Genomic DNA, 288,358 nt, shown 5'->3' on the forward strand with positions numbered 1-288,358 from the left:
TAACATTGCATTCCGCCTAATTACATAATTAGTCTTAATCAACTTCTCAATTATTATAGATTAAAAATTTTAATTAAACATGGTAGAGCAACATGAAAATCTCCTCTCTGAGCTCAATACGCGCTACATAAAAGTTTTTCCGAGCGTGAAAGAAGCCCGCGAATACACGCTAAGTGCCTTCGGTGGCCAGTCGTGTATTCGCGGGCTTCTTTCACACTCGCAAAAAACTTTCCTGTAGTACGTATTGAGCAACAGAAAGCTGTATCTGGAGTTTTTCGGGTTGCTCGACAATTTTCTCATTACACTTTTAATCTAATTATAATAATTGAGAAGTTAATTAAGATTAAATATCTATTTAGGCGGAATGCAAAAAAAAATGTCGAGTATCTCCAAGCGGCGGCATACAACCTTACCTTGGTTGTGTCCAGTTACGAAGCATGTGCATAAATTTAAGGTTTGGCCCAACTTAAGTGAAACAGCCTTTATAAGGCTCTCAAATAGACCTCACCTCAAATATGTGATTAGGACGTTTGCAAAACCCTCGTAAATATAGTAACGAATTACGCAGGATGTAAATTCATATATTAATATTCTCCGATTTTGGTGCTATAACGCATGCAATTTACACAACTGCGATATTTGTTCTTGTTGCAGCATTACCAATTTGTAAACTTCGTGCTTCCTCTTTTTAAACTGCCAATATTTGAAAAGTTCGTTTAGAATCTTCAGGTCTTAAATCAATATTCCGCTTCAAACAGTCGCTAGAATTTCGCTTTCTCTCTAAAATAAAACCAATTTCATGAAATATCGACCCAGTGGTTGTCTCACAAAAGCATTTCTGCATTTTACATGTATTTGAATAGCCGGCATCGTAGTTGGGCCCGAGCTAAATCTTCCTCTTAAAGAGCTTACAATTCTACGCTCCCGTGTCAGAGGGAGGGTCAGCGAAGAAAAACAAGGCGTCCACTTCGTTTACGTCGCTTCATCATGATCAGGGCAGAACACCTGTAGAGCTTTGAAATTTCAAAACCAGCACACATAGGTTTAGATCCCGTTATAATAGGCACCACTAGAATCACAGAACCTAAGCACCACAAAAAACACGCGTAACACACTAACGTGGCCATCAGATAATCTTCACCATGCGAAAAAAGTATCTGACGTACGTTCAAAATATCCTGTCTTCATTTTAAGGCAGTTTTTCACACAGTCTGCTGTATCGAGCTAATAGTGTCAGGACGCCATTTCCACAGACCCGTGAGCCAGTCGTGGCGTCTGCGACTAAGTCTAGCTGATTATCACAAGTAGCATATATGCAGTATTTCTGCGCAGATCCTGACACGCAATAAGTTTCACCACGCAAAGCTCGAACGCGTGGCAGTCCGCAACGCGGCACAGGTATTTCGCAGGGTTACATCGACCGAGAGTCCAGTAACTTTTGCAAACCGCATCTACGCGTCTAGAGCGAGTGACGAAGCCAAAATTAACAACACTGTCTCCGCAGGGAATTAACACGCCTTCTTACAAGTTCGATGTATACTATATTTGGTTCTCGTAGAAAGTATTAAGCACCTAGACACAATTATTTCGAAACGCAGGCTAAAGCACGCTCACAAGACTTCCAGAGACTGCCACGGAACTGTGAAGGGAAACTAAATAGAAAAAAAATCGTCAAAATTTTCCGTGAATATTCTTCCGTTGTCCGAAAGCGCGGCCGTCCCGTCACTCTAGCTGGTTGCAGAACTTCGCGGCTCGCATTGGACTCTCCTTCGCGCAAGCGTAGGCCTCGCTGAAGCCACTGATCAGCCGGAGCATCTTGTTGCCCATGCTCAATTCGGCAGAGCCGCAGTGTTGGTAAACGGTGGCGAAGAAGAACAACTGTCCCGGCTCAAGTCCTCCAGGCCGGCCAGGTGCTGTTGCTTGTCGGTGCCGGACGCTTCTAGCATTTGCTCCAGAAACACCTTGTACGCCAAGCTGATGCCGGCCATTGGAACGGCGAGCTCGCTCCCGCCATTGTGGGCCACGCACTCTAGGAAGGCGGGGACCACCGGTGGAGTGGCTGTCTTCTGGGCCTCGGCGAAGACCTCGGCAGTGAGTGATCCCAAAGAAGTGCCCAGGGTACCGTACACAAAAATCCTCTACTCATAGAGCTGCATGACGTTCTGTGTACAGCCTATATATTTAACCAGCATGTAATTATATGCCGGGTGCCTGGTCATAAAGACATCAAGGGTTATGTGCTAGCAGACCAAATGACCACGTCAATTACGTCGCACGCTATTAAACCTACGGCTGCTGTCCCTGCAACAGATTTGAGAATTTCTTGCGAAAGAAACTGCGAAGCCACTGGAAACGCTTGTGGGACGCTGAAAGAAATAATAAGCATCACTTGATTAAGCCACAGTTAGGTTGCTGGCTCTCCGCAACGAAAACACGGCAAACTGATTTCTTATTCTGTCGTCTCAGAATAGGACCACACATACGGCACCCACAGTTTTTTGCTCACTGGTTATGAACCACCAACCTGTAGTAGATGTGGTGTGAGGCTGACCGTCCTCCACGTCCTCCTAGAGTGTCGAGAAGCTGAAAGAGAAGGAAACATTTTCTTCTAGCATACCGCTATCATATCCCTCTCCATCCATTTTGATTATTGGTGAAGAACCGCTTTTTAACACCAAAGCAGTCATCGGTTTCTTGAACGATGTCGTCCTACATGTTATTAGCCCAATGAGTTCAGTCGCGCATCCTCTTTCCAGGTTATGCCGCTGTGATATTTTTTTATAGCACATGCCTCCTGGCCCTTGGGCTTCTGGCCAATGCTTGCATCTGTCATATTTTGTAAATCGGATCATTCTTTCGCAATGCATTCTTCATGTTATACTACACCTCATTATCGTTGCCACAATCTTATTACATGTACATTTTACGCACTTTACCGCGACTATCCTTAGGCCCCTTTAAAGCCTTCACAGAATCTACTTCACAGAATTCATTGCTCCACTGCAAACTTAAGTTTGCAGTGGAGCAATGAATTCTGATTTTGATTATGAGCTAATCCATAATCGATCCATAATCATTAATTGGTAATTACCAACTCTGGCATGGCACTCGACCTGGCCCTTGCGCCACTAAACAACATACATTCATCATTCCCTTGACATGTGCGATGTAGTGCGCGATTGCTCTGAATACCTTTTTTTAAGCCGGCCGTAAGTCCGTGATGCGTCGGATGAAATGTGGGCCGATCCTGGTGGTGGTGCAGAAAGGGTCCAAGCGCAATTTGGCACATACCACTGTGAACTAGCGAAGCTGAGCCTGGCTAAGTCTAGTTAAGCATTGTTGGGACTACTTAAGCTTAGTCAGTCATCGATAGCCAATCAATACCTCATCGATAATCAATCAATTATCAATCAATTCCGGAAAATTCTGGGGATAACTTGGTAGTGCATAGCCTAGCCCAAATACGTGGCCAATACCTTGCGATAGCTAATGAAGAGCTAATCCATATCGATCCATAATTTTTAATTCCGGCAAATGGTGGGGATGACTTGCTAGTACTTAGCCTAGCCCGAAAGCCAGGTCTAGCTAGGTACCCATCAGCTCCACTGTCTCTTTAGCATTGTGCCTCCAGTGCAAGCTACGCTAGTTTTTTTAATTTTTATTTGCTTCCGTTGGTAATGCCATGTATATTTAATGAGCGTTTGCCCAATATAGTTCGCAAGTCGGCGCTTGTCGTGTTCCTTGTATTTTATCGCCCTTTACCATGAATAAGTACAACTCACCCCCCATTTGTCCATTGTCGTACGCTGATCAGATATACGATGACAGTTGAAAGACGAGAAAATTTGGGAATGGTTGTTCATTGGTATGGTGGCATTTTCTTGGTGGTTGCAGTGGCGCCTACAACCACCAGCTCAAATTGGTTTATGACGCAGCGTGCTAAGACGCGATAGCAGCTATCGGGCAACAAAGTATATAAATGAAGGTCTTGCTAACTGCTGTTGCGACCACTCCCCGCGGTAGCCCATTGGCTATGGCGTTCTGCTGTTGAGCTGGAAGTCGTGGTTCGATGCCCACCCCGTCAGTCTCATTTCTATGGCGGCGTAATGCGAAAGCGCTCGCGTACTTAGATCTAGGTGGGCGCTCAAGAACACCAGGTGACCAAAAATATTGAGGAGTCCCCTCCCCCCCCCCCCCCTCAAACGTGCCTCATAATGGGATTGTGGTTCTGGCAAGTAAAACATCCTATGTAAATAAATAATTGGACCAGTTTCTTTTTTTTAGTTATTGGTCTTGGAACTATTTCTTGCGGGCATGCCGCTCACCACCGATTCATAGACATGGCCAAACGCTGCCAGGAACTGGAACCCCTCGGTCAGCATTGCTCATCTGAGCCGCAGTGATTACAGCTGAGGGCGAATCGATTACTTGGCGCGGCGGCAAAAGCACGGTCATTCCAAATGGGTCGCGAAGCTTCGGCCGAAAGGTGGTTCAGAAGTTCTTCTCGCCGACATCAAGCAAGTATGGTTATGGGAGCAGCGATTGAAGCAAACCTATGTGAGAAGAGAACGAACACCGAGAAATTAAAAGCACTTTTCATTGTAAGCTAGACACAGTTCGATTTATTCGACGAAAAATAAATTTCCTAATCAACTTTATATGAGCATGGTTGGGAAAGAAAATAGAACTCGAATTTACTCTATCTTTAACAATAAATATCTCTTTTTCCGCGCCCGCCATACAAGCGGGCGCCAGATAATTGTTTACTTTCGCTGTTTTCGTGCGGTTGCGTTGGCCGACGGGCTTGCCGTTTGACGATGTGAAAAGCACTCTACACACGTACACCCGCCGATTTCGACAGACGTATGGCGGACCTTCTGCTGCATAGCTTTCTCCGCTGAAACCTCCCAACGCCCATAAAGTCGAATTGCGGGGTATTTTGAAATACAGCTTTAATGGCAGGCCATCAAAACAAATTTGGCGCCTTTAAAAATCATAATGACGTCACTTCTGTTTCTAACGGATATGGCGTCATACTTTTTCGTCCGCCGCAAGTGTTTCCTCGTCCCGCAGATGGCGCTAAGCCTCATTTACCGCCGACGAACACCGTGATTTGAACGTATGGGCCTCTGTGGAAGCTCCGCTAACAGGTATATTTACCTTGGCAAAGGCGCCCGCAAGTATCGAAGCCTTAGTACAACACGCAGGCGAGAAATGTCTTTTCCGTGGTCAATGAACGACTGCAACAGCAGACTTCCGTCAAACAACTTTGTCTGAAGTTCTATGGCTGCTTGTTGACAGTGCAAGTAAAGCTGTGTCTCACAACTCTTCAGAATGAAATTAGGAATCATCGATCTATCTCTGTTCGCTAGGCATCACGAGTCGTTGTCATGGTTACAGTGTTTTCAATTCGGTATTTTTAGCAGTTTCTGTGTGTTTTGATTAAAACCGACGTGTCTTCCGGCTTACGCTTAATAGCCGTACTGACAATGGATGTGTGTTCATCACAGCACTTCCTAGTTCTGTTTACAGACCTTTGTGTGCAAAACGTGTCAAAAGATAGATTAAACGACCAAGTAGCCTCGATGGCGACACCTGCGGACAGTTGCCCAGCAAACAAAAGCTAGTTTCATTTATGTGTAGACAACAAACGGGTGTTAACAACGTCCACATGATTTTGATTGAGCTGTGAGCTAACGACGGAAGCACTGTTTTGAAGCCTGCAACAGGGGATGAGACTGTATTAATGAACCAGTGCTGGCGTGTTCATGACAGGTGAAGCCAGCAAATCAAAGTGCTCTACAGGAGTTCAATGAGAACGCAGCTCCCTACTCGGGATCTTATACGGTGTGTAAAGAGGAAGGCGATATCTCTTCTGGACGCTGTGTTTCAGCAACGATAAGTTAAGGTAGCTTGCTGTTGGTGTTCACTGCGTGTCACTATCAGGTTTCAATAAGAACGAACAAGAGACGGCCGCAATTCGGTGCTCGAGATAATCGCGATATCGCTGACGTCCATTAACGACCTAAAGCTATAGTGTCTTGCAAAAGTCCACACCAACGCTGCAACCAGCATCAGCATGGCGGCTGCAGCATCGCGTGCAGGAATGTCTCGATCACTGATGCTTATATTCATTTTCGCCAGCCTTGCAGCTGCCACCGAAGCGACGCCAGAGAAGTCGGAGCAATTAAGTCTGTCATTATTATCAATTAGAAATGCAGATGTCATGCTTGTATCTCTTGAAAAACAAGGGAACGAAGCAAACGCGCTCTTTGCCCGACTGCTTGATTTGTCATTAACCACGTGGCGTGTCCCAGACGGACGGCTCCATTGGCACGTTTTGAGAAACACCATGCAAGGCAAGAAATCCGTGCTGATTGCCGTAGATCCCACCGCGCCTCTTGAAGATATACCAAAACTTATGGACGCCACGGGCCTAGGCGATCACTGCGTGACCTGGCTGTTCGTTCGACCTCATTCCGAGATCCTCTCGAACGCTCTCCGCTCCTGGCCACCTCTCTTAACATGCCAAGCGGTCGGGCTAATTGCCCCGAATGACACCGTCATACACAAAGCATTGTGGCCTAATACATCATCGACTGTCCCAAATCATCACTGGAGAGGTGTACTCCAGGATACGGACACTCAGCGAGTAGGAATAAGACGCCTAGCAGGGCAGAAACTGACAGTGGCGTGCGCCAAGGGCAACTTTTATGGGCACAACCAAGGTACCTGCTACCACCCGGTAGCGTGGACTATTTTTGGGCTACTCAAGGAGCGAAACGTTTCCCTCGACTTTCACGATGTGTCGTCAGCCCTCGAAATGGCGCACGGAGACGCGGTCTCACAGGTTTGACGTCGCGTACATTCTTGCACTCATGGATGAGGACGAAGTGTTTGCCTTCGATTTCCCCTTCATTGTCTTAGACCACGAGACCTTCTTCTCCCGAAAAAGCGCCCACCGTACCGTCACGCTCTCGGAAGTTGGCTGGGAATCTTGGAGACTCGTGGCAGCCACGACGACACTCCTCGGCCTGGTCGCTTTGACGCAGATACTCGCAACGGAAGGAGTACGCCCCAGTGCTCACGGCGCCGCCCGCACGGTGACGCTTCTCCTGGCCGCTGTGCTGGCGACCTTCGACGACCGAACCAGCTGGCACTCGGCGTGGCAGATTCGTTCGCAGGGCGCTGTTGGGGTTGTGGTTCGTGTCTATACTGCCACTTTCGGCCTACTTCCGCAGTGAGCTGACCTCGACTGTGACACTTAGACGTCCCGCTGACCGCATCGACACGCTGGAGAAGCTGGAAGACGCCCTGGACAGAGGTGAGATGGCGCCGTGCGCGTACGTCAACACCGCCGCTCATGTCCAGCTTGCGAATGACCTGACCGTGTTGGCGCCGGGGTCACTAATGCACAAGCTTCGAGCAGCGTTCATGCTCCACGGTCACGAGGAGCTGAGCACGATAAGCATTCCACATTGTCTTGCCTGCGCGCGTAGACATGACCGAGTCTGTTACACGACGCTTGAGCAACCCTGTGCTTTACGCGAGGCGTTTCCGGGCGTTCAAGAGTTTAGACAGCCCTTCAAGATACTTCTGAGTGGGTTGCGAGTTCGCAAGTCTCTGCCGGTATACAGACCTCTGAGAAGATTCTTTCTTGCCACTCAAGAAGGCCAGTTGTTTACGGTAAATGAGGCTAATTGTAGTAACGTTGCTGCAGATGTGACTTTTCAATTTGACCTGAGCAGTTTGTTTATGCAGCACGCCATGTTACAGGTGGTAAGCTGTGTCGTTTTGGTGGTTGAAATTATTATAATATGGTGCTCGCGCTTTACCCAATGTCTCGCGCGTACTCACAGATAGCAAGTTTATTACTCAGGTTATTCTTTTGAGAAGAGGCAATCACGTTAGAGAAACCAGGTGCATAAGTTTTTTTTTTTTTCTATAAGTAGAAGCCGGTTGCTGGCAGGTAATAGCTGTGTGTTTACTGTCCTCAGCAATCGCTATCAGCTGGACATTGACTTGTCAGATCATGATTACTACCTTAGTAGGAAGGCATGTGTTAGCGCTAGCTGTCTCACTTCTTTATAGAGAGGTATGATTTATTATACACCATATGGAATCGCAACACACAACGGTTTCTTACGATCGCTGAGCAATGTTTTCATGTTAGCAAGGCCATTTTTTTTATGGCGCAATGTGTGCCTTTTAGTCGCCTTATCAGTATACGTACCTGAAGAAATTAATTTCTAAAGCTGATTTCCTTTCACTGATTTCTGCGAGTCATGAGGACTGCAGTTCTTTCTTGTTGCTAACGCAAAAAATGAGTGCTAGGAAAAGCTTGCTCTCTTGACAAGAGATACCAAGAATTTTATATTCTGCTACAACTTTAGGCGAGAGAGAGAGAGAGAGACCGCCAGAAAGATTAACCAAAAAAGTCTGCGGTTACCTACACCGTAGGAGGAGACAAAAAGAGCAACGCAAATCTCGCGTACAAATTAAAAGTGTTTCTTATCGCCAGGAGGTGAATGGAGCAAGTGGTCTTTGCACGGTGTGATTGTGTGTGCGTTGAATATTTTATGCCTATAGTAGCATCTCCTTCTGTTAAATAATATCGAAGTTGTGATAACATCTACACAATTTTACAAAGACATCTCTCAGAAAATAAAGTTTACCTCTTTTTTTAACCGAAATGAGGCGTAACAAAGAAAACTGTTCTCATAATTTCAATATTTCTCCACGGGATCATTTTTAGCGCTTATAATTACGAGCAATTTCATCACATGTTTCCTCACGTCACGTAACAGCAGAGTGAGGAACCAGGCTGCTGCGCAAGAAGACGGTGAGCGGCAAGCTTCGTGGGGCAATAAGCACGAGTGAAGGCGCTGACGTGGAACGTGTGTTCTTCAGTAAGCTTACGGAAAGCGCGATCCTACCTCACTCTTAAATACTTGACATTTCTACCGTTGCCTGAAATTACGCCGAGCCAGTTCTTTCAGAGCCGCGCATTATATAGCAATCTTCTAAGAGTTCAAAAATACCCCAGTGTGCTACTCGAAGCCGACACCGAAGCATCTTTCCCGAGTACGTCGCGAAGGGGTCGGTTTTCATTTTGAAGCCAAATTCAACATAGCAAATCCCCGATATAGCTAAACACCCTCATAGCAAATCCCACCAGAGAGCCAGTTCGCTGGACTTCCCTCGTCCCAGGGTGGAAGGGCTCAGACTTTTTTTCTGGGCGCGGACATGATCGTGGGGAACCTAACCCTTAACAGATTCGCTTTAAAAAGAAGAGCTGTGTGCCCGTGCAGTGAGTGTTTGACGTCAGGTGAAACAACACCTGTGCCTAACTTGGATGTTTTTCCCTTGAAAGCAGAAGACCAGAGACCCATGAAAAGCAGTGACGAGCGCAGTGCTTGCCTGCCGGCTGTATCATGGGCTAATCACAAGCATTCGATCATTTTACTATTACTAATGCCAATCACTGTGGTAAACTAGAATACTTGGGTTTTCCCAGAGGTTTTGTAATTGATCATGCACCTACCTGTCAGATTACTTTCGAAGTTTGCACCAACCTGCCTTTTCTGCAGTACATGCAAGGTTATCACTTGTGGCCGATTTTTCTGCTCGGCTAACTGACGCGCAATGTCATGATGTCATTTCCGGTAGACCTGACTGGAGCCTGCATAAAGCGGTTTGTCGCAGACTTCAACGGCGTACAGCTGGTAAATAATTTGGTGTTTAGCCGATATTCGACAAGGAATAAAAGCCGATTGGAACTGATCCGAAGTCTTCAACATGGGTCGTGCAATTAATTGCGGATATAATTACACCTGGTACTCATGTGGGTACCTATGTATGGCTCATGGTTTTACACATTTGAAGTATGATTATGTCCAGAGCGCGTTTGCTTTTGATGCACTTTCTTGCCGTGCACAATTACATGCCATTACATCAAATATGCCATTAAAGATGCCACAATTACATTGATCAAAGATGCCATTACAATCATTACATTCCATCCTAATTTTCCTCTCTGGATATATTTTGTTAATGTGGTACGGCGTGGGGTATGTACGCGTTTGCCATAAGCGCAGCGAGACTGCCTGAGCCCTGTTTAGTTTTCAGCGTGGCAATGGGAATTGCCTCCGTCCTACGTAGTAGTGTTTGGTGATCTCATTATAAGTTATTAAATGATCTCTTTATTCCCCGGACTGGTGGTGAACGGCTCGGTTATGGCTGTCACGATTAGCAAGTCCTCGTGCCAAGTCATGCGCAACCTCTTTGAGGTTTACCCGAGTCTCGTCCACTTTCCCCATATGCGCAGGAAACCAACAGATTTCTGTTCTCCTAATCCTAATGCTTTCAAAGAGTTTAGCTGCAACTCCAGCTACGTAGCCTTTATCAAAACTTTTTATAACGGCTTTTGAATCACTCTAAATGAAGGCCCACTTATTACTCCTGATGGCTAGAGCAATTGCCACTTGTTCCGCCACCATGGGTTCCTCGGTAAAAATAGTAATAGCGTCTTGCACCTTTCCTTGAGAATTTGATAAAATGGCCGTATAGGCTTCTTTACCTTTCACCCAGGCAGCGTCAACTATACCTGCCAGTTGGTTCTGCTGTTCTGTCTCCTGTAGCTCTTGCCTTTCTCCTTTTGACATTATATTCATCCAAGATTTTTTTTTAATATTCATGAGAAGGGTGTCCAATTCTGGCCGTTTTCTTGCAAAGTTTAATCCGAGTATTGTTTCTGCCGCAATTGGGTCTGGACACGTTTTTCTCAACACGAAAAGCGATTATGTAAGAGAAGGCTTTGTGTGGCATCATCGTGATCCACAGCTGCTAGACGTCACACATGAATCAAACTAAGCAAAAGTTGCCGCACGCGATTGAGGTTGGTATAGACAACAAACACAAGTGCTTAAAACTGCGTGGTACTGAGCGAGCCACATTCTTTTCTGAAGTGCGATACTCGCGGTGTAAGGCGGTGCAAATTGTGGAAAACACGCGTGACTAAAGTTGTGCAGCGTAGCTTTCTCGCTTCCTGCACCCGACCGTATCTCGCTTTTCACAAATTGTTCTGCGTGTCAGAAAAAAAAAATTAGCGGCACCCTTCTAAAGGCTTCTTTCCGTGCCCTACCATTGCAATCAATCATGTGAAAGACTGTTTTCTTCCATCAAGAAGCAGTGACAGGTAACCGCCCAACACAACAAAGGCTTATTAGAAATAGCTTTTCTACTTCAGAGAACGTAAATATTTCGTGTACCCATTTCGGGTGCATACACCAACTCCAGCAAGAAGTGAATACGTAAGCCCCAAGATAAGCATGCTCTGGGCTACTTCGTTTATGAAGTGTAGAGAGCAAAAGACGAAGACCCGTGAAAGGCATTCATTTACGCAGTGTTGACCTACCTGCTTCGTCGCAAACAGACCACATGCAAAGTTGGGAGTCCTTCGCTCTTTATGATGCAAAGCACTGTGTTGAACATTTTTGGTGCGGTAGTTTACTCTGTCAGTATTTATTGACTGGCCAGATAATTTTCCCATCTGTCGCATGCGAGGTGTTTTTTTTTACTCGCGGCCTAATCAAGTCCAGATTGTTGCCGGTGTGTTTACACGCTATGTTATGGCAACGCCACTTCACAGCACACCGCCTGTGGCTGGGACATAATGATGGCCTCGGACAGGCGCATTCGCCTGTGATTCTCGGACGTAAAATCACAAAGGGCAAATGTCTAAAACTCTGCATTTGAAGTCAGAGTTAGTGGATTTCGTTAAGGAAATGTCTGCAAATATTCCCATACTGTAAAAAACAATTTCGTGCATTTTGGCTTTCTCTTGGTCCAGCACGCAGAAAAGTAATATGGCCATTACAACGCTCAGCACGATAACGTTGGTCATAATTGTCCTAGTAACATTTCACTTCTGTCCCGAAGGAGCATGTACAACAACCCTGGAGAAAGAAGAAACTGCGACGCTTTCATCACTGTCCACAAGAAGAGCCAATGTTATCCTAGTGTCGTTCGACAAGCAATGGAAAACAGCGCACAGTTCCTTCTGGCGCCTCTTCGATGGATCAGTAACAACGTGGAATGTTCCGAACAGAGGGCTGATTCCTTACCTCCACAAGAACCAAATGCAAGGTAAAAGAACTATCGCCATCGATGCCGATCCCAGCACTCATTTTGAAAATGTGCAGAAGGTATTGCGCTCCGAGGGGCTCGGGAAGATGTGTTTGTCGTGGCTACACACAACGTTGCACGATGACAATCGGACATTTACAACGACTTCTCTGCCGCCTGTCTTGCCATGTCAGGTTTGCGGTGTCCTGAGAGTGAAAGGCACAGGCATACAGAGCATCATGTGGCCTCTTACGTCATCAGTAAGCCATAACCCCTCAGCTGAAGAAATACGCTCAAAGTTGAGAGTACAGAGTCCCAATTTGAAACACCTATCCGGGCAGCGATTGACGGTGGCCTGTGTTAAGGGCCAATTTTATGGCATCGGTAAAGATTCTTGCGACCATTCCATCCTCCGAACGTTTCTTCGGTTCCTGAACGAAACGAACGTTTTTCTCGACGTTCGATTTGCATCGATCTTCGGAAGCATAAAGGAAGCGACTGTTTCTAACAATTGGGACATTGTGCTCCTTGCGTCTGCGTTGTACGCGAATGACGTCTTCGATGTGGATATTCCAATAATTTATATCTCCCACGAAACGTTCTATTCTCGAATCAATGACCACAGCGTTGTCACACTTTCGGAAGTGGTCGACGGGTCCTGGCGGCTCCTCGCATCGATCGTTACACTTATCTCGATTGTTGCGCTAGTTCTTGTTAAAATGGAGAGCAAAACCCCGTTAGACTTCGAAACCATCGCCGACACAATGGCAGTCCTGCTGGGTGCCGTTCTGGCAACGTCGGTTTCTCATATCAGCAGAGCTTGGCACGTTGCTAAAGCTGGAAAATCAATGTACTATCTGTGGTTTATTGCGATAATTCCACTTTCTTCGTATTTCCGCAGCGAGCTCACTTCGAAGGTAACGCTTAAGCAACCCGGTGACAGATTAGATACACTCCGAAAATTGGAGGATGCTCTTGACAGGCAGGAGGTCGCACCTTGCGTCTCACTCAACACTGCCACTCAGGATCAGCTGGAAGTCATTGCCCCACCGGAATCCTTGTTAATGTCCAAGCTACAAGCAGCATTCCAACGTCACGGACCGAAAAACCTTGTCAAGGGCAAGTTTATCGATTGCCTCCGTTGTGCTCTGAGAAGCGACCGTGTCTGTTACGACATATTGGAGCAGCCCTGTTCCATTCGAGAGAAACTTTCAGAAGTACGAGTGTTTAGAGAACATTACAATATGCAGCTAAGCGGATACCTAATGCCAAAATCACTGCCACTCTACCGGCCACTGAGAAGATTTTTCCGAGCAATTCAAGAGGGCATGCTCGTTAACGATGATTATTCCGAATGCAATCGTGGAGACGCAACCGATGGTGTTAAGTTTGACCTCACCGGATTTTTCGTGCAGTACGGCATTCTGCAGGCTTTCAGTTGCGTAGTACTTGTGGTTGAAATTTTGGTGGCTTGGTGCTTTCGGCGCCAATGAATGTTTCCCGCACGCCCATCGAAAGTATCATCTATATTGAGCCGCAAAGCTTTTGTTGAAGGAGAAGCCTGCGTTTCTAAAACTCGCATCAAATGATTTTGCATCATTATCTGCGCGCGAGTGATGAATGGTTTAACGTAAATTTCGACTTGACAGCCCCTGCACAAGAGAATGTTGCGAGTCCTCGGCAGGTTTACTGCTATCTCTGCATTAAAGGTAGTTCTAAAGCTCTCGTGGACATTTCTAAAAAGTGCCTTCATGGGTAAAAAAAGCCGTGAAGGTTTTTACGCCTACTATTCCGCCTCGTTTGTTTGTCTGTTTGTTTTAGCCGGCCTGCCTTTGTTATGCACTGTCTCTGCCCTTCTTGGAGTATGCTTATTTTTTATATCTATTGTTTCCTTAAAGAGGAGTAGCGGGCATCTCCCATGTTGTCAACCTCTCCTACACACACATTTATTTAAATAAAACTGCAGCCCGTGCCTTCCCTTCGAAGCAAGTTTAGTATTTCGAAGCTATATTGCGGCGCTATCAGGATATAACAATTCTAAGGGTCACACACAACTCTGTCAAGGTCTCACAATTCCGACAACATATTAAAGAGAATGTGTTTATCCTCATTTTCCCGTATTAAGTGTGCCTATTTCTCTCTACTTTAGTTGGCCGACCCGGATACAACGCAGTCTAAAGCCGTTTCCGTAGGTTGCGTGCAATGTAAAAGTACGGGCCAATCCCGGCGGCAGTATTGTCTAAAAATGTGACCATTGCCTTGGATATGTGCCGTCTCAAAACGCTGGCTTATACCGCAGATAGGGCCAGCAAACAAATTAAGCAGTCCGACGATTTTACACCTCATCTCACGCGAGGGGCGACGCGCGTAGTGACTCCGCCCCGTTCGCACCCGCACTCGCTCAGGAAAACATTGTCTTCGGTCAAGGTCAACTAGAGGTTGAATCGCATTCCGGCTTTTTATTACTGCGACCTGTGTCGGTCCATCTTAACACATGTTGATCGCAAAGCGTGGAGTCTCGTTGTTTGCGTTGTGAGTACCTGTTGTCGTATTACCGCTTGTAATGATACCTGAGCAGTAAATACATTGTGCACCCTGAAATAAAACATTTCTTTTGGCTCATATACTCGACTCTGTTTGCCTATTTCTTTGTGACTTCACACGCTGTACCATGCAATGTGCCAGCAAAATGTCCGCGGCTGATTATGTTCTTCTTTACCGATTCTGGCATGGGTGCCAAGTCCATTCTTTACGCACGTAAAGCCTGCACTTTGCCACGAAGAATCTCTGTCGCTTAAGGAATGAAACGTCGAAGTAGATGACGTGGGTGACAAAAAATATTCACAGACGATTACGATACTCCTTAATGTGTAATTTCAGCACAGGTCATTGCGTGTTTTCATTGCCCGATATTTTGGCTGGCGCGGGCAATCTGCCTCCTGCGGTGCGTTGCAAACGAGCGAAGTGTGGCGCGACTGCCTTGCTAATCGGGAGATCGCGAGAAGCAGCGCGGGGGTGACGCATGGGCGCGATTCGGAGCAGCCGCCGCAGACAGACCTCCGCTCATGCAGCGCTTTGTTTTAACGCGCTCGCAGCATGCCTTATCGATGGCGTAATCGGTGAACAGACGACGCGCGCTACTCTGGCGCTACTCCGGCGCAATGACAACGCCGCGAGAAGTCCCGACGAACTTAGGGGCTGACAGCTTTGGTCTAAATATTGCTGGTTTTTTTTTTTCTTTTGGAGTCAACGTTAAAGGGATACGGACCCAAAATCTGAAAATTTTACGAAAATGCTGAAAATGAATTCTCAGTGTGTGATTACACCGAAAAGAAGTAGTCACTTAGCTCATTTTTGAGCCGATGGCATTATTTTTGGCATTTTGGGCGTTTTTGTGAGCGCGCGCCTCGCCGCCCGACCCGCAGGAGTTGGAAGGCGTGACGTTACGACACCCTCGTCGGGGGTAGCCAGTCGGCCGGCCGCGGTTATTCGAAGCGCGCCGACGCCGCCATCGCGAGCATGGATTCTAGTTCTGATGCCTCTACCAGCGATGAGTACACGTCTGAAGACGAGGATCATTCCAACTTGACAAGAAATATTACCGCTTACGGTTACGATCCTTCCGCGTCAAGCGACGAAGAAGAGCAGGCGGCCGTGTAAGTGCCGGTCAGGTTTTCGCGAACCGTAGCGCGATGATTTCGCTCTGCACCAGACACTTGTGCAAGAATTATTTGTCATTTCATCTGTAAACTTGCGTTTTCAAGAGCGCACGAAGGCGAGGCAGCTGCGGGGTACTTCAGCACTGCGTGGATGGCTGAATAGTAGTTGATGCCGTCGGCGTGAGCAACTGCTGTGAGGTATCACTACCTCCAAGACTCTCACGTCCACTTCGTCAGTCAACCGACAGATGACAGCACCTATCTGGCGTTCTCCCCAGTTTTTCCCGATTTTAGCTTGTGGAGAAGCAGAGCTAGCTGTCTGTGTGTCTGCCTCACTGCGATGCAGGACTGATCTCGTGAGTCACGCTCGCGCGCGCTAGCCTTGTATTGTTTTACTATGCTTTGCCAACATTTTTAAAGACATTACTACCTTCGTGCTCAGCCTCAGGCATCTCGCCCCAGCATCGCCCTCACACTGCACAAGAAGGCTGCAAGTGAACGAAAACAGTACCGACATCTTTTCGCTTCCTCTTTTCAAACGCGCCGCTGATCATTTCTGCCTTGCGTTTTCGTGAGAAGACCGATGGCACAGCGTCAGGCTTAAGGTGGCGGTCCCACTCCGTCGGCACAAGCCCCCCGTTTTCAGTACTTTTGGAGCAACCGTGGCGGCTCTTCTACTTAGGATATGAAGTTGTCGTATAAACCATAAACATCTTAATTCTTGTAGATTCCAACTATATATATATAAAGAATTTGATTGATGTGATTTAGAATTAAGTGATCAAGAACAAGCATGAGACACATGGTTTTTGCGAACTGTGTCTCAGTTGTGACCATATTTAGAAGAAACTACCGCACTTACCGCATTGCGGCTTGCTCTGTAGCTTTAGGACATATTTATCTAGTTCCTAGACGTAGCAAAATAATTTGGAATTTTTACTTTTTGGATAATTTGCTTTTGAAAATTGCCAAATATCGCAATCTTCTGTTGTAAACAGCCCGGCAACTACATGATCAAGGAAGCTAAATTTTGGATAAAGTAGAGCTCAAGGAATTTCCATTTAGGACGCAAAATTTCATTCGTGTAACTTTATTAGTTTTCCTAATAATGCGGCCTAAATTAGGCAATATTTAGAATTCTGTTGTTGTTTTTTTTGCCCATTTTTGCCGGAAGGTACTAAAGCTACGAAGCTGCGGTTTAAAACTAATCAAGGTACATGAATGAAATTTTGCGTTCTAAATGGAAATTCCTTGAACTCTATCCAAAATTTAGCTTCCTTGAGCATGTAGTTGCCGGGCTGTTTACAACAGATGATTGCGATATTTAGCAATTTTCAAAAGCAAATTATCCAAAAAGTAAAATTTCAAAATTATTTTGCTACGTCTAGGAACTAAATAAATATGTCCTAAAGCTACAGAGCAAGCCGCAATGCAGTAAGTGCGGTAGTTTCTTGTAAATATGGTCACAACTGAGACACAGTTCGCAAAAACCATGTATTTCATGCTTGTTCTTGAACACTTATTTCTAAATCACATCAATCAATTTCTTTATATTATATATAGTTGGAATCTACAAGAATTAAGCTTTTTTTATGGTATATACGATAACTTTATATCCTAAGTAGAAGAGCCGCCACGGTTGCTCCAAAAGTACTGAAAACGGGGGGCTCATGCCGCCGGAGTGGGACCGCCACCTTAAGGCGTTGCCTTTTGAGCAGCATGCCGAGGCTTTTCAGGACAGCCGGGCTGGTCACATAATCATCGTAGACGAAGTGGTCCGCGCAAATGAAGTCATTTTTAGAGGTCTCCAGGCTGGGCGTGATAGCTGACAGGCAGGTATCCAAAGTTTACGCACCTTCTCGTCTTTGGGAAACGTGTGCGACGGCGTGTCACAACCGACGATGCTGTTATAACCGCAATGTCTGGGCATTTCCTTCCGCCGCGACGAACGCGTCAATACCGAGCGACGACCGCGGGAAGGCGCATGTAAGACGCACGACCTGCGTGGAGCGCTGACGGTGATAATGTTTCAGACGAACCACGTGCGAAGATCGCCGAAAGGGGTGAAGCAAACGCTGCAAGTGATCGACACCCCCGGAAACACTGCGACGGCTGTGGCCGACCTTGGCCGCGCGCGCGCGGTTGGGTGTTATGACGTCAAATTTCAGCTTCTGCGGGCGGCCGCTTGGAGGCAAGGTGCAACAGCAAATCACAAAAAAAATGATGTTTCTCATTCTTTTTTTTTTTCAAAGCAGCTTGTTGTATTCGTCATATTCAACAGTTCAACTTTTGTTCCGACGCAAAAAACCACCCGCCAACTTTCGTGTCCGTATCCCTTTAAAACCTACGAGGCACACGTGGGTGGTTCATGCTGTTCCCACACCCCGTACACACCGAGAAAAGAATGTTTGCGCGATGCTTGAACTGCTTGAAGGGAGGAGGCTCCCGTTATCGACTACGTAAAAGTACCGCATCTGAAAATACAAAGGCCAACAGCCCATCGCCTTGTGCACGCAGTCAGAGACGATGCATTCTTTCTGGTACATGATGCGTCGTGTTTTCTTGCTCGTAACTTCAAGTCATTGCGCCATATCCTTTTAAGAGCCATTGTCCATTAAATTCCTATAGATAGATGGATGGATAAATAACTTTATTTGGGTCCTTTAGGGCGCGCGCTAGCGCGCAGCGGGTCGCGCCCCCACGTCGGGACAGAGAGGCCGAGCCTCTCCGCCACGTCGCGGGCCCGTTGGACAGCCCATAACTGTTCTTCGAGGTCGGGGCTGCGTAGAACCGCATCCCAACGTGAAGAAGTGTTGCTTTCATCGCCGCGTAACGAGGGACACCGCCAGAGCATGTAAGGTAAGCTCACTAAGTCATTGCATAGTGCACATGCATTGGTTGTCTAAATTTCGGGGTACATTTGTGTAGAAGTAGCGGGTTCGGGTATGCCCCCGTCTCTAGACGCCTTAGTGTTAAAGCCTGAGGTCTATTTAGTTTACAATGTGGGAGGGGGTAGAACCTACGAGCCAAGTAAAATTGCTTAGTAATTTCGTTGTACAAGGAAGGAGAGTCCCGATTGTCAGTACCCCCAGGGTCACGCTGCCCGGCACTCGTAGCTACGCGGTTGATAATTCCTCGCGCAGCATTGTGTCCCGACTCATTGAGGTTGGGCGGGGCACCCTCTATCTGTCCCATGTGGGCTGGAAACCAGATCACTGTGTGTGGCTCGATCTGCTTGCTTCCTAGTATCCCTAGGGCCAGCTCGGATATGGTCCCTTTGGCAAATTGCCGAACGGCTGATCTCGAGTCACTGTAGATTGATGTCCTCTTGTCGTCTAATAAGGCCATCGGCTATTTCTATAGCCCTCAGTCTATTTCAAGGTTAGCTAGGAAGCTATTGCATAACATATTCACCCCAGGCATCACTTCTGATGCACACGGAACTGCGTGAAGGCGATTTGACCATATCCTTGCCGCCAGCTTTCAAAACTATTCACACGAATTTGATAAAGACTGTCTGTCGTGACGGGCGACGAAAAGCAACCGTGAAGTGGTTTTTCAAACCTTGAACGCTCATAAATATCAAGCAGGCAGCGTGTACGTGGCAACCTAGTGAAGTATGTTGCATCTTAATATTTGCCTTCATGAAAGAAGCAAGTTATTACCGTATAAAACAGCAGAAGACGGTTATGTGGCATTAGCCGAGGAATGAAGCTGCCAGAACTGGACAACGTCGTTGTTGAAGTCGCCTCTCGAGACGCAATACAGACCAATGCAGCTAAACTGTGGACCATTTCTTGTCTTAAATACGAAAGAAGAGCTTAATCTCGACGGTGCACAATCCTAACAACGTTCATAGTTCTTTGACAGCTGCTACCAACTGCTACAGTTACTTTGTTCGCGAAGGTGGAGATGCTGCTTCTGGCATTTAGGAGCCTTAATTTAGGAGTGTTTTCCACATTCCAAACACATCAGGCAAGAAGGAGATCTCATTTGAAAAGGGGTTTTGTCTATCATGCCTCTTCAGTTGTTAAGAAGATAATGGTGTTACAAAATAAAGAAATAGTTTCTCAACCGAGGCATCCTTGTTGAAAGATAGTTGCACACAAAAAAATTCAGCGCCAAACAAACAGACCCAAAGGCCAATGAGTAACCTGAATCTCGGTGGAGATATTCAATACGGAATTGCTGAAAGTCGATAAGCGTTAGGTGGAGTGTTCGTGTATACTTCGTCCCTCCATGTGCAGGCATATTTCTCGAAGCTATAGTGCTAGGCACAGGATGTCAAGCAAATGCTTGGGCTTAATGTTCAGAAGAGGTTCACTTTTTTTTCTCGTGCAATGCGTCCCCTAAGCTGGTCAGTTGAGAATTAAATCAGTGAATTTCAGTTATTAGTTCGTCAGTTAGGATTAACACATACTAACTATCGATGCTCGTTACAATAGATCTTGATAATGCAGCGGGAAAGCTACGTCATACCTGATGGCCAAAATGAGGGCCGCAGTATGTTTATTGAAATGTGGAGGCGCTAGCAAACACGATAAATTGAAAGTGAATTAAATAAACGTATTTACCCGTTAATCGTAAAACCAGACTCGGCACTGGGCCTTGCTTTACGCCGTATACCAAGCGCAGGCTGAAGACAAATGGTTATTTTCAATGCCCACACCAGATCGTAGCCCCGTTCCTTTATGGACGCTTTGCTGCGAGCACTTCGTTTAACTGAAACAAGATGTCACCATGAGTCGTGTGCACGCTTCCGTCCATTTCTTGCCTTATGTGGAGCAGAAATGCACTGCTAGTAGAGGCCGGGTGAAGGGTGCACCGCTGGTTAGCTTTGCAATACACAAAGCGTTTGCTGAGAACATGTGGCATGCTTGAAGAAAAGCAGTATTGATGGTCGTAGAAACTTTGGTCGCAGGCAACGGACAGCTGGCGTCTGCGAAGTAATAGGCAAAAGAAACGGAGGGTTTTTTAATAGCGTTCGACGCTTTATGCGTGCGTTAAGCCCAAGTTCTTTGTGGGGAGCTTGTGGGAAGCCGCGGTGTGCTCCTGTCACACATCCCGTGAACGAGGCGCGAACGCCGGACCAAATTCCAAAGCCGACTTATCAGCTTCCGAAAATAATCTCACGAAAGCAAGGACAATTAGTAAGGGGCCCTCTGGTGCGCCAGCGAACGCCGGTTGCTGTCCCAAGACCGAGTCAGAGCCCAGAGTTGTCAAAACACAACAAAATATATTCTTCACACAAGACAGTTACACACACACGTGCACCCTTAGGCTAGACACATCACAATGCAATTCAGATGGGTATTCACAAAACACAGGAAAATAATTCACGACAAGCACTAAGAGTCCAACACGTAAAGTACAAAATGAATAGGAACACTAAGCGTCCAGTCGTATTCACCCGTGCTGGTCTTGAGCCGGACGATCTCGGCGTAGCTCGAGGCAAATATCAAAGAAGGAACTTGTTCCGGAAATGCAGACGCTTGATGAACTCGTTGACTAGCTTGCGGGGAATCCCCTTCTTCTGCAGACGGCCACGTTACATCTCTTCACCGGCGCGGTCTGAACCCTCTTATGATTCCCGCACGGTGCTTTTATAGCGTTCACCAGGGGTTCCGGAACCTTCGGTCAAAGTTGGAATCCCGTAGCATGGCCAAAGCCTCGGAATCTTCTAGTCAATATTCGCATCTTCGACCACCGCCGTCGGGCGTCGTCAAGGTGACTCATCCTGTTGGCGCACGCTCGTGCTGTAGTAATCTCTCCCTCTCTCGACTCGCCGGGTAAGAAGGCGTCTCGGCACGCGCGTGCGCTCTCTCTCTCTCTCTCTCTCTCTGGTTACGGTCGCCCTGGCGTACCTGGTGGATACTTCTAGACTGTCGCTGGCGTCGGCTGTTTGAGGCGTATGTGCTCTGCAACCCCCCCCCCCCCCCCCCTGTTGAAGCTGCCGCGGAGCCGGCGTGCTTCATTCGCTGGCTTGCGTGACACATGGCGCGCACTTTGATTACGCGTTCTTTTGTGACAGCTCCCTATGAAGACATTTAGTTTTAACATACTCGTAAAATAACCTTAGGAAGCAATGCTCCATCTGGCGCCTTGTGTCAAACATTTACAAACCAAAACCATCCATTTGCAGAGATGCTGCCATTTCTATGCCGGCGCGTCTCATAAGGCCTACGGACGCTAGAATCGCCAAAGGATCGCAGAAATTTCCCGGCATAGCCGCTTACAGCTTGCGATTCAAGAGAGTAGAGAGGAAAACAAAAGTTGAATTCGCTGCTGTTCACTGGCGATGAAGGACGGCGAGGATACAGCCGTCGGAACAATTCGCACTAAAGTAGAAGCAATCTTTGACGCCATGGTTGACAATGCTGTTTCTCAGCGTATACACGTAGACGTTATTCGCGTTTTAGTTTTTTGAGCACTGGACAATACGTATATGTAAGCCACAGAAGCCCAACAACGTATGGAGCGTGCGGAATGAGGACAACGCTATTTTGTTACGTACGTCAGATATTTACGTCTGTTTTTACGAAAGTATTTCAAAGCACTCTAATGGCTTCCAAGAGGCCGATAAGCACTAGCAACCGCAGCACGGAACATACGCATCAACACAAGACTATCAAGACTACCTGTTTGATCAATTAAAAGTTGTAGTGGTCCTTGTTGGACAATCTGTCAGTACACGTGATCTGCGCACGTTTCTTTGTCGTTCAAAAGCGACTTATGCTGATGACGTCACCTTGAGGTACATCCCTAAAGTTTTCTCCTGGTAACAATCGCGAAATAATCCACCTGTTGTGCAGAATAAAACGAGTTCGTAAGCGTCGTTACAAAGACCAAGTCTTTTGTCAGTCTACTAAGTACGTTGAAGACGACACTAAAAGCTAAAATGCACGAGGCGAAACACTTCTACTACAATGTGACCCTAGCCACTGTTCTCAAAGAGAATCCTTCGAGGTTTTGGAAAACCATCAATCCTAATGATTCTAGTTCTTCGTCATTTATTATCGATGGTATTCCCTGTACCGAGCCTTCCAGCATCTCAGAGGCTTTCAATAATTTCTTTGAGTCCGTTTTTGTCTCCGACGATGGTCTTAATCCACCTTTCAACCCTCTTGCCCTCCCAGCGCTTCCCGATATTACCATAACTGTCGAAGGTGTTCTTAATCTTTTACTCAACATCAACACAACTAAAAGCTGTGGTCCAGACGATATTCCAAACACTTTTCTTAAGCGATACTCTGAGTGGAACGCACGTTACCTCGCAATTATCTTTAGGAAATCACTTCTGACATCTACCGTTCCGAGCATTTGGAAAACGGCTAACGTGGTCCCAGTTTTTAAATCTGGTAAAAAGCAAATCATTCCTAACTACAGGCCGATTTCCTTGTTATGTACTAGTTGCAAGTTACTTGAACACATTATTCACAAACACATTGTTAGTTACTTAACAGAGAACAACGTTATCTCAGCGTGTCAACATGGTTTTCGGCCCGGTTTCTCGACAATAACACAACTTATTGAGTTTTCGCATGATATTGCTACGGTGCTAAATAGCCGAGGCCAGCTGGATGCTATATTTATAGACTATGCTAAAGCTTTCGACTCTTGCTGTCATAGTAAACTGCTTCTCAAGCTTAGTGAGGTTATTAAAAATGACCCACTAATTACTTGGATTGCTGATTACTTGCATCACAGAAGCCAGTACGTTTCCTTTAGTAAAAGTAAGTCCAATACTATCGAAGTTACATCTGCTGTGCCACAAGGATCTGTGTTAGGCCCGCTTTTATTTATAATCTATATCAATGACGCCGTGAAGGTCACTGATAACTCGCCAGTTAAGCTACGGTTATACGCAGGCGATTGTGTACTGTATTCCGAAGTGTCGGATGCAAATGACCAGTCAGTATTAAATGAAGTTTTTTCTAAGTTTTGCGCTTGGAGCGATACTTGGCAACTAGCACCTAACCTAACAAAGACAGTCTCGATGACCTTCACGAATAAGAAAACACCTTTGCACTTTAATTATGGTTTCAGTGGCACTAAAATTGCACATGTAGATGAATTCAAGTACCTCGGGGTAACTTTTGCTCATAACATGAAATGGCAGAAACACATAGACGGCATCCACTCGAAGGCACTTCGCAAATTAGCATATTTAAAACGTACATTAAAAGACGCTACTAAGGATTGCAAACTAACTGCATACAAGACACTGATCAGGCCAGTTTTGGAGTATGCGTCCGTTGTCTGGTCCCTGTATTCTTCTTGTGACGCTAACAAATTGGAATCTCTGCAAAAAAAAGCGATAAGATATATTTACAACAGATATGACCACCGTTTTTCACCCTCTTCACATGCCCATCACCTATCGCTTGACACACTTGCACACAGACGCACGTGTGAGCGTCTTATCACTTTGCATAAAATCCTACACGGGTCGTCGGTTATTGCGGCACCGGTTTCATTTGTGAAGTGTCCTGCGCGTGCAACTCGAAGCACTCACGCCCTTAACCTTGTTCCATTTCAATCACGCTTGAACACTTTTTAAGTTTTCATTTTTCCCGTCAACAGTCGAGCTCTGGAATGGCCTTGACGGCTCACTTCGACAGCTACCTCCCGCAGAATTCGCGAAAGAAATCTACCACATCTCTCATTAGTTCTAAGATCTGCTGTTGTACTCTTTATTTTGTAGCTTTGAATACATGCCCTTCTTTACACGCAATATTGTTTGTACTTACCATGCACATATGTAACATGCTCTACTGATTGTATGCTATATAATGTTTGATTTTGCCTATTTAGGCTACTTATGTACCCACCCCTGCAATGTCTCACACTGAGACGGCAGTATTTGTAAATAAATAAATAAAATAAAAAACTTTGGGTATTCAGTTTTATTACTTTATTGTCAAAAGTGGCGTAGATAAGATTTCAGCCAGTCGCCAGAGGGATAACTGACCATCCAAAACCAACTGCATACAGAGATCAGCTGCAAGTGCTGGCTCTCGTGGGATCACGACCTGCGCCAGAACAGCTTCACACAATCCACCACGTTAGCACGGTGAATATGCAGGGTGTCCCAACTATCATGCACCAAGGTTAAACAATATGAAAATGCCGAGTATCTGGACAGAACCAAGGTAATTTTGTTTGCCGTCCCTTGGAGATAATCAGATTATTTTTTGCAATCCGCCTAATTACATAATCAGTCTTGATTAATCAGCTTCTGAAATATTCTAATTAGATGAAAACTGTCAATGAGAAAATTGTGCTGCAACATGAAAAACTCCCGATACAGCTTTCTGTTGCTCAATACGTGCTACTGTTTTTCCGAGCGCGAATGAAGACCGCGAATACAAACAACGTGCCTAGAGCCGCCAGTCGCGCGACAATCTTGCGTGTATTCGCGGGCGTCTTTCGCGCTCGGAAAAACAAAAAACTTTAATGTAGCACGTATTGAGCAACAGAAAGCTGTATCTGGAGTTTTTCATGTTGTTCGACAATTTTCTCATTACACTTTTCATCTAATTATCATAATTGAGAAGGTATTTATTATTGCGATAGCAATTACATGGACACTCCAAGCGCATTTTATTACGATAGCAATTATATGGACACTTCAACCGGATTTCTGCCGTCGGCGTCGCCGTGAGGTTCCGTATAGATTCCAAGGGCGATAAAATCGCCGCCGCGTGCCGTATGCGCGAACGAAAGCGCGCGGGGGACGCATGCTATCACGGAGGGCGAACTCCCCCGCGCGCTATCACGGAGAGCGAACGCTCGGTGGAAAGCAAACACGACCGTCGCGCGAAAGGCCGTGGCGGTATGGGAGGGAGGGAGGTGGGGCGGCGCTGTGCTCCGGCACCAATCTCCCACGCGAAAGCAAGAAACGGGAAGAGGGTGGGGGAGGGGGGGCAGCTTCTCCTCTGCCAACAACTTCTCTGCCCTTTTCCCGGCGGTGCCGGTCGCCCGCACCGTCTCGTGTATCTCCCCACGGCTCCGACCTTTGTATGCGCTGTGCATTCGCCGCTCAGTTTCCATTGAAGCGATAGACCACGCGAACCTGCGCTTGTTGCCAACGTTTTGACAGTCGTTGGCTGCGGTCATTCAGTGTGATCTATTCATATTTGCTTGTGCGCGCTTACACCACGATTGTTAATTCAGTTAGTAAGGCAATGTGTTCAAGTTTAGGCAGCCGATAAAACTACTCTCCCTACTCCGAATAGCTCTCTCCTAATTTGCTATCGCAATCGATGCTTCGCCTTTCGGGCGAAACTGCGACATTTTTTACGTCGTCGTCGTCGTCGCCGTGAGGTTCCGTTTAAAGTCCAACGTCGATAAAATCATCGCCGCACGCCGTGCATTGTTTGTGCGAGCGAAAGAGTGTGAGGGTGAGCTGGCAACCACAGCATAACCTCGCGCACGCGAGAGAGGAAGGCGGTCAAAAGCGCACGGTCTTCATTCACGCGCGAGGCACGGGCAGGAGGCGACGGAGACGGGAGGGGGGGGGAGGGTCATTCCGCTTCCGCGGCTGCTGCTCAAGGAACTATCTTGAAAGCGATCTGCGATGCGCCAAAGTGCCACTGGCGCGATTTCTCACTCCAGCGTTTTGACGAGCTCCCGCGGTCATCGAGCGAGATGTGTTCATGTTTACCTGTGCGCGCGTGGCACTGTGCTTTAGTTAGTCAGCGAATATTTACAACTTTATATGGCCGATAAAACTACTATTCTTAGTTCGTATAGCTGTCTACTAATTTGCTATCGCAATCGATGCTTCGCCTCTCGGGCGAAACTGCGACTTTTTCATTAAGATTATTATCTATTTAGGCAGAATGCAAAAAAAACAGTCGAGTTATCTCCAAGCGAAGACAGACAACCTTAGCTTGGTTGTGTCCGGCTACGTAGCATTTGCATAATATTAAAATTTGGTCCCAGTTAAGTGAAACAGCTTTTATAAGGCTCTCAAATAGACCACTAATATGTGAGTAGGACGTTTTCAAAACCCTCGTAAATATAGTAGCAAATTAATCAGGATGTATATTGATATATCAATATTCTCCAATTTTGGTGCTACAACGGATGCAATTTACATAACTGCGATATCGGTTCTTGGGGCATACCAATTTGTAAACTTCGTGCATCATCTTTTTCAAACTGCCAATCCTTGAAAAGTTCTTTTTAAAACTTCAGGTCATAAATCAATATTCCGCGTCAAGCCGTCACTACAATTAAGCTTTCTCTCTAAAATAAAACAAAACTTCATGAAGATCGACCCAGTGGTTATCTCTGAAAAGCATTTCTGCGTTTTACATGCATTTGAATAGGCGGCATCCGAGTTGGGCCCGAAGGGCCCGAGTTAAAGCTTCCTTTGAAGTTGCGGACAGTTCTACGCTCTCGTGTGAGAGGGAGGGTCTGCGAAAAAAAAAACATCCACTACGTTCGCATCGCTTCATCATGTTCAGTGTAAAACGCCTGTAGGGGTTTGAAATTTGGAAACCAGCCCACATAGGTTTATATCCCCTTATAATAGGCACCACTAGAATCACAGGACATAAGCACAACAAGAAACACGCGTAACACACGAACGTGGCCGTCTGATAATCTTCACCATGGGAAAAAAGTATCTGGTGTACCTTCAACACATCCTGTCTTCATTTTAAGGCAGATTTTCCCATAGCCCTTGTATCGAGATAATCGTGTCAGGACACCATTTCCACAGATCCTTGAGTCAGTCGTGGCGTCTGCGACAAAGTCTAGCTGATTATCACAAGTAGCATATATGCAGTATTTCTGCGCAGATCCTGACACGCAATAAATTTCACTATGTACCACGCAAAGCTCGAACGCGTGGCAGTCCGCAACGTGGCATAGATATTTCGCGGGCTTACATCTACCGAGAGTCCAATAACTTTTGCAAAGCATCTGCACGCCTGGAGCGAGCGACAAAGCCAAAATGAGCAACACTGTCTCCGCAAGGAATTAACACGCCTTCTTACAAGTTCGATGACGCTGGTTCTCGTACAAAGTATTAAGCACCTAGACAATTATTTCGAAACGCAGGCTAAAGCACGGTCACAAGACTTCCAGAGACTGTCACGCAACTGTGAAGGGAAACTAAATAGAGAGAAAATTCGAGAAAACTTCCGAGCATATTCTTCCGTTGTCCGAAAGCGCAGCCGTCCCGTCACTATAGCTGGTTGCAGAACTTCGCTGCTCGCATCGGACTCGCCTTGGCGCAAGCGTAGGCCTCGCTGAAGCCACTGATCAGCCGGAGCATCTTGTTGCCCATGCTCAATTCGGCAGAGCCGCAGTGTTGGTAAACGGTGGCGAAGAAGAACAACTGTCCCGGGCTCAAGTGCTCCAGGCCGGCCAGGTGCAGTTGCTTCTCGGTGCCGGACGCTTCTCGCATTTTCTCCATAAACACCTTGTACGCCATGCTGATGCCGGCCATGGGAACCGCGAGCTCTCTCCCGCCGTTGTGGGCCGCGCACTCTAGGAAGGCGGGGATCGCCGGTGGAGTGGCTGTCTTCTGGGCCTCGGCGAAGAAGACTTCGGCTGTGAGTGATCCCAAAGACGTGCCCAGGGTACCGTACCTGCGCCCCATAGACCATTTGACGGTCGCAAACATCTCACGCACAAAAGCTTATCAAAAGTTACGTTTTACGGAGCACTCGAGCGGTAAATTTGAAAGGAATCCCTCAGCAGTATTACAACGCGCATCTGTGAGGTCCCGGATCCATGACTTAAACTGCATTCGTCACACTGCCAGAAACTTTTCATTTTCCGACTATATACACATGCTGTTCTAAGCTCTCATCTATCTCTAAGACGTCAGCAGCTTCCCACAGTTCACGCATATATAGTTTCAACTTTGGCCCTCCTAGTGCTAAACGGAATAGGAAACTACCCTTGCGCGTATATTTAGCAAGGAGTATCTCTGAACATAGAAAGCGGTGCTGTAAAAAGTCGTTTAGAAACGTTCCGTATTTTGTGGAATTGTTCCAAATTTCAGCTAAGAAATAGACAGTTTTAGTATATCGTAAAATGCTTGCGTTAGCGTTAGCGGGGTCCGCACGCTGGACACTATGGTGTACGTCCCTCCAAGACGTTTAGTTTAACGTGTGGGAACGCAAACGGCAAGGAAGACGTTCAAAGACAGGGCACCGTCTTTAGCCTTTTGACAACCGTATTCAAGCCAAGGAAATCCATTAGCAACCATTCTGCTGTTCCTATGGCGACGCGTCCCGTCAGGCTTAGGAACGCCGGAATCGCCGAACGATCTCGGAAATTGGATGCGCTATGCGCTCATAACTAGCGTTTAAGGTGAGTTTAGAAGAAGCGTAAGCTCATTTCAAATAGTCACTGGCGATCAACCAGAAAGAGAGCGTAGCCATCACGAGATTTCACAGAGGGGGACCCATGGGTGCCGCCATGTTCGACAGCGCTATTTCTCAGCGTCCGTACTTTGCGTGCGTTAGCGTTGAACGCTAAATCGCGAAAATAGCGTACGTACGTAAGAGCTCCAGCACCGTTTACGTACAGCGCACGCGCAGTGTGCAGCACGCAACGCCAACGCTAACGCTATTTATTTGCGTTTGCTGTTACACGCTATACTAAAACTGCCTAATGTCAGAGACCCGAGTCGACGCAGATATTTGTACCCCACTCAGCCCGGCGTGATTCGGAGCAAGCATATTCAAGAACGTGAGGCTCGGAACGAAGAAACACTGGTCTTCCTTACAGTCACTAGAGTTCGCTGTCGTTAACAGCTTATGGAAAAACGACAAAATCCTATCTACTTAGGGAACACCGTGAGGTGAGACTTAAGGCCAAACTGCAGCGAAATTTCACATTAGCTAAATTCGTTCTAAATAAATCATGTGTACTGTTGGAACAATCTCGGCAAAGCTGTAGGGCTAGTGCTTGTGTAATTCTCTGGAAACATTTGAATATAACATAAGCATACGAAGCGCACATGTGGTGGCTAGAGGACGTGACGCACATCACCGCCGAGATTTTCCGCACGCGCCGAGGAGCCGGATTTATTCTCAGCGTCATTTCCGTCTGGCGATAATTTCTGCATTTTCCTTTTTTTATTATTTTTGGTGACAGAAACGTCTGTTTTTAAGAGCTTCTCATGACGCATCCACTCGTGCTTCAAAAAAGTCGCAGTTTAGCCCGAAAGGCGAAGCATCGCTTGCGATAGCAAATTAGTGGACATCTATACGAAGTAAGGATAGTAGTTTGATCGGCCGTATGAACTTGTAAGCACAGGCATACTAACTCAATGAACAAGGAAGATATCACGTGCGCAAAACATGAACACATCTCACTCAATGACCACGTGATCTCGCTGTCAAAACGCTTGAGTGAGGAAGCGCGGCAGCGACCGAATTGACCTTTGTGCTGCGCCTCGCATCAACATGAACTAAGCCGCGAAAACACAGCGCACAGCGGACTGTGCCCCCGACGCCGATAGCTTTCAAGGTGCAGTGGCCCCGGCGGCCGCGTGCACCCGCGCGGGCAGCTGTATCTTCAATGCCATTTGCGTCGGGGACACAGTCCGCTTGCGCTGTGATTTCACGGCAACCCGAGGTCAAACGAGCCCTCCCTCCCTATCCTCCCCCCGCGGAGCGTTGCGCGCGACGGAACACGGCGCGCTTCCATCCCCTGTGTGCACGAGTTTGAGCCGCAATCGCCGGCTCACCCTCGCACGCTTTCACTGGGACAAACAGCATACGGCACGCGGCGACGATTTTATCGCCGTTGCACTTCATACGGAACCTCACGGCGACGGCAACGGCAGAAATGCGCCTGGAGTGTCGATATAATTGCTATCGCAATAGAACGTAAAAGTTGGCCCCGAGGCTGCTCCACACCTGCTCTATACGAACTATGCCTTTTTACGCGGTGACAATTTTTTATTGCAGTTGGACTTTACGGCAAAGATGGATTTAGGTCTGAAATGTACCCAATTTAACTAACGCATAGGAAATGGGGTATTTCTGGCAAGAGACCGAGATAAGTCGATAGCAGATAGCAACAGGTTCTGCGATCCTCCTCTTCCTAATGGCAGATTGCAAGAGCACCGCGCAGCTGTTGAAGCGCAGGTAACGGAGGTACACATGGCACACCATTGTGTTGCCCGCACCTATGTACTTTCCCCTTCTTCGCAGCGCCTTAACTGCGCAAAAGGAAGGACCAGGCGATTGTGGAAATTTTTGAAGCCGTATAGCTATAAGCAGCATTCACAAAATTGTGTGAGCGCCCTGTGAGTAGCACTCACAAAGGAAATTTGCAATGCAGTGCTCATGCCTTCTATTTTGTTTCTTTGTGTGTTCTTTACCGTTCACCCAATTCACGGTACATGGGCGGTCTTGAATTTCACTCCTATCGTAATATAATTATTAATACTGGGAGTGATTGTAGTACGTTGGGAAAGAAGCACAGGGATATATACCTAACAAATTTGTCCGTAATGAATAAATAGCTGCAAGAAATGCACATTGTCAACATACCTGGTAAACAGGAAGACAAGACGATAAAACATAAAGACAGGAGCATACAACTAACATAAATTTCGCTATTAAATAAATAGCTGAAAGAAATGCAAATTGTCAACATATCTGGTAAACAAGAAGGCAAGATAAAAAATGAAGGCATTCAAAACTTAACTGCAGTAGAAGCTCTCTTAAGCAGAAGAATGTCCAAGTTCTTAAAACACAAGCCAATAACACAACATACTTATTGAATAACGTCACTATCCGCAAACTAGACATGAAAGCTAATGAAGAAGATTGTAATACTTTCTTGTTGGTAATGAATTCTAATTCTTTACCGTTCTTGGGGAAAAACAGAGCATGTTTACTGCAATTTTTACGCGTTTTAGTACGGTGGTAGTGTTCCATCATGTCGTTATTTTGTGTGATAACCGCGGGAACAAGAAATAACAGAAAAGACGTCGGACGTAAAATGGCATGTTAGGCTCTGGTACAGTTATTTTAAATATAAATAGTAGTTTCTCTCAGATCGAGTGCGCACATTCGCCCTGCTTATCAGGAAGTCAGTGATGGGTGGTCATAGCGATTGCAGATACGGCGAACTAGTCTATCTTAAATGCTTTCCGGCTTCTCAATATTTCTTTTTTATGAATAAATGCCTAAGAATAGTTAATGATCCAAGAGTTAGGCTAGGTTAGGCTAACATAGGTCCCGGACAACGGTTATTCTTCAAGTTATGTCAGCAGCAGTACTGCAAGGTGCCAACCTGATTGCCAGCGGGGTGTCTGGCTCGTAGTAGGGAAAGTTGAGCACCAGCGGCAGCATCGCGTAGGCCACGGAATGGTCCTTGTGCTCGCGGAAGTAGTAGGTCTTCTTGCTGTACAGCTCCGCGGACAGGTGGTGGGCATAGATGGCGGCGGCGAGGTCCGGCTTGTCCCGCAAGAGTACCTTGATCTGGCGCAGATTTTCCGGGAAGCTGTTGCTCAAGGTTGGCAGGAGGACAAACTGCTCGTTCAGCGACGGCGACTGCGAGCTGTCCAGCAGGCTATAGAGCACCGACAGGTTCTTCCAATCGTAGACACTGTCGGTGAGCTTCTCGAAGAAGATGCGCCGGATCATCTGAGCGATGTGGGTCACGTCATCGCGGATTTCCTGTATAAGAGATGCGCACCACGACAGTTTGACTCCAATTAGTTCAAGGAGCAATTTTACCGCAGCTCATTTACCGGCGCAGCGTTATACTTCTGGTGCAGATCACATCTAAGGTACTACCCGTAATATGGTAAGAAAGCGAGCTAGTGCGTGTGTGGGAATTAGCGGGTGTGTGTGTGTGTGTGTGTGGGGGGGGGGGGGGGGGGGAAGAAGACGAAAAACAGGACGAGAAAGCTAACATGGACGCAGAGCGGACGACGAAATGCCATGTTTTTTTGCACTGACGGCAGTATATACAAGAGGACGACAACAAAACATGAAAGAACTCACTAATTCGAAAAAAAAAATCCTTTGCACTTGAGTTCGCTTTCACATGCGTTTCGGTGATTATTCAATTTTCTATCTTTCATATTCACAGCTGGCGTCCTATCTTTAACCTAAGGTGGTGGCTCCTCCCCATTTTTAGTCTGTTTTTAGGGCCTTAGTCTGTTTAGGGCTTTTGTGCAATAGCAACAATTGCATGTCGGATATGAATTAAGGGAACGTGTGATTGCATGGCTACTTCAGCTGCTCAGCATTGATGTCTCGCACACGGACATTTTATTTCGCCTCGCAACCAGTTTAGATATGCGTTAAAACGTAGATCCCGTTCTCGACTTGCTTTGCTGTTCCTGTCCGCCATAGGAAAGAGCAGATTTTAATGTGAACGTTCCAGCTAATCGAAAGGCTGATAAATGCTAGATGTTCTGATTAAGCCTTGACTTAACGTCCGCGGAGCTGCTAGCCCTGTGGTCCAATCATGGACCGTACGTGGGTTTACCAAACCATCGACCTTCAAGCGGCTTTGTCACTTTGGAAACTGATCATTATGGACAAAATATTGCAGTATAAATGCGACTATTTGCAGTCGTTACGGATGTGCGCAAATACTAATTGTCATGTGCTTAAAAAGCTATCGGCGCTTGCAAATTTCGAACGAAGGAGAAAGTTGAATAAATGATGTCACCAGAGCGTTTGAAGCCTCAGGCACGAATATTTGATAAATGCATCTACTAAATAAGGAGCACCCCCACTGTATCGCTGAAGGATCACAGCACCACCGTACCTACTAGTCAGTTTTTGTAACAAGCTATGGCTTTTCAGACACGCCTAAACTTTTGCGCATCCATCATGTGGCTCCCTTCGCGTATGATCCTCTAGCGATTTTTGTTGTGAACTGTACGCTGTGAGGTGACCACCAGACTTCCGTGTTTATTTTTTCTTTATTTTTGTCCTTATGAGACATATCTATTAAGGATACGAATAGACACACAAGGAGCCACAGTAGGCATAGATCAAATATAAATTACGTTTAATTGACATGAAGACAATGTAGGTGTTGAGCTGCCACTTGCTACAAGTTATCTTTTCGTCCCCATTTATGTCCTTTTACCATATTATGTCGAAATAAATAATTTCCCCAACGTTCTCATTGGTTTCATTGTCTGCTCCTTCGCACAAATGTGACTAACAACGATTAAGCCTTTCGTAGCTTCTAATTCTCATCCGTGCCACGTAACGTGCACACAAAGAAAAAAAAACGAGTCTGTGGGAAGACTCACCTTGGTGAAGTGCGCGGCCACGTAGTCTTTGATTGAAGCCAGGCCCATGAGATCCGAGAAGAGGTCGAAGCAGTGCACCATGTAACTCTCCAGGGGATGCTGCTCGGTGCGGTAGTAGCTGAGGGCGAGCTCGCGGTTACCGTACTGGGACGCCTCCTGGGCGGCGCGCCATCCCAGCATGAGCACCGCGTTGGACTCGTTGGACACGATATGCTTGAGCAGGCGCTCGAACCACCTTTGGTCGGTGGCCACAAAGGTGACCTTCGTGTTCTCCGAAAAGAGTCGCTCGGAAAACACCTCTGCGAGAGAGCGGTGCCAGCGCTTTGCCAAGCCGCCACCGGAGTCCGACATCACGGTTCCCGCCTGGCCCGAGGCAGCGCCGGGTGAGCCGCTGATGGCCTCCATGTGCTCCTTTTCCAACAGCATCGTCCCTTCGAAGTCGTCGTCGACGGCGACCCCCGTTTCGTTGCCGAAGGCTTGCACCAGGGCGTTGAAGAAGTCGGCGTGGTCCTTCCTCTTGTCCATTCTCCGTCTTCGGTCGCGCGCGTATTTCTCCACGTCAGCCGAAGGTGAGAAGGTGACGTGGACGTTGCCGATGTCGAGCTCCTTGATCGAGTATTCGAGCGGAGTCGGCCAGGCCAGTTTGGCCTGTTGAAACGATTCACGTTATTGTTCGCGCGTACATTCAACACGTTCACCTAAAGTAAGTCGCTCAATTTTCGCTCCTCCACGGTTTGTGATTTGTGGAAGGTTCAAAGCTCAAGCTCAGAGGAGTCGTCCTTCATTAGCCTATTTCACTGATCATTAGATTATCTAACTTAATCTAGAAGCGAACGCATGGATTGTCTTCTTATACCCCATAGCGTCATTACAGAACTTTTACAGATTTTACAGCGTCATTAGCAGAACTTTTGGAACTTCCACAAAGCATCTAACTATATGTCCACGTACCTTCTAACTTTACTTACGCATGACCCTTCAAATGTCGATAGTATCTTCGAAATGACGATGACCATAGATAGCAGTTTATAGCTTTCGCGCTGTTATCGGAAAGCATAGTGATCGCCAGGGCTATAATACACCAACGTGTTCATCCGCCTTTCCTCAACCGTAAATAAGAATTTAAAAACTCGGCGAAACAAATAAAACTTCTTCACTTTACGATAAGCCATATCACTTACTCCCGTGCTCTCAAACACTCTTCTACTTGAAACTTTCTCCACTCCAGTGAGCTCAGCACTGCACCATCCTTCGCCGTGGAGTGTTAACGAAGTGCAGTGCCGACTTCTCTCAAGAGGGGGCGCTGCCATAGATTTTCAGGATTTACCGAGTCAAGTACCAAGGTATAGACACGTTGTGCGGTGCGTGTGGAGAAGAAGAGGAAACGACTGAACACCTCATACTTTTCTGTAAAGGGCTTAACCCTACAGTGCAAAGCAACGGGGCGTTTTTTTTTTTTTTTTTCAGAGCATTCGGGTTTAGGGACAGCGAAGGCAAAATAGACTTTAAGCGGGTAGAAATAACCAAACGGATGTTATCTTATTGGTGGCTAAAATCAAGGCAGGGGTGAAATTTCACCCACCACAAAGTACAAAATATGTTAATAGTCATGGCTAGGTGGCGTATGCCACCACCCGATTTAAAGGGTTCAGCCCCATCCATCCATCCATCCATCCAGGATAAATGGATCAACATAAATGGGCAGCTGAAGTGCACAAGTATCTGTTACTAAAAAGCGTCGACACAGAATGGAGGAAAAGGTCAAGAGACTCAGCAATCAAGTACAGGGTAATTGAAAGTGTAGATAGACGATCAGTAGCAATGAATAAGAAAGTGAGAGAAAAATATAAAGCGAATTGGATGCAAAGAATGCAACGGGAAACGCCATAGAAATTTACAAGAAAGAGAAAAAAGAAGTTTGAGGGGGAAATATGTGCCATAACACGAAGAGAAGTGCCTTGCTATTTGAGGCTCGAGCTTGTTGCCTAAGGACCAAAACATACTGGAGCAAATATTCGCAATTAGATGAGGCATGTGTATGCTGCAGCAAAAATCCGGAGACCACTCGGCACATCCTAATGGCATGCGAAGGAATTCACCCAGCGAGACCAGCAGGTAACGTAAAACTTCCAGAAGCGTTCGGATTTAAAGTAGACAGAAATATCAGCCGGTCACAGTAGAGATAAACGAAAGACGTTTAGAGTACTGGTGGAAAAAAAATCATGGAAGAGACTGACACGACCGGATCCATTACAGGCATAGGCAGCGGTATAAGGTAGATAGAGAAGATTAAGAGATGTATACAAGAATGCTAGAAGGAAAAGCATTGACACCTGAGTAACTCAAGCAGGTTATGTGAAGATATGTTCCCGCCCAGTTTCAAAGGGGAAGCCAATAAATCATCATCATCATCATCATCATGAATAAGGAGGAGGGTTTAGTGGAGGGATGTTCTACAATACGGAGGTTGGGGTTTTGTTGCGCCCACAGGGTTCACCGGTTTCGATGACGCGGGACCCTTTCCCAGGATTGTACACCCTTGAAGAAAGCCGAGCGTTGCGCCGGAGGAGCGACCGCGTGGTTTTGAACGCCCTTCTTCCCGCCGGAGGGTGCTCCTCAAAGTTTGCAATTAGGGAACCTACATGCAAGCGCCGTTTTAGGGTGGTGACAACTCCGAAATATTGAGCGCTATTTATCGCCAAATTTGGTGAGTAGCCATTTTGGTTCCCGATTTTGCTGGAAGACGCGGCGCATTCCTGCTTTCTTTTTGTCACGCTCTGATGTACCCATTTTGGCACGCGATCTAATAAATTTCTTTAATTTAGTTTTCCACCAATGCGCTCACGAAACCTGCATACATCTTTAATATACTAGTTGCCTTTTCCTTTTATTTTAACGCATCAAACTTTTTTTTTTCATAGCATACAAAGCAACAAGTGCTCGTGGTAGTATTTTCTCACGACAAGATTGTGAACTCTAATAAACATTGTCGTTTCCTTCCAGTTGTACACACGATATAAAGGGTGTTTTTTGAAGTGTGCTGTAATAAAAACTGTGCTTAAAAGCCTGTTTAACTAAAACGTAGACGTGCCATGCAATGCTCTCAGGCACACTGTGGGTCTCTGGCTGCTGAAGCCAAAGTTTATTTTAAAAATTGAATTAGTTTCACGGCACCAACGGTTGCGGGAAACGTGGTCTGTCGGCTGGTCTCTTCGCCTTTTTGATTCCCCCCATGCTATATTTGGCGGAAAATTTTACCCGCCAATTTAGCTGGCGGCGGCCAGTACCCTTACAAAGGTTGTCACCACCCTAAAACGGCGCTTGCATGTAGGCTCCCTATTTGCAATGTATATGTTCCGAAACTGCACAGAGTGAATGAGGGTGCGCTGAAGTGGAGTACACCGGTATAATTTCAGCCATCGGGACTTTTCGAGTAGCCAAACGCATTACACGTGGAATTCTTGCATTTCACTCCTATGAAAATATGGCCGCCGGAGCACGGAATTGAACCCATTACCTCGCGCTCAGCCAGCGCGCCGTCTTAGCCACGTAGTAACCACGGCTGGCAAGGGATATACGTCCCGCTGTATACGCAAGACTCTATGGTAAAAACGGCTGGGTATTTTGTCCGCGAGTAATACTTTCAGCCTCAGCGGTCCATTAGTATCCTATTACTGCACTGCGCCTTGCTATCTACAGTGCTGTCTTCCAACGCTTGCCTCCTGTCTTGCTTCGTGTCTTTGTAATGTGCACTCTCCCCTTCGTGTCTACGCTAGCTAGGTCCCCAAAGAATGCCTCGCTTTAACAAGTACAAGACAACAATTCCCACTCCGAGAGCTCACGACGTTGACGTTAACAGAACGAAGGCGTCGAGCTCCTGCTGTTAGAGGCGCTGCTGCTGCTCACATCTATCACCACCCTTTGAAATGTGTGGCGAATAAAATGGACACCAAGCCTTCGTGAGCTTCTTAAGCTTTACATATCTACAGAAACGAAGAATTGGCATACCTCTCCTTTTTCTTGTAAGTTGCTTGTAATCCTCTTGTCCTCATCTCTTCCCGTGCTTTGCTTTAACGAGCGTTTACTCAACCCAAAAGTTTACCGGCACCTTTGTGCTGATCCTAGAAGCTTAAATCGGCAAGGCGTCCGTTCTACGGCCGTGTCGGGAGAATCAGCGCTCCTACCTGCTCCTCTCTAGCTCTCTTATCTGCTGTATATCTGCGTGTCGCCGGATAATTGCGCATGTTACCTGCAAGTACAGAATGCTGTACACGGCATCCGGGAGAGCGTTCCTCGCAGGCCAGTCGAGCCTCGCTTCCTTCATCATGCCGAGCACGGTCTTGGTGTTGTCGGCATCCCCCGTGACCACGTCTTCGCAGTTCCTGTAGAAGACCCACGCCTTCTGGCGGGTGTTCTGCGACTTGTACGACAGGAGGGAGTCGTTGTGCGCAGGGAGCACCAGGTCGCTGCGGAACGCCTCGTAAGCCTTCCACCGGACGGACTCGTCCTTCCTGGCGTAAGCTCCGCAAACGAACTCGGCGAAGTCGCTGCAGGGCGGCACGTCGCGCCGCATGCGCTTCCCGTAGGCCTCGGCAAACGCCTGGCAACCCCGGGTGTCACAGGGCGCCGACGACGACGTCTTGGCGCTTCGCCGCCAAAGGGCTAGCGTTAACAGGCTGACGGTCGCGAGCACGACTGTCAAGGCGACCGCGGCGACGGCCAAGCCACGCAGGCGGGATTCGTGAAGGGAGGATGGGCTGAGAACTCCGCCGGAATGCGCGCCGGGATGTGTCGGTGACCCGACATCCTGGAACAGAGGCGCGTTATGGGCAATTCGCGTCGCTCGAGAAATGTCACGGCGATTTCTCAGCCGGAAGCTTTCGCTAGCAACTTACAAGAAGGCGCGCTTTAGTTTTTGATCAACTCTTACTTTTCCCTCTAAATAAAAGCCACACGCTAAAAATTTTTCTCATTAGACAATGGCTGAGCCTGTGTCAATGAAAATTTGTTGCATTTTGAAGACAAGGCGGAAATCTGGCGACTGCAAGAATAAGTTTTAACAGCTTAGCTGCTTAAGGCCGGAGGTTGGCCCGTGTAGCGTAGACCAGAAACTGCGCCTGGCGATGACGTCACCACGCGTTGCCTAGCAGCCACTTGGCACAGCTGCGCCTCGCTTCGCCGCCGCTTGGCACCGCCGCGCCCAGCTGCTACGACCGTGCACGTGCTCCGTCTAGCCATGACGTCACTTCGCGTCGCCTAGCAACCACATGTGCTTCGTTTCACTTAGATATGTCAACGCTTCGCCAGGCCGCGTCTTGAAGCGCGTCGTGCGGCCAACCGAGAATCTGCGCGTCGGCTGCGAGCCGATCCGGAATACCGTGCCGAAGCTGCAACCGAGAAGAGGCGTCGTCGAGTCGAAGATCCCGAGTTTCGAGAATGAGAACGCGAGTGTCTTTAGCTTGGTCGATCACAAGCTCCGCTGCTTGCTCCAGCCTTGCAGCACTAGTGCAAGCTGCGCTCATTTTCTTTTTACGGCCTCATAGTGTTCGCTATAATTGTCGAAAATTGGTAAGTTTAAGAAAGATATGAGGCACTCGGATTACAAATCAGTAACTCTACATGCGAGAGCCCGCCAGGCCGCACGCACGCACGCACGCACGCATGCATGCACAGACACGCACAAACACACGTACGCACACACGTACACACACTAAAGAAACTCAGCTATCACAGTTTTATGAACTGCATCGGTTATAGCACCCTAAAACGGATAACCTTGACGTGCAGTTTACGTGGAATTGTGACAGCGTTGACGGTTTTTTTAGACGTCCTAAACACGAATTAGTAGTATCTTTTAGAGTGGTGTATGACGCCAACTTTGTCCACTTAAGATATCTCACTGGGTGCAGTTTACAGTGTGATGTCATTTTAACAGCGGAGCTGCTGTAGGTCGAGGTTGCGCCGTCCGTCCGTCCACCGGTGTCACGCAGGTCACGTGACCAGAAAAGGATGAGAGCGGCGTCGGGGGGAGTGCAGGTCATGTGACCACCAAAGGAGGAGAGGCGCGCTGGGGAACAAGGCGACCAATGAGAGGCCGCGCTGAGCGCAAGGAGGCGGGGCGATGGGTATAAGAGAAGCTGTTTCTGTGCGGCGCGCCCTTTCGCATAACGCACAACGCGCAGAATTGCTGCCGACGCCGTTCGCGTTTCCCTGCGTTCGCGCAGAACGCACGCGGTGTCTGTAACTGCAGCCGATGTCTCTGGCGGCGGCTCGGCATTTTTTGACCAGAGAACGCGTGTGCGGACACTCGTCGAGTAGCGGTGGAAGTCGTTGCCTCTTCTCGCAACGTTTCAATATAAGTATGTGTTGTAGATTAGTGTTTACTTGTGTTTACGCAGTTGCAGTCACGGGCAACACATGCACATCTAACACTCGTAACACTCGCTTTAACTAACACAGCTTCGCTGTTCGACCATCTCCGCGGAGTGGAAGGGACGTATAATTTCTGATTACCGCGTTACTGCGTCGTAAACTTCATCCTTAAATGTATTAGTTTTGCTGTTTTTAACAATTCGCGCAATCAAATGATTACCAAAGTAAAATATATGTGTTCCCCAAGGACATCATTTTGTTTTTACTTCCAATACAAATTATAAAATCTGGTGTCGCGGACGCCGAGTAAAACGATTTCTCTGATGCACCGTATCCTTACGTAAAGACTCCTCGTATAGAGGCCAAATTCGCATGGCTATGGTCACAGCATAAGCTCATGTGTGAACAGAGAAAACTTGTACAGCAAACATCAGTGATGATTGTCAATGCAATGGAAGAGTTCAACACTGCTCCAGCTACTCACTTTGTGAAAGGAACGATGGGGTTGTAGGGCGTATATTTGTCGCAGTGCGAATGTTCGTGCAATGTTGTTTCAGTGTGGAATTCCGCAGAGAAAACCAGCACACGTGTAGCGTTAGTACAGGTGGCTTTCAATACAAGCGTAATAGTCAAATCTATGTTGTGTCCAGCGGCGTAGGCTTTTACACGACAGCAGGTGCGTCTCACGAGATACCAGAGACGGAGTTCTACCTTGTCCGTATACGTTTTACCCCTCACGAAATTCCGCGCAACTGGAGCCATGGCAAGCACTATATATAATAACGCAGGTAGCGAGATCTTGTGACGCTTTATCAAACAACAACTTGTTAGAAACATTTTCTTTTCTTTGTTACACGGCCGTCTTATCGAAAGAAATATGAACAATCTGCAAGTTAACGATTTTATCGCCGCCGATACTTTAGGCCAGCAACCAGGGATGTTTAAGCTTGGTTGGTCACTACAATATTAGTTGTGCATCTTCTCTGCTTAAACTATATAGTTGGGCCACAAGACGGGGCTAAAATCGTTGTCACTGCCATCCACGTACCTGGTATAATCCGGTTGTTCCGCGCAGGGTAATTAACGTTCACGGACAAGCTGACGCGTTCTCTCGTCGTTTGACATCCAAGCTAACTGCGCGTCGCGCGCACGCCTCTGGGAAACAGCACATATAAGGAAATGCAGAATCCATCGCAGTTCCGTGCAGTGCCTCAGCGCACCGAATCTGGAATGGAGAGGAGCGCAGGGACACTCACTTTCCCGGCTGCGGCAGCGACCAGTCGGTTCGCAGTGGCCCGGGTTTGGGCCACGATGGCCGCGGGGTCCGGTGGAGCTGGGCACGGGGCTGGCTTGGGTGCCACCGAGCTCTTGCGCCGCCCTTTGTGGTGCTGGGAACCCTCCGGACGCTTGCTCTTGACTTCCGAATGACTTCGGGTGGGCTGCGTTTGAAACGCCTGCGGCGTCACATAGAACGAGAGTTAGCGGATGCCTTCATAGCGTTTACGCTGAACGACGGACGCCGAACGTTTCTTCAAGGGATAGCGTTAGGGGCCCCGTGTCGCGGAAAGTCCGGTGTCGATGTCGGCGCCGGCGGAGCTTCCGTGAGCGAAAATTGCCGTATATATTTAGGTATATGTATATGCCACGCCTTGCTATATGACGTGCGGTATATGCGGGTTGTATTGCCACGCCATTCGATCACTAATATTGCTCATACCTTGTCCTTACACTCTTCACAAACTTATTCCTCGGAATTTTCAGAATGACCAGCCCAAAAACAAATGTCACGAAACTAAACACCGACAGCGCGTGCCTTTTATGTTAAATATTCTCAGATTGAAATATTAAACGTGCGAAACAATAGCAGAAACCTGAAAGTTTTTTTTTTTTTTGGTGCGGCTGTGGACTACCTCCGGGATCGGCACACGCAAGAGGACGCGTGTGTACTAGAAAGCTCGCCTCGGCGCGTAGCGCTCGCCGCCAGCGTTTCCCAGCAAGCATTGTGGTTACATAGGCTGCAGTTGTCGGGAAGCGTGAGAAGCAGTAAGGGATCTTTGAATGCTATCGCGTTCCACTCTCCAAGGCGAAGCTTAAGCATCCTCCAAATATTTTTTTCGGGATTCGGTTTTAACCGAAAAGGGCCACTCACAGCACATTTATCAGATAACTAAAACTGTGATCGACGCGCAGCTTCTAATCAACATGCGCTTCTGTGCCTGGTCCAGGTGAGGCTTCAGGCGGGCGCACTGCTGGCAGCTTCTGCTTTTGTAATGCGTTACCATATATATATATATATATATATATATATATATATATATATATATATATAGTGTGTCCCACGTAACTTGCGTAAAAGTGTAAGAATAGGTCAGTGCCACGTAACTGGACAGCACCAAGGTAATGTTGTTTGCTGTCGTTTGCAGCAAGTCAGACTGAATGCTTTATTTCGTCTAATTACATAACTTGAATTAATGGTTAAATCACTTCTCAAATATAATAATCAGAGCAACATTGTCGATAAGAGCATTGTAGGCCATCATGAACAATTATGGATCCATCTTTTTGTTGCTGTATACGTGCTACATAAAGCTTATCTCCAAGCCTGAAAGCAGCCCGCAGAAGCGCGAGAAAAGTGCCACACGACAATAGTCACATGGCCATTCTTCACGTTTTGCGGGCTCATTTTAACGTGTGCCAAAAAAATTAAGCAGCATTTATTGAGCAGACGAAAGATGGATGCACACAATCAGTGCAAGGACTCGTGTTCTGCAGCGATCTCCTTTTTTTATTGTTTTGTCCTTTTACCATTGGAGAACTTAATTTAGTAAACAGCGTTTCATACGTGTGTTCAAGAGTGCGAGTGGCTAAATTATTGTGTGACTCGCATTTACTTATAAATTGCTGAGATGTCATACAATAAGGCAGGACGTTTACGAACCTTATAGCGGTATGTATATCAAACCATTACTGAAAGTACGCGGAGCATTACTCATGCTATGTAAAGCCTAGTATTCACTCGGGACACCGCCACGCGCCGTCATCACCTAGAGCAGTCACTCTTTGCGACGCATGATAACAGAAAAAAACGGATGACGCCGTGGTATCGTTCCATATTCAGTCCCAGTTGGCAGCCGTATTTCCCTGTGTCGTCTCATTTCGCATGTGCGTCTACAGTTCACGCATCCTCCTAGCCCTTCAAGCTCCGCTGCATTCGACGCAGCCGTTTCACCCTTCAGAGTGCGTGCTTACCTTGGACTTCCTGCGTAGTTGCTGCAGATCCATATCGTGAGGCTACTGCAGTTGAAGGCTTGGAAGCTACTGCAGTTGAAGGCTTGGAGGCTACTGAAGTAGAAGGCTTGGAGGCTAGTGCAGTTGAGAAGTAACACCCAACCAAGACGAGCACTACGCGGTTCCTCGATCTTCTTCACTGAGCTCGAGCTCGCGTTCTCGTGCCTCGTGCCTTTTTGTCATCTTCCTTTTTTTAATTTTACATGTCGAAACATGAGGACGCAGGGTATACGTTAGAGCCGGCTATTGGAAATCTCAGAATGATTACTTTAGACACGCCACACCGTTACAGTGGGTTGTTGTTGTTGTTGTTGTTGTTGTTGTTGTTGTTGTTGTTGTTGTTGTTGTTGTTGTTGTTGTTGTTGTTGTTGTTGTTGTTGTTGTTGTTGTTGTTGTTGTTGTTGTTGTTGTTGTTGTTGTTGTTGTTGTTGTTGTTGTTGTTGTCTCTGAAGTATGCCACGTGCCCACGAAAGCTGATTCTCCACTCCAAGGTTCGCATTAGGAGCAATTTACACTGACTTGCGTTTCATTAGCATAGCATTAAGTATTACCAATTTTAAAAAGAAAGCAGCATAAATAAAAAAGGCATCTCTGAATTTTGTGAGTTGTAGTGGTTTCTGTTCTTACTCTTTTGTTCTTTTTTACCGCCATCTCTTTTCTGTGAACTACAGAATGAGGAACGATCCTGCATGTTTGTTAGCCCATCATTCGCGCCTTATTTCAGCTATGCGACGTAAAGTAAAATATATATGCATATATATGCTGGCTGAGTCACTTCGGACGCGCTTCAAGGAGCTGTCTACATTTTTTCGATGACCTTCTACATTGCAGCGCAATGGAAATGTCTATCATTCGAAGTGTCTAAACGTGTAGTGGTCTCTCTGGAAAACGAGTAAAAATACTTGAAACAAAAATTTCCGATCTGCGTAGTCTATTCATATAACTGTGTACGGACGCCGACAGCACAGATTCCTGGACGCGAAGGCACTCTCGGAGGTAATGCATGAATGCTCCACTTCGTCCACCCTGACTCCATTCATTTGCACGAGGTGGCGCAACTTTTCAACACGCGCAAGCTGAAACCGAAAGAATCTGTACCCTGGCGCGCGAGGAAATGTTATCCGCAGAGCGTTAAATATAATTTCAGAAAAAAAAAAGAGAAGTATTGTCTACAAGAAAAATGGCTATCCCTGCGCGGCTATTTGGTTACGTGCCTGTATGCAGATTGGTTTCACTGCTTCACTGTCGAGCGACGCCACGTGTCATTCTTGCACCACTTTCAGAGCCAAATTATAAATATAATTTCATACTTGGGGGTTGCTTGTATGCTCGCTTCCGTCAGTACGGTACGCAGTCTTCTCATTCCCACCACAATCTCAGGACATCCGTTACAGCGCAAACGAAAGAGGAGGAGGAACCGAGGAGCTCGATTTTGTAAACCATAACCACATAAAGCCAACAGACAATGAAGCCAAGGAAAGCATCGGGGAAAATTAGGTGCGGTTGAAATTCGAACGTAGAAAATAATGAAGAAAAGGGAAATTAAAGTGGATGAAAAGCTAACTTGTCGCCGGCGGGATCCGAACCCGCAAACTCCGCATTACGCGTGCGTTGCACGCGTAACGTACGTAGTGCACATACAGTACGTTTCTCGCAAATAGATGATGCAAAAATACCAACGTTGTATGCATGGCGTCCCGGAAAAACGTCGGGTTCGGGATTGTCGGGCCTAGGGTACGAATCGCATTGAGGGAAATCTTTAAATGCTTACGCATTTCTATGGCTGTCCCGACGAGACAACTGTCCGTGTGTTCGACGATCACTTTCAAGATAGAGCCAGAGCAGCAAGCTGTGGAAGAAGACGAACGCGCAATGAGTGGCGCGAGCGCGTCTCCGTGACCACGTGACGTCTGCAGTGAGGCACGCACTATAGGTACAGTGTACTAGAAGGGAACGTAAAGGCCATCTAATGAATAAGTTGAGGACAAATATTTTGATGAATCTTCGTCATTCAAGAACCTTGTTTACATTTTTGCACATATGCAACGGCCAGGAAAAAACCTCAATGACGCTGTCCCTCGTTGCAATAGATTGCGCAGGAGCAGCTGTTATCGGTCGTGTATTGTAATTACACCGAGATTATACTCGCAACAGTGAGTACAAATAAAAAGTAGGAGAGAGAGAGAGAGAAGTCATAAGGGAAAGGCAGGGAGGTTAAACATGCTGAGCCCGGTAGGCTACCCTGCACTGGGGAAGGGGTAGAAAGGATTGAAAGAGAAGGAAGAGAGAAGTTCACAGTTCACACGTTTCATATTTACCCCTATAAGGCGTTCACAAACAGTTTTCATCTCCCAGCCGGACTTGTTTTTCGGCTTGTACTAGCCGCGATTCCACACACCACAAATTATTTTTATTCAAACTCTCCTAGATCAAATAAACATACAAATTCGTGAGGTGAGTCCTGTTGTTTACAACACCAATTCCATTAAAATTCAGTATGATGATATTTTCCCTAGAAATGCAAAGGCATTATCTTACCGCACGCTAAGCTCAATATTAAATGATTACTTTTTGCACGTTCCGATCGAGACAGTTATTGCCACTGACGCTTCCCAAAATGAAGAAAAGTGTGGAATTGGAATATTTTCTCCTATTCTTGATTGGTCGTTCTCTCTTCGCCTCCCAGACTTCGTACCGATCTTTCTAGCGGAATTTTTAGCTGTCGTTCTAGCCCTCCGTAAACTCAATACATCAACATGTTCCACAGTAATCGTGACGGATTCTTTATCTCTGTGCTCCTCCCTCACAGCGTCCGATAATTTCCCAGTTTTGCGAGCTTTCAGATCGTTAGTGCCCCCTCACTTAGCTTTGATTAGATTGGTGTGGGTACCAGGGCATAAGGGCCTATTTCTAAACGAAATGGCAGATTCGTTGGCGAAAGCGTCCCTGAATGGCCCGGTAATTCATATCCTACCGATTTCAGCTTTCATCATAGGGGCTAGATTTCGGAGAAAAATGATGCTGCGTGAATTTCACGCCCCTTCTTTAACAAACTCGCCAGATTTTCAGCACTTGTCGCATTATTGGAATAGCAAACTCTGTCAAACGCGATCACTTGAAGTCGCAATCACTAGACTACGCTGCAGAATTCCATTTTTAAATTTTTACCTACACAGAGCTGGTCTGGTTCCCTCACCTAACTGTCCCTATTGTGGACAACATGAAACATTAGATCACTTTCTCATTGCCTGTCAAAGATATTCTGAATTGCGAAAAAGAACCTTAGAAACACCGTTCCGCCTTCTTAGATTAGAATTAAATGTTCAAAATTTACTATCATTGGGGGCCTCTACCCTTGGGCACAGCGACGGGAAGGTTGTAGATGCCATCCAGAATTACATTACAGGGTCAGAAAGATTTAGATGACAGAATCACGGCTTAGGGTACCGAAATATTTTATACAAATTTGATGACTTGCTGTCTACTTCTTTTTTTTATTCATCATTTACTCCTTTATTCTATTCAATTCATTTGATATATTCTAATTATTCATTCTCAGATGCGTATATATTCCCACATTTATGTTTGTTTTGTTTTATACATCTCCCTTCTGATTGTTATTTCAAACTACCCGGTTCTTGGCCAATCCCCCAGAGTGGGTATGTGCCAGTAACTCCAAGGCTCTACATCTACATCTACATATTTACAGTTAAGCGTTCATCGCTGAGTTTCGTCACAGGCGGTCATACAGACTTGTGCACTTCAAAAAACACAGCAGCGCCTTTATAGCCCTGCACATAGCAGACGCACGAGGCCACGCGCCCAAGATATTTTCCTCCGTAAAAAACCTGTCGTCTAAGTGCCCCAAAGCCGTCCGAAGGGCAATCCTCTCTTCTTCGTATCTGTGGCAGTCACATAAAAGTAGGAGTTCTGCAAAATATACATTAGAAATGCGAAGATAGAATGGAATATACAAATGCGAAGATACAACTCGCTAAGGGCAAAAAAGAGTCGCTAGGAACAAAGTTCACTGCTTGTATACACAACACCTCGCAACAAGATATTTAAATGTACGTCTAAGTCTCCAATAAATCTACGTATTTAAGCAAACGTCACTGTATATTATGCGTCAAACAAGACAAATAAACACGTTGCGGAGTCAGAGATAGTAAACTTTGCGCACAGAAAGACAGATGATCTAGGCAAGAACAAAACTATGATCGCAGACATCATTATATGTACTCGGGCCATGCAGCGGTCGCGACAGCACCATACAGGTAGAATAATAGAGGAATAATGCAGAAATCAGTACGAAAATGTGTAATTTAACTGCCTGCACAGCGGCAACAATTATTCTGCACCCAAAATTAAAGGAGGGTTTTGCTTCGTTTCAAAAAAGAAATAAAAGCAGGTAGCTAAAAAGGAAAGAAAAGGACAAGCGAAAGACACAGTGATGCGGCAAGTTACTACCCAATATCCGAGTGTATTTTTGGCAAACGCATCGTGGGCCGGGCTTTCAATGAGCAAGGTCGGTCAAAATTGGTTATTGATGTCCTCGTAATTTTCGTATTCGCATGATAATTTTGATCATGATGCTAACTGCTAGAATAAACGGCTAAAATTTCTGCGGTTTTAAAAGCTAACGAACAGTCATACGTTTTCGTAATTACGAGCTTATGGACTTGAAGGAATAGAGCTTTTTAGTTGCATTGATTTTTGCTGCGTCGCTATCTAAAGGACAAACTTCTCTCGGCGGGGAAGTTGAGCGAAGCGGTCAATGACTTCGGACACGTTGATGCCGACGTCTTTGTGGGTGTATAGAAGCACCAGTCTAACCATGCGTTTCACAGACATTGTGGAGCGCAAGTAGTTTTTTTAGTAAACTCTTGTAAAAAATATTCTCTCTGCGCTGGCAGTGGTCACTGGAAGGGTGACTAGAATCTGGAACAGTTTGTACACATTTACATAGAACCTGCAGTCGCAATGAGAGATGGGCATCTATTCCGGTGCTAAAACCTAAAACACTCCCTCGATGTAGTTGGCATCCTTGTTTAGGTACCTTGCACAAACAGTAGGCTGTTCGGTTCCAGTGATGTCCGTCGTTTCGTCAGGAAGTATGGAGAAGCAGCCTGCTTTTGCAACTAGGCTTTCTTTGATAATTTCGCCACAAATTTCTATAATTTGGTTTTGTGCATCTGGGCTTAAATACGAGGCATTACTGGGGCAACTTTCCAAATGGTTCTTCAGATATGTATCTCCACAATCAGCTCGCATGCAAAGAAGCGCTCTGAAAATACCTGTATTTTCAGGGAGGCCTATGCTTGAATCCATAGGGCCACTGTCCCTCTGGCCAACGAGAGCCAGACCTTGTAGCCCGCAAAAAGAATTTCCTCAATAATAGGCCATTTCCTTTCTCCTGTTTTCTCGAATTTTACTTTGCCTGCCCTGGTCCAGCTGATCGATCACATTGGGCACGCGTCCTGAAAATGTTTGGAGAAAATTATCAGCTGCTAGCTCACAGTCACGGTAATATTAAGTATTTTCGTGTGTGTTTAAGATTGCGAGCGCGTGCTTTCATTTCTGGAACGGCTTGGACACGAGGGCTCCAGTGCGCGCATGTTGGTCCAAGTTTATAACAGCATTAACCCCATAAAGTTCCAGAATTGAAAATCTTTTGAAGCACGCCTTTGGAAATGTCAGTGCACCTTTCGCGTCAAAAGTTTATGAGAACTTTACACCCATAAAATTTGGAATTGAAATCCATGCGCTCCGTAGATTCCGCGGCCGCTGCGAGATGCCGCAACGCGCCCGCTCGCTATCGAAAAGCCCTTGAAAATTTGTGCTCGGATGGGGCTCCTTGCGTTACGTGACCCCAGGTGCCACGAAATCCACCACAGGTGCCACGAAATCCAGCCCGAGTTCGCAATGTTCGTGCCGAAATGTCTTTCGAGCGTGAAAAAGACATTGTAGACAGAATGCAGAATGATTGAACATAGCTCGCCTACACGAACATGTCGCAGCCTATGACACTAGGACACCTGAACAATGGAGAATTCTGCACTCAAGAACGAATTATGGTCAACAAATGCTTCGACATACACTTCCGACTTCACCTCAGTAACCTCGCCTTACGAGAAATAGACCTTCTGTCCTTATGCAGCCTGCACAACTACTTTCAGTCAAACTAATCCTTGTTGTTTAATGAGTTGGTTCATATGCAATACTGTATGACTTTTCTCTCCTTTATTTGCTTTAGTTTATGCTTCACTGAATATAGTGCTATGTTATGTTTTTTTTCCTATTTTTTTCCTGTTTTCGTATAATAAGACTTTCTTTATGTAATCTATAATGCTCATGTATAAATTCAATATTTCCTTGTTAATGCAGACTACTTGTTTTTGTAATTGTTAAAGTGTATTACTGCCTGTCTCGTATACACATTTTTTTTTAAATTGACACCTTACTATCTGTTTACTCACATGTGAGCGCCCGACGCCCTCTGTTGCCTTTGATGGGTTTTTGGGCTGGTCAAGTTGCCTGCGTGCAACTTTTTATCCAGAACCCCACCATGTCATTCTTTTCATGGGAAGTAAATTATTATTATTATTATTATTATTATTATTATTATTATTATTATTATTATTATTATTATTATTATTATTATTATTCCCGGCGTCGGTGGTAGTTTTGGTCGGCGGTGCATGCCGGCACGAAAAAATTTCGGGTGGGGCTGAAGCACCATCAGCCCCCCCCCCCCCTCCTGGCTACGCGCCTGCTCATCAGTTCACGTTGGGCCGCCTTCCTCAGCAGTTTGAGTCGCCGTAGCGCTGTCGCACTTACCGTGATGGCGCCAAGACGACCGCAGCCGCCGAGCAGTGCTAGGATTACGAGCAGTGTTGAGTGTGAACACTCAACACCACGTCGTTACTACGAAATTCTTAAGCACCATTCAGATAAGTGCCTGCGGAGATTTTAGGTCAAGTGTTTAAAGCATTCGTAAATATGGACGACTCGGAAAAGCGTCATGGTTGGGGATTTTTTTTTTTACTGGATGTTGATGCATTGTTTTTATTTTTTTATTTTTTTTTCTCTCATTTGGCTTCTGCAGTACTTGTTCCTTTGTCCTAAACGCGCCTGACCCAGAGGGCTCTTGTGTGTGTGCCACCGCGGTGCTGAGAAAACACAACAATATGCGCGGAGACCGAAACAGAGTTAGCTCAAGTATTCGCAAGTATAAAGGCATGCATCATAAACCTACCAGAGCAAGAGAAACACCCATCGGGCATGATAACATTAGAAAAAAAAGGAAGCACTGCTGGATTTAAATAGTGTTTACTTTAGTGATTCGTTCAAGGTGCGATGAGCTGGATTGATAGGAAAGCATCTGAGTTAGGCATGAAAAGTATTACGATGCACAGGAAACGTTGCAGTTTTCAGGCTAGGCAAACATCATTTTTCGTTTAAATAAGTTGTGTTCAACGCCACAAAACGCATGATGCGCTGCCAAGGAGGATGGTGCATGTCTTAACGTAAAACATTATGGTGCTGTGAATGACCTTTCACAAGAGCTCGAACTGTCACTAATTCGTCCAGGTCTTTGAAGCAGTTTATCACGTAGCATGTGAGCATTGGGCTTTGTCGATGAACAAATAAAGTTTGCTTGCCTCTCTACCTGAATGCATTCGGCCCACTATCATGCAGATCACTCTTCAGTTTCGCGCAAGACTGAAGTGCGTTTTCAGTTATGTTTGCCTGAAAATGTGTTTCATGCGTTTGCATCATTATCAAACACTTATCGCATCTCCATCTGCTGTGCCCACGCTCCTTTACGCATTTCCAACTTGCCTGACTTTCAAAAAGTCAGCTGGACGTGCTAGAGGCGTCTTGCGAGTGCTCTACGATGACATACCTATTCTAGTGCACAGCAAACTCTCATGCGGACTTTATTGCACGCACCATGTACATGTGTGTTCTTCCCAAGCGACAAAACTGTGGGAATTTCGTATCCGATCGGCGCCAGTGACAGACGAACAAGTACATCACATATTACCATATAGTTTCAGCGCTGAGTAGTGGGCATCGCGTTTCACCGGCATCAGCTAACTGAACGAAAGGCAGCGCGCAACGTTGAATTCACATAATACAGCCGCACGCAAGTAGGAATCTGCATAGCATCCACCATCGTGGATCAGCGGCTCTGGAATAACTCTGCCGAACACAAGGTCCGGCTTCGATACCTGGCCGCGCCAGCCGCATTTCTGTGAGGGCGAAATGTAAAAGCAGTCGTGTACTTATATTTACGCGCACGGTAAAGAACTCCAAGCGATAAAAAAGTGTTCCGGTTTCCCTCGAAACTCACTGTTCAGTTTCGGTGCGTTAAATTCCACATTTTTTTTAAATAGGAACCCAGTATAGTATTGCGCAAAGCGCGTTTTGTTCTGAAGTGCGAAATAAAGCGAGGTTAAACATGATACGTGCAGTTGCATGCGTGGCATTGGGGCACTTGACACACAATAAACAAACTTACCAACATGCTCTTCGCTATCAGAGAAAATAATTACGGCAGAACCCATCTCACGATTAATGTCAACATAATAGCACTAAAACATTGTAGAGACGCCGTATAGACCCTTTTCACGGTGATCCCATGGGCGCCGCCATGTTTGATCACGTGGTGACGCGTCCATTGCTTTCCTCAACTGCCTCTCGAAAAAGCTGTACTGGCACATTAGCTGCACTTGCAAAATGATCAAGCATAAAAAGAAAACGAAGAAAGCGCTGTTGTAGCTCTAACCCGAACCAGAAAGTAGCGCCCTCAAACGAGCATACTGGGTATAATAGGTACTGCGGGTTGCGGCACAACAGATAACAACGCACGCGCTCTTTCCCAGACGCGCCAAGGACTATCGGCGCTCGTTCCTTTCCAATACCAAGGTGACGCGCTCTCTCAAGAAGTAAAGTTATAACTCTCCCACTTATTGTTATTTTCGTAAGGATTCCCAGTGAACCTGTTTGGAGTAGCTGCTTTCTTAGCGAGTGGGCGCGTAATCACGTGGAAAATTTGTTGTTTCGTGGGGATCATTTGTTGTTTCGTGGGGATTTGTTGTTTCGTGGGGATCAATCATTCCTGAGAGGAATGATTGACCCACTCAAAACCAGACGCGAAGGACAAAAGAACTTGGAGAGACTGCTACACTCGTACCCAGGCACAAAAGAACAACTCCTTCAGGCCGTCCATAACAAATGCTTCGGTGACAATGCCCCGATACCCCCCTACCAAGCTGACTACAGCGGACACCCGCACCCAGGAATGGATGAACTCTTCACGGAAGCAGAAGTTAGAGCAGCAATCGCCAGTGCAAAACGGAACACAGCGGCAGGGGCGGATCAAATATCAAACGCCATGATTAGAAATATGAATGATGAAGCCATAATAGCCCTCACGAACTTCATAAATGACCACTGGGTCAAAGGAACGATACCACAGCAATGGAAACACGCTGTGATAATCATGATCCCAAAACCCGGGAAGAAATTCAATTTGGAAAACCTTAGGCCCATCTCTCTTACATCATGTCTAGGAAAACTGTTCGAGAGATTAGTAAACACTCGACTCCAACGTCATCTTGAAGAAACCAACTTAATGCCTGACACCATGTTTGGTTTCAGATCACATCTTTCAACACAGGACATTCTCCTGCTTTTAAAAGAGGAAGTGTTAACCAACGTCCCCAAGGCAGGAGAAAACATTGTCATGGCTGTCGACATAAGAGGGGCCTTTGACAACGTAAGTCACAAAGGCATACTCGATGGACTAGCAGAGACCAACTGCGGTCAAAGAACGTACCAGTACATCCGAAGCTTCCTCAACCAGAGAACGTACAGCAGTCATCAAAGTGGGGGATGATGAATCTAAAGTCATCCATCCTCCCAACAAAGGAACGCCACAGGGTGCAGTAATCTCGCCTACACTCTTCAACATAGCCATGATTGGACTAGCCAAACAACTCCAAGAAATTCCCGACATGCGTCATTCCTTATACGCGGATGATATAACACTATGGATAACCAAGGGCAGCTTGGGAGAAAAGGAGGAGAAGCTCCAACGGGCAGCCAATATCATAGAAAAATATATCAAACAAAGAGGACTCCAGTGCTCAGCGGAGAAATCAGAACTAATTCGCCTCACAAAAAACAAAAAACAAAGAACTGACCCGAGTCTCAAACTCGAGATCAGGCTGGAAGGGAAAATTATTCCGGAGAGGTCAATAGTTAGAGTGTTGGGGATGTGGCTACAATCGAATGACAGATGTCTCCACACTTTAAACAAAATCAGAAAAACGACGCAGCAGATTAACCGGATGATATCCCGTGTGGCTCATAATCGGACAGGGATGGGGGAACAAGACACCCTCAGACTGGTGAAAAGCCTGGTCATTAGTAGACTAATATACTCCCTGCCTTACCATGACATGAATAGAGAGGAAAAAGAAAAGGCTGACCAAATAATAAGGATGGCATATAAGACAGCCCTGCGGCTGCCACGCAACACTTCAAATGAGAAGCTTCTAGCCCTCGGCCTCCACAATACATTTGATGAGCTGGCTGAGGCCCAACTCGTAGCGCAGAGGAGTCGATTGGCGCAAACGCCAGCCGGAAGAGCTCTTCTTCGTAGAGTCGGCCTTGGAGATTGCATACAAGCATACCAAAGCACTAAAGAGCTACCCTGCCAGATCAGAAATTTGTATGGCGTTTCACCAATACCGCAAAACATGGATCCTACATTACACGCAGGAAGGAGAAAGGCTAGAGCTGAATACATAGACAAAATAACTAAGTACATGGACACTGCAAGATTCACGGATGCTTCACCATATCGGGTCAACGCAAAGAATATGGTGGCAGTTGTCGTGAACCGAAAAGGTAAAATCACGGCCTGTGCTTCGGTTTCCCGAGCGACCATTATAGAAGCAGAAGAGATAGCCATTGCCACGGTGATCCCATGGGCGCCGCCATGTTTGATCACGTGGTGACGCGTCCATTGCTTCCCTCAACTGCCTCTCGAAAAAGCTGTACTGGCACATTAGCTGCACTTGCAAATGATCAAGCATAAAAAGAAAACGAAGAAAGCGCTGTTGTAGCTCTAACCCGAACCAGAAAGTAGCGCCCTCAAACGAGCATACTGGGTATAATAGGTACTGCGGGTTGCGGCACAACAGATAACAACGCACGCGCTCTTTCCCAGACGCGCCAAGGGCTATCGGCGCTCGTTCCTTTCCAATACCAAGGTGACGCGCTCTCTCAAGAAGTAAAGTTATAACTCTCCCACTTATTGTTATTTTCGTAAGGATTCCCAGTGAACCTGTTTGGAGTAGCTGCTTTATTAGCGAGTGGGCGCGTAATCACGTGGAAAATTTGTTGTTTCGTGGGGATTCTCTCAGCTAGAAAAATTACGTGCGCCACTTCATCCTGCTGAAATCCCAGATGGATGGTTCTTATGACTTTCTATAACTTCTTAACTGACACCTTGTCTACTAGAGGAGTAGTTATCGAGTTAGTTAATTGGCTGTATTTATCTGACTGAATGTAACCAACAAAAAGTTACTGGCGGCTTCGCAACTCGACTGTGAGCAACTTGCTTTTGTTCTTTTAAAATGGTCCATTTATTTCCAAAATGGTCCAAGTTTCCTCTGACACCTTGTATAACCTCGTACTCCCTATACGATTCTTTGCAGCCATTTTGCGTTGCAGTACGTTGAAGTAAAATTAACAAGGTAAATCTAATTATAAGCAATAGACATTGGTGACGCTTTACTCCTGCAACTGTATATCTTTCATTCAACTTGTTTTTGTTTTATTTTTTCTACCCGCCTGTCAGCCGGTGTCGTTTCCGAAATAACCTCTCCTTCTCCATAGGCGCGTGCCCCTTCACACAGGTGGACTCCTTATTTCTTTGATATTCCTCGCCTATTGAGCGCGCCGGTTTTCTAGAGTCCTTCGCAACCGTCGCTCTCAATTTCGGTTGGCGCACCGCATTTTACCTGCACCGGTAGCAACCTGCACGAAGTTCCTCTTGCGCCTACTACATGGAAAGCTTGCTATTTGGAGCGCAGGAAAATTGATATTCCTTGCACACATGCACACCCGAAAAATACAATTGCGCTCAAACGGCGTCGTCTACGGACAACTACATCATTTATTGCTTGCAGGGAGACACTTGAAAAGCAGTGACGAGTGCAGCGCTTGCGTGCCGGCTGCATCATAGACTCATCAGAAACATCCGATAATCTTGTTTTTCATAATGGAAATCACTGTGGCTAACTATAATACTTGACTATGCCCAACTGCTCCGTAAGTGATCACGTAGGTACTAACCAGATTAATTTCCAAGAGCTTGCGCCAACCGGCTTTTCTTGCAGTAGCTGCAAGCCTTTCGTTCGTGGTTCCGCTTTTTGTGCTCGACGTACTGACACGCCATGTCGTGATAATGTGATCTCGAGTAGGCTGGAATTGAGCCTGCATGAAACGACGTGGCGTAGACTTGAAAGGCACATAGCTCGTAACTTCGCTTTGGTTGTTTTGCGGCTTTCGACATAGAACACACGTCGATTGGTATTGACTCGAGATCTCCCCCTTGGGAATCACTTATACTGCATCAGAGAGTTCCACACCAAAGCGGGCCGACGACAAGATTTGTATATAACGTGCTACATACGCATGTCATTCCCATGCTCATTTATGTATGACGGAGACAGCCCACCGTTGTCGGGGGACGTTATTTGAGGGCCTTGGCAAGACGGTAAATCTAGTTTTCAGGCCACCCAGGCCTTACTTGACTTTTTAAAAAGTATGGGTCTGGACTGCAGGCTTTGAGTAGACCGAATTTGTTGTTATATTTTTTACATCCTCCTTATGTCGTCATCGTCACCAATCATGCTCCCCTTTCTACCTTCTTCCTTTCCCCAGCGAAGAGTAGCTGGCTAGAGGAATGTAGCACAGGCCGACCTCTCTGCATATCTTGTCATTAAACTCTTTTTTTCTCTCTCTCTCTCTCGCTCTCTCGCTCTCTCTGGGGACGGAGAACCCAGCAACCACCATTCTTGTAGCAACGTCACTGAGCACCCTGACGTCGACTACAACAGGCCACCTCGAATAGGTCAGTCTTCTGCGGTATTCGTATATAAGAAGGCACAGGAGAGAAGGCTAAAGAATGCCACATCTGACGTCAGAGCTGTTGGATTCTGCGAAGCAATTGAGCCCGGAGACCGCTTTTACATAGTGCACGAATCAACAACTCGTGTCTCTTCCTGGGTCCAACGTCGACAACACTACTTTGACGACTATGGCGCTCAGCTCATCAGTAACGTTGACCACAATTGTTCTCGTAACGCTTCAGTTCTGGCCGGAAGTAGCCTGTAAGTCATCCGCGGAGAAACAAGAACCTGCGACACTCTCATCACTGTCGACAAGAAGAGCCGATACAATACTGGTGTCCTTCAAGGAGCAATGGAAAGAAACACACGCTATGTTCTCGCGCCTGTTCGACGGGACGGTGACCACGTGGCATGTTCCGAACCGAGGGCTGCTCTCCTACCTCCAGAAGAACCAAATGCAAGGCAAACGTACTATAGTGGTGGTTGCCGATCCCAGCACTCACCTCGAAAATCTGTCAGAACTTTTTGACTTGGTTGGGGTTAGAAATATCTGTGTTACGTGGCTATTCGCGCGATTACACTACGAAACCCAGACATATATGAGAAATTCGTTGCCGACTCTCCGACCATGCCAGGTTGTCGCTCATCTGAGAATGAACGGCACAGACATAAAAAGCATCATATGGCCTCTCACATTATCTGTAAGCCATAATCCCTCTGTAGAAGAAGTACGTTTTAAGTTGAAGATAGAGAGCCCCAATTTAAAACATCTTTCTGGGCAGCGATTGACAGTTGTCTGTCTTAAGGGCTTCTTTTATGGCATTGGTCGAAGTTCGTGTGACCATCTCTCTCTCCAAACCTTTCTTCGGTTCCTGCGCGAAGCGAACGTTTCAGTCAACACAAAATTGGTTTTTAACATAAGTAGTTATAAAGTTTTAAAGGAAGCGACTGTTGCTAACATATGGGACATTCTGTTCTTTGCGACCACACTCCAGGAGAGTGATGCTGTGGATGTGGACTTTGCGGTAATATTTGTCTCCCATGCAACATTCTATTCACGAGTCAATGACCATCGCGTTGTCACGCTTTCGGAAGTGGTCTACAGTTCCTGGCGACTTTTCGCATCGGTCGTTGCACTTCTCTTGATAGTTGCTGTTGTGCTAGCGGAAATGGAGGACATTAGGCATGCATCCATTCAGAGCGTTGCCGACACGGTTATGCTGCTGTTGGCTGCAGTGCTGGCAACCTCGGTTCCAGAGCCCAGCAGTGTTTCGCGCCGTGCGATAGCTGCAGTAGCACTGCACTATCTGTGGTTCCTGGCGATTCTCCCACTTTCCTCGTATTTCCGCAGTGAGCTCACATCGAAGGTGACGCTTAGGCAACCCGGAGACCGAATCGATACGCTCCAAAAATTGGAAGATGCCCTCGAGAGTCACGAAGTCGCACCTTGCTGCACCTTCGGCTCTGCCATGCACCATGACCTGCGACTTAACACTTCGACAGGAGCCTCACTTATGTCCAAGCTACATACGACAATCAGACATCACGGTCCGAAAGATCTGGTCAAGCGCCATTTTATAGACTGCCTTCGTTGTGCTATGAGACCTGACCGTGTCTGTTACGACGTGCTTGAACAACCTTGTGATATGCGACACGCAATCCCAGAAGTACGAGTGTTCAAAGAACATTATAAGGTCCTCATAAGTGGTTTCCCTATGCATAAATCGCTGGCGCAGTACCGGCCGTTGCGAAGATTTTTTCTTGCCATTCAAGAGGGCCGATTGATAAAAGAAGACTACTCCGAATGCAATCATGGAGAGATATCCGACAGTGTTGAATTTGACCTCGGCGTATTCTTATTGCAATACGGAATTCTACAGGTCTTCAGCTGTGTCGTTCTCGTGATTGAAATTTTAGTGGCGCGATGTTCGCAGTGCTCAATAGTGTTTTCAACACTCCCATGGGAAGCATCACGCAGGTTGCGTCGCTAAGTGTTTGTGGAAGAAAAAGTACGAGTCAATAAGACAAAGCGTAGCTCCAAACAAGATACACCAGCCAGTTTCTAGATACTACCTTGACTTTCATAGAAGTTTACATGTGTTGGCATTACTGTACAAGATTGCATCAAAACATTTACTGTACTTTTCCTTGAAGCACTCAATTGACCCCGAAATTGAGGTACATGTGGCAGAACTGTCGCCGCGTTAGTGTGGATAGGCGATCAGTGGAGCGCATTGAAATGTACACAGTGAGGCTTCGGTGTTGGCAATTTGCGACAATTGTTTGGTAATAATGCGCACTAAATGCGATGATCTGATATAATATGGCCTTCTGACGACACGTTTTAGCACGAAACGTACCGATCCTACTATACGTGAGAGAAGTGCATACTACGGTTTCTGTTCCGGATACTTCATCTCAGCGTTTTGTGCGTGTACGACTTGCGTTTTGTCCCCTCTCTTTGCACTGCTGTTGCGAAACTCAACTTTGTGCTGTTCTTTCACTGGCTATAAACATGTCGCTGCTCTTTTACAATGACGTTAAAATAGCTCGTTAATTTGCACTCCACTTCAGCGCATATACGCCTGCATAATCGCCTTTTTTTAAGTTCTCTTTGAATTACAACGTAGTTATTGGGCATAAATAAACAAGATGCACCACTATCAGTGGCAGAGCGCTGTCAGGATTGCTATACGGTCTCACAGGCGTTTATTTTATCACGGTAACATTAAGAGTGCAGGATTCAAGCACAAAGCTGTCATTGGATGATTACGTGCATGAAAGCGATGCGGAAAAGTTCCAGTTATCTTAAAGCTTTCTTTCTTTAGGGAAACATTCGGCCACTAACTTTCTTTACGCAAACAGCGTCACACTAAAAAGCTCATTATATTTCCCACCAGCAACTCAGTGGTTTAACGTCCTGCGCCTAACAGCTTCAATGTGGCGGTTGTGGTGATGTTGCTGCCGGAAGACTTATAGACTGGCAGTCCTAGCTACTGATACGCCACTGTAGTAGGAACTAGTCCAGTGCGTTTTTGAAACTTTTTCTCTGCATTAAAAAAATAAGTGCTGTGTGATGACCGCGTGACGTCAGGCGAAACGACATGTGTGCATAACTAGGATGTTTTTCACTTGAAAGTAGACGAACATTAAGACACATAGAAAGCAGTGACGAGTGCAGGGATTGCCTGCACGCTGCACCAAGGGCTCATCGCAAGCATGCGATCATTTTACTTTTACTAATGGGAATCACTGTAGAAAACTAAAATACTTGGTGCTGTCCAAATGTTCTGCAGCTAATCATGCACGTACGAGCCAGATTACTTTCGAAGCTGGCGTCAACCTGCTTTTGCTGCAGCACCTGCAGGGCTATCACTTGTAGAAGCTTTTTTTTTTAAATCTCGACCTACTCACATGCCATGTTGTCATGATGTCATTTCCGGTAGACCTGACTGGAGCCTCCTTGAAGCGACCTAGCGCAGACTTGAACAGCCTATAGCTGGCGCCAACGATTTGGTATTTTCCTTACATTCGACAAGGAATGAAAGCTGCTTGATCCGAAGTCTTAACCAAGTTGGACTGGGTTGCGGAGTTCTACTCATAAGCGGATTGGATACAATATTCGTAAGTGAAGCGGTTCGTACACATGCTACTCAAGTAAGTACCTATAGTATGGCGGGAACGGTTTAAAGAAACACACCGCACTTCTTGTGACAATGTTTTTGAGCTTCCTGAGGAAGTTTGCTTTGACGCTGACTGCAGTAAGTCACCTCGGATGGCTCGATTCGCCTACATTCCTTGCATAGAGCGAGACACTGCTGAAAATGATGAAAAATGCTACATTTCAAGTGAGAATTCTTATATTTTGAGAAATAATTGTGCATCGCGACCATTTTAGCCTTGTGTAGAAAGCAACACAGCGTGCCTTCATCTAGTTCCAGCATCGCCAGCACTACAATGGCCAAAACGTTGCTTGTGAAGCTTGCCTGGAGAAACAAGAAACCGCAACATTGCCATCTCTGTCCATCAGAAGAGTCGATGTTACCCAGGCGACCTTCGAAAAGAAATGGAAACAATCGCATGCTTTCTTCGCGCAGTTTTGCAACGTAACAATGACTGCGGGGCATGTTCTGAACAGAGGTCTGCTGTCCTACCTCCTGAAAAACAGAATGTAAGGCAAAATAACCATAGTGGTTGATGTCGATCGCAAAGGTCACCGAGAAAGCATGTCATTATTTTGTGTTCAGCGGGGCTTGGAAATATATGTGTGTCTTGGCTTTACGCAATGTTCAACCAAGAAACCCGGATGTGTACGATGCCGTCGTAGTCATTTCCCTCAGCATGTCAGGTTGTAGGTCTTCTGAGAAAAAAACGGCTCCGGCATACTAAACATCGTGTGGGCGCTTTCATCATTGGTGAGCCGTAACCCCTCAAGAGATGAAATACGGTCAGTTTTGAGAACAGAGATCCCCAATTAGAATACCTTCTAGGGCAACAGCTGACAGTAACCTGCCTAAGGGTGATTTTTATGGCTCCGGTGAACATTCGATGAATGATTCTATCCACCTCTCCTCTCTTCAGAAAGGAACGTTTTCTCAAAGTTCGATTTCTTTCTATCATCGGAAGCATGAAGGAAGCTATTTTTTTCAACGAATCGGACATTCTGTTCCTTACCATTAGTTTCCACACAAATGACGCTGTGGATGTGAACAGTCCGACAATCGCTGTCATCCAAAAGACGTGCTATTCTCGAATCAGTGTCCGCAGCGTTGATGCAATTTTCTAAAGCGGTCTCCAAGTCCAGGCGACTTTCGCATCAATCATTGCACTTCTCTTGCTAGTTTCACTAGTGCCGGAGAAAACGGAGAGCGATATGCTGCTAACGTTCGAGAGTGTCACCGACAATGCGACACCGCTGCTAACTGCAGTTCTGGGAACCTCGGCTTCACAGTACAGCAGTGTTCCTCGCGGTGCGACAGCTAGAGCAACACTCAGAGCAACTAGGAGCAACTAGAGCAACACTCTCTGGTTCATTACGATATTTCCAGTGTAGTCCTATCTCAACAGTGACGCTTCGGCAACCCGGCGACCTGATAGACACGCTCGAGAAGCTGGGAAATTCCCTCGTAAGACGCGAGGTTGCGCCTTGCGCCACCTTCAAAACAACAATGACCCGCCGCGGTGGCTTAATGGCTATCGTGTTACACTGCTAAGCACGACGTCGCGGGATCAAATCCCGTTCGCGGCGGTAGCGTTTCGAAGTGGGTGAAATGCAAGAATGCCCCATGTCCCGTGCATTTTCGCACGTTAAAGATTCCCTGGTGGTAAAAATTAATCCGGAGTCCCCCACTGCAGCGTGCCTCATAATGAAATCTTGTTTTTGACATGTAAAACCCGAGGATTCAACGCAAAACAACCATGTTGGAAGAACTGAAACACAGCACCGCACTGACCGTCTCACTAATGCTTAAGCTGTACGCGCCGTTTAAAACACCGCTTTGCAAACGAGGTGGTCCAGTATCATTGAATTGAATGTTTTAACTTGTTCAGAGAACAGGCCTTGTTTGCTGAGACATATTCCAACAAGACGGCGGAATGTGACAGGCACTTCGAGAAGTTCGAGTATTCAAAGAACATTTATCAGATCCACTTAAGCGGGTTCCAAATGCCAATATAACTGCTTTTGTATCCGCTATTGAGAATAATTTTACATGCCATTCCAGAGGGTCAGCTGTTTAACGAAGATTATTCAAAAGGCAATCAAAAGAACGTTGCCGGCAGTGTTCAATTTAACGACACAGGGTTCTTTTTGCAGTACGGAATTTTTTAGGCATATAGTTGTATATTGTACTCGCGGTTCAAATATTAGTAGCTTGATTAATATTGAAGATATTGATTAGTCTTGAAGGATATCAATGAAAATCAACCACATGCACAAATAACGTGTGTAGTACTAAAGAGTCAAATTTAGGCTACTTAAAAAAAACATGATGCGGTACTGTAGCGTGTCCAGGGAGATGGTGTCATTGGATGACTCGTTGTCATAAGTGACCGATTATAACGCAGAATTTCACCTGACTGTTTTTACTAAAGCATATCGGATGCATAATAATAGTTCTAATGAAATAATTTATGTCTGCCTGGTTTACAGAAAATATTCGAAGGTTATTCATTTACGCATTGGGCTCTTATCTGCAATGCCTACTGGACCTTTATAAGACTAGGTCTTTCATGTTCCGAGGCACTCACTTATCGACTATGCCTTTTAACAGCGTACAGATAACGTATGCTGCACCGCATACAACAGGAATCGTCTGTTCGATCATGTAGCATTGACGATAAGCGTGTTCCAGATTTACTGCTCGATCGCCCAAGACACTGCTTATAAGCAATGCTTATAATATGAACTGCATGCTATCGATTACAATAAACCTTTGTCACTTTTAAAATTACTCGGCCCTTGGTAATTGTGAACAGCACAGGGAAAATATTTAAATGCACTTGAACATTTATTTCAAACAAAAGTGATCACAAACGTGTACCAGTAGCACATCGGTCCACCTATGTAAGCGCAACCCACTTGCACGATTTGTATTGATGTGCGCTGTGTGCCTAATATGTGTGATTTTTGTGTGATATGTGTGCACTTATGACTGTGGCAACATTGTGCATGTATTGTGTCATCCATATTTTTTACTCATTTGTACTCCTGTTCATCTTTTACCGCATCAAAGCCTCGTGTACGTGTTCAGTAATCTGTATATTGCATGGTGCAACTTGTCCTCGCGTTTGGTATTGGTATGTTCCGCTGTGTCCTGAACTACTATATGCGGACTTGATTTTATTCTTTTAACAGACTATGCGCTAGATTTTCCGAACTTAATGACGTTGTTTTTACAATGCTTTTTTTTTAATCCATTACTATGCGAAAATGAGTAACCGTCATCATCAGAGGGCCAATAAATCTCCTTTATTTTCATTGCACAAAAAGAAGTAGACTGCAGCTCAAAGTCATGCAGTGTTCTCGCACGTCTATCGATAGCATCACGTAAATTGCGTCACCAAGCTTTTGTCGCAAAAAATTCTTGTCTTCTCAAGAGATAACAGAATCCAGTTTCTCTAGATAATACCTTGACTTTCCAGGATGATGATGCGTGTTCGCCACTAATGCACGATATATAATCTAAACCTTTGCTAAACGTTTCCTCAAAGCACCCTATAGATGTCTAAATATCCATGGCGTCTCTCAAGCCCTCCGTCGGCAAACGCTGTGCGCACAACATAAGCATTACCGTAAGGAGGCAAGTGTTTCGTTCAATAAACGCTAAAAAAAGCTAGCCAAGAGTTATCCCGCCCGCGAAAGCGACGGGCGCTATTTGGTGTTTTTCTACCCCAACACTGCTTCTTTGTTTCCTTGTGGTTATATCAGCGTCATAGAATTCTGAGGAATGCACAGTGTTTTTATTACTGCGATCTGCGTCGTTCGTTGCGAACTTGTGTTGATAGCGAAGGTGTGCTTGGCGTGCTTCGCATTATGCGCACCTATTATCGTGCCAGCTGTTTGGCACAGCCGTTCTCACCTGCACATAAGTACTTTGTACATCGTGAAATAAAACGTTTCTTCTCATTCATGTGACTCCGTTTTTTTTTATGTGTTGCAGTCTAGACTATCACGGACTTTCGCACGAAAAGGCGCAGACGTCACTCAAACACGGTTTATTGAGTGTTGCGGGCGGCAACCTAGCAGCTAAAGAGCAACATAGTGACAAACAAATCTACAGGAGGTATATCTCCCACCAGCATTTGTGGTACGCGCTGATAAACAAATGCAATACACCAGAGCGGTGGGCGATATCGACTGCATGACAGAGAAAAAGTATACGGGGCGTTATCATGAGCACATGTGTGCAGATATGCCACAACTATTCCTTTCAAGTGCCTAATAAATGCGTCCACTGGAACGTTAGCTTCACCACATTTCTTGCATCTGCAAGATAGTGAAAAGCGTACTGCTGCAGAACGAATTGCGCTGCAGAACGAATTCCAAATTGCGCCTGCAAATTTCCTAACTTCATCACCCCACCTAGTTTTCTGCCGTCCTCGACCACGCTTCCCCTTTTCTTGGTACCCATTCTGTGACTCTAATGGTCCAACGGTTATCCACCCTTCGCATTACATGGCCTGCCCATGTAAGGCGATGCAAATGGTGGGAACAGACGAATGATTGAAGTTGTGCAGCGTCACTTTCATGCCTCCTGCCACCGACCGTTTCTCGCTTTTCAAAAATTACCATGCGTTTCAGAAAAAAAGTTAGCGGCACATTTCGAAAGGCGTCTTTCCGCACACTACCATTGCAATCAATCATGTGAAAGACTGTTTTCCTTCATCTACAAGTGGCGACAGATGACCGTCCACCACAACAAAGGCTCATTATACTTTTTCTACTTTATAGACTGCAAATAATTCGTGTACCCATTTCCCGATATACCACCTCCGGCCAAATGTTTGTTATGGTATGGTAAAGCTTTATTGAGGGAGAGATGGCTCATCGGCCTATTAAGGGTAATGGAGTTGGAGAATTGGGAGTTGAGGACAGGGCCATCCATCGAGTTACGAATGCTTCCCTGCGAGGTTAGACCATGCGGACAATTCCCGATTCCGCAGCAAAGGCGAACAGCGCTGGCAGGACGCTGCCGGCCTCCGCCGAGGGACGGATCCACTCCTAGAAGCTGGCCACTTGCCCCCGGTGCTTTCGTCGGAGGGCTGCATACTTTGGGCACTCCCACAGCAAGTGCCTGATGGCTGGCGCAGCTGCTGTTTTACACGCTTGACAACTTTTCTTTATATGTGGTAGCTCTTCCGTAGTGTTGCCCGGACGGCGCCTTCTTTCCTTGTGTGCACGCCAGCGTGCAAGTACATCCGGCATCAGTGCAGTACCGGTGCGTGTCGTGTGCACGAGTACTTGACACGCGCGGGACAAGCCTGCAGGCAGTGGATCTTCCTTCGGCGTATGTTATTGTAGGCGTTCGCGGAGCTGTCGTCGCCTCTGTCGTTTTTCTAGGACGGATGTATCTTCATTTCCGTCGTTTTGCAATGGCACAAAAGTTGCTACGTCGCTGCGGCGGTTTAAGGTATAGTATCGCGCTCGCAGCGGCGTGAGCCGCTTCGTTCCCTGGTACTCCGCCGTGGCCGGGAAACCACCTTACCCGAGTTTCGACTGCGTGTACCGTGCGCAGCCTCCTGTTTGCCTCTGCTATCTTCATCGCGTTGGGGTCAGTGTGGGGGCCTCGCAATACGTGCACGCACCGCCGCCTGACTGGCGGTATATATTGTAATTTGTGACGTAGCTGTAGGTTCTTCGAGGGCTTCGTGCAGTGCGTCACAGGCAGCCAGCAGTGCGACCATGAGTACGTCTGGTGGTTCTTGATTACCAAGTACGTACTCTCGAGCGCACGTGATTCCACTATCGAGGCGGTGCATTCCAATTGCGACTCGCGTACTGTCGGGCGTCGTGCAGAACGAAGCGTCCGCGTAAAAGGGAGTGGCGCAGGAGCTGGCTAGGCTCTCCATGTGCCGATTTGCGTAGCACTTTCTAGTAAATACGTGAGTCCCAAGGTAAGCACCCTTGGGACTACTTCGTTTGTGAACTGTGTAGAAAGAGCAGCAAACGAAGACCCGTGAAAGGCATTGATTTATGCACTGTTCACCTGCCTGCTTCGTCGCAAACAGACCACATGCAAAGTTGCGAGTATTTCGCTCTTTATGATACAAAGCACTGAGCTGAACATTTTTAGTTTGGCAATTTACTCTGTCAGTATTTATTTAGGGTTCAGACAAGCTTGGCAGTTGTCGCATGCGAAGTGGTTTTCATGGCTGCTTCCTAAAGGTCAGATTTTCGCTGGTGTGTTGACACGCTATTCTATGGCAACGCCACTTCACATCATACCGCCTTTAGCTGGGAAAAAAGTTATCGCCTCAGACAGGCAGATTATGCTGCGATTCTCGGACATAAAACACAATGCAGCAAATGCCGCAACAATCCGCATTTTGAAGTCAGTGTCAGTGGATTTCTTTATGTACTGTGTACAAATCTTCGCATACTATAAATAGCAATCTTGTGCGTTTTGGCTGCCTCTTGGTACAGAACGCAGAAAACTAATATGGTCACTACAACGCTTAGTGCGATAAAGTTTACCGCTCTTGTTCTACTAACACTTCAGTTTTCTCTCGAGGGAGCCTGTAAAACAACGCTGGAGAAACACAAAACTGCGACGCTCTCATCACTGTCTACAAGAAAAGCCGATGTTATCCTAGTGTCCTTCAAGAAGCAATGGAAACAATCGCACAGTGCGTTCGGGCGCCTCTTCAATGGAACGATAACAACTTGGAATGTTTCGAACGGTGGGCTGCTTCCTTACCTCAAGAAGAACCGAATGCAAGGTAAAATAACTATCGCCGTCGATGCCGATCACAGCACTCGTTCTGAAAAAGTGCAGAAGGTTTTGCGTTCCGCGGGGCTGAGGAAGATGTGTTTGTCATGGCTACACACAAGGTTGCAGGATCACAATCGGACATCTACAAGGATTTCCTTGTAGATGTAGACGAGCCGCCTATCTCACGATGTCGGGTTTTCGGTATCCTAAATGTGAGACACAGGTATAAAAATTATCGTGTGGGCTCTGACGTCATCGGTAAGTCATAACCCCTCAACAGGACAAATACGGTCAAAGCTGACAGTAGAGAGTCCCAATTTCAAACACCTCTCTGAGCAGCGATTCACGGTAGCCTGTGTTAAGGGAAATTAATATGGCACTCGATTAATGTTCTTGCGACCATTCCATCCACCGAATGTTTCTTCGGTTCCTGAATGGAACGAACGTTTTTGTCGACGTTCTATTTGCGGAACCTAAATAAGCCTTCGTGCGTAATAAACGTCGTTATTTCGCGACTCTCTTTCTCTAATTCCACTTGATGGTAGGCTGCACCAAGATCCAGTTTAGAGAATCATGCTGCTCCGCTCAACGCATGCAACAGTTCCTCCATGTGCGGCAAAGGGAATCCATCAATGAATACTGCTTTGTTTGGCTCGCGCAAATCGACACATAGGCGAATAGTTCCATCCTTCTTCTGCACAACCACTATAGGAGAGACCCACACCACCGCACTAGCCATTTCTATAATGCCTGCATCCAATAATCTTGCCAGTTCAGCCGCTAATTTCTCTCGCAGCGTCAGGGGAAAGCGTCGAATCTTCGTTGCTACTGGTTTTACATCCGGGCGCCGCTTCACCGAATGTACAAAGTTTTTCACTAGTCCCAAATTACCTGCGAAAAGAAAGGAAAACTCACACGATTCAGGAGGAAGCGACTGGGTGCTGACCGTGACTTGTAGGCACTCCAGTGTAGAACCGGTGATGTGCAAATGTAGCTGGCGCGCCGCATCCAGTACTAGTAATGCCATGCCTTGGGGAACAACGTAGAAGCGAAGGCAAGCCCAGTTGTCCCCGCGTACAACTCTGGCTGTGAACCATCCCAAGACTGGAATTTCCTTCTGTGAAAAATCCCGCAGCGTCGCCGTAGTCAGCAGTCAAGGGAAACCTGTTGGCGAACTTGGCTCGATAAACGTGGTCTGCCAAAATAGACACCGACGACCCAGTATCCACCGGCAAGTGAAGTGGCTCGTCTCAATAACGACGCCAACGACCAAAGTCCTTCGTTCCACTTGTCTGACCGCCAGCACAGTGAGCACGTCTTCTTCGCTAGCGCCGTCGTTTCAGGACCGTCCGTACGTCCCGCTCCGCCGACGTGCCACAGACCGCTTGAAAATGTCCCATCCTGGGGCACTTGGAGCAACGTTTCCCCCATGCTTTACATTCCTGTGAATTAGCTGGGTGCCTTGTAGAGCCGCATCGGTAACACCTGCGCACCGGCGTCATTGCCGAATCGCTGTGTGGGCCTCTGCCTTGAGATACGTGCTGCACTATGTCCGTTTGTGGCGACCGTTGGTCATAGACCGCAGCACCCTCCGCTACCTGCTCATACGTCGGCAGCATTTCTACTGTCTCTGCCAGCGTAGGTTGTAACCCCTTCACGAGCAATTTCTGTCGCAACTCAGTGCTCCGCACTCCGTCAACAACCTTGTCCCGTAGTGCCGCCTCCAAGAAATTCCCGAAGTCACACGTCTTTGCTAACTGTCGGAGGGCACTGACGTACTCACGTATCGGCTCATTTGGCAGTTGCCGACTTAACGTGAATCGACGTCGCTCGACCAGTACGTTCACGGTGCTTGAGAACCGACGCTCCTATAGGCCGAACGCCTCGGTGTAACTAACCCCTTCACTTGCCTCCGTCTTGTCTTTTCCTGCTGGTTTGCTTGCCTCCGGCCCGGCTTTTGTCATGTCTGGCATTCGTGCCGGCTCTGGGCCCAATGTGCGAAAAACACGGCGTCCCTCGACCCCAAGGACATTGCAGCAGAATGGCCTTTTTCAGTAGTGGCGGTTGCGCGTCCATCCCCGTCGCTTCAAGAAAATTTGTGAAATCATCGCGCCACTGCTCCCGTAGAATTGTCGCATCTCCAGGAGTCTCCAGGAAAGGCGGTAATGGCGGTAGTCTGTACGCAGCCATCTCGTAGGTGACGCCCTTTGGAACAGCAGGAAGCCAGGTAAGGGAAAGCAGTTCGTCGCTAGCTCGCTAGCTTCGCCGACTGCGCCAGATTGTGGCGACGCGAAGCGCCGAATGATAAGACAAGACTATACATTGACGGGGAACCACGGAGCTGCTCTTTATTCTGATGGTAATCGCTTATATACAGATGATATAATTGACAGCGCCCCCTATACACTACACTGAGTTTGCCCTTTTTAATTCTTAGGCAAACATATTGATTGTCATCGTGAGGCCGAATCGGCTGGCGAACATAGGGGAGTTCTCGACGAATAAAAACGATGACCTTTGCTGCATGCACCAGTTGTTGTGGACATAACAGCTTCGTATCCCGATAATTTGACTGGTTTTGACACGTTATGCTCACATATGGCAATGATTGGGAGTATATTAGTATATATATTCTGATGAATATCTGAAAGGCGTGACTTTAGTCCTCTTGCGTTCCACTGGATGACTGACGCTGCCTTGACTTCTCGAAAGGATGAGTGATGCTTGGCTATGTCTCTATTCGAGAGATTCAAACACGTGCGCTTAACGCGTCCAGTACTTTCATTGCACTTCGAGCAGACGTGGAATCTTTCTCCAGAAGAATGGCTTGTGCTTCGAGCCAGCAAGTTCCCAAAGTATCACAGATTGTCAAGACCGCTCGGGAGCCTGCTCCTGGCGCTGATGAAACGCCCAAAGCAGATCGTCAAGTAATTTCAATGCTTCATCCGCTCACAGCTAGATGTCATTCGAGTGATTTTGCCGAACACGGAAACTGAAAGACTCATGCAACTAGGGATGCACAATACACCGAATGAAATAGCCAAGGCACAAGAAAGAGCCCAGTTCATTAGAATCTCCACCACGCGATCACGAAGACACATCATTAAACGTATTGGTATACCAAATACAGCAATAGATAAGATTCCCAAAGATCTGCGGTAGAATATCACATTCATGCATGTTCCAAGGAATGTTCACCCCATTCATAATGTGGGCAGAAGGCAAACCAGAGCCAAAGTCCTACTAGAGAAAAATTAAAATCAGGCTGAATAATGCTGGTTCGTCGACGCGGCTTTCATGTCCAATAGACGAGCCTTCACAGCGGTTCTTCTGAACGGCAAAGGTAAAGTCGTCAACTCGGCTTCCACGTACACCACACAACCAGAAATTGGAGAACAAGTAGCCATTGCATTGGCACTTTTAGACCCAAAGAGATCCAGGATCCACTGCGATTCTAGGGCAGCCGTCCCAGCATTTGCCAAAGGAGTCATCTCTAGACGGGCCCTGGCAGTTCTCGACAGAAAAGTCGTCAAAACCCACACGATCATCTGGTTTCCTGCTCACATGGGAGAAATCAGCGGTGCTCCCGCGAACCTCAGCGAATCTGCGCCCAATGCTGCACGAAGACTTGCCAACCGTGTAGCGACAAAGCAAGAAATGCTGAGGTTCCCGATTGCAGGGACCACCTCCTCACGTACAACGACCTCACCAAGCACTTCTGTCTAGGACGCAGGGACTTCCCCCCTCCGCACAGTAAACTGAATATAACTCAGGCCTTTACGCTAAGGCTCTTACAACCAAGAACCTATCCGAACCTGCATTCTATCCGGAGTTCTCTACTCCTATAACATGCGATAAATGCAACTACTCCATAGATCTTAGACATATGCTCTGGCGTTGCGCACCGTTTCGCAGCGACAAGGACGACACTGAAGAGCGGTGGGACGCAGCTCTATGCAGTCTCACATTAGATGAACAGCTATGGGCAGTCCAACGGGCCCGCGAAACGGCCTAAAGGTTAGGCCTTTCCGTCCCAACGTGACAGCGGCCCGCTTCGGGCTAGGAAACTAGCGCGACCTAATGGACCTCAATAAAGTTTTCACATCCATCCATCCATCATAAGCCAATCCCCTGTAGTGCCTACCCTCCATGACACAAGGAAGCAAGCAAGGTATATGGACTCTCTTGTGATGGTGCGATAGCGATGCGGACAAAGCATCGCCGCAAATGAATGTTTTCTTCTTCTTCTCATGCGATCGAGCAAGAGCGTACGTTTCCTCGCCCGCATTGGAAGGCGTCGAGTCCTTTGAAGTTCTCTGCGGAGGAGCAAAGAGGACTTGTAGAATAAATTATACGAATATAAGCTCCATTAAGTTTCTTAGAAGGATCAGTCACTCTTCGGGGAGAAATCTCCGCGTGCGAAGCATCGTTAGAGAAAAAGAACATTGGAAAAAAATTCAAATTAAGGTGTTTTTCTTGGGAACCGGAAACTGTGGGAGTCTGGCGACGTTCGCCAACTCTGCAACATTCATTGCGAGCTCTTTGAAGCACAAAATTAATATTTTATGTAAGAATGCAAGCCCGGAACACCGTTTTATGGGAAAAGACAATACATGTGCAGAACTACGTTATTGATTAAAAGCAGGGCTGAATACCATGAAAACACATCAAAGTGAAAGCTACATGGCTTGCTTGCCGGTAGCATTACACACAAATAACAAACATTCAAGCATATTGCTTTTCATAATGGAAAGTGCAATAGTAGACTCGAGCGCTCAACAAAGGGATCTGTAAGCGATCACGGACGAGCCCATTATTTCCGCGACTCAAAGCAATAAGGTTTTTTTGGTGTAGCTAAGTTTATAGCGTGCGGAAGCTCTGTGTGCTCGACGAACTAACACGCAATGCTGCCATAAAGCAATCCTGGTGCACTCGTGTCGATCTAGTCCCGATGAAGCGATGTAGCACAGAGTGTAGAGGCGTGCTCCTGGCCTGAACGCTTCGGTCATTTGCCTGTTTTCGACATGGAATGCAAGCCGATTGATATGGACCGAACGTATTCCTCGTGGATCGTGCGATCAATACTGCGGCATTGAGTTCCTCTCAAACGCTGCCGACGAAAAAAATCTTAAGTGCTTAATACACATGTCATTCACTTACGCACTCGTGCAATTTCACAACACACTCCAGAAATCAAACGCACATATTGCAGCAGCCACATAGAGCTCCCAGAGCATATTGACGCTAACGTCGATTGTTACACGCCGCCCTCAGTTATGCCGATTCTCCTGCAGTAACTGGATAAATTTAGGCGCTGCAGAAAATGCAGAACAAATCCCCATTTGAAATCAGTCAGTGCATTTCGTGAATGAACTCAGCACAAATTTGGGAGTGTGCGAAGAGCAACTTTGTGTGTTTTGGCTGCTCCTTGTTCCAGCGCGCAGAATACTATGACCGCTACAACGCTCAGCACGATAACGTTGGTCATAATTGTTCTCGTAACATTTCACTTCTGGCCCGAAGGAGCATGTACAACAACCCTGGAGAAACAAGAAACTGCGACGCTGTCATCACTGTCCACAAGAAGAGCCAATGTTATCCTAGTGTCCTTCGACAAGCAATGGAAACAAGCGCACACTGCGTTCGGGCGCCTCTTCGACGGATCAGTAACAACGTGGAATGTTCCGAACAGAGGGCTGCTTCCTTACCTCCACAAGAACCGAATGCAAGGTAAAAGAACTATCGCCATCGATGCCGATCCCAGCACTCCTTTTGAAAATGTGCAGAAGGTATTGCGCTCCGAGGGGCTCGGGAAGATGTGTTTGTCGTGGCTACACACAACGTTGCACGATGACAATCGGACATTTACGACGACTTCTCTGCCGCCTGTCTTGCCATGTCAGGTTTTCGGTGTCCTGAGAATGAAAGGCACAGGCATACAAAGCATCGTGTGGCCTCTGACGTCATCGGTAAGCCATAACCCATCAACAGAAGAAATACGGTCAAAGTTGAGAGTAGAGAGTCCCAATTTGAAACGCCTATCCGGGCAGCGGTTGACAGTGGCCTGCGTTAGGGGCCACTATTATGGCATCGGTAAAGATTCTTGCGACCATTCAATCCACCGAATGTTTCTTCGGTTCCTGAACGAAACGAACGTTTTTGTCGACGTTCGATTTGCATCGATCTTCGGAAGCATAAAGGAAGCGACTATTTCTGACAATTGGGACATTGTTTTCCTAGCGTCTGTGTTCTACGCGAATGACGTTTTCGATGTGGATATTCCAACAATCTATATCTCCCACGAAACGTTCTATTCTCGAATCAATGACCAAAGCGTTGTCACGCTTTCGGAAGTGATTGACGGGTCCTGGCGACTCCTCGCATTGATCGTTACACTTCTCTCACTATTTGCCCTAGTTCTTGCTAAAATGGAGAGCAAAACCCCGCTAGACTTCGAGACCATCGCCGACACGATGGCACTCCTGCTGGGTGCAGTTCTCGCAACCTCGGTTTTACATATCAGCAAAGTTTGGCGCGTTGCTAAAGCTGGAAGATTATTGTACTATCTGTGGTTTATTGCGGTAATTCCACTTTCTTCGTATTTCCGCAGCGAGCTCACTTCGAAGGTAGCAGTTAAGCAACCCGGTGACAGATTAGATACACTCCAAAAACTGGAGGATGCTCTTGATAGGCAGGAGGTCGCACCTTGCGTCTCACTCAACACTGCCACTCACGAACGGCTGGAACTCACTGCCCCACCGGAATCCTCGTTAATGTCCAAGCTACAAGCAGCGTTCCAGCATCACGGACCGAAAAACCTTGTCAAAGGCCACGTTATCGATTGCCTCCGTTGTTCTCTGAGAAGTGACCGCGTCTGTTACGACATATTGGAGCACCCCTGTTCGATTCGAAAGAAACTTTCCGAAGTACGAGTGTTTAGAGAACATTACAATATGCAGCTAAGCGGATTTTTAATGTCAAAATCACGGCCACTCTATCGGCCATTGAGAAGATTTTTCAGTGCCATTCAAGAGGGCAAGCTCGTTAACGAAGATTATTCCGAATGCAATCAAGGAGACGCAGCCGATGGTGTGAAGTTTGACCTCACCGGATTTTTCGTGCAATACAGCATTCTGCAGGCTATTACTTGCGTTGTACTTGTGGTTGAAATTTTGGTGGCTTGGTGCTCTCGGCGCCAATAAACGTTTCCCGCACGCCCATCGAAAGCACCATGTAATTTGCGTAGCAAAGCTTTTGTTAAAGAAAAAATATACATTTCTAAAATTCATATTTTGCTTCCTACCAGCCCTAGGCCGGCAGCTACGAAATTAACCTCAGACCGATATCGCAGGCACCAAAAGAACACCGTTTATTTCCAACTCGGAGATGTATGTAAAAGAAGGGAGAGAAAGAAGGAATAGAGAGAGAACACACGCATGCGCAGAGATGCGTCATTCGGCCCAGACTTGTTATCTGCAGCATTCCTTTCCTCTAGTAGCCGTAGCGTTCCACTGGCTTTGATTCTTGTGGATCTACGTAGCTCGGGAACAGGGCTTTCGGAAGAATCGTCAGCCTCGTATTTCGATGCCTCTCCGGTCATACAAGGTGGTTCTTCTGCGGTTGGTACTTCTCTGCTCGCGTCTGTGTTCGATGAACGTTTCCGCATCCATGGTCGACATGACGTCGAACGACGCCATTCTCAGTTTCCACAGTGACAAGGCGGGCTCCACTCGTCGATTTCACCTTGCCGGGTGTCCATTTGTCTCCTACGTCATAGTTGCGCACGTAGGCGACCTTCCAGGGGCAGCGTACCAACTGGCGGAATCAACAGCTGGATTCGTCAGCATCGATCGTGGCTCCTGGGAGGAAAACACATATCCGGTCTAGTACGCAGCGGGTAGCCTAGAAGCAGTTCGGAAGGCGAAAACCCGGAAGCCTGTGGTGAATTTCTGTAGTTACCAATAATTCTGACTGGAGCAGCTGCTAGCTCTACTCGAGGCATTCTCTTCAATTCATTCTTGATAGTTCTCACAGCGCGTTCTGCCAGCCCATTGCTTTTAGGGCGGTAAGGCGGTGTACGAATATGTTCGATTCCATTTTTCTGTACAAATTGAGCAAAGTCTGGCCCGGTAAACGACGTCCCATTGTCCGTAACTATTGTGCAGAGTAATCCAAACCGGCTGAACAAGGTTCGCAGAGAATCTCCAGTGGCATTAGCTGTCACGCGAGATACTGGAATGGCTTCTGTCCAGTTGCTGTGTGCATCGACAATTACTAACACCATCTTGTTTTCGATAGGCCCTGCGTAATCTGCATGCAACCGTGACCACTTCTCCCACGAAATCGGCCAACTGACGGGGTTCCGTGCAGGGGGCATTGGAAAAGCTTGCACACAGTTTCGACAGTCTAAAGCCATTCTATGAATGCCTTGGTGTAGACCGGGCCACTAAAAGCTAGCCCTCGCCCGTTTCTTCATTGTAGACGCACCCTGATGACACTCGTGCGACATCTTCAACAGTTTCTCACGCGCTGCCCTTAGTATCACTACACGATGGCCCCAGAACAACAACCCTTATTCGCGGACAACTCATGTCGCCTTTTCCAGTATTCCGCCATTTATCTGTTGTCCCCTTCTACGACGGAGGGCATGCATCCTTCAGTCACGTACCTGCATATCGCTTGCAACACACCGTCAGCTGCTGTGAGTGCTTGAAGTTCTTTGCAAGAAACCGCTGGCTGGTCCCATTGGTCGATGAGAACCACCATTTCCGTCACATCTGTGTCTGATTCCGGCCGCTGCGACGATTGAGGCAAGCGACTTAGAGCATCCGAGATTAACATATGTTTGCGAGGTTTACAGATAAGCTTGTATTTGTACGCCCCGAGCAAAAGCGCCCATCGCTGAATTCGGGCGGCAGCCATCACAGAAGTTTGACGGTCCGGTCTCAGAAGACCCAGCCACGTACGGTGATCCGTTACGAGTGTGAACTCACGTCCCAAAAGGTAATCGTCGAACCTTGTCACTCCAAACACTAAGACTAACGCTTTTCGCTCAATTTGAGAGTACTTTCTTTCAGCTGAGGTGAGCGTTCACGACCTGAAATCAATTGGCCTTTCTTCGCCATTTATACGGTGGAAAAGGGTGGCACCGATACCGTAAAACATTGGAGGACGCTTAAGCTTCGCCTTTAAGAGTGGAACGCGATAGCGTTATCGGGACCCGTTCGCATCGCATTTTTGTTTGAGTAGGCTTGACTGCAACACAGAACGTGCGAAAGCCAGCTTACAAAGACCAAGCTTACACCGATCCCCTTAAAGTCGGCTTCACTTTGAAACAGAAATGCATTGCTGGGAAGACGTTTTTCCAGGGGCAACATAAGTCGTCTTATATTAAAATGTGAAGGCCCTAGGACCTTTTTTTATTATTACAGCGAAGTTGTTAAGGGCTCACCTTTCGATCGTCGCGTCCGGCAATAGAAAAAAAAAACTCTCATTGGCCGTATGCTGTATGTGCGAGTCATAGCGAGCGAGGGCGAGGGACGCACGCTTTCACGGGGAGCGAACGCACGGCGGAGAGCAAACGCGACTTCCCAGTGGAAGGTGAGTGGTAGGCGAGGAGGGCATCGAGGCACCCTAGACTGTGCGTGTGCGTGCCCGATCGATGCTGAGCTGTGCTCCCTATAAGGGCTGCAGAAACATGCATCTTTTCTCTTTTCCTCAATCTCTACTACTACTACTACTACTACTACTACTACTACTACTACTCCACGCTCTCCCACTGCGGCGCATGCGTGCAGCCCTGCCGGCCTCTGCCGCCGACTCTCTCTGGGCTTTCGCCCGTCTCTCCCCTAACACTGTCGACAACGTCGTTTAGCCACATTATAAAAGGTCCTTTTATAAATAACCTTTTACAAATAGCGTCTGCCTTTTATAAGGCAGACGCTATAGCCGTTCGTCACGTAGCCAGCGCTGGACAGCGGTTGTGCGCGGTCACACAAACAACGCGCATAACTGTTGTCGATGGCGGCGGCGTTTTGCCCGCGTTCGCACCGAACGCGCGCGGGGTTGGTGACGTGTTTATGAAGAACGTGCCAACCTTTGCCGTACACCCTATGGCGGTGTACCGTAGCGACCATAAGGCCATGGTCCCTGGGGTCACTAAATAAAAAAAAACACCAGCGCTGTGTGCGTGTCGCTCTCTCATGTCCGTGTCTTTTTTGCGCTGTTTTTGCCAATGAATCACCAACACGCCCAAGCTTTCACGCTAAACCACCGGATCATATATATTTCTCATTATTTAATAGTTCAAATAACCAATTACACCATCACATCTTAATAGTCATAATTGGAAATACATATATCCCACCATAGTACAGCTTCGCTGGTCTTCCATCTCCACCCCAATGGAAAGGCTGACAGTTTTTTTTTTTCTTTTTTTTTTCTTTTTTTTTTTTTTTGCTATTGCTCCGACGCGCGCGCGCGTCCAAAACGCATTAGGCAGGCCAAGTCCCAATTTGACCTGCCGAGGATGCGAGCGCCATCTGGATAAGATTTTCGCAAGTTGGCTACCCGAGCGAGCCGGTGTTGTTATGGTAGAAATGCTGGCAAAAGAGGTTTTTGTTTGAGTTTCCTCGTAACAGAATTATGTTTTCTCGTACATTCAAATTACATTCAGACGCCACCATGTCTGTAAGTTGTGGTTAAGTCGTACTTCACTATGCGAAATTCAATTTTTGTCCACTAACACCTTGCACCACGTGGAGGGTCTGCGCGGTGGGGTTGGTTCGGAATGATTTTCTCCTGCGCTAACACCTTGGCGCTACGCGGAGGGCCTCCGCGGTCGGGGTGCTTGGGGATGATTTTCTCCGCCACGAACGCTGACATTCACGCCAACGCCGGTTTTTCTGCGACACCGGGCCCTTAACGCTATCGCGTTAAAACGAAGCGTCGCATTCCAACAGCAACTCCAGCTGAGGATCGAAGTACGTTAGCATGAGAGCCGAACACAAAGCAGTTTGCCTTTTTAAATGCTGCGTCTTCTTTCGCGCTCAAAGTCCATTAACGCACCTTTTTGAAGAGTGTACAAAGGTGCAAGCACCGTGTATAGATTCGGCAAAAACTTAATGTAGAAAGTAACCATTCCAAAAAAGGATCGAAACTCATCAACATTTCGTGGCAAAGGAGCCACTCTGCGGCAACGTTCTTCTCCAGCGGATGCAGTCCTCCGGCATCAACGCGATGGTCAAGATACGTCACTGATGATTCGCAAAACCTGCACTTGTCAGAAGGAAGTTTGATACTGTTCTCGCGGAAACGCTGTAACACAGCTTGCAGATTTTTATTTTGAGCGTTGCCGCTCTTAGCTATGAACAAATCAACTAAATATGCCTGGGTTTCTTTCAGGCCTTGCAGCAATAATTCAATTTTCCGTTGGAATATCGCTGGAGCTGACGCGATGACGAACGGTAATCGGTTGTAGCAGAACAGCCCTTTTTGTGTGTTTATCACTGCTAATTTCCGCGAGCATTCATCCAATTCGACGTAATTGCAAGCATCGCGAAGGTCTAAAGTACTGAATTTCTTTCCTCAGCATAAATTTACGAAAATGTCGCCTATGACAAGCAAGGGGTACTGTTCGGCATCGCACACTGCTTTAGTGTCCCCTTGAAGTAACCGCAAATGCGCACCGTTCCGTCCTTTTTCAGAACTGCAACAATGGACGTTGCCCATTCGGAATGAGACGCCGGAGATAATATGCGTGCCGAGACTAACCTGTCAAGCTCCTTTGCAACTTTATCGCGAAGTGCAAAAGGAACTTTTCTTGCCTTGAAGAACTTGGGGCTTAATCCGGCCTTGATGTGCAGTCGGGCTGGCGGGCCTTTGATGAGACCAGTACCCTCAGTGAAAAGGTCAGCGTTTTGCTGAAGTAGCTTCGGCACGTCCGTCAGGGCTTGGCTTGATACTGAAGACTGCGGGTACGCGTTCAGCCCCTAAATGCGTTCGTCTGCTAATTTTTTGCCGTAGGTCCCGACCGCAATGTATAGGGCCATTGGAGTCTAAAACCGTCAGATTGCATTGCACTGTTGTACCTCCATATGAAACTGGCATTGTGAGAACACCAAGGAGCAGAAGCCTTCCGAGATAGCATGAAAGCTGGAGCTCCGACCTTTGTAGCTGCGGCCACTGATGACAGTTTGTCTCGTAAATGGTTTTAGGAATGACGTAAACTGGGGAGCCAGTGTAGACGTCCATCATCACTTCGATGCCATTCCACGCGAATGATCTTCTGATGAGTGGTAGGAGGGTGCGCTTAGTTCTCAATGACCATATTTGTGATGCGCTATTATCACTATCTTCAGTTTCTGCCGCTTGTGCCGTTACTGCAAGCATTCTGCTTGTTTTTTTTTTCCTCCAAAAAAATCTAAGCTTGTATACGTTAACCTTCGCCGGCGATGTAACGCTAAAAAAAACTTGCTGCTCTCAGAGCTGCACAGGTGGTCGGCACGCGCTCGTGCCACTGCTCCTGCGTTCGTCGTCGTCGTCGTCTGCTTCCACAGCTGGCTGCGCGTTGCAGCTAATCATTCCAGCGTATAATTTCACTTCTCTTCTATTGTCGTAATGGAGGCCGCGTTTACGGGGGTATGAGCCATTGCTTAAGGGGGTATAAGGCATTCATTGTCTTACGTAACGCACAGATTTAATTTTGAAGAAATTTCATGAATATCCATCTAGAAAGAACGCGGTCGGGAAAGAGCTCGTCATCGACATGCCGATTCTAGCGTGGAGGCTTCCGAAGACCAGGCGAAACGTCACCGAAGAGCAGCGGACCCCGAGTTGAGGGAGCGCGACGCTGAGGCCAAACGTCAGCGAAGAGCCGCCGACCCCGAGTTGCGGGAGCGCGATCTTGAGGCCTAACCATAGCTTCCTTGGTAAACTCGAGGAGGCTATGGCCAAACGTAAGCGTCGTCTAGCCCTTCAGGAATCCGACAACAGTGTTGCACGCCTCGGCAACGCTAGCGCCAACTTCCCCGGTGCGACGGCCAGGTTTCTACCCGAGCTTCTCAACCGGAACTTCGGAGCCAGCTGCAGTGCGTGTGACCGGTTGTGGTTCGAGCACAACGTGGTCCTCGTCAGTGCAATTAGTTCGGAGTAACACAGAAGAAACACACGACAAGCTTTGCTTACCCCCATTTTTTCGACAGGGGAAGGGCTGCTAATGTTTTCGTTTACCGCACACATTCTGGCTAAATGCCCTGGTCCTGCACATTTGAAGCATCTACTCTTGATTAGTCGACACGCTTTCAAGCGGCCATGGTTCCCCACAACACTTGCACTGTTGCAAACCCGGCGACATTGTGCGCGATTGATGTTGATATATACGTCAGTTTTAGCAGACTTGCCTCTTCCTTGTCTGCAGCGAATCGCGTTCAGCATGCGTTCAGCGCTCTCCGCGGCGAGTGCAAGAGGCTCGGCTTCTTGAAGGTTAAGATCTTTCTTTGCTAGCAGCTGCTTCTGCACATTCTTGGACCTGACACCGCACACAATACGGTAGTTTGCAGTGAAGCCCTGCGCACGCCCTCACAACCGCCAGCCACTGTTCCTCCGCGAGGCTGCAAATAACCCGTACTTCAAACTTTCCCTGTTACCTAAATACGGCGGTAACCACAAAAAAATTATAAGCACGCAATTTTATACGTTTTCACTCGTCTATTATAGTGGAACACACAAGAACGACAACTAGAGTCGTATCAAGTATTGTACGACTCCATTTTGAAAAGGTCGCATGACGACTATTTTGTTTGCTACTTTGATTGGCTGGCGAAGTAACACATCCCTGCGTGGTCCGCGTGCCATTGTTGCCAACTGCTGTTTTTTTTTAAGTTGTATCCTACTATAATCACTCTGTTCAGCATCGTTGAAAAATTGCAATTAAGTGCCATCTCCGTATAGTCACTATGAATACATGTACCGATTCTCCTTCGTGCTGGCAGCGATCATCTCTTACGCTGTCATCTCTTACGATGTCAACCTCCCCTACGCTCACATTTATTAAAAGAAAAACTACAGCCCGTGCCTTCCTTCTTTCAAACAAGTGTAGTATTCCCAACCTATTGTGGGGCTGTCAGAGTGTCACAATTCTAAGGTTTCCCATTTCTTTCGGGTTCTCACAATTCTAACAATTAACGTTTTAAAGAGAATGTCATTGTATACCCCCACTTTTCCGTATTAGGTGCATGTATTTCCAGCCTCTTTAGTGGGCCGATCTCGGAGATAGTGCAGTCTAAAAAATGTGACCGTCCCATGGACATGTACAGTCTCAAAATGTTGGCCTATCCCGAAGATAGGGCAGGCAAAAACTTGAGCAAACCGACCATTTTCCAACTCCTCTCACGCGAGGGGCGACGCGGTAGAGTGCCGTGCGCAGCGACCGGCCCCGCCCCATTCTCACCCGAACTCGTTCACGAAAACACTCTTTGTTCAAGGTCAACTGGAGGTTGAATTGAATTGCGTTCCGGCTTTTCTTAGTGATCTTAACACATATGTTGATCGCATATCGGCGAACCTCGTTGTTCGCTTTGCGAATACCTGTTATGTGACCGCATTGCAATGACACCCGAGCAGTAAATGCATTGTTCACCCTGAAATAAAACATTTATTTTGGTTCATATACTCGACTCTGTTTCTTTGTGATTAACATGCCGTACCATTTAATATGCCAGGAAAATGTCCGCGGCTGAATATTTTCTTTTTTACCCATTCTGCATGGTATGGCTGCTAAGTCCATTATATCAAGACATTTGGTGCAGATAACGTTGCCGATCGTATATTTATACGTGTACGTAAAACCTAAACCTTGCCGCGAAGAATCCCTGCCGCTCAAGGAATGAAACGTCAAAGTAACTGACGTGCGTTGAAAATAATTACTGGTTGTCTTTCTCTTGGAGTCAATTGTAAAGAAGCCTGCGAATACACGCGGGCTTCTTTCACGCTCGGAAAAACTTTTATGTAGCACGTATTGAGCAACAGAAAGCTGCGTCGGGAGTTCTTCGTGTTGCTCTACAATTTTCTCATTGACACTCTTCATCTACATATATTTGAGAAGTCGGTTAATTAAGGCTAATTATATAATTAGGCGGAATGCAAAAAATTATCTAAGCATTTCCAAGCGCCGGCAAACATTACCTTGGTTCTGTCCAGCCACGCGGCATTTGTATATTTTTCAAACTTTGTTCAGGATAGTTCGGACACCCTGTATACTGTATATACGTATATGTATTAGTTACAATCATAAGAAGCCAACTACAGATTGTTATATATATATATATATATATATTGAAGGCGACGTAGCAGAGCAAGAACAAACATTGAATTTCGCCGTTTCGGCCGGAGTCTGGCCTTCATCAAGAGTGTGATTGCAAGCACCCAGAGCTCAATTTATACATTTTCTCTGCAATATTTTTTTAAACATAGGGTGTCAATGAATATCATCACGCGTACCTTCAATAAGCTCCACCCCAAAAAAAAAGAAAGACAAAAAATTCACCGATGATTACGATAGCCCCTGATGCGAAATTTCAGCGCTGCTCTAACGTGTTACTTCTTTTCACGCTTTCGCCATGCCCTCCTCCTCCGCTTTCCGCCTCATGGTTCCAATGCACCCTCCTCTACCGCTGTCCTCCTCGCGCTCTCTTCGCTATCGCAGTCTTTCATCCCCCGCTGCGCTCCGCGTTCGCTCTTTCATCCTTCGCTGTGCTCGTTCACTCCGTTACGCCGAGGGACGCCGACACTCGACGCAGGCACGGGCGCCTAAGAGCTGCGCTCTAAATAAAGAAAAAAAACATAGGTAGCCAACGAATGCAAACACGCCTACATACAGTAGCGTCCACAAGGCAGGGGCGTCAGAAATATAAGGTGGAAGGCGCGGCCAGTGGAATGAAGGGAAAAAGGGTCACACGTTAGCGTTGAACATGCGAGGAGTCGCAAATGCCAGAAGTCTGGTTGAAGTTGCTTTGAAGGTTTTTGATGCGAAAACATCAAATGGCCCATTGAGCGAAAAAGACCGCATCTGTTGTCTGGACAAGCGAAAAACGGCACTTAAAATTCCCACTAGCTGCGACGCCACGTCACGAGGGCGCCTCGACGGAGCAGAGCGGGCGAAAGGGAACACCTGCTGCCACGATAGCGCACCAGGTGTTGCGTGAGAGGAGGGGGCATCGCGGCGACGCCACGTCACCCTTGCTCGCGGAAGCCGGTTTTATCCGCGCGTTCCTTGTCCACGCAAGCTCTCGCCTGCGTAATCAAAACGTGCAAAGACAACGCCTTGGCCAAGCGTATTAATGCGCTCGCGTTCCCGTGAGGAGTTCGTAACTCGAAGGACTGCTGAGCGGCGTCCAATCGGACATTAATACTTTCGCATTCACAACTCATAAGTGCTTGGGAGTTTTTTTTTTTTTTTTCATTTTTTGGGACTTGAGTGAATGTACGTGCGTTGCTATTCGTAGACGCCCTACGGCTTTTTATATATTTTTTTTATCTAAGTATGCTTCACCCTTATAGACAAAATGTATAAGATGAGCTCTGGGTGCCTGCAATCACACTCTTGTTGAAGGCCGGACCCTGGCTGTAACGTCGAAATTAAATGTTTGTTTTTGCTTTTCTACGTGCGCCTGCACTTCTTTCAACTTTTTTAACCCTGGATCCAAAGAACTACTTCCTTCAGACGCACACATGCATATATATACTACATACATAATACATAGCCAAACCCCGATATATCGGAAGCCGAAAGAGAAAGAAAGAAACATTTTCCGCTAGCATATCGCTATTGTATCCCTCTCCATCCTGCTATGTTTCTCGGTAAAGAACCGCTTTTTGACACCAACGCAGTCCTCGCATTCTTGAAAGATGTTGTGCTACATGTTATTAGCCCAATAAGTTCATAGCGCATCCTCTCTTGAGAGGATGTTGCTGTGAAAGTTTTTATAGCACATGCCTCCAGGCCCTTGTGTTTCAAGAGCTCTGTTTAGGCACTTGTGCTTCTGGCTAATTTTTGCATCTTTAATATTTTGTAAGTCGTATCATTCCTTCGCAATGCATTCTTCATGTCCATAGTACACATAATTAGTCATTGCCATAATCTTATTACGTATAGATTTTACGCACTTTACAGCGACTGTTTTTAGGCCCATTTACAGCCATGTCACATCTAATGTTCATATAGTCCACTATTCATGTACCACTAACAAGCCATTACCATCGTCTTGGCGCTCTTTGGCCACATCTCGCCCTTGCACCAATAAACCACAATAATCGTCATCAAACCCCGATATCGAACCCACATATAACGAACTATTATGTATAACGAACAGCACTAAAATCACCTTGAAAATTATTTATAAAATTTTTATTTCATATATCGAATTACCTATATACCGAACTTTTTAGTGATCCCCATCAGATTTGATATATCCAGGTTCGACATATATAGGGTGTTTTTTTTAGCTGCGCCAAAATTTTAAAAACTGCCTGCGGCAAATAGCATAATTCAATCCCTTGAGCTAAATCACTCGATGAGGCGGCCATTGCTTCTACGAGACAATTGAATTAACATTACGTTAATAAACTTTATATTTATCACTTTATGTCACCTATTTTAATCTACGAATTGTTGTTAGTGTGTTAGCAAGCCGTATCAACTTTGAACGAATTCTGAAAATGGCACCGGTTTCGATATGCGCCGTCAGAAATGCACGGTTGTTCCATTCCCTCACGCTATAGGTTAGACAGGGCGCAAGCAGTACACTACAGGCAATTACAAACTGATTCTTACATAAACCCCAGACTCATGCACGCCATGTATCCAGACATGTACACTACAAACAGATGCACATCCTGTGGCGGGGTTGCCACACTTAATCACATTTTATGGGAATGTCGGGACATAACAAACAATTCGGGCAGTGCCGACATCTCCACCACCAGCCTCCGCTCGCGTTGGAAGACCGCACTGCTCAGCTCGAACCTGACAGTACAACTCTGGGCCGTCCAGCAAGCCGAGGAAGCCGCTTCGAGACAAGGTCTCGGAACCGTGTCCGCGGCGGGTGCTCAGACCCACTAAAAATATGCCGGACTCAAATCTGATTGATTTGATAATAAAGTTTACGTTCTTCGTCTTCTCCACTTATGTTTTAAAGAAATCACTGTTTTATTCATTGAAGCGCAAGAATAGCAGAAAAGCTAATGCAATTTAATATCTCGAAACTATGCGACATAGAAATTGACGCAACTCAACATCAGCACACTACATCCTCCCGTGACCCGAACACAGCTATTGGACATAATAGCTTCTCAAGGTGGTTTTTATTGTCTACTGTTATGTTATAAACGTGAGAAACAACTTTAAAAATTTAAATACCACGGTTTGATGCCTAAAGCTGAGTTTCCATGTACGTGAATAATATAACTATGTCCATCATTTCCTTATGTTTGCTATGGTAAAAAAATGAGTGCAGCTTGCACTAGTGGTACAAGGCTGGAGCAAACAGCGGAGCTTGTAATCGACCAAGCTACAGCCAGGGTCGCTATCCCGACGACGCTGGATACTCAAACGCAGACTCTTGTGTTCTCGTAGCTCGGGATCTTCGACTCGACGACGCCTCTTCTCGGCTGCAGCTTCGACACGGTATTCCGGATCGGCTCGTCGCCGAAGCGCAGATTCTTGCTTGGCCGCACGATGCGCTTCGAGACGCGGCCTGGCGAAGTGTTGACTGATATATCATCCTTCCGAGACCTGAACACAGCTATTGGACATAATAGCTCTTCAAGGCGATTTTTATTGTCTACTGTTATGATTCTAGGCGAAGTGAGGCACATGTGGTTGCTAGGCAACGCGAAATGACGTCATGGCTAGACGGAGCAGGTGCGCGGTCGTAGCAGCTCGGCGCGGCGGCGAACCCAGGCGCAGCTGTGCCAAGTGGTTGCTAGGCAACGTGTAGTGAGGTCATCGCCAGGCGCAGTTTCTAGTCTACGCCATACAGGCCAACCTCCAGCTTAAACAGCTCCGCTGTCAAAACTGCATTTCATTGTCTAAACATACAGGTGAAGTTGGAACTACGTATAATACATTGTCATGTTGCTGTCGCGTCCGGTATTTTTCACGTAATCTCAGTGATTTCAAAACACACCTCAGGCTTGCTTTCGGCCGTCTAGAACGACACAGAGGTCTAGATCAATTTAGTGTCAAATTTCTCAAAAGATGATGACAAGAATATGAGTAAACTACTTCTTCACAGTTAAACATGCACCGTACTGCGTAATCACTTCCCAGCTAATTTCAAACAAAAATTGAAGACAATGTGCAATGTATTGTACAAGGGGTCTTAGGAGGATATATACATTCAAGTGTAACTTTTATTGCAACAACAGTCACATGGACACTCCAGGCCAATATTTGTCTTCGTGATAGTCTCGAATAAAATTAGAGCGCGAGGAGAATGAGCTGCCCAAGCACTCGTACTGTACTGAGTGTGTGAGGGCAAGCATGCGAGGGTGAGCCGAGGAGGATATGCATGGTGGCTTCATGCGCACCCCGTGTTGGTCACGAGATCGTGAGTGCGCCTCCTCTAGTCCTGCTGCGCTGGGTGTCCATGCAGCTGAATGCAAACACGGCCCACGCGCAGCATATGTTAGAGGTACGTACTAATCAGCGGCGGGTGCCTGGGCCCCTAAGGCCACAGCTAAGGGCGAGCCGAGATGACTGGTGGCTTCACGCGGATTGTTTTCCCACGCGCCTAGTGTTGCGGATCGCATAATCCAGGCGAGACGTGCTCGCACAGTTGAAACGGCAAAACAAATGGCAGCGCGAAGCGTTCTTTCCACGATAGCAGAGCTCCTCATCCCATCAGCGTCGTGTTTATCTTCCCATACACAGAGACACTACGCCAGCAAGTGCTCGCAGTATTCAAATCCGATCTGAATGTATGTCTGTGCGCGCGACACCATGCTTAGTGTAGCACGCGAATGTTTACTGCAACTTATGTGGCCTATAAAAGTACGAACCTTACTTTGTGTAACTAATACGTTTCCACCGCTATCAAGACAACCTTTTCGGTGAAATCGCGACTTTTTTTTTTTTACATGCACTGGTCTCCACTATTAATCTGCACAACCGTTTCCCTACTTCCTTTCCAATAATCTCGTATTAAATATTTTAACTAATTAGAGATGCACCAAGAGTGTCTGCTACTATTCAAGGAACATCCAGAAATACTTTCACGCAATTTGCTGTCTCGAGGTGAAATTGTTATAACAAGCGGCGCAGAGTACAAAATACGCATTTGCATCCTCACCTAAGCTCCTCGTATTGCACCTGCATTGGCGTTAAGGATACATCCCCTCGCATCTTCTGGCAGGTCGCAAAACTGCGAGTGGTACAGAGGTAAACCGTACTTCTGCACCTGGGTGGACGCAGGCCTAGGGGTTTCCCGAAGTTTCAAATTAGAAACTGATCGTACAGCTTTGTTTTCCTAACAGACAGCTACATGTTGTTTGACAACTGCAGGCCGGGATGCAGTACTGTGACTGAAGCCTCAAATCACAATTTAGGTGCTTCGGATTTGGAGGCAATGCAATCGCAATCGATCATCATCATCATCAGCCTATATTTATGTCCACTGCAGGACGAAGGCCTCTCCCTGCAATCTCCAATTACCCCTGTCTTGCGCTTGCCGATTCCAACTTGCGCCTGCAAATTTCCCAAGTTCATCACCACATCTAGTTTTCTGCCGTCCTTCGACTGTACTTCCCTTCTTTTGGCATCCATTCTGCAACTCTAATGGTCCACCGGTTATCAATCCTACGCATTACATGGCCTGCCCAGCTCCATTTTTTTTTCTCTTAATGTCAATTAGAATATCTGCTATCCCCATTTGCTCTCCGATCCACACCGCTCTCTTCCCGTCCCTTAATATTACACCTAACATTTTTCTGGTTGGTTGCAAGCGCAGCCGGTCAGAATACACTAAATGGGCATCTATAGAGGCTTACCAACAGTGTACTGAATTTCGCATGAACAATCGTTGGGTGAAGATACGGAAAACACAGCCCTGCTCTTCCCTACTTAGTGTTTCATAACTGCAATGACCCAGTTTCGTCCTCTCCACTTTATTCTAGTTTGTGAGTAGCATGTTAAGTTTAAAGAACTCAAGCAAACAAAAGAAGACACTTGCAGGCTTTGTTTCAACATCGTTTTTACTACTGGCAACAACAATGCAGACATGCAAAAGGGCAGACTGCAAAACAAGATCCTTCAGCAATTGGTTATATGTAAAGAATGTATATAAACCGCAAAAGTGGCTGTCTCTGTGCACCCAAATGGAGCACAAATGAGCTTGGATCTAGACTAACACAGTAAAAAAAATGCAAGCCTGCAACAGCTCTCGGCATGGCACAAAAGTTGAAAACGAGGCTCCTTGATCTAGAAAAATTCACACTGGTTCCAGAAGGAGTGCATGCACCGGATTTGAATTGTTTACTTGTTGTTCAACTTTATGTCCAAGGCATCATCTAGAATGAAAGAACAAAAAAGAAAAAAGTGAATATCATACCAATTTAATTTAAACACGCACTTCAGACACAGCACACCTACAGAACACTGAAACACTACCTTGTGGGTATCACAAAATTCAACAGCAGAGTGTTGAGAGTCCTTTAAATCTTTGATATCACTGACAACAGTACTAGAAAGCAGACAGCCCTCATCTTCTAGCGCGACTTCTTTTCCTGCAATGAAATTTCAATGAGCCAAGGTAAAACACTTCTAGTCTCACAAAATCTGCTTTTGTTTCGCTACTCAAGCTGCCAAAGCAAAATCATGGTACAGTAGTTAACATGCCTTGCTGTAATAGCTATTTCCAGTAAGGCTTTAAACAGGACAGCAAGCTCCTCCCACAATCTCAACACACAGAACTGTTATATCACAAAATGTGCAGTGTCATTTCCTGGTGTGGCATCTCTGAACTGGCTCCGATGTTTTTAGACAGTAAGAATGTAACAGATGCACTACTAATGAAATTACTACTAATGAAACTATCACATACACCTTACAGCTACAGGCATTATACCTTATAATTGCAATGTCATGCCCTGCAACTCTATTGATATCTGTCAGGAGAACCACCTGAGCAATGCAGTTCATGTTCAAGAAGTGCTCAGTTATTGCAGAAAGCACAAACACTTTGTCTCAAGAGATCGCTGTTGCTTGAAGCATAACAAGCTTACAAGACATTGCTTCTGTTGTGCTTTCAGCTAAAGAATGTGCATTCTTAGGGTGTGTTAGGTTATCACAATGGCATGATGGATCTTCTAGTGTGCCTTTGGTGTGCAAATTGTCATCCCGCTATTATTAGGCGATGTCCCAATTGGTCTCCTCCCAATTCCCCTCCCCCTGAGAGAAGACTTAAGAAAGCTCAGATTTCAAAGGCTACAATGTTGGTCGTTCTAAGCCAGTATTGCCATTTATGACTCCATATCCATATCTACATGAAATATGTTTGTTCTGTGGCTAACCACACCAGTGAACTGACCTTTTCAATTCGGAAGCACTGGAAGGAAAAATTGTGGGATGCAAAATAAATTAACGCATTTCATGAATATTGTGACAACTTCGATAATTCCACTGAGATATATATGGAAGGCACACTTGTCACTTTATTACTATTCACCACACCCGAGCACCTAAGTTTCCGAAACGTTTACAGTGAATTAATTCTGATATGCTCCCTTTCCTTCTTTTTTTTCTTCAGTGGTGTCAAAATCTCAAAAGAGTGTTCTGTCGCATGACAAGAACAGAAACACATCTTCAATGACCGAAAATGACGGCACATCAGGGACAGTCATCACAGCCACACCTTCAAGAAAGGCAGCGATGGTCTAGTGGGAAAAGCTAGTGGGAAAAGAAGGCATAGTTAGCAGAGCAGAGTTAGCAGAGCTTGTGGTTAGCAGGCACACTAAAGAGAAAGAATGAATCAGTTTAAGACTGATAAAGAATTCTTTGAAAACTATATTTTTGTTCATTTCACAGTGACACGTTATTAGAAGGAAATAATAAGGTCAAAGTTACATGTTTTGAATATCGCGCCGAAAGCCCTATGCGAGTATGTGAGTGCGATATCGCAGATTTTAAAGCATATTTCAACACCTCGGCCATTCTGGCTTAGTCAAACTTGTTGAAACTTGTCAAGTTCAGTCTTTGGCTCCTTTACAACACAATGTAGTCCATCTTTACCGATAAAACAATTAACTAGGCCTGAGCAGATGTCATCAAAACATTTATGATATCACAGCGAGCTGGTGCAGAAAACTAAGAGAAGCTAATTTTTTTTTTCATGTTTTAGAAAGCTAACTTACTGATACAACTCAAACTATATTCCTCTTTCATGTGCCTTTAAGCACAGATGCTACTCGGAAAAACGTTTCCTTTGATATTTGTGAAATCTTAATGAAACTTTCACCATTTACAGAGTTGGAGCTGCTCTTTTCAAACCTGTTTTTAGTTTTTTGATATCTCATTTGGTTAATTTTTTGCACACCATGCATTTGTAAAAACAATGCATTTTCGTGCAAGCTTAGGCGATAACAGTGAGCACAGGAAAACACAAAAAAAATTGCTCATATTGTTCCCACTGAATAGTAGAATTCAATAAAGCAAAAAAAATAGAGCGTAACATTTGTGTTTTATTCTAGAGAAAAATTCTAACGCTGAGTTTCAGTTTTACCATTCTCAACGAAGGAACTTTTGAAATTATCTTACTGAATACATTTCTGGAAAGCTCCGAGTGTTGTTTCTTTGAATCCAGGACATGTTAAAAAATAAGCACGCCAAATTTCATTGTGATCAGACTGCATAAAGTGCACAAACTTTAGTGCACAAACTCTAAGAATGCTACAAAATGAGGAACTGAGAAAAACACGTTTGAAAGTTTAATAAAGTTAAAAAGTCGCAACGCTCGAAAAACGCATGCTCTTTAAAATTATTTCTTGCGTCGCAGCAGCCCGGGCAACCATGGTTATTTGGAGAATGAGGCTTGGCCGGACTCCTCGTGCGATCTGCAATGACGAATGGCCACGTTGTCAGCTGCGAGACGCTAGCAGACAGCACACTTTCAGGCTTGTAACAGCCACCTTGTGCTCTTTATAAACGCCATTTTCACCCATTTCTAGTTGTGTTTCGGCTTTGATATTGATTTTTATTAACAGTAGAGCCACTAAACTTATCAAAACAATTGAAAACAAAAAATCTAATTTTTTAAAAACTCGCATTTTCCTAGTAGCATCTCCCCTTAAGATAAGGTTGCACCACACTACCAAACTTCATATTAGAGCCAAAAAATTGTAAAGTTTTCTTTACATGTAACAGTGGTACTTAATACAAGTACTGGTTATCATAATCTATTGCAGTGCATATTGAAGGTACAGTAAAACCTTGTTAATTTGACCCCCGCTAATTCCGACTCGTCCTTTGGTCCCGGAATGCCCCGTATGCACTATTTAATGGCATCAAACTATTCTTATTTCGGACGTATTTGGCCGCACACCAGTCATTTCGGACGACCCTCGGAGCATGGCAAGCACGGAGCTCCACGAATGTGAGACGTAAAAGAGCAAAAGTGGCACTAGCGTCCAACCGAAACAAAGCGGTGGAGCCCGCAACGCCATTCATCAGCATAAAACAACAGGAAATCTTTGTTTATTTGTATTTATTCGCGACTACAAGTAAAAACTCGCCACCTAGAGGCAGTGCCGAGAAACAGACGATCCAGGTTCAGGCTTGAAGAGAAAGAGGATGTTTTATCATGGAGATGCCTCGTAGTTCTGAAATCATCATGATGCCGCGCCAGCCCGAAAATGAAAAAAAGATGCACATCGAAAGACTTTTGTTGTGTACTATTATTCGTGTCATTGCGGTGGAAAGACAGCGATGTATGATTTCATTGTTTCCAGAAACGCAGACGACGTGCATCGGAGAGCGAATTGGATAAGAACTTCCACATTGGAAAAAGTTCACTGACACTATACCAGTTTGTTCGAAAGCACTTGACTCGGGACGACTTATTTTTTCCTGGTGAGTAGACCCATTGGTTTCTTTTTATCTATTTTAAATATTTTGCTGGCGTTTCAAATCGCGGAGTGTACTTTGTTCAGGCAGGTGCTTTGATAAATTATAGCGATGTACACTTAAGATTCACTTGGTTTTCTTGGTTTATAGTTTTCTACCCCAGCATTAGTGTTTCTAATGCTTTAGGCAGCAGGAATATTCTCGCTAATGTACTTTTGTCTGCAGCCACGTTAGGCAGACATGACTACCTCGGAAGGTCGGAGGTTGACCGTGACACATGTTACGCCGCGAGTCGAATATATCGTTTTCATAGCATGCTTTAGTTTAGTGGTGCAAGCAGAAGATGCTGTTTGCTCATTCAACTCAGAGAGTTGTCAGTTTATCGCTCCCAAGAAATTTCGAAGCAACTGAAAACAACGCTCGTTCCAGCTGCGCACAGCACACAGCTAGTTTGCATTCCGAATCTCCGCACAAAGCTAAATTCCATTAGAACTGGTTTAATTCGTTTGCAAGTCATGCATTTACACTCATACAACTGATTTTGCCAAAAGAAAGCCCCTCACTAAATTTTGGAAACCTGTTGGAAGAAGCTCAACTTGATCCCGATTGGTTCTTATTCACTTCTCACGTTTCACCTGGCTTAGAGAGCTTCTACGGGCGGCAGGTGTCTGCTGTGTTCCCAAGCCCGGGCCCTACCTTGAACACTAGCACAAACAAGTGCTAGTCATGAGATACAGACGAGCTTATTACACATGCATCAACTAACTATAAAAAAAAAGGTGCACGCCAACTAACAAACGAAACTTTCATGTGTTTTTATCCCAAGACACATTCACCAGGTAACTTTACACTCTCTAGCCTCGTTCTATCAGTGCAGAATATCCGTATTTAGCGCATGAAAGTACGACAGACGTTACTGCCTATATATTTTGAGATACTATATGTGACATACTGCAAAATGAATGCAGAGTTGCCTATGAAGGTAAAAAATAGTCGAGTATCATACTCGTACCAGTGGAACAATGGCTTGGAACTTTTTGGAGAGGCTCGCTGCGCACGAAGCACTTCCTTTTGCTAACCTCCGGATCGCTTGAAAGGCTCCTTGTCTTTAAAAAAATCTGATGTGGCTCACTGGGCAGGCCCGACGTTTGCACACACAGCTCAACTAGTAATTCTGCAATTTCGTTCGCTGAAATCCTTGATACCAACCTAAATAAGGTGATCAGCAGCAAGGACTCTTTTGGCTTCCACGAAACACCTCGATTCGACACCAACAAACCAGAAACGTGAGCACAGCACCAGGTGAAAGAGCCGCCGTGAACCTTGATGCCATAGCCAGCTTTGTTTATTTAGACAGTGTCGCTGGGACAAGTAACAGATTCTGGAGTTGCCAATAGCCTTTATTCTTGTGTTTGCTGCTGCGCATGACCCCGCATTGGGCACGTGAATTAACCTGTGCATAGTAGCCATCCATGATCGCATCAATAGTGACCACGGTTCTGTCTGTTGCAGTTGCACTTAACAGTAGCTTCGTTTCGACTTCGGTGCACACAGTGGCCGCATGCCTTTCAGAAATGTGTAGTCACCCTCCGTGACTGCACCGATCGCTACAGTGGTTTCGTCCGCAAGAAGTTGCGAAGAGCAGTAGTTTTGTTTTGACTCAGTGCAATGCGTAAGCGATACGACCGCAAGTCAGTCACAAGATGATGAGATTTGCAGCGTTTGCACTGCTTTTATGCAAAATCGAAACAGGATTTGCAGAGTCATTTGATAAATAAAATCATGTTGATGTAGAAAGCATTTATTTATTGTTCTCTTGAACCCTCAATAATTTGGCATTCGGTTATTAATTCATTTGGACCCAGGTAATCCGAATTAACAAGGTTTTACTGTACATGAATCACAACTAGTTGTAAAAATATGTCGTAACAGTCAGCTCTATATGTGGTTTTTCTCAATTCTTATCAAATGCTACCATTTTTAGGTAAAAAATTAAATTAAATGTGAAGTGAATGAGACTGACTGTCAGTTTATGCCTAATGATGGTACATAAATAGCCGAATCTCTACATGCATCTTGTTAAGCATGGCTCGTTCATCATGGTAATAACATCGTGCAATGATATCACATTTCTTTTGATATGCCAATGACAAGATGCTCAGTAGCCTTGACTTACAGTTGTGGTGGCAGCTATATGTGTTGATAAATAAAAAGAGGCTTTTTTCAGCATATAGCCTCCATGTAGTACTATATGCTTCTCAGAAAAAAAAAAAGTGAAATCTGGTATTCAGTTTATTATAAGGCAGTTTCGCTTTTATATATGCATATATACACATCTTTCTCAAAATTCGTATTCAACTTCATTAAAAAAATTTTACCATATGAACAACCATACTTATTTGTAATAAAAAAGCTTCACAGAACTTGCCTCAATTATGACCAGTTCTCACTCCTTTGAAAACAATTAATGACCAGTTTTGGCCGCACATCTTATGAAAAGAGAATTCAGAAGTGTACACGACGCTTTATGCGAGTTACAATCAAGCATTAGAGTGGAAAACGCTTATGAGACACGGTGTTAGCCACAGTACATGTCCGCCTGCAGCATCATGCAGCGAGAAGCTCACTAAGCTTGCTTTGAAGCATGCTAATGACAGAAAGCCAAGGAGGTTAAGAGGAAGAAGTAGGACGATAAAACAGACATCATCATGCAAAGGGTCTCACTTTGATTGCGTCGTGGGTATCTGTTGCACGCTCTGCTTCTGAACAAAGGTGAGATAGGAATACAGCAGGCTCCCGCCAACACTAAACACATAAGAAAGTGGGAGACAAACAAAACAAAATGTGAATGTGCGAAGTATCGCGAAAGATTTAAAGATAGAAGATTCAGCCTCCCTATGTTCCAGAAAAGCTTGTGACCACAGATCGACCACAGAGCACTTACTGTGGCCAAGTGTAATATGCGCCATGTTCCCCCCTTGCAATAATGCCTTTATGGCACTGCAGGAATTATGAATAAATAAATAAACAAATAATTTACTTCAGTTCTTGTGGAAGAGATCCTAAAGAATTTTGCGCTCTATTTGAACCTAACCATTCCACCTACTGGGTATTGCAGCTGCATTGCTTTCTCTTGGCTCAGAGCTTCGTTCCAACCAAACGCAACTGTCACTCATGTGACGATGCTTCCCAAAGCATTGCTATGTTAAGCAAGCACCAAGGTTTCTGCTACACAAAGTGAAACAGAATGCACAAAATCCTTTACGCCCTTAAGACGCAAGCAACACTTTGAAAGTGTCCATAAAGCTCCAATGAACAAACTCGGAAACAGGTGTTTTCAACAGTTCACTAAACTGAACACTTCCAGAGTCACCTACAGTAACATAATATGGCGAACTACAATAAAGACTTGAAGAGCCTGCTTTGCTCTACGAAATGATGTCCTTTTACTCACCTAATACTAAGGCCGACAAAATTGGATAGGTTGAAGATGTAGTCACCACCAACATACATTCCAACATACGTGGTCATTATGTTCTGCAAACAAAGAAGAAGAAAAAGGATAAGAAACTTATATGCAAAAAAAAAAGAATATACTTGCCCAGTCATTTTATTCAAAACAAATTCAATGATCGCTAATGTCAACAAGTCTTCACACTGAAACAAATACTCTAAGCACAAGTACAGGCTGCCCAAATATGAAAGAAATGCGAAAGAAAATGCCTAATCTTTCAAAAACAAGCAACAGTAGCAGAAGTGCGACCTCAGACTGCACTCGCTAGTACCTGCAAGTCGAAAACCCCTGCCCCTTTATACCTCCATTGATTTCAGTTCAAAACCAACGACAAACAGTATTATGCAAATGGTGTTGAATGCGAGTGAGTGTGAAACTAACTCCTTTTATGATGCAATTGTTGAGAACAATCTTGGCACACCAACCAGCAATAACACTGGGAATGGCAGCAAGTATTCAATGGCCTGCCAAGTTGTCTCTCTCAGTAAGCACCTAAAAGCGATAATCCTGACACAATTAAATTTGCAAATATGGCACAGAAAAGACACACCTGCTTGGCTTCATTGTAAAGCAGTATCAGTGATTGGCCATATTTTTTTCTAAGGGTCGGAGCACTGAGACCTTCACTTATTGCAAGAAATTAAGAAGCCAGAAACGTACTGTCGTGAATAGTAATTTTTGAAACCGAATCAAATACTTGTGCCAGAAGTGAATTGAATTGATTATTGAATACTTTTGAACTAGTTATCGAATAATGAACTGCAGTTTTCAGCAATACAGTGTAGTATACACAAGTTAGCAAGCTCCTGTCATTACATATCACATTATGGAGCATTGTTTCTTTTTAAAGCATAAAATGGAGCTAAGGAACAAACAAGCAGACTGTTCGGTGGATGCAAATAATAGCGGTTTAGCCAGAAATGCCTGGCTCCCAGATTTACGTATAGGATGCTTCAATACGTAACTTCTCGTGTTTCATGTTACTACAGCCGCCGGGATGAAATTAACCACACTTCAACTTTTATTTCTGATGGGATACAGCTGGCGATATATAAGTACTATTCGAAAGCTATTCATACTTATACAGATAGCAACAGTTCAATTGAAAGAGTGAATTGAATTAGGCAATGTTCAATTGGTTATTCGAAAGTTTTACATACTACTCACCCACCCCAACATGTCAGTTAACAATACAGTTTCCCCAAATGCGAGGAAACAGCGTTTGTTGTTCAGAGGCAGTGAGGAAACGCTGCGGGTACCTTTAGGCAGCCGACGATGGTGGTGGTGAGGGCAGAGTTGTATGCTGTGCAGAGCACCGTGGCATGCATGATCATGAAGCCCATGAGGCAGGAACTGAGGAAGGCACCGAGAAAGCCGGGCTCCAGCCATTGCGGGAACTCCAGCGCCTTTTAGCGAAGAGAGGACCAAAGGTACGCAGTACAGTTGGAACACAGCGGTTTTGTCGTACCAGTAGCATTGGATAAACACGCAGTTTTGCACAAGAAAGACTTTTAAGCGGGATGGAACGCACAGCACACCAAGCACAAGCTAACAAGTGTTTATTTCAGACAATTGGTTGATGCATTTTCATTACTTGTTAACATGTTTATGAGCAGAAAGAAAGGTGCAAGTTCTACTACACATCCACGTTTCTTTCGCATCTCCCAAGTCAATTATGGTCAGTAGTTAGTTTTGCTAAGTTCGCTGCATCAGTCGAATTTTTTACAATTGCAGCCCTACTTATATGAGACAAGGAGACAAAAATAAAAAGTCTACACCCGTCCTCCATTTAACTACCACACTGTTGCTCGAGGAAATGTTCAGTTGTGAGAAATACCAGAGGTAACATGAAACTAGTTTTTCAAGCAACATTTACTTGTGATGTGTGAAATTGAACGGCATGTTAGCATGTAACAAATTGCTTTCTAGCTGAACATTTATAGCCTTTTCTGCAGGAGATGTGTGTTGTCTTTTATATTGCTTGAGGTGGTACACGACATCTTCACCAAACATTTTTATTCTTCCAAATTTGTTACTGTTATATCCTGATCTAAACGAATACTTAATGAATGGTTTATACGCAGTGCCTAAAATATTAACCAAGCTCAATCATTCAGAAAGGATGGTTTATGTCTGCACTGGGTATTCAGCTTCAAATATTTTTTTGTTAATGGATGACAATGAAAGGCGGCATACAATGTGTCAAGCAAAATCTGTGGCGTCAGTTGGCGAGCGTGGTTTGTTGCCAGTTAGCAAAGCAAACAAGCTGTGGTCACAAATTAACCCAGCAAAGCTCGACCACCATTCCACCATCCAAGAAAAATTGAAAGAACTTCATTTATTTCTTAATTTTCGGCCGTGGAGAATGCGTTGGTCCAAAAAACAATGAAATGTTACTTGAGCAACAAATTACTATAGTACGTAATTATTTATTCAGTAGCTGGTTTGCTGAACTATACACAAGAGCAAACTCATTCCAGCATATAAAAATGCTACCATAGGGTTTGCCTCAAGTTTTCCAAGCTTAAATAAGAATTTTCAAGTATCAAACTTAGGGTGGCAAAAATGATATGTTGGGCTTCGTGGGGCTAAAGAAGCGCCACATTGACTACAAGACAATATTCAATAATCAGATATGATCAAGTGTGATCACACATAAACGATCACTTGTTCCCATATCATATGGGATTATTAGATATGTTGACAAAGAACCACACAGGACATTGTGATATCAGTAGCAGTTCTTCACAGTAATGGTAAAAACTACCCTAACAAGTTCAGCTTCAGATTGAGTTCAGGAACAAGACTTCGTGTAGCTTAATAAGTCAGCTTACGTTCACCAGTGAGGCAGCATTTTAGCACTTACATAAAAGCAAACAGTCAGGCAAACATTTGCATTGCTTCCACAGTGTGACCTGCTGAGCATAGATTTTAGTATACTAGTGTGTTTGTATTTTCACCAATGTTAACTCTATGGCCACGAAAACACCAATGTTAACTCTATGGCCACATGACAACAGGCAACACTCAACTGTAATGAGCTCACCATGTTCAAGTCGCCAACAGCCCACGACATAATAGCCAGAGGTCCCACCATGAGCAAGGCATTGTAGAAGAGAAGCTCATAATTGGTGAGGTCCTAGCGTAAGGAACAGAAGCACAAAAAGCATGTCACAAGCTGTTCAGACGAAAACACTTGCAAAAATGAGCTCTGCACCACAATTTCAAATTCAGAACTTTATTTCCAACAATTCGTTGGGGGTAATAGCCACGCGCTGGCTCACAGTGAATTATGCATTGTTTTAAAAGAACACTAAAGGCAAATATCAAGTCCACTTGGAGTGAAAATAAGTGTTCCAATGACTCTTATACCAAAAGCCTTTGTAAGTGAGAAAATGGCATAAGTGTAGGACTGCGTTGACACCACAGATAAAACATGATAACAAGCTCCAATAAAATAACACCTCACATAACCATTTATATAACTCATAAACTGTAGTCAATCACTGATAATAAAGTTTATTACTTTGCATCTGAACATGGGAAATGATGCAGTTTGGCCAATTTGATTGGACTACTCAATGAAAATTGAACAGCTTGGTAACCTTGATCTGGTCTCACGCAATAAAGTTTAGAGTTATGAGATTTCTAGAACAATGCACTGAACAGAAACAACACTGGAGTTGCAGTCCATACTGGGGTGTTGCTAACAATGTCGTGTTTTCTGATGTCAAAGAGTGACCAGTGCGCATACCTTAGCATCGACGACCTTGCGAACGCATATGATGTTGGCCGCAGTGAAAAAATCATTGAGCAGGACTAGTGTGTAGCCGCCAAGATCGAAGGACAGGTCCTTGCTGCAAGGAAGAGGACTCAATTCGGTGCAAGGCAATCCATGGACACATGGCTATTCCAAGCCCTGCTATTATGACCAAATGCATGGCCAGTCTAATCCACTGCTTAACACAGGACAGAGCTGTGGCAAACCCTTTCAGACGCCAATGAGTTCTGTTGGCTGAAAACTTACTTTCACTGCATTTCTTGCATATTCAGAATCATAAAAGGCATACAGCTGCAGAACAGATTAAGAATTTTCAATTCTTTAGCGAGTTTTGTCGAGTTAAGAGAACACGGACTCCATGTGAAAACTCACTGCAGGAACACCAACTATTTCATGTCTAGGGGGCTTGAAAAGCACCCATCCAGGCACTTGAAAGTTATGCCTGATGCAACATACTGCGAAAAACACTGGAAGGAGTACACCCACTACATATGACATACTTGCACCGAGCAAGTACACACAACCGTCCAGCTTCCCGCTCGTTTTACTCAAACATTTTGAACCCGTTATTCAAACTTACAACATGATTCCAATCGGAACAGTTTCAAGATGTATGAGACGCATTTTAAGTACCATTACTTTCATCAATGCTGTTGCTGTTGACACACTTTCTTGGCGTGCACAATTGTGTACACAAAGGATTAAGGTGGGGCGAGAATTTGAAAGGTGGCATGGAAGAATTGCAATTGGAGAAGTCATGAACATGGTTGCTCTTTTTAAATTCCTTTTATGCTATCAGTCAGAGTTGGGCTGCCTGTAAAGCTCAAAACATTTAGAAACCCAAGTATCAGTTTATCGTTAATTTTTGTTATGAACTTTTCACAAAATAACATTTTTGTCAAAACTATTAGCCACAGGCCTTTCAAATTCTGCAAATAGAAGGAAGCGGTATGCTACACAACTGGATCTAGAACCATGCAGATGCATAAAAGAATTACTTCTTCTTTCTTCTTACCCGCCGTGGTTGCTCAGTGGCTATGGTGTTGGGCTGCTGAGCACGAGGTCGCGGGATCGAATCCCGGCCATGACGGCCGCATTTCGATGGGGGCGAAATGCGAAAACACCCGTGTACTTAGATTTAAGTGCACATTAAAGAACCCCAGGTGGTCCAAATTTCCGGAGTCCCCCCACTACGGCGTGCCTCATAATCAGATCGTGGTTTTGGCACATAAAACCCCATAATTCATTTTTTCTTCTTCTTTCTGGGGTTTTACATGCCAAAACCAGTTCTGATTATGAGGCATGCCGTAGTGGAGGGCTCCGGATTAATTTTGACCACCTGGGGTTCTTTAACGTGCACTACAATGCAAGCACACGGGCGTTGTATCTTTTAATTTGTTCATGTAGTTCCACATCAGCCAGGACATGCTTTTTATTTGTTCACTAAACTACCATTAGTGTTCACATAATCGTTCTTTCGTTCTAACAATTTCTTTCACTCAATTGTCATCCACCACTCATGGCCTGCCAATCATCACAATAACATGAGCGGAGCACCACTTAAGCTGTTACTGAAGCGTGTAAAGGAAGATAATTGGAATAATATTATCATCACACTATCCAAGCTTAGCCACATCACTGATGATAGGAAGCCAACATGCTGCAATTCAGAAGTCATAACTTTAGAAACGCTACATAAGGTATCATACTCATTTGGTTCGTTCAGCGTTAACGTCCAACACAGCATTTCGATTACATAAAACTGCTAATCTCACAATGCGGCTATAGGTGCTAGTTAGATTAGTTAGAATTGTTACCGGTCATACACCATAGGTCTCTGCCAGCTGTGCTGTTGACAGGCACAAAGGAACAGACACTGCAAAACTGACACAGACAAGTGTCTATACTGTTTCCCTGCCTTTTAGCAGTTTGAAAAAATTTGAAGTTTGAAACGTGTCATGTACGAGGCACGCACTGCAGCCGACCTCCTCTCTCGCACTTCCTTCTGGGCACACTGTGCCACCTAGCTGTGTCGCCACGAAGTCCACTTGTGGTGCATCTTAATATATATTTAGACAAGACTGCCTGAATATACCGTCAAACCTCGATATAACTAAGTTGTACTTGCAGCAAGAAACTTTGTTATATCGAGAATTTTGTTATATCGAGGTTTCGTTAATTCACTAGAACTAAGATGGGGAAATGAAAGTAGTTCGTTACATTGCAAATTTCGTTAAATTGAGGTTCGTTATATAGAGGTTTCGTTAATTCAACAGAACTAAGACGGGGAAATGAAAATAGTTTGCTACATCGCGAATTTCGTTAAATCGAGGTTTGACTGTATGATGCAAGTTCGATTCTGCCCTTCGCCGGAACAACTTTGAAGTATTATTTTTGGCACTCAGGAGTGGTACATACCCAGCGGCACATACTCAGTGACGCAAGTTGGCCCAACAGTCGGTTTTGAACATGGTTCCCTCAGCTCAGCAACGCGATGCTCTACTCATTAGGCCATGGACTACCCAGCGACCCAAGTTGGTGTGAGAATGGTTGGAACACAGAAACAAACAAACCGCAAAGTGTGTAAAGCATCCCAAGAATTCTAACCACATTATTACTACTTATAAGTTACATAACCTCACTACTTATTACTTACAATACTGAAGTAACAAAGACTACACAGCAAGCACTCACCAGGCAGCAATCATTGCACCTCCCACCATGGCAAACACAGAGATCACGACGCCCGTCTGAGGCTTTTTCCTGAGGAAATGAATGATCAACCGTCATTCTTTTTACAGCGGCTGTCTCGGGAAAACAAATCTGCTGACACAAGGTGTCTCATCATTGCCTGCCACTTTTGCCTAACAAAAGTTACACACGCTGTCAAATGATAAAGGTAGATTCCATCAACCACAGTAACTACTCCCTTATTTTTAGTAACTCAGGAGTGTAATAAGTATGATTGACATCAGAAAAGTGTTCTTGTTGTGTTTCCCGTGAGAGATTAGAGTTTCTCCCTTAAGATAAAATTCACTGCTTTCTCTCAAAGCACATCTTTGACATACGTGTATTGATGCAAAGCTATCAGTAAAATGACTGTCTCTAGTTCCAATAGAGTTTTTAAACTATCGATATTGTAAGAAATGTTATCGATAGTAATAACACTGATAGTATTACTATTGTGCACTAGGACCGCTCAGAGGGCTACAATTGTTACTGCTGTATGCATAGCACATGGCTCGGGACATGTAGAGAAACGGTGCAAGGATTATGTTGTAGTGTTTAGGTGCAGTACGTCCCTTGATGTTACATTATCGATAGTGCACTTTCAATAGTACTACATTATCAATAGTGCACTATCGATAGTACTAGTGATAGCACAGTTTCAATGGTACTATCGATAGTCTTGCATCACTACATATTCGCCTTTGTTGCAACCCCTTTGGTATCACTTTTACTGTAATGGCAGAGCCTACAACACTGAACATAAAATCCAGTTTTGCAGTAATGTCATTACTACATTAACAGAAATATGCTTCCACTATAATTTTTATTGCTACCATTACTGCTTCTCAGCTGTCACAACTGCTGAAGAAATAATTAAACCACCTCCATGAAGGTACCCGAAGCAACTATGGAGGTAGCTAGTTTTGTAGAACACAGAGGTCAAGAAAGCAATTCTGTGTAATTCCTCTGTAAGCCTAAGCTGGTTGCTTTAACATAAAGCATGAGGTATGGCATAACAAGACCTACAGTGCAGCTATGGCAAACAACCCAAAGAACAAAACAGAAACCGGCAAAAGAAATAATTCAACATACATTTTAGTTCTAAAGCTTCTCAAACAAGGACAGATACGACAAGAGAAAAGTTGAACTCACCTCAGCACTAGGTATTCGCCGATCATAGTCATGAGAATTGAGAACCTACGTAATGCCGTGAACATCGGTAAACTGCAGAGAAAGACCACGAAACCTTAGCTCAACATGAACGATAAATATGTCGCATCTGTTATGAAGACAAATTGTGGACAGCAAACTTGGAACAGGAGAAAAACACTCAGAAGCGCACGTGCCACCTTACAATGTGGCCGGATAATGTTACACATGTTTTCCGCAAATCTCAATTCACACCATGCTACTGCCATCTAGTGACTGTAAATGTCCCATGCTTGTGGCTGCCGTGGTAACTCCGTGGGATGCTGTAAGCTTGGGTACTGCAGCCCACGCATGTTCCTTAAATTGCAGCTTTTCACGAGACAGTTATCAGAGTTGAACCGAGACCAAAGGGGTGTTTATGGTCCTGTTTCTTTCTCTGTGGCTTCAACCTCATAACCAAGAAATCGGGTACCATGCTTGGGTTATAACAAATTAAGTCATCTTATATTTCCATCTGCAGGGTTACATTTCTAACAGCTTTTGTGTTTCTCGCAGTCCACTATCAATCAGAAATGTGATGCTACATGCCAAAATACAAGGGTGCCGACATTCACACCTACTTCTTAAACAAAGTGCCAAGTCTAGGTCTACTTAAATCCTCTTTCCTGCCTTAGATTCCATCAGAATCGAAGTGAAGAATGCAGCTTGACATAGATCTGTTGCCCAAGACACATTTCAAGACATTTCACTCTTTCTGCTACTGATTATTGCACTAGATGTAACTGCTGTTATATATCTGTTGCTTTTTTTTCTCATGCGTGTCTTTCGTAAGCATCACTACAGTTATGGTCACTCTGTCTTCCCCTGAAACACTGCTGCTCACATGTAGCTTGCTCCTCAGATATTTAAGTTTTAGGTGCCTGTTTGGTCAAGCCTTGTCATAGAAGATATCTGTGCTGTCTTGCGACATCTGCCTCAACAGTATTCCCAGCAAAATGGTTGAAATGGCTCCCATATCTCATACAGTAGCCTTACAAGAACTGTCGCCCCAGCATATCTCATTGTGACATTGCATGTCTTTCTGCCTTTTGCCATGTGTGCCTGATGTTCACACACTTTCTTTTCATTGTATACTGCAGATTGGATGTTGCCTTCTTTTACCTCCCTTGTATCTATTTGGTTTTATATCTGTTAAGGGGAGTTCCACAATTCAGCCTGCATTGGAACCTCTATGGAGCCATATATGGGCAAGGCATTGGTGAGAATGTACAGCTGGATCAATGATGACCTAAGAACATCAAGCAATGCAGGCTACCAGGCAACCAGAACACATGGCCCAGACGCAGGTGTCAGTAGAGTGGGCAAAGCATGCAGGAACATGTGCCAAGATATAACAGAGGGCATAAAGTGCTAGCTCGGGTATAGCGAAGCAATTGAAAAGGCTCGGGTATAGCGAAGGAATTGCACTGGATTTGGTGCGGCATTTGCAAGTGTTTGCAAAGTCTTCGGTAGATTTCAAGCCATGGCAAAACAGGTCTATAGGGCTTCCGAAGGATGTCAGAGCTCTCTCATACAGCTGCGCTGTCTTTGACGTATGAGCTGCTTGAACTGGCATACATCAGCAAAAGGTTTTTTTTTTCTTTGCTTTGATGTTCTAGAGTTATGTTCCCCTGTTTCCACTTTAGTGTTCATGAATAACCATACCCTGTCCCACCGACCCTTGCCTTGCTCAATGCTTCCTCTTGAGAACTAAGCTAGTGCAGGTAACAGAAAAATGTATTGAAATTTTCGCTGAGGAACATTTCTGATGGTGCTACCTAGTGAATACAAATATTTAAAGTGATAGTGCACCTAATTTTTTGTGTGCCTCCAAGGCCACATATTAGATTGGCTCCGAAGAATATTGGAAGCGGCAGTATCTGTAAATGAAAATGAAGACATACTTTAGGTAAAAATTTAAAAAGAAACTTTCGTCACAGAAGCAGCAATGACAAAATCAAACCTTTCTGAAACATGCAATATGTTCACTTATTCTTACCTTGGCGCAGGTGGCGAACGATATATTTGGGAAATCTATGAACCCTGCTTGCCTTAATGCCCATATCAGGGTAATAGTGATAACCATCTGCAAAGTAGACAAGAATTTTTTGGTCCCAGACTAATTTGGCCATACTTTCTCAGTCAGCAAAATTGCACCGTTACATGCGCAAGCCTGCAAAAGTTGCAAAAGTCAACAGTGTAAGCACTACAATCTTTGTGATTACAGCTTTCAAGCCTTATGAAATCTTGCATAGAGAACAGTCTAAACAGCAGGCAAAAATATGTTTGTGTTACGATAAATGCTGCCAGAAGAATTGAAGAAATGTGGAAGTTGATATATCAAGTTGCATTCTTTATTGCTAAAATTGTAATTAAATTCTGGGGTATCAGGGGCCAGAACCATGATCTGATTATGAGGCACGCTGTAGTGGGGCACTACAGATTAGTTCAGACCACTTGGGGTTTTTACATGCACCCAATGACAGTAAACAAGCATTTTTGTGTTGCATCCCCATCAGAATGCAGCTGCTACCAAAATTAAATTCAAGCATCCCAAATCATGGAGACAAACCTGATAGGTGGCAGTCTACACTCTCTTATTTTTGCATTGCTTCTACAATAACAAAATTTGATTGCAAGTGAATCATCGTGACATCCATTCCTTCCTGTCCCTGTATGTTTCATTTGCCTCTTTTTTTTCACTGTGGTAGTTTCTCAACTCATCCATGGTTGCCATTTTGTAGCGATACCTTTTCTGACGCTATTGCTTCTCACGCACTTCGCCAGTGGTCAGAGTGACACTCCGACCACGTGTTATCAATGGGATCAGCCAGTCATGAGCAGTGGATAATAAGAGTGGCAAAGATTCGAGCGGGAGGAATCGGTATAATATTGTGGACCAGGAAACGATCCTCTAGTTCTGTATTACCATGTACTCTCCAAGCGCCCATAGTTGCACAGAGTAACATTCGCAATAAACGAAAGCAGCGTTCAAAGTTCGAGTTCAAGCCCAGCTGGGTATAACAAAGCATACTAGGGCACCTGTTTCTGGCTTGTGCGAGTAGTTGCCGAACAAGCACTAATAACCAACAGGGTTTAGCATCATCTCGGCTATAAGTAAGCCCTGTTGAGGAGGGCCCAAAGGTAAATTTGGCTACCTGAGGTCATTTCACTTGTGCCCGTGCCTAAGTACACGGGTGTTTTCACATTCCACACACACCAGAATGCAGCTGCATAGAATGGAACCAGCACCCTTGACTGTGCTTAGAAGCTGAACAGCATAGTCATCGAGCTGCTGCAAGCAGAGTATCGAACCGGAAGTCAACTGAAAACCGTAAAAAAAAATCATTTTTGCTCAAACTAGAACTGAACCTAAACGTAGCAATTTTTTTCACTCCGGAGTGAAACGGAAAAGAAAAAAATATGTTTTCGGTTCAGGTTGGCAACCTTTTTTGGAGTTCACCATTGATGCATTGCCTACTCTTGTGGCTTAACTATGCTACTCCATTTGTAAATACACACCATCTTCCTATAGTTTTAAAAGTAGCAGCACCATTAGTACGGTTTTTAGCGTATTGCGTCAAGGGGCGTACTAGGGTTAACGTGACAATATTTGCAATTGCATCCAAAGCACGAACTCGCCAGATTGTGATGCAGGCAAATTACCTGAGATAGTGGATCACATATACTCGTTGCTTGTCCCCAGTATGATTTCAACGGCAGGCGTTGATCTGTTCATTGATCTGTTCGTTGATCTATTCGTTAGTGCCCCTTAACAACAGGGCATTCAGTAAAAAAGTGTTACTGGGCCGCTGACCGGACATATCAATTAAGTGAGTCATGAAGGCTCTCTTAGAATATTTAGTAAGGGTGGGCGAATGTTTGAAATTTCGAACATGAACATTACACACTAACTATTCGTATTCGAAAATTAACTATTCAATATTTTCGAATATCGCAACTAACTAAATATTTTCCAACAACCTACTGTCAAAGTGAGCTGGGTAACTATTCTCCGTCTGCTAAACCAAGTACTGTAAATTTAGGAAATGAAACGACAACATTTTCGAAGCAATGCCGAAATAAAATGGGCTATGCACGCTGTGTTTTCAGTTTTGCCGCGGAAGCCTGCATGACAACATGCAATTTTTGCTTGTATTCTGTAATTCAGTGCTTCTTCTTGCAATCTAGTCATGGTAGCAGTTTTATCATTTACGCTACAACCACTGATGTTTTCCTCGGAACGGGCACACAAGTCATTCAGCAGCTTTTTATTTTCTTTTTCCAGAACCTCTGAACTTTTTTCAACGTAACAAGCCTTTTCAAAACATGGTCATACAGCAACCAGTCATTCTCGGTAAGCTTGCGACCAATGAGGCTCTAAAATTACTGAGAGGCTATTCACGCAGTTCTTTTATTGACAGACGTATCGCGCGTTTAAAACTGATCGTGATTGTCTGGTATAGTTGGCTGTCTTTTTTTTTTTTTCGCTAGTCAGCATGAACGTGGTACCTAATTATACCGAAATAAATATCTGTGCTATAAATATGTCTGTTTGCATTTGACTATTCGAATCGATATTCGAGACTTACTATTCGTATTTGAAAAACTTGATGACTATTCGCACATGTCTACTATTTAGTAAACACACAGGCCTACATTCAAGGCTGTGAACGGGCCCTTCGAACATGAATGTGTATATAATCGCATCCTACTGCTTGTCTCATCAATATTCCTCACTCCCTCACTTTTTTGCCTCTTCCCTTTTCCTCTGAACGGAATAGCAGGCTGGAGGACTCTCTGCGTTCCCTCAATATATTCTCTCTCTCTCCCGCAATAAAGGTTTGCTTCACAAAGATTCCAGCATTGGTGTTGGATTTGCATAATTCTTTTGTAACTATGCGCGGCCTGAAGAACAACAGGCGTAATCTTCGAGCGCAGCTTAGCAGCAGCGTCGAGTTCCTGTACAAAATAAATTTGTACTGTTTTCCCAAAGTTATTCTTCGGTTATGCAAATGAGCTTTTTTTTCGCTCCGCAGTTGAATCAGAACTGAACCTTTATCGCTGAACCAAAACGAAAACCGGAAGGAAAAAAAAATAAAATCGATTCGGCACTCTGGCGGAAAGGCTAGTTTGTGATGAAATGACAATGAGCAGCCATTTCTGGAACGTAATGGACACCTAGTGCAGAATCTCCATTGAAGGCCTGTGGCCTAAACTATTGGTTTCTTTAAGCATAAACTTTGGTGTGCCACCTAGCAGACCGTTTGCACAACACTGCAATCAGTGACGATATTTGCCAGAACTGATTTTCCAAGAGGAAGAAAAATGTTACTTTCCATCTCTTGTGTTATCTACACTAAACACCTAAGCGCGTCAAGCTGCACTGGTGCAGTAGCAGCAGTGCTGACCTTATGGCTGATGACCCACTGACAATAAAAACAAGGTTACGTGTCCCCATAGCTGACTACATACTTCTGATTCTACAAAACATTCCGGCAAGTGTGGTAATGGCGAACTAAAATTACGACCAAACAAAGCCTAAGAAGGACAGATCAAACACTTCCCGTTTGCGTTGTCTCATTTTGTGCATGACATGTTCACAGGGATATGCTATAATGTACTAGAAAACTGGGAAGTGTGCAGAGTGCGGGCCCCTTTTTTGATGACGTCGTGAGGTGGCACTGTCATCAGCAGGCATGGGTTGTCCTTGTGTATGCTCCCAAAAGGAGCAGAGTTACGCATACTTCTGTCATTGAACAAATTTGTTCCAACGCTATGCAGTAAAGCCACTCATCGGGCACGCAGTAATCGAACTTGGAGCTGCGTCGAAGTGTGCAACGAGACAGTGATGCCACCATGTAGGGTGGCTTGACGGCATCTCTCATGAATTTTGTTGCAGTCAATGCATAGCGAAAGAGTGTGCACGCTTAAGTCACAGCTTATAAATGTCTCGCATGTTGTTGGATGCGAACAATTATTTTAGCTGTCCACCGGAAACAATTTTGTTTCGTTTCTTGATGCGGCCGAGCCTCTGCGACCAGCGAGAGCAGTGGATAAGCAGTGTGCGTCACGTGAAGCGAGTGTATGCTGACGTTGCATTGCTTGCCCCCCTCCCCCCCCCTCCATGCACGTGCCTCTAGAATGTGCTTACAGCTTGAATAGAAGCCAACGATACGCCCAAAAATTTTTAGCATGCCCTTCGTTGGCATGAGACGTCAATATGAACCCTGCGTCTCCGTCATATGTGCCGACAATTTTCCCGCAGGCCTACCGCAAGGTGAATGCTGCCACCGTGGCAGAAAGTCCCAATAAACGCTGGCGCTATTTAAGTTTACGGTGCACGCGAAAAGAAATTTCTATCTCACTTCTAACAGCTTGGGTATCACTGTGACGTCGTTTGGTGCACTTTTCAGAGAGAAAAGAGCAACACTCTCAAAAGGGTAAATGTTCGGGACATACAAAACATAACCAACTTACTGAGCCTGTACAAATCTTTTCATGTATGGCATGTCATGCACGCGTCATTCATGTTCATGTCATGATGCATCATTCATGTTATGCCTGCATGCCATTAGTGTCATGTACGTCATTCATTCATATCATCGATGCATATCACTCTTATCATGGCATGCCATGCAATATTCATGTCGTTCATATCATGACACGAATCACATGTCATGTATGCTATGTCATTCGTTCTGTATGTCATGTCTGCATTTCATGTCGTATGCGTGCGTGTCATTCATGATGTCATTATTGTCATTCGCGACATTATATATGTCATGTCACGCGTGTTACCGAAGCGGCGGATTGAGATGTTGAGGCATTGACGGTAACGAAGAGACGGCGTCGCGTCCGTGAAGTTGGTTTTCCTGCAGCGCGGCGGAACGTTTGACGTCATTTGAGACCACGTGATGGCGCGCGGCGAGGAGCGGCGCGAGCGGCGAAAGGAAAGGGTAGGCGCAGGTGCTCTCAGGTGCTGCCTTTGGGAGGACATACAACGTTACGGCCCCCTCCCCTGCGTTCAGATTGCGCCGCGGACGGCGCACTTCCCAGTATTCTAGTACACCATAATTACACCATCACAGTGCGGTGCCCGATAAGACCAATCCTATCCCAATTACCGCTTTATCTCTGTATCACAGCCACAGTTTCCGCAGGACGCGGCCGCAAAGCCGCTAGCACATGCGGTGCCGTACATTCACTTTCCCTGGCAGGCCATATGCGAGGCTTTCACGCGCAAGCGTAGATGCCCCGTCTGTGAAATCGGCGGAATTGTTTGTAGCCGCGAGGGAAAGCGAGCGTCGGAGGAGGGAGGCACCGGGAGGAGGAGAAGAGAATCGCCGCGTTCGCGCCCCTTCCGTTTGTGCGTCGACGCCGCGGTTTTCGCTGCGCATATGTTCGCGGAGTCCACACGCTTGCGCATCACCCGTGTTATTCACGAAGTGAAGCGTCACTCACTTTTACAACACGTAAGCATTTCTATGCTTACCCAACGAGAAAAACCGTCCGCCCGTCCCGTAAGACGATAGTGCGCCGGCCTGCAGCAGCGCGCGAATTCACCTTCGTGCTGCCTCTCACTTTGAACACGAACTAAGTGACGAGAACACAGCGCTCACGAAGCTATCAGCCCTCCCCGCACTCTCTGCCCCCATCGCAAATCGCTATCAAGATAGGGGTCTGCGCGGCCGCGCCATACGCAGCCGCCGCCGGAGTATGGTTGGTCACGGTTGATAATGATTCGACGCGGGTGGATAAGGCGCTAAATAGCGATACCGGCTTATAATGATCGAAGCGTCATCAGCGCTCCTGGCGCCGCCACATGTAGTAGTCTGCTTGCTTCGTCAATTCACCTTACGCCGCCATCCGCAGCAGAGTTTCTGCGTGATTTTTTTTTTCTTCTCCCTCCATTTGGGAGTCGGCACTGCCATTTGTGAATACGGTTAATCCAAATTGTAACGTAGTCAGTTTGATCAATATATGTCCGCAAGACAATTAACTTGCCACTTGCACGCGTCGATCTATTGCGAAATTGCACTACATCGCCCGTTGCAGATTTTTTTTTTTTTTTTTTTTTGCCTTCAGTGCTCAACACAATTAAGACGCTTCGGCTGTGCAACTGTGGTAAAGTGAAGTGTACGTAAATGGGTAATTAAATTGTGAATCCAAAGAACAGTTTCCGCGGCACGTCGTACGTTTTACTCCCGCACATGACAACTGCACCTCGGCAGTGAAACCACAGCAACAACATCAAATGGCTCCCCATTCACCACTGGCTCACGAAAAATTTTAAAAAGAAAAGTACGAAATACATATCAATGCACAGTTATAACTCCGCACGGAGTGTTTGCATACGCAAACGTAGGGCTATTAAAGATCGACTGAACTGACGGCCTGCTAGACTCGAGCAGTACGGGCGGGTCTTTCAAACGCCGTTTTACTTTCGGAACGTAAAGGGCCCCTCACCAGGCCGTTGTTACGTGCTTTTTAATCGCCACGGCAGTTAATAAGTGTTTACATAGTAGGGATGTGCGAATAGTATCAAGTTTTTCAAATATGAATAGTAAGTGTCGAATACCGATTCGAATAGTCAAATGCAAACACACATATTCATAGCAGAGATATCTATTTCGGTATAATTTGGTACCACGTTCATGCGGACTAGCGAAAAAAAAAAAAAAAAAAAAAAAAGTGGTTACGTGCCCTTTTTGGAGCGTTCTACCGCAAGAATTTTTTTTTTTTTTTTTTTCAAGTTGGTTCACTGATAGCAGAGACATAAATATTGCAGTGTCGCTATTACCCGTGATTTCAGGAATCTCATACCGGAGCAGGAGGATCGCATGACGCATACGTCACGAGCCCCGCTTTTTTTTTTTTTTTTTCTCGCTTTTCTTGCTGCGCGACGCATTTCCGCTGACGGTCGAGAGCGCGCGAGCTGTTGCGTTTGTCTCGTCTCGCGCAACGCAGTGCACGATTTTGCACACTGTGCACGAGAACAAAAGAATAGGGGTACAATTCAGTGCTACACGACACTGAGGCAGACGCAAGCGGATCACACAGCGTGATCGCGCGCTGGAACAAGGTAGCAAATGACACAGTTTCACGGTCCCTATGATACATCGTGCCCATTTTGTGACACTACGATTCAAATTTTGTGACAGTGACACACCTATTATGGACGTGACCAGGACTTCACCTAAGCCTTCTCCGCCACCTACGGGCAACAGGCCTTCGGCCTGGCCGCCCACCCGACCTTGAACGTTGGATTCATGGACCGTATCATCGTTCACTTCTAGATTTTTTGCATGATTCAAGTCTATTCGTGTATTTTTGATATACTTTGTATTATGCCTAAGGGCAATCTTTCGAAATAGCTCTCGAAATAAAAAAATGACATAGTTTCGCTCTCAGCGCACGCGACTGCACGACGTGGGAACAAGCAGACGAAACGGAAGTACATGCACAGTCGTGAGCAAAAGTATACGGACCACAAGGTCGCCGGAAAAATAGAATTTCTTCGTAATTAACAAGCATAAACTGGAATTAATGAGTACACTGAAAAGTTCGCAATGCCAAGTTTAGACTGCAGTGCTCAATTTCAAGTTACGTTCAGGAGAAAATTGGCTTTTTCGCGCAACCCCTGGTCTGTATACTTTTGTTCACGACTGTACATCTCTCTTTGCTACGGTACGAAGTAAAACAAAAGACATGCAGACATTCGGTTTGCAGGTTTTATTATTTCGCCAAACTTTAACTCGTCTATTGAAACAACAGATCAAACAAATAACAGCCGTTGCCTTGAATAACGCTCGAAGTCACGTGTCATTGAAAGTGACGGCATGGCACATACATGTACATAGGTACAGCCAACGTTGGTACAGCGCACAGCGCGGCGCCCGCGAGAAGGGCAAATGGCGTTTGGTTTGAAATTTCAGGTTTCCGAAGCGCGTAGTGAAATACTTAAGCAGACACGATCGTTAGCGCGCATTTTATGCACTGCGCTTGTCAGCTCGACATGGCCAGACCTAGGGAGGAGCCCTTTAATGCAGCTCTCCCCCTCCGCCAAATATAGATAAAGAAAAAAAAAAAAAAAAGGTGAAGCGGCCCTGCATGCTTCAGCAAAAAAAAAAAAAAAAAAAAAAAAAAAAAAAAAAAAAGCTTTCGTCATTGTTTTGTTCATTACTCGCGCAACCTCTCCGACGGATTTTTCTTGGAACAGAGAGAAGCCCACGGAGACACCATCAAGACCGATCAAGATTCCAACAGGGCGCCCAGACCGCCGAAACCAATTAGAAGGACCCGTCGTTGTACTATGCAACGAAGAGCGGAAAAACCCCCGCGGTAGCCGGTCTTTTCCTTTGTGCATTTTTTCTTCCGTAGAGGACGAGAGACTTCAGCGAGAGTGCGATTCAGTGAATGTGCGTTTTCAGAACTACCTTTTGCACGCACCGACTATACGCTGACTATACACAGAAACTCATCTAGGAGTTGTCTAAGTATGCGTAAGCATTGTGCCACTTGCTCATCTCCACGCAGCCCGGTGTCATCATCAATGTTATGAAACTTGATTCGACCACTATAAACGACAGCGCTGCTGCGTGACGAACTGCTGCGAACGGCGGCGCAAGGTGAATTGATGACGCAAGCAAACTACTGCAGGTGGCTGCGCCAGGGGCGCTGACGACGTTCCGATAATTATAAGCCGTTGTCGCCCTTTAGCGCCTTATCCATCCACGTCGAACCATCCTGAACCGTGATCAACCGTACTCCGGCAGCGGCTGAGGTGCAGCTGCGCGGGCACTATCTTGAAAACGATCTGCTATGGGGACAGAGTGCGGCGAGCGCCGACAGCTTCTTGTGTGCTGTGTTCTCGCCGCTTAGTTCGCGTTGAAGCGAGACGCTCGGGCCATATCTTGAAAGCGATCGTCTTACGTGACGAAGGGTCAGGTTTCATTGTTGGGCAGGCATGAAAATGCTTACGCATTTAAAAAATAAAAAGCATGGCACGACGGCATTCAGGTAACGTGTGTGTGTCCACGATGTATCGCAGAGCACCCAAATATGAAGTGAGCGCCAATATTCTGGTCAAGTGGTTTCGGTTTTGCCACGCGCACCTCGGGAAAACGCGCGCGCCGCATCGAGCAGCAAGCAGCGGACGTCACTTGAGCAAAATTCGAAGGCGCTGGCAGGCAATACATCTATGGTAATATATCATTGGCTGTCTTTATGTGGCTTTGCGAAATGCGTGCACTGTGCAACGCGAGAAAAGTCGTGCAATCTTAATACGAAGAAATCGTCACACTTTCGTGTTCCACACGGGACATGCCCTTTCGATCGGGATCGGCTCATTAGCGCAAGCTGCAAGAGAGAGCCAGCTACGATGGAGAAATTCGACCGACATCGGGCTCGATCGCGACTGAGAACGCCCTGTGTGACTGGAATGTTACTAATTAAAGTCGCAGCTTTACACCACTGATACACAAATACGAGGTTCCATTGTGCGAACAACGACGCGTGGTAGTGTACGTGTCAGTATGCACTTTTTTTCACAATCAAAACACCACGTAATAGCGCTCGCTTGCTTCCTGCGCTGAGAAAAAGTGGTACACAGGTGGAAACAAAGTCGCGGAAAGCAAAATAAACCGACCCCAATGTGCTAGGAGCGCATTCCCCAGAGCGCGCACACATTTATTTCTTACTTTCTTCTGCAAATTTGCGCGATGGCACCACAGATCTGTGGATAGCACGCTACAGAGTTGACTATCAGTAGTTATGAAAACTTTTTAAGATAGCCTCTATCTCGTGCATCTGTATCTATTAACGAAGGGATGGAAGCTGGACATACCTGACCGACTCCCAAGAAAAGCGGCGATGGAAACCTGTCGGGAGAAGACAAAAACACAAAACCGTATAAACGCGCCCCGCCGTCTTGTATGACAGTTTAGACAGGTGAGCAAGATGAAGAAGAAACGAGCGTGTTACGAGAACCGATTGCTGGAGGCGAAAGTGAGAGTGCCCGTGCAAGGTTACATAACACGCATGGGACGCCGCGGGTTGAACTCACCCGTAGGTAGTGAGCACGACTTTGTTGATGATAATTATGAGGAACGAAACGATGCCGTAGAAAAGGGCGGACAGGACTTTGGCCCGGGGGCTGACCCGCGTTACGAGCGGATCGTCCATGGCTTCGTACGTGCGGGTCACACTCGCCAACTTGACAGGAAATCAAACTCGGCGGCACGCAGCGCTAAGAACACGGTTGGTCACCACCGAGGCAGCACATCCATGGTCCTCAGTGGAGACGATGCGGGCGGTACTCGTGGCGCGCTGGGCGCCGGCTCGAGCGAATCTATGCGCATAAGTGACAAACGGCGCCGCGTAACAGAGGCGGTACGCCGAAACGGTGCAGGTAACACATACACAAGGCCATGGACCGTAGCGCATGCATACAAATCACACGCGTCACACTTTCATGGCTTTCATTGCTCCTATCGGTGGATAGATGCTCACACAACACCTAGAGATGCTGCTGGCCTCTGCTGGCTGGAGTCGCAGCTGGCGTTCGCTAAATAATTGTGTGATTTCAGCCCTTCAGATACGGTGTACAAGTCGGGCTTCGAACAGTCGTACGGTGACGTTAGAGTTAACTGTATATGCTACCAAAGCAAATACCCCGGCCGTGCATATTATAGCATATCAGGATGTTTAGCAGCACCTCTGACGTCTGGATGTTGTAGCTAGTTGTAGGTTGCACAGCCTCCTAGATCGACGCACGTAGATTTAGGAGGCTATATTTCTCCTCCGAGATTTGGCGGCAACACAAGTTAGCACTGCCACTTGGAAACCATCCTTCTTTGTAAATAAAAATGTTTATAGGTGGTGTCCAAAACCCGACGCGTAACGTGTTTGTTGCTGTCAAAATTTATTCTGCCGAATATAACCAGCAAAAGCATAGCCAATAAGATTTCCATTTTAACTTTGGAGGGCGCTACACTATGACGCGTGAGGCGTGGATTTGTACACCACCGATTGATAAGAACCGTCTTTCTCCAGTTAACTTTAATTATTTTATTTACAAAATTTAAGAAATCGTGCCTAATTTTGTATCAAAAAGAAAGCGTGAATATTAGGTGGGGTTCAAATTTGCGTGTCTTAATGACGCCTTCTAAGTTTAAATTGTTGATCTTAGAGGCTATGTATTTGCTTGTTGATAGCGGATGAAGCGATTATGAGAGTCAAACACGTCATTCACGTCGGGTTTTGATAACACCAGCACTTACCGAAAGCAGCAAAGTATTCAAGTACTAAAACATATTTCTGCTTTTAAACTTATTAATATAGCTAATTACTTATTATAATTAACATTTGCTTCTAAATTTAATGCTTAAAATAGTTTTGAAATATAAAGCTTTTGTTAGCAGCGCCGCACTGTAGCGACATCTGTAACTAACATCTAGCGTATCGCGTAGATGCGGAGAATCCGGAGACATCCGTGAATGAGAAATATAGGGCAGGGTCGCTTCCGGCATTGCTCATCGTCGCTAGCGCGCTTGTTGTGTGCTATGGACGTGCGGCCGCGTTTCGTTACCGTGTGTGTTTGTGCCGAGGCCCTGCTCGAGCAAAGCAGGCGCCTCTGACGCGCGATGTTTGTCAAGTGAGTTTCCGCCGCGTGGTTTTCTTTTTCCTTTTCACCGTGGTGTTGTGCGTGTATGTGCGTCCGTGCTTCGGCCGTTCCGTCGGGTTGTGGGTGAGCGGAGGACGGACTGAGCGTCGACATGGCCCGATCACTTCAAGTGACCACTCAGCGGATCGCCGAGAAGCTGACCATCCTCAACGACCGAGGCGTTGGAATGCTCACGCGGATATACAACATCAAAAAGGTGACCGTCCGTGTATACTTTCCGCGTTCTTCGGACAGTACGGATCTCCGAGCGAAACACGCTCGGAACGACGCGGACAAACTATCCGTGGGCTGGGTGTGTCGCGGCGGCTTGTCAAAGTTCTCATAAAAGATCTGCAGCTGTTATTTTGATAAAGTGGATTCACTTCCACTTCGTTGTTTAGATTCCAAGCTGTCGGCGACGAATTGTTTACGCGCATAAATTGTTGCAGAAACCCTATAAAAACGCTGGTTTCGCAGGGTGTACCGCGCACTCCAGCGTGCAACAATGACTTCGGCCGTTGGCTTCCCGTCCTTTAATGATTTCATAAACAGTTGCTTTATTGCTCGTGGAAGATTGCGCTTAACGTAAAACGACGGTGGACGCATATCTCGGGTAGACGTTCGGGAGCCCACCGAGTTGAAAACCTGGGACAAGTTTGACAGAAGCGTTTGCCTGGGACGAAACCTCGCGCGAATAGTAAAAAAGTAGATTTCTGCTTACCAAGTTGTAGAGTAACAGTTTGGGAAACAGTTTCGCCCAAGTTTTTGATAGACAAATTATTGTACAACGCAGGGGCGTAGCCAGAGGGGGCCACACCGGACACGAGACCCCCCCCCCCCTGAAATTTCTGTGTGTACCAATGCATACCTAGCATAATAAAATGACGTGCGACGACACCCGTATGCTCCACCCACCTCCCTCGGTCGAGTGGGTGCTCTCATACAAAAACATTCCTGGTTACGTGACTGTGCAACGTAGTTTCATTTTCGCACGGCTTTATGGCCGCAAGTAAAATTTGCTCGCAAGTAAAATGTTTCGTGCAAGCTTCCCCTGGAGCTTCGCAAGCTATCACATTCCATAAACTTGTTACGCATCCCCCCCCCCCCCCCAAAAAAAAAAAAAAAATTTAAAGGAGAGAAACAAAGAACATGGCCTAAATGTATGCTCCTTCTGTGAGCACACAGATCGCAAACAAAATTTGGCTTCCTATATAAAAAGCTTATTGGGTTCGAGCGGTTGGTGTTCCAGACCAGTAAAGAGGATTTCATTTCTTGAAACACATACTGACAGAATTTAATTTTTTTTTTGCACTTTGAGGCTTCCAATTTTGTAGTGACTTGTTACTTGTGAGCTAATGAAATGCTAATGCTAATGAAATTATTTTTAAAAAACATGTAACGGAATGTGCTTGAAGTGACGGCTTTGCCTTGTACCAGATTCTTGGCAGGAAATAATACCCCTTTCAAAAAAGGTGTTATTTGAAACAGAGGGTGTTATAATGATGAAAAATGCACAAGAAATTGTAGATTTGAAGAATTTTATCATGCCACTGCAAAAATTGGGCAATTTCCTGCGATGAATTTCGGACCATTTCAGTGCATCAGCATATTCGTCGTGTGAGACAAGATGTGCACTGATGCAGTTCCTCTTACGAACAGGCTTGTGGTGACGCCAAGTCGAAGCCGTCGTTCCTCTCTGACAAGAACCTTGAATCGGCCATCAAGCATGTTGTGCGGCGCTTCCCCAACATTGACATCAGGGGCAACAGCGTAAGTGCTACAACACGAAAAGACTGTGTTGACTCGATCTTGTTTGTTAAATGCACCATTGATTCACTGCTACTGTCCTTCGCATTTATCGCACTCAGTACATGTGCATCATGCAAAAAGCGCATCCATCATCATGACTCACTGTCTACTTGTCACAATGGCAGTGGTGTTCTGCTACTTAGCACGAGGTCATGGGTATGACTCCCTGCTATGGCGGCCATGTGCAGGGGAAATACAAATGTACTCGTGTACTTAGTCTCTAACATAGTGTCTCAAACGATACCACTAAAGAACAGCCTCCGAGCTGTTTGCCAGGCTCTTTCTTCAAAATGGCTACTCAAATACAGTGTAGACCGCTTATAACGTTAGTCGCCGGTAGTCGCGAATATCTGCACTATAAGCGGTACCGCACTATAATCAAAACAACGATTTTCAAGCCCTGCACGTATGCAAAACATGTAGACCAAGCATGTAGACACGCTTTGTACTATCGCGATGTAGCCGGTGCTCTTCAAACAGCTTTGCACCGAGTCAAAACGAAACAACTGTTTGCCGCAACCGCTGCGGAAAAAACCGTGACCGCTATCGACGCGATTATGAACGGCGACTTTGCAGTGCTGAAGGCACGCGCCTGACGCACGCACCAAGTCTGGACGAATTAACTACCATTCGCTGGCAACAACTCCAGTCGAAACCGCGGTCGCTATCTATGCGATCATCGATGGCGACTATGCAGTTTTTTTAGGCACGTGGTCGATGCGCGTACCGAGTAAAAACGGAACTACTGTCCGCTGCAACCGCTGCGAAGATAACCGCGGCCGCTATTGACGCGATCGTGGATGACGACTACGCAGTTACGAAAGCCCGCGGCCAACGCGGTGTTATGCTCGGCGGTAAATGCAAGAATATCATAGAATACAGGCTTTGCTGTCATTCACGTACGATTTCAACTGATGGCTGTAGCGATACAGACTCCACTGCTTCGTTTCAGTTGGACCCTAGCGCCGTTCTTGCTCTTTTGCATTGCACATTTGCAGCGCTTCTCACTCAGCGAGCTCCGAAAGTAGTCCGAATTAACCGATGTGCGGCCAATTACGTCCGAATTAACGAGAGTTTGATTGCATTGAATAATGCATACGCCGGCCGGGAGCACGCACCTTGTTGAGAAGCGTGCTCGCTGCCGCCCTTGTCGGTGAGATTTTCCCGCAGAAGCCGCATTATAACCAGTATTTCGTCTCGCGCGGCTGCACTGTAAGCGGTATGGGTATACATGGAGTTCTATGGGAGGGTAAACGGGAGTCGGAAAAGGCTGCATTGTAGCCAGTTCTGCACTATAAACGGTTACGTTATAAGTGGTCTATACTGTAGTACTCTGTGAAAGATAACAAGCTTCACTTCATGAAATTCCTGCTTGATAAATGGAAAACATGATGGCAGAAAGAGTGTTTTGTTGAGGTGGTTCTATGTTGCTTAGGTGTAGGACACAGCCATCTAACGTGCCACTATATATTGAGGAAGGAACAACAACCTATACGCGATAGATGCCAGGAACCACTTATGGTAAAACGCACATTAATGGACATGTCGCACTATTGACACACAAAGATAAAAATACTTTTGGTAATTATACAAATTGCACATACCTTTACACCCCACTTTAATTTTGGGAGGCAATCCACTTGTGCCATTTGGGTACGTTCTCAAGGTTTTAGCTGACACTGACTTTTTAAAAAGCTTCAGAGTAATGTAACTATGATTGCTTCTATTTTTAATTGACATTTATCACCTCTTGGTTGGAGCAGCCAAGCTTTAGTTGCTTTTGTGGCAATAAACCTGATTTAACTAGCTGTTCTGCTGCCAAGTAATTGGAATCCAAGTTCTGTTTCTAATCACGGCAATGTCATTCCAATTAGGGCACAATTAAAGAACACCTCTGTGCTAGATTTGGGTGCAGGTTAAAGAACCGCAGCTGGTCCAAATTAATCCTTAGTCCTTCACTATGGCATTCCTGACATCCCACTGTGGAACTTTGGAATGTAAAACCCCTTTCAATTAGCATATAAAAGTGCGATTTACAGGACAGACTTACTTCTTCATTGTACCTCACTACAGGTTTCTGAAACAAGCAAGCGAAAATTTCAATAAGAGGTATTGTATGAATTGGCCAGCCACGGCTGCTTCTTTGTAAGGTAACTTATTTTAAATTGAAGAATAAAATGCTGAAATGGATCAAGTACCAAAAGCTGTGCCAAAATTATTGGAGCTAAACCCTATCAAACCATATCAAGAGTGTAAAATCATAAACTTCAAAATTATGTCTTCTCTGTTATATTGGTTGCTATTTTGCATAAACATGTAATAGTATGTTTGCTGCAGTAGTTTCACACGACTGTTTCACTTCTCGGGCATATGTAGCTAGCTCATATGTAATATATGTGTGTGAGAACTGGCATCGAGTTATCCCTATGGCAGTTCTATTTCTCCCACACCCTTATGTTGATGGAGCATGAAAGGTAAAGTGAATTGAACTTGAAAGTTGAAGCCAAAATGTGTTAAAGTATTCTTAAAGTCATCCTCGGGAATGCAAATCAAATGGAAATCTGTTGGGCTTGTCGGCTTGTCTTGCCTTGTCTATTCAGTTGACCCATCTTTGTGATGTACAATAGCACTGAAGTCAGTCTTGTGCTTTTTCTATCTACTCCTGCCTTGTTGTCAACCAGTTCTTTTATTTTTTTAAGGGCCTGCGAATATCAAAATTTTCTAATACAAGCCTATACAAATACTTGGCCTCGAATATTAAATAATAGTGTGCACATTCGTTTATTAGGAAGTTTGGTTATTTGAACATGTTGGAACATTGCAATTACATTGTCAGTAGTAATATAAATTTTACTAGTATGCCCTTATACTGAAAGATAGTGTATTTAACTCATGTTAACTAGAAAAATTGAGTTATTCCCACCAGCTGTGCCTTATTATGCAATATAAGATTCCCGTAACCTCAAGGGATTTTGACCCTGTGCCAGCCATCACTCATCGCATTGGCTGTCAAGCAATACACTCGGATTGGGAGTGGCGCTACACGATAGTGCACCCTCGCTCTCTGCAAACCCGTGCCCTTTGCGAACTGAGGCTGGCTTTCCCGCAATGCTTAGATGACCAGTGGTTAAGCGTGCTTTACAGGTAAAATTTCGCGAGCAGCACGAAATTCTCACAGAATTCAGCACGAAATCACACATATTCTTAGGTTAGATAGAAGCAAACGCTAAGAACCGTGCTTGCTCCCACACAGCCAGTAATATATTCGATTTGTTTGGAATATTCATAACCAACCGAATATTCGAAAATTTTCTAATGCCTAGTTTTCGAATCTAATACGAATATTAAGAATATAATATTCGAAGTTTTCGAATATTTGCCCACCCTTAGTTCTTTCTCATGGATAATTAAATAAAGGAGAGTTAGGCATCATATAGAGATTTTATAAATTGAGGCGCAACGGTGCATTCACGCAATAACATTTCTGGGTACTAGGTTCACCAACTCATCATCATCAGCCTATATTTATGTCCACTGCAGGACGAAGACCTCTCCCTGTGATCTCCAATTATCCCTGTCTTGCGCTAGCTGATTCCAACTTGCATCGGCAAATTTCCTAACTTCATCCCGCCAAAGTCATGTACTGGCAAACTGAAGTCAGTAATAAAAAAAAAAAAACCTGCTGCTGCTGAATTTGCTTTCTTGTTTACAGGCCCAGCTGCAAGCAGTGTTCAACATTCGCCAGGAGATTATGAAGTCTCTGTCACTCTACTACTACACGTTTGTCGACCTCCTCGACTTTAGGGTGAGGGGCAACACATTTCAGTTTTGCAGCCGAAGTTGTGTTCTGGTATAGATATTTTGGTGGAACTTGCCAACCGACAAACTTCCTTTTCAGGATCATGTCAACGAGCTGCTCACCACGATAGACTCCTTTCAGCTTCATCTGGACATTGTGAGTACCTGACCAGTTCTGCTTATTATGAATGCATTTGAGCTTGTCATTTTTGCCAAGTCAGCTGTAGGAGTTACCTGTTGCCTTGTCCCGGTTTTTGGGCTAGCTGGCCTTTGCAATATTTTTTTTTGTGGGCCATTGTAATTTGATGTGCAGTATGATTCACTCTTAAAAGAAACACAGGATTTGCATTCAAGCCAACATAATTCAATATCTATTCAGCTTCACTGCATATGATCTGTTAGGCAGAGGCCTATTGATTAAATATGTATATATATATATATTCTACTGGCCTTCATATCAAATCTGAGCTGGCAGTCGGGGCTGGAGTACTAATTACATGTTCGCTTAAAGTGCAGACCGTACTGTATGTTCAGGTGCTCCATAAGTCTTCTTGCATGATGCTGTGTCATGTCCCGACTCTTTGCCTCTCTGTGCACAGACACTCAACTTCGACGTAACCAAAGCGTACCTGGATCTGGTGGCAGCCTACGTGACGCTGATGATCCTACTGTCGCGCGTGGAGGACCGAAAGGCAGTGCTGGGTCTCTTCAACACGGCCCACGAGATGACGCACGGCCACAGCGACAACAGCTTTCCCCGCCTAGGCCAGCTCATCGTCGAGTACGACCCTCCCCTCAAGAAACTCGCCGATGAATTTGTGCCACATTCCAAGGTGACGGAGGCCATCACATTGTTGACCATTTCGTTCACAATTGACAATTCTAAGGAGATGTCTTGTCATCGGTGACAAGGAACTACCTAAGTCCTCTGAAAGACAAAAGCTTCTGCCTGAGATCTCCAATTATTTTGCATCAGCTGAACACATCAAAAGGCAGAATTTAATAATCTCATCCACCACTATGCTTAACTGTGTTTTCCTTTCTTTGCCGCTCATACTGCGAAACCACCAGTTGTTCTGTGCATAACACTACATGCCCAACTCCACTTCTAGCTCTTGCCAAAGCATTTAGGCATTTAACATTCAGCTGAAACGGCTATGCCAAGGCATATACATGCTGGCTAAAGCTCTCCTAATTTGTGTACAGCAAACCAATGCAGGTTTGTCTTGTGTAGAGCCTAGACCACAAGTATGCGTGCCAACACACTCAACTTTGAGCCTTGCAAGGAATGGCGGTTTGCATCTACGACAGACGTGTTTGGCTCGCTCATAGCCGTTTTGATAGACATTGTTTTGTATGTTGGTATTGACAGTGCTTCAAAATGCTCAAATGATAAATGTAGTTGTTTTATTTTCAGAGTCGTTAGATCAGCATAAAAAGTAAAGAAAAAGCACATCCTCGCATGACATTAAATCTGCCTCACCTAGTGTTGATTGTACCACGCCGTAGCTGCATAGACAGGCACGTGGAAACCCGAGGCAGCCAGAGCCCCGATATCTGTCTGGAACAGACATCATCCGTGCTTCTGCTGCGCTTGGATGTGCACGATCTGTCCCGTGTCATCTGTATGTGATTAGACGAACTGGCATAAGCTTGTGCGCGCCAGCAAGTGTATGTGTGGTCTAACCTTTAAGGTCTCCATCCACATTGTTACTGAGCAGCGGTGTAATGCTGGTGAAGCTCGTGCCGAACTCGAGTCTCCAAAAGGCTTACACACAATGCAGTGATGGAACAGCTGTGCCAGTTGCGCAGAATTGCTCCAAGAACAGTCCTTTGTGCCAATCCTGCATAAAAATAAAAGCCTCTTTCATTGGTGCTGCCTTGTTAGTATTCCTGGAGCCAATACCTAATGCACACCTTCATTATCGTCGTAGAAGTCAACTGAGTGGTCATAGCCGCAGATATAGCCAATGTCGTAGGTCCTGTGTACATTTTTTTCGCACTTTTGTTGCGTTTTTTTTTTCCGGCGGACGTTTCGGTGGATTGCCGTTGTGCGGTCTTGTTGTTTGTGCTGTTACTGCAAGTCGATCAATACTTCTCGTACCAGCATGGCACTCGTCTCACTTAAGGAGGGTATCGGTTGAAATAGAAGCTTTGGATTAGGTCGTCTAATCACATATTGTTTAGCATAGCTGTTGACGGTACCACTTCACAAATATCTTGTAATATACATACTCCACCACTGACACGTATTTCGCCCGTTAGTCGGTACATTCCTTGCAACACTGTACTAGTATTGGAAAAGCAGATTCCGTGATTGTAAGTTAAACAGCTTTTACATTTTCCATGCGGAGTTATGCAGTAGAGCTTATGCACATAAGAAGTAAAGAAAGCTGTGAAGGTATTTACGGTTGCTGTGGTTTTGTTGCGCACACCCTAGGGCATGGTCTTTTTAATATTTTGTAGTTGTTTTCTTACTTTCTTTTTCACCGTTTCTTTTTCTCAAAGCGCACTGAACAGGCAGTGCATGCTGAAAGCAAAAAATAATAAAAACAGCTTTATACTGTGATACACTCACAGTACGAGGCATTCTGTTAAAGAGGCCCTGAACCACTTTTTATCGAAGTGGAGAAATGCGTTTGAAGGTAAAACAGGCTATTTCAGAAATACTTTGCCACAGAAAGTCCTTCAATGCGTTTAGCAGAAGCGGAGTTATTGGGAATCAAACACATGCTCCGCTTGCGAGCTCCATGCATCACGCACGACAACAAAACTTCGGTGAGATGTTCACAGCAGTGTATGCTATCCGTGGATGGACTATGTTTTTTCACCAAGCCTGAGGGGTGGTTCAGGACCCCTTTAGAAGTTCATGAAACTAGTTCGGTAATTTATGTCCCGAATGCCTCTCATTGATGTGCATAAAGCTGGTACCACTGCATTTATTGAATATTTCAGTTAACATTTATGCCATGTGTAGTATATAGATGTACATTAGACGCTGTCCCAATAGTGCTTGTCACTGTGCCAAATGAGCTTTTCGCCTGCACCAGAAGATCAAAGGGCCACTCCATCGCTGCTCATTATACGGATTTGTCAGCCATTGCAGATGGTGCCACAGTCTGTGTCACACGATCAGGGGCATTCACCACAATCGAAGCTGCCTCTTGTTTTGCACAGCACAAAGCATAGTCATTGTCGGGTGCAGACTCTTTCGTGCTACATTGTCAAGTGTTAGCCAGGATTTGTAGTGAATAAAAGTGCTCTCTCTCTCTGTCATCCGTCTCATATCGAATTCGGGGTTTTATATATATCATTGAACATTGCAGTGTGTTCCTCATTGATAACATTTCCGCAGTTTTCTCATAGCACAAACCCGGTTCCTATGATACTAACAGGAGCACGTTTGCTTGGCACATTTCTTAGATATACTGCATTTTGTTCTCACAGTCTCGCAAAAACTGTGTTTATGACGGAGGCCTCTTCTCTCTCTCTCTTTTTTTTTTTGTGGTGTACTTTCTTGAATCTTGAAGCAGTTTTCTTTGGTTCTTTGCAGACGCTGTTCCAGGCCCTGCTTTCACTGCAACAGGTGTTTCCTCGGCGCAACCTCACCGCTGATGATTGGCGCAAGAGCCAAATGCTCAGCCTTCTTGTGGCCCCCGCACAGATGCTCACACCCGCACAGACCGAGACGGTGGGTACTTGTTGACAACGATTGTCATTGCACCTACCTTACTGTGTCAACTGCTTATTTCCCTCTGGATGGTGAGCAAATGCATGTTTGTCATTGAAATCCACTGCATGTTTTATAGCGTGATATGCCGCTTTGTCTTGCCACCTTATCAAATCTTCGCTTTGGTGTATCCTGGCTTGCGTGTTTTACAGTTTATCTAGATTTTACTAATAAGTTGACCTACAGGCTGAATAGGGAGCTTCAACAGAAATGGTGATTCCGTGTAGCCCCAGAAGCAAATTTGTGCCCGCGGAGCTCGGATGGCATGGCCGACATTAAGGAGTGCAAGCGTCTCCGCCGAGGTGGCCGTAGTTAAAGCACATGCAGATCGTCTATCCCCTCGATGTAATTTCATTAAACCGAAGTTACCTTTTTGTAACAGCGTTGTCTGTTCCTAGCTTTTCTGACTGTCTTGCATGTTGCTATGGGCGATTGGCCATAGTTCAACGTGTATGGCTGGTTTTAAGTCAAGGCCCATGGAATATAGGAATACAGTGGAACCTCATTGATACGATTCTGCATAATACGTTTTTCGCGAATGATACGTTTTTTTATTTTTTCTGTTCTCGGCCAACGTCCCATAGGAGCAATGTATTTTCATGTGGTTGATACGATCGCGTTTTCACCTGAAATTGGTTGATACGACTGCAAACTGGTATTTCTGAAATTCGTAGCTTTATATTCAAGTGTTCTAGATTAAATTACATTCCAACGACCCACGAACAACGTGTTAAGGGCCGGCGACACTAGCGGATAAACACACGCTGCGCGCCACAGAAGCTGCCGCGAAGCAGGTCTTTCGTGCCGTGGGAGGGATCGGTTCTGGACCGATTTAAATTGCCGCACGCCCCGGTGGCAAACGAGCCGCGAGCGAAGCAGACCAATGAGAGCTGGCCCTTCAGTGATGTACGCACGGGAAACTGGTGTCATGCGGACCCGCCCGACCTCTATTTTCGCACTCGTTGTATCGTCTGCTCGCGTCAACTTTCGCTCGCGCTTCTTTTGTTTGACTTTTCAGGTGAGATCTTCATGCGGCCACATGGCTGAAAGAAGCACCTGCCCTAGTCCGCTAGCCGTATCGCTCGTTGTGTCACGCTGTTCTATGGTGTTCCTTTGTTGCGGAATACTAGGCCTCGTTTTTTAACTTTCAAAACAACTAGTTTACGGACTTTGAAAAACAGGAAGTTCAACGAAAACTGACGAGCTATTTTAAGGTTGCTCAATAAAAGTGTGTTGGCTGCGGTTCGTGTAGTCTCAAGTGATGCTGCTCCGCATAACACACGTGTCATGCGGAGCAGTATCACTCGACGCCACAGGAAGCTTTGCTAGCAAGCTTGTCACCAAGTAAGCATGTTTTTTTACATTTTGGGGCTTGCTTTGGATGCTACGTTTCATTTTCTGGTTCCTGCGAAGATCGTATCAACGAGGTTCCACTGTATATAATATGGGCCATGGAGTATGGAAATAGCACTCCAGGAAGGCATTTCAGTGTTGATGAAACCCACATGGGCTACTAGTGGTAGCAGTATGACAAGATGCTTGCTATGAATGGACACTTTGCACCTTTCGAGGGCCAACAAGAAGGAAAATCTGTCACTATTTAGCATTTACAATAGCTTGTCACTGTATGCTAATAGCAGACTTTATTTACTGCGAGGCTAAATTATCTAACGCATTTTTCAGTCATTACCATTTGCTTTTCAAGTTTTGCTTTTTGAAACATCTTCCTTAAAATTTACCGCACACCCCCCAAATTTGCTTTGGATTTCTTGAAAGTGTGTTCGTTATGCGAGTAAGTATAGCACTATCTGTGTTGAAAGCGAAACAAGAGTGGCTTTTCTTGCATTTCATCGCAGATGCCCTGTGAATACCTCTCCCTAGAGACCATGGAGCGCTGGATTATATGTGAGTGCAGAGTGCAGCCTTGTTTGAAGTTCATTTCTTTGTGCGCTTTTGGGCTATGCAAGTGGCGTCGAACCTAAGTTGGTGATGTGTGCAGTCGAGCAATTTGTCTGCCCTTTGTCTATCTGTTCCTGCAAAATTTGCGAGAGCCATACGTGGAATGAGCCAAAACATAAGCAAATTGCTCCCTGCTGATGCTTCGTAACATACATTCATTTTTAGACAACTGTAAAGTCATTTGCCATTGTAGCTCAGTGGCTATGGTGTTTACATACCTGCCAACCTGTGAACTCTAAAATTCGTAATAAAAAACACAAAAGAAAACACGAGCACGGCACTCAAGTTAGGGGGGTAGGGAATGTAATTGGGCACGCACTGTTTTAAGAAGTTTGCCCTGAACACGCACCTTTTCTGGTATGCGTACCAGGGGCTGCGTAACGGAGGTGAGGAATGGAAGTTGCAAGTGAAACCCCGACGTTCTATTGTAGGGGGAGCTGGCTCCCTGGGGACAATATTAAGCCTTAGTTTGACACACCCCACACATGCAAAAATAAAAAGCTAGTGTAGGCATAATGATCCCAGCTTTTACCCCCAACACATTTCCCGAGCGTCTGATACACACACACTTTATCAGTGACAATTTACGTTCAGAAGCAGCACACAAGCAGCAGCTAACTTGGAACAGCAATGACCTACAAGCAACACACTGTTCTAAGAACACTGCGTCTTTTGCAGCTATTCTTGCTGTTGCTGATTTTGCCAGCTATAGGAACTTGTCTGTATAAGCTTGCTTAAAGCAAGTAACCCTCTGGCGTCCTTTCACCATGAGAAAACGTCCCAAGAATATCGTCGGAGATGTACGAGTGAAACTTTTTTGCAAACAGAATTTTTCATAAAGGTTGACCCAACATTTGTCAAATCGTAGAACAAGTCCAAATTTGTAAACTTCATGGTTTCAGGAGCGTTGGCTGGTACAGCTGTTGCATTCTGCTGCTGAGCAACAGGTCCGGGATTCGACCATCAACAGTGGCAGCCACATTCTGATGGGAGCGGAGTCTGTGCTTTTGGTGTATTTTAATGAATCCCAGGGGGCCGAAATTAATCTGAACAATCCCCCCCCCACTACAGCGCCCCTCATAGCCTGAGTGCTTCTTTGGAAAATTGCATTAGACCTCCCGCAATTTAACTAAAACGTTATATCTGCTATTATGATGCGAATATGTGGGTGTGGGTTTTGCGGACACCCAAAAATGGCTTCGTGGACCCCCATTTGAGAATCATTGCAGTAAAATATTTTTAAAAGTGTCTTCCAAAATTTATGGTTGTCAATTTGTTGTCCCTGAAAACACATTTAATCAGAAGAAGAAACACTTGAGCAGTTGCTACGAGAAAAAACACCATGTGTGGCCAGACTGAAATCACGACTGCGCGCATCCCAGTGTAAGGGAATATGCGAACCACACCCGAAAGGGGAAGTGCAACTGAAGGAAAAGAAAATGAAAACTTAATATCTCACAACTTCAGCCGCACAGGACTATATCTAAGCCACCGGAAACACGATAGCAGTGGCCGTAAAAAGCGATAGCATCTCCTTCATGCTTGCCTTCGAAGTAACATGCGCGCAACCACTTGAGCGAGTGCTCGGCAGGTGAACACAAGTCGAATTGTATGCCTCGGTGAGTGGAATCGCAATTTCAAATCACTTTGGATGACTCCCAAGAGATCGCAGCACCTCTCAACAGCCAGTGGCGTCCAATACGGGAAAAATACGAAACTTAAGATCAGCGCCTTACATATGCAGCAAAAACCCTCGAAGGGTTCACGAACCCCAGGTTGTCAGAATCGATCTACAGCCCTCCATTATGACGTCCCTCATAAGACACTGTGCAGTTTCAGTGACAATACATGAGTGCATTATTCTCATGGTGCTGAGGCAAAAGATGACATGAGTCACCTGACTAAGCCTCTAGCACCCATGTGCCATTTGAACACCGGCATAGAGAAACTAACAGGATAGTAACAAGAGAAGAGCATTTTACAGGGCAGATTTCAGCATACAAACAAGATAACATAAATTTCCGAATAAAATAGATACTCTTACAGGGTGACCGTGTGCAAACTAAATGTGTATGAAATTAGTCAATTTACCATTTTTTGAACTCTCTAGAGGCTGCAAGAACATCCAAAAAATTGGGCAGTCCGAAAAAAACGAATGGCATGCCTTTTACTGCCCCCAAAAAGCTCAAATCGCCACAGGCACATCCGAAATAGCTCTGAAGGCCTGCCAGTACACTTATTAGGCGAATCGTAGCTCGTACTGTGATTGGAGATGGCGGGTGCATGCATGTATAACTTGGAAATACAAATCGTGTCTCACAACAATAGTCCCCTCCCCACTCTTGGTATGCTTCACCGCAATACTTTGTGTATGCTTCACCGCGTAACATTGCTGTATCGAGGCAAAGCTGACTTTCGGGATCCGACATTATGCAAAGCGCCATGCTTTTCGAGCTTCTAAGCCATTGGCGAAGATTACAAAGGAGGAGTTGGCGCCATTGCTGACAGCGGCGAATTATTTCAGTGAAAGACACGGCAGCGAACAGCGAGAAGCTTGGTAGCAAACGTTGAAGTAGCTAGGCCTAGCGTCGCCGCGGTTGTGGCTGTGGCTGCCAGTGGATCTGTGTGCGAGAGCGTAGGTTTGAGACAGCAAGATAATCCATATGGCGGCGGTGGTGGCGTCAATCAATGCCGTTTTGGACCTGCGGTCATTGCATAAAGACCTGAAAATCGTACGGCGAAGGGTTCTTGTGTTCGAAATTTCAGATGCTCTAATACATTGACTCTATGGGGTACGTGGAAGTGCCGCGAAGGCGTCCAAATTATCGGGCATGTGCAAAAAATCGGGCGTCCAGGAAATCGCCCATTGACTGTAATAGGTTTTATAAAGACGTGCAGAACAGAACATTCAACCCCATAATCTTTGTCTCTTTTTTTTTGTCATATCAAGATGTTTTTTTTTTTTTATAGAGAAGACATAATAAAAGAAGACACAAAGTTTTTTGCTCCACAGAAGTACTGGCAGCATTTTTTCAAACTTTGTTTGTTAGCCACCCTAGTTTTAGCATTTACCTTGAGCTCGCATACAATGACTGATGCTCTGTTCACTTATGTGGCACCTCTGGCCTTTTACAGTGGGGTTCCTGCTGCTGCACCCATACCTGCAGCAGCCCCCTGCGCAGGCGTTGTTCCTGCAGGCCCTGTCCAACGGCTGGGCGCTCACGCTCTTTCGGGACGAGCTGCTCGCCGTGCACCCGTACGCGCAGCAGTTCTTCGAGGGTCTCAAGGGCCACGGCAAGCGTGCCTCCGAGGTCAAAGAGGCCCTCGGCCAGGCGGTGCAGTCAGCGCCGCTCGTCCACCGTGAGCGGCGCAAGTTCCTCCGGTCTGCCCTTAAGGAGCTCGCCCTAGTGCTGGCCGAGCAGCCCGGTCTGCTTGGACCAAAGGTGAGAGCTCTCGCACTACGACACCACCTTGTACAAACGTGGGAAATTGCTTTTGAGAATAGGCAGAGAGGTCGGCATGTGGTAAAAGTCTTCCAGCCTTCTATACCGTGAAGTTAAAGGGAGAAGAGTTGGAAAGGAGGATACAGTGGAACTCTGTTGAAATGTTTTTCAAGCGACCACGGAAAAAAAAATATGCAGTAACAGCCGGGAAAATGTAACAATGAGCAACAATGGAAAACGTAGCAAATTTCACATCAAGGTGTGGTTTCACGAGCTGCCGTGAAACCACACCTCGAGGTGAAGTTTGCGCTGCCATCAAGCCCCACCCCAAGTGTAAGTTCGCAAATAACTCGCACCCGGATATTAACATTAAAAAGTTAACACTTTAAACATGTATAATCACAGCTTCAGTTTGGCGAGCAAGTCTCATCGCATAAAGTCAAAACAAAGACCGATTCATTTACAGTCACCTACCGATTTCTGGACTTGCTTGATTATTCAAAGAAATCATTCGTAAAGGTTATATGGCTTTCCAATATCCTTGCAGCTGCTGTGAATAGATTTGCGTTGATGCAGCACTAAATCGTAACTTTGGTGGCTGACACCCAGTGAAGCAGCGCTGGTTAGGCTTAACAGGCAAGGCTGGCATGGTGAACAACAAACTGTCACGGGAGGTTTGCTGCTCATCGGTGATCGGGTGCCAAACCATGTGCCAAATCATGTGCACGGGTTAGACTGAGGACAGCAAAAGTGGCGACCGTGCCTATCAAGTTTGTTTACACACTTACAGAAGCTGAATTTGCACAACACGGCATGAACTGCCTGCATAATTTAATCAAGGTCGCACTTCACTGCGTTGCAGCGATGCGTGATGGGAAAATGCGAAATGCTCCCGCTGCCTCAACCACCACAAAATCTTAATATACTAAAACACAGCAGTGAACAAGAGCCTGTAAACTAAATTTCCGTGCTGCTGTGTAGTTGTAAGGAATGATGAACTTGTACTTTTGGATGAAACCACTGAGTGATGGTACTTTGAAAATAAAACTGACTCCAGAGATGAACCCGTTTGCTAGTAAAGATCCAACTTTATTTGAATTTGTCAACATCTGACACTTGAGTCAAAATTTTATGCCAATCCCACAACTATTTGAACTATTTGCTTTGACTTTACTTCAAACCAAAAAAATTTATTTTCGCACAAGCCTATGAAAAACATTATTGCACCACAGGGTCAATTGAAAACATTTTTCAAGGTGTATGAAACACATTTCAATCATCATTTCATACTTCTTTTATTGCTTGTCGTTGAAAGGCATAACCACGGCCAAAATTTATTTTGGGGGCTTTTTCTGTGCTTTCCAGGCATTATACGTGCTGATGGGACTCTCTTTGGCACGTGACGAAGTGTGCTGGCTCGTGCGGCACAATGAACTAGGACCGCCGTCTCGTGCTCCGGGGCGATCGCGGAGCCTCCAGGGCGAAGACCTGCTTGACCGGCAACTTCCAGAACTTCTCTTCCACATGGAGGAACTCCGCGGGCTCTGCCGCAAGTACAGCCAGGTGCGTGCAAAAAATGTGTGCTTTCATTTTTCCTCAAGCCTGTTGGCAGCTCTGAGGTTCTTGACATCTACTATATTGATACCTCTGTAATCTTATTGCTGACTAGTTTTTAATTTGTCTGTGATTAGATGTTTGTGAAAGATAAAATATTTTGCTCAGAGGTGATGCCCTTTAGTCCTTAGAGTGTCTAGCATTTCTGCGTGCTGTGTGGCAGAGGTTTTTGCAAAATGCATCAAATTCCAATTTCCATTTACACAATACATTAGCAGGCTTGTATGGGCAGGGAGTGAGTGTTAATTCTGACACAGATTTATTCGGGCATGGCATAGGGTCTGCACCGACTCCTAGGGGAGTTACTAGGGTTTTAGCTTGTCTGCAAATTTATGGTTTGTGGTTACGGGGCTACCAGAGAGGTTACAACAGCAACAAAGGTAGCAGTGCCGCAGGCTTTAACAAGAGAGCACACAAAGCTAATACTGCAATGACCTACCATATTTTACTTAGCGGCTCATGTAAAGCGTTCATAGGGACGTAAACCTTAACGTGTAGTCCTTTTATGATTATTCATCGAGGAGAAAATTCGCGTAACAAACAAATGTTTCAGACACACTACAGTTGGACAAAGCGTCACAAGGTGTTGCTACCAACTTTACTACTGCCTTCCATGGCTCCAGTAACCCGGTAAACCACAAACAGTAAAGAATTGGCAGACAAGCTAAAACTATCTATAAACTATAATCATCCTCTAAAGGCTTGAATAGTGCCCATAGTATACGAAAAATAAAATCTGTGGTTTTCCCATTCTTACGGCTCTCCTTCTTTTCGGGTTCGAACTGTGCTCAAACTGTGGTGCCATGCCCATGGGAGTAGTTCCTATTTTACCTGTCGATTTTTGTACCAAGCTTTACTGGCATTGGCATAATTGGGATTGGAAGTGCGATCCTCTCTTTCACACTGCTCACTCTTTGAAGCCATAGTGTCAGCGCAGTAGTATCCTTTTCTGCCATCAGGTAGTGCCACTGCCCCATCAGTGATGGTAGTTTTGATTCTACAGCAAGCAGCACATCATGACATCTAAAAAAAATCTGCCAATGGGCATCTAGTTCCTAAGTGTGTAGGAATAGACATAACAGTGGCAAAGATTTCATAAAGTTGAAGAAAAGTGCAAACTGTCACTTGAACAAAACTGCTACCTGTCGCATGTACAGGAATAATATTAGGCAAAGATGGTCATGACAGCTTTGTCGTACAATGTTCAAGAACTGTAACATGGCTCTTTTAAATATGGCAAACCAGCTCTATAGAAATTCTCAAGGTGGAGGAAGTTTACCGCCGTGCGGTAAAAATGTGAACCTGCGCAGAAACGGAAACTCTACTTTGTATGCAATCACCGAGATAGTGCTACGAGTCCAGGAGCGCAGCGTTTTTTTTTTTTTTTAGTAGGCACTCAAAAACTTCGGTCACCGGTGATCGATGCCTAGTGCTGTGGTAAGGAAAGAGTTAAGCCCCTTAAAGTTCCTTTAAATTTAGGCATGAATTATGTGCGTGATTGTATGGGTTATGTTCTTGTAACTAATACATATGATACGAATGTGCAGGTAGTGCAGTTGTACTACGTGCAGTACCTGAACGGCTTTGACGCCCCAGCACTTGAGGCAGCACTGCAGGGCATCCCGGGCATTCCAGAGGAAGATGCAGCATTGCTTTCAGCGGCCTGCTCACAGGCGCGAGCCCTGACAGCTCCCATCAACACTGACAGCCCTCCGCCAGACCTGCGTGGCTTGCGGCTTGACTGGTGCCGTCCTTCAACTGCACGCGTGTGCTCAACGCCATGCAGTGGAGCCTGCGTGAGCGGCCTCATTTAGCCTCGCTCATGAACACACTGGTGTTCCACACCAAGATGGTGGACTTCCTGGACCAGGTCCTCGTCGAGACCTCCGACCTATCTATATTCTGGTTAGACAATTTCTCTATGGTCTGTCTTGACCTCTCTGTATCCAGGTGCCATATTATGTAGCTTTTTTTTTAGAGTGTAAGCTGTTATGGGCTCATTCCAATAGCCATTTCGGGTCGCGATGATGCCGGCGTTCACCACGTACCCGCTATCACCAGAAACGTGAGAAAAAGTACCCGATTCCCGCCGGGATCGAACTCGCACCCGCTCCGTGGGAGCCGGATACTCTACCACTGAGCCACACAAGCGCTTGCTATCTGGCCGCGGAAAATACCCATATATATGGCAAGCTCGCAGTGGGAGACGACTTGAGCCTCCGCCAGTATGGTGGCGCCATCTAGGTAAGATGCCTGCAAACGCAGCGTCCGCAGGCGCAGACGACGATATCCGATTCAGACGAGGCGCGCACTCAATGCGCTTCTGAGCTGCCGAGCCTCCGCCAGTATAGTGGCGCCATCTAGTTAAGGTGCCTGCAAAGGTGGCGCGCCCGACATGTAAGTTGCAGTTCTAAGGCTTGATCAGGCTCAGCAGACTGCTGTGCTGAGAGCATTACAAGCCGCAGCTCGCCGTCGACGCCGAGCGGGCAGTTCAGATCGTTCTCGTCATAACGAGGCGAACAGACTGCCGCAAAGACCCTGTTGTGCATGGTGCCCAAATTGGAGCTACTCTTACGCTGTGACTGTGCTGCATGTGCCGCGCAGGCCTGTGACTTTTTTTTTACGTCATCTTGTTTTTCGTCATTAGCTGGCATGACACCAAGCCTTTGTGTTTGCCAATAGTAGCCAATCTCTGTGATGGTTAAAATTAATGAAATAAGGAAAAGAATTCATACATGATATGACCCCTGGTTTTAATTGCTCTTCAAAGCAATGTCAAATGGTTTTACTTAGAAAAAGAAATCACAAATGCTGAAGACCTGGCTAAACTAATAGATAAGCTCCCCCCCCTTTTTTTTTGGAGGGGGAAGGAATTCTCTTTCAGCCTCCAGAATCAAGTGTGCCCAAATTTTTCTTGTTCAATTTCTCTCGCGCCAATGTCGCTTTCAATTCTACAGAATTTAATATTCCATGTTATTACTAGGATTTTAGTTTACCAGAAAAATCCTTCTAAAGAACTAAATAAATCTATTCAGTTTATTGAATGATGTGCTTGAAGGCATATATTTGTTGCCATGAGGACAGTTACGTAGTGTTAGTTGTTCATTGTGCAACAGTGCAATTGTATTGCATCTTTCTTTTAATGGTGCAGTTTCTTCAGTCGAGCCTTCGAGGACCAGTTCCATCTGTGCTTGGAGTTCCCGGCACAGACACGCTACATCATTGCTTTCCCTCTGATCTGCGGCCACTTCATGAATTGTACTCATGAGCTTTGCCCCGAGGAGGTGAGATGGTGCATGGCTCTCCACATGCACTTGTCTTGACTTACCTGATATCATGTGATGCTGTGATTGTACCCTAGCACAGCATGTAGTAGTAGTATATTTGATTCCGGATATATCGAATTATTGCCTATATCAAACCGTTGTAGCATCCCCTTGAAAATCCCATGTAAATGTATAGCACTGTACTATGCATATGTCGAACTCCCATTTACTGCCACATTCGATATATTGAACGCTGCTCTACACTGTGCCCCTGCAAGTGCACTTCTCCTAATGGACCTGCTTCTCATCGCGTCATCGGAAATATTTATGCCAACGAAACAGCGCTGTTTTGGCGGAGGCTGTCAGACAAGATATTGAATCCCAAGTGCAGGAGTAAAAATGAGCAAGGTGCGTCTCTCGTAATATGGATGGCTCGTGCAGCTGAGGTGTTATTTGTGCTCCACAATGACTGATTTGCTTTATTAAGCTTCACCGCAACGCAGCCGTGTAATGCGGTGAAGGATTTGGATAGTGTAACAACCGTAGTGCAGTTAAGTGTTCTACCTGCAGCAGTTCGTTATCGGAAAGACGATTGCCATGCTGCTTCAAGAACACAGAAGGTCTCCCACTCCAATATGTGCGTTCCACAAGAAAGTCTGAATGGCAATTTTTTTAATTGAGTGTTTCCAGGCATAAAGTGCCAACTGGAGATATCAGCACTGCCGGGTCTGTCTTGTAGTGTTTCCGTGAATGGCATTTTAGGGTTGTGCGAGCAGCCAAAGGGAATCCGACCCCAACCGTCACTTAGACCAATTTTTTATATTTGTTTGCATATAACTCACTCCTAAGCCTTCCCAGTCTAATGGTTTGAAGAAGTATTCAAGCCATTAAACTAGGAAGGCTTAGTAGTTAGGATCAATGGCAAATACCTCAGTAACCTTTTGTTTGCAGATGGCATTGTCCTGTTCTGCAACACTGGGGACAAATTACAACAAATGATTGAGGACCTTAACCGAGAAATTGTAAGAGTGGGATTGAAGATGAATATGCAGCAGACAAAGATAATGTTCAACAGCCTGGCAAAGGAACAAGAATTCAGGATCGCCACTCAGCCTCTAGAGTTTGTACTGGAGTATGTTTATCTAGGTCAATTACTCACAGGGGACCCTGATCATGAGAAGAAAATTTACAGAAGAATTAAAATGGGTTAGAGTGCATACGGCAGGCATTGCCAAATCCTGACTGAAAGCTTAACACCAGTGATTCCACTCCTGCGCCAAAGTGCGCTAAATGGGATTTACTGCATCATCCTGATACAATCGACGAAAATTGCACCTAACTGCGCCAAGCAGCTTCGGATTTGACGGCGTCTATCACCGACAATTGCACCACCAGGGAATTAAAACGTGCAATGTGATGATAGGTGAGCCTTAGTTGCGAACAGGAAACAAAACAGCACTAGCGCGTGCGTCCCGATTAAGCCACAGCACCATGCACGGCACCGACGCAGCGTCTCCCTTGCAAGGCGGCTCGATGGCAAAGTACGGTTTCTGCTGAGGCTCATGGCTTCAAGGTCAATTGGCAATGCATCGGCAAACGTTATCTACTACGGAAACACAGCTAGCAGTAGAACCCCGCTGATACGTTTTTCACGAGACCGTTAAAGAAAAAAAACAAACATAGCAGCCGGGAAACACAAGAGCCGAGAAACAGGAAAAATTGAGAAATGCGAGTATGTTGAACTTGCACACAATGTTATTTTAATTCTTACGTGTGAAAAAAAGTCGTAGTTTCACCCGAAAGCCAAAGCATCGATTGCGATTGCAAATTAGTGGGAAGCTGTACAAAGTAGGTAGTATAGTAGTTTTATCGTCCATATAAACTTGTAAACATTCGCTTATTAACTATATCAACAAGCATGGTTTCTGCGCGCACAGGCAAACATGAGCACATCACACTCGATGAGTGCGGACAGGAGCTGTCAAACACTGACGTGAGGATGCGCTGCAGCGAACGAAGTGACCTTCCTACTGGGCCCGTATTCTGTAACGCTTCAGTTTTCGAAGAATTCGGTTCGGCGGTGGCATCACATTGGGGCGGTCCATCTATCGCTTCGACGCAAACTGAGCGCTGAGAACACACAGCACGCACAAAGCTACGAGCCGCCGACGCACCTACACTGCCTAGACTCTGCCCCCAACGCAGATCGCCTTCAAGATACGGCCCGGGCGACCGCGCGCCGCCGCGCCGTACGCAGTTTATGCCAGAGTAAAACGCCGCCCGCTCTCCCTCTCTCCCCCTGGCCGGTGCCTCGAGCGGGACGGAAGAAGGCGCGCTTCCTCCCTGCTTTTCTTGCTTGCGCGCGTGAGATTTGGGCGCGGTCGTCGGCTCGATCCCTCGTTCGCTTTCACTCGCACATACAAGCATACGGCTTGTGGTGACGGCGTTATCGTCCTTGGACTTTATGCGGAACATCTATGACACCATCTTTAGATAGCAAATACGGATCTCAAAGACCATGCTTTTGCTGGCGGAAACCGAAAATACATCATAGGGTGTCACGCCCAGCACTTTGGGCAGCCAATCCCAGTAGCGCATCCAGGATCTCTGCCAGGGCGTTGGTTGTGAGGGGGGAGGGGAACAAGCACGTTGCATAATATGCAATATTCTTGCTTTAGCCAGAGGAATCCAACAGCAAATAAAATGCCTAGTAATTATAATAATAATGGCACCAAGGATGACGATGCTGTTTATTTCTTCAGCGTTTTACTTAGTTCATTTATTTATTTATTTATTTCACATACCCTCAAGCGCCAAGGCATTAAGAGGGGAGTGAGGTACATGCGAATAACATTAACAGTGATTACTACAGATTTATATAATGCAAGCGACATGTGCAGTGGACGGAATAATTAAGAAATCAAATAACAAGATTACTATGATATTCAAATTATATTAACCTAGCGACATATGAACTGAACAAAAGAAAAAAAGAAGTAATTTAAGAGTGAATGAATAAATACAAGACAATGATAGTGTTTTTGTTAATCAGAAAAATTCGACCTCAAGCCACCCTCTGAATTGTAATTCAGGAGGTGGCTAAACACAGCGCTGAAGGTGCACGTTGCATTGGTGGGGCTGGACGCGTGGGGCGGGGGAGGGGGGAGTAACTCCTCGAGGGGGGGGGGGGGGTTAGAACCCCCCGAATCCCCCCGCCAGTGCGCCACTGGCCAATCCCATCGTCAAGCCACCAAGCCAAGTGACATGAGAAGTCAAAATGGCCGCTCTGGCCGGTGCGGGGTGGCAGTTCGCAACGCATGATGCGGGAACGGTCCCACATTTGCGACGCAACAGCAGGGTTACCAATGCATTGGGTCCTATGGGAGCTACGCCGGGACCGGCCGAAAACGGCGTAACAGCCGGGAAAACGCAGCACCCGGGAACGTAACAGCGGGGTTCTACTGTAGTTTGTTTTTGAAGTGCAGCATGACATGGGATTATAATAACTGCATGCTGCCAATGTGTCCATCATTTCTTTTTCTGGATATACTGAATGACATCTGGGAAAACTAGCAATATATGAAACGATATCAATTTTTGTGTGTTTGTGTCGCATGCACAGAAGAGAATTTTTTTCTTCACGAGATCTGCAATGGATGGAAATATTTACCAAGCTTCTCGTAAGAATGTACGAATTATTCAGGTCTTCGAATGTAAATTGCAACTCGCTATTTTGAAATACTTCAGGATGTGAAAAATCAGCTGCTCCCAAATGCCAAATTGCCTGCTCCAAAGTGCTCCAAAATGAAATTTCTGATGCTCCAAAAATTGCTCCAAATCAGAAGTCTGCAGTAGCATCACTGCTTAACTCTGTCATTGAAAAGAAAAGTGTACAATGATTGCATTCTACCAGGGCTAACATATGGGGCAAAAACTTGGAGGTTAACAAAGAAGCTCGAGAACAAGTTAAGGACCGCACAAAGAGCAATGCAACAAAAAATGTTAGATCTAATGTTAAGAGACAGGAAGAGAGCGGTGTGATCAGAGAGCAAACGGGGATAGCCGATATTATAATCGACATTAAGAGGAAAAAAATAGAGCTGGGCAGGCCATGTAGTGCGTACGGTGGATAACCAACCGGTGGACCATCAGAGTTACAGAATGGGTGCCAAGAGAAGGGAAGCGCAATCAAGGACAACAGAAAACTAGGTGGGGTGATGAAATTAGGAAATTTGCAGGTGGAAATTGAAATCAGATAGCGCTAGACAGGGGTTTGGAGGTCGCAGGGAGAGGCCTTCATCCTGCAGTGGACATGAAGATAGGCTGATGATGATGATGAACAAAACCACTGCACGCCACATTCGCCCTTCACGGAAAGACGAAAGACTATCATGGTAGCGGCACGCAAGACTCATCTCTTTGTGATTCACGGGCCCACAGTCCACGCTGAACGCGTTTCAATCGTGCTAGCAGGAACACATCAGTGGGAGTGAGCTCTTGTGTTCGACAGGCCAAAATCCACTTTCAAAAGTGTCTGCCTTGTTGACTTGTTGCGGATGTATGACCATTGGCCATTTAAACGGCGTATTGTAACGGACACGGGGCCTGGCACATTCCGGCACGATTCGCAATGCAAGTTTGCTGCGGGCAGCACAGTGCATATAGGCTGGTTTGCTTCTGCACTGCGTTCATTTCTTCACTTTATCCTGAATAAAAACACGCAGCAAGCACTTGAATGTGCACTGCGGTTTTGAGGCTGGGCAACGCGGGCATTTAGGGTTAGCGTTGTAATCAGTTTATCAAAAAACATTCCACAGTGCGAGTAACCTGACATTCATGTACAAAAAAAAATTTAAAAATAAGTAAGGTATTTTGTGTTTGACGCGACCTTTGTGATTGTTAAATTCCCGCTTTTCACGATCTCCGCAGACTGTCCGAGACGTGTGGAGTTTTCAGATAAGCTTCTGATAGGCATAGTTTATGTTTAGAGTTAGCGATACATCAAACTTTTTCACGATCCCCTTCGAGTTCGATATATCTGGGATAGGATTGTAGTGGTATTTTGTTGTATTAAGACCGAAGGGAGGAAGGAAATGTAGGGTCGCAGTCATTGTAACTCTCTCACTTCCGAGTGGACGCCTGAACTGCACTGTGGCCATGAGAATGACGCAAACAAAGAGCAAAGAAAGGGTAGCGGAAAGTTAGAAAAAAGTAGGCCTTAACCCTTTCAGGGTCAATATCGTACATGTACGACCTCCGCGAACACCCTCAAAATGGTCAATGGCGTACATGTACGGTATCGCTTGTACATTTAAAAAGCGCGCCTCTTTCGATCATTTCTTTTGCTTGGCATGTGCTGCCACTCGACGGAAACACGTGGAATTTTTTGCTTGCGCCAAGGCCTCTCCGTTTTTTTTTTTTTTTTTTTTTTTTGCAACGGCTCGTCGGCTATCGCCCGCGTATCCGGGCGCACGCGCGCGCGCGCGGCGGCGAAGTGCACAATTCTTTCGATTATTTCTTGCGCTTGGTATGTGCTGCCACTTGACGGGAACACGTAGAATTTTTACTTGCGCCACTGCCTTTTTTTTTTTTTTTTTTTTTATGGCAACGCGTCAGCTACCGCTCGCGCATCCCGGCGCGCGCGCGCGCGGCGGCGGCAAGTGCGCTCTTCCACAGAACACCGCTCTTCTTTCTATTATTTCTTTCGCTTGGTTTGTGCTGCCACTCGACGGTAAGACGTAGAATTTTTGCTTGCGCCAATGGCTCTCCGTGTTGCTTTCTTTTTTTTTTTTTTTTATGGCAACGGCGCGTCAGCTCTCGCGTGCGCATCCGGGCGCGCGCGCGCGCGCGCGCGCGGCACCGGCGGCAACGGTTTTCTCCTGCGGCGGATCCCGCTTGTTGCACTAAACTGATGGCTATCTGGTTTCAAATCTCTCAAAGGGTGACCGCTTGTTACTCGATCGTTTATCGCCCACCGCGGCACGATTACACCTGTTCCCAGGCAGCCGCCTATATACACAAACGATGCTGCCGTTTTTGCGGTTCCTTTTTTGGAGACCACAAAAGCTCTATAGCCCCTTGTTGGCGATAAGACGAAGGCTTCTCACTTGTTTCGGTTTCCGGACGTGCACACAACCATTTTTCAGCGCGCTTATCTTCTTATTCACGAATAGACATTGTGTATTTTAGAACACAAACGATTTTTTCCTCACTTTACTGTCACTTTAAAAAAATTACGACCATATTTTTTCGAAATAGATTCTTGCGAAGAATTTAAATCAGCAATAAAAAAAATCGACCCTGGGGGGTCGCATTTGGCAAAACAATTCGACCCTCAAAGGGTTAAGAAAAGAGGACGTCATAAGTGAAAAGGGGATTAGACTATAAATACAGGACTGTGAATCTTACTTTTCAGAAAGTACAAAGTAGGACATTTATTGCCCTAGGTTGTTTGTCATTAGGGCTTGATGATCTAGAAATAAACTACTGCAAGGAGTGGGACTGGGCTAGGAACACTGTTTTGCTTCTTCGTTCTCCCGTCCTCGTAACCCTGGTCGCCACCACAAGGTGTCGTGCGCGAGTGCTTTCATATGTCAACCCCAACAAGCAGCTGCCCCTGGAAGTTCAGCTCAGTGCCTGCCTCCATCCCTCTTCTCGTCATGGCCTGTTTTCCATGTCATAAAGTGGACGCCATGGATGACTAGCTAGCCTGGTCCCACACCTTGACAATTGGAACGGGACACTGGTGAACGTATTGCTGGAAGACATGTTCTACAAAGTGCATCACTGTTTGCAAATCATAGTTCACTCGCTTTCACTATCTTAAGGTTGCCAGACAGTCCGTTAGTTAACTCTGCTTCTTCCTCTTGTCCATATTGGCAAGTCATTCAGTGCAGGGAACGAGACTTGTAGAAGGCTCTAGTAGAGTGAGATCTCGTCGATCTTGTCTAACACTGTCGCTCGCGCATGCGACCTTGTTGACGCAGCGTCACCACATTGGCGACCGGAGCCTGACGCTGGTGAATGCGTTCCTGGACGAGATGTCCAAGGAGGCCAAAAACATCATTACCACCATCTGCGATGAGCAGTGCACCCTGAGCGACCGTCTGCTGCCCAAGCACTCGGCGCCCCACATGGCTCTGCTGGTCATGCACCAACGCAAGCAGCGCACCGACAAGAAGCACCGGCAGGGTGCAGGCGGTGCACAGCCCAACGCGCCGCGCGACAAGCCCGGTGCCGAGAGCTACCGTCGCACCCGCGAGGAGCTTAGCACGTGAGTGAAAGAAACTATAAAGGCTCTTTGCATGAAACTGTGACTGAAAAAAGTTTCGATAGCAAGTTTGGGTCACCCTTGCATGCGTTAACTTTTGCCAGCAGCCTTTTGGCAGCCAAGGCAGGAGTGGTACAGCTTTATGAACAAGTACAAAGTTAACAAAGAAACGAAGTCAATTGAATTATTCAGCAAGTCAAATTGTAAAGGATAAAATGACAACCACATTTTCAGCACTTAATTTATATAAGCGATCTACCGTTGTCTGCTTTCATTTAGAGATTTTTTAGATAACGCAACGCAAAGCATGTTGATGCATTGAAACACCTTTGCAGTGTTATGGGAAGACACCACCCGCAGGTCATCAGGAATAAAAAATTGACTTGCTCTGATGTTTTTTTTTTATGAAACCACCTGCAATAGCAGTTTCTATTTCTGCAGATGCTTCTTCAGTTCGTGATATGAATTTAGGCTTAACACTCTGCTTGCTGTCATATCTGCCTTTTCTTTCTCCTAAGAGAGCCTGTCGATGTGCATGATGGATCTCGAAATGAGAAGTGGTATGCAGTCCGGTTCGATGGCACTATGTTGGAGGCATTCCTGTTGATTCGGGGTGTTTCAGTTTGCACTTATCATGCCTGTCATCATCGCAGGATGGACAAGCTACATATGGCACTCACGGAACTGTGCTTCGCCATCAACTACGCCTCCAGCATTCACGTGTGGGAACACACGTTTGCGCCCAGGGAGTACCTGGCACAACACCTTGAGAACCGCTTCAACAAGTAAGCTTTTTAGGGCAGTTTGTGCTAGCATCTGTAAAATTTGAAGAAAAAAAAAAGAAGTGGTTGTTTTGGGCAAATTGCAGGGCCCGCAGACAGAAAAATACCATATTTACTTATGTAAGACCTGCTCTTGTGTAAGATCCGCGTCCCCCTTCGAGGTCAAAGACATAGAAAAAAATGAAATTGAGAACGATTGTATGAGTAGTGTAACTGTTTCATAGCGAACGGTTATGTAGAGATTATATGCTGTAGTGTCTAGATTTATAATAAGACAGAACGTTTCTAATGGCAAATTGTAAGATGCAAAACAAACTAAAACCTAGTGCCACATAGCCAGTAATCCCAGGGGCACCTACCCAGTCTATTCTGTGGCACACAATTTTAGTCTGAACTATCGCTGGGATTGGCCACACCCGCAGGGGTTGCTTAGTGGCTATGGTGTTGGGCTGCTAAGCACGAGGTTGTGGGATCGAATCCCGGCCACGGCGGCCGCATTTCGAAGGGGGCGAAATGCGAAAACGCCCGTGTACTTAGATTCAGGTGTGCGTTAAAGAACCCCAGGGGGTCAGGATTATTCCAGGGTCTCCCACAACGGCGTGCCTCATAACCAGATAGTGGTTTTAGCACTTAAAACCCTATAATTTAAAATTTTGGGGTTGGCCCACCAAAATAGAAGGGTATCCTGCTCACCCTCAAGAAAGTGGCTGCTCGCGGAGAAGAATACTTCCCATTAAATGTTTAAACAATGATTCGACGATGAACACGTGGTAGTCCATGTTAAATGATAAGCCACTAAAAGATTTAATGTTGCCAGATTGTTTAACTGCGTAGATGGCACCAAGGGCAGCCATGTTTGGATGTGTGTCGTTGGGGGTAGTAAGCTCTCGTGACAGCAGCAGTGACATCAAGAGTGGGGGCAATAGAGAATCGGAACTTGACCAGTGGTGCTGCATCATGAATGCGTAGCCAACATTTGCATTATTCTATGCATAATTCCCAGTGTTGTCTGTGGCTTTAGTAGGCAGTCATATGATCGACTTGGGTAAGAGCTGCTCCCTGCCAAGATTCCGAATAAAAAAAAAGTGAGGCTCTTACACGAGTAAACATGTTAGCCGAAATAAATGCAGACGAGTGGAGCGCAGTGCTTGTTCGTGTTGCGTCCAATACATTTTCTTCTGCCTATCACATTTCAAGAATACAACACTATCCTTAAATTGCACCTTGTGCCTTTTTGAAGCTCCTTTAATGCTTCTAAACACTAAAAAGTGTTGTCGTACAGTGCTCAGCGACTGAAATACTCAAACCGCATGGCAGCCAGCACTTCTTAGGGGGGTGCAAATCTTGAAATCACCGAATTGAATGGAATAGTGATCGTTTTGTACTGAAGGCATTGGCCATGGTTCTGGTGAAGGTGGGAGAAGAAGACAAGCAGCGCTTGCTTGCCCACGTCGCACCTAGCTCCCACTGACTTGTTTAGTTCTACCGCTGAAATGCTAGATCAAGTACTGCTAGGCAAACACCCCCATTGCATCTGAGGTGGCATCTGCATCGTTGGCACAGGGGGCATGACTGGACATATACTGACGAATGAAACGGTACAGTTTGAATAATTTGATTAGAATATATTCCAATAATACAGTGGAATCTTGATGATACGAATCTCACGGGGTCACGAAAAAAATTCGTATTAGCCGAAATTCGTATCATCGAAACACAATTAAAACTAGCTAAATTAAAGAGTTGAGAGGTGAACTCACTCAGGCACACGTACGTAAAAAGCATTTACAGTATAGACCACTTCTGACGTAACCGTTTATAGTGCAGAACTGGCTACAACGCGGCCTTTTCCTGACTCCCGTTTACCCTCCCATAGAACTCCATGTATACGCATACCGCTTACAGTGCAGCCACGTGAGACGAAATTGCAGCTTCCGCGGAAAAATCTCGCTGACAAGGGTGGTAGCGAGCACAAGGTGCGTCCACCGATGGGAGAGGAGATCAACGAATGCGATGCAGAGGAGGAGCATGAGACGTGGAGCACGAGTCCAAGGGCGACCACGCGCCGTACGTGCGTGTGAAAGGGCGCGCGCCTTCATGGACAGTGAACGCACAGCGGAGAGCAAACGCGACTTCCGTTGCGCGAAAGGCCGTGAGGGTATGGGAGGGAGGGGGGGCGACGCTGTGCTGGGGCGCCAAATGCGTATCTTGCAACCGAGCGCAAGGGTAACTGGTGACGAAATCACCCCACGCGAAAGGAGCAAAGCGGGAAGGTAGCGCTGGAGGGAGGGGAGTGGGAAGGGGCTCCTACTCTGCCAACAAATGCGTTCTTGTACTTTGCGCCTGTGCCGGCTGTTGGTGTTGTCGCGCGCACCGTATCTTGAAAGCGATCTCCACACGGCTCTGACCTTTGTATGCGCTGTGCTTACGCCGCTCAGTTTCCGTTGAAGCGATAGACCGCACGAACCTTCGCTTGCTGCGGCGGTATCGCGTGGGGAAGCGTGGCAGATCGGCCGCTGCAGCGAGCGAAGAGACAAAAAGAAAAGCACAAAAGCAACAAAAGCGTCACTGCTTCAAACTCTTCGCACCCAGTCGCGGCTTCCGCGCTGTCCGGCGTCTCGTCCGCACCTCCACACCAAAAGAGGAAGGGAAAACACGCGTGACTGCGCGCTGTTCTCTTTCGTGGCCGTCGGTGGGGCGGCGTTTATTCTTATCAACCGACGCGGGTTGAAAACCGATTCGTAACAACTGTTCTCTAGCACATTGCAAAGTAATGGGGCTTGGCCGGGACCTCAGAAAAATTCGTATCATCCGGAAATTCGTATTAGCCGTGATCGTATCATCGAGATTCCACTGTATTCGAATAATTCATTTGAATAATTCGATTTTTTGAATATTCTATATATTGGACATGGATACGCGCACAGTGTCACACGTTGCATGCGCCGCAGAGGCCCTCGTGCTCGATGCCGCCCAAGCGAGCGTTTCACTTTGTTGTCGGCATAAAAGGAGCACTGAGCGCACCATATACGGGCCACCCTGGCTGATGCGGTAGTGGACTTCATCACTGCAAGCGCTCCCGGACGTCAGCCCGACACACACAGCGCCCAAACGCCACCCGGCGTTTGGGCACACAATGGGCGACAGAGGTGGTACAAGCTCTGTCGGTACAAGGTCCATCCAGGTTGCCAAGACTGATCGAAATGATAATGCGATGCAGACAGAGAAAATGGCAGCAATGGCAGTGCGTATTTTGTAAAATGCAAGAACATGTGCGAAGATCGGGCCAATTAGCCACCGATAGGTACGCGGATTGTGCTGAATACGCGGTGACGAATCACGCTGCTTCAACAGCCGTCAGTCTACCCTGCATGCGTGATCTCAGGACCTAACACAGCTGATGAGCCACCCATACGAACATATTAGCTGCAAGCATTCCGTAACGGCTTGCAGCCTGTTACCGCATCGGCCAGCTGCGTAATTGCAGTGAACACTGCCTAGGCCATTAGGCCTAATCAGCACCGTTTCACCGGGTGTCCGCGACTAAAGTTACGGTTTGGTGCCATATTGACTCGCATGTATTCTCAGCAGCCACACAACATTCGAAAAGCCAACAAACCGCCCCGCAAATGAAAGAAAGTGAACGGAAGTTGTTCACTGCTGCCATCTTTGCGACACACCATGCAGGGAATCCTGTTTCCCAATGCCGTTTGTAGTCACACATTGGTGTTTTGTTGTAGCTGCGAGCAACCCATCTCAAGACTAGCTAAGCAAAACTTTTTGTGCAATAAGTAAATGATTGCTGCAAAATGCAGGTTCACTTCTAAACTGAGAACCTCGTTGCTATACAGTACAAATGAACATCACTAATTCATTAGTTTAAGACGGGGAAAGAAGCACTTGATTCTATTCAACAGACACTATATCAATAAAAAAATATTTTCCAGACCTTTGTATACGCACTGAGTTTTAATCAGTGTTGGCATACTAATTTGGTGTTTCCTTTAATAAGACTGGACCTTACTGTATATCTTGATTTCTGTGTACCTAAGTTATTGATAGCTTGCTACATTCTTGTTATGCAATGCTAGGAAGCTCCCGAGCACGTGCAATACCATGTTACCTTGTCAAAAATTTGGAAGCTATAAAATTGGTGAAACACTTTCTGATAGTTGATTCGATATTCAACTTTTTTTCTTGATTCAGTTTGATATTCGATTCGAAATCTACTGCAGTCAAAGTCCAATTTTCGGACTCCTTAGAGACCGCAAAAACGTCCGAAAAATCGGGCACTCCGAAAAAAAATGAATGCATGCCTTTTACTGCCCCTGAGGGCCTGAATTGCCACAGGCGCATCCGAAGAAGCTCTGAAGGCCTACCAGTACACTTATTAGGCATGTCGGTGCTTGTACTGTCACAGGTGATGTCGGGTGCACGCGTGTATAATTAAGGAATACATGCCGTGTCCCGGGACAACTGCCCCTTCCCACTCTTGGTATGCTTCACCGCGTAACACTGCTGTATTGGGGCGAAGCTGACTTTTGGGAACCGGCACTATACAACGCGTCGTGTTTTTCGAACTTCGAAGCCATTGGCGAAGATTACAAAGGCGGAGTCAGCGCCATTACTGACAGCAGCGAATTGTTTTAATGAAAAACACGACACCGAACAGCAAGAAGCTTGGTAGCGAACATCAAAGCAGATAGGCCTAGTGTTGCCGTGGTGATTGTTACGGCTGCCAGTGGACCTGTGTGCAAGAGCGCCTATTCGAGGTGGCGAGATAATCAAAATGGCGGTGGTGGCGGCTTTGATTAATGCCGTTTCAGACCTGTGGTCATGGCAGAAATCCGGAAAATCAGAAGGCGAAGGGTTTTTGCATCCGAAATTTCAGACGTTCTTACACATTGACTCTATGGGGTACGTGGCGGTGCTGCAAAGCCGTCTGAATTGTCAGGCATTTCCAAAAAATCAGGCGTCTGTAAAATTGGTCGTTGACTGTAGTTGATATTCGCACACTCCTACTTTTTGTGCCACTGGTCAGCACTGGGTGGTCGTTGAGGGACCGAATAAAGCATCACAAATGCACTCACTTTCATGTGATACAAAGATACATCAGCTCGGTGTCTGCAGTGCCCACCGGTGGCGCAACAAATTCCGGCAGCCACCTGCTCCAATTATCGTGTTTATATCGTTGAGCACTGTACAAAGTAACGGAAGGCATTTGGATGTACCGGGGTCGATGCGTCAGTCTTTGAAACTGATGTGTTCCACTAAAAAAGTTCTTCAGGAAGCTTGGCAAAGCAATCCCGGAAAGGTAACATGAAGGTTTCTATCGTCGGCCTTGGCAAAACTGCGATCTCATCTGTAACAGTGCAGATCTGCATCAGGGTTTGGCACTAACCCTTTGCCTGTTTCACACAGAGTATTGATTTGCATGAACAAAGAACAGACAGAAAAGCACAGAGCAAATGCACAAAGGCACATAAACACACAAATGCACAGAGAAATGTATGAAAGAAGGAGTACACTGTCCTCTCTGCTAAGGTTGAAAGGAAGTATACTGGAGAAATCTTTGGCTTAAACAGGCAAGAGTGTGAACAGAAGGGGACTAGAGTATTACATGATTGTGGCCTGTGACACAGGAGGTGATGCATGCATGCAAGAGCGTTGATTTTTCGTGAGGGTGTACTCGTGGTGCTAGACAGTTGGCCTTGTCACTGCAGCATGATTATAATTGTACTGCATGAGAACACAGGGCATACAAGCTGAACAGACGGCGCACAATGCTGACCTTAAGCAAGTGCTTTTGGGTGTCAGTGCTGCCCGTGATGCCCGAGTATTCTGTATTAGCATGCTGTACTTTTTCTTTGCAATTAACTTCACATTGGACAGCGTGCCAATTGATGGGAAAGCTCGGTTCACTGCATTGTTTCACTGGTGAATGAAGGCAGTGTGCTTCAGGTAGTACGTCCATTCTGTGTGCAGGGCGCTGGTGGGGATGGTGATGTACAATGCAGAGAGCCACGAGATAGCCAAGCCCTCTGAGCTGCTTTCCAGTGTGCAGGCCTACATGAGCGTACTGCAGGGCATCGAGAACCATGGTGGGTGGAGCTGCTTCTTTCCTTCACAGATTACTGCAGTGTGGCAGTGTGGGTATGTTGGTATTCCATGTTTTAAGAACTGTTCAAATGCAAGGAAAACACAGACGAAAAAAGGCACAAACTTTTTGTCAGTGCTTTCTTTGCACTTGAACAGTTCTCAAAAATCTCAGATTTCGCAGTTAACCGAGTGCTGGCGCCAACCGGTACAACCAGCAGATTGGTGCTTGCCTAGTTTCTTGCTAATTTCTTTGCTCGCTTGATGCACTGCATTTTCTTGGGCTTTTCGTTCTTTGATGTGTCCTTTTTTTTGTTTTTTGCATTCATGAATGTGATTGCACAGTCAATATTTCATGTTGCAATGCTACCGCCGTACATGGTAGCGTTGCAGTCAGTGATGGTAAGCTTTTTATCCCCCCCCCCCCTGAGCAGTCTGTTCTGGTGCTTTTTCTGTATCTAATTTAATTCAACATGCTAGATAGTTCTATCAATTTCGTCAGTCCCATCAGGGTTGAATTAACGGAACTCGACTCTATTTCCATGAAAATAGTAACAGCATGTCAACAACTGGCATCACAACAGAGTTTTAACTGTTTCAGGAGGAAATAGTTTGAAGCGCAAAAGACATAGACACAAAAGAGCACATGAGACACAGACGAGCGCTCGTCTGTGTCTCATGTGCTCTTTTGTGTCTGTGTTTTTTGCGCTTCAAACTATTTCCGATGTACAACCAACAGGCCCAAATCGCTACAATTCTTAACTGTTTCAGTTACCTTTTAGGCTGTTTTCTGTTTCGTAGGCTTGTGCAAATAACAATTTTTTGGTTTGGAGGGAATTTGAATTGAATAGTAATACAGTTAAACCTGGATGCAACGAACCTCTACGTAACGAACTCCTTTAACGAAATTTTAACGAAAATTTAACGAAATTTTTTTATTCTCCAACGCCACCCCCATAGAAGCCCATGTATTTCTGACCCTAGTAACGAAGGCATTGTGGCAATTGACCTTGATGTAACAAATTTTTGACGCTCATCATTTATTATCTTGAGCAGTCACTCTACTGAAAATTCGGGTAAGTATAACATTTGCAATTGATAAATAAGGCAAGCGGTCGATCATGACAGGAACGCATGCAATCGCAGCAAGCCAGAGCAATCGATCCAGTGTGCCGCGATGATGATGATGAAATTCACTAGCTCCCCTAGTGCCGCTCTGTGACAAGTGGATAGCCTCTGCATCATGACACCAGGTGTCACTACCGTGCCTTCCTGTGTTTCAGTTTTTTTAGGCTTATGCGTGTTGGTGTGGCATGGTGGCAGGTGTGTGAATGTGAGAGCGGACGCGACGGCGACGCGAGTGTTACTTCAGCAGTGTATCGCACGTTTATCACGGTGTATGTTCGCTTCAACCATGAGTTCGGCGAGGAAGCGCAAAGTTTCATCTTTCGAGGTCAAGCTTTCAATTGTGAATGTGGTTGCCGAGGACGAGAAGATGAAGAATGTTGCTGCCCGCTTCAACATCCCAGCCAGCGCCCTGTCAACTATCTTGAATGCAAAAGATAGCATTTGCAGTGCAGTGGAGTCGGGTACAAGTTTGAAGCAAAAAAGGATGAAGTTGTCGACTTATGCCGACGTGGACAAAGCGGTGTTTACGTGGTTTTTGGACACACAGGCACGAAACGTGCCCATAAGTGGTGCGATCTTGCAGCAAAAAGCAAGGATTTAAGAGCCGAAACGGAGTTGTCGGGGAAATCATTAGCGGCGAGTCTGCCTCTGCCGACAGTGACGCTTCTGCATGGTGGGTGGCCGAGCTGCCTGGCATTTTGAGCCACTGCGAGGTAGCTGACATCTACAACGCAGATGAGATTGCTCTGTTTTATCAGATGTTGCCAAATCGCATGCTGGCGCTTAAAGGAGAAGACTGCCGCGGAGGCCAGCAAAGCAAACTCCGCGTGATGGTTTTGCTTTGCACCAACAGCGATGGCAATGACAAATGAATCTCGTTAGTGATCCTGTAAAGTTTCCTGCCCAGATGCTTCAAGGGAACGAAGGGAATTCGAGTTAAATATGTGGCCAATTCTAAAGCGTGGATGTCGCGGGCGGTCTTTTTCGACTGGTTGAAAGAGTTTAACAAAGACGTCAAGGCTCGAGGCCACCAAATCTCCTTGCTGCTCGACAACTGCTCCGCGCACCACGTCGACGGCCTTCAGCTGTCAAACATCGAGTTGGTACATTTTCCTCCCAATTGCACATCCCTGATACAGCCATTGGACAAAGAAATCAACAGCTTCAAATGCTGCTACCGTTGTCGGGTGATAGATAAGATCCTTCTGGACATCCGTTTTAAACGGCAAACGAAGATAAACATATATAAGCAATCGAGATGCTTGCTGCGTCGTGGCAGGAATTTGGAACCCAGACGGTGTCAGATTGCTTTGCCAAGGCCCAAATAAAGGTCATTCAAACTGGAATCTGCGACGACGAAGAGGAGCCTGAAAACCTACTTGATGTCACCAAAGTGTGGGATGCACTATGTGCGAATGGAGGAGTCCCCGATGACGTTGGAACTTGGTGTATTTTTGTATGCTGACAATGGCACCGTGTGTACTGAAGAAATGTCAGATGCAGCACTTGTTAAAACCATGCAAGATCGCGGTGTCGAAGAAGGTGCATCAGAGGCAGATACGCTGTTTGCCGTGCCTGCCACGAGAGAGGCGATGGACGCGTTGGACGTCTTGCGTCGTTCCATCGGCGTGCAGGAGGATGAAGCCGTATTGCATGATTTAGCTTCTCTGATATGCGCAGCTGCTTGGTCTACATGTTTTGCATATGTGCAGGCCTTGAAAATCATTGTTTTGGTTATAGTGCGGGTATTCACAACTCCGGCGACTTACGTCATAAGCACTCAACACTGTAGTTGAGATTTGCATAAAACTTTGCCCAAACGACGAGAAGTTGACAAATATTAAAAAAAGAACATTGGGGGAGCAGGGTGTGCAATACCTGCAAAGGTGGAAAGTTTAACCTTAGGAAACAGTTTATATTAAAATAAAATGCAGGTATGCAGACATTTTCATAAGAAAACGCAAGTTGTTTAATGTTTATTTAGAGTGCCAGCGGTACATAAATTTTGTTTACGAATTTTTGCTCGGTGTTGCGGTTCAGTCTACTCAAAATTTCCCGAGAGTCAAGGCCGCAGGGGCATTTCACATTTGCCTGTCGCAAGTCGTTGTGATGCCATGTAGTGCAGATGTCGTGTGCTATCTTGACTGCATGATGCCCACATTTTACACTGTGTTGCGCAGATTCTGCTCAACATTTTCTGCCTACACGTGAGCTTCACACCTTCCATACAGTAAGCTCACAAATGTGGTAGGCGTGCTCGCTGTGGTTGTTGTCTGGTCACCCGCGATCCTGAACGTATGTGCGCCCTATCTTGGGCACAATCACCGAAAAGCCTCTCATACGAACATATCAGCACAGTGGCAAACTTCTGGCAACAATTTGCCACCCTCCACCACGCCCGCCAACGGCAGTTTTGTTACGTCCTTTTGCCTTGGCTGTTAGGCCTAACCAGCACGCCAGTACTGTTTCACGAGGTGTTGACGACCAAAGTTGCGGTTTGGTGCCCAGTCGGAGTGAAGTCGGAGCGACTGTGTAGATCTCGGAAAGCTGAGAATTGGCACCTCACCAACACAAGTGGAAATACATGCTTTCTTCATGCCACCATTTTTGAGACATTGTACACACGGATCATGTTTAAAGCTTCAGTCGCCATTACAAATTGGTTCAATAGAGAGCATGAAAAGGAATGGAGGGAGAAACTTCTTCTATGGCTGCGGAGGTGTTTTATCATTGGGCAGGTCGGCAAAATTGTTTGGCCACTGGAAATGAATGTTTCGACTTTGGCTTGCCTTGGGGCTGTGTCAATGGCAGTGCGACTTGCTCACCAACCCTGAAAATATCAATCGTACTACTTCGAATTTATATTTATTTGATCTTTCCAAATACTTCTAAAATCACAAATACTGAAATTCGAGTCGAAGCGAATACCAAATAGCATAGTATTTAGTAAAATATTTAAAACATCTTTAATATTTGCTCGAGCCTGCTTATTACATTACACAGCCAATTTAAGTTTAACATTCTGACTTGCAATTGTGTTTGATCATGAATATTTACGACTTCTTCTTTCTCTTTCACATTCTTACCCACCCCAGTGCACGTAGACGTGACGCGGGTGTTCAACAACGTCCTGCTGCAGCAGACGCAACCACAAGACAGCCACGGTGACAAGACCATCGCCACCCTCTACACCAACTGGTGAGCCTCTTGCACCAGTTTCACCACCTCAAACCTCCACTCTTATCTAAATTTTCAGATGTGCTCGTCAGTTACTCAGGTCCTCTATATAGGGGCACTGAGGAGAAACAATATCAGTTTATACTAATAAAGTACGGGTGTGCAAATACTGAATACAGTTGGACCTCGTTATAACGAAGTCTTATCTGACACGAAAATACATTCGTTATATCCAATATTCGCTACATACTAATACTGGCGAGAATTTTTATCTTTACTTCCTTATATCCGATAATTCATTTTATCCGTGCTCGTTATATCGAGGTTTGACAGTACATTTCGAATCAACAAGAAAAAGCTGAATATCAAATTGAATGTTGAATACCGGAAAATTTATCACAAAGTTTAATGCTTACACATTTTGGCCTAGAAAACGTGGTGATGCACATGCTCGCGAGCCTTTTAGCATTGCATAACAAGAATGTAGCAAGCTATCAGTAACTTTGGTATATGGAAGTCAAGATATATAGTATGGTCTACCCTTAGTAAAGGGAATAATGCCAAATTAGTATGCCAGCTCTGGTTATAGCTCAGTTCTAGTATATATGAAGGTCAGGAAAATATTTTATCGATAGATAGTCTGTTGAATAGAATTCAGTGCCTTTCTTTCCCTCAGAAGCTAAAAAATTTGTGATGCTTTGTTCTACTGAATATCAGTGCGGTTTTTGGTGTACCTGTCTTTTAAACAATTTTATTGCACCAAGGTATTGCTTTCCAGTTTTATTCCAAAATACAGGACTTTCTCATCTTCATGGCAGGTGGGTTATCAAAAGGCCAATCTGCAAGACAAACAAAAGCGCAGACCTCACATCACATGACTCGATCACCACTCTGCGCGTAGCCATCATTGGTGCTGTGCTGGTTGACCACGGTCGCTTGACAACGGAGCGGGGGCTCCCCCCTTTCTACCCTCCTCGTCCATCCGCCACCCGCATAAATGTATGCAGCTTGGCAGTTAGCGCAATAGTCATGCGATACTTTTGCACCTGCCATGTAAATCGAAAAAGCTAGTCTTGTAACGGGCTGCTTGAAGCCGCAAAAAGAGACCCGATGTGCGCCTACGAATGGCATCAAGAACAAGAGGCCATCGTAGAGTGTGTCGCCGAGATGGTGGCCACCCCTGAACAACTTACTTTGTTGCCATACCATATACCGTAAAAACCGGAATATAGGTCGAACTTTTTTTCACAAAACCATTGCGAAAAGTCGACCCTCGTCTTATATACCGGACATTAGTGGAAAAACTACGGAAGTCTTGCAACAATGGGCAGATGAAGTAAACAGCCGCCTTCGCCATCGCATTCTGGCTGCTTTTTCACATTTCGTTTCAAAATGAGCGGAAGGCGACGGCAATTCACCGTCGCCTTTAAGAAAAAGGCGATTGAGTACGCGGAAGCCCTCCGTGGGCTTCGTATCATGCGACCATCGACCCGCGTGTTTGTCAGCACCTTATCATCACGGCACGGAGCAGCATTTAAATAAATACTGTCACCATTGTGCAACCAGCTGAGTCGCATTTGTTTAAAGGTAAGGGTGTCTTTCGGTACTTTTGCCATTGAAAAAGATTTTTTTTTTATTTTTAGAATTGGTTATTTGGGGGGGTCGACCTATATTCCGGATCGACCTATAGTCCGGTTTTTACGGTACTCGCTTTCCTTTGCAAGGTGGTTGTTGGGTTTCCGAGTGTCACGCGGCTGCTGCGAATAAATTCGTGTCAATTCGGCACCATACCGTAACTTTAGTGATCAACACCCGACGAAGCAGTGTCGATTAGGCCTAATGGCCTAGGTAGTGTAGCCGTGACAAAAATTTGTTGCTACCTATCTGGTAAAGAGCTGCAAGGCATTGCGGAATGCTTGCAACTAATATCTTCGTACGAGTGGTCATCGATGATCGGTCCCGAAACCATCCATACGGATTCGATTGACAGCTGTTGAAACAGTGTTAAGTCCGTCGTCGCACACGCCTTTTGGCGACCAATCTGCTCTATCATCGCACATGCTTTCACACTTTCTGAAATGCATGCAGCTGTCTTTGCCGTTCTGCGTCACACTATCATTTGGATTGTCTCTGTTGACCTTGACGAACATTGTACCAATGTAGGCGGCCCTGGCCAATGCTGCGCTGTTTTGCGAATTTCGTCTTTTTGATGTTGTGTGTGCGATCCCTCTATCGGGCTGATGTCGGGGAAGCGCGTAAGACAGAGGCGCTCACAGAACCAAAGTCCCTGACCGCGTCAGCCAGGATGGGGTGGCCCATTTGGGGTGCACTGCAGCTCTCACTTAACGCTGAAAACAACAAAGTGAGGCGCTCGTTTGCAGCGGCATCGAGCATGAGGGGGCTCCGTGGCACGTGCTAGATCCAGCACGGCTTATCCCTTCACCACATATACCAAATGTTTGATTCACAAATTGAATTATTCAAACATTCACTATTGGATTCGATTCATTGATATTCGAGTATTTGCACAACACTACAATAAGGTATCCTTTGAAAACTACATTTTTCTTAATTCCATGCTCAAAGGTTGATTACTAGAAAAGGGACAGATGCCAAACTTTTGGCCGGAGCGCCTAGCTGCTCCGGCCACTCCGTGTGCCGACACACCGCTGCATGCCGGTGCCATGCCAGTCCCAGCTTGGGGATGGCGAGACCACGCATGTAGCAAGGGTGACTCTAGGCAAAGCTCACGGAAAGAAACAATGTGACATTTATAAGCTGGAGGTTCGATACAAGGCAAGTTTAACAACACAACTGAATCTGAACGTAATTGTTACACAAAAGCATGGCGCTCCCACAGCAGAGAAAATAGAAAGAGAGACAAACATAGTAACAGACGGGGGCACCATCGGACGGTGCTGCCTCAGGACACTGAGACGACGGAAGAGTGCATTGAGACAACGGAAGAGTGCCAGGACCCCAATGAGCCGAAGTAACCATCAGCCGGTGGTGGACAAAGGGGCCGCTGTCAGCAGGGAGAAACACGTGTACACTTTCCGACGCTTGGGTGTGGCCTCCTCAGGCCCCATCTTGCGCGCACGCACCCAGAATGCATGCAAGTAAGGCCCGAATCCCACCAGAAAGTCAGCCCATCGGAGAAGCTCGTCGACCTTCCCGTGGGCGGGATGACAGCCGAGTGACAGTGTTTTACGACTCACTGTCATCTCATCCATGCACGCAGGCGAGGAACATGGAGCTCTCGGAAACACAACGCAAGAGAATGGCATCACACAACTATTGCGAGCACTCGAAACCCCGCAAGCTGCAGATTACGTTTCTTTTTGTCCACTTTGATGCTCACAGGTACCTGGAGGTTCTTCTGCGCAAGGTGACAGCAGGCCATATGTGCTACTCTCCATTGCACCGAGCCTTTGTCAACCTTGTGCATGACGGACAGCAGGTGCCTTTCACTGCAGAGGAGTTCTCCGACGTCCAGGGTGAGGTACCTCTGTTGACGGCGCTTAAAGTGTCCCTTGCAATGCTTTTTTTTGGGGGGGTCGCCATATTTGCTCTAGATCTATTCTCGGCATGTCATAGAACACTGAGCAAATGGAATTACGAATGTTGCCCCACAGAAGCTCACATTATCTATCGATCAGGGAAAATTCAAAATACAGTGGAATCTCGTTGATACGATCTTCAGGGGAACCGGAACATAAAAACGTATCATCTGAAAATCGTTTTATCCGAAATACATTGCCCCTGTAAGACATTGGCGGGGAGAAGAACAAGAAACGTATTATCCTGAAAAATGTGTTATGCAGAATCGTATCAACGAGATTCCACTTTACAAGCAAAATGAGAGTTGCCCTCCACTAGAATTTTCGCAGCTCTAGATGCGACACTTCACTCGCCTATGACGTGATGTGGTGACAGCAGTAGGCTTGCGGTTGCCAAGCGCACTCAGACTGTTGTGGGCATTCCCATGGTTGCAACACTTTCCTGTGGCTGTGCGATACCTAAAATGGTTGTAAAACATAATGCTGTAGCTTTTTTTGTCAGTCGCAGTGTCGTTCAAACGTAAATAGCACATTACATTTTTTAACCAATGATCATAGCATTACTCTTTGACATCATGTCTATGAAGTACACAAAATCTCCACGTCGAGGTGATGCTATTAGTACCGCTCTACAAGCTTTTCCTGGCGCATTACAAAACTCCTCTAAACGCCAACTGCAATGAAATTTTGCTTTGGTTAAATTGATAACAAATGAACAGTATATAGTACAGAAGCAATCTTGGCAACGATTCAGGGCTGCTAATTGTCTAACTTTCTTATTAGCAGCCTTTGAATAGACCTAAGCAGACGACATGTGTATCTGGTGGTCAGTGGATATGACGTAAATTTAGGACTGTCGCTTCTGAGATTCTTCAGCTTGCTACGAGCGGCACCTAATTTGGGAGGTCAGGGTGAGGAGCTGCACATTCCGAGTTGTGCATCATTTTCAGCAAACAGTAATGAAGACATTTTTTTTTTCGATATTTTTTTTTCATTTCGGCATTAAAAACGCCTACATTTGTGAGCCTTTGGAGACTCATTCATTCATATTTGAAAGTTTCTTATTTTTTACGATGGCCGCACACAGTTTTCAAAGAACATTGGCATAACATTTTCTTGTTACTCACCTGCTATCTTTTAAGTAGTCAATCAGCAGGATTGCCCTTGCATCCTAGAAAATGGTCACCATCAATTTTCTCAAGTGTCGGATTTTTAATTTCTTGGGAGGGGGCAACCCCAAATGCCTACACTGCATAGGCTGTTGCTTTGTTTCTGGTTCCCGCTGGTAAAGCTGCATCTCATACCCAGTCACAAGGCAGGCAAGAACATCTGTGACACCATTATAGAGGCTCAAAACTTCCCTTGATGAATTCAGCCAGTGGTGTCGACCTTCCGTAGAGAGGTTTCGTAGCACCCAACATGCCAAGACCTTCGACATGCCGAAAATGCCATGAATGATTGTGTTTGAATGATTCATTCGATGGCAATTTTGGGCACCGTAATGCGACAATTGTTCATAAGTATCTCGACCCAGACTGAGTGGTCAAATCAGCTGTAGCGGTGGGACCTCGTGTCATCTTTCATTCCGGCACCGTGCCGAAACTTGTTGAACCAATGAGGTTTTGTAGCATGTGAAAGACATTCACCACGATACACATTCACCACTCTACTGTGAATTTGCTTGGTGCAACTCATTTCTCCATGCTTGGCTGGTTTATGCAGAACAACAATGGCATTGGAAGTCTTGATACTGCAACATTGGTTGAAAAGATGAGCTGAGCAAAAGATGAATAGAGACCAGTGTCCAACTTTGGTTATAGCCAAGTTTGCCAAACATTTTGTATCGCCCCTCGTGTTTTCATGTTAGATGCGACTTCGTTGTAATGAGATTCGACTGTATTTGGGAATTTGAGTGTGCAAATAATAAACCTGTTGAATCCTCTTTTTGTTCTTTCAGAGTTGCGCTCGCTGGCCGAGCTGATCGGGCCCTATGGCATGAAGTTCCTCAATGAAAGTCTCATGTGGCACATTGCCAGTCAGGTCGCAGAGCTGAAGGTGAGATCGGCGATCGGCCACAAAGATTCAATTTCAATCATTCTCATGTTGTATGTCGTATCATTTCAAGGGCGTCAACCTAATTTGTCTGCTGTTGCATTGTGTGTCTAAGTTAAAAGTGTGTCTGTGTGAAATTGGTCCCCAATAATACTAGTACAATCGACTCGCGTTAATTCAACCTCGGTTAATTCGAATTTTTGCTTAGTTCGAACGTACTGGTAAGTCCCGACGGAAAACCGTGCATTGGTGGGCTATTGAAGAAGAATTCGTTTAGTTCAGTTACAAAAGCACACCGATGCAGGTAATTCGACCCCCATTGGCGCCCCTAAAAGCTTGAAAACACAAATTCAGCCATTTTCACATGTCGTCTGCTGCTTCTCCAGGCACGTGGCTGTTCTTTTTTTTTAATCTTTTAGTGGTTGACGCTCCTTCTGCCCGTGAAGCCATCCCTGTCTGTATTGTATACTGTCTCGCTCCCATATTTGGCAGTGTGCTTCGTCTTTTCAGCATGCAGTCACAGGCAATAACAGTCCGTGAGACCCATTTTTCGGACATGTCCGATAATTTGGACGCCTTTGCGGCACCGCCACGTGGCCCTAAAGCAAATAGATAAGAATGTCTGAAATTTCGGACCGATTCTTTCTGATTTTCCGGACCTTTCCCCGTGACCGCAGCTCCGAAATGGCATTAGTTGAAGCCGCCACCACCGCCATCTTGATTATCTTGCAGCCGCGAACCGGTGTTCTCGCACGCTGATCCGCTGGCAGCTGTAGCCACCACCGCAGCAACACTAAGCCTATCTTCTTCAACGTTCGCTACCAAGCTTCCATTTTTTCGATGCCGTTTTTTTCACTGAAACAATTTCTGCTGTCACAGTGGTGCTGACTTTGCCTTTTTGATTCTCGCCGATGGCTTCGAAGCTCGGAAAGCACGACGCGTTGCATAATGCCAGCTTGCAAAAGTCAACTTTACCACAATACAGTGGTGTTACGCGGTGAAGCATACCAAGTGTGGAAAGGGGACACTGTCACATGACGCAGTGTGTATTCCTTAATTATACATGCGTCCACCCGCCATCTCCTGTCACAATACAAGCACCGATATGCCTTATAAGTGTACTGGCAGATATTCAGCGCTATTTCGGACATGCCTGTGGTGATTTTATTCTTTGGGGGCAGTAAAAGGCATGCATTCATTTTTTTGGACTGCCCTATGTTTCGGTTCTTTTTGCGGCTCCTACAAGGAGGTTTTAAAAAAATGCTGGAGTGGAGACGACACCTTAAAGGTGAAGCCGGGCTGCCGCCATCTTACCATAGGCACGAAAAAACGTTAGCGAATAGTGGGGATTGTACGAAGCACTTTCTTCCTGCTCAGTGCCATCTTGAATGGTTAATTTTTGTCATACAGATATTGCTCAATGTCTCTCTTTCTGTCATTGGTTTGAGAAGGAGGCCTAAAGGTCTTGTCAAGCTTTATGGTGCATCATGATATTAATACGCAGCCAAAGTTAACATTTTAGCCTGAACCCACAAGCTTTTATTTTTCCAATTAGACTAACAATTACAATAACTCAGCAAAATGGAATGAGCTGTGAGCGTATTTCGGCTGTCGTGGCCCTCTTAGTATAGGCAAACTCTGGCTTCACCTGTGCAGATAAGAAACAGCAGGAGCTGCCACTCAAGCAATGTTTTTCTTAAACCTCCTTGGGCTCCTAACGAGTACGAAAAATGAGCCATTAACTGTATACACAGTGCTGTTCGTTAACGTCCAGAAAAAATATTTTTTTCACATCTCTTTCTGGATCTTGATAAAGATTTGAACTCATTGATTCTGTCGCGGTTGTTAATTGACAGACCTTTTGGGTAATTGAACGGTATCTTACCGTCCCACAAGGGCCGATTTAACGGGATTCAACTGTATCTGTTAACATTGAAGAAATACAAAAGCATGCTATGTCCTCGTAATTTAAGAGAAAAAGATTATTAAAAAAAAAGGTTTTTGACGCACTGTTTTGCCGCCCATCACATTTGCTCAGTGACTTTGTCATTCTGTTGCGTAATACGAGGTCATGCATTCAATTCCCAGCCGTAATGGCCACATTCTGATGGTTGCAGAATGCAGAAACACTCATGTGCTTAGGTTTATGTGCACGTTGAATCTTAGGAGGTCAAAATCAATCCGCAGCCATCCACTGCAGGCGTCCCCATAGCCAGCATGTTGCTTTTGGAACGTTAAACACCACATTTTGACTTGCGTACGTTTTCCTCTACTTTCCCATCACTTGTTTCAGAAAATTGTGCTCCAGAATCGGGAGATTCTCATCGAGCTGCGTTCCAACTACGACAAGCCTGAACAGATGCGGGAGCTTTTCAAGAAGCTGCAAAGTCAGTATCCACCAGTGACTTATATGTTTTGTTGGCTAGACTGGCCTGCTGCCTCTTTCTCTAAGTGTTTCGCAGTTTTTGGCATTATGACATGGTATGGCCAACGTTGCATTCCCGAGACTGGAATTTCAGGCTGTCTGGCTGTGGTTGTGTGCTTGTTGGCTGCTAGCAGTCATTACTTTCTGCAGCTGAGCCTTGGCGCTTATTATACTGTTATTTTAGTATTGGCCTGTGTAGGATGATGCTGGATATAAGTTGATGTTCCCCTGAGTCCTTCAGCTTTGACTCTCCTAGAGAAAAAGTATACGCAGACTTTTTCTTAAGGACCCCCTTGTTCACGATGATCTGTTTCTTTTCTCTTTTTTTTTCTTCTTTTTCGACACGAACTATTCACAAGAACTGAACTGTGGGTGCGTTTGTAACCTTGCGTGCTTGAAAGAAAGCTACAAAATGCTCAAGGGGGTGCACACTGTGATGATTGTCTAACGGCATTTCATCAGACAGATCGGCAATAAATAGTGTACATGCACGTTTTGTGAATGCCTAAACATACCTACAAAATCATGTACCTATTCGAATGATGGGATTATATGGCAGACAGCAACACTTCTCTCTTATCTTAATGGAGCATTATGGAGGGTTTTCTTACACATGTATCAATGAGCCTAAAGCTGTGAAACAGTTCAAACATTAGGCAGTTTTAGAATAGCATTCAGTGCCTCACCTATGGTAAACACGAGCGTTTTACAGGGTTGTACTGTTAGCGTCCCGTAAAGACTTTTAGTTTAACGTGTGGAAATGCAAACATGAAGAAAATGTCAGGAGACAGGGCACCACCAGATGTATCAATTCAAACCAGTTCAAGCCAAAACAGCCCATTACTATACCTCCTGCCATTTCTATGTCCACCCACCTCCTAAGGTCTATGGATGCCAGATTCGCCCAACGATCTCAGAAATCAGGTGTTCGTTCGGGTGAGTCGAAGGCAACTGAAAGATTAATTCACCATTTATTGGCGATCAGTGATAGCGAGAGTTCAGCCATTGGGACAATTTGCACTGCACCGGGAGCCACATTTGCTGCCATGTTCTACAATGGTATCTCTTATAGTATGTAAAGATTACGTATGTTAAGATCTCTGAATAACGTACACATTCCACAGAGACCCAGCAGCATATATAGCATGGGCATGCAAAAAAATATATACTATTTCTCTTTACATGCAAAAGCAGTTTACATTTACTTGCGAACACTATTGTTAAGCTATCTGTTAAGAGCAAAACTCCTATAATTATTTTGTTTCCATGTGTACATGGTTCTGTCGGGATGTCTGAGCATGCAAACGTCTTGTAAATGCATTACAGTGAAATCTCGATATAACGAACTTCAGGGGACCGCGGTAGATGGTTCGTTATTCTGTAAAGTCGTTATAGTGAAAGCCCCAAAATTAAACATTCCGCCCATTAACTTATCAGTTCATAAGTTGTCACTATATGAGCTATCCACGAAGACGTTGCTGTTGGCTCTCGGCCCGCGCTGTTGGCAGTTTTCCATAGATTTCGGCACCACGCACCACCGAAGCACCGTGTAATAAGAGTGACGCGCTCAAAACAGACACTGATGCCGAGAAAACTACCGACAAAAAGGAAGCTCCATGTTGCCTCCAAAGTGCAATGTTTCTTGTTTTTTTTTTTTTATTTTCACAATCCTTGCCGTGGAAACCGCAACTGTCTGGCTCGAGGCGGACACCTTAACTATATTAAAGCGCAAGCGCGCGTAAATGACACTGCCCGGAAAGTATAAAGTGTGATCGTGTTGCAACCTTGCGAGTATGGAGGAATATAGGAGGCTATGACGGAGGTTACATTTCTCCGCACGCGTAGCTACTATGGCTGCAAAAAGCGCAAAAGAGGCGCACGGAAACAAGGGCGAAATAAGGAAGAGAAGCGCCTCTATTGCTAGGTGACACTTGTCTGGCCGGAACATGCGCTCGCAAAATCTGATGAGTCGTCGCTTAAGCTAGTGTTCGAACGGTCCTGCGCATGACAATCGCCACTTCGGGATCTTCTCAGAAAGAACAGCTCGCCTGACTGTTCAGCTGACACACTGTTACCCTGCCTTGGAACAAAAAAGCGCGAGTGGAGAGCTATTATGCGGTGATGCCCGACCTGATGCGCACCTTCTGGTCCCGCTGGTCCCGCTGCTCTACTGAGCTGCGCTGTTGGAATATCCGTCCACGTGGGGCCTTCGGCATTGCCTTAGGGCACACTGCGCTGCTGTGGAGCGCAAGGGTACCGTCCCAAACCAGGGACGGATCCATTGCAACACGTGCCGGCGTGTCATCTGAGGGTTGGGTGGTACGGAAAAGTTGTGCACGAGAGAACCTGTATCGGGGGGCGACAGCTGCTTCCCTTGTGACATGCCGCTGTCACCAATTCGTGTGATCGTCGCGCTGCCTTTGAGCCTTTTTCGGAACTCGTGGAGTGATTATTGTGGGCGATTGGCCTTTCGATAGGCGGCCGCCCCGCTTTCCGACGTGCCGATGCTGCGTGCCAGCGTATTTTTTTTTTTTTTCTTGTTCAGTTTTTTTTTTTTTTCCTTCCTCAGGCACCATCTCATGTTTTCCGACCCTGTGCGTCGCGGTGTTCGCTTTCTGCGCCTTGTCATCTGCTAGCCTCCTGTTTCGGCTGCCAGTGACTCTATACACGGAAATCTAAGAATCCCAGATTTTGGAATATGAGTTCGTAGTACTGAGGTGTTGTGAACATGACAAGAAACTGAATAACGATCGTTATCTGAAAAGTTTGGTATTCTGAAGTTCGTAGTACTGAAATATCTTTACATTGAAACTATAAGAAGTCAGCAGGGATTTGAAAATTCGTAAATCTGAAAAGTTCGTTAATGGGGTGTTTGTAGTAATGAGATTTTACTGTATTGCCTTTTTGTGTGATTATATGCTACTTGATAATCTGCACACTGCCTATATCCCTTCTTCATCCCATTTTGCAATAGTAGGAAAACTTGGCCGAGTTGGTGGAAGTACATACCTGACAAACAGCAGTACCAACTAGACGACGATGAAGGAGCAAGGTTCTGCACTTATGAAACCTCTGTTCTTCTTCATCCTCGTCAAGTTAGCTCTGCTGTTTGTCAAACGTGACCAGCTCATTTTGTCTCACGGTTTTCAACCATGAGCATGTTCACCTTCGTGCAGCATTACATTGCATATTCCTCATGAGAACCCTAGGTCATTCACTGCTTTCGCCTTGAGAACTGACTCTACCAAAACTGAAATCACTCTTACTGTGTGGTAAAATTTTTAATGCGCTCTGGCATTGGCCTCAGTCCAGAGAAATCACTTGCTCAAGCTAACTTATAGTGTGTATGGCTGTCGGGTCGCTTGGAGTTTAATGGAGGTGCTATTTGACCATTTGCAGGGTGTTCTCAGAGGTATTGAGTATTTCAGTAATAGGTTCATGCTGGGACCATTGTGTTGTCTGGAATACAATGAGTCGTAAGGCTGTATTCTCAGCTGATCGCTGTGAGGGATATCGTTTTCGGTGCGGGGTCATTGGATAAGCTAGTGGACAGCATGTTCATCGCTGTAATAAGATGCCATGACAGATGTTGCATCACGCGAATGTGAAAAAGTATCCCCAAATATGATTGGCCAATGATACAGGCCCTTATGAACAACTTGAGAGTAGGGCCTCAACAGTAGCATTGAAAAACCTTGAACTGTCCATTTCACGCACACTTCACATCAAGTCTATCAAATATTTTATAAATGAGTGTCAGATGTTGAAAGCTCCTCCAGCTAAATTGTTTCCCCATTCATGCTCAGAGTTTCTCACAATGATGGCATTTTGCAGTGTATTTTGTTAATGCCATGTTTTAGGATGCAGCGCTTGCTTTTTTGTCTGGAATAAACTAAACGTACGTGTCAGCTGCGGCAGTGCCAGATGAAAGGTTTCGATACTCTCAGAAATGGGACGGTGACGCCATCTGTCCTTGCAATGGCAAAACAGGCCGTGGGCCACGTTTCGCCATACCATAGGTGGCACCACTGTTCCTTTCACCGAAATCACTACTTCTTTCAGTCTTGTATTGCTGCAGGTAGCATATATAGCTGCAATTGATTCTGGACACAACCTTTCAACGATTGCATGTAGAAGGCAGCCTTTCTCAAGGGGGTGTGTTGACTTGTGCCCCTCTCTTCTTCCTCCTCTCCCTATTCCTCTGTTTCTCTCTGCTTGCCCTTTCTCTCTCTTTCTCTCTCTCTCTGCACGTGCTGCGCCAGGACCCAGGATGGCCCAGCGTAAGGCCGCCATGTTTCTCTCGTTTTTGTTCTGTCCATTTTTTTTATTGCTTTGTTCGTAACCTTGTGCTATATGGCCTTGTCTATTCTGGTCTTTTTCTTTGTGTCAATGTTCTTTTTCTTGTTTGTTTTTTGTTTCGTTTTTTTTTTTTCTTCTATTGTGTCTGCAATTGCTTCTTGCGCTGCTAGAAGATTGCTGATGCACTGCTCTTGCTTTGTTAGGAATGGCTGAAGAAGCAGTTTGGTGGTTAGTGGCATTGCCCATGTAAGCATTTCTTCTTTGCTAGGACAGCGTAGGTTTGCAGTTCTTGCTACCTGGACGCCACCCTGCCACCACTGATGTCAAAAGCGGTTTGCGTAAAAGCCTGTTTCTCTTGTCACATTCAATTCTCGTCAAAAGCGCAAGAATACTCTCTCAAACTGGTTTATTTTTTACAGTACTCTTGAATCCCGGCCACGACGGCTGCATTTCGATGGGGGAGAAATGCGAAAACCCCCATGTACTAAGATTTAGGTGCACGTTAAAGAAGCTCAGGTGGCCCAAATTATTCCGGAGTACCCCCACTATGGCGTGCCTCATAATCAAATCGTGGTTTTGGCACATAAAGCCCCATAATTTAATTTTTATAGTACACTTGGGGCCCATGAGGTGCTACAGCGCCCGCTTGCAGTACAGTACATAAAGTAACACATGATCAAATAAATCAACAGTAGTTGAATGCAAAGCTTTAGATGTGCTTGGTGGCAATCGTTTTAAGAGATGAGTTTTCGATGTCAAGTACTAACATGTGAAACTTTGCATGGTTTAGTGCGAATATAGTTAGCAGTGGTGTGCTGATGCTGATGCAGCTTTGTTCACATAACACAAACACATATACTATGTGAGATATACAAACTTCGCGTAGTATGTTTCTAAATTTGAAAATGTAGTGCTTCTAGTAATTACAGTCAAACCTCAATATAATGAACTTGTATTTGCAGTGAAAAACTTCGTTATATTGAGTTTCGTTATATTGAGGTTTCGTTAATTCAATAGAACTAAGATGTGGAAATAAAAATAGTTTGTTACATTGAGAATTTCGTCAAATCGAGGCTCGTTATATCGAGGTTTGACTGTATAAATAAAATGGGAAGAAGTAAAATCATGAAGGTAATGATAAAGTGCTCTCAAAGCAAAACACAAAGGGTTCTGCAGCAGTGATGTAACAGCACTGTGCTACATGTGTGCATATCATTTGCATACAAACGTTGAGCTACTTTAGATGATACGTACACACAGCTAGATGCATGTGCAGTGTTCTGCGTGGCTGGGCCTTTAAGGAAAATGGAATGAAAATACATTTGTGCATCAAAATGTGACTCAAATTTTATATTGGTGATCGAGACAAGATGACGTATACAACAATTTTGTAAGCGTTCCCATTAAAGTGAGTGGTCTTTCAAATATTTTGGGGAACAGGATAAGAGAATAACTTCTTCTTGGCGAGTTGGTGTTTACTTAACATGATACTTAGTCACGCAAAAATTCAAAATAAAAGATAACAGTGAGAGGCAAGAGGAAAGGAAAGACGAGTGCTACGAGTGTAGCGCTCGTCATACCTTTCCTCTCGCCTCTTACAGTTATCTTTGATTTCGAGTTTTTGCTCTACTAAGTATCATGTCAGGTAAAGAGAAGTTCATCCTCTAAGCTGCAGATTAAAGATAGTGCGGTTTGATTTTATTTAAAAAAAAAGGACCTTTAGAACCAACCTTGGGTTGATATCTTTTTAAGCGATAGCTTTGTAAGCGTCCCTCAGCATATCATGCTACGTTGTAACGCACACATACACAGATACAGTAAAAACCGGACTATAGGTCGAACTGGAATATAGGTCGACCCCCCAGCTAACCGATTCTAAAAATGCAAAAATCTTTTTCAATGGCAAAAGTACCGAAAGACACCCGTACCTTTAAACAAATGCGACTCAGCCGGTTGCACAATGGTGACAGTATTTATTTAAATGTTTCTCCGTACCGTGATGATAAGGTGCTCACAAACACGCGGGTCGATGGTCACACGATACGAAGCCCACGGCTTCGTATCGTGGGCTTCCACGCACTCAATCGCCTTTTTCTTGAAGGCGACGGTGAATTGCCGTCGGCTTCCGCTCATTTTGAAACAAAATGTGAAAAAGCAGCCTGAATGCGATGGCGAAGGCGGCTGTTTACTTCATCTGCCCATTGTTGCAAGACTTCCATAGTTTTTCCGTCAATGCCCGGTATATACGACGAGGGTCGACTTTTCGCAATGGCTTTTTGAAAAAAAGTTCAACCTATATTCCGGCTTTTACGGTATCTGTACATCTGTACATACATGTTTACTGTTTTTCACAATAGTTTTCAGTAAATGTCCAAACCTTCTTTCTTTCTTTCTTTCTTCTGTCTTATTTTCTTCTCATACGTCTTCAATCTGGTCCTGTTAATTTTGCCATTCTTCTTCGTCACTGCTGCCACTGTCTCCGGAGATAGCACGGATCAGAGGCCTGGTCAACTCGGAGCTTGTTGTTTACCAAGTGGTAACTTGGTTGAAGTCGATTGTGCAACATCCGGATCGCCCATGTGTCACACTGATGTTACATCCAGATGCAAATCTGATGTGCCTAGGTGCACCTGTGACGGCCAAACCACTGTAGGCTGCTCGTTATTAATGCAAAACATTCTTTGGCTCATTCCAGGCACTTTTCTGTAGGTAGGTAGGTACATTCCTGTTTCACCTAATTTCGGGCATCTTAAAAAAATGGGCTCGAACCCTGTCTCGCAGCAGCAACCCGATACTCGGGCACACTTGAACGCATACTTCTCTTGTGCCAACAGCAACTAGGTGTTTGACACGACTGGCGCACGCGTTGAGTTGCACAGCACGAGTGAGAGCATATGCGCGCGCCACTTTCCATATGACCACAAGCTTACCGTTGCCTTTCGTGTACGTTACAAGCGGGAGCATCTCCCCCATTCTAGCCTCGTGGAAAGCTCCGTTTTATGGCACTTTGCGAGACTGCACTGCCTCTGGGATCAGCCCACATTCCCCAGTCCTTTCCTCGTAGTAGCTAATGTTACGAAGGCGCTGTGCGACATTGTAACGTTTGTCTGCGGCTGCCTTCAGGGTGGGCCTTGGTCATAACAAAACAGGTTGTAATGTCTATTCACTGGAGTAAAAGAAACAGAAAAAAAAATTCCGTCATCGTAGTACTGTCGTCGTTGTCATCGTCTTCGAGCTGTCGCCTTGGTGCTGTCGTCACAAATGCTTCACATCACATTGATTCCCACACTGCTCAGATAACGTTTTTGTCATGTTTTGTTTTTATTTTTAATTAAAGCAGTTAGGGAACGTGCTAAATATTGAAACGCATAGTAGTAACAAGTTTGACAAGCTTACTGTAAAAAAAAAAAAAACTGTGTCTGTGGTGGCAAAATTTATTGCAGACTTTGTAGGAGGTTTACGTGTTCGCAAGTGGTGAGAGTCATTGCAGGTACAGCAGGTCTTGCTGCACTGTTTCTTCTCCCCCCCCCCCCCCCACCCCATTGCAATGAAATCACTGGTTTGCTGCAGATGTGGACAGTGTTCTCCAGCGGATGACCATCGTCGGTGTCATTCTCTGCTTCCGGATGCTAGCTCAGGACGCCTTGAATGATGTGAGTGTGTTCGTCAGTCCTTTACTTGCCTGCAAAGGCAAATGCAAGTTCTGTGCATGCACTGATACTGTTAACAGTAAGGCTTTACTAATGTGAACCTTAGACGGGCACGCTAACTGTACTGCACAAATCAATTGTTAAATCCAGTTTGTTCACTCAGAGGCTTGGGGCACGCAGGTCCTGTCGGTGCGGATACCGTTCCTGCTCAGCTCGGTGGCAGACTTGAAGCACCACGTCTCGAATGGAGAGACCTTGGTGAGTGGGCACACTGTTGATGCGGTTGTAACTCCTGTCTAAACTGAGTGTTTGAAGAGACAACGAAGGCAGATAGTAGGTCAAGCTGAAGGCATAGATCCTAGCCAACAGCAACTGGTATTTTCTGGCCCGCAACTGGTTTACAGTCCTCAGACACAAATTTTGGCTTGAAGTAAAGAATTTTAAAAATAGCACAGCCCCTGTAATTTCGGCTGCAAGGAAGTTTTTTTTTTTTTTTAATAAAGTGGCTCTGAACCACTTTTTATCGAAGCTTGAGAAATGCATTTAAAGGTAAAATAGACTATTTCAGAAATACTTTGCCGCAATGAAAAGTACTTGACTGTGTTCATGGAAGCAGAGTTATTGGCAATCAAAGGTTGCCTATGATCCCCTTTGTAGTTGCCCTGCTCCTTCTTCAATGCCTAGCACTGCAAATGCTACGGCGGAGCAAGGCTCCGCCTACTGAACGTCACCAGGGTTCACGCTTCAGATTTGATTTTATATGGTAGCGTAGACTCCACTGTTTCTGATTTTGGCGCCTACAACACACCAAACACGGTTGTCCTCAGTGAGCTGCATTGTGCCCAGTGAGTGGACTCTGTCGCGACACCCTGCAGCAGCCACAGTGTCTATTCTACGTGGCAGACCACAGCTACAGGCAACTGTAGTGCGCATGCGGAGTGGTTGCTTTGTGCATGACAGGGCTTCAATGCATGCTCGCACTCACACGCTCCAGTCTGGCCGTGCTGCGTGGTGCATACCCGATTTGTCCTGCACCAGCTTGACCAACTGATAGTAGCCACATCCAACTTGCTCATTTTGAAGCACTGTCAATAACTCAATACGAAGCATAGTCTGCCAGGCAGACTATGCTTCGAAACTAATTGAAATTAGTGAGACCCAATGGCTACAACACCGATAAGCTGAGTGGTGCTAAAGTTTCCTTCCTACGCGAGCAGCTGTGGCCGAGTGTGAGCAGGCGATAGTCAGCTTCTTGGGGAAGTACGTAAGTCTTATAGAAATTCGAATGCACATTTTTGCTTATTTCAGCCTGTTTATTAGGCTGCATCAATAAATATACTCAGTAACAGTAGGAAGAAGTGCACTGATTCAAACACCCTTCTTAATTGATGTCAGCTGTTCGTCTATAGCAGCCTCATATGGTAATCTGCTATTTGACGAAATATAGCATCCTGAACCGAGTGAGGAGAAGGCTTCTGTTAAAAAGAGAGTGTTTGAGAAAAAGGCGACCTTGCACTTTGCTTGCGAGCGCCACGCGTAGCCCCAAATTTGGCTAAGATATGAAGAGCAGCATATTCTATCCGCGGACTGTGTTTCTTCACTAAGGCCTAGGGGCGATTTGGATACTTTTAAAGAATGTTGCAACCAGTAGACAGCCTTTTTTGTGCTATGTCAGTTTCACCTGTGTACATCAGATGTTGCTATTGGTATGTTATTTAGCTTGTTGGAAAGTTGCAGGCACAGTTGGGCCTCATTTTTTTTTTCTTTGGGTGTGCCTATGATCTTTAAACATTTTATAGTGCTTTGTCTGTAGCCATGGTCAGTCGGCACTATGCGAAATGTTTGTACTTGTAAAATTATATTCTGCAGACCTTAATCCAAAAAATACCCTCTGTGTTTAGAATAATGAATGCAAAACTGTGATCCTGATTTGTGTTTGAAAATCCAAACCCGATGCAACTGTGGTGCACTTTGTGCCCTTTCAAGACCACTGCACAGGGAGTCTACAATGGGGAAAATTTGACATGAGACGTTTTCATGTGAAACTGTTGTACCAATGATCTATGACAAGAAAATAATAGCACATTCATTTTGTTATGGGCGATTCTTCTTCCACGTTTGCTTGCAAGAGACACAGGGGCGGCATTTTCAAGCAATCAGTTTCGGGGATATGACCAGTTTAGCGAAATTTCATGCGACTTGGCCATAGCCAAGTCACACGAAACCAAACATCGGCTTTTCAAACGTGAACAAGATAGCAGCCCTAGGCTGCTATCTTGTTCACGAGATTGTCCAGGCCGTGCCGATATCGTGGCCTAGGCCATTCTGGGCCAATCGGGTGAGATGAAACCGAATGTCGGCTTTTCGAACACGTACATGATGGCAGCCCAGATGCGTAGTAGTATACTGCCAACAGTATTCCTGGCTCTGTGAAAAGATGGCAGGCTTGGCCCAGCACCGGAAATGCTGACGATGATATGCACCAACACGCTTGGTGCCAAGTCACCCGAAATCTCGCCAAATTGGCCTTATCCCCAAATCTAATCGCTCCAGAATGCTGCCCCAGCTCATATTTTTTCAAATTTGGTCAACCTTCAATATACAGGTCTCAGTGTGTAATCAGACGACGTTCAAGTGAAAACGGTACCTTTGGATGATAGCAAGGAAAAACTTTTTTTTTTTCCTTTGAAGAACTTGAGTTTGGCCTAGTTGGTGTTTACTGCATGACATGATGACCGCTAAACAAGGACAGAGAAAGAGAAACACAAAACGACGACATGGGCAGTTTTTCTTTCGTTTTCTTTCTCTTTCATCCCTCATCTTCTTATGTCACAATTCACTGGAAATGAATTTCATGTCTTCATAGAGACCTGTCACTTCTCTTCTGTGGTTGCAGGTTGTGAGCGAGATGGCATCTGCGGCTGGGCTTCCATGCAAAGTTGACCCTGCGCTGGTGGCAGCCCTGAGGTCACAGAAGAACGGTTAGAGCACTTGTTATTACATTATTCGGTGCCATTTATAACTTTACACTCCTTTGTACCTTTGCACCCCTCATTAAACGTAGGAGATCAGTCAGGTTTTAATGTAATTCATTTGTGCCGGTGTTACGGGCGCCCAGGGCTTTTTTGACGAAACTGGCTCCTTGAATAATGTTTGAGCGATGCAGCCTTTGTCCTTGTTCTTAATTGATTTTTTGACACTTGATTGCTGGTGCAGTGTAGCCTAAATTACTTCTGTGCCAATAAACCCAATTTTACTGACCTATTGAGAAGCTATGTGTCCTTATCTAATTACTATTATAAGGCTGCTTGAGATCACATTATTGTTGGGACTGCTACCCTGAGGGTTGATGTTTGCTTACTGTGTTTATATTCGATCATATCTTGTTATACATATTTCTTTCTTTTTGGTCAGAGAGACTGCATATGTAAGCAGCAGTAAAGAGATTGTGTGTTGAGAAGAGGAAATGTCAAAATGTTACGCAATTGCATTATCAGGTAGGTCTAAATAAGTAAACAGGAAGAACCACTGTGCTGAAAGTCGATGAAGAGGCCTCTGTAATCTGTACAAACAAGACATGATGGTTAGACGAACCAGGCTTTCATATATGGCATGTTTAGTGAAGCTTACCGTATTTACTTGTGTAAGGCCTGCCCTCATGTGAGTGACATCTGCAACTACATTTAGGAGCCTGAAAATAAAAAAAAAAGAAGTTTCACTAAACACCACTGCGTACCCACGTGCTGAATAATTTCTGCAATTAAGTTGCTACCAGATGGCACTACAGTCAAACTCGGGTATATCCAACCTGAAGGGGATCACAAAAAAGTTTGATATATAGGTAATTCGATATATAAATGGAAAAATTTTATACAAAAAAGTTTTACTATTGTTCGTTATGCAAAATAATTTGTTATATGTGGGTTTGATATATCCGGGTTCGACTATACATATTGTCCTGCTGATGATGTCATCATCACCGTGTCCCGAGATCACGTGACATAGTTGCAGTGTGCTTCAAGGGGACCGGCTGTGCTGTGGCTCATTAGCTGCATCGTGCTTTCGGGCACAAGAAGAGGGCATCGCTGCAAAAAAGAGTGCACATGAATATTGAAGTCGTGGCGCGCAGTTTCGTTCAAGACCGTCGTCAAGAGCTTCACGTTGACTTTAATCTCAAACAGTTTGAATGGCACAGAGAACAACCAGGTTCGGAAGGGCGCCAACGAAGTGAGCTTGTCAAACAACGAGGGCAGCGGAAGCCACGAGTGTGTCTGAATAAAAGTGTTCATCGTAGGCCACCAGTGGTGGCGATATTCTGCATAGCCTGCTTTGTGTGAGGCCAGCACCTCGTGAAATGAAAAGGGGCTCGCCTTGCACCCAGTAAATACAGCATTTGTTGTAAAGTCCCGTGACTGGTTTGTCCCAACTGTACTTGTGCCCGGTTTTTTTTTTGTGCAGACTTGGGAGAGGACGAGTACCAGGTGGCCTGTCTGCTTATGGTCTTTGTGGCCGTCTCACTGCCAAAGCTTGCCCGCACTGAAGGTTCTGTCTATAAGCCTTCTTTGGAAGGTAAGCACAAGCTCTCTTTCTCTGTCAAAATGCTCTGCACGAGGTGCTTTAGAAGTATGGGCACATAAGTCCTGAATCGTCTTGGATTTGTCAAAAGCCAGAAGAAGACAGGAACCTATCGCTACTTATAATGATGCAGCAGTACACAAAACAATACAAATTAAAAACAGGACAGAGATGCTCTTTCCTGTTCTGTTCTGACTTCGTATTGCTTCATGTCCTGTTACAGCATTCCAAACAGAGAGGGAAGATTTTTAAAATGTTTGCAACCTTGACTGGCCTAATGATATGTCAGGTCATGTTGACACACGTAATTAATATAAACGCAGCCTAACCTAATTAGCATGATGGAATGATGCCATGCCCTAGTTACCATTTAAGCCAAGTCTAATGCTCTTACTTCAAACTTGTGAATGCTAGCAGTGGACCTGTGGTGATGTAGTACAAACTGTTCTTTTATCTATCTTTGCAATTAAGAATTTCTGGACAAGCTATCAGATAAGCTTTCATTTGCAGCAATCTGTGGAAACTATCCAAGATGCGTGGAAGTTTAGCACATTTTTTTGTGTAATTTGATTTTCAGTACATCAAACTTTTCTTTTTCCATTTTCTTTGAAATCCATATATTCAGGCTCCGCTTTATATTGCTGGCTATCACAGTGACTGCTTTACACTGCAACTTTATTTGTTTGGTGCTAAAATTAAGCACAATAAAGCTGTGGAAAATCATTTACATTGTCTGTACAATGGCCTGTGCAATTGCTAAATTGGCAAAGCAGCGATTTCAATATAGTCACAGCGTGTGACTCGACAGCTTGTAGCAGCTCAAGTGTCACTTTACAGTTGCCTAGCAATGCAAGCCATGTTGTTAAGAGCACATTGCAGGGACATCCTGTTTGAGTTTTACAGCGAATCTGCTGTTGCAACTAGTACCGCCTTAGAACGTAAATGCCAAAAAGTCTCAGTGCTGAAAGTATAGCTAGTACTGCGAGAAAACACTAACATAAATGCCAGCAGTTGCCATAGGTGCCATAAGTGACATTAACGCGCATTGATATGCGTTGATGAAAACGATGTGCGGTCCAAGTTCTACAATCTTGGGGTTAATTAGGCACATTGTCAGAAATTATCGCTTCTTTTTTCCCAATCATTGCTTAACCAAGCCATTCTTAGGTTTCAAACTGCCACTAGACAACTACTTGCTGTAACTTTGTAGGATTACAATAATTACTTTGAACAAATGTACCGAAAATTTGTATGTTGTTTGAAAGAACAAACATCTGTAGATTGTTTAGTGTTTAAAGAAGTTTGTGATGTAGGAAAGTGTTAGGGACATTCAAGTGCCAACTTAAGTGCCAGAAATTTTCATAAATTTTACGAATTTGGGCTTGTATTATCATTTTATGGGTGTTGCATAAAGTTCGACAGATAAATTATGTTCACAACAAGTTTACCTCATTGGTCTCCGGACCGTCCATTGAGAGTTCTTTGATAGTAAAAGGACGCCAGAGGGGTAGTTACTCTGAGCATGTTTATATACAGACAAGTTTCTGAAGCCGCAAAACTGGTAACAGCAAAGTCACTGAAAACATCACGGTGATTGATCTGAACGCAATGTGTTGCTTGGTATTCTCTATTGTTCCAAGTTTGCTGGTGCTTCTATGCTGTGTTTAAAGCTGTATTGTTGATTATAAAGGGTGCACAGATTTCACAAGAAGTGTGTGCTCAGAGCAAGCTTTTTTAAAAGTTCACAGGTTGGCAGGTAGGGGGACAGTCTGGTGCACCAACAGGTTCTCTGGAAATTGGGCTGTGATTCTAAAGTTGCACTAGTCTGCTGTGTTTTTTGGTTAACTGTATTGCTGACATATATTGAGCCACTAACCCTTTCAATATCATCACTGAGGCACCGGTACGTTTCTGCGTTTGTCCAGCCACGTTCCTTTTGAGATTCCTTTTGTCACATAAAAATGCGAGGACCACACGAAGAGAGCATTTGTCATTATTCGTGTCATTTTTTTTTTTCATTTCTGCACAACCATAATTAGAATGTTGTGTATGTTTTATAATATGTAAGGAAAAAACCCGACGTCAGGGGTGCGTCGCCTCCAAAAAAACACAACACTTTGAGTCCAGGTTCTCTTGAGATGTTCAGTGGCTGAATATTGAAACATGTTGTACCATGTTGTCAAATAAATGTGCAAAGACATTTTTTTCATTCATTTTCACATGTTCTTATTTCTGTTTACACTGGTAGTAGTGAGGAGTGTTATTGTCTTTATGAGTAACGCGACTCTGTGTTCGATGCTGCTTCTTGTACAGCCCACACCAACAACATGCACTGCCTGGCCCACGCGGTCAATGCTCTCGCGGGTTCCCTTTTCACCATCTGTGGCCATGACGACATTGAGGACCGGCTTAAGGAGTTTCTGGCCCTGGCATCGTCGAGCCTCTTGCGGCTCGGCCAGGAAGCCGACCGAGAAGCCGGTGCTGGCCGTGAAGCCGTCTTCCTACTTCTCCACCTCTTGGTGGACGAATCGCCATTCCTCACCATGGACCTGCTTGAATCTTGTTTCCCATATGCTCTACTCCGCAATGCTGCGCATGCTGTCTACAAGGCAGAGGCCTGAACAATGGGCACCAATAAAGTGTGAACAAACTCCTCTAGCTTTGCTTGTACTGTTTCGATTTTGTGGGACCAAAGCATCAAATTTTTTTTGTTAGACAAGTAAGCTTGCTCCCACTTAATGTGTTATATTGTGGGCACTACTTGGGCACAACTGGTTCCTTTGACTCGGAAGGTAGCTGACCAAGAAGCTGGCTCGGAAGCTGTCTTCCTCATGCTCTATCTTCTAGCAAACTATATCAGACCTCACTATAAACTTGTTTGAAGTTAATTCCTCATATTTGCTGCTCCACTCTGTCATTCACACTACTGCAAGACCCACTACCTTAGGGGTGTGATGGAGCAAAGTGTGAACAATTTTAAATGCGGAAGTATTTCTATGTTTACTCAACAAGAAAACTGCCCATCCGTCCATCCTTCCTGTAAGACGATTGCTTTCAAGATAGAGCCCACAGCAGCGAGCGACTTTAGCTTCGTGCTGCCTGCCGCTTCAATGCAAAGAAAGTGGCAAGAACACAGCGCTCACGAAGGTCTCGGCATACGCCGCACCCTGCCCCTTTTGCAGATCGCTTTGGAGATATGGGCCCACGTGTCTCTCTTCAACTCAAAGCGGCAAAAACACAGTGCGCAGAACTATCAGCAGTCGCCACTCTCTGTCCGCTTTGCACATCGCTTTCGAAATACGGTCTGCGCGGCTGTGCCAGAGTACGTTGGATTGGTCCGTGTCGCCGCCGGAGTTCGACACGGATGGACAAGGCGCTAAAGAGTGATAACTGCTTATGATGATCGGAACGTGATAAGTGCATCTGGTGCCACCACCTGCAGTACTTTGCTTGCGTTATCAACGCACCTTGCGCCGCCATCCGCACCAGTTCGTGTCGCCACAGCGCTGTCGTTTGTACTGGACAGATCAAGTGAGTGTCGCAGCACTGATGATCACGCCGGGCTGCCTGGAGGTGAGCAAGTGGCACGATGATTATGCATACTTAGACAACTCCCGCAGGAATGTCTGTGGGAATTTTTTTTTAAAGCTGTACTCACCTACTAGGATTATAGTAGCAACATGACAATAAATCATGAGTCATGACATTTAATATCTACTTCGAAACCAAAGCCTGCACATTGTTTAGAATGGTCAAGAAATCGAAAAGATTAACCTGAAGAAATGAAATTCTGCTCCCAGAACCTACATACATGTTTGCATGAGTAGGCAGTTTTCATGAAGATGACCTTGCCAACATTGTATCTTGTTCTTCCTGTGTGTTTTTGTTGGTGTGCTAGCAACACTTGGATAAAAGAATTGTTAGGGAAGGTGGAACAGTCACTGCAGCGTTTTTTTTTATTGAGCGAAAGCTCTACTACGCCATGTCTCGCAAGGTCATTCATCGCGTCGCAATGACCTTGAGCCGCCGGAGCACAAGGGTGGCAGGTGTGACGTCCATGCCACGTGATCTGCTGCGGAGAGGCGTCGCAGCTGCGCTCACTCTGAGCCTCGGCGCTGCAGTACCATGTGACTAGGTGAGGGTTTAATGGCTGCTTCGTCGGTGCTTGGTGGCTCAGTCTTGCCATGGATGGCGCGCCGGCTGGGCCGTCTGTGCATGTGCTTCAGCGCAAGCGACAGGCTGAATCCAATCATCCATTAGGTATAGCTGGACGGCAGTCTCCAAAAGTCTCAAGCCAAAACCAAGGCCAGATTAGCGTGTTAGAGCAGCTTACCAAGCGGGGAAGCGTGCATTAATGAAACACTGTGTGCATAGTCTCTCGCTCCAGACTTTTCGCTCGTGGCAACTAGGTTTACAAAAGTTAAACCTTGGCCAATTTTTTTTTTATTTTTAGTTCAACGGAATTGCTGCAATGCTCAAGGAATAAATATGCAGGAACTCCAACACCGTCTCGGCTACTTGAAAGCTTTTTTCTGTAGCCATTCATTTATGTTTGAAAGATATCCTCCTTCACTGTTTCAACTGACCTCCCTGCTCCAGTTTTTGATAGCAGGCCATGTAGACCGACTGTTTTGCAACAACATGCCAGGTATGCTTGGCGAAACTTTTTGCGTGGTGAAAACTTCTTGATGAACATGTGCATTCCTTGAAGCACCTTGTCATGGTCTTCTTGGTCATATTCATCAATGTTTGAGCAATCGTGAAGGGCCCATAGAGTGATGGCACCTAACTAGAGGTCTGTTAAAGAGCTAGTGAGGGGTAATAGATGGTGACTGGTGGGAGTGCGGATAGGGTTTAGGAGGGCGAGTATGGAACAGTGTTTTCTTGTTTCAGGTGCCCTCAACTTGCTGACTGCTGCAGCTTTTCTAAAAAATGATTCTGGGGCGACGTATATTGTGGACAGTTTGCCAGGATGGAACTGATAATGAAGGTGAGCTGCGGTTTCCTAGATTGCAGGAAAGAGATCTTTGAGTTGTGATATACCATGGGGGTAAATGGATGATGAGGGCAGCATCTAGCACATATTTTTCTCCAAGATAAGGCTTTTGATGGGTGCATTTGCCTTCCCCAGTTAACACGAATATGTTACATATAAGAGTGTGCGGTCCTTCTGAAGTTATATTGCTTTAAAACAATATAGTACAAAAAGCTCTTTGATATCGCCACATGATTTTCAGACAGGTAGGCAAGTTCGTGAAACTCACAACCTGTGTCACCTTGGAAAATGTTCGGCAAGATATATGTTGCATAGGGTCGACTTTTAATATATTGAATATATATTGAAATCAATTTGATACATAAGGTGCATTTCTAAGGTCTGCTTGACACCATACCTACGAGGTGTGTTCAAAAAGAAACTGCACTTTTGAAATAGCGCGCCAACCGGCAAAGGGAGCGTGCTGCGGCTACTGAGCGCATGTAGCTGCAGGTTTAGACAACAAACTGACATTTGCCGCGTTTCGCTCTGACCGTTAGTTGGCAAGCTACAGCCACTGAAGTGAACACATGAACAAGCTGTTCTTCGGATTGGTGCCAAAGTGACAATGAAGGAATAGGAAGAACAGCGTGTGTGTGTGAAGTTCTGCTACAAACTTGGGAAAACTTTCACAGACACATTTCAGTTGCTTAGCCAAGCATACGGGGAGGACTGTATCAGTCGCACGCAGTGCTATGGTTGGTTCAAGCGTTTTAAAGGCTGAAGAATGTCGGTCGGTGACGATCCCAAGCCTGGACGATCTTCCACATCCACAGATGATGACCACGTCGAGAGAGTTCAAACTATGATCCGTGGAAATCGTCGTGGGACTGTTCGAGAAGTCGCTGACGAAGTGAGTATCAGCGTAGGATCATGTCATGAAATTTTGAGTGACAAACTTGGGATGCGTCATGTCACCGCAGAATTCATGCCACGTTTGTCGAATGACGAACAGAAGCAGATCCGTGTTGAAATCAGCCAGGAACTGCTTGCTGCTGCCAATGACGATGAAAACTTTCTTAAGAACATCATAACAGGCGATGAGACATGGGTTTATGGCTATGATGTTGAAACAAAAGTGCAGTCATCGTAGTGGATGGCCAAAGGTTCTCCTCGTCCAAAAAAAGCACACATGAGTCGGTCAAAAATGTTGGTTGAGTTTTTTGACTGCAAAGTCATTGTCCATCAGGAATTTGTGCCACATGGTCGGACGGTAAACAAAGAAGTTTACCAGAGAATCCTAGTACGTTTGAGAGATTCTGTGCGCAGTAAGAGGCCTGAATTGTGGGAAAATCAGGCTTGGATGTTGCATCATGACAATGCCACGGCTCGCGCGTCGCTCCTTGTCCGCAGCTACTTAGCGAAACACCACACTCCTGTTGTGCCCCACCCACCATATTCTCTGGACCTAGCCCCAGCAGACTTTTTTCTATTCCCCAAGCTGAAAACCACCTTGAAAGGACGCGTTTCCAAACTGTAGAGGAGATCCAGGACAATGCGAGAAGAGACCTGCGCACCATTCCAGAAAGTGCATTCCAGGAGGGTTCCCAAAAATGGAAGAAAAGATGGGAAGAGTGCATTGCCAGTTGAGGGGACTACTTTGAAGGGGACAGCACTTAAAATGTTGTACCATAAGCAGTAAAGGTGTTTTCAGAGGCGCACCGACGGGGGGGTTTCGGGTGTTGTAACCCCCCGACGACGCTTTCCTTGCTCTTGCAACTCTTCGGGGAGGGCCCGTTTTGTGGGTATTTTATAACACGGATGACAGCAAACTTCTAAACCTTAAAGGGGCCTTGAAACACTTTTTGGACATAGTAAGAAAACGTTGCCGATCTGTGTACCTTAGTAGTGCGGCCATTCTATAATTGGTTAGAAAGTGTTTCGGGCCCCTTTAAGCGATAAAGGCCCGGCGAAGCTTCTAGGACACTTGATAAAGGCGCGACCGGCGGCAAACCCCCTCTCCCATCGCTCCCTTTCCCGCTTCGGCGGGGCGAGTGGCGAATGCCCTCCGCCTCTCCTATTTCTGCCCTGTGACGCGGGCGCGAGCGGAGACCACCTTATTCTTACACCGTGGCGGAGACCAATGAAAGAGCGCTCCCTTCCTCCCTGGCCTTCAGCGCTTCGCCCCCCCCCCCCCTCGCTCATGCAACATACCTGGCGCCCATCCAGAAAACTGCCCGGATAGCCAAAAGAAAGCTATTCGCTATATAAATACTTCGCAGATGTACGCAAATCCGAGAAATTTGCACGTCAAGGAGTACTCGCATCTCGAGTAAGTGCGCCAGCAGCCGTGGGCAAATTGACCTTCGCGCTGTCTCTCGTCTCGCTTCAACGCGAACTAAACGTCAAAAGCACAGCGCATACGAAGCTGTCGGCACTCGGCGCATGCACTTTGTCCCCATCGGAGATCGCTTTGAAGATGAGGCCCGCGCGGGCGCGCACTTCGCCCACATCGCAGATCGCTTTCAAGATACGGCGCCCGCGCGGCCGCGCTGTAAACATCAGCCGACGGTCCAGAACGCACTCCCCCCTCCCTCTCCGTCGCCTCGCCCCCGTGCCTCGCGCACGAAAGACAGCGCGCTTCCGGCCTGCCTTCCTCCGTCGCGTGCGCTACATCGAGCCGCGATTGCCGGCTCACCCTTGTTTACTTTCACTCGCACACACAGCGTACGGCGCTTGGCGACGATTTTATCGCCGTTGGACTTTATGCGGAACCTCACGGCGACGACGACGGCAGAAATTGAGTGTCCATGTAATTGCTATCGCAATAAAAAGTAAATGGAACAGCAGTGCATTTTTGCGGTGAGTTTGATGGCGCATTTATCTCCAAGCTGCTGTCATTCTGGAAATTCAGCTATCTGGTAACCCACTTACCAGATAGCTCGAGATGTTAAGAACTGAAGCGCTGTATTCAACGCAGCACGTGAAGGCTGGTATGCGCAAAGCATGCCAGCAATTTAACCTGTTTCTCATGTTGCATCCTGAATAAACAAGTTGAATTATGAGGAAGCTCTTGGGATCGGTTGAGGTACAATAAATCGTGGTTGTAGTATTGTGGGTTAGGCCCCTCATGAGAAACAAATTAAAGTAGCAGATATCAGAAAATATTTGTTTTTGTGCTCTGCATTGTGAAGCACAACAGCTGCTCTAAGATTTTAAACCGCACTATTATTACATTAAAGTATGTCATTATAACAGTTTTTTTAAAGCTCATATATGTTTTGTGTAGTTTTTTTAATGCTGTAGTAGGTGAAATTCTCATTAAGTTGTCCATTATTTGTCTTCAACAAGGACAGCCCTATACAGACATTTTCATATATCAATGTTTATTTAAAACAAATCGAGGGTGCCGCTTTAAATTTCACTGCCATATTTTTTTTCGTTTTCAACTTATGATTTCGAGCACACCAAGGCACTTCAGAGTCTCGCATGTTGCTTTAGTGTCAGGTTATTGCTTGACATTGTTCTCATTCTTTGTTTTCACTTCAAGTCTGGTCGAATGAAGGCTATGTGGTAAGAGTTTTTGGACTTCATGTGATATTTCTTGCTCTCAATAGCAAAGTAAATTTAAAAAAACATCAGTTGGGTGGTTACTGACAAGTTTAGTTTTTTGCGGGTGGGAGCAGACGGCGAGACCTGTATACATCACAAATTGGTCTACATTTGGTATTGCAAAATGCTTTCACTATGAATGAACTCGCGTAGCTCTTATATACCAAAGCGTATTGTAAAGAACGCTCCAAATACACGGAAAAAGTAAAACTTTGCTTCGCGCTGCTCGGCTTACTGAAAGCTTCGCAGCGCTTCGGGGCGCGCGGATCACGGCGCGGACTGAACGCAGATGCACCCACTCGCACAACAGCGCACCCAAGCGGGCGCCGCCGCAAATCATCAATGTCGGGGCCTTCTCCTAGCCCGCCCTCGGCACACTAGCCAGTATATTCTAGGCACTATACCCTCACGCTTTTCCCCTTGAAATTTCTGCATATTACCATGCTGATGGTAATCCGCGCGAAAATGCAGTACCCTTAGTAGACGGAGCAGTAAGGGCATTAAGCTAAAGAAATTGGCAGTACATATGGTAAGATTAAACAGTATGGCGATGACACACATCCAATGTGTGCCTACCCCAACCTGCCTACGAAAGGACAGAAATTTAGAACATTTGAAATTTTGAGTACTTTGGGCTGCATTTTTCGCCTTCAGCAAGGATCGTCCCCAGATTGGAGTACTCGTACTAAATTTCGCCATCACGCAGCGCGATTTGCTTTCAAACGCGCTACGTTACTGTACGCGTGAGCGTCATTCGCAGAAATCCACTGGGAGATCAGTGAACAAAAAGGGGAAACCGGTGGACTCAATTTTATTGCGATGACAATGGTATGGACACTCCAGGTGAATTCGTGCTGTCGCCGTGACCGCGTTAAGTCCAATTGCGATGAGATCATATCGCGGCCCGCGCGCCGTGTGCTGTGGGTGCGATAAAAAGCGTGCTAGGACGAACCGAGAAGGGTGGTGAGAATGGTGGCGTGATGCGTACCGTCTTCCCGCGTGCGTGATAAAGTGCGCGCTATAGGAGGGAGGGCGTGGGGGCAGGTGGGTACGCGTCTCCTTCTCTAGCTCGGGCGTGGCTACGCATTAGGGGTGTGCCTTTGAGATGGAACGAATACGAATTGAATAGTACCAGAAGCAAACCCAATCGAGTACGAGTTGAATAGCAGAGAAAATATTCGCATATCCAGCATTTTTGGAATGGTTTGCGAATGTACAGCCTTCTCGCACCTTGACAATCACAATAAAAAAAAATGTCATTACATTGCACATTATAAAGCATGCTTTCTTAAAAGCACAGTTAAAGGGAGCATTAGTAACAACTAAGCAGTTCGCAAATTGGGGGCTCTTCGGAATATACGCGGTCATGCATATCATATAATGTTTGTAAAGCTAACCTTGTGGGCCAGTGAACCTCTGCTATGCGTTTGCTACCAAACCAGATATGCGTGTTGTCTGCGGCGACGGCAGAGTTTTAAAAAAGTATTTTTTTTTCTATTTCGAATGGTCGCGGCAGATGGTGCCACTAGGCGCCCGTTTCTGCGTTGAGCTTGTGGGGTATTATTGTCTCACAGGAGACCGACCACCGCAGGTTCGAGCTTAGCGAGCCACAGGGCCGCGTCAGCTGCGCGCGAGCTCAGGCCGCGAGGGGCTACCGAGCGACGCACGCAAAAACACAGTATTGCCCTGAGTTAACGGGAACCGTTTATTGAATCCGTCGGCGTCAGCACTGCACAAACGCCCGGACGGCGGGGAACCAAAGGGGTCCCACACCAAGGGCAAAAATACAGGCATGGGCGCCTATAGCACGTCGCTGCGAGAGCGCAGGCTCAAGCTGAGAGACGCCGCTAGGAAAAGTCCCGGCGGCTATGCTACTTGCTCTGGCGGTAACCAACGGGCCAACTCGCGAGAGCTCGGGCAATCTCCTTCGGCAAGTGCGGCTCGGCGTGGTACGACCTTGCGCGAGCACTAGGCACCACTCTTCGGATTAGCGTCAGGAAAGGATGAGCACAAAGTACGCGATCCCCGCACGGGTAAATGCACCGTGCGCGAGCTCAAGTCCTAGTTACAAAGGTGTTGGCGGACAAGAGGAAAGCATGCGCGTACCCTGCGCTGTTCCCGGAGATAAGACATCCACGCTCAGCAGCTCACAGCCGAACGCAGTCGCGTAGTGACGTCAGAGCCCCGCCCCCCACCGTGAGTGGAGCGCCACCGCTGAAACCGGTTGGGAGCGGGCGGAGATAGGCGAGGGACGGCAGACAGGTGAAGCCCGCGCAATGGCGCCGGCGCATTCCTCAATCCCCACAAGCTTCGGCGTCGTCCCTCGGCGTAACCGAGCGAACGACCACAGCGAAGAATGAAAGCAAACGCGGAGCGCAGCGGGCCGTGAAAGACTGCGATAGCGAAGAGAGCGCGAGGGAAAAGCGGAGGAGGAGGGCATGGCGAAAGCGTGTGAAGAAAAGCGTACTGCCGCGCAAGGCGGGTGACGACCGCTACGAGATGGCGCCAGAGTAGCGCGCCGTCGTCTGTTCACCGATGGCATGCAGCGAGCGTACCCAACGAAACCATATATGGAAACAAAGCGCTGCATGAGCGGAGGTCTGTCTGCGGCGTCTGCTGTGAATTGCGCCTACGCGTCACCCACGCGCGACCTCTCGCAATGTCCCGATTAGCGAAGCAGTCGCGCCGCACTTCGCTCCGTTTGCAACGTGCCGTACGAGACAGATTTGAGGCAGATGCGCGTACGCATCTTCGCTCAAATTTCGTATTAGGGAGTATACCGTAATCATCGGTGAATTTTTCGGCACAATTTTTGGTGGAATTTGCCAGACTTGTGCGCCATTGATCTCCCGTATGAAGCCAAGAACAGCATAGGAGAAATGCTTTTCTTTGTATTTTTAATTGAGATGTAGAAATAAACAAGGGAAAGGAAAACAACATGATCTGATTATGAGGCACGCCGTAGTAGGGAACTCCGGATTAATTTTCACCACCTGTAGTTCCTTAGCGAGCACCTAAATCTAAGTACACAAGCGTTTTTGGCATTTCGCCCCCCCCCCCCACCCCCTCTTTAGATGCAGCCGCCGCGGCTGGGATCGAACCCTCGACCTCAGCAACGCAACGCCATATATCTAGCAAGTTACCATGGCGGGTAGGAAAGGGAAACGAAAGCTGACGAAAAGATAACTTGCCGCCGGTCGGTACCAAACGCACAACTTCTGCATTGCGCACTTCCATATATTAGAGAGTTTTAGAATAGAGGCCCCAAAGAAATAGCGTCGAAGACAGTGCGCATGCGCGAGACGCTAACTGTGTTTTGGTTTTGCGTCGGGCACGCTATTTCACTGATTTAGCGAGAGCCGCGAAAGCTGCCCCAAATGATTTGCGTCAACAAACATGGCGGCACCCATCGAAGCGATGGGTCTAACCTAGCACCAAACTGGGTTCGATTCGTGGTAACGCGTGAAGTTCGTAAGCTAGGAGGAGTAATTGCGGCTATTGCTTTCTCTCAACTAACGTGTGTAATGAAGATTGATTCATTAGACGCCGCTGATTCCGAATTCGATTGTCGATTTCATGGCTCCTAAGCTATAACACGGATTAACTTTGCTGGTGAAGGCACGTAAAGTCGGTTACTAAAAACTAAGCGCAACAAGTTGCTCGCTGCTAATATAATAACTGGTAAATTGTAATTAAACGCGAAAACACGAACGTATAAAATTACTCATATCACAAAATGGTATATTTTATATTAATAGTTAGAACGCCTTGACGCCGTAGTGGCGCTGCAAGCGCAAAACGCTATCCGCAAACGCAAAGCCTTGTTCTAAAACTCTTCACTCTTGCATGCCCCAACGCTAACTCCGCAAATCCCTTTGGGGCCCCAAACTTTAGAGGCCCCTATTATGAAACTCTCTATTGATGTTCTTTTCAAGGTACGCGGCTAAACACGTTTGTGAAAAAGCGAAATCACAAATTGCTGTTTTTACTGCCAAACAAAAATGCAACCCAGGGGGGTGTAAAGCTGTCTAGACAGGGTGTACTCTATAATAATAATAACAAAATTGTGTACACTCTGCTATTGTTGTATAAACCATGTGCACCCTTTATAGACGCTTCCGTCGATGTGACTTTACTCCGCCACATACCACTGCATGCACTGCTGGATCGAAGGGTGTACAACGTCCGCCAGTGGAACAGCAGAATGTTATTGAACGCGAGCATTGATTGCTCCGTGCTTGGGATGCGCGTATAAGAATGTCGTCTACTGGCTTATGAAGAAAGACAAAACAGGGGTGTGGTGCATATGCAGTTCTTGAAGCTGCGCTTTGGCAGAAAGCAAATCGAACCGAACCGGCCGAAGTACATCGCTGAGTCGACGGGTTCCGTCGCCTAACAGGGGGATCGACCTGTCAAGCTTTGTCGTAGGCATGCGTGCGTGAAGTAGGGGTTGGCGACGCTGTCTTGAAGTCGTCGCTAGCAGCTCGCCCTGATGGCAGTGGATTTTGACATCTGCTCAGGCCAAGATATTTTTTTTTCTATCGGTGAAGATAGACTACATTGTATTCTTAGTGGGAATACAAGTGTGAATCTAAGAGTGACCTGAGCCACAGATGTTACAAATAATAAAAAAAAAAGCTTTGAAATCCGTCGACGCGAAAATCGAAAATCGAATTTTATGGCTTCATATTCTCTTCTAATAAATCTACCTGTTACGACGAAATTAACGAATATGTATTGTTTTGAAACATTTCTTTGTCAGTTTAGACTGATTTTGCGTTTGTCTTTATAGTGTACTTTCCGTTCGTAAGCCAACCAGGAACTGTGATTAACTTTAATTTGCTTGTTGATTGGCAACCGGCTCCCTCGAATATATTGTCAGAAAGAGCGTTGCTTGTGCTCGACGATGAAAATATGACAGCGCGATGTGGGGTGTGTGGTTCTTCTGTGTATTTCGTCTGCGTGCTGGTCTTGCATAATTTGAAGTAAATAGGATGTTTTGTACCCCTGCGCTCTTTCTTTCCACGTTTCTGTCTCTCCCCTCTCTATTTTCGCAATACTTCCAGAAGCACAAACATATTCGGTATTGCATTGGAAACGCAAAGTTGGTGTTTTATGAATATTCCTATAGCTGGTCCGATTAGCAAATTTTCCTAATCAAACTTATTTCAAGCTTTGCCAAGGATTTTGATTTGATGGGGAGGGCCTTTTCGCCCTTGTATACACTGCTTGACGTGTTTCATATCGAAGTAGTCTTAACTGAATGGTCTTCTTTTAGGACGGAACGTTTTGAACACGGCTCTGCCGTCATGTAGGTAACGTCTTTCTGGACGTCGCTCGCGCATACGCGATGCCGTAAAGCTAGCGCTCGCGCACTTGGAATTTGGCGGGCACTCAAGCGGGAAATAGCGATTGAAAATCTATCTTAAAACGTCCTGTTACGTGAAAACCATCCCGCCTACTTCCTCTCCGTATACCGAAAGGTTAATGCACCGTACAACGTTGTAGAAAGCAAGTGAGACGTGTGTCGTGCGGGAGTGAATTTCACTTCAATGGGCGATCGAACCTGCTAATTGCGACCGCCCTCGTATTTTTCAAGCCTTTATCTCTCTTTCTCTCTACTTCTTCCCCCCTTTCCGTGCTTCAGTAGATGCTGAGAACTATAGGTGTTGTAACCTAGCTTCCGCGAACACCTTGGTAACGAATGGATTTCCCAGCTTTGCGGGGAGCGGGCCGGCCGGCCCGGCCCTCTTGCGAGAAAAATATCGATTACACGTCATTAAAATTTACTGCCGAGTCTGCGCCATTCAGCGCCACATGCTGTTCGTCTGTCCACGAACAGCGACAGATGATCGGCTGTGTTTTTCCCACTGCCGGCGCGTCGCGCGGCGTTTTGCGTCTATAGAATATATAGACAAAGTGTGCAAATATGGCCGTGTATATATACATCATGCACTCGCGCGCGTACTGCAATTAATGAACGGTGTACGCGCGAGTGTGTCGCGGATTGTTTGCACCTCACGTGCATGTGTCTCAGTCTAATGGACATGGTGCGTAGTAGTACGTTCGATACGTTGCGAACGCCGTTACGCATACACGCGTTGGCCAAAGTAAATAGCCATAGCTGCCATGGCACAAGACAAAGCCAAAAGAAGCCGCGTGCATGCACTCGTGATCGTTGCATGTGCGCATGGGGTGATGTCCGGCCCGTGCTGCAGAACCTGAGGTTACGCGATGTTTTTTTTTTTTTTTTTTTTTTTCGACACATTCGCGCGAAGAGCAAACGTGCGCGGTGCACGCGCCGGTGCAAGAAACATTCGCAAAGCGATGTGAATCGAACCATACGTATGCATCGAGGGATCCTCAATTGCTGCTGCCGATTGCGAGCACGTGCCCTATATAATACGCGGAGATCTCTCGTGGAGCAGATTTCGCCGGAAACAGTTTCCTCCTTTCTGTTTCTCTCTCTCTCTTTATGTTCCTTTCGTAATTATTTTGTTTTTTGCGCGTAAGACTTGGACGCTCTGTTTACGATTAGTACCCATAGTAACCGCCGGCCCCTCCGAAGGGCCGGACGGCGTACGTACAGTGAAACCTATCGACCGGCGAGGGTCGGGGTACCCCGCATGTACGACACCAAGATGCGGAGTTTTTGGAAACGGCTTTAGGTGGTGGTCTCTTTTATGTTTTAGCATACCGCGCCACACGTACAACGGTGGTGGTTTTTAGCGATATGTTGCCCGTTTGATGCTGTACAGTGTCGGGCCATTGCTCGTGGTCTGCGGTGTTCGAAGACGGTCAGGCACGCGTCACTGCAGCGGACACCTTTTCTGTCCGCTTTCTGTTTTTCGTCTGCACGGCGCGTGCCGTCTGCATCGTTTAGCGGCGTCGTCTGTTCATCGGCGTTACTGCAGCAGACGACGCGGAGCTGACATCTGTAGAGAAGCGGTCCTCATTGGTTTAAGGTAAGTTCTTTCAGTTATTTCACACTGCGGTAATGTTTATTGGCGCATTGATAAGGGAGCAGCACTATGGGACTCTTTATAATGCATAGAGCAGCCTATTTGTCGTCGGTAAATTGAACTGTCGTGAGAACCTTTAGCAGCTAATCAATGCGTGGTGATCTCAGAATCGAGATCGGAAAAGACGGAGCGGACAAACAGGGGCGTGAGTGTTTGGTTTATTTATTGGAACATCTATTTTTGTTTATAATAGGATCACGATCGCTCTTCGGAACATTCCGGTAGGATATCTGAGCACCGAGGCTCAGAGAGCAGTAAATATGCTTTTGTTCTTAATGAACGTTTCTTTATTCGTGTTTTGCACGCCTATACGTGTTTACTTGGTGGGCATGACACCGTCTAGGACAATCAATGAAAAACAAACGGCTCGTGTTCGAGTCGATTGTTTAACTACTAAAGGGTTGCCCTTCCGGCGCAACGCTCTGGAGGAATCAGAACTGAGCACAGAAATTGGCATCTATACGTTTGCGCGTTTCGAACTGCATCTTTTCCGGTGTAACTCACGTGAGTGTGTTTCGTTTCCGTGCGCTCGAGACATATGTTGCTTTTCTGGCAGCTGGTATTTTCTGATTTTGCGCAATTCATCTTTTTATCCATGAAATGCGAGCAGGTCTCAGTCTAGAGAACGACTTTCCGGATCATAGACGGGCACGATGTGTCTAGAGAACTTGCTATGTAATCTCAAATGCAATCGACTAAATAAAATGGAAGGGGGGAGAGGGGGAGCAGATTAAGTATGCATGCACAGTCCCGACGGGAAAAGATTAGCAAAAATGACTGGCGGCCGGAGCGGCAAAATCACGACAGGATTTCTGACGGCCACCCCTGCTTTGGAAACTGGAATGTGCTGCTCCGGCCACTAGTCATTTGTGCCGTGTGTCGTGATTTTGCCGCTCCGGCAAACAGTCACTGTTGCGAATCTTTTTCCGTTGGGACTGTACGTTCTCAAGAGCCACGCCGTTGCCGATGGTTTCATTCGTAGTGCTGTCACCATATAGGTTAAAGCGCTGTGACATACACAAGTTGCTTCGGGGTACCTGTAGGCAGTGCTTTCCTGAGCATTAACAGTTGCTCTGACTGAGCACCATTGCACACCGATGGAAGAGTTGTCGCAAAGTCGTGTGCAAGCAGCGAATTCACACATAAAGATGTCTTAGTTTGACTCGCAAAACACGTTCCCCAACGCAAGCAGCAAGGAACGCTAATTATGAGTGGGCGACCCCGACGAAGGTCTCCGGTTGAATAAAAGGTGCTGGCAATGTGCGCGCATATCCTTGAATAGCCGTTTAATGTTTACGACCCCTGGCTTAATTCTCAGAGTTTTGAGAAAAACAACAGTGGGATAACCCGACATGGGCTAAACATGCAAAAGTAGGCGGTCGAGATTTCATTCTCGAATGCACATTATACTCGATTCTCAAAGGTGTATTGGCACAAAATATTTCTGCAGTCAACAGTTATACTTAGTACCCATGCCGTGAGCGCCATGATATTCATTGGATATCTTTTGGACACCCGGTGCAAAAATATTGTCACGGGTCAACGCGAACAAGAGACAACACGTTGAACAAGACGGCGGAACAGCCTGTTAAGAATCACCAGAACAAAAGACGTCTTCTTCGTCTTCGAAATCCCTCTGTCCCACTACACGGAATACGTTAAAGCACATATCGTCATCGTAGTCTAAATGTCTACATAGAGCACGCGTCAATATACATATCACTGGAATGTACTGAGTTCGTCCATCGGACATACCTCGCTCGATCATTTGGCCGCACTTTCCCCATCCTGGGAACATCATGTGTGTCATCATCATCATCATGTGCGTCATCATCAGCATGCCCGTGACGGATATCATGGAGACACGCTGGCTACATTGAACGCAGATGTCAGGCCGTTTTGCAGTGTTCGCTGTAATGAATATTACGTTCGTAGCAGACGCTGAGTGACAGATGCAAAGGGGAGAACGTTCACAGCAAGGTCAGATACGTCACGTGTGGTCGTTCGCACAAGCACGCGCGCAAAGGGGCATTGTACTCCTAATTCTTTTAGGCCTTTGGTCATGCACAAGTTGCATTTCTAACTGAAGTTTTCAAAGTAAATTGTGTCAGATAATGCAAAATACGACGTAGGCACAAGCCACAGACATGATAGTTTCGGATTTAAATTTGAACAAATGAGATAACGTAATTCTGTCACGAGGCAACCGATAGACAGACGCCGCGAGAAAAGGTCAATGTGCAATATCCTTGGGACTTCCGTGGCATATGATATCCGAAATTTGACGTTCCGCGGATGTCATATTTGTATCCGTAAAGGTTCAGAGGTATTGGGACATAGTTTCGATTTCCCACGGACGAAGCGTTTTCACTGGGTATAGACTCAACGGAGCCTGACCAGCTTCTACGCCAAGAATAATTAACGACCTCCTTCATCATTACCACGGTGGTTTTTCGGTAAGTACGAAGAGCGCTGTGGCACGGCAGGTCGCGAGGGCAAACACAAGTGTGCTATAACGGACAGCATCGAATTCGGACGTGTTTGCGTTTTGAGCCAATCAGAGAAGACGTAGCCACACTGTGAGCCAATCACAGCTGGCAAGTTGGCGAATTCGACAATGTCTCGTCAGGGCTACGGACGCCAAAATCGCCGAACGATCTCAGAAATTGCTCGCCCTAGCCGGTCGTATAACTTGCGTTTCGGGTTATAGTTTAGAGGAAGGGAAAGTTATTTCAGTATTTATTGGCAATCAACGATAGCCAAGAGAGGTGCATAATTCTTACGAAAATTAAATTTAAGTGGTGACGTGCCCACTCACGGTCCTTGCCCTCGAACGGATAACTTTTTACTAGCCACCCTGTGGATGCCTGTCGTTACCGTTAGCACCGGAGTTCGCCATCTTGCGAATGTGCATTTAATCGAAGTGATTCGATTCTCTACCCGTCCTGCATCAAGCAGACCTGTAAAGAGTTGCTGTAACAAGGTACCAAGATTCGTATACACTGGACACCAATAAAGCCACAGCCACACCAACGAGGGTAACCGATTGGCCCATTAGCCAGCAAGCAAGCAAATGTTCATAGACCGCTGCGTGTATACGACAGCCTTCGGAGAACCCCGCGATCATCCCTACCGCCTTACAGTGGATAACCGCTTCCACGACAGGAACGGTCCTTCGACATCTGGCGGGAGTAGAGACAACTTTTTCTGCACACCCCTCCCAGAGCTCCGTCCACCACAAGAAATTCTACGGACCGCTCAAGTACTGATACGCAAGGCGCTGCCAATACACCACCAGTAATCAGCACGTGGCACAAGTGCACCATAGATCGCCCGAACTGTGGTTCTGGGATAGACATGACGCATCTATTATGGACATCACCATCAGCCTATATTTATGTCAACTGCAGGACGAAGGTCTCTTCCTGCGATGTCCAATTACCACTGTCTTGCGCTAGCTGATTCCAACATGTGCCTGCAAATTTCCCAGCTTTATCACACCAACTAGTTTTCTGCCGTGCTCCACTGCGCTTCGCTTCTCTTGGTATCCATTCTGTAACTCTAATGGTCCACCGGTTATCCATCCTACGCATTACATGGTCTGCCCAGCCCCATTCTTTCCTCTTAATGTCAACTTGAATATCGACTATCCCCGATGTTCCCGATAAATAGCGATGAAGTTAGAAGGGCCTTGCAAGACATGAATAGGGGAAATAATGCTGGAGAAGATGGAATAACAGTCGATTTAATCAAAGATCGAGGAGATATCATGTTTGAAAAGCTTGCGGCTCTTTATACGCAATGCCTCACGACTTCAAGTGTACCAGATAGCTGGAAGAACGCCAATATTATACTAATCCATAAGAAGAGAGGCGTTAAGGAATTGAAGAATTATAGACCCATTAGCTTGCTTTGAGTATTGTACTAAATATTCACCAAGATAATTTCCAATAGAATCAGGGCTACACTTGAGTTCAGCCGACCGAGAGAACAGGCTGGCTTCAGGAAGGGATATTCTACGATGGATCATATCCATGTCATCAATCAGGTAATCGAGAAATCTGCGGAATACAATCAACCTCTCTATATGGCTTTCATAGATTATGAAAAGGCATTTCATTCAGTAGAGATACCAACAGTCATAGAGGCATTGCGTAATCAGGGAGTACAGGAGGCATACGTGAATATCTTAGCAAATATCTACAAGGATTCCACAGCGACCTTGGTTCTCCACAAGAAAAGTAGAAAGTTACCTATCAAGAAAGGGGTCAGGCAAGGAGACACAATCTCTCCAATGCTATTCACTGCATGCTTAGAAGAATTTAAGTATTCAAGCTCTTATACTGGGAAGGCTTAGGAGTGAGGATCAACGGCGAATATCTCAGTAACCTTTGGTTTGCAGATGACATTGTGCTATTCATCAAGAATGGGGACGAATTACAACAAATGGTTGAGGACCTTAACCGAAAAAATGCAATAGTGGTGTTGAAGATGAATATGCAGAAGACAAAGATATGTTCAATAGCTTGGCAAGGGAACAAGAATTCAGGATCGCCAGTCAGTATCTAGAGTTTGTAAAGAAGTACGTTTATCTAGGTCAATTACTCACAGGGGACCCTGATCACGAGAAAGAAATTTACAGAAGAACAAAATTAGGCTGGGGTGCATACGGCAGGCATTGCCAAATCCTGACTGGGAGCTCACCACTGTCGTTGAAAAGAAAAGTGTACGATCATTGCATTCTACCGGTAGAAACTTGGAGGTTAACAAAGAAGCTCGAGAACAAGTCAAGGACCGCACAAAGAGCGATGGAACGAAAAATGTTAGGCCTAACGTTAAGAGAGAGGAAGAGAGCGGTGTGGATCAGGGAGAAAACTATGGACATACCAGGCGGCAATCAAAACCCGCTTACTCGGCCCTCTGGGAGTGACCTTTCATGAGGAGTGGACGATATCGACGCATCGGTCCAAGGCTGCCCTGCTGGTCCTTCAGACTTACGAGAAAGAAGACGGCGTCCTGTACTTAACCCCACACATCTTTCCTCTCTCCGACAAATATAGGTCGCGGGCCAGCCCTTATGATTAAAGTTTTGTACTACTACACCACCACTAGAGACTGTGCTCAACTCAGCTGCCTCAGTGTAAAGGCTCCGGCATTACAATAACTTTCATGAAGCAATTAAAAGAAATCGTTTTCCGCCGAGGATGATCGTAGAACCGTTTAGGAACTATTTTTGGACTCTGACACGCTGCTTCTGGGTGTAGCTACTTGCACTGCTGCTCAGGACAAGTTGGGACCCCTGCGTAATCCTAACATCCCGAGAAACGTCTCTCTCGGCTGTACGGTGCAGTTTCAGTTTCGAGGTAGTGTTCTTTTACCTTGGTTTAAATTTGTTGCCGCGTTTATGGGCAAATTGATCTGCCTTACACGTGACAGGAGGCGCCGAATCATTCAAAATGAACATTTCCTTGACATCAATAGTGCATTTGAAGATGAGGCCGGGTAAAAGGGGAGATTACCCTCCCCCCTTCCCATATCCCCTCCCTTCTGTCTGACACACCGGAAAAGAAAGACTGTAATGCGTGACGATTGAAAACATTTGTCTCTCGTACATACAATCTGTTCTCCAACAATCTTTTACGTATTATAAATCTTGCACAATGGTGATTACATCCACCTGTGGTCGTCGTGATCGCTGTTCGTTGCGTGAACAATCGTAGTTTCATTATACTTTTCGATGCTGTTTCCAGAGAGCGAAAGAACGTTGCTTCTCGCTCAAGCTTCCACACGAGCGCGTTGTGTGTCAAATACTTTGTTGTCACATAGGTATATCGGTTCCGGTCAAACGTGTTCAGTGAGTGTCCTTTTGTTTTGCAGTTATCCGTCTACGAAGGCGGTTCACGGACGCGTTCGAATACAATTTTTTTTTCTGCACCGCTTCTGGTCGGGTGACCAAACCGAGAAGACGACGAGCCATGCCTCGACCGGTGTCCGCCCAGACTAGGAACGAGAACGTCATGAAGCTCACGGCTGCCAGGCAACTGCACAACACGTCGGACGCCGTGGAGAAGCTGCGTCTCCTGTGCCTTCAGCGGGGCTCGGCCGGAATTCTGAGTCTCGGAAAGTAAGTCGGTCGATTCAGAGCAGCAGAAGACGTGGACAGCAGGGCTAGTTGGTCTGCATTCATTGTAATATTATTGTTATTATTAAGGCGAAAGCTTTAGATCTCTATGTTTCAGGGTCGCGTTGTGAGGTACAGAAAATATCACGTGACCCAAGGAAGGCCAGAAGCGAACCAAAGCATGTCCAGCAGCGTATAAGAGACGATCAATGATGATGTAGCAAAGTTAATCAAGGATTTATTAGTAATTGGATTAAGGCGGATTAAGGTGAATTATTATTATCATTATTATTTGGTTTGAAAACACATATAAACTTGGAAGGAAAGGGAGAACGAGGAGCAGGCTGGCAACTGCCACGCCAAGGGGCACAATGCCTGCTTACTCTTCATAAAGGAGGAGACAGAAACGTAGAAATGGAAGATAGCAAGAAGAGGAGGAAAGAGGAAAAAAGAGCAAGATGGTTAATCTCAAAGAATAAAAGCCGACAGATCCCACGCCCTGTGGGAATCGATGTTATGCGAAGCAGTGTGCGGGGAGCCTACTAAGTTAACGAAAGAGCCATGAGAGCACCAAGACGTAGGTGGCTGTTTCATGACCTACATGACATGCATGTCATGACAGTCATGCCATGAGTCCTCAGGAATCCCTTTAGTTACGCCTAAGAGACCTTAAGGGTCATGCTCATGACCCTTAAGGTCATGAGCATCAAGAAGGACTAGATTTGATCTTAGCCAAAAGGCCGAGAAGCGATCGATCATCAACCTTTAGCCTTTCCCTTCCCTTAGTACCACATCCGAACCCGTTTGAGCGGTTTTTGTGTTAATCTTTTTTCGCTTAGTCATTGTCATTTTTGCGGAGTCATGCTCATGTCTATGACTTCTACCATCATCCTTTAGTGTTACCTTCACGCAGTGCCACGCACGAACCAATTCTTGTGGTTTTTGAGTGTTAATATTTTTTCGCTTACGTTTTTGCTGGGCAATGCTCATGACTATGACTTCTACAATAACCTTTAGTGTTTTGATGTATAGGGAGGACGAAGATGAAGTTTCTGCGAGCCAGAACGCTACTTCTCTATCTCTGCTGTTTTCGCTTGATTTCTCTGTAAATCTCCGGGTAGCCGTCATGAATTGTTGAACGGATGCAAGGTGACGTCCCCGCGCCTCTGCTGGGGATGGCGACTTCAGCGGCGGCTGTGTCTAGGAAGCGGGCCGGCCTCCAGAGCGACACCGACAGCGACGGTACCAGTGTCTACTCGCTCAGCAGTGAGGACTTCTCCGATGAAGACTTTCAGCTTGTGAGGATCCGCAAGGCGAAACGAAGAAACACCAGGGCTTACCTGTCTTCAAGCACGTCGACTGCAGGACCAACTCGGAATAGCGCAGTCAGTACAATTATATTTATACCAGAACTCGCTACCGACAACCTGAGGCGACTCAACAGACAGTCTGTCTCGGTGTTTCTCGAAGCGGGGGCGCCAAATCAAGTCACGGATGTCAGAGTCAACACACGAAAAAATGTCTTGGCTATTGACGTCGTACATGAGACGGCACGGATCACTTTGAGCAAACTTACGGAACTTGGCCGCATGAAGGTCCGCTCGTGCATTCCTCTGACAGTGATACCACTACTGGTGTCATCAGCGACGTGGACGTCTCAATCTCCAGCGCCGACTTGCCGATTTTAATTAAGCGAGCCGTTGATGGCAGCTGCCATCACTCATGTGTCTCGACTCGGCACATCCCGCTGTGTGAAGGTGGTTTTCAAGGGCGAATCTCTTCCCTCACACGTCAAGGTGGGCCACTTTAGACACCCCGTGCGTCCATTTATTCAAAGAACACTCCAATGCCGCAACTGCCTGAGGCGGGGACACGTGAGCGCTGTGTGCGAGAACACGAGAGTTTGCTCGCGTTGCGCACAGCCCCACGCTGCAGACTCCTGTGTAGCCACGGTGCTCAAATGCCCCAATTGCATTGGGTCCCATGATGCTACCTCAAAGGACTGCCCTAAAATGAGGAAAGAAAGGGCGGTCTTGAACCAGATGGCAAGAGACCGTTCGTCTCGTCGGGAAGCTGTTGCAGCCATTAGAAAGCGACGCTCTCGACGCCATCGGACTTCAAAGAACGAATATTCCTCTATGAAGAGCGCGGCACATCCGACAACTCCTCCTTCTCTGCCCCCTAGGCCTGGCGGAGTTGAGTCTAACTCTCACAAGGTCGTGCCGGAGAACACTAATACTGAAGCCTGGCCCGCGATACCAAAGCTACAGCCGCCGCCACAGCAGAAGCCACAACTGAAGCCACAGCCGAAGCCACAGCCATGGCCACAGCCGACGTCACAGCCGATGCCACAGCCGACGCCACAGTTGAAGCCACAGCCGACGCCATAGTTGAAGCCACAGCCGGCGCCACAGTTGACGCCACAGCCGAGGACACAGTCGGAGACACAACCGATGCCACAGCCGGCACCAGTCACATCAAAGGTTACAGTGCACCGCGGTAGAGTCCACAATGCCGAATCCCGATAAATTGCCCGAAGAAGACCGGCAAGTGGTTGTGATGCTTCGGTCCCTTATAAATACCCTTCGTATACTCTTAAGTAAGCTGCATACTCCGTCAGCGCGAAGTGCAGTGCAAGTACTGGATGCTCTTAATCCAGTGCTTGCAAGCCTAGAGTAAGCCCCATGGCTCACCCGCAGCCTTCTATTCACGCAACGATCACTGGCCCTTGGTTCATGTCAGATGTCTTCAACGCACATCACCAGCTATGGGACTTGACTTTGGTGTCATGGTGCTTCGCTGCACACACAATGTTCACTCTCTTCCTCTTTTCCTCTTTTTATTCCCCCTTTCCCTTACCCCTTGTGTAGGGTAGCAAACCGGACGTTCGTCGGGTTTACCTCCCTGCCTTTCCTTTCTTCGCTTTATCTCTCGCTCTCTTTAGTGTTTTCTTCACTTAGTACCCACGTCCGAACCCATTTGAGTGGTTTTTGAGTGTACAACTTTTTCGCTGAGTCATTGTCATTTTTGCTGATTCATGCTCATGACTATGATTTCTACCATCGTCCTTTAGTGTTCCCTTCACTTAGTGCCCACGGCCGAACCCATTCCAGTGGTTTCTGAGTGTTAATATTTTTTTTGCTGGGTCATTGTCATGACCTACATGACGCGCATGTCATTTATGTCATGACCTATCACTCATGGAGTCTGGCTGTGCCTCGGTATCAGATTATCTACCTGGGCACATTTATTGACAGTGCATCGTAATTCGTGACTGAAGCTATGGTAACCATCTTTTTTCCGCAGTACTTTCAACAAATTCAGCAATCTTTTTGAAGATATGTAACAATACAATTTATAAAGCATATTTTTGATTAAGAGGAGGAGTGTGGGCTGAATTGTCCCACCTGTGTCGGGCTGTATTTACACGAGTGAAGCCGCTTATTTGGGTTTGCTTTATGAGGGCCAGGGTACACACAGATTTTTGCACAATCCTGTGCCAAAATCTCGCCGCTCACTGGCGGAATAAGACGTGAATTAATGTACGTACGTTTGAAATGTAATAAAAAAACTCATGCGCACTCAAACTCAACTCAAACAAGAATCCAAGAATCCTAGGGAATTCTGGTGTGTTAGAGACAGCAATGTAATTTATGTAGTATATAACAAATATAAGTGCCTACGGAGAATTAAAACATTCAAACGCGAGAGTGGGAAAGGAAAAGATCAGGCGTCTTTCGAGGTGTCCCGTATAATCCAACTGCTGTTGCCTAATGTTGGCATCACCTCAATACTTTTGCCTATTTGTGGTCTATGCCACAAGCTGTCTGTTAGTGTGCTGAAGCACGCTTTACAGTAATACATAAAAAAAAAAAAGAGTTGTGTTTTTAACTTTCACCTATCTGTTATCATGCGACAAAAAGTATAAATTCCAAGATACGTGCATTTATGAATTTTATTTTGAGTGCGCTCTAGCACACACCGTCAAAACATATAACGTCAAGGCGATATGGTGCGAAAAAGGGCTTCATTTGTCCTAATCAACGATTAAATTTTACTCCTTAAGGAGACACTACAGGGAAAAATTATTTCTTCTCTATCAGTAGATTACCCTTATATTATTTATTTGGTTTGTACACATATAACACAGGGACACGAAGGAAATAGGGAGGGAGCAAGCTGACAACTGCCACCGAGAGGGACACAACGCCTGCCTACTCTTTCAGGAGGAGGGAACAGAGGAAATGAAAACATGAGGAAAAAAAAAAAGTAAATGAAATGACGGAGACAGAGACAGAACAAAACAAAATAAAAATAATGTCTATAAACGGGAGACCAAGTCAGTGTCCTTCAGAAAAGATAGCAGGGCTCGATGAGCCTGGTCACGTCGGGAAGCGCACCCCCTTGGAAGATTACCCTTCCACAATACCGAAAACACCACTCTTACCGCGAGAAGCCGCTTGGTAAGGGAGAAAGAAAAAAAGAACACAGAGGCGAGTGGCGACGCCACCTTCAAGTTCCCACACCAGCTCACCGTGACGTCATGGATTTTGACAGCGTCTTCTAGGTCCCAGTTAATTTTTTAGTGGTTAATATTGACTACATTGTGTTCTAAATAAGCCCAAAACTGAATGTGGCAAGTTTCGCAAATATTTGCTTAGCCAACGTGGCCCAAATACGAAGAAGTACTTTAGAAGTCGTGACGTCACACTGAAGTGCTGACGGGGTTACCACGCTAAATTAAAAAAAAAATTAACATTGAGCTTAATTTTCTCTTCTAATAATTGACCTATTGCAGTGTAATTAATGACAGCAGAGTTTTCGAAGAATACTTTATCAGTCTAAGCTGATTTATTTTATTGTTTTGCTTTAGTGTCCCTTTAATGGTGAGGGCGTAGATATATGACAAACCAAGGTGCAAACGTTTTCACCCTTTTCTGCACAAAAAAAAAAAGCATTGTCGGCCCGTACATTATTTCGGAGACGATGGTGACCAGGCTTATACGCTTTCGCTTTGCGTGCTGCCTGCACGGGCCTGCATCGCGATAAGGCCGGCAAGTTGTCTTGTCGCATGCACGCCCCTTGGCGCTCGTTTTGCCAGCACGTCTCGAACCCATACAGCTGTAGGCAGCAGTGCTGGTGCCAATTCGCAGCCTGACTGCTCGACCACTTCACACAAGTGCGATTCATGCTGTATACGTGCTTATCTTATCTTGTTTCAGAGTGTTCCGTCGGATGGACGATAACGGCAGCGGCGACCTGTCTCGCGACGAGTTTATCAAAGGATTGGACGACTCCGGCATGGCGCCCTTTCTCGAAGCCGAGGACTATGACAAGCTGTTCGAGCTGTTCGACGCGGACAACTCCGGGGCAATCAAGTTCGACGAATTCATCCGCACTATCAGAGTAAGGCTGTCGCTGACATGAACAAGCGAGAGAAAGCTCTGTTCTATTCGCGGTTAACTCACGGTCACATAGCTGCAGCCTTAACGGACCTGAACGTTTGTCCTCCCTCGCGTTCTCCTAATCTCATTTATTTGCCATCTATCATTCGGAGAGGCGAAAACGCGCGTGGCGGGTCGGGGACAGACGCGGGCCTCGTTTTTCCAAGAAACTCGTCGCTTGAGAAGAAGTATAGGAGTGCGCCGACAACTTACTTTCGCTTTACATAGTTTGCATTTGGTACAATAGAGGACGCCTGCTAGGGCGACTCAGCGCAGCGTAATAGCAAGCCAAGATAGCATGCCAAGATAACCCAACAAGAATCCTAGGGAACGACCACCTTCCAGAAGTGCTGTGACTCAAAGCGGATGGAAGCGTCAACTGGTCAGCAATCGAGATAAGAAAGAAGAGTTTGCAGTACGGGTAAAAAAAAAGCAGGAAATATATTGATAGAACCGGAGCCGTTATAGGCACAAGTAACTACAATGTAGAGAGATGTTTTAATGAAGATATGATAGAGCACGGAGAGGTAGGCAAAATGCAAGACTACTATACATGTATAATATCTGATTAGCTCAAGCAGGCTATAGTGACTATGCCGCTGCCCCGTTTTGAAGGGTATATCAAAGAAACCATCATCATTAACAAAAAACATGGTAATGATGGGCAGTACGTGCATGTAACTGAACTTGGTCCTTCGGGCTTTAGACAGCTTTGCGGCTTTTGCAAATTGGTCCTTTGCAACGAAGTATTGCTATATACGTAAGTGCGACGATTCGCAGTGGTTATGCATGTGTTATATAATTTCATTCCCACATCATGCCGCGTGGTATCCCCTGGAAGAAAAAACAGCACATTATGTCAGTGTTCGCAGTGAAAGTAATACATATTGAGAAGGCGCAGTATAAACCTTTCTGTATTGGGTGAGTATCACCTCTCTTTTTTGTAGTTGTTTTATGGGCGTGTAAGATGCGCAGATGTGTAATATGTGCTTAGTGTAAGATGTGCTCGACTTAAGAAAAACACACCGGCGCATAAAGAATCATGTTGTCGCATAGTTTGAAACTTGCGAAAACAAATCCCTTCGGTCACTAAAGCAGTAACTGCTGCATGGTTGTTGTGCGGCTTGCCGTATAAATCCATTTATCCGGCGGCATTCTACTTTGTTCCCACTGCAGTCAGGTCTTCTTTAGAAACGGCCTGTCAGTTCATGTCTACACCCCGCGGTAACTAGATGCATGACATGTTAACGTGCACGGGTTTTGACACTGTCACATTGTTCGACAAGTTTAACGCAGATGTTAATTTTCATGAACAATTGAATAGGACTAGTCAGGTGCCTATAAGACGCATTGACATCTCTACACATACTGTCCATTAATGAAAAAGATCAGGGGACGCAACCTTAGATGGGTTCTTTTGCTCCTGTTGTATTCCTTTCCTATCATCCATTGAACTCGGCGATAAAGATTGCTCAGCGTCGTGGGAGCCAACGATGAATGACAAAAAAAATAGGAATATGAAAAGCTTCTGTGCAAGATACTTCCCCGAAGGAAATCAAGCCTCGCTCGAATTCTTAACACGTGCTTCGGCCTCTCACTCAGAAACGTTTAGTTATCTTTTCGATAGTTAGCCACGAGCTGCTCAAGGGTGAGCCCATTCTTATAATGCGTTTCACCGTTTGTCGCTACCGCAGCCCAAAATGAGTCCCAGCCGAGAGGCGTTGGTGACCAAGGCATTCCAGAAGCTGGACCGTTCGGGCGACGGCCAGGTGACATTCGAGGACCTCAAGAGTGTCTACAACGTGCGGAACCACCCCGAGTACCTGAATGGACAGAAGACGGAGCGAGAGCTGTTGAACAAGTTCCTGGCTACTTTTGAACAAGGGGGTGTCGTCGACGGCGTTGTGAGTGCTTCTGACCTGTTCTTCATTTACTTCGAGGGGCTTCTTTTGTGTTGTTAGGCAAGAAAAAAAATTAGGGGCAGCTTCACACTAGTGGTGCGAAGACTGGGCAAACAGCGAAGCTAGCGACCCCTCTAGCTTTATCTTGGTTCGGCCAAGTTTTTGCGAGGTTATGCTTCGAAACTCGGCCACGTTTTGCACAAGATCACCCCGGAATCATCGACAGCCCAAGGAGCAACGAACACTTCGGTCATTAAGTATCTGGACGCTCAAACGCTTTTGCTCGGTTTCGCGGGCTCGTAACTCCGGATCTTCTGCGAATCGCCGACGTTTCGCCGCCGCGATACTCGGGATCGAACCGAAGTCGTCTCACTCGAGTAGCGGCGTGGCGGCTTTCGCGCCGCGCTTCCGCTTCTTCAGGAGTGACGCTCTTCTTGGGCCGCCCCATCTTCGCGGCGATGTGCTCGGCGTGGAGACGGCGGGGCTTTTGTGTCGCTGCGTCGGCCACTCGGAGCTATATATCTCGTGGGTCGGCGCAGTGACGTCTCGGCTTAGCTCCGCCTCTGCGCACCGCGGCAACCACTCCGCACGGCGCGGTGACGTCATGGCTCGGCAAAGCTAAGGCGAAGCGACGCGGCGCGCGCGATGACGTCACGGCTCACGCAGCTGTGGTGAGGCTCGGCGCGGTTGGCGCAGCTGGGTGAAGTGTTTCTAGGCGACGCATGGTGACGTCATCGCCAGGCGGCGGTTTTGCGGCTTTCACACGACGGACCATCCTCGAGCTTAAACAGCTTCGCTAGTTCACAGGGGTATGTGCCATTGCGCTTGGACCCTTTCCGCATAACTCCAGGATCGGTCCACATTTCGGGCGTGCGCCACTGGACTACCTCCAGCTTAAACAGCTTCGCTGTTAAAAAGTGGCATGAACTATTGGAGGTAAATGTCTAAGTTAGCGATAACTTTTTTGGTGTAACGTGCCATGACGTTTAGAGGCACCGCCAGAATCGCGTGATTGAGGATTGGCTCCGAGCCGCCGGCTCGGCGCATGCGCTCAGTGCCTACAAGGCCGGCACTGTCTCAACTCCGCATGACAGCATCGCTCGCGCCACCTCCCTGTATACCCTTCTCTTCCTTTTAGCGCTTACTCCTCCTTAACTAGATTGAGCATTACGTCAGCGCTCACGCATACCAATCCAAGTACTTTCCTCGCTACTTCCCACTCCGTTTAGGCTCTCTGCTAGAACCCGAGGCCAGACAGATAATCGAAACCCCGGAGAAGCAGGCAAAGGAAGCTGTCGCTTAAAAAAAAACAACTTTAGCGTAACTATTGAAAACTCTCAGCAGAATTACATGAAGAACATGCACCAGCTGAGAGCAAACCCTAAGGGCATCTGACGTCGCAAGCACTGAGATGCAATGTGCAGCAGTGAAAAGGGCTGGCGTCTTCGTTCGCGCAGCTAGATTCTGCGTATATCATAAATAATAGGCCTTAAATCTTTGTCACAAGAAATGTGAACGAATAAACAGCACCTGCGCATCTTAATACGGCATCAACACAATGCAAATGACATAAACACTATGTGAAGTGCTTATGTAAATGCACTGGGCACGTGCCCTCCCCTCCCCCCACCTCCTTTCCGAAATTTCTGTGTGGTCTCCCTGAGCACCCCTCCCTCCCTGACTCTCCTCGTCCCCTGCAAATTGCGTGCCCCCCCCCCCCCCCCAAAAAAAAAAAAATTCTAGCTACGCCACTGCCGGACATCGATTAACACCAGAGCGTACGTGAAGTATCCTAAGAATGCTAATCAAAGTAAAACTACTTTTCTTTGCTTAAACACAGATACGAGGACGTAACGTCGTGTCATTGGTTACTACGTTGATGCCGCCTCCGGAGATTTTCATGTGATCTCGCGGTACTCAAATCACACCTCACGGTTGCTCTTCGTCATCTGTGACGGCACCATGGTCTAGAGGAGATTAGTGTCAATTTTCTGGATAGCTGACAGCAAGAATACGGTTAAAACACGGACATGCACGTTTCGCATGGATCTGACTCCAAACCACGGATTAATCATTTACGTAATCACTGCCGAGTTATTTTCAAAAATTATTGAAGGCTAGTGACAGAAAAAAGGGGAAGGACAGGAGGTTAACCTGCAGGGAAAATACGGTTTGCTACCCTACACTGGGGGGAGAGAGAGGAGGAGGTAAAGAGATAGGAAAGTAGAGAGAGAGAGAAAGAGAGCACAGGGACACAATCACAGCTGGTCACTATCACCGCATTATCACCGCACAGTACCATTTGTGGCACTGCAAACACCAGTTCAAGCTACAACCGCTTGTGCAGGTCTGTGACCTAAAAAAATTGGTCTCCAATCCACGCTGCGAATGTCGGTGGACAGTGAAGCTGTAAGCGACACCTAGAACGATTAGCCATTGCGATGTAGCTTGAAATTATTCAAATAGCGACATTCACGTGCACTTTACCTATTTATTAATCTAAGACGTTTCAACGGCCTGCGACTCGGCTTGCTTGCCGCTACTTCGTGGACCTACAAGGAGTGGAGCAGAGACAGGAGAAATGCACTTAACCACACTTTCACCGCACTTCGTATGCGCGCTCCTCTTTAGGAGTCCGCACTATACGCGGCCTTCCCATAGCACTGTCAGTACACAAATCAGTTGCTAGGTGGGTTCTTCATTTACATACGAAAGTGCAGTTACGTCACTCCCTGCTTCGTACGCTATACAGTTACCGCTTCCCGGCAACTGCAGCTTATACAACCACAATCTTTACCGGGAACCGCTTGCGGTGAACGGTATCTGCGAGGGCGAACTTTCTGGTTCTCTTTTTTCTCCCGCACGGCCGGCGCCGACACTGCCGCGGATGCGTGGAGGCGAGCGCCATCTGCTGGTGCTGAAAGGAACCCAGCGGCGCGTGCCTCCCGCTGATTGGTTCAGCTTTTTGCGGGTAGAGGTATACAGATCCGCTGTAAAACTACAACAGTGTCCTCGTCACCCTGAGCTGCGATGGCTTGTGAGGTCGGCAGTCTAAAATGATTTCCTATGTTAACGATTTCCTCGCTACTGAAGGCGATGCATGCAGTATAACTTGCCAAGGGTTCCCAGGTGGTTCAAATATAATCCGAATGGAAGCTGCGAAACTGGCTACAAATTATTTAGTTGTAGCAATTTTCTTGTAACCTCACTGATAAACGCCAGTAGCCTCTCATTTTATCTTCCTCAGGTCGGATGTGCCAGTTTCCTGCCTTAATTACTAAAGTAGACCCTGCCGCTAATGTTTGCAGTAGTTGAAAGTTCATCGTGGTTCGGCGAACATGGGTAAGGTACACAACACACGAATTTCCTTGAACTTTAACCTTTCGGCTTCAGACGACTCTGCGGCTTTGCAAATTGGTTATTTTCAACAATATATTTCATCATAAGTGCAACAACCCTTAATGGCTAGGAATGTGGATAGAGGTCAATTGCGTTGCCGCGTTAAAACAAAATTGCGAGTGCTTGGAAGCTTAGAAAGATGTGTGAGGCTATACTGTTAACATGTTAATATATATATATCGTTATTATGTGATAGCGTCGCAAGAACGTTTGAAGCCCCCAAGCACGATTCTCAGACAAATCCCACGTACACAAACCGTCTTTCCCGTGACAGTGGAACGATCGCGGCGCCAAAGTCTCCCCTAGTAGTTTTTGTAGGAAACTCTACATTATCAAGATCCTCCGTTTCGTCCAGCAGGTCATCCGCTGCCTCGATAATCGCGTCCTTATAAGCTGCGCTCTTAGCAGCGCGCGTTGTCGAACCCTGCGGTACGTTACGTTAAAACATGCACGCGTACCACACCGCGGCTTGCGAGTGCTTTCGTGGCTTATAGCCATTCACGGATCTTACTAAGTTGTGGCTGGCTGCGCTATACTCTGGCGATGCACTATCCGCACACTTTGAACCTTCGATCGCACGAGCTGCATAATTTAGATGCTAGACAGACGCAGCCTGTGGGCGCGCGGAATGGCCCGTTTCAGAGAACGATGACCCGGACGGCACTTTCTCGCGCTTTTCGGCTATTAAAGGGTCGACGACGCCAGAATATGCCTGCTTATCGAAGCACTTCCCTTGTCTTTCTCTTTGGCATTGAACAAAGTTTATCAATTAAAGGCATAAAATGAAGAATAGTAATACGTTCGCTATCGTATTGTGATGTAGTCACCAGTTGAATCGTCTTGAGCATGGGAAAAGAATGAAGAGAGATTGACGACGTCGGGGCGGTCGTATCTTTTATTTTTAAACTGTAAATTCAGCGTGGTTTATTGATACAGAAATTCTCGAGGCGCCTTTTACGACTATATAACCAAAGCTATAATACGTTGAGAACTTGAGTCCAATAAATGCTTTCGTTGTACCGATGCACAGTGCGTCAAAAAAAAAAAAAAAACAATGCACGCAAGTTTCATACCGGTTATTCACTCGAACAACAACAACAAAAAACTTTTTCACTCTTTCGAGCTTATCTTGTTCCCAAAAAGTAATCGTTATCTGTCGTCTATGCATTTCTTTTGATTTCTGATCGCGAACGGCATGCGCGTTATAAGCGTGACGTAGCATTCTTGACAGGAAAGTAACGAGCGCAGAGTTTTCAAGAAAGGAAACGTAATCAAGACAGATGACGATTATTGTTTGGGGGGGGGGGGGGGGAAGATACAGTCTCAAGGGTGTAAACGTTATTTAAAGCCTTGGTGTGACAAAGTTACTCCCTAAAAGAGGGTGTACAATTTTTCGTAGTGTACACGTCACAAAAGAGATCATTATCATGATCATAGCCATCACACCATATTTTTATTCCACTCTAGGACGAAAGCCGTGTCCCATCGATGTACGAGGGGGCACCCAAAGTAACCGGAATTATTAAAAAAAGCGCTATATATATTGCCACGAGACAGTGAAGGGGCTGCTACTGTCGGCACTTCACTGGTCATCGTGGAGCAACCAAGACGGCGACCGCTTCGAAGTTCCGTGCTTGGTTGACGGAACCGGCACGTTGACAGGTTTACCCAGCACTTGCACTAAAAGATGTTACGGGGATAACGTTTATTTAGGGAGTATTGCTATATACAAGGTTTGGACAAGCAGCGGAGACGGATGCATGGCTGTCGCGCGCCTCTGGCTACTTCGTCGCCGTCGTCTTCGTCCGACCGACAGTAGCAGCCCCTTCACTGTCTCGTGGCACTCCCCGTAAATATATATATATATATATATATATATATATATATATATAATAACGTTATCACTTTAGAAGTACTCTCCATTACACTTAATACATTTCTTTAATCTGCGATTCCATTCTTCGAAACATCTTAAAAACTCGTCTGTTTTGATGGCTGTTAGCTCCTTTCTCATTTTTTCCTTCACCTCTTCTACGTCGTGCAATCCAATCCCTTGCCCCTCGCCTCTTACTCACTCGACCTCGCTCCGTGCGACTTATTTTTATTTTTTTGTTACCTCGAATGAAGAAGAACAAGAAAGCACTGTAATTTCACGATGTAGAAGAGGTGAATGGAAAAAAACGAGAAAGTAGCTAACAGCTATCAAAACACACCTGTTTTAAAAAGGTTTCGAAGGATGCAATCGCAGATTAAACAAATGTATTAACTGTAATAACTTCTAAGTAAGCACTTTTAAAGTGATAAGGTTTTTTGTAAAAATAAATAAATACATAGCTTTTTAAAATAATTCCGGTCACTTTTGGGTACTCCCTCGTAGATTTGCCCCTTTCTTGTGACAGCCGACACCATCCAGAAACGTATTGCTGGACTATAGTTGGTTTGTCATGGCTTGCAAATGTCACCAGAGAACACGGGGGACACGAACCTTGTGATCGTCCCCTTGTCTCCACTCTGGTCCTTTGTGTTCTCTGGCACCGATTGCAATCCTCCAGGTTGCCAGCAATGATATCATCCTACGTCCGCGAATTTCCTAATTCCATCACACCACCTAATTTTCTTCCATCCTCGACTGCGCCCTCCGTCCTCTGGGCCCCCATTCTGTAAATCTAATAGACCATTGGTTATATATACGCCCTACGCATTACATGACCTGCCCAGCTCCATTTTCTCCCCTTTATAGTCAACTAGAATATCGGTTACCCCGTGGTTGCTTAGTGGCTATGGTGTTGGGCTGCTAAGCACGAGGTCCCGGGATCGAATCCCGGCCACGGCGGCCGCATTTCGAGAAATAGGGCCGAAATGCGAAAACACCCGTGTACTTCGATTTAGGTGCGCGTTAAAGAACCCCAGGTGGTTCAAATTATTCCGGAGTCCCCCACTATGGCGTGCCTCATAATCAGATCGTGGTTTTAGCACGTCGTCGTCATCATCATCATCATCATCATTATCAGCCTATATTTTATGTCCACTGCAGGACGAAGGCCTCTCCCTGCGATCTCCTATTACCCCTGTCTTGCGCTAGCTGATTCCAACTTGCGCCTGCGAATTTCCTAACTTCGTCACGCCACCTTGTTTTCTGCCGTCCCCGACTGCGCTTCCCTTTTCTTGGTATCCATTCTGCAACTCTAATTGTCCACCGGTTATCAATCCTACGCATTTTGGCACGTAAAACCCCATATTTTTTTTAAATTCTCGACGCAATTGGCTCTCTCCCGCAGCTTGCGCAAAAGGATGCTGATTCAATCCCGATCAGGCTCGATCGCGATCGAAAAGTGCGCCGTGTGACACCCGTAAGTTTGGACGACTGTTACTGTGCTAGAACGGAGCAAGTAAAGAAGATGCACTGAAATCAGTCATGTGACATTGCCGATAGCATCGCTGAGGTTCCAGTGCGGAAAAAAAAATCAAGTTTGACCTTCATTTTTCTCTTCTGTTTAACAACCAATTGACCTCAAAAGCAGCGCAAATAGTCTTGAAAAAGTACTTTATCGGTTAAATTTGGTTTAGTGTTACATTTCAGCGTTCATTTAACGTAAGTTGAGACACGCGATAACGCTGAAATGGTTTCACCGAAACATGCTGACTTTTGCACTGAACGTCTTCAAACGTTTCCGCTTTCAGGTGACCAAGGACGAGTTCTTCGACTACTACTCGGGCGTGAGTGCTTCCATCGACGAAGACGCCTACTTTGACCTGATGATGAGAACCTGTTGGAAGCTATAGCCTCGACTGCACACCACGTACACCCGTGCAACTATGCTTTCCTCCTCATTTCCACGTCTTTTTTTTTTTTTTTTTTCACGTTGGTTCACCGACTGCTCCCCGCGAGATGACTACATTGACTGGGCACAGATAACGCTTCGATGTGTCGCCAGGGCCAAATGATTAAAGTGATTAAAACGAACACTAATTCTGCAGTAACGTCGCTTGACGTGGCTTAATGTTGACACTGTATACTGAATAGACTAATGATTTACGGGCATCATTTGAACGGTTTCTTCAAAATTTATGTTGTAATGCACTTCGTACGCAACAGACGCAGCGCAAGGCCTACGTTGCTACGCGCCACGGTCTGTCAGCAGCTATGGCATTAGCGGCCGAGCACCCAGATCACGTGTTCCATTCGCGACACCGGCGGGTGCATTGCGATCGGAGGAGGAGGAGGAAAAAACTTTATTAAATAGGTAAATGGTTTACCGGCAGGTCTGGGTGGGCAGCCTTTCCCGCAGCGAAACAACCTTGATGTGCCGCTTGCGGCTGGGAATGGCGTTCAGCAACGCTTACTCATATCGTCTGGGAATGACCGAGAGCCCGGTGTGCGACTCCTGTAGATGTGACGAAACCACCGAGCACCTATGGTGTACCTGTCCTCGCTACGACGTACAACGCCTCTCTCTCAGGACAACTTTAAACGGACTGGACTCGAGACCGTTCTCTGAGTCAAAGATACTCGGACCGTGGCTACACACGTCACTGGCACAAAAAGCGATGCGTGCATTAGTACAGTATTTGAAGTGCACCTGTTTAAGAGACCGCTTATAGTGTCCCTGTACATCGTCCCACGTGTGCTAAGTACTCACTCTCTCCCTATTTTCCTCTTTCTATTCCCCCTTTCTCCTACCTCTAGTGTAGGGTAGCAAACCGGACGCTCTTCTGGTTGACCTCCCTGCCTTTCCTCACCTTGCTCTCTCTCTGGGTGGGGCCCTCAGTCCAGGGCTCCAGTGGCCTTAGCGGATCGCTGAGCTTGGCCCAGGAGGGCCAGTTGGTTCTCCCGGTCCTCGCTTGCGAGCAGTGCCTCCACTGCCGAATGAAGTCTGTCACCCTTAGAAGGGGAGAGTTCTCGGCCTAAATGTCTCTCGGCCTAGTCATACAGTCCCACGTTATGTGAGCCAGCGTGGGCTTTGCTCCATACCACGGGCAGGCGTCTGTGTAATGCGCCGAGAGCTTCTTGCATAGGAGATTTAGGTGTTGGTATTGAAATGCAAAAAAAAAAAAAAACGCTTTTGTACTTACATTTAGGTGAACGTTACAGAACCCCAGGTGGTGGAAATTAGCATGGAGTGCCTCATGACGGCGTCTCTCCCAGCCTTTGAGAGTTGTTTCCGGACGCTGACCGGCACAATTTAACTTAACAAACCTAAAAGATAGCGGAAGGAATCTTGCTTGTGCATTTTGGTCAAATGAAAGCTTTGCGATGCAATAGGTGCCAATAGGTGTCTTAAGCGTTGACTGCGTAAAACTTAGCCACCGCACATTCGTTTCTTATGGGCCAGCACCCTCTTCGGTTCAATCGTGCAGCAGTTCACGTTGCAGATTTTCCGGCACCTCCGAAATCCAGTAAATTCCTTTTGTATACTTAGTGTATATTGCAGCTTCGGTATTTCGATTTCAGCATCACGTTGGTGCAGCAATAATTTTCAGTTCTGTTAAGTGAAGTCCGGATGCATACATCTTAAAATTTGTGACCGTAAGTGATGGGTGGTCGTTAACCATATGTGACAGCCCGCGTTGCCAAAGCATTTCGGAAGTTTTTTTTTTTTTTTACTGTTCAGTACTCGACATTATTTATTACCTTTGATTGAACAGTGCCTTACACACTTGAGTGCTACTGAGTAAAGACCACCTACTAGATGTGTCACGGGGTCTCGAAATTATCGGCCATAAATGATGGGAGACTGTTTGCCTTAAGCGTGACAGCACACAAGCATTTCTGAGGTATTGTCTGGTCAGTATTTGAAAGCCTTCACACCGCGAAGTTGAGAGTACCTTACAAACTTGAAAAATATTGGTTCAAGCACGTGTACTGGATTGGTTACCAGCTCTTCAAGTTTTTAGCCATGAATGGTACGACTGTTAGCCATAAGTGATAGGCCACTGTGTTTTGTATACCTTTGTTCCGTATGGCTGCGGTTTAGGCTGTTCACTAATGGGCTATTTTTACAGATTCGCTGTGTATGTCTAGGTCTGACCAAAAGTGCGTGGGTCAACAGGGTGTGTAGAAAAAAGGCGCGTCGGCAAAATTGAATCCACAGTAGCCTATGTATGTAGGTTCCTTAACATAAGTGTCAAAACCAGTGATGGATGACCATTACGTCACAGTCTACTCACCAATCCACCAATTAAGGTGGATAAAGGTGGAAAGTGGATTATGGTTGATTAAGGTGCATTAGGGTGCATTAAGGTGGATTAAAGTCGACTATGGTGGATGAAGGATTAAGGTGGATTAAGGTCAGTTAAAGTGGATGAAGGATGATTAAGGGAGATTAAGATGGATTAAGGAGGATTAGGGTGCATTAAGGTGGAATAGGGTGGATTAGGGTTGATTAGGGTGGATCAAGCAAGATGGTCGCTAATCGTAAACAAAACAAAAACTTTGCTTCCTTTTGCTCCAAATGCGCATGCGCTCTGGAGAGGAGGCAGAGCTAAAGAATGACGGACACAGGAGACGACGAATCTACGCAACTCCCGCTTTTTTTTTTCTTTTTTATTGCCCCAGAGACATTTCCAGGCCGAGGCGCTGCGCCACCTGCCTGGACGCTCTTTCCTACAAAAACAGAGAAACACGAGAGCAAGAACGGAACAACGCAAACAACGAGACGACCTCACGCGCCAAGGAACAAATTGTGTGTACAGGCTCCGATGAGAGAAAGAGAGCGTGAGTGAGTGAATACTGGCGGCAAAGACGTGCCCAGTTTTTACCGCACCGCCCTCTCCTCCCGTAAAGCCACGTATAACCGCTTCTCAACAAGAACAGAGGCGCTCAAAGCGTGTGTTTCATCTCATCTCAGTTTGTTTTCGTCAACAAGCAACAACAACCATCTGCAAACACCTGAACACGCTAGAAGTAGAACTCTCTGGTATTTTTTTTTCTCTCTTTTATCACTGACATTCCATCTTCCGCTTTTTTTTTATTCTCTCCTCCAACAACGAACAAGCCCGCCCCCTTTTGGTAAAAAATATATTTAAAGATATATATGTAAACACGTCGTTTTTTTTTTCGTAATATATATGTACAGCGCAGAGAATTATTCCTCCGGGGAGTCGGACGACAGAAAAAAAAAAAAGAAAGTAAAACGCGTTCCCGCAGCCTCGGCAAAGGGAGCGGCTGCGCATTTTTATTATTTGTTTATTTATTCATTCAACGGCGAACACTCACGAGGAACGTGTCGAGTTGCGGTGCATGATCGGGTTGCGGCTAGAGTCACCTGCGCGAGGTTTCGAGGCTACATACTGCGGCCACTGTGTGCCAAGTCGAAAACTAAAGCCGAAGCCATAGCCGGTGTGACGCAGAAGACCACGACTGGGCCATGACACGGAGGCACAATTTGCTGAGGAGACAGGAAGGCCGACCTGCACGACTAATCGCATGAACGTGCATGATCGATTCAAACTTTCTTTCCGAGTGAACTTTTGAAGCCGAGAAAAAGGAGATCGTAAATAAATTTCAGAATCGAATGCCATTCCGTTGATTAATTAGCACAAAGTCCGCCATGTTTGCCTTTCTCAGCCAATCGAAGACGATGTTGCTCCCCATTTTGGAGACAGTCAGAGGGCATGGCGAAAACTGCTATGAGCAGCGCTCAGGAGTTCAAATGTGAACCTGCCCGATTGACCCCGATAAGTCTGTGCCAGATCCGGCTTTCACTAGCAAGGTATTCCAATGCACGCGGTGTTATGTTTCAACTGCGAGTGACCTCTGCCTCCGATGCAGCCAATTCTGCCTCTTATGAACCCGAAGACTGACGTCAAGTCTGTTTCAGTCAAAGCACGAGGCTACGGCTGCAGTTTTCGCATTAGCTGAGCACATTTTTACTAAAGAGTAGTAAACAATCCGCTTTATTAGACTATGCAATCGCTTATTAGATAGCACTGCTTGCAGTGAAACCATGACCTTTAGTTGTTTTTGCGACTTCTTTTGTACGTGAGAATGCAACAAAGGAACGTATAACGCGGACGGCGCAAGAGACGACTGCATAATCGCCCAGAAAGGTAACAAAAAGTAAATCGCGACATTCAGGCTTGACTTGTCGCCAGCAAGCTGTGTCATGCTTAAACGGCGAAGTGTCTGCGACCTTTAGCATTGTTTTGATCCGGCTAGCTGTATTTCCTCTACGTGATTGCACTTGCATAAAGGTGCTGCTGTTACTTAAATTGTTTAAGAAAAAAAAATAAGGGTATCTGATGGTGAACTGTTGCTGTTGGCGTGCGATTCGGTGACATCACAGAAACTCCGTAACAATCGCGGAAACTAACGGTCGATAAATTATTTACCCTCAGTAATGCTCTGGTCGCAACCAATAAGGCTGCGAAATGCGAACGACGTCGCGAAGCATAGCGATCCTTCTTCGACCGACCGTCCAAGATTAGGTTTACCAGGACGGTCCGCAGTATTCCCTTGCACATAATTCCTCCTCAAACCTTGGTTACCTCCGGCGACGTTTCTTTACACTAGCTTCACGCGGGTGGTCGGTAGTTACCGCTAGACGGGAGCAGCCTCGAGTATCAACGTGCCGCTTGGCACATAATGGCTCCGACGTCGTCAGTTGGCGCAGATGCTAGTTTCGCTTTCTGCCGGCAGGTGGCGCGACGACTTGCAGGCCGACATGCAGCCTCGCAACTCGTTTCTGTGTCCAAGGACGGTAACTGTGTAGATTGCATCTGCTGGGAATATTTCTTCGCCGCCTGGTGGTAGCGTCTGCGGCGCAATTTTATCTGCACGTGGGGGATGCGTCATCTGCTTCGTGGGTTCGCGGTGGCGTGCGTGCGTGCGTGTGTGTGAGTGTGAGCCATACTTTGCTAAAAGCGAGGAACGGAAACATTTCTCTAACAAGGCTACAAAGCTCCGTGCGCCCATTAAGGCAGTATTGTTGACCGGGGCGCACGTAACAATTAACAAGTAGTGTGAGTATCACAGCGCACGCTTGCGCAGTACAAGGTCTACGCTTCTCGGACAGCACAACAACGACGGTGCATATATATATGTATATATATATATAGTATATCTATCTTTGTGTACATACTCGTTTCTCTCGCGAAGTGCACGCATTCTCGGTAACTTTGACGCACTCCGCTCCGTACCGCGAAGCGGAGCGTACTACTCAGCCACTTTACAGCGACCACATGAGTGCTCCTACGTACAGACGTCCACACTTCTCTGTAGAGCGCTAGAGGAACGCATTACAGAACAACCAGAGCGCGAACTAACCAACACTGGACTGGCTTCAACGAAGCAGGCTCAAAACCATGTATAGCTTGCTTTTTTGATTGGGTTAAACCTTGGCGCAATCATTGTTTCTCGAGCTCAGTATAGCTTCCCAGACATGCTCTTTTCTTTCTTCTTCTTAACATGTCGCTTGGGTGCGGTAGTGTGAACGTCTGTACCAAGTCTGACGCAAGCGGGCCGAATCGTCCAACAGCGACAGGACCAGCGTGAAATCGTCTGTTGCTTACAGCTTATTGAACAGAGTGTGAGTATATTAGCGGGCGCGCGCTTCGCACCAACGTGCCTAAAGGCATGACACCCGCCACACAATCAACCTATATTGCCAGGTACGCCCTCAACGAGGCTTACTCTGCCTTCTGCGGTGAGTCATTGTTTTTTTTTTTTTGATGGAACGTAATACTATCGCAACACCCAGAGACCTAAGCGCAATGTGTCAAGTCAAGCCGGAATGTATCGTATCTCTCGGTGCAAGCGGTAAGCGTTGCCGTAGTCTTACGAAAAAAAGAAAAAGAGCTCCAGAGCTCTGAACCGGTTTCAACACCTCGTGGTTTCAAGACTCGTGAGCGGTGACGTAAGAAATACTCGTCTCCTAGTAACGAAAGTAAAAACGAATGCTGGACAGGCCTGGAAAGCGCTTGGCGTTTGTGATAACTGCAGCTTGGCGAGGATGACAAAACGTTTCGTGGCGTAAATAATCGCGTACCTTTTGCAAAAGCAAGCTTAACTGTCGCAGCCTGTTTAACGGTGCAAGGCAAATTTACGCGTGGCGAAAGAAAGTGAAGAACTCGTAAGACGTACGGGTCGATTCAACTTGCTCAGTTAGTAAAATGATCACCAGGGTAGTTCCCCTGATTTGTCTATCTGAACCACAAGAAGAAAAAAGAAAGCTCACGTAAGGCCGTGGACGGGTGCAGAATTCATATGCAGTGTAAAGCTGTAAAGCGTACAAATGTTAAGTACGCATCTGGCTATATTTCCCTATTCCCTTTGCCCTTGTTGCTCCTTACGGAGGGGAATTCCCACGCGGCCTTATCAGTTTGACAGACCTTATCGAAACACTCGATAGGGTAATCTTCAAAAGTCCTCGGAGGTGACAAAAGATTTTATGCGGCTCCTCGCATTACCTTGTGGTGACCGGCATTCGTTTGCCATTGTGTACTGACTGAAGTTATTTCACAGGAGTCCGTTCGTTTTAATTATTGCGCAGTTTTCGTGAGCATAATACGCCAGTGGCCATACAAGAAGAGACCGAACCGAAGTAGCGTCACTAGTAGCCGTAAATCATTTCAGTTTTCTTTACTGCAGTTGTCTTGTCCTTCTTTTCGAAGGAAGCGTTTTAATCCGCGAGGCAAACGCCACGCACACTCCTGTCATCTGAGACCTAAAGTCCCTAGATATTTTTTGCTTTATTTAAGTAGCGACAAGCTTTGAAGCACCGCCGACGAATCTCATTGGGCGGCGCTCATTCCGGCAGCCATGTTTTTCCTAACGCTGTTCCCCCGCAATCATTTGCACGTTGCTGCGAGCAGCGTAGATAGCATGCGGCCGTTGACGGTCGCATGCTATCTAGGAAGATAATGGCGCCGATGGAGTACATGTCGCTACTTAAGAAAGACTAGGAAATCTAGGTACTTTACTGAGATCGATCACTTTGGCAGTCGGTGTCACGGCGCGGAATATGCTCTCCATGATACTCACTGTCACCTCTGCCTTGGAGGACTAGCCACATGATATTTTGCATACCTATTAAGGTTAAGTGATGGTTCTAGACCTCTAAACCTTTGGAAGAACCTTATCAAACCTCGGAGCCCCTTAAATAATCTAATACTGCAGCTTTTCTACTGTCAGGTTCACTTTAGTTTTCCAGACGTTAACTGTGTGTCATGACGCAGAAAGTGGTCACGTGGGAGTAGGAGGACATCGCGACGTCTTGACGCTACCTCCTGACGCTACGTTTTGACGAATTAGCAGTAGACGTAGCAAAACGTCTTGACGACGTCTTGCTACGTCTACTGCTGCCAGACACCGGCCCTTGCAGTGAGTAGGGGGCAACCGAGCGAGCCTGGGCGAGTGCCAAAATGTCGCTATGCACACTCCCACGTGACCGTTTTCCGCGTCATGACGTCACGACACAGTCACCTTCTGGAAAACGAAATCGAAAGTGGCTGTAGAAATGCGATTGGAGTAAATTATGGAGGGCGCTTAGGAGTTGCCAGTATTTTTTCTTGGGTTTCGAGGTCTGAGACTTTCATTCGCCGGGAAAAAACGAATAGTTGAAAATACGTCAGTACTCGTTTAAACAGGTGGTCTGACCAAAACAGCTATCGAGAACACTCCGAATTACTTTTTAATTGTTTTCTGCCTGCGTGCGCATAACATATAAGAACAACTACGGTCCTTTATTGCAGTCCGCAAGGACATTTTACCTTGCACATTAGCACCAATTAGGAGACCCTGCGCTGTCAAGCCAGACGTTTTGTTGTCTACAAAAGCTGCAAAAAAATGTTTTAACGACATCACAAATGTCGCTAAAGAGGCATCGTAGATTTGATAATCGCTCATTGGGCAGTTCATGATAAAGCTCTTGGGATTACATTTATGAAAACTAAAGAGAGAAACAAAAGGTACACCTATTTTGGGATTGTGGTGTTACACAGTGTCCAGCACTTCATTTCCAAATATAACATTACGTGGTAATGGTTCTCCAGAAAAGGTAATACGCGCTTTCCAGGCCTGCGCAACGGTATTTTCGTCGATGGCAATGGCGATTTGCAGCCGCGCGGGAACCAAGAACTTGAAGCATATAAGGTACGCAAAACTGGACTGGAATTCGAAACCTCGACCGCCACCCGATCACGAGACCACGCGCGGACGCTCCTCGTGGCGAACTTGAGCAAGAACGCAAGAGCGGCCGGGACAGCTGCGATTCTGTATGTTTTGTTTTGCAGTGTGCGTGTGTGTATATGTGTGTTACTGTGTTTTATAGTCTTATCATCTATATTGCTCTAGGGGCCTTTCACACTACGACTGATGAGTCTTTTTTTTTCCATCCTGGAAGGGATGTTTCCATTTTTTTCTTTCATTCGAGCTCTTCTTTGTATAGATGCTACGGACACAAGTGCTTAGTGATGATGCCTAAGACACAAACTAACGACACCTTTGATAGAAAAAAAAAAGAAGAGGAGGACGCGTTCGCTTCGCAGTTTCGGTGTCTCACTTCGGCGCTGCCCTTCGGAGGCCTTCAGTGGACGACGGGCTTTTTATAGCCGACTACAAATGCCTTCGAGAAATGCCTTCGAGAAATGCCTACGGTAGAAATGCCTTCAAGGGAGAGGTTTGTTGCGCATGCGCTCAGCTCTGCGAAGTTCAGCTGAGCCCTACGGGGACTTTGAGCAGCAGAGCACGCGCAGAGCTCCTCTGGACGCGTCCTGTACCTTTTGGCAACTTAATCCTTGCCCCTTGTAATGACTCGTCTCGTTTTGTACTTCCCTCTCTGTCGTTGTCTCAGCCGGACGCGTCCAGATGGCACTGCGGTCAGCTGCCCTTGTCTACGTCATTGACGGCGGAGTACGGTCATTTCTTGTACGCGCGACGGCGCGGGGTGAGGGAGTTAAAGAAAATGTTACAAGCAGCCTGCTTCGTGCGACGATAGCCTTCGGGACCTGCAGCGCGCCACCTTGCGCCACGGTGAACCACACTCGAAAAGACTGCTCGAGAATGAGGAATTGGAGCCTGCAGTGAGCTGACTCGCTCGTGACGCTGCGTTTCAAGTCACGTGACGGGCGTCCCTCGTTCACGTGGTTAAGAGTCTACCCTCGAGCGAGAATTACATCGTCACCGGTAAACGCATCGCCACCTTTTTTTGAGAGGCCGGACATTCCAAACGTCGTTCGTATCGACATGCTCTTCGGAGAGTACTGTGACGTGAGTACGGGATGCTCGTCTCCGCACGTTTTCTTTTCTAAAGCGACTGGCGGCCATCTTTCCTCTCTAGTTTCGCAAACTCGGGGGTCCTCAGAAGAACGGCGCCGAAGGAAACCTGCGAACGGCGGCTTCCCCTCTTTTTTTCTTTTTTGTTTTGTAAATGCAACCCTAGGCCACTATAGCACGTTGAAAAGGGAGCGCGTGTGCTGGCGTCCCCTGCTCATTTCGTGCGGGAGACGCCGCCGGAAGCGGAAGAGGCCCGAGCCCACGTGTAGCCCCGGTCGCAAAGCCTGCTCCGTTACGTTGCCCGTCACGAGGAAGGAGAGAAACATGGCGGAGAGAAAAAGGACAGCCGGAAGTGCTCCGTCATTTCCGGGACCCGTGTTGAGAGACATGGCGAGAGATTGCTGTACAGTTGCCCTCCGTGTAACCCGAGTCGTACTCGCAAGCGGAAAGACGAGTACGGCGATGACTCTTTTGCTGGACGTACGGAGCATGGCGAAGACCTCCCGTGGACGATATTGATAACGGGAGTGGGTGTGAGGGTGCCAGAAAAAAAAAAAAGAAAGAACGGCACACGGCTTGCCCATACGTTTCACTATACACGTACTACGCTCACAACGGAAGCTGTGGTTTGGGCTGATTGTTTCTCTGCGTTTACCTATTTTTTCGTCGGCGAGCGTTCGCCGCACGTTTATATTGCTGCACCGATCCGCGCACCGTTCCACGCGGACGATTTGGACAGACAAACCACTAGCTGAGGAGAACGAAATTGAACGGACACGCCGACGAGGGACTCGCAAGAAGAGTGACTTCCGAGATGGAGCTGCGACTGTCACGACTGAGACGAGAGACACTATAATAATGCGACAACGGACACGAAATACTGTTGCCTTGCTGGGGGGGTACGCCTACACAGACAGAAGACTCGTCGAGACGTGACAGGGACGCACAAGACACGTCGTATGGCTTTGTCTCGCTTCCTCCGGTGCTGATGGGGCGTCGTTAAAACGAGTTTTGCGACCGGTCGAGAGTAAAGTTGTTGCTTGGATTAGGGGCGGCAAATTGTGACTGTATTACGATTTTGTCTTTTGCCGCTTCGTGGCTCCTAGATTGGTAAATGCAGTAGAACTTTTGGGCGTGCCCGCGTTCGTGCGTTTAGGCCCACGCCTAGTTCGGGTTTGATGCTGGGCGCTCACTGGGGGCTCGGGCCTTGCCGCTGTGTTCTTTTATTTCTCTCGCTATTTTTTTTTCTCTTCGTGCCATGTGTGTGCACAGCGTTCGTGGAAACCACCTTAGCGCCTCGTACGTCGTTTCGCCTCGACGACCTCGCGCTTCTGCGGTGGCGGGAAGGGGCATCTGGCGGCGGGGACGAGAAAGAGAGAAGGCCGGACTCTCGACACGCACTGCTGCTCTTGCGACCAGACCTGAACCGAGCCCGACCGGCACCTAAACGCTAAGAAGACTTCACCGGGACCCCGATCTGCGACCAGGCATTCTGGCGGCCAAACCCCCACCGGTAATGGCGGGACATTTCCCCGCGATCTTCACCAGGCGTGACCTGAATCTGGCCCGAGGTTAAATTTTGGCCCAGTGGCCGTACAATGGACTCGAGACCAGGAAATCAAAACCTGGTGCGACCAGCGCCGACCTGAGCCGGGGGAACCTGAACTAAAGCAGGCGCCCAGTTGCAAGAAACCTAGCCTGGCCAGACGACGACTGGAGTCGACCAGAGCTGACCGTGGCTAACCCGACCTGAGCTGAGCTTGCGTCATCTCTCTGCGAAGAAGGGCGGACAAGCAAGCCACGTCCCCGATGACGTCTGTCCGCGCATGTGGGGGAGTTCGTGGGGAGGGGGGGAGGGGTGTGAATCGTGGGGGGGTTTGTATCGGCGCTTTTTTTTTTTTTACGCGGCTGCGGGCGCTCTCGGTCGCCCGGGCGGCACTTTGACACGGTGGGAGGAACGGGGAGAGCGCTATCCTCGCCGCATTGCATAAGTTTCAGGTACGACAACCCGGGCTGCTGCTGCTGCTGCTGCTGCGTCTGGTGGCGGCCTCGTGCGGCTGCTGCAGCTGCATAGAGTGTGAGGACGCTACTGGTGCTCGCCGTCCAGCGCTTCCAGGTACTTTTGGTCGATGAACAGCGTGACCACCTTGTGCCTGCGTCAGAGAAGGGAGCGAGGGTGAGGGACGCGGGTTCCCACGGGCCATATAAAGCATTACAAGAGGGCGAGACTCGGTGGGGTAGGGACTGGTTTTCAGAGGGAATGTTCTTCAACATTATGAAAGTAACCCACCGCATTCTTTAGCCGGTGACCACCTAAGAATTACAAACAGGTATACGCCCACAGAAACGCAGTGCACGTGTCCTTCACCTCTGAAAGAGAACCGAGCCAGCTGGAGTCTGCTCACAGCTTAATGACGCTTGCTCTTCTGATGTAAGCGGCTATGCTAATTGGAAAAATAAAAGCTCGTTGTTTCGAGCAAAAATATTTGTTTTGGGTGAGCACTGATACCAGGGTCACTCATTAAGTTTGCCGAGACGTTCAGGTTTCATCCTGAAAACCAGTGACACAAAGACAGATCTGTACACAGAAAAACAGCCGTTTTAAACGCGCAGCACCCCTTGACGTCAAAGAAATAAGCGAACCTAATTGGCTGGAGCACCTATGGAAATTGTGTTGAGTTGGACAGAGTGCACGCAACCTTTCAAAGCGTAAGCTTTCTTTGGCGAGCTCCACAGCCAGGTCACGCGAGACGTATAAAGCCTTTTACCTGAACAAAAATGCGTAACTTGCAAAGTTAAGACATTTAATCGTTATGATAGTGCAAATGTAGGTGATTGGTAGCTGTTTTTAAGCGATAAGGAAGAATTTAAAGCAAGAAAGAAATCAAAAGAGAATACCTATAGAGATACATAGGGCTCCTTAGAAAATGCATGGGGAAGCTTATAGTAGGGGTGGGCCAACTTGAAATTTTGAGGTGGGCCAAATTGCAATTTGGTGGTGGGCCTACTGGAAATTTGCAAGTGGGCCAACTTGGAATTTGTGGGTGGGCCAATTTGAAATGTGGGGTGCGCATACTAAAATTAGGGGGTGGACCAACTTGAAATTTGGTTGTGGGCCTATTCGAGATTTTGGGGTGGCCCACTGTTCAATCGAATAGCTACTGAGCGTCTTTCGATTTACTAACACCTACAACGCGAGAAAACGCCCGTGTGCTTGCGTTGTAGTGCACGTTAAAGAACCCCAGGTGGTCCAAATTAATCCGGAGCCCTCCACTACGGCGTGCCTCATAATCAGAACTGGTTTTGGCACGTAAAACCCCAGAAAGAGCACTGCGGCAGCTGGAGCTCCCATTGGACCGCTCTGCTCCGACCGCTCTGCCTTGCGTTCCGGCTCAATTGGTACAATTGCATTGAAAGGGTAGGATGCGGCAAGAAAATATGACAATTGTCTACTAAAGCCTAAGCACTCTTTTCCACCGGAAAGGCTATGGGTAGACGTGCATCAGCTAGGAAAGGCAAGTAAGCAAAGCTAAGCAAAAACGAACTCACAGCCGAACCAAACAATGCTTACGATTTAGCAGACAGTTCTCAAAATTTATGTAGCTTTTTTTAGAAAGGGTACAAAATGTCGTAAAATCGGGTTCTCAAAAAAAAAAAAAAAAAAAAGCTAATAGAAGGGGTGTCAAACTCCTTCATTTATCAAAACATCCCGTGATTACAATATTTCTCGTGGTAAACATTACTATAGTCTTTCCCTATATTTCCGAGGTACTTCACTCGCTGTTTTACTTCGGATTTCAGTTTAAACTCGCTTTCATCCCGAGTTCATCGGCAGAATGCGCACGGGAACGCACAATGGTCCAGGAGTAACCCCTAGGTGCTTTAACACTCTGGCACTGTAGCGGTAACCATAAAGCTTTCGTTCTCATGTTTGTCTTTGCGTTGTCCCTTTAGCAACACCAAAAAGAAGCAGGAAATAGTTTTTTTTACAGATGCGAGGTACTCTGAAAAGCGCGCGCCACCATAAAAAAAAAAAAAAAAAAAAAAAAGAAAGAAGAGACCAGAAGCGCACGAGAGCTACAGAGACCTCCCCCCTCCCCAAGTGTAGGGTAGCCAACCGGGCACGTCCTTGGTTAACCTCCCTACCTTTCCCTCTTCGATTCTCTCTCTCTTCCTCTTGACTGTTAGATGCACTACATTGAACCTGAAAGTCGCAAAACCAGAACCATTACTTTCGTCGAAGACAAGTTTTTTTATGGGATGACAACGTCATACGTCACGATTGATTGATTGATTGATTGATTGATACGAAATCGAGACTCGACGTCGGGGCATGCCGATAGACTTATACCGGCCGACGCGACAAATAAAATGAATGAAATAAGCATTTCAGAAGTCGCGCTCTCAAAAGAATGCAACTTCAGAAAATAAATATTTTGGACGAAATAAGGCATCGCACTCCTCTAAGGTAAACACGGAAAACCGCTATTTCTTTGCTCTAAACAAAAATCAAGGTGTAACATCATGTGGCGGGCTAGCATGTTGACTCTGCATCCTGTTATTTCATGCTATCTCGCCGTGCTCGAAACGCTCTTGACGCTTCTTGCTGTCATCGTAATTAGATGCGTTGGCCAACTGCCTCAACAGTCAGAAGCACGACATTGAGATGGTGTTCGGAGTTGTTGCGGATATATTAGCACTGCAGATGCTATAAGACGCGATTGAGATGGCGGACAGCTCCGGGGCCTTGCGGACAGTTTTACCACTCAGGAGGGCCACATTAAGCCTGTCTCACGATATACCGGACAACTAAGTAACTTGAGCAGTGGCAGTAACGATTTGGACATAAGGTGCGTTGAAAACGGTAGCGCCACTGCATCATGTTTCTCTTGTGGAACTGTCGTTCCCCCGACGAAGGGTATACATTTAAATACCAAGTTAGAGGCGGGCACGGCGTCAATTTCAGTTTCTTATATGTTGGGGACAGAACTCGGAAACGGGTCGGGAATCTTTAGGTCTGTCGCAGGACGACACAGAGGAAGCCGCGTCTGTCCGCACTTGTTGCAATCACCCTTTCGTTTGACAGTGCGGGCAGAGAAGCCAGTATTTGAGGCAATAGAGAAAATAGCAATACGAATGTTTGTGAAGCGGCGCAGTCAGCGCGACGGGGGTGCAATGACGCTCAGGTAAACAAAATAAGCAGTTCTAGAAAAGTGGAGGTCAAGATGTCGCTTGTTCGTATAGCCGCGTTATTACACAAAATACAGATAACCGACACCAAGGTTATTGCTGTAGCCATCTCGTATCTATATTGTAACCCCACTGTATAACACAGTATACCACTGAGCCATCATGAGTATACCATTGCCCAGCTTTTGACGCTCAACGACGGATTCTTCAAGCTCAACTCAGCATGTTAGATAGCAGAGTGCTCTCAGAGGAAAAGATTCTGGGGCCAAGGCCTACGCATTCTTCCATGCGAAAGGCCACAAAAGCTCTTCTTCACTTCTTGAAGGAGACTGGACTATATGAGCGCTTGTGACAGTGGACCTTCCTCTGCGACTGACTGTGTGAATGACTGACTCTTTATTATTTTTTTATATTCTCGCATTTTATCTATTCTTCTCCCTTCCCTCTCCCCAAGCGTAGGGTAGCCAACCGGGCACGTCCTTGGTTAACCTCCCTATACCTTTCCCTTCTCGTTTTTCTCTCTCTCTCTCATTGTATAACGATGACAATGTGCCTGCGAGACGCGACCGCCATCATATTTTCGTCCCCAGAAGGGTCAGCCTATATAAAAGTACTGAAAGTTGGCCGAGTTGGTAGCTTTTCATCATGAAACTGCAGCGCACACACCTTTGCCTTGTGTCCTCGTTCCTTGTGTGTGCGCTGCAGTTTCACGATGAATCTGCCTATATAGACAAATGATCAGAAGGGCACTAGGGCGTGCCACCTACCTGAGTGGCAAGAGCAGCAGGATGATGACGGGGAAGACCATCTTTACGTAGGGCCACGGCGCGAACCCGAAGAAGCACATGACCAGCAGCTGCACCACCTGGCAGACGGTGAACACGTGTATCTTGCGCTGCGGGCAGCGCCGGATGTAGTGGTTGGGCGGGTAGGCCGCCTGCTCCATGAAGAGCAGCGTGATGCGCTCGAACATCTGGTTGCCGTTGAGCGACGTGATGGCCATGTAGAGGAACAGTCCGTCCAGCACCGCGGTCGGGATGTGCGCCAGCGGGTACGGCAGCATGAACACCGAGAGCCCGATGAGCAGGTGCGATATGGCGCCCGTGAGCCGGGTCTCGCGCACGCGCACGATGATCTCGTACACGTGGCCCTGGTCGACGCGCTCCTCGACGTCGGCCAGGCTGCGCACGTGAAGCGGCGAGTGGGGCAGCACGCCGTGCATCCAGGGCAGGCCGAACAGCGAGAGGACGCCGTTCAGCAGGCCCACGACCAGCAGGTCCAGGTGGTAGGCGGCGCCCTTTTTGAGCTTGTTGCACGGGTTGTTCACCACCGCCGCGGAGATGTTCTGGTCCATGAAGAACAGCAGCGACAGCGCGAGGCCCAGGCCCATGGCGGCCAGGGCGGCGGGCCACTGGAGCGCCTCGACGCGCGCCCGCACGAACTGGTCGCTGTGGCCAAAGTGGAACTGCTCCGCTGCGTGAGGGTAGAGCAGAGCGCGAGTGACTCTACTGCGGCGGCATATAGGTACAGGTTTATACCCTTGGGATCGTTAGATCCACAATGTCCGTGTCGTCATCGTCATCACACTGTAGGGACGAAGCTTAATGGACCAATGATCCGCAGTACATCCGATCGATGTTCAGCGCCGGACGTTCGGACGTCCACCAGATGTCCCCACAAATCCCGATGACATATGGAGGATGTCTGAGGGACCGTCCCGTGGAAAATAAAAGGCGTCCAATTGGACGTCCTGGATACGTCTTTCTCGGGCATTCAAACGTCCGTAGGACGTTAAGAAAAGGACGTTTTTTTTAACGAAGTATACGAACAATCTCCGGTGGATGAAATAATCTGGGCATGAACATCCAGGGGACGTTTGTGGGATTTTAAATGCAGACACTGATTTAAGGAACGTCCATAAGATATCCAGAGGACATTCATGATAAATCCGAAATTTTACTTGTTGGGGTTTGTTGGTGCGTCAGCTTCGTCATACTTCGGCTATTTCAATGCTTTGAAAGCTGTACTCTACCTGAGAACCATTGTACCAGCTATATGCACAATGCTGCACTTGCTTTACTGTGCAATTACGTTCACAAGCAAGTGCGCCCCCAAAGCAACTGGGACCGTCTTTGTGGTACAGGTTGCATAGGTGACAACATCTACACCAGAAGCATATGTTTCAACCCGGCACATTCAACGTTTTTAATATATGTTAATTGGTACACAGGCATCGGAAATGTATACACACAGCTACAAAATACACCTAACTAGCCAAAGTATGCATAATAAAAGGCATTGCGTATTAACTCAAATGGTCATCACAGTTATTGTAGATAATAATCTATATAGGCCTTTTATTGAATCGTGCTCATCTTTTTATGATGGCCTAATTAAGGCATAGGCGCACATAAATAGCCGAAACACGAGATATTTAATAAGAAGCATACTGTAAGAACTCATCTTTTGTGTGCGTTTAAACATTTGGCAGAGCAAAAGCTAATCTGAGCCTGAACACGTTAAAAACAAGCTCATTAGAACGAGCAAGAATTGAAAATCACATAACAAAGCAGCAAGAGTATATGTTAACTTTAACAAGATCAGTACAGAAGAGAAACTATAAATGCGTCTTGAAGTGACCTTAATTCAAAGAAATAAATTATAATGTACCTTCATTGAGTAATGTAATCTAGCCTTCTCCATTCATTTACTTGTCAACCTAATTCTCAGTGATGTAAACATGTTTTTATGGAGGAAAATAAAATGAGTAAATGACTACATTAACACCTCAACTGTGATGCAGTCACCATCACCTTCAGCTCCACGTCCTTCCTTATGTTGGGGCATCCAGGGCATAAATCAATGGACGTTACAAGAAATCCCTGGGCGGACATCCATGGGACGTATGCCGCTGGTAAATGCATAAAGAAACATCCACTGGACGTCCACCGCATTAAACTTTGCGGACGTTGTGTTACGATCCAAGAACTACGTTCCCTGTTCGTACCATGTATATTGTTTCCCGGATGTGGACGTTCGGACCTAAATCGGATATCCATTGGATATCTGTGGTCCATTGGGAGGTCTCACCCAGTGATCTGAACTTGTTCATACCTCAAATGGAGACTGCGGTTGCGCACCTATGTTCTAGCGTTCTGTGCATATCGGCTGGTCGGTTTACTAGATATAATTACGGAGGCTCTTAAGGTAAAAAAAAAGTGGCAATCTTGTATCAGTATGCCCTTGGGTATGCTGTCAGAGAAGGATGTCCGCTTCCTATCGGGATGTTGTGTGCGCTCTTGTGCTGATGCGCACTTGTAATGCACACTTGTGTTTATGTGTATCTTGAGTTTATTCTTGTCTACCAGATTCCGCACGATCAAGAAATTATTATTTAGTTGTTCGTGCGTCTTGTGATCGTCTTGGTCTTCTTTAACTTGTCCCTCGTGCTCTCTGGCGTCGTTTGCTGCTGGATAATCAGTTATCCTTGTTTGCTGTCTAATCCGTACTTACATTTTTCTATCGCGTTAAGTTAGCCCTGCCGTTTATCATGTTATCGGCAATTTGATGATTAATGGGGTTTGATGGTATGATGTTGTCGATGGTGTAATCAATGTGAAAAAGTGTATGTGATGTGGTTCTATAATGGCGTAAGAACAGTCGCTGTACGTCTACTATACGTAATAAAAATACGGCAATTATACATATGATGTTCAATGATATGTCGAACGAAATGAAATCCCTAATTTGATGCATGCAATCTGCGCCTTCTGTGGAATAACAAAACTCAAATACAATAATTTAAATGTGAGCACCAAGGATACTAGTTTATTTAGATTACCTATAACGCCAATCGAAAGCGTTATAGGCAAGTTTTTCAGATTTTCTGAGAAAACGAGGTGCGACATGGAATTTAAAGTTGTAGGAAATGGGCGGCACGTAAAGGGTCACATGCGGGATCAGCATCAGAGTGCGCGGTTTAACTGCACGCACTAAAGAAATCTCAATCTGTATGTGCTTGAAGGAAACAGCTTCGCTAGAAAATGGGCTGTGATTCCTCAAGGTCGCACAACTCTGCTGTGTGTTTGCGTGCGTGCTTTTTCATTGTCTGACAGATGACGTAGGAAAGGTGAAAGTGTACGTAATACAAATGGCTCCCTCAGCTCTCTTCCTTGACGTCTTCCGCTTTCCCCTCTCCCGGTGCAGGACGGCGAATTGAATATTGTCATCTGACTATCTTCCCTGCCTCTACCTCTATATCTCTGTCTGACGCTCTAAAAACCCTTATCGAAAGATGTTATTGTAAGTGGGCAATGAAGCACAGGTAACACTGGGGTTCGAGGTGACAGGCAGACGACTATAGAATAGGAGACAACGTAGGAAGCACTCGGTACGAATAGGAGATAACTAGGAATGGGAAATGACGTAGGATACACTTGAGTCGAATAGGAAATGACTAGGAATGGGAGATGACGTAGGATACACTCGGGGTGAATGGGAGATGACTAGGAGATGACTAGCAATGGGGATATGACGTAGGATACGCTCGGAGCGAATGGGAGATGACGTAGGATACGCTCGGAGCGAATGGGCGATGACGTATAATACGCTCGGGGCGAATGGGAGATGACTAGGAATGGGGAGATGACGTAGGATACGCTCGGAGCGAATGGGCGATGCCGTATAATACGCTCGGAGCGAATGGGAGATGACTACGAATAGGGAGATGACGTAGGATACGCTTGGGGCGAATGGGAGATGGCTATGACTAGGGCTATCACTTTAGACTAGGAGTGATAGATGAGGTAGGAAACACTCGCGGTGACTGGGAGATGGCTGTAGGAGTGGGAGATGACGTATACACGGGAGCACTCACTCTCAACCTCTCGGAATACGAACGAGCCGAGGAAGCTGAGCGCGATGACGGCCACGGGCAGCGCGTAGTCGGCGAGCATCTCGCGCTTGCTGGCCTGCAGATAGGGCGTCTTGTTGAAGTTGTACAGCGACACCGCCAGCCACACGGTGCCCAGCATGAGCAGCAGGAAGAGCAGGCTGTTCTCTCGCCGGCACTGGGGCAGGGCCTCGAGGAGGGCCTCGGCCGCCGTCGTGTTGTTGGTGGCCGCGCCCACGTTGTGCAGCAGCTGGCTGAGCGCCTCCACCGTGGGCGGCGAGCACTCGGATGCGTAGTAGTAGCGCTGGAAGTTCTTGTACACGTCGCGACCGGCGTCCACACAGAAGGCGATGCTGATAAACAGCGCGAAGATCTCCTCCGTCGACCTGCGTGATGCGAACAACAACGCGTCAACCCTCAGCACGCGTTGTCGTTGGCCATCATCGTCATCACCAACAAAAAGAACGACGATTTGGCCACGTTTACATAAAAAACCCGCCGAAGCGCTTTTAGCACAGAAGTGCTGGTATGGACCGGATGGAGTCCTCCGCGTCGCCCACTTTGTGGCACGCAGTGCAACATACGAAAGCAGCACGGTCCTATGGATTCAGTAGATTCCATGCTAATTCCGCTATCCTAAGCACCGACGGCGATGTAGTGGGAAAGCAAACCGCACAGAGGTGGCTCTCTGACAACTTTTCGGTGCATTCGTCCACCGTGCACCACTTTGACGGGCCGCTCTAGTTGTTAATTATGCCGCGTGTCCCAGCTAACGTTAGTCAAGCTGTTCAAAGAAAACACGGTGCAAGGTGCAACCTATGGTGTTCGATCGGCATACTTCTGATGACAAAACACCGTAGGTCTTAAAATCGTATCTTGCACCATGTTTTCTTAAAAATATTGTTGTCTTCCGTAAACAGCTTGGCTAACGTTAGCTGGGACACCCTATATTGCGGGGCTCCCAGCCCCGTACTTGGGGTTAGCGCGCGTTTGTTTGTGCGCGCCTGTGGCTCACTCTCGGCAAGCTTTGACGTGCCAGCGTGCGCCCAGACGAACCCTATACGCGCTCGTCCACGTTATGCAGCCTATTTTTTACAGCGTCATCCCAAAGCCGAGCTGCTCAGGCTCGACGAGCTGTTAACACCAAGCGGTTTGAGCTTGCGCATGAAAGCGGCGCTACGACTGATTAGATCTGAGCCGGCAGGCGCACTTGCTATAGTCTCGGCGTGTGCGTCGTCGGGGGAACTGTGGCTGTTTCTATACGGACACCGTGATTTCGGCGCCAGACAGGCGATGGGAGTTGACGAACGGGCCAGCCGCTGTACTCGAGCACCCCAGCATGCAGGCTTCCCGAGGCATCGCGCCCTGGGCCGACCGCACCATAGCCGTAAGTGGCGGTTCCCTAACGCTCACGACATGTAGCTTGCCGCCTAACAAACAACCCGACGCTAACGCCTCTTCATTGAGTCATCGTACTAGTAGTATCGCACTAGTGTCTGGCCTTCGATACTAAGGTAAAGGATTTTTTGAATAGTGCGAGTACGTGAGAAGAAATACAAGCGCCAACCCGGAGCGCTAACTCAATTCCAACAAACTTTATTCCTGAGAACAGCGCCTAATGTACATTTCAACGACAGCACGTGACAGCAACTGTTCACCTTTTTAGGAAGCCAATTTCTTTATCAGTCAAAAGCACTGACGCAGTACTCACACAATCTGTACCGAGTCCCAATATCTTCCCAATCAAAGTATGCTATAGCATACTTTGATTTGGATAGCTTACATAGCTAGAGATAGCATGGATAGCTGGCGGTGCTAAGTTCTGGCTTATTTTGTTTTATATGCGAAGGGGGCAACACCCTGCTTGCACTTCCCAAAGCAGCCCTTTCCTATTTTCGATAGAGCACGCCTCTTAAGTGCAGAACTTTTCTTGCTATTTAGCATGCCTTTAAGTACGTATATCCCTTACCTCGTGCACCACTTCATCAGCTTGCTGGCGTCGAACACGGCGAACAGGAGTAGGAAGAATGTGTTCCACAGACCCACACAAGCGTACATGGCGTAGAAGTCTAGGTCGAAGTCTTCGCAGATGTTGTATATCACTGCGAGGAAGGCGGTGGGACATTTTAATCAAGCGCCAGCCGTTTCCTTCCGTCTTTCATGCTGCATACTCGAGCGGCTTGCATATACTTTTGCGCAGATTGCGTCAGTAATTATCCCACTAACCAGACCCGATTTTTTTCGAGTGTAATAGCGTATTTGTGCCCAAGTTAACAATTAGGCACGGTAAGCTTGCACCTTATTTTGGAGAATGCTATACTTTGAAATAAGTCGCCAATATAGGTGCGAAGTTACTCGTAGAATTAACGGCGTTCGCATACGATTTCCAGCCGCAGCAAAAAATACGATCAATAAAAATTTAAAGATTCCTTTGATGACTGGTATTAAATTCATATTTATGGAAATCTTTCTTGCTATTTCTTATATGTTCAGTTATTCTTGAGTTTATTGCTACTAGCGCGAGAAATTATAGGTTCATCTCTACTGGTAAAATTATTCCGAGTTTATTGCATTATATGCAATTTTACTTGCATATAATGTTTGTAACCCCATTTCTTTGTTATCTCACTGCTTCCAAATCTGTACCATTTACCCTTTCATATTATCCTATAATGTCCCCAAAATGTCCTAACTTAGGGACATCTTTTTGTATGGTGCTTTTTTATAGTTGCGCACTGCTGCTGTATTATGACTTAAATAAAACTTGAGCGCGTATGATCACCTAATTAACCAAAGTGTTGGCCCCCCACCCCCGGTGCCTTGCGCGCGGTGGAAGCTGGGGTGCTTCATCCCCGCCTTCCTCCCTTGCGCGCGCAAGATCACCATCACACGCTTTCACTCGCACCTACAGCATACGGTGCGCGGCCACGGTGTTATCGCACTTGGACTTTATGCGGAACATCACGCCGACGCCGACGGCGGAAGTACCCCTGGAGTGTCCATATAATTGCTATCGCAATAAGACGCTCCTGTGCCGCCTTTGGGGGCAGGTTAAAAGAACCCGAAATGATCAAAGTTCGATCCCTCTACTAAGTAGTCTCCCGTATAGCCCCAGTGCTTGCTTTGGAACATCAAACCTTATAAATTAATCAATCACTCAATCAATCACACAGAAGCACATCTTACCCTTGATGTACAGGCTGAGAGGGGCAGTGGTCATGAGGATCACCAACGGCTGACCGCCGAACAGGGCGAAGGAGAGGCCGCCAATGGTTTGGCTGATGATGCACTTGCGGACGTCTGCTCCGGCCCGAACAAAAAGAACGGCGTCAGTGAAGGCATGCCGAACTAATAACGTACTCGAAGGAAGCCCAAAGCACGCTTACCTCCTACATCACCCACGGAAAGTGAAGGCATGATGAGGAAAGAGAAGGCAACAATTGAGAACGAGACGAACAGGTCAATACCAGCCCTCCGCACAGCATTATCACGTGACCTGCACCCGCTAGTCGGCGACAGGCTTGGCATCTTGAGGTACAGTGCGATTCCGCGATGATTGAGAGACATGATCCGATTAAGACTGCGATTCGAGAAAACATTTTTACCGGCGCCTTGGATCTCCTTATAAAGTCAAGATCTGTTAGGTATGGGAGGGCACGGCCTATTGAATGAAGTAGCTGTCCAGCGCACTTGACTGTATTGTTAGAGTTACGTATAAACAATCCAACGTTACCAACGTTATACCATTCGTTGCATTTGAAGCTTCTTCTACCCTTTGGTCGCTTTGGTTGACATCTACACGGTTCAGCCGCCAGCGCTGTACTCAGATCAAAGTACTACCATGACACTTGACGCTCTTGTATTTTATTATTCAGTAATATGTAAAGTTGGGCGAGTTGGTGATTAATCATCATACCGTGTTGGTGAAGCAGCGCATTGACCAGGACAAGGCGGAGAGACACAAGCAGCGAGTGTCATGTATTTTTGTCTCTCCACTTTGTCCTCGTAAGTGCGCTGCTTCACCAACATGGTGCGATGATGTATTATTATTATTATGATTATTATTATACTACCAATCCGTTTATTATATAATGTAAGTCACCTTGTGTAATTGAAGAAGCAGAAAAAAACAATAAAAATGTGTTGCTTTAGCATGTGTAGTTACGTCGCATGACTCCTCACGACAAGCAAAAGAGAGAGAGAAAATGATAGTCCCTCCAAAAATAAAGACCTTCTTCCAATATTATGTCGCAGTTGACATAGTTCCGAAAGCAAATAATTGGCATATAATCGCGCAGTCTGGTGGAGCACGCAGTCGCACGACGTTGCTACCAGAGCTTCTCTTAGCGCCTGTATCTTCTTAATCATGCGTAAGTCTGCGTTATGCTAAAACTCCCTAACACGAAACAGTCAATGCGTGCACGTCAGTTAAAAGCTCTACGATGACAAAGCAGTAACTGGAGCTGGAATTAAAACGCCGAGCAGTATTCAACTTCTTCTTCTTCTTCCATCTAAGCTTTTTTGTTCTTGATTCATTTTCGCCAAACCGCCCAATTCATGGCCGATTCCCCCATGGTGGGTATGTGTCATTTGTACAAAGGATCATCATCATCATTTGGCACAGAGTATGCAATATAAAGCATTGCCGTGTACGGCACTGAGCCTTGGTCCGCTTGAGAAATTGCAAGCAAATGAAAGAAAGAAAGAAAAAAAAAGACAACCTCGGCAATGTTTTACTTTCTCGACAGCGTGAAATAAAGTACCGCTACTTTGTACAAAATACAAAAACCGCGCTTGCTTAACCTCTTATTTTAATTCGCCGAACGTTCAACGCAGTGCAGAAGGACCATTTGGTTCGATCGACTGTTATCTCTAGCGCTCGTGGCGATCCGTAAAATGAAATGTGTATGTGTGTTTTTTGCGCGTGTGTTTTTCGAACCTATATAATGAACCTGTTCTCCGTTCGGTGTTGCGTGAAGTCGGCTTGTGGACGAATCTGCTTCAAGGCGATACGAATCGCAGTACTCAATTTTCCTGCGCCGCAGGACGTCTAGACGGCCCTTATCGAGTCGGAGCTCCGAAGTCGCGCGACGTTCTTGGAAACGATTTAAGCTGAATTTCACGTAAACCAGTATAAATATCGCGAAGCAACGAGCTCTGTTTTGCCACGTGCGTATAGATCGGTGTCTTTGACAAAAAAAAAAAAAAAAAAGATCGTTTGCACACTGCGCTGTTCGAGTGTACAGCGTTGCGTCAGTGTCGCATCAAGCCACAACTTTTTGAGGTGAGATTACTGTGGATAATTGTGTCTCTGCAGTCGTTTCGCTAGCGTCGGGGTTGCCATAGGTAACACACGGAGTTTTCTGCGACTCGACCCCGGCTTTTTGAAGAAATCAGACTGCGTGGCTTCGTTATTGTTTTTCGGTGTTCAGTAGGGTTGCCTGCTCGCCCCGTGATTTTTTTTTTCTTTTTTACCCGGTTGTGTAGTTATGTATTTAAACCCTTCAGTTTCTGGGAAACCAAAAGGCATAATTGTAATCAAGAACACGTTTGCATCGAAATTGCAGTCTTCCGATGCCAGAACGGTATCATGATCAAGACTTCGCCACCCCAAAACCCAACGTATACAAAATATAGGTAAACCATGTAGGTAGATGCCGCAATCCCAACTGAAGACTCTAATAGCGCAAACAGATATTAAGAGAAAATGAGAGGGGAAAGGCAGGAAGGTTAACCGGATACGAGTTCCCGGTTTGCTACCCTGCACTGGGGGTAAGGGGAATAGGGGTTGAAATGCGGGCACAGAAAGAGAGGAAAATTTTTTTAAAAATTAACACGGACAGGTAACATGAAGGGCGTTCCAAATACAGGCGTTCACACAGGCAAGTCGATCTCAAGTCCCGTCGAAAAACTCTATTGCCCCTTGTGCTCTCCTGATTGGTCACTACATTTCGTTCTGCCTCTTCTTGCTGGACGTGCAAATGTAGGTGCACAAAGGTGTTTAAGAGGAGACAGTTATTATGACGAACAGCAGCACATCGGAGATTAAGAGGCGTTTTTTTTTTCTTTCTTTTCGGAAACACTTCAGCCAGGGCGGTGGCGTCATCTCCTGTGTGATAATTAGTTATTGACGATGTAAATAGATAACAAGTTGCTTATTTGAGTATCTGAATGACACATTTACGCCACATTGTAATAGCACAACTGAAGCCAGCACCCAACCGCATCATATTCATTTATAGTAACTATATGACTAGAGATATACTTTCGGAAAACGCACGTGAGAAATACATTTTTGCTTGCATTGCATTTCTCCGCACAATGACAGCATGCCCCATAATGCTGGCTTACGCTTCACCAAATGTAAGTGCATCGGCTACATCGTTTGTTCGTGTTTATCTTGTTTTGCTTTTTTCGGGTACTTGGTCTCACTTTCTGTCGGCCATCAGCTATACCGCAGCATGGCGATTTTCATCAAAACGCTACAACGTTGTTGCTTACATCTAAAGCGATAATGTACTTCCGTAGCAGTTGAACGTTTCAATACATCCGAGTAGCTGTAGCTACGGTAGCTCCCGCTTATAACGTAGCATCGAAAGTGAATCAAGCATGTCTTGAAATAATCTGGAGACACTCGCCTATCTTGCCCTTGGTGTTGGTATCGTTCAGCGCTCCGAAGGCAATGGTTGGTAGAAGGCAGGCAAAGTAAAGAAAGAAGATGGTTGAGACGGTCTTGTAGATTGTCCGGTGGCCTACCACTCCTGTAGAGACGAAGAGAGAGAGAGAGAGAGAGAGAAAAGCAGCAACATTCAAATTGGAGGCGACTTGTGCGCGTGCCATGGTTGTAAGGTTACGGAACACTCGCTTCCAGCAAACGCAAACGCAGCAGGGTTTGGCGTCCGACTACATTTCCGCATCAATACGCAATTAGATGCCTAAATTCGGCGTGCCGCTGCACCTTGTAGCATTACCATTCATCGTTACTGCCCGTTCCGGGCAGACGGACCGGAAGAACAGTTGGCGACTGCTGCTGAAGCACCACGTAACATACCCCCGGATTCTCGAATGATCCTCGACTCCAAGCACTTCCTCCAGTCCATCGAGTTGAACCGAGCACCAACCCTAGACTCACAAAGAAACTATTTCTCGAGAATTGCCCTGGAGTGTCAATGAATCACAGTGACCATGCACTTTTGCCGAGGGGCGGCGCCACTTTCTTGAGTCGAGGTGGATCGTGTAGCGGAGGAAAGTTCTAGAATATAGGGGATAAAGTCGCTAATCCCGTACTTCGCAGACACAGCTCGCAGCTAGTAGGGACAGTGACGAAGGCATGTTACTAGCTAAACGCGAAGGGCCAGGAGTTTCTACAGAGGTAACGTAAAAGACAGGTTGGCTGTACATTATTCGAGAGCTTCAGCTTTGCGTGATATACGTTATACGTTACCATGACGCGTGATACATTATTACCGCTGCGCATGCGCGGCTTCTATAGCGTTGGCTACTGGTCATGTTAACGTGATTACGTAACAACGTGGCAGTGCCTAGACAAGCTTAGACCGCCCGCATCGATCCTGAATCCGTCCTTGCTGCTTGCTCTCCATCGTGACAGCAACAAATAAATGGGGAAATCGATCTGCCATCGCATAGTACCATTTCACTCCGAGAACGAAGTATTAACGATGTTTTTGCCTATTGTTGAGATGAGCCGTTTGTTTTGACGCTGCTAGGCCTAGAGAGAGAGCCGGGAAAGTGTTTTGATTGGCATTTAGGGGAAATGGCGTGCCTCATAATCAGAACTGGTTTTGGCACGTAAAACCACAGAGAAACGCTTGAAAAGCCGAGTTCTTTACTGCAACACAAATTGATTGTGCACTGTAGCATGGTACTCGATGACAGTAATCAGAACTGGTTTTGGCACGTAAAACCACAGAGAGAAGAAGAAGGGAAATGGTGATGCATTGGCGATGCGGAACGCTTGAAAAGCCGAGTTCTTTACTGCAACACAAATTGATTGTGCACTGTAGCATGGTACTCGATGACAGTATGCTAAAACGCTGTTCTCTCGTCATGTCTATACCGCGGTTCGGCGAAGGGGCGGGGCATGCGCCGTGGACATAACGTATCACGTGAACGTATATCATACAAAGGTAAAATTCTCTCTTGACCAAAATGAGCTCTACGGCTGTACGTGCAACCGACAGGCTGCACCGAAGCGCAAGTTGGTGGTCACTTACCATCTATATAGTCGCTGACGTAGTGTGACAACCGTCGCCGCAGGTCGTCGCTAAGACCTTGAGCGATGGGACACCTACGGGGCTACGTTGGTGAGTCCGTTTGCCAACGTTTAGCACGCAGGAGAGGGGGTGAGAAAGAAGACAACAACTTCCGTCAGTCGCACTGGCACTTGCGCGATCACAGCGTCGATTATGTGGCACACAACATATTCAGACTACTGCAGGGACCACGGGGAAGCTACTTTCCAAATCAAATGCTGATCGCACGTGGCAGGCAGCTTTGCCCAGATACACTTGTGGCTTCCACTGTGTTTGTAGTTGTCGTTAACGTTTGAAGGCGCAAAGACAGGCTATTTTAAGATCAGTACTAGTGTAGTGAATGATTGTTTATTGAGCGCAATGGCTCAAGAACTTAGCATCGCGGTTGAATGTATGCCTCATCTGAGGGAGTTCCTGAATCCATCAGCTGAAATCATATATAACTGTAGTTTTCTCTTGAATTGACGTCAGCGTGTACTGCTTAATCTTTTGTTGGATAAAAAGGGGGGAAAATGACACGGTACGAGAGCTTCGGCGTAACATAAACGAACACTCAAGAAGGTGTCGACGAAAAGTGCTTCGTGTCATCATCTTCTTCATGTTGTAGTTTCTGTTCTTGCTGATCTTTTCGTCGCGTCGTATGTTGTACGTTGCGTTATTCGTTTACATTCATTTCAGCTACTTGATCCTGTCATTTGCTATTTTTTTCTTCAAATATTGTGTCCCATGTGCTTACGCCGGTTCACGTCGCTAAGCCTTGCCGAAACAAACGGCTGCTGATAGCCAGAGTTCGGCAGGCACTATGAGAGCGCATACGTGACGTGGATTAAAGGTGCAACTAAGTTATTAGCTTAGAGCGTGTTGGAAATTGCGCTAAGCTTTTTCAACCGAAAGCAAACGATTTCATTCTATATTGAACCCGCCTTTAACGACCTTCGGGTCAACAGTATCTGTAAATAAACATTACGCGCGTAATGAGGTGCAGCGCCCAAAACGACGAGGACGTATATAGAAGGAAATATGTGACTGGAGAGTGTATTCTGGACATCGTCAAATTCCGCCAACTTGTCAAATTCGCCATGCTGTCGGCTCTGATTGGCTGGCGGAGCTGCTACAGCCTCTCTGGTTGGCTCGAAACTTGGAGATGTCTAGAATAGCCCCTTCAGCACTGATTCAGTCTTCCGCTTCGTCGTCATTTTGCATGCTGCTCGCTATGCGTACTGCTTGCGTCTGTGAAGTTCGGTTGTTATTCCAGCTCTGCGGTGCCTGCTTTCTTTGTGCGCAGTGTGTGCGTGTGCGCTTTCAAGGTCATCAGCATACGCATCTGTTGTAGACTATTTTACGAAAGCGTTACAGTGCTGCCCCCTGGGGCTGTTAACGCTGACGTTTTCTCTTATTAACAACCAAACGCACTATACTGCAGTCGATTCGTACGCGTGAAAATGATTGTATAAGGATGCGTTCGGTGTTTCATGACCATGAAAATTTGCTGTCGATTCGGGCAAAACTGAGAAAGTGTTTGTTTAACGCCACACAGTGGTGTCGCCCAAGGTCCAAATATGAAATTGTCTATAGGCCTGTCTTCAATCTATCTTGCGTTGCAACTGCAACACAGCACCTTAAATTGCACCATTTCTTTTCTTAACTTCACTGAACGTGTAAGAATTAGAGAATGTACACGTGACGTCAGAGCAAGCCGGGTGCACTGCCTCTGCGCGCTGCCGTGCGTTCAGCATTCGACGTGGACGGAACTGCGTCTACAGTGCTACAGGTGGCAGCCCTGCGCCTACGCGCTCACCTCACGCTTTCTTCTGGAGGCCTGCTGCTGGAGCGAAGGAAGAGGAGGAAGTCGGGAGGAGAGCGAGGCAGGAAAGAGAGAGAGAGAGAGGGACCCCCCGGCAGGGGGAGCTGCTCAAGATGGTCTCATCGTCATGCGGGTCAACGAAGTGAGCTTTGTGCGGCTCTACAGTTTGATCACGAGAGACATCGTGTCCGCGAACCACAACTGTGCTGTCACTCTGCCACAGAAACAACAAAGTCCACGGTGCCGGCGAGGAGTCGCTGCCACTGCGCATGCGCGGGAGTCGAAGCGCCCCCTTCGCGCATGCGTGGTGGCTCTGAGCCCTTTCCGAATTCTTAGGCCAATATTCAGATAACTGAATGAGTAATGGAACAGCGAGACAGTAACAGAGAACAAATGTTGAAATCACATGCAGCTATAACTGTATGTCGGTTGATAATTAGTGACCGTATTAGTCGCAGTGAAATTACAAAGGATCACTTTACACTGAAGTAAAGTGAAATAATAAAGTAGAAGCGCGATATGAATAAACTGAGCCAGTAAGCTCGGTTATCGGAGCACATGAACAGTTCAAGGAAGCATTCGCACATAAAACCTTGTTCACGTAACCGTGGAAAAAAAAAAGAATTTTGAAATACTATGTTTCGGTTTTAAGCGATAACCAGAAGGTAGAAGGGATAACGACAATACAGGCATTGGTGAGCGCAGATTTGTGAGCACAACATTCGCTGTTTTCAGAGTGTCTATCCAACCAGCGATTTATGTAAGCAATCGTTTTACAAGTGTGAGCTGCATGTTGCGAAAAAAGAAAAGGCTTGTATATTATTATTGTTTTCTGTCATTTAGCCACAGAACGTTTTTTTATGATCTCACGCCTGATGTGCAAGCTGTATCTCCCATGTGCAACATGCCGAGCCTAACGTCGAGGAGTTAACATCAATTAACCGGCAAGAAATTTTACAGCGCAGCTGTATGACGAATGCGCCATTACGGTTTTTGCTCGGCAGCAACGGGTCGACTTGGTCGGTTTCGTTATGTCAGTGAGTGAACTCTGCTGCATATATCGGACCAGGTGTGGCGTATTGCACAGTGGGTCCGATATATGTGTTATAGAATAAACACTTTGAATCCGGTGGTGCTAACTGCTTTCGGAATTGGTAGCCGAGACCCGTTAGTACCACCGACTACCTTGCTTAGTCGGTTATGTTACTAACTCTATCATTGCCAACTGCAGTTACGCTAAGGCAGCAAATGGCGTGACACTATTCAGTAACTCCTCCGGCTTTTTTTTAAACGAGTGTTAACCTACACAATGACGACATATGTTCTTCTGCCTTACGCAAACTAGATTTTCTGAGACACAAACTTTCCGAGACACAAGTTCCCCTTGAAATCTTAAGCGACTCAATTACCTAACCTTTATCCGGCCAAAACTATAACATGTTCGCATTGCGCGGGATCCGTATGCTAAACGTTCACAAGCTTGAGAGAAACCAGAGAAAGTGTGTTCGTTTTATTTCTTCAAAGTGCAAACGTTCTCATTCCCCATGAGAATTAATGCTCGCTAATAACGTTCGCTCTCTCCAACTGAGAAGACAGAAATGCCACCTAGATTTTCTACATCATTTAATTAACCACAAATTAGGCCTCGACGCTTCATTACATGTAGCCCCCTCTTTCCACGGGACATACACGACCACCATAGTCTCGATTCACTAACACCTTAGGAGAGACACGTATAAGTTCTCCTTCTTTCTACGCACAATTTCCGAATGGAATTCTCTAACCGCACCACATCTAGCGCATAATTTCTGACTGTATTTCTGAATACGTAGATGTGGATGTGCAGATAATATATGTTATTTTTTTCTAGTCTTTCTTTTTTCATTTGAAGTGACGTAGTTTTTATCTTATCTTTTTATGTAATAATGTATGCCCATCATCCAAGGACCACAGTGTGGTCTGCAGTATGTACTAAATAAATAAAATAAATGTGTTCTCATATATGGGGCAAGTCCCATATGAATAAACCATATGGTCACACATGGTCCTAATATGAGCATATCGCGCTCCCATATAAAAACCCACATGGTCCCACATACCATATGGGGCAGGCCCAGATGGGTATGCCCCGTGTGATATATGGGAATTCCGTAAGGGTTACATGGCATCCCCGTATGTTTATATGATATTATAGGATACGGGGCTTATGGGATTTGTTCTATAGGGTACCTCTCCCGGAAGTGCAAGGAGGGCTGCGAACTCGTTCTGCTCGAAGCTTGCACCAATGGAAAACGAATGGCGAAATGCAGCATCTGAGGAAGTGCAAGCAAGCTGGGGCAAGCTGCCCTGGCAGGCGCTGCCGTCGGCGTGACGTGGCATGAGGGATCACGTGGACAAAGCTACCGCATCTGCCACGTCGGGTGCCGTCTGATAAGGGGCACATATTGGGCAACCAGCCATGCACACGGCTCAGATTCAGTCAGCGCCATGCAAGAAAGCGCGCGCCCTGCCCCCCTTACCGGGAAGTCTAGCTGGGCCTGCGATCCCCGCAGGTGCACGGGATTACTCTGCTCGGCTGCCAGGTCCTGGGCGTGCTTGAGCAGCACGTTTTTGAACTCGGCCTCGGAGTGCACCTCCAGGAGGCGCTGCCGGAAGTCCATGTCGGCGAAGATGGTGGCGAACGTGCGGCCGGTCTCGAGGGCGTTCTTGGTGCCTTTCTCCTTACTCGGAGTGAGCACCAGGATGAAGAAGCGCACCTCGTGGCAGGTGCGACCCATGTTGGCCGGGTGCTTGAGCCGTGCCACGGCCACGTGCCGCTTCTGCAGGGACGGCAGCGCGCACCTGCGGCCGGGGCGCGAGTGAGGTCCACGTGTATTCGCGCGAACACGTCAGCACGTCCACGAATACGTGTACGATTCCAGGGTGGTATGCTTTCAAGGGATTCAAGGGCGTACGCGACGCTTGTGACATTACTGCGCCGTAACCCCGTGAATTCGTATACTTTAGCTACGTGATCAGGCCGAAGCTGGCAAATTTTTTTTTTGGTAATAAGGGAGAATTGGACTGCGTTCGAAATTAAGAGAAAACTCATCCTGGCATCTATACCGCTGACTTCCCCAGTTCCTAGACAAGACACTAATGAAGCACAATTTCGACTGGGAAACGATGCTTCAGCCTGATATGGCTAACTTCTCATAGAATCTTGCTTGTTACTAGTGTGACTGCGCCATTTTACCCATACTCCATATCCTAGGCACTGGCTATGGGTGTCAATGGGCTGTCTGTGCTTTTTTGTTTCGTGAGCCAAAAGATGAGGGGGGGGGGGGGGGGGGGCATGGATTGCGCATCTGTACACAAATACAACGTGAAAATTGCGGAGTCACCGTTACGCCATACAAGTGCCGCCTTTTTGACGCAAGAATTCGCGAGTTTAGCTGTTTGACTCAAACGTTGCTATGCTATAGCTGCTGACAGCGCCGCGGTGCAAACACCTCCCCCCCCCCCCCTCCCCCTCCCGTCTCCTGGACTGTCGCTCCTCGTATACGCCCTGTGTAGTTAAGTCGTCCTCTCTCGCTGAGAGGTGCGCAGCGCGGACGACAGGCATTGTGAAAGGCGAGGCGGATTGAGTGAAAGCATATATAGCGACGGGAAGCCGCACCCGTCATCATGCACGCAGACGCGTGCGAGCGGTCGCACCTGTTCCCGGCACGCTATGCTGCTACGGAACGCCGAGTGCTGCCGCGAATGGCGTCATGTACGGCGCGGATTACCAGGGGGCGCTGCTGCGGCTCTGCGGTCGCGCGCCATTCGTTTAGCTCTTCTCGGAACTTGAGTGCGAGACCGCAAAGTTTGTTTTTTTTTTCCACCGTAAGCGAAGCTCGCGTCGGTATCACACAACCGCTTTCTTTTCTTTCTTTTTTCTTTTTTTTTTACATTTGCTCACTTTTAGCTTATGCTGTAACGCTAAAAGCTGTGATTGGACGCTAAAAGAGAATAGAAGGTTAATCTGGATTTCTCAATAAACTTAGAAGGGTGGCAGATTGGGATAAGCTTGCACTCCGTTCTTGTCGCAGGGGTGGCAAAAATCTCGTGTTTCTATTTCGTAGTGCCGTTCTCTGGATCGCAGTGTACGCCCCGCCGAATTAAACTTTTCAAATGCCATGGCGATGAGCCTTTCTTTTGTATTATTGAAATGAAAATAAGAGAAAGAGATGTAGTCACCGGCTACTCATTTTCGCATAGCAGAAACAAGATATATATATATATATATATATATATATATATATATATATATGTGTGTGTGTGTGTGTGTGTGTGTGTGTGTGTGTGTGTGTGTGTGTGTGTGTGTGTGTGTGTGTGTGTGTGTGTGTGTGTGTGTGTGTGTGTGTGTGTGTGTGTGTGTGTGGTAAATCAGCCTTTTCCTGTGCTGGAAATTCGTTACGCTAGAAAAAAACGCGCAAATAGCGAATGACGGGGGTGACAGAACTTTCAAGTTACTGCATTAGCACCTCATGACGTCATGGATCTTAGCAGCTATTGTTGGGTAATAATTGCAGGCCTCTCGATTGGCAATAATTGGATTGAATTCTAAAACTGTCAAAGACTCAAGCCGGGGAGCTTTGATAACGTTTCCTGCGCGAAAACGGCCTCTACGGGGCCGAAAATACTGTCAGCTCAGTAACATTGCACTGACGTATCGGTATTGTAAGTTTGGGCGAGGAATTCAAAAAGAAAAGAAAAATTGGTCTTAATTTTCTTCGCAATAGTAAACAACTGTTTTCAGCCATAAATGCAAACACAATTTCGAAATAATGCTTTCCGGATCCACAAAAATAATTAGGTATCGCTTTTTCTATGCACCTTAAAATGGCATCGCATGAAATATGCTGGTCACAAGCAAGGCAAGATATTGGCTAAAATCGCCACTCATCAAGGTATTTTCATTTCTGTAATGAACAGCTTAAAAAAGAACATGCACGCAAAGATGTTGACTATCTCCCATCGAAATTGTTGAAACGACGTCAAACATAGTTAATACTAATTATGAGTATATTGTTTTAAATGCGGCACTTTTTCGCAGTAATTCGCTAAAAGTTGAAGCAGCCATGTGCCAACGGTAAATACGCTGTTAAAATTAAGCTTCAGACACGTTGAAAGGTTCTACTGCGACCCTTATTTTTGTATATTTTCTGCCTGGGCCTCGTATACTTCCATTATTTGATACTTATGTAGCAGTTTTATTTATTTTATGCAATTACCTATGCAATACTTATTCATCTGCCTCGAATCTACTTCTGTTATAGCCTAGAATAAGGTGCGCTGGAGCTCGTCGAAATAAATTTGCACAGAAGAAAAGCACGGGTAATTGCGGGTAGCTACTTAATACAAGAAATAAATAATTCACTAAATGTTTGTGCCCGAGCAGCTGAACGAGTCTCATGTGACTCAAGCAGCCGAAGCACCTCTTTTTGGCTATTTTTATTGGATAGGTCCTGGGCCAGAGGGTTCTAACGGTTATAGGCGCGTATTAAGCAAACGGCACAGTCGAAAATCTATGAGCTGTGGATTCGCATTAGGACTGCGCGTTTGGTGGAACAGTGTGCTAGACAGTCTATCGACGTGCTCGATGCTATCTTCTGGGACTACTTTCTGCAGGCAACGGAGAGAGAGCTACATGAACGTGGCTGTTCCGTTCATATGTTATCCGTTCATGTGTTACTGCGCCGACAGTATTTGAAAGCGCTTTTTTTTTTCCTCTTTCACCCGTTTTCGTGAGTGATCGGTCGTCGATGGTCGGGCTCGGCAAGGAAAACTTCGTTCGTTCGTTCGTTCGTTCGTTCGTTCGTTAGTTAGTTAGTTAGTTAGTTAGTTAGTTAGTTAGTTAGTTAGTTAGTTAGTTAGTTAGTTAGTTAGTTAGGGCTATTCGCTTGCATTCACAATAATCGTCGATTGTTTCCGCACAAAAGTGTGCTTCGGTCTCTCGGCGCTCATACTGAATCATCCCAGCTTGCCGGTTGAGGCAGAAAGCTATAATTCTTGGCTTGGGAACTCTCATATACTTACAGCGCCTAAAAACGGACTCCCTAGCATGGAGTCAAAGCGTTCATCGCCCATCCCGTCTTCTTCAAGCTGCGTGTCCGTTATGTTTAGCGCAGAAAATACGTCAGAGTACCTAGCTACTTGGTGATGGTTTAGGTTAAGTGAATTGAATTCTGAGGTTTTACATGCCAAAACCACGATCAGACTGTGAGACACGTACGCCGTACTAGGGGACTCCAGAATACGTTTGACTGTGTGGGTTCCTTTAACGGGCGCCTGAATCCAAGTGCGCTAGCGTTTTTGTAATTCGCTTCCATCGAAATGCTGGGCTGTTGTTGGGCTAGTTGGTACATGTTTCATACAACGAAAAGACGCAACACACCAAGGACCGACACCACTCCTTTCGCTTGTATTTTCCTTGGTGTGTTCCGTCGTTTCGTTGTATGAAGGGATCGAACCAGCGAGCTTGAGATGAGCTAGTGCGGCTAGCGCAGTGATTTCGCACATTCCGAAACGCCGGAAACAGCTAGACGAATAAATAACGGTCAAACGTAAGACTGAGTGGCGTACTATATTCATGTATGCCACGCTGATATTCATATATGTCAAGTGCGGTGGTAAATGATACGTTTGGTTTCCGTTCCCCAGCCTAAACAAGCGCCTAATGATGCTCTGGGACTGTTTCCCAGGAGCGATGTCAACGCGTGCGCTTCGCCTCCGTAGCAGCTTTTCCCTTCGTTGCCGCAGAAAGCTTTCCGCGGCTGCTATCGCGGATATTGTCAAATGCCGCCATACTGTCGAATCCGCCATCTTGTCAGCGTGGATTGGTCCAGAGGGCTGCTGCGGCCTCTCTGATTGGCTCGAAATGCCGCCATTACGGAATTCGACAATACGGCGAAACTTGACGATGTCCAGAATGGGATCCCATGAGTATATACTGTAGATAGTCTGTTAGGGCGCATGCGCTTCGGACAGCGTCGAGAGAGGGGGCCCGCTCACAATGCGCAGATCCAGGATTGGTCGTAGTCGAATCCTCCCCCCTCTCGCATACACGTTCCCTGGATCGTCCTGGATAGTAGGTGCACTGGGAGAGAGATAGAGAAAAAAAAAAAGGGGAAGGGCATGTATTAGTGACGAAGTGAAATGGCGTGTAAATTATGATGGTGCTTCTTATTTCACATTGGCACTACGATCAATCGCTTATATTGGGTCCGCATATACACCTAATGCTAATTTGTGTTGCCGGACCACTAATGAGCAAATTTATCGAATTTGGAAGAGGAATAGGTTGCATTATGAGAAAGGATTCAAACAATGCGACTGAACTCGTACGTTGTGATTTATCCAAAATTGAACTATAGTTATATGTTCTTGATTGTATAGGTACATAAAGTATCAGATAGCTATCTCAATGACAGCCTACGTTTGCACTTGTTTCCTGCCTGGATTAGATTTGATAAAACATGTTTGCTATGTGTAATAAGAAGAAACACATCGCGGTATTGAATATTCGTACGTACGTTATATAGAAACTTTTTTTTTTCCATTCTGTGAGTATCTGGACAAAACATAAAATCTGACAAGTCGTTCTGCAGACGAGGACAAAGTTCGGAGCCATCTGTGTAAGAAGTGCAAAATTATTTTGTCCGCGAAATACCTGGACACAACTGTTTATTTAGCAAGGCTTGGGAGCGGGCTACTTGGTATCCCATAAGTAGAGTTGAAGCACGAATTGACACAATTCGTTCTTGAACTCTATATATACTAATATAAGTACTATAGTTCAGAACTGGACATCAGAAAGCACTTGAACACACTATCCCCGTTGCAGGCATGCAATACCGACACAGCATGCTTGACTATGCCTTTTTCGAAACAAAGCAAGAAAAATATTTCCTGTGCCACACACTAGTTTTTAAGTATATCTTCACGCAACGATGACAAAGGAACAGAGGGGGAAAATACTGGTTAGGTATCATGGCTGCGGTACTTGCATGCGATACAAGCTTGCGTAAATTGAGGTAACAGCCCACGTGGCACCATGCCTTGCAAAGCCATAGCACAACGGCGGGAACTCCTTTTGCCATAAGCACCGACCGTGCATATACGGCGTACACGCGCAGTACACGTTTGCGAACGGCTACAGATCAATTACCACAAAGCACTGCTTCCTCCTTCCGAGCCCATCATCCGCGCCTCCGCTCGAAACTAACCGCGGCCATTAACCCTTGAAGTCGTAGCGGGCCGGCTACAAAATCAAAGTCTGGTTTGCTTACGATTGTTACAACACACTATAAACCTGTAGCGACATTCGCAGACCTCAGCGCTCAGCAGGCTAAAGCCAGCCATACTCGGTGAGCCACAGTGCCGGCAGCCTTCGAAGCGATCTGAAGAGACACCCTGTCAAAAGTGAGGCGCCGTGCGCGACATTCGTTGCGACACTTGTTTTTGTTATATGGCGTTGTTTGTCCCCCACGGCGGTGGAGTCGGCAAACGTTGCACTTCCTACGCGCGGACTGACGGGCGAGCCGCAAATGCACTAAAGCGAGCACCCATCAGCGACTGAGGGCATGTACCCAACGCTTCAAGTCATTTCTCTATTATACTTTTCGCCCTGATTGTTTTGTTTTTTTATTTGCGTCTTCCTCCCGACACCTGCAGCCCACAGATTTGACCTTTACGCGCGGAAACCACGGCTGAGCGTCGGTTTCTCGACTGCGTGCCAATCCCGAAAGGTCAAACCTGCTCGCTAACCGAATAGAAGAAGTTAAGGGGAAAGGAAGCGAGAACAAGGTGACGGAGGTCGACGGGAAGTACCGCAAAGCGCGCGGTCACGCGTGCTATTATTTTTTTTTTTTTTCTGCGGGTAACCTTCTCGCGCGGGTAGTTCCACGACGAGTGCATTACGAGGTGTAGTCACGCGATTAATAGGCGAGAAAAAAAAAAAAGGCCAGCTCGGCGGTTTGGCCCTTCTGACTCGGAGCTGTACCGACCACACAGGGTCCTCTACAAAAGTTACCAGTATAGGGAACTCTGAGAGAACTATACTAGAGGGAATTGCCATAGGGCGCTATAGTGTCTGCGGAGGCTTCAAGTGTGGCGGTTCAGCCGCCGGCATGTGAATGTCGGGCGGTGCGTTAAACCTCGTGCGTCCGGCTTGAAACGACTTCGTGCCTTCGCAAGAAATCGATGGCGTCATAAATGCAATCGTTCGCAGTGATGACGAATGTGCGTGGGTATACTGATTCCACTTGCTGCTGTACTTGGACAGCTGCGCTTGGAACTTTGTAGAGAGAAAGTTTAATAAATGACGTCACAAAGAACGTCTCAAGCCACAAGCACGAAGATGAGACACATTCATGTACTAACTATCATTCCTATGGTATATAGCTGAACGATGACAGTTGCAGAGTTCTCTTTAGTAAGTTTCAGCGGGAAGCTTTACGGTGGCGCCGCACCGCGACCACTGGAACCTTTCTGGCACTATACAAGCGGACAATGTCCTGTGGCAATAAAGGTTAAAATTACCGAGGCAAAGCACGCGCAAGTAAGAGCGCTTTGAAAGTATTCCCTCAATTTTACCCGCGTTAGTGTAATTTGAGGAAGAGAAAACACAAATATATTTCTTACAACAGCAAATTAATACATAAAGAAGCGCCCATAAGTGGTAAATTGGACCTATTAATAATGATTCTTTTTTTTTTGCTTTTCCCTTCCGTGTCTGGGTAAATGATTAAAAGCATCTGATCCAAGAAACCAAAAGCGCTGCCAAATTCTGCCGGACTACTTGGCGCGTTAACACACGTGCAGAAGCTGCGCCCCCGTACAGATCGAGTTCTTTCCACAGCCACCGAAAATTGTCTGTGAGTATATAGGAGGATCATAAGAGGAAATATTGCGGGACTGTCTGATTTCGGAGACAACTTATACGCGGCACGAGTGACGAACGTTTCCGGGACGAGTATGAGTTCATTCAACTACGGGTCAGATCATCTTTAGGAAGCTTGCAGAATAGTTAGTTAATTCAGGTTTAATGGCGCGAAAGCGACAAAGGCCTTGCTGCGCCAGCCACTCTTGCAGAATAGTGTAGCAGTCTCAAGTATTGCTATAGCGGTATTGTGGCTAAAAAAAAAGGGATTCGTCTTCAAAGGTGTCTCCTTTATAAGTAATTCAAACAAAAATTAGCGCGTGCTGTACTCACCACATTGGCCCAACAACTTAATTTGAATTTTGCTCTTGTTTTATATTAGTTAAAAAAATGAGAATGAAGTGCACTCTTGTTTGAATTATACATACTCTCTTTTTTTGCGTTTAAGATTGTAGTTCCGGAGATAGACTTGGTGTTTGTTCATTGTGCCTTAGCGTTTAATACTGGCAGGGCGAGGTTTTTGATCGTTCGCCGTTCATAGCTGCTACATGTGGTTGTGGTGGCCTCAGGCGGCGTTAGCATGGGGGGCGATTACCATGCCTGAGCGTCTCTTCGAGGGCACCATGAGTCCATCAGTTCCGTTTCTCGCAGTAGTGTGAGCAGAAAGCGCGATAAGCCATGGTGCTTTACATGCATGAACACATGGGGAAGTCATCCTCTTAGGTGGTGGCCGTATAGTGGAGATTTCGAATCCTCGAATTCGACCGATGTTCTGTTCAAGACACGTCTACACTTTGGGAGACATAGTAGTAGTGTAGCAGCATTCTCTGTATTCGTTTAACGTATCCGGTAGTATGATCTCTCGACCATTCGTGACAGAGAGACAAAGGCCCAAATCGCTGTAGCCACTGTCGCCTGAATCTTAATTGACTGGTCCGCCATTGTAGGCTCAGAGGTGGTTCCGTTGAGCTGTATCCTAAGCGCTCAATCGCGGGCCTTTCAGGGAAAATCGAATTCGCTTGAAATCTTGGAATGGGTGAACGGGGCTTGGTTAATGTCTTGCTAAGGAAAACCTGCAGTGCTTTTTCTTTAAGTTTTCTTAAAAATAACTTCAGATTCGTTAGTCACAATCTGCTTCTAGGTTGGGCTCACTAAGGCAGCAAGCATTTCCCCCTTGTACCCAGGTGCAGATCCAGGTCTTTTTCAAACGGGGGAGGGGGTGTCTTACTTTGAGATGGTCATTTATGATGATAATTGGTTTCTTTTTACGTGCTGTTCAATAATTCTCTTCAATAATCCTTATACCTTTCCTGTCTCTCCAGAGAAAAAGGTCAGCAAAAGCTGGGAAGAAGGACTTTTTTTTTCACGTGCCGTACGCTGGCACTGCGCACACAAATCTGGAGAGGGGGTGGGGGTCAGAACATCTGAATATCCCCCCTGGATCTGCGCATGCTTGTACCAAACCACACATTAAAACGTAAGCGCTTCCGTTAATACGCTCATTTGCTATATGCTCATATTAAGTTCATAATATGTTAATATGATCATTTTTAGCTCCACTGTCGCTGATCACTAATTTAATGAGCACATCAGATAAAGCGCTGCGTCCGTTTCAGTGTCCCTGGATTCAGTCATCCCCAACCCCCTCTATACGAAGCTCAGTCGAACTGTGTGCCCAACACGTGTTTCTGAATCACTCAAAATGACAACCCGCATTGCCCTTGCTAATCCTTCACCCGAAGAAAAATGGCTACACAAGCGCATGCTAAAAGTACGCGAGCTGCTTTAGGCCGCATGACCGCACATCTTGTGCCGCCTCGCAACTCCATTTTAAAACGTCGCCTAACGAAGTTCTATATGGCTGGAAGCGCATTTGTGATTCCAAAGGACATAAGGGACGTACATAAGAGACATAAACACACTTTCTCTCAATGACCTATACGTTCCGCGTGATAGCCACAGATCTGGAAGTGAGGTCGTCGACCCAAATCACAGTCCTATGGAAAACTTTTGCAGAGAACAGGAACCACGTACATCCATCATTTAAAAAAATGAGGAGCGAATGCATGTGTTGAATACGCAGTGCTATAAAACCATTTCATATGCGAACCTCATTTCCACATGCCGGAGTGAAACTCAATTTTGAGCTATAGCATTCAAAGTCGGAGTTATTCCTTAATCACCATGATATTTATAGAGGAACAAAATGATGAGGTCTCATCATTCACAATTTGCTTTGCGGTGAACGTTAGCGCTGTATTGAATTTGTAAGCATATTCACCTTGTTCGTGAGTGAAAAGCGATTCCTTCGCTTCTGCTAGGGTTGCCATCTGTTCTCGTCCGTCAAGCACCTGTGAAGATAAAAAAAAAGAAAGAAGAAACGATAATGTTAATGACCAGCGCTGAACGTTATTATAATTGCTGATCGCTTTCCGGGCACATTTATACGGCACTGCGGCAATTTTCCGTTGGGCGCTTATACCCGCAAAGCGCTCGATAGTGCGCGCTGCACTGTCTCTCTCTATTCCCCCTTTCCCTTAACTCCAGTGTAGGGTAGCAAACCGGACGCTCGTCTGGTTGACCTCCCTGCCTTTCCTGACCTTGCTTTCTCTCTCTTGGGGTGCGTCTATGTATTTGCCTGTCTTGTGTTTTGTTACCGTGCATTGTCCAGATGAGATTCTTGCTATGCATTGTGTCCGTTGAGCCACGGCGTTTTGAGGAATGTACGTATCTTTTTTTTCCCGCCATGTTTGTTCGATTACATTCCCGCTTGCTGAAGAAAGTCTGCCTGGTATCGACGGAGCCAATATGGACAACCTCGAGGGGGGGATCATGATGGCAGTCTATGAATAACAAAAAAAAAAGGGGGGGGGGGGGACGCTGTTTAAAACAGAGGCTTTCCTGGCGCAAAACACACACACACACACAGAGCAACCGTAAGCAGTAAAACGGCATGCTAAAGCATCGGAAAACGGTGTATTTAAATCAGCAGCACTATAAAACAGTACTGTTCATTCCTCGGGTTACTCCGGTATTGTGCGTACTCTAGGATCGGCACAATGACCTTCGAGCCGCGTCCTTGACCGCTACAGCTGTTGGTGGCAGTTTCGCGTCGTTAAGGGAGCGTTAGGTGTCTGCACCACGTTCTGCTTTCTCGCGCGTAGAAGATCTGGGGCAGGCAATCTAATGAGTAAAATCCGGGCGGTTGATGTGTGCGCAACCCATATTTGCAACACCTCACATTACGAATTCGTGTCTGCGTGTCGTTCTTGTGTATAGCAGCGAACGCGCAGCACTATATTGACCTTTTGCAGCGCCATACCCATAGGAGCCACCATATTTGCTCACGTGACAGCACCTTCTGATCTGATTGAGCGCCTTCTCATTGCTTATAACGCCCACGGCGGCCGAAGGCACCGTTCAGACAGTCGCATAGATTGTCCGTAGGTGATTTGCTCCCAACAACTTCCGAAGTGACCACCGATTCGTAGTCAGCAATGCAGTTTTAATTCGTCGGCCAACGTCTGGATGAGCTCTTCCTGCCTTTTTTTAGACTTGAACTAGTGAATTTTAAGGTCACGCCAGCAGAAGTTCACATTCCTCAAAAAGGCGGATAAATCTGTAATGTAATTTAAAATATAACTGCGTACGACCCAGCATTCAAAATACTGTTTGCGTTACAATCCCAAAATAAGTGTTGAGTCACGTATCATGCAGAAAGACTGAAACGTGTAACGGCAAATAGGAGGTTAGATTATAGATTGCGCTAAGCGAATAATTGAGTAGCAACTCTTACCGCCTATGGATGCAGCTTAAAAGCGCCTCCAAGGAAAGTTTGCAAAACTAGTGTTTTCCTGACGAAACAGGCGCATCCACGAGCCTGCCGTGTAGGACGACCACGGGTGTCTTACTGGGGTTCCCTTCAAATTGAAGTGCTGAAAGCTGCGTCTCCCGTTGCCGCTTGTCCCGCCAATAACGTAACCAGTTACTTGTAATCGAATTACAGCGACCGTCACAGAGCAAAAAGAAGTATTCGTTAACTTACAAAATTACCCAGAAATTAATTGATTACAATTAATTAGATGTAATTCGTTACGAACAAGTCTGACATATACCTCTACCACGTGACTGGCTTCCCACACGTATTTTTTTTTTTAAATTTTGACACTTCCATTGCTAACGCAATAATAAGCATTAACAGTCACTTAAGTATGCTTACGTTATTTGAATGCCAAAGCACAATGACTTCTCGAAGTTATCACCTTAAATTAAAACTCTACCTTAACCACCTTGCTCTAATTTGTACCAACCTTAATCCGCCTCGATTCACCTTAATCAACTTCAATCCACATTAATCCATCTTAATGCATTTTAATCCACTTTAATCCACCTTAATCCAATTTTGGGAGAGAGCCATCGGAGCGCACGGCAGAACTCACCGAAATCACCGCACCGACTGGCAGCTCCGCAACGCGCGGCGCTATATATACACCGGCCACCGGCGCGGTCTGTCTCTGTGACCACGTGACTTTTTGCATCATCTCCGGCCACACCGCCGTATCTTACGCTTCATGAGCCATATAATGATCTCGCATTAATAGTACTAAGCGACTGCAGGCCTCTTGGCGGAACGTTGGCGGGGCGTCGGCTGATCTGCTTGCTCTAAATTCAGAAAGCGTTCAATGACGACGAGTTGGTGGCAGCCTCTGGTGCGCGGCGCACAGACTGTTCGCTGTAAATGGGCGACTTTTTCATAGGTGAGAGCGAGAAAGTTCTCTTCGGATTTTAACAGCGGAGCTGTTCTTAGTCAACCGTTCGCCGTCTGTCCGGCGTCACGCAGGCCACGTGACCAGGAGAGGATGAAAGCCGCGCCGGGGAGGGCAGGGCACGTCCCCAGCAGATGAGGAGAGGCGCGTTGGGGGGAGGAGGCAACCAATGAGAGGCCGCGCTAGGCGCGAGGAGGAAAGGCGATAAGAGAAGGTGTTTCTGTGCGGCACGCCCTTTCGGATAACGCGCAACGCGTAGAGCTGCTGCCGATGCCGTCCGCGTTTCCCCGCGTTTGCGACGAACGCGCGCGGTCTCCGTGACTGCAGCCGATGCCTCTGGCGGCGGCTCGGCAGGTTTCGACCAGGGAACTGGACGCCCGTCGAGTAGCGTCGGAAGTCGCTGCCTCTTCTCGCCTCGCAACGTTTCAATACAAGTTCTTTTAAATGCGAATGCATTTCTCAGTCGGGGCATGTCAGGCGTCTGTCGGTGTCCGCGCGCCGGCAGGTGTTATCTCTCCGCTCTCACTCCCTCTCCCATAGCAACAGCTGCGGGCGCGCGCCCTTATCCTCGCCCCTAGCAACCGGAGCTCGTGGTGCGGGCGGAGTAGCGGAGAGTGAGTGGAGAGGAGGAGCGCGCTCTGGCGTGTGAGGGCGCCAGAGTTTCGCAGGCTTGAGAGTCACCGCCTGCACACCGTCACGCAACGATACCTCGCCGCGTTGAAAGAACAGGAACTGTCTCGAGTGTGCGAAGGCGGCTCCAGAGAGTTTACGCTCGCGCTCCTCAACGTTCGCTCTCTCTCCGCCCACGCGCTGGACGTTGCCAGAGACCCCGTGCTCGGCAAAGTTGACCTCCTGTGTCTCACCGAGACTTGGAATAACGGCACTGCTGCCGGTAGTGGTTGTGAGGACGCTGTGGTTCGCGGGTACGACGCTGCTGCGTGCGCGCGCGCCGTTGCCACTCGCCGAGCGGGCGGTGTGGACGTGTTCCTCAAGCGATACCTGCCCTTCAGCGAAGAACTGCGACAGCAACGGCAGTCCTCGCTTCTCGTCCTCGATCGCCGCGTCTGCCCTAGTGTCAGTGGTGGTCTGTGTGACGTCTGGTTACGGTATAAATCCTCGTCTCGTCATTAATTTACGCCATTAAAATTACTACGCCGTGTACTCTCGGCGCAAGAAATGCATTCGCATTTCCTCACGATTCCCTTCGGGGAGTGGGGGCAATTTCTTTGTAGATGTGTTTACTTGTGTTTACGCAATTGACTCACGTGCAACACATGTACATGTAACGCTCATAACACTCGGTGTAACTAACACAGCTTCCGACGACTGTGCGCCCGTCTTCACGGAGTGGAAAGAGCAGTGTTTTTTTTTTTTTTTGTACTCTCCTGCAGAGCTTTTGAACAGGGATTCAACCGCCATCCACCTCGCCCGCAATTGGCACAGCCCATAGGACATTATGGCGACGCCCAAGGCGTAATCGTTGAATAGGTTACTGCACTCGGTAAATTTCGTCGAAGATCAGTGGCGTAGCCAGAAATTTGTTGGGGGGGGGGGGGCTCAGGTTGCAGCGCGGCCTCCTCCTTATAGAATTTGTCGAGGGATCAAATACATGAATAATAACTGCATTGCCAATGCCATTGTATATTAGATGCTGCAAACGAATTATTGAACGCTTCGCACTGTCAAGTAAAATATGTATTTTTTCATAAAAGAATATAATCGTGTGTCCCAAAAATTGTGGCAGAGATAACTGATATCAATGCTACCGCGTTTTTTTGTCTATTTAATAAGTAAAGAAAATATCACACGAACTTTAGAACTATATCAGTTCGAAAGCAGCAAAGCAGAGCATGCAGCTGATATGAAAAACGTAAAGGCCGTGAATTGAATAAGTTGAGGATAAATATTTTTATGAATCTTTGTCATCAAGAACCTTGTTTACATTTTTGCACATATGCAACGGCCAGGAAAGAACCTCAATGACGCTGTCCCTCGTTGCAATAGATTACGCAGGAGCAGCTGTTACCGGTCGTGTATTGTAATTACACCGAGATTACACTCACAACAGTGAGAACAAATAAAAAGTAGGAGTTCTGCTAAATATACATTAGAAATGCGAAGATAGAATGGAATATACAAATGCGAGGATACAACTCGCTAAAAGGCAAAAAAGAGTCGCTGGAAACAAAGTTCACTGCTTGTATACACAAAACATCACAATAATACATTTAAATATACGTCTAAGTATCCAATAAATCTACGTATTTAAGCAAACGCCACTCTATATAATGCGTCAAACAAGACAAATAAACATGTTGCGCAGTCACAGATAGTAAACTTTGCGCGCAGAGAGACAGATGATCTAGGCAAGAACAAAACTATGATAGCAGAAATCATGATATGTACTCGGGCTATGCGGCGATCGCGACAGCGCCATATGGGCAGAATAATAGAGGAATACTGCAGAAATCCGTACGAAAATGTGCATTTTAGCTGCCTGCACAGCGGCAACAATTACTATGCACCCGAAATCAAAGAAGGCTATTGCTTTGCTTCAAAAAAGAAGTAAAAGCAGGTAGCCAAAAAAGGAAAGAAAAGGACAAAGGAAAGCCACAGATGATGCGGCAAGTTGAACTACCCAATATCCGAGTGTGTTTGTTGGGAAACGCCGCGTGGGCCGGGCTTTCAATGAGCAAGGTCGGTCAAAATTGGTTATTGATGTCCTCGTAATTTTCGTATTCGCATGATAATTTTGATCATGATGCTAACTGCTAGAATAAACGGGTAAAAGGTTTTAAAAGCTAACAAGCAGTCGTACGTTTTCATAATTACGAGCTTATGGACCTGAAGGAACAGAGCTTTTTACTTGCATTGATTTTTGCTGCTTCGCTATCTAAAGGACAAAGTTCTCTCGGCGGGGAAGTTGAGCGAAGCGGTCATGACTTCGGACACGTTGATGCCGATGTCTCTGTGGGTGTATAGAAGCGCCAGCCTAACCATGCGTTCCACAGACATTGTGGAGCGCAAGTAGTTTTTTAGTAAACTCTTGTTAAAAAATATTCTCTCTGCGCTGGCAGTGGTCACTGGAAGGGTGACTAGAATCTGCAGCTGTTTGTGCACATTTACATAGAACCTGCAGTCACAATGAGAGAGGGCATCTATTCCGGTGCTAAAACCTAAAACACTCCCTCGATGTCGTTGGCATCCTTGTTTAGGTACCTTGCACAAACAGTAGGCTGTTCGATTCCAGCGATGTCCGTCGTTTTGTCAGGAAGTATGGAGAAGCAGCCTGTTTTTGCAACTAGGCTTTCTTTGATAATTTCACCAGAAATTTCTATAATTTGGTTTTGTGCACCTGGGCTTAAATACGAGGCATTACTGGGGCAACTTTCCAAATGTTTCTTCAATCACCTCGCATGCGAAGAAGCGCTCTGAAAATATCTGTATTTTCAGCGGCGGCTATGCTTAAATCCATAGGGCCACTGTCCCTGTGGCCAAGGAGAAAGCCAGACCTTGTCGCCCGCAAAGAGAATTTCCTCAATAATAGGCCATTTACTTTCTTATGTTTTCTCATATTTTACTTTGCCTGCCCTGATCCAGTTGATCGATCACATTGGGCATGCTTCCTGAAAATGTTTGGAGAAAATTATCAGCTGCTAGCTCACAGTCACGGTGATATTTAGTATTTTCGTGTGTGTGGGAGATTGCGAGCGTGTGCTTTCATTTCTGGAACGGCTTGGACACGAGGGCTCCAATGCATGCACGCATGTTGGCCCAAGTGTATAAGAGCATTAACCCCATAAAGTTCCAGAATTGAAAATCTTTTAAAGCACGCCTTTGGAAATGTCAGTGCACCTTTCGCGTCAAAAGTTTATGAGAACTTTATACCCATAATGTTTCGTAATGCCGTGCGTTTTATACCCATAAAGTTTCGTTTCGCCATGCGTTCGCTCCTCGTGCTTTCACGAGGAGCGAACGCACGGCGGAGAGCGAACGCGACTTTCCAGTGGAAGGGGAGTGGTGGGCGAGGAGGGCATCGAGGCACCCTAGACTGTGCGTGTGCGTGCCCGCTCGACCACTGCGGCGCATGCGCGCAGCCCTGCCGGCCTCTGCCGCCTACTCTCTCTGGGCTCTCGCCCGTCTCTCCCCTAACAGAAGTAGACAGTTTTAGTTTAGCGTTTTTACGCTCCGCTTAGCTGCTGAGCGGAGCGGAAGCACGAGTGCGCATGCGCTCTCCGCTTAGCCGCAAGCGGGCTAGCGGAGCGAGAATCACGGTCCGCTTACAAGCTGCCTAAGCGGAGCGGGGAGCGTTGCTGCCGTCTTTCGCTAGCGAGGGTGGGCGATGCACGCGCCATCTCTCGCGCGTGCATCGAAGCACCTTGCATCGAGGCACCAGTCGTGCGAGCGCGAATAACTTGTGTAATACAGCTCCAACTGGTTCTTTAAGGAAATAAAATGAACAGCACAGCTAACAAAAACGTCGCATGCGCATTGAAGTCACAAAAGATTGGATTGGATTCGAAATGCAACCTCGCTGGCTATCACGTGTCGTTCACCCAGTCGACGCTTCATTTTCCACTCGATAAAATGGACCGGTTACGCATTACAAGGACCCGTCTAGATACTTCATGAACACGTACATAAGTTATATATATTCGTTTTACTTTGTAAAAGTGACAAAACGGTTTTTTTATTTTGTTTCACTACGCTGAATTTGGCCAGAGGGCACTGCAACTACGAAAGGTCCGCTCCGCTACGCTACACGCATAACTAAAACGTGAAAATCGCCCGCCGCTCCGCTGTGGCTTAGCGGGGCAACTCGGAGCGGAGCGGACCGTAAAGACGCTCAACTAAAACACTCTAGTGTCGACATCGGCGTTTAGCCGTTCGTCACGTAGCCAGCGTTTTGACAGCGGTTGTGTGCGGTCACACAAACAACGCTCACAACTATTGTCGACGGCGATGGCGTTATGCCCGCGTTCGCACCGAACGCGCGCGGCGTTGGTGACATGTTTGTGAAGAACGCGCCAACCTTTGCCCTACACCCAATGGTGGTACGTGTACCGTAGCGACCATAAAGCCATGGTCCCTGTGGTCACTAAATAAATTAAAGCCACTGGATCATATATATTTCTCATTCTATAATAGTTCAAATAACCAATTACACCATCACATCATAATAGTCATAATTGGAAATACATAATTCCCACCATAGTACAGCTTCGCTGGTCTTCCATCTCCACCCCAGTGGAAGGGCTGACAGTTTTTTTTTTCTTTAGAGCGAATCTCTTCGTACGACAAGACGTGTGCAGATACGTTAGGCAGTCGAACGCCTTTATACCGAAGTGCTTGGGGCCCCCGAAATCATTCCTTATACAGGTCAATTCGTTGTAAAGGTCGCGCATCACACAGCTCACAATCGGGACAGAATTATTCCTTCGTTATACAGGTGATTTCGTTGTAGAAGCGCTCGTTGTCGAAGCGCTCGACTGTATGCCTGTTCTCACGTTTTTCTGGAAAAAAGTTAGATCACTCAAATAGCTTGTATTGTACGCAAATGCAATCGAGACTTCCATGTAGGCGTCCTATTATTAACAATGTTCCGGTGAACTGAAATGCGTGCGTTTGAAATGCTGTCTTTCTAAAAATTCTTCAACAAAAGCATGAAAGTGCTACATGCGGGCAAGCTTTGAAACAGGTCATTCATGTATACGGGCAACATTTGAAATTATGTAATTTAATTACAGTCGACTGAAATAATTATTACAACTGCTCGAAAGCAACAGCTTCGCCATACATTGGGTTGCGATTCTGCAAGACCATCCAAGCCGCCTGTCCTTTTTTGTTTGTTTTCTTATTTTTCTACGAAGCAGTATTTTGTCGGCTGAGATCAGCCATTACGTTAGAATTTCTTAATACCCTTTAATTAACGAAAATTATTTAAATAACTTACTGAGTGCTATTTACTTCAAGGTATCGACCATTACGAATGCGGACCCGAAAATTGTCAATGCTCTACTCACACCAGCAAAAGAAGAACTGCGTCGCAAAACATCTGCCGCAAAAGAATTCTATGGCACTCAGCTTCCCGCTCTGCTTAAAGCTAACCCTCGGAAATTCTGGAGCTCCCCACTGAAAGATCCTCTTCTTCATTAATAATCACTAGTAGCATCATTAATGACCCCTCTATCATTTCTAACGCTTTCAATACGTAATTCCAGTCTGTTTTCGCTAGAGATCACTCAGTCGTTCCGCTCATCACTCATAATAACACATGCAAATAATACCGTTGAGATTACTTCAGAGGGAGTTCTGAACCTCAACTTGAATCTGGGCACTACGAAATGTGCTAACCCCGACGGAATGCAATTTATTTTTTGTACGTTCTTCACCACCTCCCGGACATCATTGAGCAGGGGTAAAGTCCCGTCATCATGGACGGTAGATAGAGCTCTTGCTCTATACAAATAAAGTGACAAGCAGCTTTTAACTAATTACAAACCCATATCATTCACACCGAATTCATTCAAAATGCTGCGACACATCATTCATAAGCACATTATGGAATTTCTTGAAAACAATAATCTTCTAACCTGCTTTCACCATGACTTTCGGCGCGGTTACAGCATGGTAACGCAGTTAACCGAGTTTGCCCGCGACGTTTGTCTTAAAGGGGCCCTGAACCATCCCTCGGGCTTAGTGAAACAACATAATCCGTTGATATACCACAGGCTGCTGTGAACATCTCAGCCAAGTTTGAAAATTAAATTTTGGGGTTTTACGTGACAAAACCACTATCTGATCCTGAGGCACGCCATTGTGGTGGACTCCGGAATAATTTGGACCAACAGGGGTTCTTTAACGTGCACCTAAATCTAAGCACACTGGAGTTTTGCTGTCGTACGCGGTGCGAAGTCACGTTTCTATCAAACGTTCTCTTTTCAACGGATGCCATTTTCCTCACTCCTTCCTGGACGCTTTATTTCGTAATAAAGCGGATTCCCATACGCGGCTGCTATTGGTAGCTGCGGTCGGCTACGTAGCGTAGATACCGCGGCCGCCACGGGGTGCCGCCACGAGTCCACTGGGTAAGCGCACTGCGGTTCGCTCCGGACAACCGCGTTTGGCTGACGTTTAGTGCGTCGCAGACACCGAAATTGGAAGTCGTGGCGTCTACGTTAACGTCCAAAATGAAATTTGAACTGCGCGCCACGGTGACATTTAGAAGGCGCGGCGTTGTGGCCCCGCCCCACTCCACCGTAGTCTTCGCAGTGCAAGGCATTGAAGGAGGAAGGGGAGCACAGCGGAGGCCGTGTTTGATTGCCAATAACTCCGCTTCTGCTGAACGCATTGAAGTACTTCTTGCGGCAAACTATTTCTGAAATAGCCTATTTTCACTTCAATTGCCTTTCTCCACTCCGATAAAAAATGGTTCAGGGCCCCTTTAATATAGATTTAGGATATCAACTCGATACCATATTCATTGACTTCCGCAAAGCATTTGAAAGCGTACTTCACTATAAACTGTTCCATAAACTTAATATCATACGTATTTAAGAACCCGCTTTTGGTTTCGTGGATTTCAAGTTTTTTTTTTCTTTACGTACACAGTTCCTCTGTTTTAACTCTGCTAACTCAGATGCAGGTAATGTAACGTCTCGAGTACCGCTAGGGTCCGTGCTCGGTCCGCTATTATTTTTACGTTATATTAACGATTTACCACGTAATAATCTATCGTCTAAACTCCGTCTGTGCGCTGACTAGTGCGTTCTGCGCGACATAATTACCTCTCTTGATGATCATGATCGCCTTAACAATTCATTTGTATGTTTTCGCAAATGGTGCCATCACTCGGCAAACCAACATTAACTTTAAAAAGACCCATGATAGTGGCATTTTCTACAAAACAATGCCCTTCGGTTTTTGATTACGCGTTCAGAGGATGTTTCGCTCACGAGGGTGAGCCATTACAAATGCGTGGGTGTAATGTATACTTCGAACTTATCATTGTGCAAAAGAATTGAATATATCTGTTCGAGTGCAGTAAAAAAAAAAAGTTGGGTTACTTACGCAGAACATTAACAAAGGCGCTAAAAGAAACCAAGCTACTAACACACGAATTACTCGTACGTCCTATTTTAGAATATTCTTCTGCAGTCTGGAATCCACATGAAGATTGCGAAATTGATGCGATCGAGGTCGTGCAAAGAAAAACCATACGCTTTAATTACCGTCGGCATGACCGCTGTTTCTCATTTTCATGAGCTATTCACGTGTCTAACTTTCAATCACTTTCAGTACGGCGGAAGAATGAGACATTAAAGTTACTATATGTGCTTTTTTTTAAATTCATTGTGCTACCTCTCCAATAAGAGTCTCCTAACTATTGCAAACCCATCTTTTACTCGAAGTCACCGTGCTTTAAACCTCGCAGCTTTCTATTCGCGCACGGACCTATTCAAGTACATTTTTTTCCCACTCACTATTGATAATTGGAATTCATTTCCTGATCACCATTCGGTCATTCTCATTATCCGAATTCCTGAAAGCCCTAGCATAATTGTTTAATCAGGCGTGTTATCTCTATGGCGCTCACACAGAAAGTGTTTTTGTGGCTTCTTACGTTTCTTTTTTATTATTGTACACTGCGCGGTTTGTATTTGTATTTACTACTCAATGTGTGTACGTGTTTTCTTTTTGCCTACTCCTGCTATCCAACAACAGGGCTGCAGTATAAATAAATAAATGAATAAATAAATTAATTAATTGTAGAGATGTGTTCTGGTTAAATTAATGCGGCCCTGGGAGAGTAGAGCACCGCAGTGAGAGGTTACACAGCTCAGGAAAAACGCCCGTGTGCTTGCGTTGTAACACACGTTAAAGAACCCCGGGTGTCAAAATTAATCCGGACCCCTCCAGTACGGCGTGCCTCATAATCAGGAACTGGTTTTGGCACGTAAAATCCCAGAAAGAAAGAAAGAAAAGAAGAACGCAGACACAAGGCTTGAATGAATGAAAAGTCGCAGTTTCGACCGAAAGGCGATGCCTGGCTCGGCGGTCACGTGAAAGTGGCGAGGCATCGGTATTGGCGTCGGTCACCGCGAACTGCGAGCTGCCTTTTACGCGTGGAGAGCGAAGCCAATGCAGTGCGCAGCGGCATTGAGGAGGAGGAGGACAATGGCATTGAGCAGAGTTAATTCTTCCGACTAACGCCAGAGATCGCTTGTGTCGCGGCGCGCGGACGCCTAATCATGCGGCTATTTTGATATTTCGCGCGCTTTTCTTTGAAACGCGGGAAAAACCATAATTACGTGAGGCATAGCGCAGTGAAAACAACTGAATCGGGTGTTTTATTGAAACGCAAATATTACTTTTTCGATCAAAATTCGTGCACTTAGTTCAGTAATTAAAAGTGCGTTAATTATCCGATCTCTAATACAATTATCTAATTACCTATAGTTCAATTATGAACAAAAATCCTCATGGAGCAATACGTCACTGCTGACATCATCTCTATATTTTATTTCTAAGAGCTTGGCTAACGTCAGCTGGGACACCCTGTATAAAGAAACGTCCGTTTATAGAGGAAACATATCAACAACGTGAGTACTGCGCGCCTCAGGTTAGGAACGAGCTATATATATAATGCATTTGCTTGTCAAAGGTAACTTGACACTCATCGTACGGCGCCCCGCTAACGACCGCTTCGTTGCTTGTAATCTTGTGCGGATTTCTAAAGGCAAGCAGCAGCTCAAGGCAGTCTTTCCATATCTGGAAAGTAATTCCGCTGCCACTGTGCGAGTTACTTGCGATAGCAAAACAAGGAAGAAAAGCAAAAAGGGGGGGGGGGGGGGGGGGGGTTGGGGTGGACAGATACCATCGTCTTTCCCTCTATATATCTCACTCCCAAGTGCGAATGTACTTTAAAGGAAGCAGCACTAAAAAGTGAGACAGGTTATACAATCCCCTTAGCCGATAAATACACAATCAAACAATCAGAAAAAAAAATTTCGCACACTCCCCCTGGCGGTGGGTAGCAGTCTCCTCTATCTTTTGCACCAAACAGTGAGCTTGTCAGTTGCCGACGAATGAGGCCGCGGTGTCGTTAGCGCCAAGTAAGGTATGTGTGCTTGTTGCTCAGCCTTGTTTTCTTTTTTTTCATTTACTATTTTTTTTTCTGTTTTTTTTTCACCGGCAGGTAGAATGTGCGCGACATTAAAGAAAGAGTTTCGAGCTCCTTGATTCTTTATTTTCTTTTTTTGTTGCGTCTACTTCTTTTTGCTCAACTGAACGGGGGCCATCGTGGGTGCCATCTTTCCTCGTCAGCGGTGCCAGTGTCTCCTGGAAACCGGGCAACCGAAACAAATCTATAACCTCCCTTCTCGACGCCTTTGAGCCCCACACCTTACAGATATAAACACAAGCGCACGCGCAGTCAGGAACCGTTATTGCCGGTACATCGGTTTCGTAGGAGAAAAGGGGAAAAAAAAGAAAAGAAAGAAAGGAAAAAAGGCAAGGTGTGGTGGACGGGCACTGAGAAGCTGTCACAAAAGCCGGCCACCGACGGGAAGAAGGTCGCTCCTTTGTCTGTATTGTGCAGGCTGTGTCACAATAGCCGGAATGCGTCGGAGAGTGTCGCCTAATTCAAAGACGTTTGTGATGTGGTCGGGTGTAGCTGTGTCAGTGCTACGAACGACTGCGCTACGAGGAAAAATGCTTGCTTCTTGGAGATGTTTCGTGCGCCATGTCTCTTCACGTTATATCGTCGAATATCGACGAAATGTACGTGAAATGACTATTCACGTTTGAACCGGCAAGTAATTGGAAGCGCTGGTAAGCAGTGAAGTGCCCTTTCTCGTAACATTTTTACTCGTAGTCGTTTTCTTTTACGTTGTTTTGCTCCCCCGAAAAAGAACATTTTAATGAGAACTTTTACTCTGTCATGCTAGTTCACGCACAACAACGGTGACTGTTAGATAGTGCGCGAGAGAGACAAAGAAAATGATGACCGTAAGCTGCTGCAACAATGTGTCAGTGTTTGTCTCAGGATCACTGTTAAGAAACTGAATATGACAGGCACTGCCAAGTCGTGACCGACAGCTAAGCGATATCGCTGGAATGAAAAGGAAAAAAAATAGAGCGCTATCCTTCCATCATACCAGTACTAAACTATGTGACTGCTAGTTGGAGGCTAACAAAGAAGCTCGCGAAGAAGTTGCAGACCGCACAACAATCGATGGAATAAAAAAAGTTACAGTGACGTTTCACTTCCTGAACGCGGGTGCACCCGCAAGCGTATGGGTGCTATAGCGCACACGAAGCTATCGGCACTCGCTACGCCTAGACGCCTAGACTAGGCGCACCGTATGCTTATGGCGTGTGGCTCGGCGTGTGGCTGCGTACGGCGCGGCCGCGCGCGGCCGCACCATACACAGCCGCCACCGGACTAAAACCTCCCCTCCGGCGCTCGCTTCCCTGGCGGCGGCAAACGTAATTTCGCCGATTTGACAGACGGGGCACGTACGCTTGCGCGTAAAATGCTATGCGTAACCTTAAGGGACAGGAAGCCGGTGGTATGGATTAGATTGCTAACGGGGATATTAAGCCGATATTCTAGTTGCGATTACGAGTTATCAATGGAGCTGGGCTTGTGTAGTGTTATACGTAAAACTGTTAATTGGTGGTCCGGTATAATAACTGAATAGGTGTCAATGGAAGGAGAACGTTCTCGAGGGGCGGCCGTGAATTTGGTGATGCGATAAGATTAGGAAATATGCAAGCGTAGAATGGAGTCGGATGACTCGATGTTGAGGTGTGTGGAGATCGCTTTGGGCGAAGTCTTTGTTTTGCAGGGGGGCGTAAAATAGACTGATGACGATGATTACGATGGTAATGACTAACGTAATGTTCAGTACAGCCTAGCTAGCACGGAGACAAGAGTTGTACCAACTCTTGCATGTTGCCAACTGTCGAAAATTATTGCGACGTGGCAATCGATGTCAAACAGCTAGTCGTTGGACAATATACCAGCAGTGGTTCGCAGTGAGGCTGGCGAGCAACAAAATGTTTTCATACTGGATAATGAACGTTCAGGTCAGTACAAAAGCAAAAGGAACAGAAAAACGATCTTCTTGAGTAATTCAGGTCTCGCCAAGAATGTTAGTCCTCTCCTCAAACTCCAACGAGATCTTATCAAAAAACACGACACCTTCTAAAACAGTTATTATCAGCCGGTCTCCCACGAGCCTGATACCACTTCCTCGATCAATTGACACTGGTACGCGCTCACATCAGCTCCTTCATGTAAGCAGACAAAGAGTGCATTTGTATAGATTGAGATTCAAGTGTTTTTTGCTTGCCCAAACTCATAGATACAGGTTTTTACACCACACAGAGGTTTGTTGACTTCACTTCCGACTCTGGAACGCCGCGCAATCTGGTATTATCTGAACTGTATTACAGATTCATTTATCGTCGTCGATAATGACGCAGCGGTATAGGTCTTCGGAGAAAGTGTCAATTTTCTCGAAAATCTGCGCCAACAAATTCATTAAACGCTTGACATAAAGTGTCGCATGTACGTACGTATACCTATACCTTTGTGTTACACCAGAATATTTTCGCTTATCGTTTCTGGTATAATTTTAAAAGGGTGAACGCCGATGGCTGGTCTGATGGGGTTATATTTGCGCAACAAAAACATCGGCGGTTTTACTTTGTTCTTTCGATCGTATATGGGTAAAAGCCAAAAGTGTCTTACTCGTGTTATAGTACACTCTAAACTGATTTACATTTGTACCCTTCAGAGTTCTTAAGCGTATGGACATTTTATGGCATGGACTGGACCAGCTTTTTTTTAATTGGCAATTTCGAGATGCATGCTGAACCATTTTATTAATTAAGGTTTTAATTATAAATTATGTTAAAAGTGATCATCACTTATTTGCTTATGTCTACCGCCAACGATAATGCGTGCAGAAAGAAAAGAAAATGTTACAACCGTTGCAATGTTCTGAAAAAAAAATCCTTCAAGACAACTGGTAAAGAAAAATCCAGAAGAAATGTTTGCCAGCAAACAGGTTATATTATTAACAAGCACCGATGCTTTAGCAAGCCTCCGGGCCAACTGATATGCGTTTTCTTGATGTGGATTGTCGTGTATCGTTTTGGTAGGTTCCCCATGTTAGCTTAATGCGATTAGCATTATTTGGCGAAATTCACGCACTTCTTTGTGCCTATATTTCTGCTTTCTGCTTAACCGTTTTCCCGCCAACTTGGGTCGCCGGGTAGTCTATGGTTGATATGACTGCAACGTTGGGCTGCTGTGCTGAGAAAACGCGGTTGGAAACAAACCACCTAACCAACTTGGGTCGGTGGGCACGCATGCAACTGGGGATGCACTGCTCTTCAAAGAGCCTCTTTGACGACAACTTGGGTCTCCAGTACTCGGCGGATTCAAACCCGCGTTAAATACTAGTATATTCAAAGGAATCTTGTCTGAATACATATTCACACACGCGCCACGCGCGGACTTCGGGGCGGCGCCACCAGATGACGCAGGCCTCCGAAGAGAGACGCGGGAGGAGCCCGATTACATACGCGTCTCATACGCATCACTGCAGCGTAAATATGGTGAGTCATTGTTTCACTGCTAACCATATTAAGGTCGACATTCGTCGTAAGGTGATTCTGCTCGTTTTTTTTTTCTTCTTACTTTTTTGTTAAATACTACAAGGGGACTCGCAATATCGCTCGCAGATGGGAGTGGAATTGATTGATGGAACAACTTTATTGAGGGTCCTGCGAAGTTAATTCGGGGCGGGCCTTAGCCCCGGCCTAGGCTTCGGCCGCGCTCGTTATTCCTTAGTAATCGCAAAGAATTCCTTAGAATTACTTAATATTCGTTTGCCCTCGTTATTCCTTCGTATTCGCCGCGCTTATCGGGAGACCCGGCCGTTAGCATAGTTACGTATCGCTGTTTGCGAGTCGCTGATGACCATTTCGGCCTCGGTGGTGGCCATTGCGAGGGCAATGGCCACCTCCTCGGCTGTCTCGACATGTGGGGTTTGCACCGTAACGCTCGTCTTGCATTTGCATTCGCAATCGACTGCCGCGGCCACGTAGCCGCGCCTGCGCGCATATCGGGCCGCGTCCACGAAGACCGCTTCTTTGCAGTTGCCGAATTTCCTATGCAGGTCTTGCGCTCTCTTGTTTCTTCTATTGACGTGATGTTCCGGATGCATGTTTTTGGGTAACGGCGGAACTACTATTCTATCACCGTCGCAGGTACGTCTGCCTTTTCTCCATGCTGCGTGCGATAAATTATGCCTAGTTTTTCGAGGATGCACCTATCCGTTTTCGTCCTTGAAAGTCTTTCGCATTGAGCTATGTCGTGCGCTTCTATTAATTCGTCGTGTGTGGTGTGCAACCCTAGTTCTAACAACTTACCTGTGCTCGTGTTCCTTGGTAACCCTAAGGCTCGCTTATACACTTTCCTGATCAAGCGTTCTAATTTCGCTTGCCACTGCCACTTTAGGTAATAGGCAACGTACGTGATTCTACTGAGGACGAAGGCTGGCACGAGCCGAATTGTGTTGCCTTCTTTCATACCGCTGTGTCTGCTTGTAATGCGTTTCAGCAGTCTGATAGTCTGATCTACCGCGTTTTCCAACTTGCGAATGGTTTCACCGCTGTTCCCGTTGGCTGCGAGATGCAAGCCTAAAACTCGTATACGCTCTCTACTTTGGGAATGACACTGGCCTTCCGAGGTCGTGAGCAGTATCTCTCCCTCCGCGTTCCTTCCGTTGTGTTCGCCGTCTTTGGGTTTGCGACCTCGGCGAGTAGGTTGATAGACTAGTAGCTCCGATTTCTCAGCGGAGCAGGTAAGGCCCGTGCCCTCTAAGAAACTTTGAACCGTGTCGATGGCTCTCTGTAGAGTTTGTTCCACTTGGCTGTCGCATCCCTGCGTTACCCACATGGTGATGTTGTCGTCGTATAGGCTGTGACAGATAAGATAAAAAAAATTTATTCATTCAACTCCCATTATACCGGCTAAATGGGAGTTGAATGATTGAAATTTTTTTAAAATCTTTGAGAGATTCAAACTTCCAAGCGGTGTCCTCTGATTTCTAAGCATGTATCCGCAGCATGTGTCTAGTCTGCTTTCGGAATCAAACAGTCTTGTGCGTCTTTATCTAAATTGTACACTTTCCTTCGGGCTTATAAATTTCACTAAAATAATAAAGTAGTTTGCATCAATATTTACAGCAAGTCTCGTAACACAAATTCATCTGTGCGACATCTTATATACATTATGCACAAATGGTGTTACAACGAATAGGCTGGTGTGGGTTAGATAACCTAATACAACATGATACAGAAAACACGCGACAGCTTCAAAGAATTAACTGGAATGGAAAGTAAATATGGATAAATGTAATGCAGATGTAACTCATTGATTTGATTGATTGATTGATTGAGTTTTACGTCCTGAAGCAAAACATGTGGTCTATAACGGGTGCATTGGCGTACCGCTTAGAGTTAATTTAGACAGGCCGTGCACTCAAAGCTGATTACGTGCACTTAAGCCAGAGTATCGTGACCGCATTCTGCCGGAAAACGGTCATTCTGGTCTGGAATCGCACCCGCGACCTCGTTCTGAGCAGCAGAATGCCACAGCCGCTTAGCCACCACGAAGGCACAAAGCAATGAAAAAGAAAAAAGAGAAAAAAAAAGATACAGCAGGAGACCAAGGCGACGCAACTGCAACGTAAAAAGAAAGAAGAAAAAAATGAAAGAAAGAAAAAGCGTGTGCACGTAATTACGCGAGCCGCAATGGTGGAATCGACGCCGCCGCCGCCGCGACCTCGCGCACCGGACAGCCGGCAGTCGAACGACAACAACAGCGGCCAACCGGGCGATCCACCGCGCTGGTTGGCGTCGAGCGGGCGCTCGCAAAGCGGGTGCCCGGAGCGCCGCATTTACCGGAGTGTCGCATTAGCGAGTTGTGCTCACAGTATGCGCCGCGCGCTATTTGGGACGACCCGCACAAAAAAAAAGGGAAGGCAAACGGAAGAAAGAAAGAAGAAAAAAAAAAGGGGGGGGGGGAGATACGAGGAACCAGCGCTCTCGGCTTTGAGGAGGAAGGCGGCGGTGGCGAGGGCGCAGCAGCGGCGACAGCGTTGTCTGCACAGCGGCAACACAGGCGGGCAGCAGGCCTCCGTGCTCGACCTTTCATTTGGTGCTGCAGCCCTCCCCCCCCCTCTCCCCTTCCACCCTTTACTCGCTTCCACCATCGCTCGTTCTTGGTTCGGCAGCGATCGATCTCTCCTCGGCGGCAGCGTCGATAACGGAGCCTCTTCCAACCAGGCATTGATCCCTTTGCGGACGCCCGTCCCGACGCGAAGGGAGCAGAAAAGGAATAAAAAGGGTGTTCCGAGGGAGGAGGGAGTCTGGCTTCTCTTTCTTCCTCTTAAGGGGAGCGTAGAAGGGTGGAGGAGTTGACAGGGAGAGGGGCGTTGCGGTGCGGTATACGCTAGGTAGCGGAGAGTAAAGGGGATTGAAGATGGCGGGTGAGAGGACAGCGAGGAGCAAAGAGTAACGTTGAGTACAGAAGGGCCGGTGGCCCGCGGACGAGTAGGGTGGGAAAGAAAGTGAGGAAGGGTGTAAAAGTCTTTGCGGACACCCCCTCGCTAATTTAGAGCGGGGAGGGTGAATAAGGTGTTCGGCTGAAGGTGAGAGAAGGAGTTGAGGTTGAGAAAGGAGCACTTCTCACAGACGCCCTTAAGAGCCAGGAGCAGAAAGGGAGTGGCTCAGGCTCGCCGAAGGCGACCCTTTCTGCTCCTGGCTCTTTAGGGCGTCTGTGAGAAGGGCTCCTTTCTCAACCTCAACTCCTTCTCTCACCTTCAGCCGAACACCTTGTTCACCCTCTCCGCTCTCAATTCCCTCTCACCCTCACTCTCACCCTCTCCCCAGCCCCTTTAGTATAGGACGCAATAATGAAAGAAGGTGGGGGGAAGAAGGAAATTGCTCTGGCTGGGCATTGGGTCTCTTTTTTATTCCTTCTTTTAGCAGGTTTCCAGCTGTTGCTAGTACTTCTTCCGGTGCACTTAACGTGTCTTTCATCGGGTAAACTCTCGAGAGATAGAGGACCCGTTCAATTTCGTTTTCCTTTATTCGTTTGGCCCCGATCATCGAAAGAGTCCGGCAACAGAATGCACAAGGCAGGTGCCGTAGAATAGTAGCGCTTCCACGGACCGCGACTACGGATTAATTTATATGGAGTGCCATTTGAGAGGAAAGGAAGGGGAACGGTCCCAGTGGCCAGGTGTTTTCGTCCCGTCGAAGTTACGCGCCGAGGCCGACGCCGATGAGAAAAAAAGCCGGCAGATCCCACGCCCTGTGGGAATCGATGTTATGCGAAGCAGTGTGCAGGGAGCCTACTAAGCTAACGAAACGACCATGAGAGCACCAAGACGTAGGCGGCTCTTTCACGACCTACATGACACGCATGTCATGACATTCGTGTCATGACATATCATTTATGATCGTCATATACTCTTGCCATAGTATGTAAATTTTGGTACATACTAAGTTAACGAAATGACCATGAGAGCACAAAGTCGTAGGCGGCTAGATAGATAGATACTGTCAAAGTAGCAAATGTTCGCCAAGAAATGCTTCGCATTTAATAATTGAGGCGACAGTTGCACGATGCAAACGAGCGAACCGAGAGGAAGGCGTTGAGAGAGAGCAGCGTAATTATGGGCTCCTCGGGTGCAGTCGAGCTACAAAGAAAGACTAAATCAAGTTCAACCGGTCGATTACTATTTGATAGTGGCAATGTTTTTTTATTTACGTCAACGTCATTGATTTGAGAGAATTGGTCAGGGAAAAAAATCATGGCGCAGCTTGAGCAGGTCTCACCACCCCGACGGAACGATGCAAAAATATAGTACATATGAAGCAGATATTACTAGGCACACGGTACAAATATGATGCTTGAATAATGATAGCCAGGGGCATAGTGAGAGGTGACACACCGAGCACGTGCCTCCCCCCCCCCCCCCACCTCCAGAAATTTTAGTGTTAGTATACGGCCTTCTTAGCCCCTCTCACCCCTTCCTCCCCCTCTCATAATCCGGTAAAGTGGGTGTACCCCCCTCCCCCGCGAAACATTTCCGGCTACACCATTGATGAAAATGGATAATGAACTATTTCAGGTCCCAATTCCCATTCCTTTAAATGAAATAAAAAAGAAAGTTGGTAGTTAGCGGAGTAAATAACAGACAAACCTGCACAATAAGATCTCGTAGCTCTGATTACTTCAGTCTGACGTCACGTTACTTTCGGGTATATACGCTCTTTCTTTCTTTTCTTTTGCGCGGAAAGAGTCCGCAAACGTTGCTACGCTGAGTACATATGTTATATATGTTGCTAATTGCGCGCATGGTACACAGAATAATCTACCATAGCAAAGGATATGGAGAGACGGAAAACCTCCGCCTAACCCGTGCCTTTGTAATTAGCTGGTCTCACCCACCTAGAACTCAGTAAGGCCGAGGTCGAACAAGACGATGCGCTCCTCCGTGCCGCCTACAAGGCTGCCCTCGGACTACCAACAGAAACACCCACGGATCAGCTTCTAGCCTTAGAGATCTACAGTACCTTTGGGGAGCTGAGGGCCGCGGTCCTCATCTCGCAACGAGAAAGACTGTCTGACACCCATGGGTAGGGATATCCCACGTGGCTTAGGGTATCCCATGCGGCCGCAATACAATGACGAGGAACTCGTATCCCTCTCCCCCAATATTTTTACCCAAATCCACACTAAGCCTATAGATAAAAAAATTCGCAGTTTCACCCGTAAGGCGAAGGATCAATTGAGGTAGAAAATTAGTCGAGAGCTATACGGTATAAGGATAGTAGTTTTATCAGCTGTATAAACTTGGACATGCAGCAGCACAAACAACGCGCAGAACTGTTGTCGACGCCGTCGGCGTTGTGCCCGCGGCGTTGGTGACTGTTGTCACCGACGTGGTGACTGTTGTCACCGACGTGGTGACTGTTGTCACCAACATGGTGACTGTTGCCGGTGCCTCTGGGGGCGGCTCGGAGGTTTTCGACGAGATCAGAACGGGACACTCGTCGAGCAGCGTCCGAAGTCTTTACCACCTTCTCGCCTCACAACGTTTTTATATAAATACGCATTTGGTGCCGCAGCTAAACGTCGCCTCTCATCCCTCTTTCCCGTCCCCCCACGGCCTTTCGCGCGATGGAAGAAGTCGCGTTTGCTCTATATTTATATGTTGATAGTAAAGGCGGAAAGAGGCGCTTATAGGGGAGAGGCGGGTAAAAAAAACGGCGATTTTCATTAAAGAAATAGGTTTTGTGTTTTTAGTTGATTCAGCAACATTGATCTCTCCTCTTTCACATATGAAGAAATCAGAGCCAGAAATGATCGGGAAAAGTATAATAAACTCGGTTAAAGCACTCGAGGTGGCAAGAAAAGGCACAGATATGACGCATTTTCAAGCGCGCGATGCGTCAAACCGCGGTGTCGCACGCCATTGGGCTCGTGCAAGGTGGTAGGCCTAAGCTTTTTCTCTCCAAGGTTAGCTTTGCCGCATCACAATGTCCCCGGGAAGTAATAATAGAGACTTTTAGTATTGCGGAAAATGCTTGCGTTAGCGTTAGCGTGTTACGCACGCTAAATCTTTGCGGAACGCTGTTCGATAGAGTTTTAGTATAGCGTAAGACAACGATGCGCCGCTAAGCGCAAAACCATCTAGCTGCGAGTAGTCAAAGCAGCAAACTGAGCAGCTCGACAACCAAACTAGCCGTGTGGATCCACGCCAAGCCTTGAAGCGAGCCTGTATGTCAAGCGCTCTGGCCGAGGGTGCCACCATGTTTGCAACGCTAAAAACTTCGCGAGCGTTTAGCGTCTCTGCTATATTTGAAAAATAGCGGACGCACGCTACCCGCAAAACTTAAATAGCGTTCTGAGCATGCGCAGTCTGACACCGCTATTTTATTGCGTTTAGCGTGGTGCCATTTCCGCAATACTAAAACTGCCTATTAATAATTAAAAAAATGTGGTTGATCCCTCTTATATAGGAATCGGTATAGAACACGAAAGTGAAACGTGTCTTCACAGAAGTAGTGTAATGTTTATTGCACATTGATATATAATGTCTATTGGTGTTTTGTGGCTAAAGCGCCCTTAGGCGTTGATGCACCCACGCTGACGCCTGGTGGCACGTCTCCTCCATCACGACTACCAACGTCGATGACCATGAGCAACCGTCGTGCATATGGAAGCTGCACTACGCTGCACACGCTAGCACAACGCGAAAGACGAAGCACGTAACTGACACACTAATACAACGCGCAAGACAAAGCACGTAACTGAATCGTCACCGAGTCAAATCAGCGCGTACAGCGCGTCGTAATTGCAGCCTCCGCGATCAACTTCAGAAACATTTTCAGAGCTAATTGCGGAGGCCACGCTCCGCTGTGAACGCCACCTAGGTGGCGTTGGTAGTGCTTCTTGATGCCAGCGTCCCTTCGAATGCTGGCATCGAGGCGTCGTAGTGCTGAGACCACCGAAGCGTTCACTGTCGGTGCGCGTTAGTGTCATAATGCAGTACTTCTCTTTTCTGCTCGTAGGCGGCGGCACCGCCCCGAGCAAGAGCGCGGGTACACGGAGGAGTGTTAGATATATAAGGCGCGTCTGTGTAGCTCCCTGCAAATGCGTTTGTGGCGCAATGGGTTAAACGCTCGGCGATCTATCGTCGCGGACCGAGAGGTCGTGGGTTCGATTTCCAAATTTTGCATGTTTGTGGAACTTTTTCTTCTGGTTTCTTTCTTTGTATTATGTTCTATGACGTATTTCCGTGACGGAAATACGTCAGTGAAGTCTTGGTGGACCCCGGCATAAAACACTTTCGTGTTAAAAACACCATTTCTCCGCCAATGAAATGAAATATCCAAGTGCTTTCAGTGAATCTTTAAATCACGTGGTGCGATTCCGGCCACGCCATTGGCTGCCAGTGCGCAACACGACTACAGGTCGTCTGCAACTCGTCTGCTCTTCTTGTGACGCACAGCTGTCTCAACGTGTTCCCAGGCTCTCACGCATTTTTCTGCTCCTCATTTTGATGGATGCTGAGAAGAAACGCGATTTTCGATCTCGAAAGTATCGGACAAAGCACAAGTTCAAAGGAACCCGCCGCAAGGTCAAGCGGCTTGCAACGGAGACGTCCGCGGTAGCAAAGCCTAACCTCGGTGACGACGCCGCTTTCGACGGCTCGGAGCCGGCCCGGCGATCAAGATTCATCGATAGCGTAGACGAATTCGTCAGCACATCGCAGAAAAAGCTAAAGATCTTCGAGAATGAAGATAGGAGCGGCGAGGAGATGGCGAGCACCTTTATCTGCGAGATCGGCATCGTCAACTTACTGGTGAGTGCCGCGGCATGTCCGGCATGCGAACTCTCCATCCGCGAGTTACCCGAAAAGCGGAAAGGACTCGCGTCATTTTTGGAGTTGCGTTGCAGCAATGCTGCGTGTTTCACGTCCATTGTCTCGTCGACGTATTCGTCGCGACGTGCAGCTCCGGCAGACGACGCTAACGGCGGAGCGACCCTTCAGTCAGGCCAAGAGAGAGTTTTGCCGTGAACATCAAGGCAGTGGTTGCGGCGCGTGCAATCGGAGCTGGACACAATCAACTTGTCAGATTTTGTGCAGTTCTTGGTTTGCCAAAACCGATGCACCATAAGTCATTCACCGCCATAACAAAAAAAGTACACCTCGCTGCTACGAAAGCAGTGGCTGAAAACCTGAAGTTGGCTCGGAAAGTAACAGCACAGGAAGCGGGATCTGCCAATGTAGCTGATATGTTTGATGGCACTTGGCAGAAACGAGGCCACAAGAGCCATAATGGCATAGGCACAGCCATTTCTGTGGAAACGGGGCTTTGCCTAGACTTTGAAGTTTTGTCCAACTACTGCCAGAGTTGCAGTACACGCAAGCCATTTGAAAGCGAAGAGGAGGAAGAAATATGGCAAGCTTTTCATATGCCAGTGTGCGAAAAAAATGTAGATTGCTCAACACACGCCATGGAGACTAATGCTGCTGAGAGAATATGGAAGAGGACCGAGTCCTACAGTACTCCGCTGAGGTTTACAACCTTTCTCAGCGACAGCAAGGCTTATACAGCTGTGTCAGCGGCAAACGTGTATGGAAGTGTGCCCATCACAAAAGAAGACTGCACCAACCACGTAGCTAAGCGGCTTGGGACTGCCCTGCGGAAACTCAAAATGCCGCGAGGGGAGAAGCTTACAGATGCAGTAATTCTGAAGCTGCGGAGCTACTTTCAAGTAGCCATCACTGCCAACAGAGGAAGTGTACATGGAATGTATTGTGCAATCTGGGCATCATTTTTTCCATTCATGCTCAACAGATACAGCCCAGAACCATAAGTTTTGTCCGGATGGAAAGGACTCCTGGTGCAAGTTCAAGCGGGCAGAAGCGTTGGGTCAGGCAGCCCCAGCACACACCCCTATTCTCACAAGCAGCCAGGCCAAGACAATGCTGCCCACATACAAAAGGCTGACGGAGAAACAGCTACTCACTCGCTGCGCCAAGGGGAAAACTCAAAATGGAGCCGAATCATTGAACAGTAAGATTTGGCTGTGGTGCCCCAAGACGAGGTTTGCCTCGCGCACAGTCGTGGGGATGGCAACAGCACTCGCTGTCCTGTGGTTTAACCAAGGTCACAAATGCTACGAACAAGTTCTGCAGGAACTAGGAGTGCTTCCCTCAAAGGAACTCGTTGCGCTGAGCAAAGACTGTGACAAGAGAAGGATTTCGAGCATGTCGACGAAGCAGACACCAGAGGCAAGGTTTCGCCGTCGCCGTCTAGCCAAGGAGGCTCGTCTGGAGCACGCTGCTCACAAAGACTCTGAGCGAACAACATACGGTGCGGGTGAATTCTAATGTTCTGGATTAAATCTGGATACCCTGGCCTACATTGTGTGCAATATTCATATAGATACCACTTCTACAACAGAAGTAAACAACTTTTATAACTTTCAATCGCATTTTTCTCAACTTCATATTTTGGGCCAAACAAGGCTTTTGTGCACAATATTTTATGTACTTATTGTGGTCCAATCAAGACCACATTAGATGGGCGTAATTTTTAGGATATGTAGAATGCACTTCTCTAGGATTTAATGCAATCAATTTATTTTTTTAAGGATGAAAATTTTTGATGTACTCGGGCTCCAGCCACTGAATATGAAGCACCAGATACGAAAGTCTCTTAAAATTCTCTTATCTTGCTTATTAGCACTCAGTGGAGTGTTAGGGACAAGAAAAATAATTTTGCACTGCTCTATCGTGCTAACAGCTAAGTCCAGCAGCTGCACAAATATGCACTGCTTCTCACATATGCACGGCACTTAGGACATGAAAGCATCGAAATATCCTAAAACTAAAAGTAGATTTCGAATGAAGAGATCAAGCTCTATAAGTGGTAGAATTTTCATTCGCCCAGCATCATTACTTAAAAAGAAATGTTTCTGAGGAGCATCTCCCCTTAATTAATTCTGCAGTCCTTCAGGGGGCACGGCACAGAACGCGCGTTTACTCTCCGCCGTGCGTTCGCTCCGCGTGATAGCGCGCGTCCCTCGCGCGCTTTCACTCGCACATCAAGCATACGGCGCGCGGCGAGGATTTCATTGCCGTTTCACGTCATACGGAGCCTCACGGCGACGGCGACGGCAGAAATCTGCTTTGAGTGTCCATATAATTGCCATCGCAATAAAACATGAATCCCATATACCACCGACCGCGTCGCGACGCCAGAGCCAAGCGGCTCACAAAGCAGTACACGGAACGGACCCAGACACACTTTGCACGGACGCAGCCCTCTGTGACACACACGGCTTTTCGCTGGCTGTCGTTGGCTCGGCCCGCAGGCCAGGTATATTCACCTACACCTCAGCAAACACGAAGGTAGCCCAAGCGGTCGCCCTCACAGTCAAAACCAAAGAAGCCATGAAACAAGGATCTTTTACCCTGACGGACTCTCAAATAGCGTGCAGCTATTTCACTAGTGACCGCGTTCCTGCGTGTGTCGCCCGCCTCTAAGGTGCAGCGCAAAACCAGGAAGACCGAATCATATGGTGCCCTGGACACATCGCAGCCACGGGTAACGACTTAGCAGATAATGCAGCTCAAGCTATTACTCAACGAGCGAGTGTACCCCGTCCAGACACCTCATCTCAACCCAGGCGCTCCACACGCCCCGGGATGTCCTAGAACACCAGCGTTGCGAAAGACAGCGCTACCCCCCCGCCATAGCCTCAGCTAGGTGTAAGGGACGCGTATGAGTTGCGCCGCGTGTAGACAAACACATACCCGCACCTACGGTTAAAACATGCCACCCACCCTAGCGCATACGTGGGCACTTTCCCGTGGTGCGGAGGCCAGCCAACTCTGGCCCACATTACGGGGAAATGCGAATTCAGGCCACCTAAAATTAATACGCCTCACATTCCGGCGCAAAAATTCATAACGGTGCATTGCGAGACTTTACTCGCCAGCGAGAAAAAAAAAGAGGTGGCAATTACGTGGTGCTCCTCGACCATGTGGGCCCCTAGTCCAGGAATGTGGAGCCCTGGACTAGGGGTCCCACCCACCTGTTTGCCCAACCCTTTCCTTGTACAATAAATGCTTCAATTCAATATGTTACCTTTTGAATGCCTCGGAATTCGTTTCATTCGTAAGCAATTAATTATCGACAGGTGGACAATAACAAAATCAGTGACGTCAGGAGCAGCCGGTCGGTAAAGTTCTAAGTGGCGTTGCCACAAGCGTATTATACTTGTGTCATTCTTGGTTAACTCGTGGCTAATTCAGAAATATAGCTTACCGTAATATTTCTTTTATTATCTCTTTAAAACTTTGACGTGTATGTGTTTGTTCTCTGTCACTATAGCTTCGAAAGAAAGAAAGGCGCAATTTCGCAAGGCGAAGTATGGATTGCGATAGCAAATTAGTAAGGATAGTAGTTTTATCAGCTGTATAAACTTGCAAACATTCGCTTACTAACTAAATTAACAAGCAGGGTGTCAGTGTGCACAAGGAAACATGAACACATCACACACGATGACCGCGGACACTCGCTGTCAAAACGCTGGGGTGAGGAAGCGAGGCAGAAGCTGCGAGTGAAGTGACCTTCAGGCTGTCTATTGCTTCAACGTAAATTGAGCGATGCGAACGGAGCACGCACAAAGGTATGAGCCGTCGGCGCACCTAGACTCCGCCCCAACGCAGATCGCTTTCAAGATAATACGCCGTTGCTGCCGGAATACAACGCCGCCCCACCTCTCTCCCCTTCCCCCGGTGGCTTGCGCGTGACGGAAGACGGCGCGCTTCTTCCCCGTTTCCCCCCTTTTGCGCGCGCGAGATCAAGCAGCGATCGTCGGCTCCCCTCTTACCGTTTCACTCGCGCATAAAGTATACGGCGCGCGGCGACGTTGTTACGCCCTTGGACTTTATATATACGGAACACCATGCCGATGCCGACGGCAGAAATGCGCCTGGAGTGTCCATATAATTGCTGTCGCAAAAAATATCGTTGTTTTGATGGGGGTCAACTCATGTTGCGTCATCACACTAGGATTTTGGAAGAATTGGCGAAGTAATTAGCGAGGAATGTCAGAGCACGAAGGTGTTTAACTCCATAAATCAGATCAAAATCGCTAAAATGTCAAAGCTGGTCAACAAGAAAAATGTAAGGGACATTCAAAATTGCAACAGTTAAATAATAAGGAAGCCGTAAAGTAGAAAGAGAGAGAGAGAGAGAGCAAGCCAGAGAGGAAAGGCAGGGAGGTTTACCAGAAGTGAGTTTCCGGTTTGTTACCCTACACTGGGGTGGGGGATAAAGGGGTTGGAGAGAGTGCAAAAGGCGAGAAAATAGGTGCAGCATGAAGTCAGTAAGAAGGAAGCGTTGCGTTGCAAGAAACGAGATGTACGCAGTCAAAGTTAAGCAGGACCGTGGCATCAGCAATTTAGACGATATGATAAAGGCAGCAAAGCAATTGTTCTACTGACTGACTGTTATTTTATGTTGACTATACAGTACTCCGTAAGCCACGTAACCATGACTGGTTGAACAAGTAGTCAATAATAGAACAACAAACGTGTTTTCAGGGATGAGGCTAGATCGGCTTTGCATCAAGCGTTGACCAGTAGCAGGAGGTAGAATAACAGTCGATTTGATGAAACATGGAGGAGATAATGTTCGCGAAAAGCTTGTGGGGAAGGGGGGGGGGGGGGGGCTTCCTTCGCAGCAGCTTATGACTTAAAGTGCACGAAAGACTTGGAGGAATGCCAAAATCATATTAGTTCATCAGAAGGGAGACGCTAACGAGTCATCCTGTGGTTAATAATAATAATGGCTTCATATGTTCATTAGTTTGCCTTCTGCAATGTACAAGATATTACCAACAGTAATTTCCCCTGGAGGCAGGTCAACACTTGATAAGAATCAACAACATCCATCTCATCCACGCATGTCGTTAATCGACGTCATTAGTCAGGTTATTGAGAAATATGCTGAACATAAACAACATCTCTCTATGCCTTTTACAAGTTACGATAAGATGTTCGATTTTCAGTAAATGTACCAGCAGTCATGAAGGCATGGCGTAGTGAAAGTGTAGAGGAAGCATACATGCATACCTTAACAATATCCAGAAACATTCCACAACTGCGTTAATCATTCACAAAGAAAGCGGAAAATGTAATGGTATTCACGGTATGCTTAGAAGCAAGCATATGGTGTTATGTGAGCTGTTGGACTGGGAAGGATTAGCTGTGAGGATCAACGGGGAAGATCTCAGTAACATGCGGTTTGCAGATGACAGTTTCCTTGTCAGCAACGCTGGATATGAGCTTTAACAAATCACTGAGGATCCTAGCCGCGACAACACCTTAGTAGTAAGTTTGGAGAATAATATGCAGAATATTAGGATAATGTCTGATAGCCTGACGAGAGAAGAATTCCCGATTGGCAGTAGCCTAAGCCTCTAGGTCATTTTCAAGGGGGCAAAGGTCAAGGCTCATTTGTTGTGTTTAAAAATGTTGAGTTGGTGGTGTCGAAAAAATGCAAGGATACGTTTATCTAGGCCAGTTACTCGGAGGGATTCCAGACTATGGAGAAAAAAAATGCAGGAAAATTAAATTTATAAATGCACATAGGACAAGCACTACCAAGCAATGACCGGGCAGATTACCTTTATTCTTGACAAGTGTACAATAGCTTCGCACTACCGGAACTAATTGATAGGGTAGAAACTTGGAGGACAACAAATAAACTTCAGAGCAAGCGATGGACTGCGGTAATCAGCATGGCGGACAGGCTGTGGACCACATCTTTTCGAACTTCGCATCGTGCCTCACTGTGATGCGAAAAATGATAGGAAATTTCTGATGTGTAGTCATTTTCCCTCTATGGCAAAAGTTGCACTCGGCAGGGGCTGGGAACCACGCGCTTTTTCATCAGCCTTTAATGTCACCATCCTGGTCTATGGCCTGGAGTCATTTGCACCGGAAAGGCCTCAGGGCAGCCCTTCGTGTGTCAGATACACTTTTGCCATCGACAAGACTTTTTAGCCACTCTCAGTCGTCATTCCTCCACCTCCCTGCCCCTCAACAACTGCTCTTGAAGCAGCGCCGCCTGTGGGAGACTGATTCAAGCAAAGCACTTCTACAGAAACTTCTGAGGCGCAATGAGTCACGCAGTATTGTAGAACTCAACACGACATCGTCAACGCATCATTCTCGCGTCCATGTCTACCGAAAAGAATAAGAGAGAAAAAAGACAGTCATTAAAATAAAGGGAAACCGCAGGGTCCTTCGACGGGCCCTGGGCGTGGGCGGAGTCCTCAGTCCAGGGACCCATGAGCCGCGGCCGCCCGGCGCGCTCTTACGGCCAGATCGAGCTGGTCCCGGGGCTTGACGCTAGACAGCGAGGCTTGCCACTGTTGTGTGGTTGGGTGTGGGATTGTAGGGTCGGCGCTCATGAGCTGACCGGCACGCCCAAGTGGCGTGGTAGAGCGTGGCCGGGGCATTGCAATCTGGACATTAATGCGGGTATTGTTTGGGTTACATGGCGTGGTACAGCATGCGGTGCGGTAAGGTGTATGTCTAGCTACAGCTTCGTGGAGGCAGCTACAGGGGGAGGATATTTCCTGCGCTGTAGTCCGCGTAGTGTTCAAGTAGTGCGTTAAATCGTTTTGGGATCAGTTCCGAACTCGGTCTTGATGATGACATCGATCATTGGTTGTTGTAGTGCCCCAAACTTGTTTCAAACCGTGAAATTTTACTATCGATGGACTAAACGCTCGAAGGGGCCTGGCACTAAAGAGCAAATGACATCGTATTCCCGTGAAAAGACGGCACTTAGGCGGAAAATGCTTCGGCGCCTCCTCCAATTCCGCGGCGACTCAGAGCTGGAGAGCGAATGGCGAACCGTCTGATAGCCGGACGACGTGGATTGGACAGGGGGTAGCCTGCAGTGCCCCCCTGTTCGACCCCGTCCTCTCGTTTAGTCTTGACTGTATGTCTTCAGACTGTTTCTAGGGGCACGGCACCAAATTTAGTTTCTGTAGTATTCGCAAAGTGGTCAAAGTCTAACGCATTTGATGAGTAGCACGCCGGTGGCACTAATATCGCCAGTATTTTGAAAGCTAGGTCCTCCTGCAGCTAAAGTAATAACCTCCTACTCCTCTATTCCAATCCTCCTCCCTCTCTCCCCAGCGTAGGGTAGCAAACCGGATGTTCCTCTCTGGCTAACCTCCCTGTCTTTCCCCTTCTGTCTCTCTCTCTCTCGCTCTCTCTCTCCCTATTTACCTCGCACTCTCCACAGTTCAACCACCGACCACAGAATTTATGACAGCATCGAAATACGTCCGGTTCCATGAAGAAAGGTTCACTTTAAATCGTCTCTGAGACGATCGCTCGCAATAGCGATAGCGCGCCTTGACCAAAAAATCACATCATATCCACGGGGTGAATGATGATGAGTGGGCGAAGCTCCGGAGGGAATCATTGGATCTCCCGCTTAAGGGGACGCTAGCACAAACGCGTTAGAAACGTGCAGTACTCTCTAGTAAGGGGGAGCGGCCACAGCGTCTTACGCAGCCATTTACACATGCCGGAACGTGCACCGCGTTTGCCGACGCCATCACATGACTGCTGAGAGAGTATACCCCCCGTATTCATAAACGCTCCTCGACTTGAACTTGACTTGCCACCGCCTTGGGCAGCGCGTTCGAAACGCGTTGAAGGTAAGGCGGAGAGGCCACAGCGTCTTACACCAGCTTCTTACACGGGCCGTAACGCGCTAGCACAAACGCGTTAGAAACGCGCTAGAAACGCGGCCTTTCGTTAATGTTGGGTATTTATTGCCATCGTGGTGCGTGTGTCTATGTGCGATTCGTGGCGTAGTGGCTAGCGCCGCGCGTACGGAAGCGAGGGGTCCCTGGTTCGATTCCGCGCTACGGACACAACTTCCGGATTTTTTTTTTCATAAAACGCCGGAAGCGTTCTCCGGAAGCCGGAAGCTGGTTTCCGGAACCGGAAGCGCAACCGGAAGCGGAAGTCGGCTTCCGGTTATACTATACGTATACATATATATGGGTATACATACATATATGGACACACAACGCCATCTATTGAACAATTCATAAAACTAGACGTGGCTACCTACTACGACGGGGACGAACGGGTGCCGCTATAAGGAGCTTCGCCCCTAAAACATTTAACAAAGGCACTTATTTTGGAATGCCGACATCACAAGCCATCGCAGCAGAGGGCGACGAGGGCACTGTTGCAGTTTTTAAGGGTAACAGATCGGACAAGCGGCTACAGACTCAACATATGTTTATAGTGCTGCAAGTGCTACAGTGCTGTGCGGTGACAGTACGCGGTGACCGTGACTGACCTAAATTGTGTATCTGTGCTCCCTTTTTTCTCTATCTCTACTTTCGTGTGTCTTTATCTCCCTTCTCTCCCCAGCGCAGGGTAGCAAGCCGGATCTTTCCATCTGGTTAACCTCCCTGCCTTTCCCCTATCTTCTGTCTCTCTCGCTCTCTTGTTTCACTTTAAATAAACGTGATTTCTTTTAATAGAATGAGCGCGGTATAGTAGGACAACAGAATACAGCATCAAGATCCGACCCGGCTACACAAAGTTTCGCTTTAAAGCAGCCACAAAAAAAAAAAAAAAAAAAAAAATCAAGCACGAGCAGGCGCCTCAAGGATTGCTGGCGGCTGATTTAGCGAGTTTGATAGCGGAAAAAGTCATGCAAACACTAAGGCGCACAAGAAGCGAGGAAGTGAATTCGTTTAGGCAGGGAAGTTATACTTAGCAGCAGCGGAAGGTGAAAGTGGTTTTTCCGTTCCGGAAATGGTGTTTTGTCGCCGCTGGATAGGCAGGTATAGGCTATGATTGCGGCTGATCATCGACGCTCCGAATTCAAGCAAAGCAGGCACCAATCACATTTTGTTGACTCTTGTTCCGCACAAATAAATAAATAAATAAATAAATAAATAAATAAATAAATAAATAAATAAATAAATAAATAAATAAATAAATAAATAAATAAATAAATAAATAAATAAATAAATAAATAAATAAATAAATAAATAAATAAATAAATAAATAAATAAATAAATAAATAAATAAATAAATAATAAATAAATAAATAAATAAATAAATAAATAAATAAATAAATAAATAAATAGAAAGTTTCAACCGGCTACATCTGCTTGCGTTACGCATTGATCTCAGCGTCGACATGCATACTCAGCGAGTTCAAGATTTTCTTTTTGCATGAAGTGTATTGTTCCACGATCTACATAGATGCGACGGCATGTCTCAGAATTCGGATATGAACTTTATGCTACCACCGCGCTCGCGAAGAGGGCGCTTAGATGGGTCCGCATTAATATGCCAACAAAGACAAGTAAGAAGTGGCTGGAAGATTAGTTGAGACGGATGGTATAAGATACGCTTGTTCGGACGGGAAAAAAGAGTGTGCGTCGCTTGCACTTTCCTGCATGGAAACGTGAGAGTTGTCTCTGCCCCTGTAAAAAATATACGATGAACCAACCCCGGTTGCTATCCAAGAATGCGTTCATAGCATGCTTTGGGAGGTGGTTATTTGTGGCACTAATCTATGTTTGTCACTATGCGTTGTCAATGGCGCTCCCCTTACCACCGTGGCTTACACGTACCTGTAAGCCAAACGGTGTTCTAGCGCCACTTCCTCAAGCACCAGTTCGGAATCCCGTGCAACGTCTGCGACCAATGGTCCAGCGCCTCCAGCGACAGCGTCTTCGACTTCGACCAGAGGCGCAGCGTCTCAATGACAGCGTCTCAATGACAGCGTCTCAATGACCGCGTCTCAATGACAGCGTCTCAACGACAGCGTCTTATGAGGCCAGCTGTCATGAGGGAAGAACGCGAGAACGCTCCCGTTATATAGCACCCGTACCACTGCGGTTTTTACCGGAGTATATGGTTGCACAATCTTCGGGATAAGTGACCCACGAAAACGGCTAGACGCGAAGAAATCGCGGTTAGTTCCCAAGGAATGCTAAGCGCTTCAAACGGCGCTGCCCCTGTTAGTCCGTCTTTCTGTTCGACTGACCGACTGATTTTTCACTGACTTTGGAGCAGAGGAGCACGCTGAGAATGTAGACAGGTGCGACTGCATAATTGCACCATCGATTGGATTGCACCAACTGTAGTCACCCTAGCAGTAGCTTTCTTCAGTCCAGTACCTGATTCTCCGCAGCGTGACAGAGGCTTGCCAGCAGGGCCTGAATACTACGGTGTC

The 288,358-nt window shown here is 46.3% G+C and overlaps 6 protein-coding genes and 1 pseudogene across 10 annotated transcripts in view; 4 read left to right on the top strand and 3 right to left on the bottom strand.

Moving 5' to 3' along the window:
- Positions 1 to 27,984: 27,984 nt before the first annotated feature.
- Positions 27,985 to 43,704, bottom strand: LOC119432582 (uncharacterized). Its single transcript, XM_037699744.2, has 6 exons — positions 43,672 to 43,704; positions 41,679 to 41,876; positions 38,300 to 38,857; positions 34,051 to 34,698; positions 32,064 to 32,449; positions 27,985 to 28,390 (listed from the first exon to the last, which is right to left on the bottom strand). The coding sequence occupies exons 1-6, from the start codon at positions 43,702 to 43,704 to the stop codon at positions 27,985 to 27,987; spliced, it is 2,229 nt and encodes a 742-aa protein (XP_037555672.1).
- Positions 43,705 to 88,528: 44,824 nt separating this feature from the next.
- Positions 88,529 to 116,262, bottom strand: LOC119433864 (UDP-N-acetylglucosamine/UDP-glucose/GDP-mannose transporter-like). 4 transcript variants are annotated; one of them, XR_005188477.2, is made up of 13 exons: positions 115,692 to 116,262; positions 115,473 to 115,506; positions 105,624 to 105,710; positions 105,437 to 105,504; positions 103,589 to 103,660; positions 102,401 to 102,469; positions 99,680 to 99,782; positions 98,972 to 99,064; positions 97,185 to 97,331; positions 95,866 to 95,948; positions 95,136 to 95,216; positions 88,962 to 89,077; positions 88,529 to 88,861 (listed from the first exon to the last, which is right to left on the bottom strand). XR_005188477.2 is itself a non-coding variant. In XM_049659418.1 (13 exons), the coding sequence occupies exons 1-12, from the start codon at positions 115,808 to 115,810 to the stop codon at positions 94,876 to 94,878; spliced, it is 981 nt and encodes a 326-aa protein (XP_049515375.1). In that variant the 5' UTR covers positions 115,811 to 116,262; the 3' UTR covers positions 89,009 to 89,077; positions 94,840 to 94,875. The 4 variants fall into 4 exon arrangements, 2 of the variants coding, with proteins under 2 accessions (XP_037557071.1, XP_049515375.1); XR_007464540.1 differs by having other exon boundaries at positions 88,962 to 91,402; XM_049659418.1 differs by lacking the exon at positions 88,529 to 88,861 and adding an exon at positions 94,840 to 94,900 and having other exon boundaries at positions 89,009 to 89,077.
- Positions 116,263 to 117,125: 863 nt separating this feature from the next.
- LOC119433338 (membrane-associated protein Hem-like) lies at positions 117,126 to 178,581 on the top strand. Its single transcript, XM_037700489.2, is given in 25 exon segments — positions 117,126 to 117,507; positions 118,950 to 119,060; positions 122,812 to 122,904; positions 122,998 to 123,054; positions 123,497 to 123,730; positions 126,451 to 126,588; positions 128,484 to 128,532; positions 131,722 to 132,029; positions 133,395 to 133,592; positions 135,191 to 135,394; positions 135,397 to 135,548; positions 136,795 to 136,927; positions 143,896 to 144,182; positions 144,833 to 144,964; positions 150,947 to 151,062; positions 155,281 to 155,383; positions 158,726 to 158,859; positions 160,880 to 160,977; positions 163,268 to 163,361; positions 167,662 to 167,679; positions 171,269 to 171,351; positions 171,529 to 171,606; positions 174,245 to 174,329; positions 175,807 to 175,917; positions 178,237 to 178,581. Coding segments are annotated over 25 exon segments (3,429 nt in total). The 5' UTR covers positions 117,126 to 117,402; the 3' UTR covers positions 178,545 to 178,581.
- A 2,235-nt stretch (positions 178,582 to 180,816) lies between these two features.
- LOC119434089 (calcyphosin-like protein) lies at positions 180,817 to 212,413 on the top strand. Of its 2 annotated transcripts, XM_049659419.1 has the most exons (5): positions 180,817 to 180,913; positions 197,410 to 197,656; positions 202,876 to 203,059; positions 204,792 to 205,001; positions 212,079 to 212,413. In XM_049659419.1, exons 1-5 carry the CDS (start codon positions 180,856 to 180,858, stop codon positions 212,178 to 212,180), a joined length of 801 nt encoding a protein of 266 aa, XP_049515376.1. In that variant the 5' UTR covers positions 180,817 to 180,855; the 3' UTR covers positions 212,181 to 212,413. The 2 variants fall into 2 exon arrangements, with proteins under 2 accessions (XP_049515376.1, XP_037557330.1); XM_037701402.2 differs by lacking the exon at positions 180,817 to 180,913 and having other exon boundaries at positions 197,072 to 197,656.
- Positions 212,414 to 221,808: 9,395 nt separating this feature from the next.
- Positions 221,809 to 288,358, bottom strand: part of LOC119433941 (solute carrier family 4 member 11) — an 86,612-nt gene continuing 20,062 nt past the window's right edge. The window contains exons 4-13 of the mRNA XM_037701230.2: positions 253,957 to 254,026; positions 248,807 to 248,891; positions 244,288 to 244,609; positions 239,926 to 240,007; positions 238,330 to 238,452; positions 234,878 to 234,994; positions 233,661 to 233,793; positions 231,677 to 232,077; positions 227,568 to 228,273; positions 221,809 to 223,763 (exon numbers count right to left, since the gene is read on the bottom strand). Of these exons, the coding sequence (XP_037557158.2) occupies positions 223,697 to 223,763; positions 227,568 to 228,273; positions 231,677 to 232,077; positions 233,661 to 233,793; positions 234,878 to 234,994; positions 238,330 to 238,452; positions 239,926 to 240,007; positions 244,288 to 244,609; positions 248,807 to 248,891; positions 253,957 to 254,026 (2,106 nt within the window). The 3' untranslated portion in view covers positions 221,809 to 223,696. The remainder of the gene's footprint in view (positions 223,764 to 227,567; positions 228,274 to 231,676; positions 232,078 to 233,660; positions 233,794 to 234,877; positions 234,995 to 238,329; positions 238,453 to 239,925; positions 240,008 to 244,287; positions 244,610 to 248,806; positions 248,892 to 253,956; positions 254,027 to 288,358) is intronic.
- Positions 232,975 to 288,358, top strand: part of LOC119433412 (ran-binding protein 3-like) — a 150,768-nt gene continuing 95,384 nt past the window's right edge. Inside the window, exon 1 of the mRNA XM_049659417.1 lies at positions 232,975 to 233,078. Within this exon, the coding sequence (XP_049515374.1) occupies positions 232,985 to 233,078 (94 nt within the window). The 5' untranslated portion in view covers positions 232,975 to 232,984. The remainder of the gene's footprint in view (positions 233,079 to 288,358) is intronic.
- On the top strand, positions 278,098 to 279,566 carry LOC119433942 (uncharacterized; annotated as a pseudogene).

Source organism: Dermacentor silvarum, chromosome 11 (assembly GCF_013339745.2).
Source record: "Dermacentor silvarum isolate Dsil-2018 chromosome 11, BIME_Dsil_1.4, whole genome shotgun sequence".
Lineage (NCBI taxonomy): Eukaryota > Metazoa > Arthropoda > Arachnida > Ixodida > Ixodidae > Dermacentor > Dermacentor silvarum.

Bases quoted from the DNA above. Each gene is read 5' to 3' on its own strand.
- LOC119434089 (XM_049659419.1), top strand. From the start codon at position 180,856: ATGATTCTGGGGCGACGTATATTGTGGACAGTTTGCCAGGATGGAACT. The intron at 180,914-197,409 runs GTGAGCTGCGGT...TTTGTTTTGCAG, and splicing joins GGATGGAACTGATAATGAAG to TTATCCGTCTACGAAGGCGG. The intron at 197,657-202,875 runs GTAAGTCGGTCG...ATCTTGTTTCAG, and splicing joins GGAATTCTGAGTCTCGGAAA to AGTGTTCCGTCGGATGGACG.
- LOC119433864 (XM_049659418.1), bottom strand. From the start codon at position 115,810: ATGGACGATCCGCTCGTAACGCGGGTCAGCCCCCGGGCCAAAGTCCTG. The intron at 99,065-99,679 runs GTATGCGCACTG...TCCTTACGCTAG, and splicing joins GCAAGGTCGTCGATGCTAAG to GACCTCACCAATTATGAGCT. The intron at 94,901-95,135 runs GTGAGACCCTTT...TCTTTTCATAAG, and splicing joins ATACCCACGACGCAATCAAA to ATGTGCGGCCAAAACTGGTC.
- LOC119432582 (XM_037699744.2), bottom strand. From the start codon at position 43,704: ATGGATCTGCAGCAACTACGCAGGAAGTCCAAG. The intron at 41,877-43,671 runs GTAAGCACGCAC...GTGACGCCGCAG, and splicing joins AACTACGCAGGAAGTCCAAG to GCGTTTCAAACGCAGCCCAC. The intron at 34,699-38,299 runs GTAACATGCGCA...TCGTTTCAACAG, and splicing joins ACAGCATTCTGTACTTGCAG to GCCAAACTGGCCTGGCCGAC.